The sequence below is a fragment of the Aulonocara sp. 'chitande type north' Nkhata Bay genome, linkage group LG22, assembly GCF_057382095.1.
Source record: "Aulonocara sp. 'chitande type north' Nkhata Bay isolate Kocher_YH1m ecotype deep benthic linkage group LG22, A_spYH_male_GT1.1, whole genome shotgun sequence".
In the NCBI taxonomy this organism is placed as follows: domain Eukaryota; kingdom Metazoa; phylum Chordata; class Actinopteri; order Cichliformes; family Cichlidae; genus Aulonocara; species Aulonocara sp. 'chitande type north' Nkhata Bay.
The window spans coordinates 18513248-18764159 of NC_141364.1; the positions used below are offsets into that span (position 1 = coordinate 18513248).

General features: G+C 42.4%; 12 protein-coding genes, 2 long non-coding RNA genes and 1 pseudogene across 29 annotated transcripts; 10 read left to right on the top strand and 5 right to left on the bottom strand.

Annotated features, from left to right (window-relative positions):
* The first annotated feature begins 9198 nt into the window (after positions 1 to 9198).
* ripor2 (RHO family interacting cell polarization regulator 2) lies at positions 9199 to 86326 on the top strand. 7 transcript variants are annotated; one of them, XM_086279950.1, is made up of 23 exons: positions 9199 to 9317; positions 62682 to 62802; positions 67043 to 67198; positions 67931 to 68009; positions 68655 to 68678; positions 68894 to 68947; positions 75924 to 76073; positions 76514 to 76577; positions 76931 to 76974; positions 77269 to 77394; positions 77481 to 77629; positions 78228 to 78357; positions 78638 to 78784; positions 79196 to 79954; positions 80096 to 80280; positions 80526 to 80688; positions 80811 to 80943; positions 81166 to 81327; positions 81666 to 81839; positions 82512 to 82714; positions 82799 to 82882; positions 82983 to 83073; positions 83959 to 86326. In XM_086279950.1, the coding sequence occupies exons 1-23, from the start codon at positions 9257 to 9259 to the stop codon at positions 84057 to 84059; spliced, it is 3360 nt and encodes a 1119-aa protein (XP_086136076.1). In that variant the 5' UTR covers positions 9199 to 9256; the 3' UTR covers positions 84060 to 86326. The 7 variants fall into 7 exon arrangements, with proteins under 7 accessions (XP_086136076.1, XP_086136075.1, XP_086136080.1 ...); XM_086279949.1 differs by lacking the exon at positions 9199 to 9317 and adding an exon at positions 17353 to 17763; XM_086279948.1 differs by lacking the exon at positions 9199 to 9317 and adding an exon at positions 27216 to 27445.
* Positions 41033 to 46231, bottom strand: LOC147303998 (uncharacterized). Its single transcript, XR_015126999.1, has 3 exons — positions 46086 to 46231; positions 42927 to 43040; positions 41033 to 42241 (listed from the first exon to the last, which is right to left on the bottom strand). It is a non-coding gene; the product is annotated as an uncharacterized LOC147303998 (long non-coding RNA).
* Positions 86327 to 87214: 888 nt separating the features above from the next.
* On the bottom strand, positions 87215 to 91291 carry gmnn (geminin DNA replication inhibitor). Of its 3 annotated transcripts, XM_086279237.1 has the most exons (8): positions 90792 to 90815; positions 90389 to 90460; positions 90040 to 90103; positions 89328 to 89420; positions 89061 to 89214; positions 88892 to 88974; positions 88470 to 88580; positions 87215 to 87945 (listed from the first exon to the last, which is right to left on the bottom strand). In XM_086279237.1, the coding sequence occupies exons 4-8, from the start codon at positions 89391 to 89393 to the stop codon at positions 87760 to 87762; spliced, it is 600 nt and encodes a 199-aa protein (XP_086135363.1). In that variant the 5' UTR covers positions 89394 to 89420; positions 90040 to 90103; positions 90389 to 90460; positions 90792 to 90815; the 3' UTR covers positions 87215 to 87759. The 3 variants fall into 3 exon arrangements, with proteins under 3 accessions (XP_086135363.1, XP_086135362.1, XP_086135361.1); XM_086279236.1 differs by lacking the exon at positions 90040 to 90103 and having other exon boundaries at positions 90797 to 91291; XM_086279235.1 differs by lacking the exon at positions 90040 to 90103 and having other exon boundaries at positions 90792 to 91288.
* Positions 90934 to 94974, top strand: lg22h6orf62 (linkage group 22 C6orf62 homolog). The gene is made up of 5 exons (XM_086279233.1): positions 90934 to 92608; positions 92704 to 92880; positions 92963 to 93088; positions 93391 to 93525; positions 93637 to 94974. Exons 1-5 carry the CDS (start codon positions 92480 to 92482, stop codon positions 93760 to 93762), a joined length of 693 nt encoding a protein of 230 aa, XP_086135359.1. The 5' UTR covers positions 90934 to 92479; the 3' UTR covers positions 93763 to 94974.
* Position 94975: 1 nt separating this feature from the next.
* Positions 94976 to 97201, bottom strand: acot13 (acyl-CoA thioesterase 13). Its single transcript, XM_086279238.1, has 3 exons — positions 97011 to 97201; positions 96717 to 96901; positions 94976 to 95413 (listed from the first exon to the last, which is right to left on the bottom strand). The coding sequence occupies exons 1-3, from the start codon at positions 97092 to 97094 to the stop codon at positions 95254 to 95256; spliced, it is 429 nt and encodes a 142-aa protein (XP_086135364.1). The 5' UTR covers positions 97095 to 97201; the 3' UTR covers positions 94976 to 95253.
* On the top strand, positions 97119 to 100277 carry tdp2b (tyrosyl-DNA phosphodiesterase 2b). Of its 2 annotated transcripts, XM_086279232.1 has the most exons (8): positions 97119 to 97234; positions 97509 to 97687; positions 97919 to 98043; positions 98130 to 98279; positions 98425 to 98516; positions 99321 to 99439; positions 99530 to 99700; positions 99787 to 100277. In XM_086279232.1, the coding sequence occupies exons 2-8, from the start codon at positions 97541 to 97543 to the stop codon at positions 100066 to 100068; spliced, it is 1086 nt and encodes a 361-aa protein (XP_086135358.1). In that variant the 5' UTR covers positions 97119 to 97234; positions 97509 to 97540; the 3' UTR covers positions 100069 to 100277. The 2 variants fall into 2 exon arrangements, with proteins under 2 accessions (XP_086135358.1, XP_086135357.1); XM_086279231.1 differs by lacking the exon at positions 97119 to 97234 and having other exon boundaries at positions 97424 to 97687.
* Positions 100278 to 103030: 2753 nt separating this feature from the next.
* Positions 103031 to 105167, top strand: LOC147304003 (tyrosyl-DNA phosphodiesterase 2-like). Its single transcript, XM_086279152.1, has 6 exons — positions 103031 to 103126; positions 103216 to 103377; positions 103497 to 103588; positions 104247 to 104365; positions 104445 to 104615; positions 104702 to 105167. The coding sequence occupies exons 1-6, from the start codon at positions 103074 to 103076 to the stop codon at positions 104981 to 104983; spliced, it is 879 nt and encodes a 292-aa protein (XP_086135278.1). The 5' UTR covers positions 103031 to 103073; the 3' UTR covers positions 104984 to 105167.
* Positions 105168 to 109671: 4504 nt separating this feature from the next.
* LOC147304004 (tyrosyl-DNA phosphodiesterase 2-like) lies at positions 109672 to 117356 on the top strand. The gene is given in 6 exon segments (XM_086279149.1): positions 109672 to 110106; positions 110562 to 110646; positions 110736 to 110957; positions 111090 to 111181; positions 116025 to 116143; positions 116234 to 117356. Coding segments are annotated over 5 exon segments (975 nt in total). The 5' UTR covers positions 109672 to 110106; positions 110562 to 110593; the 3' UTR covers positions 116723 to 117356.
* A 77-nt stretch (positions 117357 to 117433) lies between these two features.
* On the top strand, positions 117434 to 122347 carry LOC147304005 (tyrosyl-DNA phosphodiesterase 2-like). 4 transcript variants are annotated; one of them, XM_086279156.1, is made up of 7 exons: positions 117434 to 117788; positions 120173 to 120255; positions 120343 to 120516; positions 120636 to 120727; positions 121410 to 121528; positions 121608 to 121778; positions 121865 to 122347. In XM_086279156.1, exons 2-7 carry the CDS (start codon positions 120203 to 120205, stop codon positions 122144 to 122146), a joined length of 891 nt encoding a protein of 296 aa, XP_086135282.1. In that variant the 5' UTR covers positions 117434 to 117788; positions 120173 to 120202; the 3' UTR covers positions 122147 to 122347. The 4 variants fall into 4 exon arrangements, with proteins under 4 accessions (XP_086135282.1, XP_086135281.1, XP_086135284.1 ...); XM_086279155.1 differs by lacking the exon at positions 117434 to 117788 and having other exon boundaries at positions 119771 to 120255; XM_086279158.1 differs by lacking the exon at positions 117434 to 117788 and having other exon boundaries at positions 119772 to 120255; positions 120318 to 120516.
* Positions 122348 to 142560: 20213 nt separating this feature from the next.
* Positions 142561 to 145304, top strand: LOC147304006 (tyrosyl-DNA phosphodiesterase 2-like). Of its 2 annotated transcripts, XM_086279153.1 has the most exons (6): positions 142572 to 142980; positions 143070 to 143279; positions 143383 to 143474; positions 144350 to 144468; positions 144559 to 144729; positions 144816 to 145304. In XM_086279153.1, the coding sequence occupies exons 1-6, from the start codon at positions 142928 to 142930 to the stop codon at positions 145095 to 145097; spliced, it is 927 nt and encodes a 308-aa protein (XP_086135279.1). In that variant the 5' UTR covers positions 142572 to 142927; the 3' UTR covers positions 145098 to 145304. The 2 variants fall into 2 exon arrangements, with proteins under 2 accessions (XP_086135280.1, XP_086135279.1); XM_086279154.1 differs by lacking the exon at positions 144559 to 144729 and having other exon boundaries at positions 142561 to 142980.
* A 6192-nt stretch (positions 145305 to 151496) lies between these two features.
* On the bottom strand, positions 151497 to 168181 carry tmem64 (transmembrane protein 64). 2 transcript variants are annotated; one of them, XM_086280388.1, is made up of 3 exons: positions 166647 to 168179; positions 157285 to 157440; positions 151497 to 154778 (listed from the first exon to the last, which is right to left on the bottom strand). In XM_086280388.1, the coding sequence occupies exons 1-3, from the start codon at positions 167355 to 167357 to the stop codon at positions 154587 to 154589; spliced, it is 1059 nt and encodes a 352-aa protein (XP_086136514.1). In that variant the 5' UTR covers positions 167358 to 168179; the 3' UTR covers positions 151497 to 154586. The 2 variants fall into 2 exon arrangements, with proteins under 2 accessions (XP_086136514.1, XP_086136515.1); XM_086280389.1 differs by lacking the exon at positions 151497 to 154778 and adding an exon at positions 154795 to 156028 and having other exon boundaries at positions 166647 to 168181.
* Positions 168182 to 170701: 2520 nt separating this feature from the next.
* Positions 170702 to 224169, top strand: necab1 (N-terminal EF-hand calcium binding protein 1). Of its 2 annotated transcripts, XM_086279390.1 has the most exons (14): positions 170702 to 171059; positions 174092 to 174116; positions 177356 to 177464; positions 182429 to 182454; positions 182657 to 182754; positions 191543 to 191679; positions 197845 to 197966; positions 199214 to 199290; positions 206905 to 206952; positions 218066 to 218083; positions 218862 to 218974; positions 220865 to 220942; positions 222817 to 222908; positions 223402 to 224169. In XM_086279390.1, the coding sequence occupies exons 1-14, from the start codon at positions 170970 to 170972 to the stop codon at positions 223428 to 223430; spliced, it is 1062 nt and encodes a 353-aa protein (XP_086135516.1). In that variant the 5' UTR covers positions 170702 to 170969; the 3' UTR covers positions 223431 to 224169. The 2 variants fall into 2 exon arrangements, with proteins under 2 accessions (XP_086135516.1, XP_086135517.1); XM_086279391.1 differs by lacking the exon at positions 218066 to 218083 and having other exon boundaries at positions 170705 to 171059.
* LOC147304009 (histone H1 pseudogene) lies at positions 211060 to 213883 on the bottom strand (annotated as a pseudogene).
* Positions 224170 to 232020: 7851 nt separating the features above from the next.
* On the top strand, positions 232021 to 242897 carry LOC147304010 (uncharacterized). Its single transcript, XR_015126906.1, has 3 exons — positions 232021 to 232229; positions 234396 to 235118; positions 242487 to 242897. It is a non-coding gene; the product is annotated as an uncharacterized LOC147304010 (long non-coding RNA).
* LOC147304011 (uncharacterized) lies at positions 235130 to 237377 on the top strand. The gene is made up of 2 exons (XM_086281182.1): positions 235130 to 235295; positions 235699 to 237377. The coding sequence occupies exon 2, from the start codon at positions 235908 to 235910 to the stop codon at positions 237375 to 237377; it is 1470 nt and encodes a 489-aa protein (XP_086137308.1). The 5' UTR covers positions 235130 to 235295; positions 235699 to 235907.
* Positions 242898 to 250912: the final 8015 nt, after the last annotated feature.

Below are 250912 nucleotides of genomic sequence, written 5' to 3' on the forward strand. Positions count from 1 at the left end.
CTACATTCAGGTTAGACAGAGCACCGATTCCTGCAGGTATTCACTCCCGTTTAACTTACTGAGAACACGTTAGTCGAGTTAAATGACATTCGGTATTTTCAGATGTCAAACAGGTAACGTCTCGCCTTTCTAACTGCTGAAGGAGCTGAAACTGAAATGTATCTCAAGTATTGAGCTGTAATTATGGGTCAGAATTTGCTTTGAAACCACACACTAAAAATCTTCTTTTCAAGTGGGACTTAAATTAGTTTTATCTTTTTTTCCTCCCGCATCTAAGGAAGCACTTGATCAGAACAACGACAGTCAGATCACTTTCTAAATATACTGCCTCTGTTTCTTGGAATAATCTACAGATGGAGCTGAAATTCTCAGACACTTTGAGTTTAAGTTAGTTGTAAAGAACAGCGATTGCTCTTAAAGTGGCACCAAACATGGCTTGAAACTGCTTTGTCTCTGATATTTTATTGCTTATAACCCATTGATAGTCGTGTTTGAGATTGTCTCCTGCTCCCAGGATTCAGCGACTCATGAAAGAGATTTTTAATCTGAATTAAACTTTTAGTTATAAGGCGGGGTGGTTTGTGATTATGTATACTGTTAAGATACTTGGAGCTTGCATTCCTTATATTTTGCTCTTAATCAGCTTTGCAGTTGTAACATATACTTTAAAAACAACCTGCATTGCATGAAGCGACCTAATGCAAAGAAACCTCAGCAAAATAATGTATTGAAAACTCATTCATGTCTTTTTTGTTTTTTAAATTTCTCTTTTAATGTGACTGCCTGCCAGCATCCCCTTTAAACCTGCACTTTAAAGATTATTTCTTACGAGAAGGCTGAGTGGATTTTGCACTGATTAGCTCAGAATTTGTTAACGAGAAGATCTAGAGCAGCGGCCTCGAATGCATGATGGCATTTTTACGCCTATGAGCCTTGAAATAGCTCCGTAAAGCAGAACAGAATTACTTCAAAGTATTGATAAAAATATACGACTTTCATCGGCCTTTTGACTGTGGCTCAGAAATTAAAATAGCAACAGAGGGAAAAGGGAAGTTTAAAAAAAAAAAAAGCTACAGCTAACAGGTCATAATGTTCGTACTGATAGTCGAAACGCAAATGTCGACTTCAACAGGCAGCTGGAAGAAATAATGTTCTCCCTGGTGGTTAAGAACTGCTGTCTCACAACAAGAGGTTATTGTTCATGAAGCCTTTTTGTTATGTTCGTGCAGCTGAACCACAGTTATAATGAATATGCAGATCATGATAATGCAGCTTTTCACTCTGTCACATTAGAAGTTGTTGTTTTTTTAGTCTCCCACACCTCGGAATTGATGGTAGTTGATTGCATGTAATTGTAGATGGCGATTGTTTACACATTTCTTTTACACAAAATGTTCTGGTACCACTTCCTTTGTTTTTGAGGGGTAGTTGTTCACTGGAGACGGAGTAGTGGGTACTAATGTCGCTGTTCACTGGTGGCTTTAAGTACTTATGAACACTTGTGGGATGACAGTGAATCAGACCTAGTCAGGAGTAAGAAATCTATGGACTGGTGATTTATACATGCACAGGTTACTTCTTCAATTTCAATTCAATTCAGTTCAATTCAATTTTATTTATATAGCGCCAAATCACAACAAAAGTCGCCTCAAGGCGCTTCATATAAATCTATCTTTAAAGCTCGATTCCATATAATGCACAATAATCCCATCTGGACTTCTCCGTCTTTCTAACACAAAAAGATAACTTATCACTTGTCAGTGTGATTAAATAAATAAACCTCTTGCTCATAAAGGAAGCAGAACATTGGGGGTGGCTGTAGCTCAGGAGGTAGAGCAGGTCATTTACTGATTGGAAGGTTGGTGGTTTGATCCCTGCCTGCTTCTGTCTGTCAAAGTGTCCTTGGGCAAGACACCGAACCGATGCAGCCATCAGTGTCAGACAGAGCGCAGTCAGAAACCCTTGTGTAAACGCTGTATGAAGCGCCTTTTGTCCTCAGATATAGTAGAAAAGTGTTATACAAGAACCAGTTTATTTTTTTGTTTTGTTTTTTTCCCTTTCACTGAACTGTTTCTAGTACTGAGCAGTAGGGGGCCTCCACAGTTAGATAATACGCATGCTTCCCTTTAGCTCACCACAAACATACAGTAGGCCCATGCTGTATGTTCCTATCTTGAGCTTAGAAGGAAGTGAAGCAACAAAAAGGCTGCACCTCTTCTCCATTCAGCAGTGTGTTTCTATTGTCAAGGTTAAAATGCATTGTTCCCCTTTTCTGCCACTGCGCTGAGGTCAACAACGCATCAGCTGTTTGATTTTATGAGTATTGCAGAAGCTGGAAAAATTACTTTCCTCTGATGATGACACACACGCACATGCACACCCACTGTGGCCAGTTTATCTGTCAGGCTGTAATTTGTTTTCCTCTAAATGGGCCTGAAGTCATGATGAAGATGATTAAAATAAACCACTTAAGCAGATTGTGTTATTCCGTGACCTGACTCATTCGTGCACTTTCCTCCTTCATTCTGTTGTTGCCACCTCCCCATTTTGCCCCTCTCTGCCCCTCACCTGTGCCCTGCTTGCATTTACTTTATTGCTTCCTTTCCTCCCATCCTCCCTCCTTTCACCGTCCTCATGCCCTGCGACCTCCTTCCCTCTCTTCCAGTTTTCCCCCTTCCTCCCTCCAGATATTCAACCCCCACTCCTCACCACTCCCCGCTCTCTTCTCTCCAATCAGATACATAATGGTGCTCACTCTCTAAAAAATCTTCCCACTCCATAGCAACGCGCCTCCTCACCACTGTAACTCTGCTGCTACTGATGCGGGAAGGCGGTGTGATGCAAACTACATCAGAGGGGATTACATATTGCCTCGGCTCATTTTTCCAGCTGTAGCTAGACGTGATTCTCTCTCTTTCACTGCTTGCCCATATTTTATCCCAGTTTTCCTCTTTTTCTCCTCCTGTCACGCTTGTTTTTTCCCCTCTTTCTTCTTTCTTTCCCTCTCATCCATACATTTCTCTGCACTCTGCGCTATCTTTGCAGGAAAATAATTATTTCTACAGGTTACCAGGGAGCGTGTAAATGGAGTCATGTTGGCCCTCTCTCTGTAATTTCACACAATAAAGTCAACAAGCTGGGCTGCTGCGTGGGCTGCTCGTGAACACAGAGAGAAAGAGTTTTAGAAAGAAAGAGAGAGTGAGGGACAGAGAACAAAGTAAAATGTGTTTCCTAAAGAAGAAAATGTACAGGCAACACAGGCGCTCACATGAAGATTGTGTCCTATGCAATATAGTTCAGTATTTTGAGTTCTTGATAATGACGCCTGTAAGCTTAGACATGCAATGAGGCTACTGTTAACATGCAAGTTTTTGTCATCTATAAATCTTTAAAAAAAAAAACAGTAAAATGCATAAACTGTACTTAAAGGATGGACATAGATTCCGGGTAGAAAAAGTGAGACTTGTATTCTTTCTATTAGCCAGCAGGGGGCACCTTAACTGACTGTCTACAGGAAAACAACCCTGAGCTTGTTTGCTGTGTTATCTCACAAAATTGTTGCTTATGAGTTCATAGGCTGAACTGCTACTTTCAGGCAGTACTGGACACCAGTTTTTGTTTGGCTAATGGTGATTGCTAGGCAAAATGATGACATCATAACCTCCATGGGCCTAAGATGTACCTTTGTGCCAAACTTGTTCCTTCTATTCATGATTGTCTGGGAAGAGTTTGCAGACAAAGAAACAAACACACAGATAGAGATTAGAGACACATTGTAGTAAGAATAATTCATCCACCTGGAGGCTGGAGATGAGAGCAAGCCCACATTGACTGAAAGGTGTCCTGACAAAGGCTGCTGGAGCTCATCTATGCTTGCTAGGCCTTATCTCTAACTACGTAGTGTCACTGAGCTGACATCTGTTCACTGTTTGTGCTGTTGGATATTCTCTGACTATTATCGTGGCTTGTTGTTTGATTCAGACCATCCAAGAAGGTTGTGCTTCAGTTCTACTGAGTGAAATTCTAGTATTTCTTTAATCAGTTACTTAGTAACTGATTAAACCACTGAATTGTCAAAATGCTGCATTGAATGTATGACAGTCATGGCGACAATGTATCATCAAGAAGAATAAGCCCCCAGTTGCAAAGGCCTAGAGACCAGTTTCATCGATTTTATCCAGCAACAGCCAAAAAACCTCCTTGACTGCCAACCAGTCAGGAAATACATGAATATATATTTTATATCAGGTACAAAATAGGCAAACAACTATTGCAAACAACATGCGCGACATGAAGTCACACGAGACACGAGAAGCCTTGATTCTGGATCAACTCATCCCCAAGTGGCCATTCAAAGAACTGCAGATGGCTTTAACTTTGCGTCCTCCAGAAGTTGCCCCTTGGTATAAATACACCAACCTGTAAAAGTATTGAGTACAGCCACAGCTCAGGGTGAAGCTCAGCAAACACTCACTGCTGAGTGAGTAATATCAGCCAGTTCTCCAGGGCGTTGCACTCTGACCTCACTCTATAATGGAAAGAGCAAATCGATCAAATATCCTGTTGTTGCTGCTGCTGCTGTTATTATTTATTGTTCTTGTTGTCATTCAGAAGAAGTGAGAGAAAAGTTCACACTGACCTCGCCCTCTGCTTGTTGGACTCTTTTTGTTTCTGATGACTCACAAGGCATCATGTTTGGAAAAAATAGACAATGAAGCGACTTTATGGTTCAAAAATGTAATATCATGAATGTTCCGTTACAATAAAGAGATGTTGTCGTATCTTTCCACACATGCTTCGATTTTGATATTCAGGTGCGGCAAATAACCTTGTAGGAGTCACTTGCTGCATTAAAGAACTTCTTCTTTTCAGAGTTGATCAATGAGTAAACACACCACACACAGCAAACCGCCTCCTACCATATTATTATTTCTGCCTTTTCACTGAGACATGAATGAGAGGTTCTCACAGAAAAGCATCGGTCTGAGTAGTCAAACTTTGAGCCAGCTGAAGCATCTCAAGGCCAAAAACAGGAAGAGCTGGCATCCTCGTGAGCTCACGGTTCCCACGTCACCGGGCTTGGACGGCGCTGACAGTTTCTTCTTTGTGCTTCTCGGTGGAACTGCCGGGTTTCATGGTGGTCAGGATGTGGTGCTATTGAGTGTCCATTCCCCTCAGAAGGATGCCAGACTAACATCATTGTGTGTGTGTTCTTGCTTGCAAGAGACCGAGATGCCAGCGTTACTTAAACGCATGCTGGCTTCAATAATGAGAAGCAACATTCAAATGCTGATGAACCGGAAAGGAGGCATCGGTGTGACTCTGTATTGCTGTGAGAGAGTCTCCTTCTTTCTTTTCCTTAAAAAAAAAACAAATACAAAAAATGTGAAAAACCTAAAGTTATTGCAAATTAAAACTCATATGTGCAAACTGATATTTAATTTCCTTTTCTTTTTTTTATATGTCAGAAGGTCAAACAACCACTTCAGTTTGAAATAGTTCAGGCTTTGCAGGGTTAAATGTACTTACTGTGAATAACAAGGCTGGGTTATACTTTTGGAGTCCCAGCCTAGCTGTGATCTCAGTGCTTCAGTGCCAAGAACACAGTTTGTTCAGATTAGTTTTGTTTACTTATATTTTGATCAAGCTGTGCTCAGATTAGCTTTGGGAGTGTTGTTGCCGCATTCAGCGTTTTTTGTAGCCAGTGTGTGAAGAATTGTGTATTAATAATGATACCATATATATTTACAACCCTAACCTATGGACTAGCCCATGTGTGATGACTTTAGATCATCTGGAATCTGAATAATGTGACTTTTAAGCTAACTCCTAAATTCAAGCGCCTCTCTTCCGCTCCTTTACAGTGCCTACGGTGAACACCTGAAGATTACAATCACATGATACCATTGTATATCTGCTATATATAGGGCTTTGATCAGAGTACATCAGTCATAACATTACAACTACCCTCATAATCCTGTGTAAGTCTCATTTACTTCTAAGGCTGCTCTCATGTACTGATGCATCAGCGTCACAAGACCTTTGAAGCTGATCCATGGCATCAGACAGCAAGATGTTAACATGAGATCCTGAGCTTTCTTGGGTGATGTCATATGCACATTGCCTGCCATTCTGCAATATTGGATGTGATGCAATCATTTGTCTCAAGGGATAAATGTGTATTTGGTGGACATGTTAGCATGATGGCAATACCTCAATAAGGGTGCTTTTAGTTTAGAAATGGAGTCCACTAAACACTAATGTCAACAAACACACCAACACATAAAATAGAAGCTGATCTGGATGCACAAGGTATTAATACATGTGTATTCTTACTGGACTTCCAGCTGCTATCTCCAGGAGCTAGCCACTCATCAGCTTTATTAGATAAGCCAATCTTACCCAGTAAAAAGTCAGGTTTATCCACTGAAGTCCATCTGGCCTAACTGCAGTCAGACTGCTGGGCGCGGCATCCCCGAGTGCTTGCTCATAGGGGGTCATATTGCTGGGTTTTTCTCTGTACGTATTATTGTAGGGTCTAACTTACAATGTAAAGCACCTTGAGGCGACTGCTGTTGTGATTTGGCGCTGTATAAATAAAGTTGGTATACTGGGGCTGATGTGTTTGAAAATGGCTTTCCAGTGCAGTGCAGGCAAGTTACAGCTTCCTCGTTCTGTGACTGCAGTACTATTTTCCAAATTTATGGGGAAAAAATGGTTTTGTAGAATTTTTTCTTAAAAGTGTTCAGTGGCAGGTATCATTCTGGTGTCTGGATCAATGTCAAATGACAACCAGCATTATTAACAAATCATTCTACCTTCACTGTGTAATTCGTTTCCTTGGCTAAGTTTGATCCATTAATAACACATGAGAAGAATTGCAGGAAATATGTGAAATGTCTTTATATTTAACAGGTAAAAAAACAGTGCCAGGATCATATTGTTTTGTAAGTAGGCCATGCGCGGTTGCTGTTATTAGTCCACGATCATACTTCAGGGAGAAGGACAGATGTGAAGTCAAGGCAGATGTCATCATTCTGGAGTGACCTGATGCAAAGCTAGACTCTGGGAAAGCATGCTTTCATACACATATGCTCACACACACATGCAGAGATTTTTAGTCTGTTTTTAAAAGGCTTTCACGCGTGATGATGTGCTGTCATCACAGTTTCCAGCTCTGCCCCCGTTCCCCTGACCATCAGGGCAGAAAGGCTACAAGTGTAAAACTGTGACCGCTTCTGTCATCCTCTGATTTGGTATACACCCTGAGCCCACTTCCTAATTGTGACACTTTTTATTAGTGCTGTGGTTTGTGTTCATTCTGTACTCTGAGAAATGCAGCTGCAACAGGGAGCTAATGTTATTTTACACACTATTGCCCAACCTTCCTTCCACGTCCCCACCCTAGTTCTCAGAAATTGTGTTACCATATTTTCAACTTGTTTAATCTATAAATCTGTTTGGGGGTTTTTCACCACTGACTTTTAAAATGTTTTATATTTACTGCATTTGTACCTTTTAACCACAGAACTAACACAACCAAAGGCCTCAAAAAGTGGATCTTATTACCGTGGGTAGCACGACCCATTTCGTTTGTCAGTGTCTTCTGTTTTCTCCACTTTTCGATTTTGAAAGTTGACTTCTCCTTTTTGTAGTCAGCAGGTGATGGCTGAAATGTAAACTAGAGGACACAGTGATGTACTGGGAGGCGTGGGAGAGGAAATTGTGGTTTTCAGAACTGTTGCCACCCTGTTACCCCGCCCTGTGGTAACTTTTTTCATTTAGCTTCTGAATCTCCCCAACAGGAAAATGTTTAATGATCTGTTTGAAGCTCGGGCATATCGAGTGTCAGAAATGTGCTAACACACTGAGTGGACTGATGACTGTAACACGTAAAATAAAAAGGCGGGGCTATGTATACATGTGCTGGCTACATGATATCATGCTGCACTGTTTCACTGATCACTTTAAAAGGGATTGGGTTAGACTCCCTTTTACCACTGAATTGATCTGTCTGACTGTAATACAGTCACAGAGGTGTTGCCTGACGGTCTGTTAGACAATCCCAGAAGATTTGTGACATACTGGCAGGCTACACCAAATGGTCACTTTATTAGGTACACCTTGTTAGTAGTATGTTGGCCACCTTTTTCCCTCCAGAATTACCTTAATTCTTCATGGCACAGATTCAACATGAGGTTGGAAACATTCCTCAGAGATTTTGGTCCTTGTTAACATGATGACATCACGCAGTTGCTGCAGATTTCTTGGCTGCACATCCATGATGCGAATCTCCTGTTCCACCTCATCCCAATTGTGCTGTGTTGGATTGAGATCTGGAGACTGTGGAAGCCATTTCAGCACAGTGAACTCATTGTGATGTTCAGGAAACCAGTTTGAGATGATCTGAGCTTGTGACAGACATTGTCCAGCTAGAAGATGGGAACATTGTGGTAATAAAGGGATGGACCTGGTCAGCAACAATACTAGGATACACTATAGTGTTTAAGCAGTGGTCAGTTGGTGCTGAGGGGCCCAAAATGTGCCAAGAAAATATCCCCCACTCCATTACACCACCAGCAGCCTGAGCTGTTGAAGCAAGGCAGGATGGATCCGTGCTTTCATGTTGTTTACACCCAAATTTTGACCCTATGTCACAGGAAAAACTGAGACTCATCAGACAAGGTCTTCTGTTATCCAATTTTGGTGAGTCTGTGTGAGCATTTGCACCTAGAGAACTGCCGCTTCCTGAATATGTTCTCTTTTTCAGACCACTCTCTGTACACCCTAGAAAACCCCACATAGATCAGCAGCATGAACGTGCACCGAGGACATCCGCGTAAATTAAGCGCTCAGGGTCACAGACCAAATGCACAGACAGGGTCGAGGTCTGCTGATTCTTTTGCCTGAGCGCTTCAGCCGCCTGTTATCTCTTCCCTCCAGGTGTACCCGGGAGCAGCAGGCCACAGCATGAGTACCGCCATCTCTGCGGTGCCAGCCGGCACAGCCGGCGTGCAGCGGCTGTATTGCGGCCATTGTCTGATGCCCTCTTTGCACTCTGACAGGCACAGAAAGGCAAAGAGTGAATGAGAAAGAGAAGAGGATCCAATTGTGAAGCGGAAAGAATGACAAAATACAATAGCGGCAGGGAGAGACAGGGAGAGAGAGCACAAAAATAGAAAGTGGTGACAGCACAAAAGGAGTAGCAGGCTTCACACTGTTAAAAAGGCATCGCTTTGGATTATCCTCTGGCACAATGCATCGCAGAGTCAAGACATACAACTACATTACGATGAAAAGATATCGATATGCTTACAGTAGGTATCTACTAGTTGTTCTCTTGCAAAGTTACTTCTGTGTGTTTTCATTACCAGCCTCGGATGTTTTCTGCCATCTCACCGAGCTTTCCTGCACACTAAACCACGCAGCGCACTGACGCAATCACAGGCTGCAGGTTTGTCCCAGTGGAAGTCGGTTTATGTGGTTTCTCTTGAATAATGTGAGAGCAGATGATACTTGCAGGATTTCAAAACTCATTTTTTGTTTTAGAAGTTCATTCACTCACATGTTCTCCTGTTTGCAGGCTGATTCATGAAGGATGTAACTCAGCAGTCTGCACTGTTTACATTGTGTTTTATGCACGAGTCATTATATCCACTCTTAGATCCAAAATACGAGTTCTCCTTCTTGGATCTCTCAGATGATTACAACACTATGCCACTACCCTATGCTATAACATATAGATTTTCTCTATAGTTTGCATTCTTGTGGGTTTTAAAGATGTTTCAGGAAGCTGGAGCAGATGTTTTGGCCTGTGTACGTCTGCATGCATGAATATGTGCAGGCTTGGCGGCGGTTTGGTACATCATGGCCGTCTTCCCTTAGCCACATGAAGCCATAATGTGCAAGACACACACTAACTCACACACGTGCACCTCCAATGAGTCAGAAAGTGCCATGGCAAATTGGATTTGCCACGCAGTGCCCTCGTTATTGTTACCCGGGTAACCAGCCACCCATTCACAGTCATCCCATTTTTTCATCTTTCTTATAGAGAGAGAGAAAAGGCCGAGGCCTGGCTAAAGAGAAAAGGAGAAGGAATGAGAGAGGTCTCCTTCCCCCCCCTTGTGTCTTCTTTTTCTCCTCCGCTCCTCATCCTGTCTGGCTCATGCTCACATTAGTCTGTGGGAATGATCAAACGTGAGTTGGCCTGAGGACACTTTTCCACCGTCCTCCAAAAATGATGTGATATTTTTTGCCTTCACCTCATTCCCACCACCTCAGATGAATACCCATCTGTCAGGGTGCAGCAGAGGAAGTCAGGCTGACATCAAGAACTTTTTGGAGGAAAGTTTTCCCATAAGTCTCCTCGTTAAAATGATCAGTCCTGGAGCAGCACAAACTTTACTGCAAAATGCACTTTGTGTATGGCAGTTTGTGTAGTGTCAGCTTATTGTGGGTTGGGCGTATCTTCCTCTTTATTCACATTCTTAGTATTACTGCTTGTTTGTTTATTGCTTTAAGTCGTTATTGCATTATTGAAGAGCTTCTCAGTTAGTGTTATATCAGCAGTTGTTATGCACTGACACCAGATCACAGTTTGGAAATCTTTCACGAGAAAAGCCTGCAAGATGTTTTATTAGCAGCATGTTTGTTCCCTTTAAAATATAGTCTAAAAGAAGAGCTTTCTATAATTTATTTATCCCAATTAGAGCTGCTTAACATTTCTTTTAGAAAGTAATTTTTACACTAATAATAGCAATAATTTGCTAAATTACAGCAATTACAGCACAACTCACGGCCACATCAAGTGTGTTGGGAAAAAATCGTCAGAAGGGAACTTGTTGTGTAACAAGCATTGCTATTTTGCAAAATATCTGTCCTCAAAAATGCACAACGGAATAGATTGAGTCGACATCAAGTAACGATGAGCTGGTCCTGATGTCCCTGAAACAGGAAAAAGAAGAAACTGAGATTCTGGGTTCATCTAATTCTCACTAGCAGAAAGCAGCAGGGAGAATTTCATGGTTTGATCCAGGAGTTGAAGCTGGATCATGACTGCTATCGTACATATTTCAGGACGTCAGTGAGGCAGTTTGAGCTCTCGTTGGCAGAGTTGGGACCACATCTGAGGAGGAGGAAAATAAATCATTTCAGGGAGGCGATTGACCTGAGTCAGCATCTAACTGTGTGTCTGAGGTAAAATAGTATCATTTTACTATTTGTATGTCACTGTATATTCAATACCTGTGCACATTTTGAGCAACAAGCTGTCACATTGCCAAATACAGTGATCTGATTGGTCAGATCTGTTTATGGTCGTACGTGAGAGTGAAAAATATTTTTGACTCATTAAATTTTCACTCAGATTTAACACATCTGGTGTGCAAAGGCCTTTTCTCTAGTGAGAAAAGTAACTCACAGAAGTAACTTTTTATTTAGCTGGCATGTTGGTTACATGTCCAGGCTTTAACTCATTGCATTTCCTTCATTACATAACCAGCAACAGGCTCGTCAGTTTCCCTCAGAGCAACAGCTAGAAGCTAGCCAAAACTGCTTCAGAGACACAGTCATTCTTGTATTTAACTATTACTGGATTCATTCGACTTGTATGCAGCCGTGTGGAATGTGAGTAACAGTAACAGACCAGTAACAGCTTTCTTGAACAGCAAAACAAACACGTTAAGCTTCTCGCTACAGAAAAAGTTGTTTGCGTATGTGGTGTGCAGTGTTGGTCAAGTTACTTGAAAAAAGTAATCAGTAACTAATTACTGATTACTTCCCCAAAAAAGTAAAATGGCCTGCATTTGTATAGCGCTTTACTCAGTCCCTAAGGACCCCAAAGCGCTTTACACTACATTCAGTCATTCACCCATTCACACGCACATTCACACACTGGCAATGGCAAGCTACATTGTAGCCACAGCTGCCCATTACTTTACTGATTACTTATTTTCAAAAGTAATTAATTACTTAGTTACTTAGTTACTTTTTCTAAACACAATTTACAACCTGAATAGGTGATAAATTGATAGATCTTTCAGCCCAATTCTACTTTTTCTGCATAATCCATCATACAAAATGTAATCAAATGGAAAAGTCTCTTTTTAAAACTTGTTTTATTAGTTTTAATCTTTTAACTTTATCCATCAAGCAAAAATTTAATTATATGCAACATTCGCTGACTGGAAGAAATTTGTTTAATATTTAAACCTATTTTCTGCACATTCCAGCACATAAAAAAATTTTTTTGTGTGTGTGTTTACACTCTTTCAAATAGATGCAAGTAAAACACAGCAGAAAATAAATAAAGTCAAAGACTAGCGGTCCTTTTGCTCTATTTTTAGGGTAGGCGGAGGTTTACCTTGGTGCAGGTGTGCTGCGGCGGTCAGTGGAAGAATCCGCGAGTTTCTCTGTGAGTTTCCCATTACATGGTAGCGCACTCGGTGCTTGCTTGGAAGTTTAGGGGTTTTTTTCGCTGTAAAAAGAAGTTTTCTTCCCACGCACAACGGACGCTAATGTTTTTGTCACTTTTTATGGAATCAAACTCAAAGTAAGGTCAGTACTTCCACGCTTTAAATGCTGCACGCTCATACTCTCTCCCGCACTCTATATTAGCCATTGTTGATCTGCACACAGCTGTTGTCACAAACATTGCACTCGTTTACTCACTGTCATGAGACATTCTCGCAAAAAAATCATGGTTTTAGTAACGCGGTATCGCAGCGTTCCTACGGGAAAGTAACAGTAATCTTATTACCATTTTTGCAATAGTAATCCCTTACTTTACTCGTTACTTGAAAAAAGTAATCGGATTACCCATCTCTGGTGGTGTATGCATCAATGGTCCTAACCAGGCTGAACAAAATACCAGAATCTCCAGAAGGAAAGTAAAACTGACCTAAATGCTAACTAAAGGTCTGCAATATAAAGGAAAAAATTTCAATAACAACACTGACTATTTTTGTGAGTATATATGTGTAAGGGGTAGTGCAGTGAATGTATAAGTGGACACTTTCTTTTTTTCTTGTTTTTAATTTAAAACATTAATGTTATCATCTTTGCCAGAGAAGCGTTTAAATGACTGAAACTGGTATAAAAAGACAAAAAAATGGGGTGCATCCATTAAATCTGTCAGTGCAAGCCTCTCAGTGGCCTTTTAAACTTGTGGCCACAGAGACCAGTCACAGCTTTTAATGCTAGCTCAGGGACAATAACAATATAGAAACACACACTCAGTGATGTGCTCTGTTGGAGTCTCCCCACCAGTCCATAAACGTTATTGGTGCAGTTTGTCTTTAATGCAAGAGCTCAGTTGTCAAGCGCCACAGAATTAGCATGGATGCTAAAGAGCTGCTGCTTTCATGCTAATAACTGATATTTTAAGCCGTGGTAACAGGCAACATACTGATGCATATTTTCAGGGCCAGCAGAGCGGCTGTGTAGGAGGCTGAAGCCGCCTATTCAGCCTCCTGGGATACTCATCATCTGGCTCGATTCAGATGCCAAAGAGCTCCATTGTTTGACCCCATTCAAACGGCACCATTGTACAGAGCCGGTCTGATTGTGCGACAGTTACAACTGTGTATGCGTGTTTTTGTGTTCACTTGTCTGTTTGTGTTTTGTTTTGGTGGTATTGTGTGTGTGTGTTCAGTTGTATCATATGTGTGTAAGAGTAATTTGTGCGTATGCGTGGTGTTGTGTATTTGCATTTCCTGAAGCAGGGGCTTTTTCTCTGGTGGTCAGAACAAATAGCCGGCCATTGAAATGCAGCAGGGCAAACGCTGACCCCATTTTCTGGCGCTGCAGGCCGGCAACAGTTCACGGTTACAGAAAGAGAGAGAAGAGAAGCTCCTATATTTTCCGACATCTGCATGTACCATTTTTGCATTGAATAAAGTGAGCCTCGGTTTAAGGGAAAAACAACAACAACAATGTTTTGCACATAATGATGACACAGTCAACAGCAGAACCAGCTCGTTATAGGAGTGCACAGATGGGAGTGGGATGAGTCTGCATAAGACAGTGGGCTTTGCTTTGCATGTGTCACTGTGTTTTCTGTTTACTTGCCTGCCTGACCAGTGACTCTAGCTCCCTGCGACACAGAGCAGCGAGTCAAAATGTCACTGCTGTTAGCCGTGAAGCAGCAGTCTGGTTGGCGAGCATTAATTATGATCCGTCACTTAGTCCGACACTCGAGTTTAACTTGCAGTGTGGTTCTTGTCGCGTTAATCAAAGAGAAAGATCTTTGCAGGGCTGCGTGATTACAAGACAGCATTCAGAAGAAGCCTTTCAGATTGCTCTCATGCACAGTTTTCATCAACATACAGTTACTTAAAATTCTTACTCTTCATTTTATTTGTTTACCGTTTCTCTGAGCATTGCACACTCTGACCTTAGGTGAATTTACAGGGAAGACTGTGGCACCTGAATGTTGCAGACCTACAAACTATGAAAACATCCACTTTTAAAGAGGTGCTGATATTTACTGGTGCTCAACCTGGATGCTTCCTTACGTCTTAATTCCTATGGAAGCAGCTGACTGCTCTGCATGGAAACGTGGACCCTCAATAAATATAAAGCAATAATTCTGAGTAAAATACAACTAAAATATATCAAATCAAAGGCTTATTTATTCAAATAATTAATTGTAAAGGAAAACATGTTTGGTATGAACTGAATGTATACTAAGTAAAATTCATTTGACATTTAATTTACATTGTATTTACTTAATACAATTACATGGGAAATTTAATGTAATTGAATTGGTTAAAATCAGAATTTGGGGCCAGATTTCTTTGTTTCTCTTTTTTGAATGACTTCATCTTTGGGTTTTGAGTTGCAGCGGCCAGTTTTAGCCATCTTCACAGATTCTGTGTTGCTTCAGATTGGCAGATAAGATTTGAACACATCTCTAACAAACACGACACACTCTGTTCCTCTTATCGACCTCACACAAACAGGAAATACTCTCATAAAGCGAGCCTTTCTCTCAACCCAAAGACGTTCTTAAAACAACTCTTTGGTCTCACATTCTTTGCGCGTCCTTTTGCGATGTGTCCGGATTGTCTGGACTTGCCCCAGTGAAAATGAGTTTATTCCCTCAAGCTTGGGCCTTGAAGGGAGCCAGCGGCTGGGGAGAGGAAGTCTGAAGGAAAAGTGATAATGAACTGACTTTAGGCCTACTTTCTATTTTGGTTTGAAATTGGTTTGTCTAAATGGGGTGAGTCAGAGAAACTGCTTTCTGGCAGATGTAGGCACAGAGTGAGAAAGAGGAAGAAAGTTCTGTCTGCCTGCTATTAAAAAAACAAACCGTTTCCATCTAAGAATAAATTAAAGGTCAAAAAGACACAAAGCGCTGCATGTTAACAGTAATTTAGGAGTGGACATGAAATGCTTGAAAGAGGCTGTTAAAGGGCCTCCTGGGGATGGACCAAAGCTTTTTAAAAAGCTGGAAAACTACTTCAGACTTATAAAGTGCGCTAGAGAGTTTGTCATTATGCAACACAACATGACAGGACTCCAAAAATATATCCAAGCCGTTCTACATGCTTTTGTTTTTCTCTAAAACAGCACAACACATGAGTTCAGTGCCAGTCTGTGCTGTTTAACCCCCTTTATTTCTATTTAGGTCAAGCTGCTAAACATTAGACTACCTGACAAGATTTCTTACAGTTTTAAACAGTTTTTGGGCTTTACTTTGTTAATCTCTTTAAATGATTTGTTTCTTGCATTCTTAATTACTGGATTTAAAGGTATTACATGCTGATACCTGCAGATAAAGACTGAGGATGTCCAGTTGAGGTCAGATGCTCATTTTGGGGTTTGGGGCTTTTAGTGATTTCTTCTGCTTATACCGGAAGTTTGTTGATGGTCACCATAAGCATTTATCTTATATTTCTACTGTATTTCTCATCTGCTGTTTTTACTATTTGTTTTTAATTGTTTTTTGTATTATAATTTATTTTGTTTCTTTAGTTCATATTTAGATTTTTTTTTTGTCCTGCAGGGAAACATGTTTCTAACCAATTAAACTTTGAAACTTGAAACTTTTCCACCCAATTATTTTTTTAAAGTCCATTGAAGACGTATGCTGTTTATTCATCTTATCCTGGAAAAACAACAGCTCAAGGAAAACATTAAAAGCCCAAAATTACCACTACATTCATACCTGTGATGAGTGGAGGTGAACGCACAGCTGTATGGTCAATAAGTACCACAGACTTGGAGAGGTGCTAGTATCACTGTAGACTCTAATTCTTGTTCCACCGGAGACATTTACAATGACCATTACATTTGTTTCTGTTCTCTGCGATTTATAGAAAGACCTTAAAACCTTGGCAGTCAGCAAGATTTATCAGATTGTCGTGTATTCAGGTGAAATGAAAAAAATATTCATTTATAAAGGACAAAGAGCTGGAGGCGACATCTCTTTATTCACACGTGCGAACGCCCTGTCTATAAATGCATGATTATATGGAACAGATGACAGAGACCAGGATTAATATCCAGTCCAAAGATAAATTAGTCACTTTTTAGATGCATCACTCAAGTCAAGCATTGCTTCTAAAGAGAAATCTTGTACTAAACAATTGTGTACTGTACTAAAAGTTGACTGAATACTTTAACACTGAGAATGAAAGAATCCGGAGGCTTTACGCTGTTTTAAAGCATATTTGTAAAGGCCAGAAATCTCTGTTTGCGCTTCCTAAACACAGATTTCAAGTGTGTGACTCAGTGTAGTCTTGAGCAAAAGACTGAAATGTAAAAACTACTATTCTGCGAGAGGTTCTCCCACTCTGTCTGAATCGAAATCTGTCTCTTTCAGAGCAGGTGAGTGTGCTTATTTGCTGCATGAGCAGCTCTGTGGAGGCTTTCAGCAACAGCAGATGACAACAGACTTTACCGGCTCTGCCAAGGCCTCCTCACAGCGGGTCACAAAAAAGAAAAAGAAAAAAATAGAGGGAGAGATCAGTGTGGTCCCATGATTCCTAGTGAGCTGTGAAGGAATGACAAGCAGAGCCAGCTTCATGTCTCACACACCATGTCAAACACACACGCGCGCGCACACACACACACACACACACACACACACACACACACACACACACACACACACACACACAGGGTGTGTTTTCACACCCTCTTTGCATGTCCTTGCTGGCTTAAAATAAAGAATCTAATTATTCTGGTTAAATCACCAGGCGCTTGAGCTGACTCATTGTGGAGAGCCATAATGTGCATATGGACACACACGCACACACATGAAGAAACACATGTACACACTACTGATCCTCCCCGTGCTGTACGCTCGCACACATGCGCACAGTTACTCATACAAGTGCTCTCCAACCGGCACGCTCTCACTTCAGCCTTGCACAGGATGTTATGAAATCAGCACTGTTGCTGAAACTTGGTGAAGGTCGCTGGGAGTCCTCTCTCTCACCCACACACACACACTTCACCTGGCACTTACGCACTCGTTCTCGTGCGGAGAGCTGAAGCTCAGCTCAGTCCCTGTCCCCTCCTGCTTGTGCGAGGAGCCTGCCGGCGATCGGACTGTCGCCTGTAGCGAAGAGGCCGGGCCGGCGTCGATTCAATTTTTACAGCCCAGTCGCTCTCTCTCTCTGAGGCTGAAGGAAGACAAGAGGGAGAGAAGAAGAGAAAGAAGAGGAGGAATAGTGATGGCCGTGACCGACATTGCAGAGGACGACCTGGATGAGAGGATGCGCGAAGAAGCGGAGGACGTCTTCTACGAGGACGGTAGGATTGCCAAGAGTCAAATGTGAAGTGTTTTAAAGCGGGCGTGGGTTTGACAGGTGGGCTGCAGGGCCGAGACAGCTGCCCCAGCGCTGCGGCAAGGTCAGACTGGTTGGTTTGTGAGTTGTGGTTATGATCAGGGTTAAAGAAAGGGTAAAAATGATGGTTGAAGGGCGCCCAAGAGGGCTCTCCCTAGCTGTGTAGGTGGCGTTGTCAACGGCACGGTTGAGTAGCCTTTCCTAAACACAGAGATGGAAAATGAGTAACCTCGAGATAAATAGATTTGTCTCAGTGAAATGAAAAAATCACGGTCAGTGTAATGAATGCTTCAGCTGTGTCTCGAGTTTCCCTTCATCACAGGCGCTCTGTGCAGTTTTTTTTTTTAATCGATTTCAAACTTTTACCCTTTTTAGAAAGCCGAGAGGAGCAGTGCCCTCTGCAGCGTGTGGGGGCGTTCTTGTATAACAAGCAGATGTTTTTAACAAGCATTATTCTCCACAAGAAAATCTCTTGTTTGTTTTTGGGTGGGGTGGGGGTGTTTGCTATTTTAAAACAAAGTGTAATCATAACCTGAGGTGAGCTGGATGCTGGAAGAGTGATGAGCAACAGCAGAACTTTACTGATGATCATTCATGAGAAGGTGAGAAACGTGTCAGCTCGGGTAGTAACTGTTGGAAAAGTAATCTCCAGTATCAGGACTGAGACGACACAATACCAGATATTGATGCTTTATAGTTTCATGTGCATCTCATGACACTTTTTGTCTTTAATGTGCCCCCGTCTATTTAAAGGAACAGCTCGGTATTTTGCAAAAAGCTATTTTTCTGTTTTTCGCTTGAAGAAAAATGTTAGTTTTTTAAAAACATATGCTTCATTCCCACAAATGCTGTGATGGTTCTGGTGCAGAATCCTGAACTAGTTTTCAGGCCCTGTAGCTCAGGAGATGGAGTGGGTGGTCCACTAAATGGGAGGAAACACCAACCTTCACATCCTGTAGTCTGAACACAGACGTAACCACGGGCAAGATTCTACACTCTGCTCCGATTCATCCATCAAAGCTTGACTGTGTGAGTTTTAGGTTGAAAGCACTTAGGCGGGAAAAAAATGGCTTGTGTGAATGTGACGAATTGAGGCGTGCAGGAAGAAAGTGTTTCGAGTGCTCAAATAGAGTTTGAAAAGCACTATAAGAACAAGTCCATTTATCATTTCCATCACAAAAAGGCTGGGTCCAGAGCAGGAACCAGTGATGTCAGCGGTTATGGGAAGCGGCTACTGCAAAAATTTAAATGATGCAGAACCTGCAGATTTTGTTGGCCATGAATGCAACTTCTGCTACGTAACATCAGGTTCTCAAACCTGTTGCAATGCAGGCTGGCCAAGGCAGAAGTGGCTCTGCAACATTATCTGCACCGACAGCGGGAAAAAACAGTGTACTTTTGACAGTCTTTACGCTAAGATAAGCTCATCAGACGATGGTGTTTCTTCAAATCTAGATCCTGGCAAGAAAACAAAACACATACTTCCCAAAAACTGTCCCTTTAATTCCAATGAAACTGTTTCCCTTCCTCGTTTTGATAAGCACATCCCTGCATCAGTGGCAAAATGGTCGATTACTCTCATTCACAGAGGCAAACGCCTCACATCAGAGCTTTACAAGTGCTCTCCCATGTTTTGTGTTTACACTGGCTTTTCTTAGCAGTTAAATTACACACTAACTGATTGGATTACACACACTAACACCAGCCCTTTGATACATTAATACATTTATCTTTAGGGTCCGCGCAGGCTTAAAAAGGCTCTTCTGCAGCTTGTCAGATGGCGAGTGGACGGGGCGGAGGAGAATATTCCGAGTTATTTCGTCATTTGGTGTGCGACGTATGTAAATGCCTCCACTGACCCACTTCTGACTGATACTCACCGATGGTAATGTGAAGTTCCCTTTGAACAGCGCTGCCAGGAGGTACACATGACTCTGTGCAACAAAGCAGCCAATCACAGCACACGGATTCATGTGCCGCTTGGCCAGCAGGCATGAGTGTGTTTATTCATAGACTCAGAGGAAGGTTGCACAATACGGATCACTAATATTTTCTGTTCTAATTAGCTCTTTGGATTAGCGATGGGCTTATTCTGTTGTTTTGTGTGTGTGTGTGTGTGTGTGTGTGTGTGTGTGTGTGTGTGTGTGTGTTTCATTTTTATTGGTGCCAAATGCAAATTTATTACAATTGTCCTATTTCCCTTCTCAGTCAAATCACAGTTAGTGAACCATTTGCATATCTTTCACATCTTTCCTATGCACACATCAGCGTTGTGTTGAATGCGCTCAGCGTAAAGTGTGTGACATTGTTCTGCAGGCTTGTAACGGCCCTCGACACCACAAGTGGTCAAACGGCGAATTCAGGGGGAAAGTAGGAGTTACACTTCTCAAAGCATGAGAAAGACCTTTTTCCTCCTGTAACGTTAAACCTTAATCCTAACCACAACGCAGGAAATAAGATTCGAAGAAGAAATCTGACAAAACACTGGCAAAATTCTTCTTTCTTGGCTCCAGATATGAAGCCTGCTTTCATTCTGCTTCTGTCTAAAAATAAGTGTCCATTCATTTAGAAATAGCTGAGAATTACAAGCATGAAACTCATCACTGTCATCGCTTTGTAGAGTCTAATGAAAAGCATGGTGTGGTGTCTTAAACGCACAGATAAAAGCCAGATGAAGGAAGTAACAGACATCACAGCCCTCGCTACAACAGCTATAACAATACCCCAATGTGGCACTGAACTCAGAATTGCCGTTATAAAAAGGGAGTGTATGTGAAGTTTTGTTAGCTCTGCGCTTCACAGACGTTTCTGCCTCTGTGCTGAGCTGAATTATGACTAAAGGAGTGCTACTTTTAGCCTGGCAGCAGAAATGTCAGAGTGCCTGAACATAGCAGATACACAGCGACACACACGCACACACTCTCTCTCCTCCTTTTCCTGCCTCTCCTCCCCACTCACACACACTCTGTGACTCCAGTTCACGTCGTATGAATTAACAAAAAGCCTCGGTTAGCTTTGCTCACAGGAACAATGTGTTTCAAAGTACTCTGCCAAAAAGCAGCTGCTTTGTAGGGACGTGATAAGTGTGCTCACAGTGTGCAGATCAGCACATGTTGACCAGATTATACCCACTGTATTCATGAATGTTTGTCTTCTGTAAATCACTTTGTGATAGCTGTCTGTGAAAGATGCTACATAAAGTATGCAAAACTAAATTCTGTGTTTCTGAGTCGGAACACGTGAGAAAGTGTCATGTGGAGGTCTCTTGGCAGATGTTTACAGTGAGATTAAACCTTTGGACTAACTTCACATATATTATCATTGCCACCTATTTTATGTGTTACCCCCCTGTGTTTATTTGTGATACAGTGGCTGAAATGTGCAATCACAAAAATCAACATTAGGAGTTTTAGAGGCGTTTTTTTCACTTCTGTTTAATGTGTCGCAGTATTAGTAGAGAGAAATTTCTCAATCGCCCATTTAAAGAAAGCAGCTACTGCATGAACAGCTATCGCACATGCGTATTTATGTATAATGATTCAAACAGAGTCACGCTCATGAGTCCATGCATAATCACCTCTGCATGAACTCCCACCGGACCTGAGCGTTTCTGCTTAAAGCTCAAAGAAACTACAGTGAAACATCTTAAGTGGTTTTACACAGAGGCTAAGAAACAGTGGGTCCACTTTATACCCTTATCACCTTTTTCTATACATACATTCACACACACATGCGCAATCTACCTTTTTGAAGCCTCTCTGAAAAACAGAAAATTAGATTGCATCAGTAAAAGTGAACAGTAGCTTCTTTGAGACCAGAATAAACTCTTTAACTCCTTCTTTTCCTGTCATGTGAAGTCCAGAGAGTGATTATTGGTCTACTTCTGTGGCTGTGTGCAAAAACAAAGTAGAACAGAGCGGCACGTCTCAAACGGGAGCAGGCATAGCAGGACAGTAAAAATACAGTTGAGCGCTGGATCGATGGCGCCATGGATGGAGTAATGTGTTGGTGTTTGGTATTTAAATAAACCAGTGTTTGACTAACTGGGTCAGCTCAGAAAGCATGAAGAGAGGCTTTCAGTCACAAGTGAGGAGGGTTGTCGGTATCAGGGAGGCCTCAGAGCACCTTGAGTTAAAGTTTAGAGAACCACAAAGGAAGTAAGTCCTTCAAAATATCTAAATCTGTGAAAAAGTTCTTGCTCTCGTGCAGGAATGTTTTTGCATTGTTCCTGCTTCTTGCACAACAGGATTCATCCCTACCCTGACTGCAGACTGCTAATTACATGACAAAACCACTAATTGCTGACCTCACCAGCTATTGTTTGTTTGTTTGTTTGTTTTAATGCAGTGCAGTTTTTGAAAGCTGCCCGAAGCACAGTGGATTCTGCAGAATTTCACCGAGGTGAAAGGCAGGTGGAGCTTTGAGCGATAGCGTGAAGTGGCACTACCCCTGAAACCGTTTACGCCTTTGATGTAGTGTTTAAGCCTCCACTCTTTTAAGCCTTTGCCAGGGGGGCTTTTCTTTAAGGTTTGCAGCTAATCAACACCTGAGATTTTAAGGATGAACAAATAAATAGGAGCATGACTCGACACGCAGGCTTCTCTTAAAGGAACAATGTCTCAAGCCCCAGAATTGGGGACTCATTTCCATTGTACAGGAATTTCTCCTGCAACAGGAGGCAGCAGTGGAGGAACTGCATTTCTTTGGTAATAAGGACACAGGGAAAAGACAGCTGGACTGAGGTGAAAACACTTTTATCCACTGTAAAAGTTGAGGGTTGTGTGTTTTATGCAGCATTAGCTGAATGCACCTCATTGTAATGCGGTTAAGCAACAATATGAGAGTCAGAGGTTTATATATTACCACACAGCCACATGCTTAATTTCATTTCACAAAGTCATAATCAAATCACAGCTTCACATATGAGTACTGATGAGCTCTTATTATGTTATCATTCTGATGACATGAAATCTATCTCGCTTCCACGGTACAAGCTTTTATCTCTTTGCCCTGAGGGTGAGATGAGTGATGCACCCCCACAACACGAGCGCGCACACTTAACACGAGCCATTAGCATAACATACAGAGCTCCAGGAGAAGGCTGTAAGACTAGAAGCCTGGTTGGATTTCATAAATCCATTTTTCCCCTCTTAGCCTCTTGTCTGTACTTGCCTTGTGCAGCAGAGGAAACCAAATCCTTCCCCGCTGACATTGTGCCCGATGACAGTGGATCACGACCAATGAGTGGGGAGCAAAGAGGATATCGAGCCATGATAGCGCAGTGCCTAAAGCTGACTTCAGTTTTAGATAGTTAGCAAATTTTACGTCATTTAAACCAGCACTAGTGCATCAAGTGTTTTTATGATCTACCCCACTTTGTAGAAAGAATAAGATGCCGATAAAATACTGAGTGGTTCCAGGTGAGACTGAAGTGCTTGTGCGATGAGAGAGAACGAGACTGCAGAGAACAAGACCGAAAACTTCTGCAACATATAGTGCGCTGCACTTAGAGTCTGAGCTCTTTGTTGCATTGGAAATCCTTTAAGCCCATTTTAGATCTGAAAAACAGCTGTGCAGTCAAACCTGACTCAGTTAATGACTAGCTTTGTTTGTCAGAACTTGCTCAACTGCTTGTTAATGCAAATGTCTTATCAGCCGATCACATGGTGGCAGCTGAGTGCATTTAGGCATATAGGCATGTTCAAGAGGAGCTGCTAAAATTCAAACTGAGTATCAGACTGGGGCAGAAATTTAAATGCAAAACAGATGGCTGCATCTCCCTGAGCATCCTTTTCAAAGGGAGTTTTTCCTTCCCACTGTCACCAAGTGCGTGCTCCTATGAGACTCATGTCATTCCTGGAGTTTTACCAATCATTTTTCTAGCGATTAGCATCAACCCTTAGCAACCACAAACCAACTGGTCAGGAAACACTCATGTTCCATCATGAAAGGCGGTTTTGGAGCTAACATTAGCTGCTCTCTTTAAATGCCCTCCTTTGCCCTGCTTGTGGCAGGTCTGAGTGAATCACTGCAGCTTAGTGCTCTGGTTTAGCTGTACAAACTGAACACTTGATATGTAAGTAACATTTGTTCAGGCCTGTTTAGATAGATTTTTATCATTTGCCTCATGTAAGACAATAATACATATTTTTTAGGTCCAGTCTTTTCGGATGTTCTGATTTCCTCTATGGTTGTTGTTGTTGGCGCTCTTACGTTATGGCTTTGGCATTTACTATTTTGTTATGCTAGTTAAAGTCACCACTACCGTGGAAGTTGAGAATGATTTTGACTTAAAGCACTTTTTTCAAAATGTTTACGCACAATATTATCATTTTATCACGGCACCATAATCGCGTAGTGCAAAATCTGATATCTGGGCTAAAGCTTGTCTTGCCAGAGCTTGTTTAAGGCAGTATTTCTGGAGAAATTACACAAGGAATCTCAGTATTTGGTATGATTGTTGCTTATATCGTCTGGCACTAAAATTATATTTGTTTTTGCTTCCCTTTTACTCTTCTTTATAGCATCAGAATCTGTGGCACTGGGGTCTAGCAGACAATACTGTCTTAATAATGAAAACCCTCATACCTGTGACTCACTTCACTGTTAAAGTGTGTAAGCTGCAATTGAAATTCACACCATGATTATATCAGACTTAGATGAAGAGCTTTCCCCGCAGCAAAAACAGAGAGTTCAGTCGGGCAGCACGGTGGTCAGACCAGGCAGTAATTTGGCCGATGTTTGTTGCTGTCTGTCAGCTTGAGCTGAACTTTTATGGGACATAAAGAGACACTCGACCCTCCCATGACTGCCAATCACAAACTGGTTTGTCAGGGATGCTATCAATGGAAATGCATATCTGTTATCAGAGCGAGTACGACAGGGGGAGCGGGCTGAGCTCGAGACTGATGTGAACTAACTCGCCCCGCCGTCAGACACACACATGCACTGAGCCATTCCTGTTTGAAAACTGCCTTGAAAATTCACACACTGGCAGTCCACCCACACACAAAACCTCCAGTGTGTGGCCACAGATGTCGTCTCTGTCCACGGGGATGCAACACGCTAACAGACTAACGTGACAGTCCTGCAGTTCATGCGTCAGCGGCCGCTCTGTGTTGGGGAAAGCTCTGACCTGAGGGGACCTAGTGTAGCTGGCATATTACTGCTCCGCTCTACATCTCCCCTCTTCCTGCTTCTGACAGTTGGCCTCACTGACCTACTTTAGCCAGAAGCCTACAACTATTATTACTATTATTATTTTCTGCAGCTCTCACTGAATGAGAGGCGAGAGAAAAATTAAAAGAGCAACAAAAACAAAGGGGACGTTTGATGGTGCAACATTCAGTAAGCCAGATGATGGAAGAGCAGAAATCTTTCTCTCTCTGCAGACATATCTCAGCCCTTTTGTTGCTCACTGATATTTGCACGTGGTTTATATGAAAGGCGGCAGTTTCACCTTTCGGTTTACAGTTCTCATGCGGTTACCATGGCAGTGTGTGCTGTGGTCAGCACTGGGCGTGCGAGATTTACACTTAGTGGTTTGGAACTACTCTCACAGTGAGGTAACTCTGTTTAGAGCATGGAGCGTAGCAGGCCACCCATGGCTCTTCACAGAGCAGATTAGCGCCTGTTATTTGGCACTGAGTCAGAGTGCATGTAATTTAAATGGACAAGCCACCAGTGAGGGTTAAGCACAAGCATAAATCCTGAGAAAGTTACCTGGATCTTGCAGAGTTCTCTTTCCAGGTATGCCACCCATCAGGAAGAAGTAGTACAAGCTCACATCCACACCTAAGGCCCATTTAGACTCACTAGCTGACCTAACATGAACATCGGCTGGACTGTGGAGGTGGGGGGGGGGGGGATCAGGAGCACCTGCAGAAAACCCATGCAGCTGCAGGAAGCACCTGCAATCATCCAAAAAGGCTCCAGAGGACAAGGAGGTTTGAAACTAGAAACTTCTTGCTGTTAGGCGACAATGTTAACCGAAGTGGTATCATTCCACAGCAACATTTCACTATAAATAACAAATTCCAAACTAAAACAGTTCAAAATGTATTTTAATGAAATGAATTCACCACTTACAGACGTGTTTTAAAACCAGTCAGTCACATTTCTTAACCATTTCTAAAGATGGTTATGTGGTAGTGTCTGCTAAAACCAGTAAGAAGCCTCGCTGCTGAATTCCTTTTCATTTGTGGAGCTTTTTAAATCTATACAGAGTCAGAAACATGCTCTATAACACACATCCACGCCTTGTCGGTTACTCTGACTGTGAGTTGGATGATATTGTTGACACACACGTGCATGGGATGCCTCCAAGCCCCAGGGGGGCCAGGAGTCTACCTGCAACAGCCAAGCTGTCATTACAGACCAAAGCAGACAGGAGCCATGGAGCCATGCCTGTACACGGCCTGTAATTGATTCACCTCTGTACAGTACGTCTGACTCAGAGAGACGTACTGAATAATAGGCAGCTTTGTACAAACTTATAGCAGCTTTAAATAAACTTTATTCACAGTAGTGATAATACTTGTCAAAAATAAAGAACAAGATTGTGTTTTAAATAGATTTTATGATATATTTATGTGTGTGTAGAAGACATTGAAAATGAGGTATGGGTCCCTCTGATGGGATGCAACCAGTTGCCAAGCCACCCTTGGCCGAGCATATCCCCAGCATGTCGTACAGTGGAACAGATCCAGAAAGACGTGCACTACTGTGGCAGCGCAGAGCTGTGCACAAGAACTGCACAGGAACAGGTTGCAGCACCTCGTTTTGGTGCCTTTGTCCACTTGGATTTCCACCGAGATTCAGACCAGAGATAATTCTCTCATTCACATGCATGCCAGCATCCAGTGTGTCAATACCCTAATGATAGTCTATACACAGAGGGGTTTTTTTGTGCAGTAAACTGAACCAATTCTGAGGTTTATGAGTGTTGCTGATTGTTCCAATCAACCGGAACTGAAAACTAGCCACAGAACATGTTTGATGTACTGAGAAATGGATTTGAAACAAAGACTGAAACATATTTCACAACACAAAGCTTGAGTTTCCCTTTTATATAACTTGCAAAGAGCAGAAGCTTCAGTAATGTTGTGAGTTACACTCGTGGTTACCTATTAAATCTGTGCATTGTTTGGGCAGCAGTAAAAGCAGCTGCATATTTAGAGCACATAAATAAATAGCAAATAATAAAGCGTGGTTTTAATGAAAGTAGAGCTGCTGATGTCGTAATGGGTGTTGGATTCAGAGGAGAAAAATTCAACAATGATTCGACCTAAACGAGGCAAGTAATCTGAGCATAGGCGGCACTCAGCCTTTCAGTCACACACATATCATCATCAGCTGTGCCTGTACATCCTTTAGCCTTGACCTCCTGGCTCTTCAGTCATGTGGTCTTTTGAAATCATCGTGGCTTTAGCAGTCAAATGCCGTTAAGCAGAGATGAGGGAATATGGGAAAAGGATCAAGAAAAGAGTAAAATGTAAAATAAAAAAGTTTGAATGAAGTAGAATCTGAGCTACAGAGAGAGACAAGAGTTTCAATGCTGCGCTACAGGCCGAGCAGGAGACTGAAGGTGGTGAACAGCAGCAGCGGCGGAGGTTGGTATGGAAGGAAAGGAGCTGTGCTGCTGGGAGGTCAGTGGAAGTTCTTCCATTCATAGTTTGTGTATATGAAAGGGTGTGTAGGTTTATGTGAACAGGGTATGCACCCACGTACGCTTGGCAGCTATACCCACAGAGAAACAAGGTTTTAAAGTCAAAGAAGTCAGGAGACGCTGGCAGCCACCATAACAAGTGTGGAACAAGTATGTTTTAAGTGCAGTTTAAATCAGGGAGGGACTGACAGAGCTGGAGCACACCAGAGAAGGAAGGAGAAAGGAAAAAGCACTTCTTTTTTTAAACCTTGATTGAGGGCGTTATGTAACTGTTCCAGCTCATTTGTTTGCTTGTCTGCCTGTTTGTTAGCAAGATGACTCATTAAGTTCTGGACAGGTGCGCACGAGCATTTTACCTGAGGTGTTTTGCTTGGCAGAACTTCGAAGGGACAAACTTTTTAGAGCAAGTTGATTCATTAGCAATATAGGATAATATATTGGACAAAAACTGATTCAGATCCAGTGTAGCTCTCTTCACGACAACACAGACACAGGTCGGTTCTTTGAAACGGGCGTTTATTACTTGGGCCTTCTCTCCTCAGCTTCACCATCACCAGTACGCCATTACGCCATTACGCCGTGAGAACTGGTCACGAGCGAACAGTACAAACAATTAGCAACTTTACAGTACACATATTAAGTCCAAACACAAATAAAAAACATTTCTCAAATGACAAATACCTCGTTGGCTGCTTGTCCTGAAAAGAGGTCCTTAAGTCCTTGTATTGCCCTTTCTTTTAGTAAACTTTTAGCTTAAATCGCTTCATGAGAGACATCTGCTCCCTCGCAGTCCATGAAAAGTCTCGTGTGCTCTCGTTAAGGGTATTCTCACGAGACACTAGCTCTCACCTTACACATGTACATTTCAAATAAAGACATTTCAACGCAAACTATATATATTCATGAAATTATGTAACTTAACATTTTAACAGCATTTACACTCCCACCAAAATCACTCATTGACTTAAAATGAGAGATTTTCCTCAATGAAAATTATAAGGAAGTGATGTGTGAGTGTACATTTAAGTGTAGGTCATTTAGCTTTACGTGTGTTTTAGGTGGCCTCAAGTAATGTAACTACTTTGTGAACAGGCCTCTCAAGGAAAACTGATTTAGTGATTGGTTTTCCCTTATCAAAAGTAGTGTCACTGAGCAGAAGCTTTAGCTTTCGCACCTTGCCATCTGCGCTGGGCAGGGCTTCCACAACCCTTGCAAGCTTCCACTGGTTTCTTGGTGCACTGTCATCCTTTAATATTACAATGTCATCTGGTTGCAAGTTTCGTGACAGCTTCTGCCATTTCTGTCGTTGTTGGAGGTTTAGCAGGTATTCTCGTTTCCATCGTTGCCAAAATTCATTGGCCAAAAACTGTACTCTTCTCCACCTTTTGTGCAGATAGAGATCTTCTTTGCAGAATTGTCCAGGGGGTGGCAGAATTACAGATGATTTCATGGTTAGAATGTGGTTGGGAGTGAGGGGTTCCGGACCAGTAGGATCGTGAAGATGCTCGACACTTAGTGGCCTGCTGTTGATTATGGTCATTGTTTCATACAGAAACGTTCTTAGAGTTATGGTGTCAAGTCTGCTGGCGGACTTGTCGAGCATAGCTATCAGGATGCTTCGGATTGTTCGAATCTGGCGTTCCCAAACTCCTCCCATATGACTAGCTGATGGGACATTCAGCACAAATTCACAACCAAGCGCCCTTGTATGGTCTTGATCCATTCCTTCAAGCAATTCAGAAAGCTCCTTTCTAGCACCAACAAAGTTTGTGCCTCTATCACATCTTAGCTGGCGCACGGGTCCTCGAATAGCTATGAATGATCGAAGTGCATTCATGAATGCGTCTGTTGTCAAATCGTCAAGGGTTTCTATGTGAACTGCTCTAGAACATAGGCAGGTGAATAACAATCCGTATCGTTTCAACTCTCTCCTTCCTTCCTTCACAATAAAGGGGCCAAAACAGTCAAGCCCACAATAAGTAAAGGGGGGAGATGTCTCAATTCTCTCTCCTGGTAGATTTGCCATTTGTTGAACCTCAGTTGTTCTTCTGTATCGTCTACATTTTACACACTTGTAAATGTGTGAGGAGACCACACTTCCACATCCTAGGACCCATATTCCGCTTGCGCGCAACTCGTTCATGGTCATGCCCCTTCCTTGATGGTGTATAAGCTCATGATGATGTTTGACCAGCAGAGCTGACACATGAGATTTTTTCGGAAGAATCGCAGGATGCTTTACATCATGGTGTAAGGCTGACTGAGACAGCCGTCCTCCCACCCTAAGAACATTGGTTTCGTCCAGGAAAGCGTTCAGCTGGCGTAGCCTGTTGTGCCTGCTCAAAGTGTGTTCCTTCTTGCCTCTTATTTTCTTTATGTCTTCAGCGAAAGCGTCTTCTTGTACGAGTTTGATGATGAAGATCTCTGCTTCTCTTCGTTCTTCAAGATTAGTCGACTCATTAGTTCTCGACTGAAATCCCTTAAACTCTCTGACAAATCTCTTGAGCCTGGCAATGGCTCTCACCACTCTGGACCAGTCAGAAAATTTAGTTAAACGGTTTACCATTGGATTCTGTTCTCTTGCTTTAACTGCATGAACATGTGCTCTCCGAAGTTCAGGATCAGTAGCCTCAACTTCTCCCACCATTCCCACTTCATGTGGGAGATTTTGCTGCCAAAGGAAGTTGGGTCCTTTCAGCCAGCTAGATTCTTTCATTTGAACTGCAGTCAATCCTCTTGAGGCTCCATCAGCTGGGTTGTTTTCAGAGTTGACATGTCGCCATTGTTCAGGTTTTGTGCTAGATCTTATTCGCTGGATGCGGTTGGCCACGAATGTTTGGAACCTTTTAGCATCATTGTTCACATAGCCAAGGACCACCTTTGAGTCAGTCCAGTAATACTCTTGCACATTTTCAATCTCCAGCTCGCCTCTAATGATATCACCAATGCGGACTGAGGTCACAGCTGAAGATAACTCAAGCCTTGGGATGGTTGTTAGTTTGGTAGGGGCTACTCTTGCTTTCCCCAAGACAAGTGAACAACTTATCTGTCCTGTTTCACTCACCGCTCTAAGGTATGGGCATGCACCATACCCTTTGAAGCTTGCATCAGAAAAGTTGTGAAGCTCATATAGTGAGACTTCACCAAAGTTTGATGGAAGGTAGCTTCTTGGAATCTTTAGAACTGCCAAATGAGGCAGATCTTTGAGCCATGACTCCCATTGTGGCTGGATGTGCTCGGGGAGAGGTTCGTCCCAGCTTACCTTGTCTCTACACAGTGTTTGAAGAATCTGTTTGCCGATAAGTAGGAATGGAGCCACGAAACCTAGTGGATCATAGACTGAGGCAACAGTTGAGAGAACGCCTCTCCTTGTCAGTGGGTTTTCTTTTACCACCACCCTGAACTGAAATTCATCCGCCTCAACACACCACTGAACTCCAAGTGCTCGCTCGATATGAAGTTCTCCTAGAGCCATGTTTAGATCTTTGGTCTGAACATATTCTTGTGGTGGAATTGTTGCAATCACACTCTCATCGTTGGATACAAACTTATGTAGCCGTAGATTTCCTGTTTTGCACAGAGCTCTTGATTCCTTTACCAGGCGTATAGCTTCAGCAGTCGACCTTACACTTGTCAGGCCATCATCTACATAGAAGCTTCTTTGGATGAACTTAATGGCTTCTTTGCTGAACTTGCCTTGGCCTTGTGAAGCTAGGTATTTCAGTCCAAAGTTGGAGCAACCGGGGGATGAAGCTGCCCCAAAGAGGTGTACCTTCATCCTGTACACTGAGGGTTCAGAATCCAAATCACCTCCATCCCACCAGAGGAACCTGAGATAATCTTGATGTTCCCTTGCAACGTGGAACTGGTGAAACATTTTTTCGATGTCGCACATTATGGCTATAGGACCCTTTCTAAATCGACACAACACACCAACTAATGTGTTAGTCAGGTCTGGACCTGTCAAGAGATGGTCATTTAGAGAGGTTTCTTGGTAGCGTGCCGAACAATCGAAAACCACACGGATCTTCCCGGGCTTGTGGGGATGGTAGACACCATGGTGCGGTATGTACCATGCTGGCTGGTTGTCTAATTCAGACTGTGGCACCTTCTCAGCATCTCTTCTACTTATGATTTCATTCATGAAATTGACATAGTCCGTGTAATATTGTTCATTTCTCCTCAGTCGACGCTCTAATGAGCTGAGCCTGTGAACTGCACACTGTTTATTGTCTGGAAGATTAGGTTTGTCTGTCTTGAAAGGAAGCGGAAGTTCATAGTGGCCATCTTCCTTCTGTCTTATTCCAGCTTTCACTTTAGACAGAAAGAGGAGGTCCTCCTGAGAAACTGGATTATCATCTGTTGAGTGATCTGTGAAATCTGATTCAAAAGTCTTAATTATGTCAAGTGGGTTGATCTCTTTGACTTGAGTCCTGCACGCAAAGTGCACTTCCTTCTTTAGCTGAACTGATGGATGCACAGTTGGTGTCACTTGTCGTACTATGATTCTATGACTGAATCCTATTGGATCGCTGTTGTCGCTTGCTGAATGTGAGCAACCAACAATGCTCCAGCCCAGATCAGTCCGCTGCGCATATGGATGATTTTCGTCACCAGACAGGATCTCTCTTGGGAGGAGGGCTCGTTGACAGTTGTAGCCTATAAGAAGGCCTACTTCGCAATCCAACTGTGGTGGAATCTTTTCTGACAGTTGCTCTAGATGTGGCCATTTTAGAGCTGTTTCAGAGGTAGGAATGTGCAGCCTGTTTACTGGAATAAATTCTCTTGTGAAAACAGGTGGTAGTGGAATCCTTTTCTCTGAGTTGTATCCTCTCACTTGTAGACCTGTCATTTTCTGACATGGAATAACTGTCGACTTGGCAGACATTGTGGACAGTCGCAGACTGACATTCTCTCTGTTTGTGTTCAGGCCTTGAGCTACTTCATCTAGTATGAAGGTGGTATCACTCTGTGTGTCTAAGAGTGCATAAACTAGCAGTTCTTGATCTGGCTGCTTAATAGATGACACCCAGACTGGCAAGATAGAAGATGTTCGTGTGCTTAGACCCTCTTGAATAACTCTGTTGGAAGTGGCTGTTGCGGTCCTTTCTGTGGTGTCTGCCTTGTCCTTTGAAATTTCACTTGCATTTAGGTGGATTGGCCTTTGACGTTCCTTGAACTTATCGTCATGCAAACATGTTGGGTGTCTCTTTTGGCATTTCTCACACGTGCTTTTGTTATCACATTTTCTTGAGTGATGACCGGTCTTCAAACATCCAAAGCAAAGCTTCTCTGTGTGTACAAACTTAACACGATCCTGAACTGTCTTTTCTGTGAAACTTCGGCATTTGTCTAGGATGTGTCCTGTCCTTTTGCAGAAAACACATGATGTAATACTGCTCTGTGTTGTAGTTGTGGTCAGAGTCTTTGCTTGAACTATTTGGCTTCGTAGATGCCTTGGTTTCTCGCTTTCAACACTCTTAAGTGCTTGTATTGAGGAAATTGGATCGCAAGCAAGATCTGCTTCCTTTGATAGGAAGTCAACAAACACCTTGAATGGTGGGTACTCAGCTTTCACTTGTCTGACTTCCATCACTTTGCGATTCCAGCTGGAAACCAACCAATCTGGCAATTTCAGCAGAATCCTCTGACTCTCAACGCAGTCATTCAAGACCTCCAGCATCTTGACATGAGACATGGCAGCCTCACAGCTCTTGAGAAAGTCTGCAAATTCTCTTAGCTCGCAAGCATCCTTAGAACCTATCTTTGGCCATGCATGCAGCTTGTCTCTGAGTGACTTCCCAATTAGGAATGGGTCTCCGAAACGTTTCTCTAAAAGCTTCCAGGCTGAGTCATATGCTGCTTCTGTGCCCAATAGAAGAAATCCTTCCACGGCCTTCTTTGCTGTGCCACCTAAGTACTTTCTTAGGTAATACAGTTTTTCATTCTTTGGGATGTTCTTCCTTTCTATTAATGTTTCAAAGGACAGTTGCCAGTCTTTGAACTTCAAGGGATCTCCTGTAAACACCCCAGGCTCTGGTGTTGGGAGCCGGTTTGCACTCATAGCTTCTACTAGTGCATTGACCAGATCTAAGCTATTCTGCTCTTGAGGCCTCAACACTGAGGCTGGAGGAGACTGAGGTAGCTGTTGTGGACAAGGAGCTTGACTTGTGACTGCTAGGGATTGAGGAATAAATGGGGGACTTGATGCATTGAGAGAATGGGTTGTGACTGGAAGTACTGTGGAGTCAGCGACTCTAAGCTCTGGCAGTACTTCACTACCATACGACAAATCAGTTGCTTCTATGTTTTCTTCAGCTTCATCATAGACCCTCACTCGAGCTCTAGCAGCATTTAGCTTCTTTACTTCTTCTAGGCGTGCAAGTTTTCTACGTTTATCTTGGATTGCTTGCTGTCTGGCTAGGTTCTCAGCCTCTAACATTTGAAGTTCTGTTTCTTCCCTTTCTTGCTCCTCCAACACTGCCAAGACTTCCTGAGTTGCAGCAGCTTCAGCTACAGCCTCTATTCTTTTGACAGAGTGGCTGCTAGAGTGGGTAGAACTACATCCTTGACGAGACAGTGGTCTAGAAACAGAACCTGTTGAGCCTAGAACAGATCCAGCATCAGGCCAAGACTCTTCATCTTTATCTGCTTCATGACCTTTAAGCTGTCTCTCTGCTCTTTGAATAATAAATTCTGAGAATGACATGCATGTATCAACCCTGCGCCGCAGGTCTGGTTCAGGGGTTTGCGCTTGACGCAGCTCCTCATAAACCACCTTTACATCAGAACAGGTGCTTTTGATGTTCTCAATAAGCTCAGTTAACTCATCCTTAGAAGCATCACCACTTAATAACTCTTTGCCTATTCGTGCATGACACCTCCACTTCTCATAGATGATTTTGTATTTGCGTTGAATGTGCTTCAGTCTCTCATCTTGGTATGCTCTTCCCCTTTCTGTTAGGGTACGCGCCCTCTCACTTCTTCGAAGCCCCTCTAGTTCTGCTGCAGATTCAGTGACAGTAGCTTCAGCTTGAGCGGATTGTTCAGCATCTTTATGGCAGGTCTCTCTGCTTATGTTAGACATGTTGAGATTATAGCAGTGTGATTGTGCAGCTATTAAACTTCAACTAGATTTCTTCTGGACTATGTGTAAGTGAAAGTTGCAATAAACTTAATTTGAATTAAGGTTCATAAATGTATGTATGAGTCTTCCAACACACTGTTGACTTCAATACTGAACTTAAGTTTCAAACAGACAAGAACAACAAAAATCACCTTATCACAAATATACAATAACAGTGTAAATGTACTTAGAAATACCTTAAATCCTTATCATTTACATTACTAAAGGTTTTCAAGTTTTCACATCAGTATAGTACCCCTTTAAAATTCACATAAGGTGCCCTTTAAACTCAGCAGATTTTGTATAACTCAAAATTACTCATAACCTGTGAGCTTGTTAAATATTTACTTGTTTGTTCTATAAACCTTGTGATGTACAACAACTATAAATGCAAACACATTGGATTAATCTCTACATTAAGCAAGCAAGAATAACAGATGAGTCCCTTAGTTGCAATTTTCACATTTAACCACTTCTCACACCACCTTAACTTCACTTTGTGGTAGAGCTTCTCCTGATCTTAAACGTGAAAATTAGCGCTTTAACTCAGTCTAACCACCGTTGCTTGTTAATGCTGTGCCGATATGCGTTATGCACTCTGCTTATCTGACGTGATGCACCGGATCCGCGTCGTTTCGTCATCCGCGGCGATCCTGTCCTCTCCTACCCGTGTTGAGCAGGCGAGTTCTCACTGTAGCTCTCTTCACGACAACACAGACACAGGTCGGTTCTTTGAAACGGGCGTTTATTACTTGGGCCTTCTCTCCTCAGCTTCACCATCACCAGTACGCCATTACGCCATTACGCCGTGAGAACTGGTCACGAGCGAACAGTACAAACAATTAGCAACTTTACAGTACACATATTAAGTCCAAACACAAATAAAAAACATTTCTCAAATGACAAATACCTCGTTGGCTGCTTGTCCTGAAAAGAGGTCCTTAAGTCCTTGTATTGCCCTTTCTTTTAGTAAACTTTTAGCTTAAATCGCTTCATGAGAGACATCTGCTCCCTCGCAGTCCATGAAAAGTCTCGTGTGCTCTCGTTAAGGGTATTCTCACGAGACACTAGCTCTCACCTTACACATGTACATTTCAAATAAAGACATTTCAACGCAAACTATATATATTCATGAAATTATGTAACTTAACATTTTAACAGCATTTACATCCAGATTTTCCTTGATTGTGTAACTCAATTCGCACATGTGGAGGAAATCTTTAGCCTTAGTTTAGGTATGCAGGCTTTTTTTAAAAACATATTGCTAGATGTGTGGTTTTGTTTGTATGTAACTGGTCTGCCTGGTCTATATGTTGTTCTCTTTGTGGTGTGCATGTACACGGAGGTAAATATAGCTGCTGGTCAGGGGCTGTTGATGACAGCCATAATTACAGGCTGGGCTGTCCAACAGCTGAGAGGAAGAGAGAGAGTGTGTGTGTGTTAGTGCTAATCGAGGAGCTCATGGAAACCAACTCTCTGGCTCTACTGGACCTGAGATTTAACAGCAAAATGCACAACACAAAGTACGAGCAAATAAAAATGTACTTGCTGAAAAGATGATTAAAAAATAGGGATGAACCGCTCGGCCACAGTTAGTGTGAAAGACGAAGGCTGAGTAATGATCGTGTTTGAGGTGAGTGGCTGCATTTATCTGGCAGGCTCAGGTGGGGAAAGTTCGCTGACAGCAGAACATATGGAGCTGCTAATGAGGAAGAGATGCCTTAGGGTGATAAAAACAATTCAGAAAGTTAGCATTATGTCGTTAAGCCAAATGGTGGCTTTATGGCTTCCCTTCAGACATAAACACTTTAAATCATCATCTGACTTTTAGCAAGAAATACAATGAGGACATTTCCTCCAAGTCGTTCCTCTAAACCTTTATCCGTCTTTCATTCATCCCTCCTCTCTGTCTGTATCTGTCATCATCGTTATGCAGCCTAATGGCCGGCGTATGCATTTCCCATCAAGTAGAAATTAAATCAAGAATGACTTTGACGATTTGAGTCACTTTGTCAGCTCACTTTACAGATTCACAGTCATCTCATTTCTTCTGTTTCCCTAAAGCTAAGTTACATTCGTGTCATGTCGAAATCACGCTCCACAAAAGCTGTCCGTAAGGTCGATGGCTCAACAGGCTTTGATTTATGACTAAGCTAGCCTACTTTTGTCAGATTATGAGTTCTGTGGATTTCTCTGCCTTTTTATCGATGTTTTAACAAGGAACTAATACACTCGGTGAATCACAGCTGAGCAGTCTGTGGTCACAAGTGAAAGGGTTCCCCTTCCTGCTGTAACTACTGCAGGACGCTGGTGAAATCAGCGATCCGTTCAGTTTAAAATTCTGCTCATAAAGATTGATTTGGGCATGTGTTACACTTTATTGCACACTTATCCAGGAAAGGATTAAAGGACAGCAAACCCAGCTTTCCCTCCAATGCACTGTACAGCTGGCCGATCAGCAGTCCTGAAGACGGAAAGATGTGTTTTAAAGGTGTTTCTAACAATGTTTAACCACCTTATGCATCTCTGTAGCCTCTTCTTGATTCTTTTAGACCTTGTGCCACTTATATCTGATCACAGCTTCTCACCCTAAAGAGCACCTTTGGCCTTTTTTTTAAGAAAAGACAATTAATTTAACACAAAATTAAAGAAACTGACCAATTTCCAACCTGCATGAAAACCTCATGAACCCACCCTCTAAGATTAATCATATCGGTGAGTCTTTTTAAAAGTCCCTCTCTCTACTAAAAACCAAGCTGATGGATTAAAATGGACAAGCCATTTTCTGCTCCCTTTGCTTCTTGGAAGGGTGAACTGAATTGGATTTGTATGGACTCAGCGGAACAATGTATCCACTTATGGAGGGCAATTATGTTGGCAGGAGCACTTCACGACGAGTCGCTCTTCATAAGTCGTGCCACAGAAATGTATTTTCCCTCGGCCTCAAATAGCAGCACCTGCACTTCATGCTGTTTGTAGCTTCTAAAGATGGAAGCGTTTGTCTTCTTCATGGTTCCCTCGCATGTAATTCGGTTAGTTTGCAGCTTGCTTTCCAAGGAAAAGACCTCCCAGCAAACCCCTATTGAGGCAAACAGGCTGACGAGGTGATTTGGAATAATCTGTTGGTGCTAAGATGTACATTCACGGGTAATTATATAATCAGTCGTACAACCTGACAATAAGAGAAATGAAACAGCGAGGCACTGGTGAAATGTTGCAGAATGAGGCATGAAATTATTTTAATTCCTTAAAGCTATGAAAGCTTCCTAAACATGATCCCACTGCTGTCCAGAGCGCACATGGAGATAATTCATAATCTAACTCAATACATTGTTCTATATTTTCTCTAATGTGAGTGTGCATGAACGCATCCCTATTAGTGAATGGTTTATGAAGTGCAGGTCATATCCTGTAGCTGATAAACCTTTACAAACAGCATGTTTATGAAGGTCTTTCCTTTTAATTGCACATCACTAGCTTGGCACATATTTATTACACATATTTATATATAGAAATAATAAAAATGGTCATTTGGACTATTTATAGATCAAAATAAAAGAGAGACACTCCAAATAATTCCTCAGAGAGGGAAAAATGTTTCCTATTGGCTCCCAGTCTCCCCTTATTATCTGTGCCAAGTTTTTATTATCTACACTGTACACAGCAGATAAAACAGGGCAGCTTCACAGCATGCTGAGACATCAACCAATGCGCGTACAGTGCAGTAACCCTGTCTGATGTCTGTATGAGTGTTAGCTTGTAGATTATAGCCAATAAAAAGCACCAAAAGAAGTCTGCAAAATTGTGCAATAATATGATCTCAGCTGATATTGGCCACCTTTTGCAGGGTTATCAAGGTGAGATATTAAATAACAGAAGTATTCAGTCTTTGAAACTCACGATAATACAGCTCGTTCATTTTCGGAGATGGAGACAAAGGGAGAGACGCGTAAATGAATGCACGTACGGGCACCCCCACCGCCACACGATGGAGTTGGGGGTCATTCTTCAGCCGTGGTTAGGGTACAGAAAAGATCGACCCCGCCCTCCCCGTGACATCCTCCGCCTCTGATTGGCCGTCGCTGTTCAGGAGGAGCGCTGCAAACACAAACTGGAATGTGTGAGTGGGCTCAGTGTTTGCTCTGGTCGGAGCCGCGACGACTGTTCGTCGAGGTGGGGGGGGGGTGAAAAATAAAGCGACGATCATCCATCACTCAACCGGGCAGCTGGTCCGTCTCTCTGGGAATGAGATTTTCTGAACTGTCACTGAATCGGTGCTAAAACCCTCCGCGCAGAAAGCGAGAAATCACTTTTGTGTTTTTTATATATATATTTTTCTTACGCATGGATGGAGAGGCGCAGGTAGACGGTCGGAGACGCCGCTGAGGAGCCGCTGTCGTGAAGTTTTTCCAGAGGTGGGTTGAAGCATTGTTCGGTGCTACTTCACAGAGGGTTAAACCGGGAACAAAATAGGCTCGTGGTTTGGTGTGGTGCGCTCATTCAGGGGAACTCCTCTTTCCCCACTGTGGAGGAAGGCTGATTCCCCCGGGCACTGGGTTAGTGGATCAAGGCAACGCGTGAATTGATTTCACTGAGGATGGAGCTTAGTGGAGGATAAACGTACGGAAGCCTATAATAATTTCATTTTCAACCCCTTACATAAATCTCTTAGATCACATAATTAAACTTATAGAATAATAATTTGTTTTGGGGGCTTCACGCTTTTCTGAAAATAAACAACTTCAGGAAATTGAACTCCGACACTGTAAAACGGAGAGTATATTTAGCCTCGAACATGTGCGTGCGCGGCTCTTTGTGTCATGTGTCACTCTGTTCTTCTGACAGATGATCCGCTGTGATCAGTGTTGATTGGAAGCATGCAAACTAGGTTTAAAATTGTATTATCGCAGCATCCACACGTGTTGGGACTCAGTGCAAGTGAAATGCCAGAATCAGGCCAGTGATTTTTACAAATGCATCTCCGGGTTTGTTGGGGATGAGGCAGGGTCATAGGGCATCCATTGTCCACTGAAACCACCCACGGTGGATCTTCCAGCTGAACCAGAGCAGATAAATGGAACAGCAGCAGCGCTGAGGAGGAACTGTCTGTGAAGTGAGCCCTGACTGTTCTGTCAGAAGCAGGTAGTTAGCAGGTTTCTACCTGCCAGATTGCTGCTTCCTGGGCCCTCTAACCCAGAGGGATGCATGAATTTCCTCGAATTTTAAAAATCTAGCCCTGTTTAAAGGCTTTCCAACTGAGCTGACGTTATCTCTTCAGCTGCGTGTCCTCCAAGTTGATCAAAAGGTTCTTCAGGCAATCAGAAGTCTTCAGTTCAAAGCCATCTCCAGCACACATATAAATAACAACAAAACAACATGAAAATCGGCTGCCTATAAAACCACGCAGACGTCCATCCTGGCTGCTCATGCCGTTTCTGAGGAATAGGGCTTTCTTTTTTTTCCAGGGCTAAATGCTCTTTCAGTGCAGCGCCAGGCTGACTTTGATATGGTTAAGTGGAAGTGCTTTGCTTCGCTGCCAGGCTGTTTGGGCCGTGGTTAAGCTGTTTGAAGGGGGCTGGAGACGAGGGGTAGGGTGTTTGTGCCAAGCTGAGATGGGCTGCGGGGATGCAGGACCAGCGTCTGTTCCCAGACTCTCACACATGCTCCCCCCCTCACCTTCTCTCCACTTTACCACAACCAGCTTTTCATTCCCCGCATCTGCTGCCTCAACCGTCCCTCCTTTTTCTCCCCCCCCTCTCTCTCTCCAGCTTTCACTTTCTGAGTCTCACACATGCAGGGGCAAGCACACCCACATGCACTCATTTCCTTCTCTTTCTCTCCAAAAGCCTCATTAAAGGAATTATGACTGTGTGGTTTGGAGGAAATTCAGAGGCTCTGTCATTTTGTTGGGTTTTCCCCTCAACTACCAAAACACAACACTGCAGCGTTGGTGTCAACTAAGTGGGACAGCTGCCAGTTTCACAGAGCCCAGAGATTTATTAGATGTCACTCTTCTTTAAATCTGACCAGAAGTTCAAAACCCAAAGATATTCAGTTCACTATCAGATAAAACAAGGAAGTATGTTTATGGTTTTGAAGCCGTTTCCAAAGAAAGTTTGGCATTGTTGCTTGGAAAAAAATCTAACCATCTCAAGTTAGTGTCGATCATCAACATTATTTTTTTATTGAGCAGCAGCCCTCTAACACCATTTCAAAAATCGAAACCAAGCCCAAACTCTTGGCAAAGTTTTTAATTTAATTGCTGTTAATTTTAGTAAACTGTAATTATCTTGTCAACTTATCAAACCATTCAAATAAGGTTTTGAAGTTTTGTTTGTAGTGCTGCAGAGAATATTTCTTTGTGATGGTTTTTTTGTATCGTTATGAAGATACTAAAGAAATATTAGTCATAAAAACCAATAAATCTGATAATAGGTTGTATTTCAAAACCAAAAGAGAGAGCTAGTTTACTACATAGACTGTATATAGATGATGTAACTAACATGACATCACCCATTTGTTTAGAAATACTGTTTTGAAGCTTCAAATTTGAAAATCTGGACGACTCAAACTTGTATTGGTTTGTTTGTTTGTTTGTTTTTATGAGTGTCTGTAAGTGAATGAGAGGCTAAACCTGGCAAGTTATCAGCAACCACTAGCTAGCTGGGCTAACAAAGTCTGCGTGTTACTTACTGTGATCTAAAATAAGAAGTTAGTTTCACTGAGACAACAGCAAACACAGGCTACCCTAAGCATCCACGTTCTGGATAATGCCAAACTTTAAGCTTTATGCAGTAAAAAATAGTCACCCCTGTACAGTTATTAACAAAAGTGATCATTCAAGTGGTCATTTAAGGAACTACATGTTTCGGCACTTGTTCATTGGCTTCTTTTTCAGCTCTGGGATCACTTTCATACTTCAGGGCTAAAAGCAAATCTTCTTTAAATCAACGTATTGGTCACTATGCTGATTTTTCTACCATGGTGTGACCTCACTGACCGCCTCATGTAGATACTTCAACAGAAGCGCATTATGAAGGTTATGCAAATGCCAAAACAGGATAAGCATGACCTGGTAGTCCATTGTGAACACAGTATTTTAGTGCTTTTAAGTCTATCAGCGTCTCACACATGGCGCACTTGACCTTTTTCTTCCTAAGTAGACCCACTTGTACTTCTCAGGAATATTGCTTGTGTGTGTGTGTGTGTGTGTGTGTGTGTGTGTGTGTGTGTGTGTGTGGGTGGGTGGGTGCTTGTATTCACTGCATGCACCTACATATGTTTTTCCATCTGTGCGCATATATGTGGTTTTTTTTGGGGGAAACGAAGGCCTTGCATTCTTACAGGAGGAGTGCCTCCTTGAAGTTTTCACAGCTGATAGTTATTTCTTAAGGACCGTAGGCTGCAGAAAGTTAAAGCTCTCCAAGTCCCAGTGGAAGGAAATGAATCCAATTGGAGTCTTTTGACGCTCCGAACGCTCTAAAGAAGTTTGATATTGAGGACGACTTGAAGAATAAAGTCTCAAAACTCCTGCTGAGTTCATCCTGACTTCCATTTTTAACCTGCGTCTGGGAAGCTGCTGTGATACAAACCGTGACTTGCAAGAGGCAGATTTTTTTTTCCGGTCCTTTGATGAAATTTGAATGCTCCCTGTGGAGAAAATGGGTCATTCTGATCACTGGTATACTGTAGATGACAGTTGTTTTCAGAGCACATCCAGTCTAGTGTTATTTTAGTAACAGAGTCTCTTTGTAACTTTCCAAAGTTTAGCAGAAATGTCTGTTTGTGTAAAGAGCTTCATCACATGCTGAGCTAACTGAGATAAACCTCCATTTAGGATGTGGAGTGAGATAAAGCTGCCAGCTGTAAGTCAGAGGTTATCTCAGGATGATAGTCTTATTAGGCTGTTCCAACATGCCTGGCCCTACAATCACTGCCTCCTCAGAGGGGGTGTGTGGGAGGTTTTTCATGTTAGCTGGGAACTCTGGTGTCAAGAAGGTGGGTCATAAGCTGTTACACTGGGGTTAAGTGGTATGTGGAGGGAGTGGAGGGTTGACTGAGGCAGAGGGAAGGGATCAGCTGGAAGGAATGAGGAGTGGTGGAGGGTGATGGTATCCTCGGGGAAGGTGGGCGGGGTCAGATGAGATAAGAGAGGAACTTTAAGTTGGACAGGAAGAGTCACTACTGGAGGTCACTTTGATGGTGGTTACACCACGATTAGCAGATAGACTTTTTTTTGAAAAGTCGCTCAGTTATTGATGTCGTATCGCTTTACGTTTATATTTACAATTTCATTTTTGACTAATTATTTATTTTGCAGAACTTAAATACTCACCAGCCTCAGCTGGACGTCCTGCCAGATCAAACATCGTGAGGTAATGATGCCTAAAATGTCACTGACGTCTAGGTCACTCCCTGACAGCTTTGATGGGTGTCCATCCTGGGCTTTCTAGGAAGGGAGAGCTTGTTTAGAAGAATTTCATGTACCACAAGGTGGGATTGTATACTTTCACCTTAAAATGGACCTGCTATACTTTTTCTTTCTTCTGTCATATAAAAGGATGGGTGTCCTTAAGGTTTTGATGGTACTAGTGCTCGGTAGTGTTGGGCGGATCGATCCAAATATTGATTGTATTGATACCAAGTCGGTATCGGTATCAGATTGATACTAGCCTGGTGAGATCGATTTTTTACTTTAGGTTCCGCTCCTGTTTGCAATTCTGTGGTTTCGGCAAAGACTAAACAGCCAGGTCACCGGACTCGCCGCTCCTGTGTCAGCGCAGAGCAGCCACACCCCCCCCCTCTTGTGTTTAGATGTTGCTGTCATGTGACGTGACTTAGACGCACAAAGCAAACAAACAAGCAAGTTGCTCGCTCAGGTTCATCAGCACAGAGAAAATGCAACAGAAGAAAGAAGAAGAGTAGCGCCCTGTGGCTGTATTTTCAAGTCGAAAATGAGACAGCAGCAAAATGTGGGATTTGTAGAAAGCTTGTCAGGTAAACACTACCAATTTATATAAACATAAAAAAACATATAAAATTATTTATGGAAAAGTATTGGTATCGGCGATACTGGCCCATATTTACTTGGTATCGCACCGATACCAAAATATGCAGTATCGCACACCACTACTTATCAGTAGTAAGAAATTAAGAAATTCGTAATTTCTCCAATACCAAATGCCATAAATGGGGGTTAATACTTATACCCATTTAATTCCGCTTTTCGCAACCATAGATGACTTTAAGAAAATCTGATCACAGAGCCGCATTTGTTTGATTTAAAGCACAAGAGGATGATTGTTGGACACCGTGATGGTCTGGAAGCTCATAAAAAATATGGAATATAACATCAATATAGTAAAACCTTAATCTTGTGTAGCTTTTAGTCAACTGTATTAAAAGCAGACATGCTGCATTAACCTTTTTATATAAATAATACGATCAGCGTTCATTGGTTTGTGTCTGAGGGCCTGATGGGAGTTTGAGGTGGACACCACGGCCCCTCTGACAGTCTGCTTCATTACAGCGACTCAGTTTTTGCCTCCTGTGACCATTTTCAGTCACAGTGTCACAGCAGCGTTTGTCTTTTCTTTCACTCTGCTTCACTCGTCCCTCTAAGAGAGACACTGAAACCAGTGCTGGCTTATTAATGAGCGGAGCTACAATAAGATTAGCCTATAGAATCGCTACAGAGGACTGAGCTGCCTAAAGACACATCAGAGCTCTTTAGGCCAGTGTTGAGAACAGTGCAGCTTAAACACAATGACTGTGGATAATAGTGCAGAAGCGCCAACCTGTTATATCCCATTAAAGTCACAACACACACACAAACACACAGGCTTGTGTGTACTTTTCTTTGTATGTTTTTGTTTTTCTCCTGACCACACGAGTAAGAAGTGGTGATGTATGAAAAATGGAAAACCGGAACAATTATGTGCCGCTAATGGACCTAATAAGTGTCCAGCTCTGTGTGTGTGTGTATGTGGGGGGGCATCAATCTCGCTGAGTGCTTGCTCGGCATCCCTTTGGGTTTTCCATCTATATTATTGTGTTTTTCTATCAGTTTCCCTCCATCCCTCCTTTCTCTGGCACTTTCTCCACCCTCCTCCACCACATCTATTTACCCCCCTGTCCTTTCTGTGCCCTCCTGCGTAGATGCAGATGAGGAATTTATGGTAGGGTGTTTGAACCCATTCTCACCCCCTCCTCCTGTTGTTTCTGAGCAGATCAGCTTGGCGTGTGTCTGTCTGAGGTAATCCTCCCCCACATCTGCGTTACTGTTCTGTGAGGTGTGCACCACATGCTGCATGCTCTGCACGAGACGTCATGGGAGATCCATGATATCAGACACACTGGCACACACACACACACGCACACACCTCTGGCCGCAGCAGTTGGTAGTAGCAGCGTTATGATTGTCATAAGCGTTTTAGCGTCCTAAGCTGATAATCTGTCTGTTTTGGTGTTTGATGTGCTTCCTCTGCAGCAGTCCAGCAGCTGGATGACACTCTGTTGGTTCACGTCTGTGTGTGTGTCGTGATCTTTTCATGTCTGGGTCTTTGTTTTGACAGCATGACAACATGAGGCTAACAGATTGGTGGCACATCCGGTGCCAGCAGTCCTGACAGTTTTCTTCATAGTTACTGATAGAAAGTCGTGCATGAGCTGTCAGCGTTTCTGGCCTACCAGGGTGATGAATCTCTCAGCTGCACTTGTCTTCTCTGCCTCCTGCCTCCAGTCTTTGCTCGTTGGTGAGCTATCCCGCACCCTTTTTTTCCCGCATGCGTGTGATTACATCTTGTCACAGACATCTTTGCAACTTAAGGCATCCTGAAGTGGGCGTTTCCATTACTCAGCTGCTTGAGGGCGTCTGTGACACACAGCTGTGCGGTGACAGATGACTTAAGAAGGTGAAGAAGGGGTTGGAATGTGTAACTCCTTCGTCCTGAGGGGAATCGTTGTAAGGATGACTGAAACCTGCTACTCAAAATACGTTCAGTGTGGTAATGATGTTTTTTTGACATTACAACAGCTGAGAATGCAGTTATCTTTGAACTGATTGTTAAAAATCTATTCAGCATTTTAGGAGAACTGAACTGCACACATGGGGAGGATAGCTATGGTTTTAGGAAGAAAACCAGGCTGGAAGCTGAGGGAAATCAAGTTGGATTATGGGAATTGTGGGATCTGATAATCCCGTGGATGTAAGAAAATACTGGCATTACATACAATATCTTTCTCTGCAATATATATTAGGAGATTTTTTTAACTCTTGCTGCAATAGGACAGGAAAGACGTGCTGTAAATGGCCTCGGGGTGCATTCAAGCCCAAGGCCTCTGCATTAGCTTTATCCATGGCTTTATCACCCGCTCTACCCAGTGAGCTAAACCAGCGCTCCTGCTTTTAGTTTACTTAAAATCATGACTTGCTTTATAGATTTAAAAAATCAATCAGCCTTCAGAGTGTTTCATCTATGCTCATGATTCTTACAAGTCTTTCAGACTGCGATTGTTGCAACTCTAGCTCAGGAGGTTCAGCAGGTTGTCCTCCAGTCTGGTGACTGATCCTCGGCTCCTCCGCTCTGCATGTCTAAGTAGTGTAAAAGTTCTTTAAGTGGTCAGTGGCACCATTTACCATCAATTAGAGCTGGGCGATATATCGAGTTTTTAAAACATATCGATATATTTTTATACGAGATATAAGATGTGACAATATCCTTTATATCGATATAGTCTATGTTACGTTATAATTATAGTTGTGGAGCCGCAAGTTTGCCTCTCTTTCGTCCACTTTTGTCTCTACGCAACGTTACTCCGCCTCGCCTTCACTGAAGACAACTCTCCCTCCTCCCCCATCGCTTCACGTGCAGGCAGCGACAAGACGGACACGGCAAATCTCCGTTAACGAGTTACTGCGCATCGCCCCATGCGTGGGGCTGGACGGCGTCAACGTGCTAACGAGCTAAACATGCTAACGAGCTAACCGCGCTAACGAGCTAACAGCGCTAACCCTAAAATCCTTTCATTCTCTCAAAAGTTGATAGCGCGCCTTATGTATGAATTCTGGTTGTGCTTGATGGCCGCGAACCGATTTTATGTGGTACACGGCGCTCAGCAATCTGTCAAAATGTTTGAGTACGACTTTGGTCAGCTACGGAGCTGCACCGCTTGATAGATTGTCGGCGCATTACGGCTACCGAGGAGCTTCGCGGAGTGATACGTACTGTGCATCAACGTAATATTACCGTACTGTGTGTGTATAAGGACCATAAATGGCACCTGTAAGAGACGTGGTTATGAAGCGGATTTCAAACTCCAGGCTATCAGTCACACAGCAAAACTTGGGAACAGAGCAGCTGTGAAATCTGTCTTTGTTATTACGCTCAGCGTCTTTTAGTTTATATTTTGACTGCACAATTGTGAGCTCTTTGTTTAGCACAAAAACAACCTTGTTTTCATTTATTTATGGAGCATGATTATTTAATGAATGCTCATAATTTAATTTTGAGTAATTTTTCATGTACATCTGTGCTGTATGTTAATAAAAGTGCCTGTGTGACATCTGGGACACAGCTTTGACTAAGAACTCTCTTTTTGTTCTTACTTTATGGCTTAAAAAAAAAAAATCGAGATATATATCTTATATCGCCATCCAGCTAAAAAATATCGAGATATGAATTTTGGGTCATATCGCCCAGCCCTACCATCAATAAATAATCAGCAGCTGAGAAAGGTCAGAGAGTTTTTCCTTCCCTCGTAAATGTTTTGCCTTCTAACTGCATTGGCTAAAGTGCTAATGTATCAAAGACATAAAATTCGGCGCTGTTGACCTTTAGCGCACGCGCTCACCTCTCTCCTGCTCATCCTCTGCTTCAGGCTGCAGATAAAAGCTGCCGCACTATAATAAAAAAGAAGAAATCATAAAATAAATGTCAGTTATCCGTACAGGAGATCACAGCTGGACCAGATGTGGGCTTTGTGAAACATCTGTGCGTGGAGAGGCTTGGGTGTGAGCAGGTGAGCGAGTTCATGCGATGCCTGGTGCGATGGATGGTGATGCAGCGTCTCTGCTGCCTGTCTGTAGCATCTGCAGCACCATCCACTGTGAGCGTCTGAGTCATCTTTTCGCTTTTGTTGTCATACAGCGACTCTCTGAGCTACACCCAGTACCAAAACTTTAACACATCACACATCAGCACATAAACGGACCCATGTATTATAGCGTTCACTGGTTGTAAAAGCTGCCCTGCTCCTTACTGAATCTCCTTTATAAGCAGTGCAGAAATCTCCACGTTAACTTGAAGTATCCAACTGTGAAATAACACTTTAGAGGGAAAGGAAAGTTCTCCTCTTCAGTGTGTTTCTGCACCAGAGAAAGTTGCTTTCAGGGACATGATGTTCTTTTTCTGTCATTTTCCATTAGCCTTTTTTTTTTTTTTTTTTTTTTTTTTTTTTAAATCCCGCACAGTGTGATTTTTCTCTTTCATTCAGCCGCTGAGTAAGTTTTTGTGTCGTTAACATTATAGTAATGGCTAACTCAAGGCAACAGGAGGAATGAATGGAACAGAAATCCACCATGACTTCTGTTTGTGAAATACACCCACAGATTTGAATGCATTGCTGGTAAGAGAGAGAGAGAGGGAGAGTATGGGCATATGGTTGTATTATGAAACAAATATAGCCAGAAAGCATGTGCTTTATGGATGTAGGTCATGTTTTGCTTGTTTTCTTAGAAAAAATGTGGTCAGATGTTGCATAAATTTCTTTTTTCTCCTAAGCAATATATCACTGTGTGCAGTTTTTTACCCTATTAAACATTAATAAGCGGTGATAACTCGGGTCAGCAGGCCTGATCTCGGCCCGTTGTTAGTAATAAGTCCAGAGAAATGTTGCACCTCACAGCTGACACAGTGGCAAACCCTGTCGCTGACTGGCTGATTCACACATGGCTGTGCGATACTCTGAGATCGTGTTACCACAGCAGCTGCCAGCGGTGAAAACATTGTTGTCTTTTCCCACTGAAAATAACAAATGGAGCTGAAATAAGCTGAATAATCCTGTTTTGTATGGTAACTGCATTCCAGCGCTGCAGCATAGGTGGCCACTTTCAGTCGGAGCCATCGCATGACGGACAAATCAAAGGACCAGAGGAAGCAGGGAACGGGTTCTCATGCTGACACACATTCAGAGCGCACTGATATGTTAATCAAGCGTACCTTTTTATTTACATGTAGAAGAAGACAACGTGGGGCTTAATCTTCTGCGCTGCTCCCCTTTTTTGATTTCGAGGAAAATGTTTTCGCTCTCTTGCTGTGCCGATAGATCAGTCGGCGTCATGAAGAACAAACACCTGGTTAAAACATATGTAGCCTTTTTTTTTTCTTTGTCAGAGCGTAGGGTGATGTTGTTAAGACGCAGCGTTTCCTGTCCGTGCCATCTGTGTCATTTCTGACTAAGCATCACAGATGGGTGGGTTTATTAATACTCTGCAATCAAGTTAGGTGAGCTTGTATGAGCTCAGCAGCAAACGCACTGTGGCTGTGCTGTTGAGGTACTTCATTTTGTTGCAGCATTCAGTGATTTTTGACTGAATCTTCTAGATCATTAATCTGGATGCATTCACTGTTAAGGCTTACAGTGATTGCAGCACGACCCTCCTGCTGAAATGCCTGAATGTAACCTCAGGCCCCACACGCCTCAGTTAATCTGGTCAAATTCCACTTCATATCCTGCTCTTAATATTTCCCGTGCGCCGTGAGGACCCTGATGACTTATAATTGGAGTGGAGTGACCAAATTCGCATCTTACTGATTTTTTTGGGCAGATTTTGGCGCACACACTGGTGTCTGAAGCGGCGCAGGTGTCTTTAAATGTTGTGAAAAGGTGGAGAGAAATGATCTTTGACTTTTCTGACAGATATAAATAAATCTATTAATAACTGATTAGTTCACACATCGATAAATCGGGAATAGATCGGGTCGATATGGACTTAAAATACCTGCCAGTGCTGTGTTTCCGTGGTGAGTTTGTGATAGAGCTGACATTGGCCTCCCCCCTCTCTCGCTCTAAAACTCTCTCTCTCTCACTCACACACACACACACACACACACACACACACACACACACACACACACACACAGAGGCCACCACAGTACCGTCACGTCCCGTCTGCACTGCATCCAGTTCCCAGTCTTTCCCACAATAAAGCGTTTGACTGCATCAGATGACTGAGTCGACTCTCAGCTGATTCTTTTTATTATTTATAGGGTCCAGATCAGTTCAGTGATGACCTGGTAAAGCTTTTTTCTTTTTTTTCCCTTTTTTTTTTTAAGTAAATCCGTCACCAATTACTAATTAGGTCAGGATTTCAGGCAGAGAGACTATTTTTGGTCAGAAGAAGTGATACGAGTAAAGAGAAGTCAGTCTTTCTTATTGAGAAGGGAAGCATCAGTTTATCATCAGCCATGTTAGCACTGGCTGAAATTCAGTGTGTGTGTGTGTGTGTGTGTGTGTGTGTGTGTGTGTGTGTGTGTGTGTGTGTGTGTGTGTGTGTGTGTGTGTGTGTGTGTGTGTCGCTGCAGATAAGATAACATCCACAATTATCAGTGATATCTGTTTTATAACATCAGGTTTACGTTGGCTAAATCTTTAAAAATAGTTTGATGAAGAATCGCTGCACTTTAACATTTTCCTTTAACAAAATAAGGAATAAACAGCAAGAAAAACATGTTGTTATCGTTCCAGCATCCGTAAAAACGGCTTATTTGTTGTTGTCCTGGTATAATTTTGATTTTAAAAGAATCAGTGCGAGCTATCTCCCTAATTGGAGCTCTTGTGGAAGCTTCTTGTTGAATAGTCTCACTGCTCGCTCCAAACAGAAATCGATTCCCTGAACAAACTGAGTTAGTCTGTGTTGTTTTACATGTGTGTTTGGGTGTCATGTTGAACATTTATGTTCTTTCTGGAATTTCCACCATTGTGGCCGTTCAAAGAGATAGCTGAGGGGGGAAAAAGAGCCCTGTGAGCACATGTGGAGACGACTCACCAGGTACCAGCATCACACACGAAGTTTTTGTTTCTTTTCTTTTCTCTGTGTGACGGATTCCTGGAATCACAGGCTGGTGACTCTGAAATGGTGTTTATGATCCTGCACATGATGGTCAGTTATAACAGCGTCAATCTCTCGTTTCAGGTTCAAAGCTTTTTACAAATTCCCATTTGTCCCACAGTCGTGTTATTTACTACACCTTCCTCCTTCTTTCTGGATGTGAGGGTTCGTATAACATGCTGGTAAGATTGGATTACACAAACTAGAGATTTATACCTGTCGTCTACAAGTTTAAATTTCTCTATTATCTCTATATATTTATCATCAGAAAATAAAATAATTGAATATATAAATATTCGTCTTAAGTAAACATTAACATAAAACTTTATAGGGGACCTAATATGTTAATTTCTAGGTAGCAGAATGAGTTCAGATGACTGACTATGAAAACCATATTTAATCCATATTTATTTTGCTGGCCATATATAAATTACCTCCTCTGCTCTTTTAATCAAAGTTTCTTCTGATTGGCTGCCCCTCTTTTACTTCTTAGTTTTATACATATTGGGCTTTAAATTATGTTTTTTTTTTTTTGTGTTCATTATGGTAACACCTGGTTTTGGACCCCTTTCACTTTAAGGACATGGACACTTTAACCAGCTTTCTTGTGATTGGCTGCACTTTGCAAACAAAAGGTCTCAGAAGCGAGTGGTCGGGGCTGCTCTGCTAAAACGGACATATTGGGGACTTGCCTCTATTTGACTGACACCTTGCAGGGCCAAGACAAGAAAAAAAGACTGTCTGAATCAGTGTGAATCCTGAGCTGTGGCTCACACTGATTGCGTGCACAAACACTGGTGGTCTTAACAAAATATATATGGCAGAAAGTAAAGAAAAGCATAAAATATCCTTCTTTTTAAATCTGTAATAACTGTTTTTAGCCACTTAAGGGCACTTGACTGAATGCATTTGCAGCACTTTCCCTTTAACATCACTTTCCCCTCTTCTATGGGAAATTTCTGGCTTTTATGTTGCTGAGTGCTCAACTGTGTTCACCAGTGAGTCTGTATGGAACTCTTTCTCCTGTTTCAGAGCAGACAGCTGTTTTGTGAGATCTTGATTAGCTAAAACATGAGACTGAGAGACTGAGCCGAAACTAAAACTTTAGATTTTGGAATCTAAACAGTGAGCTGGAGGATGTTGAAGTTCAGTGGAGTGGATTCTTACAACCAGACAGTAGTTTAACCCATTGTTTCTTGCTGGTGGGGAAAACTGAAGTGAGAGTCATGCTTAGTAAAAGTGTTTCATCGGCACCTCAAAAGATGACATTTTTCTACTCCACAATGTCATCTTAAAGCACTTTCCTCCCAGCTTTATAGTGAGCTTTGAGAAGCCTTTTCAGTAAAGATGAATAAAACCTTCCTCCTCGGGAGCAACGCACACTCTTTTGCAGCACTGTGGATAATAAGGCTCCCTGTTCCTGAAGTCATTTTTCCTTGTAAAAGTAGCTGTAAATGTGTAAATCCTGAATCGGGTTAAGAAGCAATATCGTGAGATTTGTGCTGTGTAGTAATGTAGATTCACATCTGCATGTGCACCCCGCTCAGGTTCGTAAACATGGCTGTTCTTGTGATTATGCATCGGTGTGTTAAGCACATTTGTCAGTGTCACATATTTTACCTGCAGGGAGTTTTGGATTTAAAACCTGTTCTTTCCGGGACATTCAGTGATAAATGTTCCCTTTCATCATGAAATTAATCTTAACTAACTAATACATGCATGGAATGTACCATATTACTTATAAAGACGTGTCCACGTAGGAAGCGAGCGGCAGCAACGCCGCTGAGATTCAGCGACTGTGAGCAGCGACAGAAGACGAGCATTTGAATTGACTGCCATTGATATGTGGCCTGATTGTAACCGATTGGTCCCTGGCAGATATTCCAGGCTCCGGTTGCCTAGGTAACCCTTGAGCGTAGTTACAAAGTTATTTATTAGATGCAGAAAAGTTTTAGTTTTGTGATAAAGGCTCGATTTAAAAAGATGGGGAGCACTGTTTTTAATCTGCAGTGTGTAGCATTTTGGGAAGTTAATGGCTCATGGTACAAACATGTTAGCTAGCAAGCACGGGTAGCAAGGTGAACTTAAAATCTGTTGTTTTTCATGTCTCATTTAATATAACAGTGATTTACAAATGACCAGTGACAGATGAAGAACTTGGACATCTTGGATCAAATCCTTAATAACTCCACCATTTGCTCAAAGAGTCTTTAAGGTGTAACATCAAGCCTTAATAATTAATCAATAATATCATGATGGGAAGGCGAAGCAAAACTTAAATGTGGTAAACTGTTTATTTGTTCCAGGCTGTAAACACCTCTGCACCTCTGAGATGGCTAAATGTTTCAGCAGCAAAGGTTACTGCTTCATGGATGATTCAGCTGGGCTGAAGGGACACACGTGTACAATTTTGTCACATTTTACTTCCATTTCAGTGATACATCAGGACAGAGACACAGAGAGTCCCAAATTATACAAGGAAAGATGCTGCAACAGCTTGAAATATGGATAAAATATGAACATTTCTTTGTTAAATCATCTCTAAAGATCAAGTTTTTTCTCAGAAGTTTGAGTCATTAAGTTGAAATTTTGAGATTCCTGACCTGAGAGTTTTACTCATTGATGGCAAAAAATGTTGGTGGAATTGATCTTCCGTATTGAAAAAGCTCATTCTTTCTGGAGAAAAATCTGATTGCTTTACTTCCCGTTTTGACTTCTTTCACTCACTGCAATGGAGAACATTGCAGTTTGTCTGGTGCACCCTCAGTACTGGAACAAGCACTCAAAATTAGCCAAAACACAGCTAACCCTGAACCTTTTTACCTGTTCTCGATGGGCTGACATGCTCTCGCATATGTGACACACCTGGTTTTTCATTGTGAACAGGAAAAGAAAATCATAGATGGAAACAACATGTTTATTTTTTGGCTCTGGGTTTGCAGCCTGCAGCAAGTTTAGCCCGGCTTGGAGCTAGACCAGCAGTTACCCTCCTCACTGAACCAGTTTATACAAACCTGGACTCATGGATAACTGCGCAGCTTTCAGGCACACGCTTGCAGCCTGCAGGCTGTGTTGGAACATGTTACTTCACTTCCAGTCATCGCCGATCGCTTCAGTTGGTTTTGTTTTATCACAAACTTGACTGTTTCAGCCGGACTGCTGCATCATCTTACATATTTCTGCCTTTCTGCATTGTTATCAGCACCTGCCTTTCTTGTTTTTCTAATATCTTTCTGTTTTTGTACGCACAATGAGATAAAAGAAAAGAAGGAAATAATGACAAGCAGCACAGTCACTTTTAATGATGTATTTATGTGTTGAATGACATTGAAAGCAGCATCTTTAAAAGCTCAGGATATACCAAAAAAAACAACAGCTTTTTTTCTCCAAATGCAGGTTTGGTGCTTTAAAAGCTTCGGCCCTGTAACACGAGGGTGTGTGTGTGTATGTGTGTGTGTCCTACTTCTTGGCAGTTGGCTCATAACTGTTGTTTTACGTAACACACTTCATCCCATTTTGTCTGCTGTTGCCATGGTGAGGCTAATTTATACAGGCATTAAGAATTAGCCCTCTCTCATTAACATGCACTGTGGTTCTGATACTGGTTTTTGCACGTAAATACACACTCGTACACGCTCTCACACTCTGAGGGTTATTCAGAAGTTAAATGTTGATGTTTGTGAGTTTGGGTGAGACTGTTGTATAAGAGGGGACGGGGAACGGAGAACAGCGAGCACAGTGAGGGTGCGTTTTCTGCAGTTTACAGCAAACGAGCACAGCGCGAGCAAGTGCTGTGATTATTATTCAGCAACGTTTTAGATGCACGGCAGAGTTTGTTTACATGTACGATTACACCAAATATTAGTTGGTTTTTTCTTGATGAATCGCTGCTTATTTTTGCAGTGCCATATTTTAACACCTTGTCTCCCTTTATTTATGGTTTTACCTGATTCATGCTCTTCATGGGGAGAGAAAAGTGCCCCCTCATGCTTCACCATTGACAGATTTGGCTGCACAGACTGAGGATGAGGGAGTCAGAGCAGAGTGAGATGAATATAAAGGGAGCAAAACAACAGAAAGAAGAATAAGAAAGTGAGTCACACTGTCAGTGAAGAAAAGACCATTCTGGGTGTGATGGATGCATGCAACCACACAACTGAGATACTTAGTTACCTGACCTCCGCTCCAGTCCTTCCTGGTTTGGCTGAAAGAGGAGGCTGAGGGTGGAGCTGGTTTAAATGCAGAAGCCAATAAAGTGGACTGGACCATCTATTGTGATCATGCAGGGGGAATGGGGTTCTTCTTGAATGATGGTTAGCTGTTATCTCTTTAGTTTTCACCTTTGGTGTATATAATGGTTTATTCATTTGCTATATAACTGGAGCTGTTTCTCATTTGGGCAGGTCAGTTTGTTGAGTTATGTTTTTGTTAAGTGACTTTTGAGTAGCGTTCTGTTAAGTTAACCTCTTTTATGGGCCCACTTGGTTCTTAAAAACTTTATTTTTTGTTATTTTGAATTTTTGTAATCATGTTGTCCATTTTGGGGGTATAATAAAACCCATTTTTTTGAAGATTACATTTGTGCCTGTGTGTTCCTGGCTGCTTGGATCATGACACTGGGTGAAATCACTTCAGATATCTGAGTCACTCGGGTGAAACCTCACAAACATGAATGAAGGGTGGGGGGGTTAAATGATTAAGAGGAACAGCTGCCTCACATGTTCCTGTGGAGGATGTTAGAAAACTGCTGATGCTGAAATGCAGAGGAAGGAAAGGATGAAATTGTGAAATGGTTGCGTTAAGTGTTCTTTTGTTGACTCTCGGTGGAAGACTACTACATCAAAGGCAAGGATGGATTTAAAGCCAAGTGTTTCGAAGCTAGCGCTCATTTTATTGAAAATTGATAGACTGTATATAAAAGAAGGCCTTAACCATTAGTTTCCAAAGTTCCATTTTGAAGCTTCATTGTTGCTTCCTTTCAGTGCTTTCTAATGAAATTCCGAATTCATTTTTTAAATTAATATGTATTAATTACATGCAAAGCACAACATGAACAGGCTAAAGTTTATACAGCAGAGCTGCTGAGACCTTATATCTTCAGCTGGCCTGTCCGATCATCTGATCAGGTGTTCCACGCTCTTATTTTGAAAGCAGAGGTGATCATGCTTTTGAGGTTGTATCATATGCATATATGAATCTTTTTAACCTCCTAAGACTCGAACTCTTTCATGGCATGCATTTTTAATTTCTCTTTGCTATTTGGGCTGATTGGGACCTGGTGAATGTAAAAACAAAGAATAACCTGATTTTTGTTTTTGACAAAAATAAGATTTTGATTTTAAATTTCGATAGAACAGTGGCAGCATAATGTCCTCGTAAGTGGATATCAGGCCCTTGTAGAGCAAAATGCAGTATTTTGGTCTAGACAACTGTGGACGCCAGGTCCTAGGAGGTTAATGTGTTTTTATCCAAACTGTGAAGCACTTTATAACTTTAAAAAGTGCTTGTGGTGGAATTAAGGCACGACGGGACCACAAATCCGTGTTATGAGCCATCTTTATTTAACATTTGCATCACACCACCACAACAAACCCCAACCCCTGAGTCCCTGTGTTTATAACTCGGCGGGCGTGATTAAGGATGCCGTGCAGATGCGTCCACCCTCCCTGCACGGGACCGCAGACCACGCCCCACCACAGTGCTAGACAAAGTTTTGAAAGTAGATAAGCGACATGGAGATCTGACTGAGAAACCAAGAGCTCTGAGTGCTAATGGTGGCATTTCCTCCTAATCATATCCTGCTTGAGCATCTGTTTTGTTCTATTAGTGACCATAAGTCATAAAATCAACATCATGCTGTGTTAAATAAGACTTTAAACGAGCTGTTAAGATCAGAAATTTGTCAGGAAAGTGTTTACTGAGGTTAAAGATAAAGAAAGCAGTAGGTTTGTCCTCGTATCCGTGTCTATGTGGTCTGGTGGTTTATAAACACCTATTAGTGAGCTGGAAAGGCACATGCTGGAAAATGACCATGCTAGCAATCATACTAGCAATCATGCTAGCTCAGCTGATGATGTCAACCACGTGACTCTTGCCAAAACATATCCCACTTTGCTTGAAGAAGCTCTTTTGTATTTGCAGTTGGCTCTCACTATTAGTTTTGAGGCTCTCTCGACCCTCATTAACTCAGTAGGGCTGTCTCTCTCCCTCACACAGAATCACTCAGTGATGGTGCTAATACGCTAATGTACGTGAACATTGCAGAGCTAACAGCAACTGCTCTCTCCAGCCACCTCTCCTTTGCTAATTGCATATTTGTAATTTGTCCAGTCTTGCCAAGGCGCAGCTAAGAGTACTGATTAATGTGATGCTTACAAGACCCTCCAAAAAAAAAAAACCCACAGTCACACAAACACACTCATGAGGGTGTTTAAGGCTGCGATGAAAGACCATTGAATGGCCTGACTGGCAGCTGTATTCAGCATGGGTAACGCCTGGCACCAAACCAGGACGCACTGCAAGTGGGTATTGTTGTTCTCGCTCTGAAAGGCTCTTTAGACGAGATGAGCGGTGACACTAAGAGGTGCGGAGGAAAGGTTTTCATGATTCAGTGGTTGAACTCAGCCCTTTATGTGTGTGTGTGTGTGTGTGAGAGAGAGAAACATCTATTTAAATGTTGTGGTTTTTTAAGGAGCTTGCTAATACTTTTGAAAAGTTTAGAAAATCCCAAAGCTTGGACTATAGTGTGAACATTTATCACACCACTCACACCAGCTGTCCCCTACAAGAGAGTAAAAGCTTGATAGATTTCCTATTGCTTTGACTAATTAGCCTTTAAACCATTATTAGAGAGGAATTTAAACTGGAATATATTTAATTAGCTTAAGCTTTAACTAAAGAGTTGGATCTCTTTTGTCTTCAGAGGTGCTTTTTTCTTAATGGCATAGATCCAATAACATTCTGGAGACATTCCTCAGAGATTTCCATATTGACATGAGAGCATCACACAGCTGCTGCACATTTGTCAGCTGCACATCCATGATGTGAATCTCCCGTTCCAGCACATCTCAAAGATCTCTGGAGCCCATTCACACTGAGACTTCAATAGAAACCAGTGTGGATGATCTGAGCTTTGAGTACACTCTGGTCATAAAGGGGTGGACAAGGTCATCAAGAGTTCTCAGGTTGGCTGTGGTATTTAAATGATGCTTGGTTGGTACTAATGTGCCGAAAAAGTGCCAAGAAAATATCCACACACATTAACCACCACCAGCAACCTGAACTTGTTGATACAAGGCTGGGTAGAGCCACGTTCTCAAGTTGTTTACTCCAAATTTTGACCCTATCCTGCTAATGTTACCGTAGAAATCAAGACAAATCAGACCAGGGAACGTTTTTCAAATCTTCTATTCTCCAGTTCTGGTGAGTTGTAGCCTCGGTTTCGTGTTCATAGCTGACATGGGTGGCATCAAGTGTGGCCTTCTGCTGCTGTAGCCCATGAGCTTTGAGGTTCAACACATTGTACATTCAGAGATGCTGTTCTGGGTACCTTGATTGCAACGATTGTTATTTGAGTTATTGTTGCCTGCCTGTCAGCTCAAACCTGTCTGGGTATTCTCCTCTGAACTCTGACATCACGAAGGTATTTTCAACCAGATAATTCTCTATAAATCCCAGAGATGGTTTTGTGGGACAATCACAGCATATCAGGAGTTTGTGAAGTATTCAGACCAACCATGCAATGTTCCACATCACTTAAATCACCTTTTTTTTTTTCCCCCATTCTGATGCTCAGTTTGAACTTCAGCGGGTGATTTTGACCGTGTCTCCATGACTGGACTGAATTGATGCCAATTTCTTTGCCAATTAGATACTTGTATTAATGAGCAATTGAACCACTGTACCTAATGACGTGGCCAATGAGTGTATATACAGTTTCCAATCATAACATATTAAAAAGAGTCAGTTTGTCAAATTCAAGAAACTGTAAATGGCTGATCAAATAATGGTGTTGATCAGCAAATCGATTATTTGGCTCATCATCTCATCATGTAACAAACCGCTGATCTTCATTCAGCCTGTTTGTAGCAGCTGGAGAAACTCACAGTCTAGATATAGGTGCAGATAATTTGCTTGATAATTAAAAGTGAGGTATTTACTTTGTTTCTGAGTTCTGAGAGCACGCAGAGACAAGGTGATTACCTTTTATAAAGCACCACATTTATCCAGCAATGTGTGGGCGAGTCCCTGAAAATGAATGTAGGACAAACACTCTTTGAGTTTCATACAGCCTCTGCCTGACAGGCAGTGCCAGAGTTTTAGTGTGCACGCCGCTGTGAAGCTGTTCTGTGTTTGAATCGTGTGAGTACTCTTATTTTACAGCAGTTTTCTCTGATGGCAGGGAGAAGTACTCCGTGTTATTCCCTTGCGTCCTCACCGTAGGCTGTGTGTACATCAGGATACTCGGGGGATAATCTGGTACCATTGTGTATGGAGTTTAGTGAGCACATCTTCTCGTTCTCCATCTTTGTTTGTCTAAATACAGTAGATCTTTCTGAAAGTGCTGTAAACAGTGTCCGGCCTGTTCTGTTATTATCCAGAGAGCATTAGGTAACTGGATGTACCATCATTTCCCTCCCACTGCTCCTCTTTTAGGAGAGTGAGTCAGAAAGTCCGCGAGACATGTACAGAAAGGCAGAAAAGTGTGTTTGTTGAACATCCAGACACCAAAATGGACCAAAAAGCTTCAGAGAATTACAGCAAATTGCAGCTCTCGTGTAACGTCTCTTCCTTTGCTGTGTTTTGGCTAGTAATGGTGATTACCGCCTCTCAGGAGAATCATATCCCGATAATGTGACCACATCACATTATCTAACAAATCTGCTTTCCAATTGTATATTTTAGACCAGAAGCATTACTCTGGGTTTTGTTTTGCACATATCAATGCGAGTAACAGTAATGAAGTGCAGGTAAGTGGTTCTAATATCACAGATTTTTAGTACTCTTAGCTACATCAAAGTTGAGGTGTGGAGTGTCCTTGTGTCGTGACCATAGACTGTATATATAAGATGGATGTGCTGCCAGCTTCCAAGTCTGAAAAGCGATGCTGCATTCTTTTAACGGCCAGCAGGGGGCAAGTCATCTGGTTTGAAAAAAAAAAAGACTTCAAGTTGTAAAGAAGTCTATGGGGAAAAATGTCTTTTCTCGGCTCAGTCACTGAATAAAACATTTTATAAATTATGGTCGACGGTATCGTTACAGTCAGAAAGGAGGACTATCCAGGTTTTGTTTACTGGCTAATGAGTTGTAATTGACAAGTCATTATTTAAGCGCTCGCTTGTCACTTCAGGGTTCAAAACACCAAAATGACATCGAGTCTTCACACTGAGACTTCGCTGACCATCTTTAACACCATTTGTGCTCTTGAGAGAAATAAAACTCTTTTGGATCTGTTTTTTTTTTTTTTTTTTCATTGATACAGATGAAAGTGTATGTGGATTCATTCTTGTTCATTTATATATGTAGCAGCAAATAGAGAGGTGAAGATCCAGTGTCGCTTAAGGCAGAGAGAGCAACACTCGTTTTTAGTAAATGTCTTCAGTGAGGCAATGCTGTTGTTCTATGTTGCAAGAAAAGTGCCACAAATAGTTGGGTAACAAATGAAAACAGAGAACCGAAGACTGCAACGCCCTCTTTGTTCTCCGCGCAGCTATACAGTGGTGGTGCAATACGAGCGAAGGGGGTATCTGATGTTCAGACATAGTTTCGACACCAAGACCTGAGTCATGCTCGAAATGATAGTGCAGGGCGGAAGTATAGAGTCAGTTTATCACTGCTGTACTTATTCTTTAAAAGTTTCTGGAGGGTTCTCAGGCTCAAACTTCAAAGCAGTGAGCAAAACAAAGTCTGCAGATCATTGGTTGGAGGAGAACTGCAAAGGCGTGCAATAGGAGTAGCAAGTTTTACATTACGCAGTAATTTGATCGGCTGGTAATGTAAAAATATTGATTTATACACCTTTTAGTACAATTGTGAAAATGGCTTTAGCCACTTTTAAAATATAAAAATAAACATAAAATATTGGGTCTTCTGTCTGTAAAGATATATATTTTAAATATATTTTATATTTTCTAACTAATCCTGACAAAACTAGGATTGTAACGCCTGTCTATGCAATGGTCCGAATCGCCTATTTACTCGGTCACAGCCACCAGGGTCTTCTGTGTTCTAGGCAGCTAGCTGCTATTAATAGTCGCAGCCGTATCAGTCTCGCTACATTATTGTTGCTTCTCTGCAAAACAAGGATCTAGTCTTTCCTCAGACCGCGTGCTGGTTCTTTGTGTGGTCCTCAGTCCAAAGGAGCTGATATCAGGTTGCTAGTTTGGCCGCCTGTAGTACCACAGACAGAGGCTTAATGTGTGTGCTGCCCTGCTCCACCACCCCACACAGACGTCCTCTGGAGAAATAAAGATGGATCCAGTAGGACAAAAGTGGGGTATGATTACAAGCAGCAGCACAAATCCAGAGTTTTCTTTCATTTGGCAAAGTTGTTTTAACTCGTACGCCTGGGGGATGGTTTGTGTCGCTTGTGAGAGGAGGGGAAGCAGACGCAGAGGAGAGCTGAATACTGAGACAAGCTCCTCTGCTTGTTAGTAAAGTTTAATTTGATGTGACAAATGTGTCTCTCTGTTCTTCTCCTTCAGGCATTTCTGTATTAGGCGAGAAGCAATACAGATTAACAAGACAGATCGAGCCTCCTCTGACTCACACAAAGTTTACAGTTATCATGTTATTGTCACCAACGTTGAGATGTTGTTTGTTACTCGGGCATGTTCCAGGTTGCCGTTTGTCTTGTGATGTTGCAGAGGGAGTTGACATTAAAGCAAGGAATAGCAGCGTGTGCAGGAAAGTTCAGGAAAGCGTTGTAGTATGTGAAGATATGTTTGCACACCTGTGGAGATGGCGGGGTATTGCTCGAATAACACGGTGCTTTCATCTCAGTATATGAATAGAATTTAACAAGCATGTCCTGGTATTTAAAGGACCTGATTTCAGTCTCTTCTCTCATCCTATCACGGTGTCTTTCTGCAACATCTATAACCTTTTCCAGCTGTTCTGACCCATACTGACCTCTGACGCACCAAAACAAAAGATTTCACTCTATAAAGACTTTCCTCTATTTTCCTTTCTTTTGCTTTTTCGTGAGGTATGAGGAAGCTTTCCTTGGTTAATTCTTTGAACTTTTTCTAAACTGCGCTTTGAGGTTAAATGTCAGCCTGCTGCCACCGAAGCACAGCGATCTGGACAAATTCTCACACTGCTGTTTGAAACTGTGATCCAGTTATCTCAGTGGATTCCTCCTTTGGGCGCTTGATCTCTGCTACATCATTATCTGACCGCTAAATTTGGCTGTTTCGCCATCTATTTTCAGCTTGCTCCCCAAGTGCCCACGTGAATCATGTTGCACTCCACATCTCCGGCTTAAGGAGAGGCTAAAAGCTGACAGACTGCTGCTGGTAAATATAGGCACAGTGATTTTAAAAAAGGAAGAAAAAGCCTTAACTACAGAAGTGGAAGACAAGACACGCCAAACACTGGGCTGTCTGTGGAATTAATCAGTCAAATGTGGTGATTAGAAGGCAAAAATGGCCCATTGAAGCAGATGTGTGGCGTATGTAGTGACTTCTGCGTGACGTTAAACAGCTGTCAGTCTGATGAATTGCTTATTGTCACATAGTTGATTTGAAGTGACAGACATCATGATTTGTGACACACACCTGAGGAATAACAGTAACAGTTGAGGTATGTGACAAATAAGTCAGAGGAGTTGAGGCATGTTAGCACAGGCTCCGAGTGCTAAGCATCACCAAGTGTGCCTTCTTTGTGCTCGCGGCACTCCAGGTAACCTCACTGTTGACGATGTTTCATGCATTACTGACCCCGATCCTAAATCCTGCACATGTTGTGCCTTTTCTGCAGGAGTGTCGTCACGAGTCCCGGAGATCATGGCGACCGGAACCCACTCCCCCGGCGGGCCAAATGGCATAATCCGGAGCCAGTCGTTTGCGGGTTTCAGCACACTACAGGAACGGCGCTCACGGTAAGCGGAACTCTGCTAAGCTGTTCAGCAATGATCAGCTGGAGTTACTTATTTCTAAAACTGTAATCTGGGTCACACGGTGAATAAAAGACTGGTTTGAAAATGACACATCATGGTGCTACTTCTTTACTTCTATGTCAGCATTTAATAAATAGGTTATAAACAGTACAAAAGTAAGTACCTCAATACTTCTAAAGCAGGGGTCCCCAACTCCAGGCCTCGAGGGCCAGTGTCCTGCAGTTTTTAGATGTGTCCTCGATCCAACACAGCTGATTCAAATGGCTAAATTACCTCAACATGTCTTGAAGTTCTGCAGAGGCCTGGTAATGAATTAATCATTTGATTCTGGTGTGTAGACCCAGGGTGAGATCAAAAACCTGCAGGACACCGGCCCTCGAGGCCTGGAGTTGGAGACCCCTGTTCTAAAGCATCACCTGGATGTTGTTGTTAGATGTTCTAGTAAAGGAAAGTTTGAGTTTTACTGTTTATAAATTACAATAAAACAAAATAAATGAATGAAAAGATTAAGACAAACTTTACTGAGCTAAAGGATTACACATGCAGATGGCACCATTCAAGAGTCTGTGATGCCGGCATCATCGACGGAGAGGGGATAACAAGGGGAATTTGACAAGTGGAAACAGAAATGGTGAAAGGGAGATTAGACCCACAAAAACAAAACTCTCTATACAGTCTCCATACTAGTGTCTATACACGGAGAAGACGTGTACATCTGTTCGCATCCATGTACGAATCATATTAGTTATCTCTTCTAAAAGACAAAACAAAAGAGCTCATTCAACAAAAGGAATTCAATGACTCAGGGATATGGGGCCAGTCTTCATGGTGATCCACGAGCCAAAGCAAGTCTTGAGACCTGTGAAAGAAGCGAATTCTTAAGCAGTGATCGTCACTCTGTCACATGATGTATTCTCGTTCATAGCCCAGGGTTGGTTTCGAAAAGTTAGAGATGGATAAAGTTCTCGAGAGATAAGAGTTTCTTCTGTGTGCTTTCCTGTTTGACTCATCTATGACGGCGCTCTCCATCATCATCACAAGACAAAGCCTGCTCACAGTCTCAGATATACCATATCTCTTATAATCTTACACTTCTGATTGTCGGTGTCTGGGCTTCTTCAGCAGTCCTGGTCCTGCAGAGAGAAGTGGCTCCTTTCTCTCTGCTCAGACAGTGAATGGAGTAATTGGTTCTAATGAGTCGCTGTGTGGGCGACTGACAGCGACAGACAAGTTATCATCCTGATAATGAGCGAGGTGGAAAGCTGCACAGATATAGCTCCTGAAGCCGCTGGAGTGTGCCAGCATCTGTGCGCGCTCCTCTGTTACTGTAATTGAGAAGGGACTTTCCATGTGTGTGTCCATGCGTGAGTTTTGTGTGCACTTCTGCGCGTTTGCATGATGGAGAATTTGCACTTTGTGCGCGCACAAGGATAAATTCATCATTATGCATGATTTCCTGTATGGAAGTGTTGACATGTATGCTTCTGTATATGTCCCTGCCAAGAAACCCTACTGCACCAGAGCTCGCATGACCCCACGGCTATGCAGCGCTCTCGTTCGGTGTTGCCCTACATTTGTGGCAGCTATAAGCTTCACTTGTGCCGCTGCTGGCACACAGCAAAACGCGGCACGTTCCAGCTCGTCTAGTGCTGGAATTGGTTGTCGCCGCGTCCCTGGAATGACTCTCAGATCATTTCATTAAGACTGGGAAAATGTCATTTGTCAGCTAAATCCGTAATGGTTTTAAAAGCTGAGATGTGCATGCGTGGGAGAGATGAGTGTGACCTAAAATGGATTAATGTGAGGAGAAAGAGACTCGTGAGGTGGTTCTGCCACTTAGAAAACTCTGCCCCCTTTTTTTCAGCCGCAGATATGAGGCTTAGAAATGGTAAAGTCTTACCCATGAAGACTAACTGAAAACACATTCAGCTTATCAGTTTGTTCCCAAAAGCTTGTTTCAAATCGAACGGAGGCAGTTGAGGTGGTTCGGGCATCTGGGATTCCTCCTGGATGCCACTGTGAGTGAGGTGTTCTGGTCTAATCCAAGACCCAGGAGACCCCTGAGAGATTACATGTCATACAGCTGATTTGGGAACACCTTGGTGTCACCCTTGGAAAATCTGGATGATGTAACCATGGAAAGGGAGATCTGGGCATCTTTGCTTTGACTCCTGACCTCAATACTTGGACTTGGATAAGCGACAGATGGATGTGTGGATGGGAGAAACCTTCCTCGGTTGCTGGAAAAATCTTTCTTAAAGGCTTCAACCTGAATGCATACAGAGGGTTGTACCTACAACCTGTCGTATACGGTTATGTCCCCTATGGCAAAGGTCAGTCAATGAAAAACCATACAGACTTTTCAGCCAATCAGGGCTAAGCTCTCTATCTCTAATATAATAACATCTGCCCCAGCACTCCTTTCACTCTGCTTGGTTGCAGTGAATTATCACGAAACACAAAAGGCTACCATTTGTGGCACAGTCAGTCATTTGTATATTCATCTGTTATCCCTAATATAATAACAACTTGCAGTTAAGCACAATAATTACTGAGAAATAATACTAATGGGCCTCTTCTTCATCATCAGTTTAAATGAGCGAAGAAGCTTCACATGAAGCTTCGTCTGTGTGGTTTCTCTGGCTGATGGAGGGCAGCTGCCTGTGAAGCTTTTACTGGTGATTATTTGTCTAGTTATTTATTGTTATTAGTGGATCTAAAATGCTCACGCTCAAAGCATCGCGCTTTAACATGAAAGTCAGCAAAACATCCACACAACTTGGGTTGCTGATTATTTTTACGTACGGTGGCCCTGAGAGGTCAAATGCAAAGCAACTTAAGAAAAGCAGCAAATACAAAAATGCCGCAGAAGCACACAAAACATGTTGGAAGGGTTTCTGGGGACATGATAAAATGATAGACGGCGTGTGGAAGTGACAGAAACAAAAACATGCGACCGATCTGTGTTTTTAGGGAGAAACAGACGCAGGCAATGTGTGTTTTAGTCACATGATTAAATAAAACTGCAGACACACGTCTGCTGTTAGCCGTTTGCCGTTTGTCACTTCCTGCAGCTGGGCTGTCACGTTATTGTCCGTTTGGCCTCTCGGGGGCCACCGTGGATGGGACATGAAAACTTTTTCGAAATTCGCATTCAAAGACGTCACACGAACACTTCTGACATCTCTGATATATCAGTTAGCTTCAAGTCCACAAAATGCAGACATTTATAGCTTTAAACCAGGCCTTCTCCATTAGATTCGGTGCATCCAAAGTAGGAATGTTTTGAAAATGCCTCCCTTTTCAAAGATGGTCTTTTACTGCTGGATTAATCCTGGAAGGCTGCTAATATCTCAAGTTCCTCCTTATGTCAGTAATGACTGCGATTGTCTGATCAGGGAAAATTAAATTGAATAAGAGCATATCTACAAAATAATCCACCAATGGACCCCTACTGGTGGTTTACAGAAAACTGTTCCTCCAAATGATTACCTTTAAAAAAATGATGTGTGGTGGTAAAAAAATGAAAGAAAGCTGAAGCTCCACACAAAGTGTCTGAGCCCATTTCACTGCCTTTTATACAAATATGACAACTCTCTGTAACTGGATCACATTTGTTCAATTCTCCCACTTGAGTCGGTCACACATTTGGTCATTTGAGGGAAGAGACTGAAGATCACTTGAATGTCGTTAATCGCCGGGAGGATAAATCTGCTTGTTTGTTTATAAGTTCACTCCAGCAGAGGATAAACGGCAGCTAGGAGTCGGGGAAGCACATGTTTGCATGTGATTGCACGCCCGCGTTAAATGCTCAGAATGTATGATTGTATTTGTGTCTGAATGTCTGAATAATATGTAGGCTAAATGCGTCGGTCACATCTAAATGTGTATGCGTGCGTGTATGTATGTACGAGTTATTTTGGTGTGAGCAGAGTCAACAAGGTCAATGCATCTGACAGATGAGATGAACTCATGCTGTAACTGGCCCAAGGACGTGTTCAGGATGGTGTAAATAATCTAGAAATATAACTCCTTGCTTTTATTGGCAGCTGGTGGCCTGACACTTGAAGTGCTGCAGAGATCCTGTGATAAATATTAGATAAATATAATATGGAAGGTGGCGCCTTTGGGCCTGTGTGATGAGATTTAGGAAATTCTTGTGAGGCTCAATCAGCAAATGGTAACTTATCCCGTGTTTGTGCGTTTGTCTGTGTGTGTGCAGATGTAACTCATTCATGGGGAACTCTGCAGTGCAGAAGAAGCCTCAGTCCAAGCCTAAGAAGCCCCACCTGTCAGGCCACAAGGGAGGCAGCAGCTCCAGAGAGCCGCAGCCCAAGAGACTGGAGGAGGTTTACACAGCACTCAAACAAGGCCTGGAGTGAGTAACTCATCCACTTGTTCTATGCACACAATTAAGTAGTTAATATGAAGCAAATTCACTTACAGTACACACTATGAAGTCTTCCAGAGTACCTTGAAACCTTGAAATGCTCCATTCTTTTTCGACTTGGAAATATAAAAAGAAAAAAAAAAGCCTCTAGACTAGATACTTGACACAAATTCTGAAACACAAGAAGCCTTTCTATGTTTAATGCCAGACCTTTTAAAGTTAGTAGATATATAGAAGCCATATAGCAGATAGTCAGTAAGTACAATAAGCACTGTGTTGTTCTTGACTACAGATTGATTAAACAGATAGTATTACAGAAGTGCTGCTTACATTTCCCACACGGTGCATGTGTCACTCTTTCTGGCCTTAAAAAAATGTTGATGGTTGTGTTTTTATAATGGATGGAGTCTGGTCTTGTCATGAACTGTATATAAAGAATGTTTATGCAGTGAGTTTTCCTGGTATAGGGGCTTACTGAGTAATTACCAGAAGCTTTAGTTTGTGCATTTACAGCCTGTTTGAGCTTGTTGACGTTTGCCTCTGAATGCATTAACAGACCTCTGTGGATGTTTATGTTCCACATGTATTCTTTGGTGTCATTAAGTGAATTTGTAGCGGTGAACGTAACGTTAGTGAGCGTCTGAACTTCTGCAGTCGTGTTTTAATTTAATTCATTGTATTATGCAAAGACTGAAGTGTTTCTCTGTTTCCCCTGTGAAGTGAATATCTGGAGGTTCATCAGACGGAGCTGGACAAACTCACAGGTCTGATGAAGGACATGAAGAGAAACTCCCGCCTGGTGAGAAGTTACTCTGCATTAACTTACATCGTTCCTCGTAATGTTTACAGCCTGTGAGACTCACAGCTTAAGCCGAAAATGCTTTATAAAGAAAATGAAAAATTCACATATATTACATCAATTTTTAAACTAATGAATAATAATAATAATAATAATAATAATAATAATGGATTGGATTTATATAGCGCTTTTCAAGGCACCCAAAGCGCTTTACAATGCCACTATTCGTTCACTCTCACATTCACACACTGGTGGAGGCAAGCTACGGTTGTAGCCACAGCTGCCCTGGGGCAGACTGACAGAAGCGAGGCTGCCATGTCGCGCCATCGGCCCCTCTGGCCAACACCAGTAGGCGATAGGGTAAAGTGTCTTGCCCAAGGACACAACGACCAGGACAGAGAGCCCGGGGATCGAACCGGCGACCTTCCAGTTACAGATACGCTTCCCAACCCCCTGAGCCACGGTCACCCTGAACGCACACATGGAAATATTTTTCATTGTTTATGCCATCGTGGCTGCCTGATGTGTGCACACAGGAAAAACAGTTTCTTCCTGATGGCAGATAAATGTGATCTTGGATAAGCTGCCCTACCTTTTAGTAACTCTGTAATTTCACGTGTGTGTCTGCGTGTGTTTTCTCTCCAGGGAGTGCTGTATGATCTTGACAAGGTAAGATGATGGGAGGGGAGGGGCTACTGTAACACACGCTCAAGTTTGGAGTTTATCGTGTGAATCTTATAATAACATATTTGTACAGAACATTGTATTTTCTGCACATTTTGCTGTATAATATGTAAGTATTACCTTGTTATAATCTGTGGTGCAAACAAAAAACAGATGAAGCCAAATTCTGACCTGTAAATTTTTGCGCTGTCTTTCTACAGCAAATCAAAACTATCGAGAGGTACATGAGACGTCTGGAGTTTCATATTAGCAAGGTAAGGCTGTTCGGATTTCTTTACAGCCATATTTATTGTTTTGTCAGTCTCTAAACCAAAGAAAGTATTTGAGGCGATCTATATGGGAGTCTTCGGTTGGACTTTTTAATGTAAGTCCGTGGGGCATTTGATTAAGAGCTTATTTTAAGTCTGAAACCGGTATTTAAGGCCTCATCCCATCCAAGCATTCACCCAGGAAACAGAGTGCTGATGCATATTTTTACCTGTTTCTAAGTAAATGTTTGATAGTTTTAAATGCATCTATTTTATTGGTTTGAAACCGTATCGGTGCGGTATTAACTGTAGCACTCAGCGAGTTGGCTGTTCAAAGGTAACACCTACCTACCATCACATGAAAAGCTCAGAAAAATGACATCTTGCGTTGTTTTGTTTTGTTTTGTTTTTTGAGCTGTGCAAAGACTAAAGTGTGAAAGTAGCTGTTGATCATGACAGAAAGCCAGCTACCTGCACAGCACTAGCATAAACACAGAAATCAGAAACTATTAAGGGCCCATTTTTACTATGGATTTACACACAAGAGAGAGTTTGATACATGTTTAGATGTTGATTCTAGGTGGAAATTGTTATCTATGGACAAAGTTTGGTTGTCATGGTCGCAGACAGTTTGCGTGCACTTGGTAAATCTAGTAAAAAAAAAAGTGATGCAAACTGGAAACGGAGAATGTTTGCCTTCAGAATGAAAGCTGTGCTTCACCACTACAGCTAAAATGTTTCAAAGTTTTACTTTGAAGGCTATTGTTGTCACATTTTTCCTGTTTTCAGCACCACTCGGAAAGTAGTTTGTTTGCATGCAAGTTCAATGCAAACTATGAGTGACCACAGCAATCTGCTGTCAACCAAAGCAAGAGATTTTTGGTGCAACACTATGTCGAGGTTTCTCATGCACACATTGCTCAAGAGCAGCCTGCCATATTGGGTGCTTTGGTTGCTAGCTACAGTTGCCTGTAGTTTGCCTTATGACCAAGGATTGCATAATGGTCGCAGACCAGTTTCTAGGGCTTGGTAAATGGTGCCTTTTTCAATACTTCCTGTATTGTCACAGTGAGCGTGATGTTAATGACACACAGTTAGTGGTGTTGCATCTACAAAATCTCAGCAGCTCTTTGTGACCAATTTCACCCAGCAACCTCCAGCAACGACTCGCCAACCGATTAGAGAATACACCGCTTTTTATCAACCTTTGGCTCCCAGGATGTGACTGATATTTCTCAGGCCTTTGTGACTGAAGCGTAACTCTTAACAAAAACAGACAGACAGACACATTTCTTAAAATGTTTGTTGTTCTCACAACTTTTCTTTCCACCGGTTTCACGTTGAGTTTATTGAGTGAAGCTGCAGTTTTAGGCGTAACTTCACCTGGTTTTTTGCTGCCAGGCATTAGCTTAGCATTCCTGCTCTTCTAATCTGTTTATATATTAGGGAAGTTTCCAGCTGTTTCCATGGTTGAGGTAAAAACATCCTTTCTGAGGTTGCCAGGTAGGGATTTTTGGCCCCCTGCATCCTCTTTGTAGTCACCTCACAGGTTGCCATTTGGGGACATTAATCCCCTACAAGGTTTTGACTTTTCTTCCACATCGCCTTTTGTAGAGCTTTAATGGTCTTCCTCGCTGTGCGTCAAATCAGATGTGACAGCAGGCAATCAGAGCACACACGCCCAAACAACAGCGCAGCTCCAAAGGTAACCATGGTTACCCGGAGACAGAGCCTTTGAAGTCCCGATGAGCTCGATGGGGCCGTCTGTTGGGTGGCGTTAACCCTTTATGTTCACATGCATCTCGACTACAAAACCCACCTTCAGAACATTTGTCCCAAAAGCATACACAGGTAAACAACAACACAGCAGCATGACTGCGATTCTGCGGGGATGAAGGCGACAGGGAATCTGGGTCAGGGCAGTTTGCAGCGAGGAGCGATTGACACGGCCCTCAAAGATGGGGGGAAAAAATGAGAGGGAACTCAGGAAGTGTATCTGCAGCTTGCTCCACTTTGACTTTGATAAGAGAGATAAAAGAAGTCGGCGCTTGTTCTGTCTTGTGACGGATGATGTTAAGCAAACACATACTGCTTAGCGTTATTCTTAAGCTCTTCTGTTCATTCAGGCTTCATGCAAAAATAGATTTGAATGAAAGGGTAAATATTTGAAATAGCAGTGAAGTGTCTGATTTATCGTGCCATGTAAAAAAACTCAAAAGCTGAAGCGTAACTAAAATTAAGCCTAATACTCAATCAGTTTTTATTTATACTCACTATCTGACTTTGTGTAGCTTATCAGAGATAAAATAGTTTAAAGAAAAGACTCAAACTTGTGACTTGACAAATGGTTTGTCTTTATTTTTAAATTAATCAGATGCTAGTTTCTCTTCTAATTAAAAGTAATACAGTTGGTATTAAAGGGCCCAAAGTGTCCAGAGAAAACATCCTCTTGATCCATGTGATTGGCTGATTAGATACTTGCATCAACAAGCAGCTGACCAGGTGTTTCTAATGGAGTGGCCGGTGAGTTTGGAAAAGAAAAGTCATTTTCAGCCCAAACTTTCTTTAATCATCACTCACTTTCACAGAGGTGCATGTGAAAGCACAAATATCTGGTTCACTGGGCGCCATGTGTGCTGCTACCCACTGTACCCAGACTAACAGACATGTCTGCAGGGGACTGTCACCTGCTGTGTGCTACATGTGTTCAAGGGCATCTTTGGCCAATGTCCCGACCTGATTTTTCCTGACACTGGGCAGAATGTGTGAAAATATAATGTAGAAACAACTTCAGCATCACACAGACTGACTTAAACTACGCATCAGTAACCATAAGTAGCTGTAGTGGTAAGGACATAAAGTCTGAGGGACGTGTGACTTGTATGATTGCATTAGAAGGCTTATAACACGCTGGTTATGGTCCAAACAAATCGACAGTATGTAGGACAGGGCAAACAGGAAGTATGCATTTTTTATCAGGCAGCTGATGCTGATTAGTTTTTGTTTTTTTTCTATTTTTTTGCACCAAAAGGGACAGATGAGGACTTCAGAACTAAAAGCAACATATAGGATGGGGAACAATAAACTCATCTGGACTACTCCGCATGTCTTAAACACATGTACGTGATTGGTCAGTGCATGTGTAAACAAAACATTGTTCAGCAAAGACACTGCGAGTGGGGAAAAAAAGCGAAAGAAATGGCGTTTCAGCAGCTGAGCTACAGTAAGCGTGAACATGTTTGTCAGTGTTTTTGCTCAGGCTCAGGCGTGTCTCTTTGTGTAGGACAGCTGCCGTGAGGGATGACTTAACAATCATCCATCAGCAAGTTGTTAGTTTGTGAGTCACATCAGCTCTGCTCTTTTGTTCCTGCGCTGCCTGCAGATGTCTGAGTAGTAATTGGCACACATGGAGGAAGCAGGTGGCACGATACAACCCGTATGATGTCCTGCATGGGACAGAGACTATATATATCTGTGTGTGGGGGTGGGGGGTGTTTGGGGGAGTGGGTGTTGACCGCTGGTATCAGCAGGGCATCATTAAATAGACTGAAGGTGAGACGATCGTCTGCCAGACGTCTCCTCTTCCCCTGAGAGAGCGCGTGTGTGTTAAACACGTGCCAAATTCAATCCAGAATGAGTGTGCATGCTTTACATTTGATTATTTGTAATATAGGGCATTTTCTGCTTTCCCCACTTCCCTTGAATGCTAATCTTGCCACTGGCACGCGCGCACACACACACCCACAGCTCCCCAGAGAGCTTCATGTGTGTTTGAAGCTGTTTGGTGTGGCCCGCCTGTTTTAATCTGCTTATAATCACTGGTCCCCCGGCACAAAGTGTGTGCACGTGCGCGAGGCGCCATCTATGATCCAGAATAATGGCCATATCTTAAGAGGATTGCTGCCATATCTGAAAGATTCACTGCTAATATCTAAAACCCCACGTTTTTAAATCATACGCACTGATGATAGTGAGATAATCCTTTAAAACGTTCAGCGATTCTTAATCACAGCTGCCTTTCAAACTACCAAGAAAACGTTATTAGGAGTGTTTTAGGAAGGGATGCATTCAAAATGGTTTCAAAATGCAAAATTTTTTTTATTTTACACCAAATACATAAATATGCAATATCGTGCTCACTCTGAGCATAACTGATTCCCCAGTAATTCCAATAATCCCTCGGTCTCTGAGCCGTGCAGGTTATTTGTCATCGCAGCGAGCTGCAATTAGCACAGTCCAATAGAGGACTTAATTTAGAATACATTTCCATTTAATGTCTCTGTAGAGAGGTGATTTAAAAAGGTTCAGATGGTCTTTACGGGCGGCCTGTTAAACAGTACTCTTCCTGTGATTAAAGAAGTGCTTTAAATGTTCATATTTTATATTTTTATTTTAATTAATGTTAAAATTACTGTTATTAGCATTGGTGTTGATTGTTTTTCTTTGTTGATCCACAGTGGGGAAAAAATGGATTTTTACTATTTAGGGAAGCTTCCATTAAAAGAAAATTGATGTAGTGTTTTGTTTTGATTTTTTTTTTTTTTTTACAATTTTTTGTATATTTTCTGCCTTTGTCAAAATTACAACCATGTAATGTTTCAGATGTATTCTTTTTTTAATTTATTTTTTATTTTAGTTATTTATTTTACGGTTCTTGAATGATACATAACCGATGGAGACAAAGGGCAGAAAGGCGGGGAGATCTCCACAGGAGCTGCTATCAGGATGTATAACACATGTCCGTCTGTCTGTGTGTATGCGCGTCCAAAAGAGCATCAGCGCTTCTGCCGGGTGCAGTCCTCTCCTTCCTCCTGTGCTGAGGTTACTCTTGTTTCTTTGTGTTTTGCCTTTCATGTTTCTTTGGTTTTTTTCCTCTGGGCTGAAATGTGCCCAAGGCTCAGCAATATGCTGACGGCCACCCTCTGGAGTGGAGGAGCCTGGCTGACCTTCAAAAGGACGTTTCCTCGAAGGCAGCAAAGGGCTTTTTTGTAATTGGGGACAAAAATTGGCACCATTAAGCTGATAATATGATACGGCCGCTGATTGCCTCTAAAGAATGATGGCTTTTCATTAGGCAATGAATACCTCGTTGTAGTCGTGTCTTTATTTATGTGAGGTGTAAAAAGTTTCCTTGGATCATGCACAAAAACACGTTTTGTGTTTTTCCCCTTCAATGTAAACAAAACCCGTTATTTTCTCCGAGTGCTGAGAATAACAGTTGAGGTTTGAAATTGTTTTCCAGCCGGCTCAGCTCAGCTGCTGCCGCCCCGCCACATACATCACATACCACAGACAGACAGACAGACGGGCTGGGTCCCGGTTGAGGGTGGGGGGTGGTGAAGGCTTAGTTGGTATAAGGTGGAGTGGGTGGGTTTGTGCGTATGTGTGTGTCAAAAAGAGTTACACACTCTAATATCCATCCCACCGCAAACCACTTTCACTCTTTTTTATTAGAAGCACTCCTTTGCCCACCCACCGCTTGCAAAAACTCGCTCTCCGTGCACATGTCAGCACGTCGGCGCGTGCAAAAAGTCTGCACTCACAAACAGGCTGGCAGCGTTCGGCTGATGCACAAAAGATACACAAACAAACAGTTAGATAAGCTGTTGGGACGACAGGAGCCAGAATAGCCCATTTTCTCCTGCTTCTCCCTAATGAGTGCCATAAAGAGCGCGAGGCATCAATATTTCAGCGCTCTCGTCAGGCGGCCGGAGATATTTCCATTTGATGAGGCTCACCAGAGGTGTTTTGTTTTTTGCTCGCCTGCCGCTTCATCACATGTGAATTTTAGTTCAAAATAAGCCAAAAGATTCAAAGGACAGGACGCTAAAAATCTGGACCGCTGCTAAATGTTGTTGTTGGTACAATGGCTCTGAGTGAGTCAACCGCATCCTCAAAAAGTGCTGGGATTACAGCTCAGTGTTGTTTCATAATGACTCGTGTCTGTTTTTGGAGCCTTTTAAATGTTTGAATTTTAATGAAGTATGTGAAAAATTTAGGAAATACAAATATTGATGAGGAGAACTTGATTTTTATAGAGTAGGGTTGGTTAAGGAGCACTTGTGTTTGGAAATGTGAAACAATTAAAAACGTTTGAAACAGCGTTATTATAAAGAATTATAATGACTTCATTACCAAAGCTTTGCTCATAATAAAATCATCTAAATCTGCTGTGCCTGTGGCTTCACGGCGGAGTGAATCTGTTGAGCTGAGCTTTTTGCTTCAGCATCATCGTGATTTGATTTCAGCTGAAACGCTGACATTTTAGCTCACACTGAGACAGCAGGATGTTGATGGAATCGTTCCCTCTCCCTGCGGGTTTGGGTTAGGTCAGGCTAGTGCTGCAAACTGCAGTCGGGCAGACAAATGAGCTCTAAACCCCGTCTGCTGCTGCCTCGCCGTGGGAGTGTCCCACTGGGCTCGCAGACTGGGACAGTGCAGGCGTCGGGTTAGAGTTACACAGATATACAGCAGCTGCATGTGCCAGCTTACTTCAGGACATTTTTATCCATTCTTAGTTTATCCATTTGTCTCTCCTGTCGGTCTTGATGACTGTCTTTCTGTCTGTGTGTGCAATGTCAGCCTTTTTACTGTGTTTACTTCTGCAGGCCTTTTCTGTTTTGGACTTCCTGTACAGTCTTATTGACCATGTGACCAGATGTGTATCTGAAATAAAGTGTAAAGCAAAAGTTAATCATGTCTGTGCTTATTTCTGCTCTCATTGCACAAGCCTGAAGCTGTGCCATCCGTGAATGAAACCCAGTGGGAAGCAAACACAGAAAAATTCACATGGCAGTTGGAAGTTTTTGGGAATTTGCTCCTTGCCCGGGGATGTTTTCATGTATATGGAAGTTTATAACTTTATTTCATAACTGCACAAGTTTCTGTCTCGTGTGTGTTACCCCGCCTACAAATTCGTGAGGGCCGATTAAAGATGGAGGGGACTCTGTGTGTGTGTGTGTGTGTGTGTGTGTGTGTGCAGGTGGATGAGCTATACGAGGCCTTCTGCATCCAGAGCCGTCTCAGAGAGGGTGCCATCCGGATGAAGCAGGCCTTTTCGTCCTCGCCCTCCACCAAAGGCACCAAAGAGAGTATCGCGGAGGTTAATCGTCGGTACAAGGAATACACCGAGGTACTCAGAGCTGTCAGCTGCAGACTCTTAGTCCTGTAAAGCGAATGGAGCTGTAAAAAGTAACTGTAATTGTAGGGTTACAATAATTATTATGACATTTAAACAGAGATATTTGCAGATTATATATAAACGCAGAACAGGGCGCATTAAACGTAGTCACGTCTGACAGCACCCACTCTAAGTATATGATACAGATTACTGCTTACAGGGATTTGTAAACACTAACCTGCAAAGCCAGATACTTACCTTTAAATCCCAATAACAAGCGCACCTGTCGCCACCTGTGCCGAGGGCTTAGACCCGCCCTCCCGTCTCCTCTGTAGTTTGGTGTTGACCGGCTTTGTCAGAGCCTGCAGAGATAACTTGATTACTGTTGTTGTTCTCGTTTTTGTGAGGGCCGTTTGTGTGATGAGTCTTATCTCTCTCGTTCCGTCCTCCAGAACATGAGCGCATTTGAGAGCGAACTGGAGAACCTGCTCGGGGAGTTTCATATCAAAATGAAAGGTGGGACGTGAATGATTTACATGAGAAGTTAATGCAAGTTTAGTCATTTACACACTGGGATTATTTAGAATCCAGATGTTTTGGTGATGATTTTATATTAATTGGAGCAAAAATCCTAAGATTTCTCACTCATGGACCAAGTTAGAAACCCTGAATCCCTGAAAAGTCATGACAAAAATATGCTTGACAGTTAAAAGCAGCTTGTCTCATTGTGCAATAATTCATTCTGAATAAGAAAGTGAGCTAACGTTGCTTAACTCATTGTAAACCCCCCCTCCCCCCCCCCCCAAATGATGTTTTTTTTTCTCTCCTCTTTGTGCATAATATAAATATCTGTCACTTCTATCTGACAGGTTTGGCAGGATTTGCTCGACTCTGTCCTGGAGACCAATATGAGGCAAGTTTATTTTCTTTGCCCTAACTGCTGACTCTTGGGTCTACTTTTAACAGGATTGAGACAGATAGACACAAGTGACTCTTTCAGCTGGAAACCGCTGTAATGATATTTATGTAGCAACAGCTTTGGCCATCTTTCAGTGACACACCACTGTACACTCCACCCAGCTCCAAAGTTAGCACTTAGCTGGTTGGTTTAGTGAGACAAACAGTGAGCAGTTAAAAAAAATTAGCTTATTAGTTCAGCCATTATAAAGTTATGTGGTTAAATTTTTTTTTTTGCTCCTTCCTTTAGATCTTCATGCGTTACGGTCGCCAGCGGTGGAAGCTGAAGGGGAGGATTGAAGTAAACTCCAGGCAAAGCTGGGATGGAGACGAGATGGTCTTCATGCCCCTCATTACTGACCTTATTAACATCAAGGTCTGTACAAACCCAGATAGCCTCGTGTCTAACACGTTGCGCTGTGGCACTGAAATGAGAAACAAACATAAGTTTGTGCCCATCAGGTGACGGAGCTGAAGGGTTTGGCCACACACATGCTGGTGGGCAGCGTCATCTGTGAGACCAAGGAGCTATTCACTGCCGTGCCTCAGGTGGTGGCTGTGGACGTCAACGACCTTGGGACCATCAAACTCAACCTGGAAGTCACATGGTAGTAAGTAGAAGCTCGCTGAATCTAACCGGTGTTGCACGAATTAGGGTACATAATGAGTTGGCAGCTGCCAGATGGTATCACTGCTGGGTAGCAGGATTGTTCAGAGGTAGTCCAGAACTATTTTAGTCTTGTTGCTGGACCGGCCATATGTTTGGAGCATCTACAACGGTTGTTAGTGTCACAGCATTAAAGTCGGGGTCTGCATGCCTTGTGGGGTCCTGCCATCTGCTGGTGAAACATCATAGTAACACCCACTTCATACTTTGTTTTTACACAACCGAGATGCCTTGCTGTGCACACCTGTGGTCAGAGGTCTCCAAACACAGCTCCAGTGCCAGCACCAAATGTTTCAGTACTGATTTTCAAAAAGGAGCACCTCATCAATGATGTTTTTACCAGCCCATGTTGAAAACCCATCATGAAATATTGTTGTTTACACTGCAACAGACCACCTCAGGAAGTGGCTTGAGTGACTGCATCACAGTGAATCTTTGTGGTTGTTTACACCACATTTTTAGGGCTGCCCATTTGTAGGTTTTTGAAACCAAATGTAAGCAGTGTCATTAAGAGCTTTGTCTTTTTTTATCCTCCTCTCCAGCCCCTTCGACGTGGAGGACCTGACTCTGTCGTCTGGCAATGTGAGCAAAGCTGCAGCTCTCCAGAGACGAGTGTCCGTCTACAGCCAGGGCACACCGGAGACCCCCACCTTCCAGGACACCTCCTTTTTTGTGAGTCAAGCAAGTTGTTAGCATATTCTGTGATCCATAACACACTAACCCATGCACTGTCTGCACCGTGATGTAAATCATGCCCCATGTTATTTTTTCCAGTTGATGCTTAAGCCGTGCAGGCACCACCCTTAAACTAACCCTCGCCCGTTTCCCTCCTTTTCTTTGTATATTCCCATTATACCCACACTCTGCCCCCATCTTGTATATCCTACATTTCACCCACCTGCCCTCAAATACCCAACACCCTGTCTTATTTCCCTGCCTTTACTGTGTAAAGAAGTGGCAGCCCTACCCCGTGGAGCGCCAGCGCTTCTCCTTCCTGCACATGCTCCGAGACACCCTGCTAGAGAAGCTAAGGCGCAGTCGTTCGTTTGGTGACCTGGCCTCACTGCGGCCAAGGCCCAAATCCAGTCTGGAGGTTTATGTGAGTGTGTTGTGGCCCCTGTGACCCTCCTAACCCGACTCTGTGTGCCCTCTTACCCCCACTGACATGATGGGGATGTAGTTCTCTGCTCTTGTGGACACACTTGGGTTCACCTTGTCCCTTTGTTTAAGGACTACAGAACGCCATGTGTGGCTCTTTGCACGTCTGTTTGCATGTTCGTTAAGCTGTTCCTATGTTTTCTGTTTATATTTACCTCACTGTTCGATTCAATTTGGGTTCAGATCTGATCACAAGTATAGTATCAGTATAGTGTGCCGTCGCTTTTTCTATCTTGGAAAACAAGAGGAGCTTTCTTCTGCACTTTTCTGTCCTTCATTCACTGATTTCAGCCAGATCTCAGTCCTTTATCTTGTTTGCAGCACAGATTTATTCTCCTGTCTCTATTTTCAGTCCACACTGCCCGACGATGTCTTCGAGAACGGCGGCTGCGGTGTGGCTGAGTGCAAGCGTCTGTCCTTCACCTTCTCTGATACGTCTGGTTCTACGCCCAGCCCCAGCCCTGCCCTGAGCTCCTACTCCCCGGGCCAGTCCAACCCTGAGATTACTGTAACTCCTCCGGAAACAGAACCATTACCTACGCAAATCTTCCCAACTAGGGAGGACTCCATCGCAGAGGAGCATTTAGTGGAGGAAGAGGAGGAGGAAGAGTATGAGGAGGATGGGGAGACGGGCAGTAGAGGAAGCAGGGGCAGCAGGAACAGTGCCAGCATTGCCAGCGATGAAGCCGAAGCGGCCGAAGACTCTGAGTGGGAGCGCACAGAGTCTCAGCGTAATTCTAGCTCCAACTGTGGTTCAGCTGCCCCGTCCTTGTGTTCAGATGGACAGCTGTCCGCAGTGGCTCCCGAGGATGTCTTCCTGGATCACGCCGATGAGCTGAAACCTGTGGAACTGGACACAGAGGAGGCGGGCAGCCTGACGAAGCAGCTCGTGAAGAGGCTGACTTCCTCAGAAATGATGCCGCCCAGTGGGAGCGCTGCTGAGGGTGAGGGAAGTCTGAGCTGGGCAGGAGAGGGAAGCAGGGCTTTCCTGGAGAGCAGCCTGGAGGAGGCCATCCACAGCCTGCTGACCAGATTAGAGTCGCTGACTCATCGCTGCAGAGAGCTGCAGGACCTGGAGCAGGAAGTGATGCGTCTGGAAGACCTACTGAAGGTAAACTCCATCTCATTAACATCTACAGAACCTCTTGTGCACTAAAATTTTCAGAGAAACTGCCATCCTAGGGTTCATTTAAACTTTATTGTCTTGTTTTTATACTCTTTGGATGCCCATCATCCTGTCTTTTCCCCCCAGTGCCGTCTCCCGGGTCACAGGAGTCGATCCTCTAGCCTCAGTCTGACTGTGGAGAGTGCCCTGGAGAGCTTTGACTTCCTCAACACCTCTGACTTTGACGACGATGATACCGGAGACGATAACGCCGTCATCAGCATTCCCCCACAGAGGTCTCCGATCTTTGATGCAGATGGAGAGAGGATCGGGTGAGTGTAATATTTTGCATTGGCTAAAACATTACAGTTTCATTTATTTATATATACACGTGCAGGTTTTTTTAAGGTCCCATACCAAAACTTTTGTGAGAACTTTGAAGTGCTTGGCAGCAAATGAAGAGTTTAATTCTTAGGATTCTTAGGACGACTGGACTCTTTAAAAACAAACTCACTACACGTACAGTCGGTGTGTTACCGCTGCCCCTCGGTGGTGACTCTTGTATGTTGCTGCTCAGGGCTCAGCATCCAGAAGCCAGAGGACACCTGAGCGAAGCCCTGACAGAGGACACCGGGGTGGGCAACAGTGTGGCAGGAAGCCCCCTCCCACTTACCACTGGAAATGAGAATCTGGACGTGGCTATTGTCATCCACCTTCAGTACTGCATTCACCTCATACAGGTAGAGCTCCTTCTGATAGTTGATATCATAATTACCATTCATCCTGCTTAAGTAAAACACCAGCTACCTTCTGGAAATTTTAGCATCTGACATGTTTTCATTTTTTCTTGGTAACATGGCAGATGTTGACCAGTGGGGTCAGTGTCTGGCAGCGTCGCAGTGTCCTCCTTAAATTGTCAGGACAGACCCAGCTGCTAGAGGAGTTAGCAGAGATCAGCGTGGACAAACTGGGAGCAATAACATCTGCTGCTGATGGTGGGTATCTAAACACGTAGACCAGATTTCCTCCATTTTTCCTTTCTTTTCTCATGCTTCACCCCTCCAAGGTTGGCTCTGTAGTTTTTGCATAATCTGGAAACTTATCCCAAACAGCAACATACATCTTATACTTTAAAGCAGAAAAACAAATCGTTACGGTGCATGAAGGAGGTTTGAGGGTTTGTGGTCTGACCTCGTGCTCTGCCCTGTTTTCCTCAGTCCTCCCGGGCCTCGTGGAGCGCCCCCAGCTGATGACTCTGTGGTCAGAGTGCAGCGGCTCTGAGGGACTTTTCCACACCACGCTGGACAGAGTGTTCAAACACATGAATCAGCGCTACACGGCGGTGCTGCAGGAGAACCGCCCACACGGCGCCGATACAGGTTCGCTCGTCCCTTCTTTGTTTCTGCAAACAGACCACGGGTTATACTTAAAATTTCATCTTCAGTCAGGGCTTCAACTGACTCACGTATTCAGGGTGTAAACAGGTTTTAATGTGCTCCTGAGGGGGAAACGAGACATCTGCATTTAACTGAGAATATAATGCAGCTGATGAAAATGGATAGAAACAAACTGCTTTATGTTATGAGGTAAACTGTGACTGCAGGCTGTGTGAACACGGCATTGTGATTTTGTTTTCTTTGGTTTTTGTTGTATAGCTGAAACTAAATGTTATGCCGTTATCTTGGAACAATGCACCGATCTCTTCTCTCCTCTCCAGCGATTAGCATGGTAGTGGGTGAGATGGTGGACAGGAGCGACTTGCTGGCGGCACAGAGTGCTCCCGCTGCTGCGCTCTCTCAGGACGTCCTGACTGTGTTTCAGTTCTACAGCTACATCTTACAACATGAAGTCCAGGACATGGAGACGCACCTGCTGCACCTGGCCAGAGAGGGTGCGCAAAAGCTGTGATGCTTACATCATGACACGAATTCCTCTGTTGTTGGCTGCGTCCTGTAATAATCGAATTATTTTCTTAACCTAAGTCGCAAAATTAGGATATTTTGTGCTACGTGGCATATACGGCCACCTGTGCAAGTCCAAGATTTCTCCAAGTTAATCCAAATATTAGAGCTAACATTTTGATGCTTTATCCACAACTTGGGGAAGAGCAGCGTTTCATGATTTATGAGATGAATCATCAGCAATTTGCAAATTCTGAGCTAAATCACTGTGACCTTTGCTTTCCACAATAATTAGTTAACACAGAAAAACGCAGCTTTCAGCTTTTCGTGTGTTTTGAAGCTGTGTGTTTTTTTTCCTTTTGTTTTTTTTAATGTAATGTAAATGTGCCAGTCTCTAAAGCACTCTGGGTCAGTTTCTGTTGTTTAAATGTGCTATAGGCTATAAATAAAATTGACGTGACTGCCAACAGTATTGATGCTATCATGCTAGTATCAATCCAATAGTAATACCAGCGTTTGCATCGATGTATCTGGATCGATCACCTCACCTCTAATCAGGATTTAGTAGAAAGGAAGTTTGTGTGTAGATGAGGCCTGTGAGTGTTACAGCTGGCCCTATCCTTGGTTTAATCTGCGTGTGTCTGCGTTGGCTTCCTCCTCAGAGGTGTTTGCAGAGGTCCTGTGCAGCGGAGACTATCCTCGCTGTCTCGCAGAACTGGAGGAGGTGCCTTTGTCATCTCTCTGGCCTGGAAGCAGAACCCTAAGGGCCCTGGCATCCCTCCTCACTGCAGAGGACCCTCAGGTCAACAAGGCAGCCGCCGACTACCTCTCTTCTGGAGCGTCAAACAAGCACTTCAGGACCAGGGTGAGTAATGCTCAAGAGAAAACGGTAGGCGCACCATTTCTGCTTTTTGAGCCACATTTTTAATGGTTGTTTGTGTGTCTGCAGGCAGTGGAGTGCTACACCCAGGCACTGTCGGAGGCTGGAGTGCAGAGTCAGAGGGCAGCCTGCTCAGCTCTCAGCTGTCTGGAGGTCAGTAGTTGTTTACTAAACTGTGCAAACAGCAGTTTTATGCAATAAAGAGAAACATGTCCTTTGGATTTTTACATTTTTATCTTGTTTGTGTGCGCAGGCAGTCGAGAGCATCAGAGCAGTGGTAGCGCTGTGCGATTCAGCCGACGAAGAGCTGCGTCACGTGGCCATAGAAACCCTGCTCACGTTCGGTGCGTAACAAATCCACTGCATTTTATACACAACTGCCATGAGGTCATTTACACACTATAGTGCTATTAAGATGTGTTTAATTGCAGTGTTGACGGTAAATTCCAAGAAAAACACGTTTTCTCTTGCTTGTTTTCTGGGGCAGATGTTTGAGCTTCAACACTTTCTCTGCAGACGCTTTAAAATCTTACATTGAAGGAAACTTTTCTCAAACGCCGAGGGTTTTAACTCAGCATGCAGATTCTTATATTTTCTTTTGTCAATTTGTTACGTCCTTCCGTTGCCTTCTTTCTGCCATAATCTTGATTGTGGGGATACGAATACTGCCATCTGAGAAGTAGGTGGTCATTACTAACAGAAGCTACTTTTAGCTGCTCCTTCACCACAAGAGATCGCCTCAGCAGGCAACGCTGCACGTTTGGTTTGGCAAAGCCCTTCCTGACGCAAATTCAAACCAGCGACCTTTCATTTGCCAAGTGATTTATTCTCACTAATATTTTTAGAAGATTCTGTTGCTCCTTCTGGCCTTCGTCCAAAGTTTCATTCTTAACCCTTGTCAACCAGTTTTACCCGATTCCCAGCAAAATATGCAGGCATCTTGCTGGAGACACCAGTAAGTTCAGCGCCGAGTTTGATGCCATTTCAGTGAACATTGTGTGAAACAGTCTTTGTGAAAGTTAGACAATCTGTGACAGTCCCACACACACTTAGTGAATGTATCTGTAAAGCTGTCCTCTCTGCAAAACATTCACTTTTTAACTAACTGCGCATGAGGCGTTTGTGTACCATCAGTAAATTGTAGCTTTTCCCCGTTCTCCCCTTCAGTAGTTATGTGAAAGGTGACTATGGACACATTATTTCTAATAATCTCTTTTTGCTGCTTGCAGGTGAGGAGGGGCGCCTGGCGTACGAGCAGCTGGACACTGTGCCGGGGGAGATGATCCGTCTGGGCACACGGCGAGGAAACACCGTCACCACTGCCTTCTGAGCCATCACTGAAAAGATAAAAGGACTGCACCCGGACCTCCGAGGACAGCACTTGCCTCCTTAGCTCAACCCACACAGCACACCTCACAGGGCCGTTAACGACTAATCTGTTCATCGATCTGCTTTCTAGCAACAACAAACGTTTTCACTTAAACTGCAGTTAATCACTGTTACTCACTGCCTCCTGAAAGGAAGTAACACCAAACAAGTTGTCTTAACCACAAGGACACACAACCTAGACCCCTCCTGACGCACGCTTACACTCCTCCTCCTCATCCTGCTGTCTGAGCCAGGCACACACCGGTCACGTTAAGTTGAATTGAAAAGCACAAATTTTGACTGGACACAAAGTGGCTGAGAGCTGCTCCAAAGACTGTGGAAATCAAGCACCGGGTCTTCACCCTCCTGTCAAAAAGGCTTCCGAGAACACCCGTCTCACGCACTCTCTGAATAATCTCAAGTTTTACAGATTTATTGTACCACGCAATATACTATGATCTTTGTATAATCACTGTTAACATGCGTTCACCTAGATTAGAAGTGCTTTCTGACGCTTTCGGAAGACCTGCACTGTTGTAAGGCGTGTAAATACGGCTTAGTTTACACGTGATACACGTGGTTGTGTTCAAGACGTAATTTTCAGGGATCCTCGTGTGGTTGAAAGACCTGTGTGTTTTTTGGCAGGGAGGAACATTAATAAGATGAGGTCACAGCGGTCCAGGGGAGACGGGGGTTTAGCACAGTGCCCAGTGTTCACTCACGCAGCAGTTTGCGTCTGAGATTTCTCCTACTTGCAGTTTAACAAGTGCAATTTTTTCTGTACATATGTGATTTTTTTTTTTTTCCCTTTTTTTTTTGCACCTGGCTGACACGTGAAGCCCATTTGATATCGTCAGCTTTTGACCTTTTGAGCCTCGTTGTGGCTGAGCTGGCACATTACACAAATACTCTTTGTAAATGTATGTTTTGTTTGTTTTTCCTACAAGGTCAGGAGCCAGTCGAGGGCAATAAACTAGGCAGAGGACCTCATGAGAATGCACTTTCTTGGCAGTTGTGCAGAGAGGATCAGTTGAGGCAGCACGCGAGCTGATAGCAGGATAAGACATTAAGCTTTTGGCCTTTTCTGCCACACTTTGGGTCTGCTCCATGCGAACGGTTTAATGGGAACACTGACCCAGGGGAGGCATCTATCTCCAGCTTTTCTCATTGTAACTGTACTACTGAGTCTGGTGCTGCTGCACAGTGACAAAACTTAGCTCACATGTCATATATTTATTATTTACTCCTTGTTATTCTAATATTCTGTCAAGTTATTTTGTATTAGAGCAGACCACATTGTTATGTAAATGATTGTATATTTATGCTCTACTTTCAGGTCTGGTATTTGAATTAATGTCTTTTGTTTAAAAAGGCCTCTGTGTTTTTACCATACGACTCGTGTTTGATTATAATTGGAGTTTATTTTCAATTTAATTATATTAGATTGTTATTTTGGAGAATATTAAGATTTGCTAATAGTAATTATAGATTTTGTTTTCCCTAAAAGGTCCCCAAACTAACGGGGCATTTATATGATAGAGATGTTACTTTATTAAGTAGATTTACTATAACCAAAGGAAAAATCTTGGGATTTTAAAACGGTCTTTTAATAAGAGCTCATCCAGGAGAATGTATTTTCAATACAGCGTGTACATTTGGACCAGAACCCTCAGACTTATCTTTGGAAGCACAAAAAGGAAAAAAAAGGCAAACCCGTAATATGAGGATCTCGTTACATCTGGTTGTAACTGCACAATCCAAAAGCCATATTAAAAAGCAAGCGGTTAGTATTTTTATGAAAGGTATTCTTTTTGTAATATAATCTGTAAATGCGTGAAGTTGATACTAAAAGTTGTTTCTTTTTTACTTTCATGCAGCCTTTTGCAAAACGTGGTCCAAATTTAAATTCCTTTTCGAGATGTGAACAGCATTACAGTATTTTGGTCCAGTAACTCACTGTGTTTAATTTTCTCTCTTCAAACTCGCTGTTGACCTGTTTAACAAGTTAATTGGTGGACTGTTCAGTTCCTTAGCACCGTATATAATACAAGGTGGCGAAATGTGCACGTTTAATTTAGGTTTTAATAATAACTGCTGAAACTGAACTTCATCCATCTTCTTGGTCAATAGCTTCAGTACTGATTCATGTGGTTGCACACTGCTCTTCTCCGTCTTGGTCCTCTGCTCATCAAGAAGTTGCAATAAAGTTTATTTTTGCGTAATTAAAAACTGGATTTCTCTTTCCCCACATGGAGTCCATCCATTCTCTTCTGCTTATCCTTGTCAGGGTTGTGAGGGGGCTGGAGCCCATTCAGTCTTAAATAGAATGTTTAAGTCCTACTGCCGTTTTAAATTAATACTAATTAGTATATGCAAATCCATACGTAATCGGACTGTTACAACTACACAGCAGCTAGATTTTATACGGAAAAGTGGGCATACAAGCTTAACACACCAAAAAAAAAAAAAAAAAAAAAAAAAGTTTTAGTTGAGTGTAGATTTGACCATTTTATGCTGTTAAGACATGACACCCCATATGGAAAAGATATATAAATCTTATATAAAGTTTGTATCTGTCTTGTGTGAAACTTGTATGAAAAGCATGAGTGAAAACATAAGATCCCTTGAAAAAAATTATATGACGAAACTTGTATGTTTTGGATACTTACTAAAACAATATGAAAGTAATGAGAACGTGGCCACTTTCATGAGTAATCACATAAGTTTACCATTTCTTTTCCATATGGGACAGCCTAAGCCAGCGATGTCAAACTCATTTTACATTGTGAGCCGCATATTCTGATCCTAAATGGGCCGGAGCACCAGTGCAAGTCAGTTTTTCCTTCCATAGCACAGTAACAAAGACATCTCTAGTTGAGGTCAGTTGTGTGTCACTTTGCTGTAGTATGACAGGCTATCGAGGAGGTCTTTATCAGTGAGAAAAGCTGCAACGCTTCTCAAAATACAGATAAAAGTTCAAGATTTATCCCAACACCACCAAGTGGACCGACTGGAGTCTTCACCCCCCCAGTCCCTAGCATACCCATTTATAATTTTCTCATTTCTGTAGCAACTTCACCCTTTAGGTTCAGCAAGAACTACAAGCTTCAATAAGTGTCAAGATTTAAAATATAAAGTTTATTTACACCAACTTCAAAATTTTACAGTGAGGCAACATTTCAGGGCCATGCTCTTTGCCACATCTGGCAGTAAATAACTGACCAACAGTGCACATTTAACTTATCACAACAGGGAAAAACAGGTGTTCAAGTAAAATTTGTAAACACTGTCGCTCAACAGGAGCCACAAGACAAATCAAGTGCCAAAAGAAGCATGTTGGACAAGCATTTTAGTTTCACCTGGCCAAGGTAAACTTCTTTTAGACTAATGGTTGTGGACACCCTGACATGGAAGTCTTTCAGGTTCCAGCAGCTTAGTTCACATCTGTACTTTTCTTACTATGACACATCAAGGGGTCTTCTGTTAAAGGAAACCTTCACTGGCTTAGTTTCTTAAGACCCTTAAACTTGAGCAATGATGAAAAATATATTTAAAAAAAAATAAAAATTGCAGGCTGAATTTAGAGTACATACACATCTTTAAAGCTCATCTCCTTCAAACGAAGTACTCGTTGCAGTCAAAGCTTACTCAGTCATGCAGTATTAGTTCTGGAGTCCTGAGGGTCCTGGTTCTTCATCATCCGATAGCTCTTCTGCAGAGCCGTAACTGTAGTCTGGATCGTTTTCACTCTGATCTGCCAAGTCGTCGCCTTCATGTTCAGCCTCATCTTCATCAAAGGCAATCCCTCTGAGCTCATCCAGATTGTCAGGAGATTTCCCAGTCAGTCTCTAAAAAGAGAGTACACCAAGTTTAATTTACCAACAGACCCATCTGTGCAGTCCTGTCCAGTTTATCCATGCAGCTCTCCACCTGGTTAAGTACTCTGCTCAGGGAATTTGGGTTTAGCTCAAAAGGCTGAAATTTTTACCACCAAGTTACTACTTTGTGCCCACTGATTAAACAGAATGAGTCCAAAATTGTAATTGCAATGCTGCAGCAAGTAGCCAGATTTGTAAAACTTGATCAGACGCATATAGTGTTAAGATTTAATTATGCAAAGCATCTCTAGACAGGATGGGCAGTTTATTTTCCCCGAGTGGAAAAAAGAAGACACTGAAACGGTTGAGGCTGCACCAATAAACTGAACTCCAATCTGTTTAAAGTTTGTTTAGCCATACATTTTAAGCTTCCTGGTGCATCCCTCCAGTTCCACTTTCTCAAAACTGTCCACAGTAATGTTGGTACACAACTGATAAGATTAACATATAGTTTTTCGCCACAACTCAATGTGCAGTCAAATTTTAATACTTACCTCAATCATGTCAGCCATGTACTGGACATGTTGAGCGAGCTCCTGCAGCTCTTCATTTTCACTCTGAAGCTTCGTTAGCTGCTCATCTCTGGCCTCTATGCTTTTGTGGAGCTGAAACAACAAATGCAAACACAAAGTTAAGACAACCTCCTACACATGGAAGGTCTAAACCAGAAAACTGCTTCACGTTAATACACTGTACAGGCAATCTAGCCAAACAATTTAGGAGTTACAGGAATCGTGAAGTAGTGAATGCAGAAAAATGCCAGCATCAGCACCTTTTATATAGAGGAGAATTCAGTGAGCTTCAGAGCTACTCAAGTGCCAGCTGGTCAGTAGCCAAAGGTCAAGTGTGTCAGTGGGAGCGTGGGAACAGCTCAGTTTGCAGCTAAACATTAGCAGAATCTCAGTGATTAACTCACCTTCTCATTCTCCTGTAGAACATTGTACAGTGCTTTCCGTCGCTCCTCTGCTACCTCTTTCCAGTAGGTGGAAGGTGGAGTTTCTACAACAGCAGCAGAGGGTTTAGATCAGAGTTTGAGATAAAGTGAAAATTTGTGACCATCTAGCGCACCGTGCTGCCTTCTCTACCTTTGACCATGAGCTCATATGCTTCTTTGGACATGCCATCTATTAACCCATCAGCTGCTTCTGTTTGAGTGGATTTGACTTCCATCTTGACCCTCTTTGATCCTCTGATTTGCTCAGCTGTCCAATTCTTCCGCTTTGGACCAACCTTTCCGGCCTAAAAAACAAATCATTTCCAAAATTTAGGCTTGAAAGATGCAATTTTCACGAGTGATTCAACATCTACAAGTCTTAATCTTATGCAAGCCAATTTGGACAGCTACTACAAACCTTAGCTGACCTCCCCAGGTCCGAGTTAACCTGACGAACTTGCAGGGTTTGCCTGGCAGGTCCCATAGTCTTTTGAGAAGGTGTGAGAAGGCTCTGAAAGGCATCCAACACAAGTAACCGTTACTGTATATCTGATTAGATTACAACATGCTAACAAAACAGAAGGTAGACTCCCCCTCCCCCTGATTAGCCTTTAGAAACTAAAGATTGAATCACATGGGAAAGTAGCAGAACCCATGTTCTCATTCTCAAAGCTTCTATTCAGCAAGGATTAGCATCACTTCACAAGCTTTACTTTAGTTACACTGTCACCAGGAGAAAGGGCATAAGTGAGGTGCCACAACAGCAATGCCATGTGCAACAGACCTACAGGTGTGCAAAGCGCGGGTAGGGCACAAATTCTTAACAGCCGTGGGAAAGTCTCTCCAATGATCGTTACAGAGCAGCCAGAAAACATAATTTGTTAATGTTTGGCCACAGCTTCACAAGACTGCTGGGGTGTTTTGTATAATGGGTGATTAAGTTGTGAGTGGGCCTTTTCCTTAAGGAACAGCAAAGTAGAAACCAAAACAAATGTAATTTTGTTTAAGTGTAAGCAATAAGACACCGAGCTGCTCAGCAATATGACGAATTTAAATACCACTTTACAGGAAATACCACATTTAAGTGCCTTTCCACACAACCCAACCCTGAAGTGTCCTTTAGGACTGACCTTCAAGCCACTTACAGTAGATGGCTTTGTTCTGTTGAGACTACATGTCCAGAGACTGCTGCAGCTGGATTATACATGTTAATATAAAAGAATTAAGACAACAATAAATGGAAGAGGCAATCTTGGCCTTCTATATTTACATGGAAGTTTTTGGTTTTGGAGTTTAAATAAAAATACCGACCCTCACCCGAAAAAAATAAGAATTTCATGAGAAGCTCTCTAAAATGATACCAGTCACCCAAGAAAGGTAGTATAGGAGATATTTGAGCACTACTAGGGAAATAATTACCACCAATGTTTACACTTGAAAGACAAAATGACGAAACAACTTAAAAGTCTTTGTACTTACCTTTATGTTCTCATTGGACTTCTGGTGGCTCTGCTTTACTTTTCCACTGACGTTCATCTTTTTTCTCGAAACCTGAGCCAGGACAAGTAGTAGACAAAGAACTTGATTTTTAATTAGCAAAAATTATATTTAAAAAAAAAAATTAAACCTCTAGCTGTCTAGCTTACCATTGACTAGTGATTCTACCCACTTAGAAACGCTACTCTATAAGGAAAGGATCATATGGTCTAAGTTTCCCCACTTTTAAAATAAGCCATGGTAAGAAGGCCTCGAGTCAGCTGGATCTTAAGGAAAACCAATCAGCCACGTTTAAAGAAGGCAAATTAGCCGACGTGAACTATACTTAATGTGATATAACTGTAGATAAAAAAATTACTTAATTAAAAACATTACCAGAACTTACCCTGCCTGCTTTTTCTTAACCTCGGTTTCCCGTTCGCTCGACTCTTCTCCGATACTCCCGCGCCAGAGGCTTAAATACGCCCACTCCGTCACGTGAGCAAGAGGCCAGTGAGGCGCATGCTCACAAAGAATTATTTTTTTTGCACCGTTGTTTTTTTCCCCTCGTGCGGTCACATGTCAAGGCACGTCATATCTTTGTAGTTGACTGTGCAGCCATTTTGGGGGAGGCTGTAGACCGTCTAGCTTGTATGTGCCATTATTAGCTACCTAAAAAAAACACGCAAACAAAGAAACCAAACGGAAAAAACGTTGGACGACACGTCGTTAAATATGGGCCCGCCGGGAGACAGAAAACTCCACATGTCGACTGAAAGAACGGAGGACTTGAGCTGGATTGTCGATTTATCTTGACATGGCATGCGGCAGGGCGAGCCGGAGGTTGTGACGACTGAAGAAAAGGAGAGAAAGAAAACAAGCGCAGCAAACACCTCGAAACTTCAGACGTGGAAAGCGGGGGGTTGATTTTTTTTGTTTAGCTAACAATTATTTCGCCATTCAACTGCTGTCGTTGATTGGCTATAATTGATTCCCCTGGGCTGATTCTGTTTTTTTGTCGATGAAGTAGTTAACAAGGCACGACTGAAGCGCATTACATTTAGCGAAAATGGTGTAAACGGTTAGTGAGTGAAGCCCGCTGGTTTCTTAGCCTCAAACAGCACTGGCAGTCACATTGAGCCGAGGAGGTGGGGGAAATGTAAACGCGTTTAAAGATGACTGTACGCTAAGCTAGGTGATCACACATAGGCCTCAATTAAGCCAATCAGTCAGATGATAAGATGTAGCTATATCGCTGGCTCACTACTAGTTAGTGTCGGAAGTGAATGCCTAGATTAGCCTGCTAGCTCACCTTAGCTAGTGTGCTAAAAATACGCCCACATCATGACTATCGGCAGTGGCAGCAACGACACAGGCTCTGGGCCAAATGAGTGGCAGTAAAAGTCACGGAAATGTCAAGTTACTTTCGCAGTAGTCTTCGATGTTACCCGGTGCCAATATCTCCTGGCATCTGTGTTTACCTGCCATCTTCGTCTGTATCCCCAGTCCGTCTATAACACGCACATAACAGTGTCTGCACGGAAGCAAAAAGACAGCCATGGATGAGGGACTTTGAAATGACCCAAACGATAGAATATTTGTCTGCTTGCTGTAGTCCACAATCTCAATTGCAGAAAACTAGCGATATGGGTTTTTGCAGCAGCGCTTTCTGCTGATTTCAGTACCATCTATAGGAGGGAAAAGTTGAGTCATTTGAGTTGCTGTTTTAATTAAAATCTTTGTTGTAATCCCTCCATGGCAGGTTGAAAAACGAAGCTCACGGTCCTTGAAAGTCATGTCTTAAAACATGGATTTCTGATCAAGCATAAAGGAGATGTAGTCTTAGCTTGTCGACCATTCCCCCCCTCCTCAACACTGCCCTTTTTTTAACAAAACAATCGAAATGACTTAGTTTTGTTTAAGATTTTTATGACCTTTTAAGTTCGTAGTTGGTATACTGAGGATTTAGCCTAGAGTTTTGATGCGTTGTTTCTGCAAAGGGTAGCCAGCTCCATCCTTTATCAAACAGAAAGTAGAGAGTTTAGCCAAAATATACTGCAGAAGAGGAGAAGACACTACCATCGAATTCCAACCATGGGGGACCCAACTTCACGCAGAAATCAAACACGAAATCGACTTCGAGCTCAACTTCGGAAGAAAAGGGAATCTTTGGCTGATCAGTTTGACTTCAAGATTTATATAGCCTTCGTTTTCAAAGAAAAGGTTTGCCAGCACTACAGATCCACTCATGTTTGTTCCTCATTGTACAACCAAAGCAATGCCTTAAAATATCCCCCCTCCAATTTTTTTCATTACAGAAGAAGAAGTCAGCACTTTTTGAGGTAGCCGAAGTTGTGCCAGTGATGACCAACAACTATGAAGAAAATATCCTACGAGGTGTGCGCGATTCCAGCTACTCTCTCGAGAGTTCAATAGAGCTCCTGCAAAAAGACGTTGTGCAACTACACGCGCCCCGATACCAGTCAATGCGAAGGGTGAGACACAATACCATTTGAAAGGGGGAGTGTATGGAAAAGTAAACATTTTGTGTCATGTTAGCTGTCTGTGTTTTTACAGGATGTGATAGGCTGCACTCAGGAAATGGATTTTATCCTATGGCCACGCAACGATATTGAGAAGATCGTCTGTCTGCTGTTCTCCAGATGGAAGGGGGCCGATGATGAACCCTTTAGGCCTGTTCAGGTCAGTCCTTATCACCTTAGGTTTGGTCAGAACTATAGAAAGTTAAAAATATCATCTTTGTGTACACTCTATTTTTTTAAATCATCTTCACAGTGTAGCAATTTTAAATAGTAAAAAAAAAGCATCTTATCAGCAAATTCAATTTTGCAGCCAGTTTCCCAGATATGTATGAAGTTCAGTCCTCAACTAACACGAAACACTGCGAGTTTGTAGCCTGAGACTAGGCTTAATCTGTGTCTGGGAAACTGAGACTTTACATAACAAAACTTTGTCCTTAGTTCTTAAGTCTGTCTTATTTACAGGCCAAGTTTGAATTTCATCATGGAGACTACGAGAAGCAGTGCATGCATGCTTTGGGTCGTAAAGACAAGGCTGGAATGGTCATGAACAACCCAACTCAGTCTGTATTTCTCTTCATGGATAGACAGCACTTACAGGTATGTCGCATCGCTGAAAATAAAATGTAATTCTCCTAAAAAGAGGAGGAAAAAACCCTGAAATGGTCTTGTTAACACACTTTATCACAAATGTTGTCCACATTCTTTCAGACTCCTAAAACCAAGGCCACAGTTTTCAAGTTGTGCAGCCTCTGCCTGTACTTGCCCCAGGACCAGCTGACCTGCTGGGGTGTGGGAGACATCGAGGATCACCTCCGCCCTTATATGCCTGATTAAGGCTTCTTGCTCCACCCAGCCACACGGAGGGGGAATGAAAAAGAAAAAAAAAAGCCTTTTTCCCTTCCTCTTGCCTAAGCCTTCAGAAGCAAATTGATGTACTCATCTCCATCCTTTTTTCCCTTTAAGATGTGAACTTATGCTTGGATCTCCTTTTTTGTTTCTACTCGTTCTACCTTCCCTGACCTGAATCTGATTGAGTTCCCATCCTTCATTTTTTTTCTGCCTCATGCTCCCAGTGTGCCCCCACCCCTCTTCTCCCTACCATTTTTGGATTTATCCCTCACCTTTTTTTCCACTTCCTCCTCATTCCCTGCTTCTCACTCACCTATTTTTGTTCATTTGAACCTGCACGAACATTGATTTTGAGTGGTTGGTTGTTCTCTTGGAGCTGCACTGTCAACAGCACCGGTCATTGAAGGAACTCTTTATGTTGCATCAGAACAGGAACAAACAATACACAGGTCATCATGGTGGTTCTCACATGGACGCGTTTTATATCCTTGTTGTCATAAGAAATGATTGTTAAAGTTTGTAATGTCACGCAGGTGTCTAGAACAACTTTACGCAGTCTTGTGACCGAGGACAGGTGTGGAGAGGTGTTTAAACACCCGTGTAAGCAAAGAGATAATGAGATGAACAGTATCTGTCAAATCATATGGTGTAGGTATCACTTCTTTTAAACAGCCTTAGTTATTTTGCTGGACTTTCAAAGATGGTTTGGTGTCATTTGCTTTCCTCTGAAACATGCTAGGCAAGCCTTCGCTAAAACCTTGAGTGACTTGAAAGGTGTTATACACACAAAGTTGGTTAGACGTTGAGGGTCATGTTCACTGTTCAAGCACTATTCCATTGAGCTACTGAAATGTTTTTATGTTTGTTTTATTGGGGATGTGGGTTGGTGAGTAACTGAAATGGCGACATTTATTGTTTAACATACCTAACAAAAGTTGCTGAAAGCTAATTCTCTTATTTTTATTTGACCTACTAAAAGTTAGATGATTTGCCACCATGCTCATCAAATTAAATTGGGTTTTGCAGGCTTGCTTGTCAAAGAATATTACGCACATATAATTTTGCTCCTTGTTGATTCAGTGTGTTCACTTTAAAAGGATGTAAGGCGTGTAACTTCTGGAGTTTTTTTTTCTCTGTTGGTTCTCAAATCAATACTGCTGAGCATATCCCAATACAGTGCAAATTCTGAAAGCATCACTCTTTGTCCATTTTCTTTTATTGCATGCGCACAAATCATTGATACAGTCTTTCAATGACAAGGGGCTCTGATCATACAATAACCACTGGTGTCAATTTAAGTTATTGGCAAATATTTAACAGCAGGAAATAAGCATCAAGTAACCAGCAGCTCGTAGCCCAAGCGTTGTGACACCCACCACTGAAGTACTGATTACAAACTTATTTACAGACAGAGAGAAGCTGTTTACATCGTCACTCTTGCTTTGACACTACAGACAGATACAGAGTGGAGAAGCTTCAGCTGCTGCCAAGATGTTTGGTGTGTCTTCCTTGTGCGATGATCTTCCCTGTAACCTTGTTGGTGAGGTCCACTGTGGCAAACGCCAGACTCCGTCCCTGTTTCAGAACCTGAGCGGTGATGAGAACATCTTCTCCCATCTTGGCAGCGTTCATGTACCTATGACACAGTGACAGCTTTTGTAGTTTATCGGGGAAATTATCAGACAGATTAGGAAAGCCTGCAGGAGGTTAAATTTAATCCTGTGAGGTGTAACTTAACCCTCAGTGCGCTAAGCTGAGTATGTTATTTCTGACTTTCAACATTTATCCTTTAGTCTTGGCAATAAGTGAATAAAGCTACTTTCGGCTGCTCCCTGCCCTGCATTAACACATCGGATGAAACCCCAAAGGGATTTGTCTCCTGGGATCAAGCCAGGGACCATTTTCTTACTGGGCAATTCTGTAAACCAAAGCAAATAAAAATTCTAATCAACAAGGGGGAAAAAAACTACCGGTGTATATATATTTTAAAGTACTTTTCTCTCAAATGTGGGGTCATGACTCATCACTCTTCATGACTTTGACCTCACAGAGAGGCCAAACACTACAGTTTAAGTGGTATTAAATATCCTCATTTCTGAGTGCAAAGCTCTTCCTATTCTGGCTGCTCCCTTCAGGAGTTGCCATCTTTCTCCATGTCATCCTATCCCTAGCATCACACCAACCCTCTGCATCATCCCCTTTATGCTTGTTCCTCTTCTGCAGTTCTAAGCTAGATGCTGAAATACAGTGACCACAGCTTATTAAGAAAAAACACAGTTCTAAATGTCACCTTAACCCCCTGAGTATAGTGCTATAAATGATACGCAGGTAATTTTTTTTTTCCTTTTTCATCTTGTGTGCGATAAGCCCAGCTGATGGATACACCAGTAGGACTGTCTTGTATGTGTTACTATTCCTTTAATTTAGGTTCAAATTGGTTTGCTGTTTGAAGGTGCACAGCGATGAGAAATAAAAACTTAATGTGTTAAACATAAAGGAACAAGCCTGTTATATTTGTGTGAAAATGCTAAAACCATCTCAGCCTCTCCAAACCACTCAACCTGACCTGTCCCTAGCCCTGGTCACTCCACAAACTGGTGTCTATCCTGAGCACAGATAAATGGAATAAAGATAGTAAAGTAATTTTGGACTAAGTGTTCACATTTACCCATTTATGAGGAAAACAAAAATAGTATAATGTACAAAAGGTGACAGATAAAAGTAAAAATATTTAGTTTTTGCATGAAAATAACCCTACACGAGCACAAGTCTGGTTGGTGGCTGGGTCCGTGTTGTAGGACCCTGTGAAGGTTCATTTTACATATTTCAATTGAACCTTGAACCCTGCTTGCTACTTTTTACAGGCAGATCTGCCTTATGCCAGAGTTTTGAGGGGTAGAACCTGTTCCCAGAAAGGCTTACAATAGTTATGGACTCACGTTATATTCATATCCACGCTGACCCCCGGTGCCCCCCTCTCACTGTGCATGATAGCTATGGTGGAGACGATATCAACCAGTGTGGCTGTTAGCCCGCCGTGCAGCGTCCCTCCCCGGTTTGTGTGCTCTTCTTCTACCCGCATCTCACACACCACTTTACCGGGGCTGGCAGACAAAATGTCCACCTGAAGAAAACACAGAGTTGTTTTTATGTCAGCGCAACAATACAGACACGATCCGGCTTTTTTCTGCGCTTAAACCAAAAACTAATTGGCACAAACTGTCCATATTTACCTTGCTAAGTACCCTGTCGAAGCCTGGGCTATCCACCATAGCTCTCATTACATGTTTTAAGGAATTTAAAGTAAGCGAAGCCATTGTTAACGACAAGGTGTGTGTATTTAACACCTTTTCATGCAGCCAATGTCAAACTTCTTTTTATCTTACACCGCCGGAAACTGTGGCGTGCCGCAAAACGGTCCGGGTGAAACTTTAACTGGCCAGCCACAGTAAAGAAGGTAAACAGCGCCGCGTGCGTATAAAATTTTAATACTGATAGTTTTTTTCCAAGCCTTCTTTTAGTTAAATATTTTTTATAATAAAAAGTATATTTTAATGGTATGGAGTCTTATGAAATGGTATATCAACCCTAAAAAGTCTTATTTAAAGCTTCAATTTATCCGAATTAGAAACTGTTTAGCAAGTTCACCCGGACGTATTTCATGGGTACACCTTAGAGAACTTGCAGAGAGCAAAGATGGGCTAATGTTTGGTTTTAATTCTTTATTTCAGATGTACTTGTGCAAAACTGGTGTCTAATAAAGATGGCTTCTACCTCGGAGTCGGACACACCGTCAGTTTCTAACTTGGAGGAAAAAAGAAGCCGCCTCTGTGACGAGTTTGCAGCCATAGCGGGAACTGAAAGCGCCGTGGCTCAGTGCTACCTGGCTGAGAATGACTGGGAGATGGAGGTACATACACCAGCTGAGTGTAACTGGTGTTGTAGCCGGAGTCCAAATGGGCACTTTTAATTGCACTCAGCACAGCTGCGGGTTATTTTACTGATTAAATGAGAGCCTGTAGCTAAAAACATTACATTGATGCTGATGCTGGAATACGGATGTATATACAGCCAAGTCCTGATATTTTTTTTATTTTTTAGTCCTGTGATAAGCAGCACATTCCTGTCTCTTTTCCTTCAGAGAGCCTTGAACTCATTCTTTGAGGCAGACATGGAGAGAGTGTTTGATGTTGAGGAGCTTCCAGAGAAAGACACCACCCCCAAAGCTAAGAGGCAGAAGGTTGAAGATGCCCCTGCTGCAAACTGGTGAGTCTGCTGTCTTTTCTGTGTATGGTGACGTTTACTTATGACTCTGTTCATTTTAGCCAAACTGTCTGTGGAAACATTTGCAGCATAGATTTGACTGCAGACAGTCCTGCTACCACACGGAAACCTTCAGAAGAAGATGATGGTAAACTGTCCATGATCACCTGGAACGTGGACGGACTTGATACGGACAACATTGCAGAGCGTGCCAGAGGCCTGTGTTCATATTTAGTCTTGTAAGCATGTGCTACAGTTGTTGCACAGTTTTAGGCATCATTTGGAGGAAATTTTACATTTTGCTCAAAGTTCTATATATTTGATAGTTAATGTAAGTAAAGTAATTGTTTTTACTTTAATTGTTTTATTTTTTTTGTTTCATAGATACACTCCTGACGTGGTGTTCCTGCAGGAGCTCATTCCCCCGTATGTCCAGTACTTGAAGAAACGGGCTGTCAGCTACCTGATGATTGAAGGTACAGTATGTTAGATACAGTTAGGCAAAGCACTCATGTGAACGATAAAATGGTCATTAATGGCTGAATGCAGTTGAACTGCTTTGGTTTCCCTCAGTGTCGCATTAGCAGAGCCATTAGAGACATTTGTAGATATTAGTGACATCTGTGTTCTTCTTTCACTGCGTTTATAAATTCTGACTGTTGTACTAATATGGGGATTATACTTCTGCGGGAACTGTGACAGGAAGCTCATTTTAAGCCCACGAGGTAACCGTCTGCATAACCTAACGTGGACCTCCAGAGAAATGTAACTGCACATCGGGTCAACACTGACTTGATTGGCATGGAAGGTTGCAGAGTAGGAGTAAAAGGGGTGTCTCATGGTAATTTTAGGGCTTTTATTGACTTGTACAGTTAAGACATTTTAGTCTTCAGCACCACTTATTAAAACATTCAAGTCAGAGTGTATATGTTTATTTGAGTCTGTAAGCATACTTTTGACTCTGTGTGGATTAGAGAAAATCTCAAATGAATTCAGACTTTCAATTTTTTTTCACTCATTGAAGATGTAAGCTTTACAATCATTGCACACTGGAAATAGGACAGTTCAAAGTAGTCATTAAAAGCGCCCATATTACCACGACATTGATACATACAATGACTAAATGTAAACTGACCACAACTGTTAAGTATCTCTGTACACATACAGTTTGCACATGATATTGATACTTATGTGTATCAGCATACCTTGACTAAAGATTTGATGTGAAGGGGAACCAAAGCTTAAAAGTCTCCATCTTCCTCTTGACTTGTGTTGACCAGGTGGTGAGGAAGGTTACTTCACAGGGATGTTGCTGAAAAAGTCACGAGTCAAATTTGTGGAGCGTGAGATAGTAGCTTATCCCACCACTCAGATGATGAGGAACCTGCTTGTTGCTCAGGTGTGTGCAAAATCATCTCTGATATTTTCTTCATGTGCATAAGTTCTGCGGAACGGGATACTTAGGACCATTTTCCTTTCCAAAAATCAGGTGATCGTCAACAGCCAGAAGCTGTGCCTGATGACATCCCACTTTGAGAGCTGTAAGGGATATGCTGCAGAGCGGATGAAACAGCTGCATGTGGTGATGCAGAGGATGTCAGAGGCACCTGATGATGTCACCGTTGTGTTTGGGGGAGACACAAACCTGAGGGATGCGGAGGTCAGACGCTGCTCCTTCCACTCACATACAGCCAGTAAACTTGTAACAAGTAATCACAGTAATTCTTTTCTCTGGACCCGTCTCAGGTGACCAAGGTGGGCCTGCCTGCAACTGTCTGTGATGTGTGGGAGCGACTGGGCAAACAGGAGCACTGCCGCTACACATGGGATACTAAAGCCAACAACAACAAAACTGTTCCGTATGTCAGTCGCTGCCGCTTTGACAGAATCTACTTCCGCTCGGCTACCAAGGATGGAGTCCCTCGTCTGGCCCCTGATCACATGGCCTTGGTGGGGCTGGAGAAGCTGGACTGTGGCCGCTACACTAGTGATCACTGGGGAATCTACTCCACCTTCACAGCTGAATAGAACTACACAAAACAACCAAAAACATGACAGTTAAGCATTTTATTTTAGATCAGCCGCTCTTTAAATGACAGTAATGCTATGCAGGAAGATGTTCTTATTGCCGGTAAACGATTCACCTTAATTTAATCAGTTTTATACTCTAATGTGTGTCTGCTTAAGTGTTTTATGTGGTTAAAATGACAAATTAAAAAATGAAAAGTACCAATAAATTACAATGTCTTTGTTTTATTATACACTTGCACTGATTGGGGGGGAGAGTCCATTAACAGAAGTCTGACAGCTCTTCAGCTTTTAACCTTGTTACATGATCTTCCTCAGTGGATGGAGTTGGGACTGAAAAACACCACACACAGCATGAGAAACCCTACTGTGATGTCACACACATCAGGCCACTAGAGGGCAGTACACAGTTGAGTAGCAACTGTTCAAACACTGACTTACAGGACTGAGAGTAGTGTTATGGGAAGTCCTAACTTTTAAGCACTACATGCATATGACTGAAGCTGTTGAGCCACTGTTTCAACAGCTAGATGCAGTACTATCCATCCACTCTCTTCTGTGTATCCAATTCAGGGGCTGGAGCCTGTTCCAGCTGTTCTAGGGCAGTGATTTTGTGTTTATTATGTAAGTCTTTACTTACTTACTTACCTCCAGCCCAAGAACACGGAATACGGGGGCTCCCCAAGGATGTGTGTTGAGCTCCCTTCTCTTCACTCTGCTGACCCACGACGAGATCTACTACAGGGGTGAAGTTAACCATCTGCCAGAGTGGTACAGCAACAACAACCTGTCCCTGAATGTGGAGAAGACCAACAGTGACTCTACTTCCTCTGCAAACTGAGAAGCACAAGAGATTCAACCCCCATTATGAGCACCTTTTACAGAGGCACAGTTGAGAGTATCGTCACCAGCTGCATCACTGTGTGGTATGACTCCTGCATTGGGTTCTGCAGGAAAAAATGACAACGGGTAGTGAGAGCAGCCGAGAGCATTGTGGGGACCTCTCTTGCCTCCCTCCCCAGGAGATCTACTGCACCTGCCTCATCTGGAAGGTCGTCTCCATTACAGGTGACTCCACTCATCCCTTCAACAGCGTCTTCAGTTTGCTGCCATCAGGAAGGATACTGAAGAGCCTCCGGGCCAGAACCAGCAGACTGAGAGACAGCTTCGTCCATCGGGCTGTCAGGATGCTGACCATCTCTGGATCGAGAAGGGGGGCCCAAGGGTACATCTTTCGCCATCCTACAATGCTGTGATTGTAGCCATTCCCCACTTTCTGTGAATGGTACTCATGGCCATTGATCAATAGGCTTTGATTAGTTGTCATTGATCAATGGTCATAAGAATTTGCATACTAACAATCATGGAATTAACCCCCCGGCACATTGTTCATTCAGTGGCGCTAGTTTCCTTCACTATGCAAATGTACTGTTTATATGGTTGGGGAAACCTACAGTCAGCTGAGACTGAAGAAGTCACTTGGATGAGTGACGAAACGTTTCTCCAACTGAAAATGTCCAGATGAACAGAATCAACCTTTTGGGATTTACTTACCTGGATGATTAAGCACGCATCAAGACGTTATTTTATTAAACATTTTAAAATGTTAGCAGCACAAACAAACATTTTTGCAGCACAAACCAGCACAAACGTTTGACATCCATTTTGTTTGATTCCATTAATATGGGGGGGCTGGTTGACCTCTAGAAATTTTTGTTAATATCTTTAAAATAATAACGGCACAAACAAAAATTTCTGCAGCACAAACCAGCACAAACGTAGCACAAACGTTTGATACCACTTTTGTTGGATTTGGGTAATGTGGGGGGGCTGGTTGACCTTTTGACCTTTACATTTTCATTAATATCTTTAAAACAGAAGCAGCACAAACGAAAATTTTAGCAGCACAAACCAGCACAAACGTAGCACAGTTGATTGACACCCATTTTGTTTGATTTAATTAATGTGGGGGGGCTGGTTGACCTCTGATGACCTCTAGAAATTGTTATTAATATCTTTAAAATGATAGCAGCACAAACGAAAATCTTTGCAGCACAAACCAGCACAAACGTAGCACAAACGTTTGATACCACTTTTGTTGGATTTGGGTAATGTGGGGGGGCTGGTTGACCTTTACATTTTCATTAATATCTTTAAAACAGAAGCAGCACAAACGCTAATTTTACCTGCACAAATCTGCACAAACGTAGCACTAACCGCTCCGCCTATTTGCCTTTACGTTTCAAGTGGGTGGGGGGTCAGCTTCACTCTGCTCAGGAAGCGTGTACTGGCAGTCGCGTGACACACACAGATCGAACACATATTTCTGTGTTGCAGGTATGGAGATGTTCTTATGTTTTGGAGATGCAGTCTTTCATTTATTGTTCTTATAAGTTGTTTTGATGTTTTCTCAGTGACATATTATTTATTTTGTGCTTTTTGTTTTTGAGAGCTTAAGTTAATGTTTTAAAACAATTTGTTGTATTTGATTCGTTATATTAATGTAGTATTAATGAAGCTGCAGGCACAGCTCCTTTCAGCATGGCCGGAGGAGAGGTGTACTGGCAGTCGCATGACACACACAGATCGAACACATATTTCTGTGTTGCAGAACACAACGCAGAACAACAGGCGTAACACATGAACGGGTTACACTTACATTTACATATCGTGATACTTTCTGAACCTCTGTTGTTGCTTTCATTGCTTTGTCTGCTCACTGGCCTTTCTCTGTACGTATGTTTATTTAAGGTTGGTATAAAAAATATTAAACCTTGATAGAATGGGTGGAGCTAGAACATGTAAACATACTTTACCAAGGACACGAAAAAAGTTATATACACATACTGGGAAACTGCCTGGGTATATTGGAAACCAAACCTGTGTGTGTGTGTGTGTGTGTGTGTGTGTGTGTGTGTGTGTGTGTGTGTGTTTTATGACTTAAACAGTGCATAATCTTCCTGTCACCTTTATTTCAGAGAGAGAACTAACTTGTTGAAGCAGACATGGAGAGTGACTCTAAAACACACAGTGGTGATGATACTACTCCAGATGACTGGTAAGTCTGCTGTCAGCTCTTCTATGTATGGTTAAGTTTACATATGACTTTTTGTATTTTAGCTGACTGACTCTGTGAAAAACTTCCAGGATGGATTTGGCTGTAGACAGTCCTGCTGCCAGTCCTGCTGCTACACAGAAACCCTCAGAAGAAGAGGATTTTAAACTGTCCCTGATCACCTGGAATGTGGACGGGTTTGATTTGGAAAAACGTCCAGAGCGTTCCAGAGGCCTGGTTAAATATTTAAACTTGTAAGTACCTGTTACACTTTTCACACTTTTAGGCATCGTTTGGAGAAAATGCAACATTTTCCTAAAAGCTGCACATATGTGACATTTAATATTATTAAAGTAAATCTCTGTAAATACAGACACAACCCTGATGTGGTGTTCCTGCAGGAGCTCGTTCCCCCTTATGTCCAGTTCTTGAAGGAACAGCTCGTCAACTACCTGATGATTGAAGGTACAGTATGTCAGATAGATACAGGTAGGAAAGGCACAGGTATGAATGATCAAATGGTGATTAATGGCTGAATGCAGCTGAGCTGCTTTGCTTTGACTTCATGTAACACATGAAGAGAGCTGTTAAGGACTTTAGTCAATATTAGTAACATCTGTGTTCTTCCTTCACTGTTTTTATAAAACCTGACTATAAAACTTTGTACTGAGACTACATGCTTATTACTGTTGTGGGACAGCTGTGTGGCAAACGGTTCGTGCACCCAAATTAAGGACTTGCCAGACAAACTAAACTCAAAGCAGAGCTTTATTAGCTGGCAAAAGGCAACCTTTACAAAAGATAAGGCAGAGTAAAACTTGAACAAACTCTAAGGGCTTAAGTGCACATGAGGTAATCAAGGAGATAGGACACACCAGGGAACAAGGGTGAACAAAATCTGACTAACGAGACAGACTGAACAACACACACAAGACAAAAAATCCAGGAAGTAACACAAACACTGAGACACAGATAAGATCAACCAGGGAACAGAACTAGAAACATGGAAGAAGAGCTAGGAACTAATACTCAAAGAATAAACAAATCATTGACTAAAGATTTGATTTGAAGGGGAACCAAAGCTTAAAAGTCTCCATCTTTCTCTTCCTTTTGTGTTGATCAGGTGGTCGGAATGGTTGCTTCACAGGGATGTTGCTGAAAAAGTCACGAGTCAAACTTGTGGAGAGCGAGATGGTAGCTTATCCCACCACTAAGATGAGGAGGAACCTGCTGGTCGCTCAGGTGTGTGCAAAATCATCTCTGATATTTTTTTTCATCTCCATAAGTGATGCTCAGGAACATTTTCGTTTCCAAAGCTCAGGTGATCGTCAACGGTCAGAAGCTGTGCCTGATGACATCCCACTTTGAGAGCTGTAAGGAAAATACTGCAGAGCGTCTGAAACAGCTGCATGTGGTGAAGCGGAGGTTGAAACATGCACCTGATGATGTCACCGTTGTGTTTGGGGGAGACACAAACCTGAGGGATGCGGAGGTCAGACGCTGCTCCTTCCACTCAGATACAGCCAGTAAACTTATAACAAGTAATCACAGTAATTCTTTTCTCTGGACCCGTCTCAGGTGACCAAGGTGGGCCTGCCTGCAACTGTCTGTGATGTGTGGGAGCGACTGGGCAAACAGGAGCACTGCCGCTACACGTGGGACACCTCTGCCAACAACAACAAAACTTTTCCCTTTGTCGCTCGCTGCCGCTTTGACAGAATCTACCTCCGCCCGGCCATCAGACGTGGAATCCCACGTCTGGCCCCTGATCACATGGCCTTGGTGGGGCTGGAGAAGCTGGACTGTGGACGCTACACTAGTGATCACTGGGGAATCTACTGCACCTTCTCAGCTGAATAGAACTACACAAAACAACCAAAAACATGACAGTTAAGCATTTTATTTTAGATCAGCCGCTCTTTAAATTACTGTAATGCTATGCAGGAAGATGTTCCTCACTTTATTTTAATCAGTTTTATCCTCTAATGTGTGTCTGCTTAAGTGTTTTATGTGGTTAAAATGACAAATTAAAATATGAAAAGTACCAATGAATTATAATGTCTTTGTTTTGATGTACACTTACATTGATGGATGAAAAGTCCAAACAGAAGTCTGACAGCTCCTCAGCTTTTAACCTTATTACATGCTCTTCCTCGGTGGATGGAGTTGGGACTGAAAAACACCACACACAGCATGAGAAACCCTACTGTGAAGTCACTCTGTGTGTAATACAAACATTAGATCACTAGAGAGCAGTACACAGTTTAATCGCAACTGTTCAAACACTGACAAACACAAGAAGCAGTGTTATGGGAAGTAATGGTGAGTCCAAGTTTTAACCACTACACACACAGTTATGCCTGAAGCTGTTGATCCGCTGTTTTAACAGCTACATGCAATATAGGGCAGATCGCGGGGTGCACCTTAGACGTGGTAAAAAGTAATTTTGTGTTTATGTGTAATGTCTTTACTTACATTTATGTTTTCATGAGCAGGATTTACAAAGAGGTCATACATAATTTTTTTTTTTTTTTTTAAAGCACGTTATGTGAGAATTAGGGTTGCCAACCGTCCCTTAAAATACGGAATCGTCCCGTATTTCGAAACAAAAGTACACGTCCCGTATTGAGCTAATAAGGGACGCACTTTGTCCCGTAATACAGTGAGAATCAAAAGTAGTCTATAACTTTTAATGGAATTAACACTTTGTTTGAAAACATAATTCCCAGCCCCTCTCCTGCTTTGTGACCAATGAGCTGACAGCACACTTATGACAATTCGAGTATGACAATTCAGATTACTGCTCATCTCATTGGTCGAGGAAAGGTCGCTTGCGGAGAAAATACCGGAAGACAACAGATGACCACAACAAGAAGCATGGCCAACAGGGAAACAAACGCCGACACTGCGGTGCAAGTCTCGGACGACAGTACACCTAAAGCTGGGCAGACACTGTGCGATTTTTTCAGTCACGTTATTCAGCTCCTGCTCAAACTGCACGATTGACTCGCAGGGGTTAGAAGTTGGTAGGTCATGATGCAGGTCTCACACTATACCGCCCGATGCTCTGATGCGACCTGAGTGCTCACACTGTGCCTCCATAAAATGAAGGTTATAACAGAAAATCTCTCTCTCTCTGTCTTTCACTCACACAGACACACCACCCAGTGGCGTGTCTAGAAAATTTTTGTTGGGGGGGCCAGGTAGGGGCACAGATTTGGAGAAGGGTGGCAGATGTAATTGGCAGATAATGTTAAAAACAATTCTACCAACCGTTAACCATAATTCAATAATCCTATAAACCTAATAACCGAATGCGCTTTTAACTCTTATTAGAATGAGATTTTAACCACTACGGTGCAAAGTTTTTAGATACTGCGTTGATAAAGTACAAGAGATACAATCAGTCAGTGTTTATTCAGCATTCAAGGACATCAATATTTGCATAGTATTTTTACTGACATGTAGTGCACATATGTTTTGGGCAAAAATATTTTTGAATATTAAAATACGAACATTTTTAACATACAATTGGCAAATTAGCCAATGCCAATGCAAAACCAATGCCTGTTAAAAAAAAGAAGATAATCTTCTCACAAACTGGTGTTTGATTTTGAAACAGGAAAAAAGTGGGGAAACAACTGAAAAGACTAATATTTGAATAAAACCTGAAAGCAAGTAAATACTTTCTATGCTGCCTTATCGTAAACTTTGGTAATATTGATCAAGAACAACACTGGCTGATGATGAAATACAGTCAGCTGGCATGGTGACACTGCCAGTATTAACCTGCAGGGCTGGACTGGGACAGAAAATCGGGCATTTTCACTACAGATTGGCCCACCAGGTATTAAAGCCATAAAGCCTTTGAATGAAAACAAATGCTGTTGTGACAGTGATGTACAGTCTTGTTGGTATATGTATGATTTCTATACATTTTACGTCAGATAAAAACTTTGTTCGCAAGATTCAGATAATTATTTAATAAAAGCTAAATATTTTAAATGAGAATAAAAAAAGAAAAGTATTTCTTTGTGCCCCACCTTTCCCTGTTAATGCCCTACATGGACCCCCTGGCAACACTTTGCTAGACCCGTCCCTGCACAGTTACCAGCTGTCAGCTACACAGAAAAGGATCCTGGTGTTATTTGTCTCTCAGAAACAGTTCATAACTTCCCTTCAACTCATTCATGTGAACTAAAAGGTAAACCTGTTTCTCCATCACCTGTTCAGCTCTGATGATTCAGTAAGGACATCTCCTGGTTTCATCTTCATGTTTCCCTCTCACCACATATCCAAACCGACATCATGACCAGCAGCTTTACAGCTGTGGCTCCAGCAAACATCAGCTGATAGTAGAAAGCAATATTAAATAAATTCTAACAACAGCTGATCAAGCTTAAACGTGCTGCTGTTGTTTAGCGCGACATCTGCTGGTTTCCTCTTTCTGGCGCAAAGTGGGTGATAAACAAACAAGAGAGACGATCAGCTGATCATTGATCAGTTTCATGATTGAAGTAGCAATAGAAGAGGCAGCTGTAAAGACAGAATAACTCCAGCTTTGTGTCTTTTTCCATCCTAGCTGAAGTACGGGACAAACTGCGTCTCTTCTCAGCTCAATACAAAACGCATAATATTTTCTCTGAATGAGGGACCATTCCATTTTTTAAGGAGCTGTTGGCAACTCTACTAACTAACCTTATGAATAAAATAAAGTTCACTATCAGTAACATCATAGCAACCGAACAGCTGTATAAACTCGTCATGCTAGCTCTCGCAGTATGAGGTATTGTAACTGACTGTAAAAAGTCAGCACAACGAAAATAAACTGCACCTAAACTTGGTTTATATCTGACCCAGATAGACTGCAGGTCATAACTTCTTACCAGAAGTTCAGTTCACCTGACACTCGGACCGGCGGCCGCCTCGGGTCTCTCCTCCTCCTGCCTCACCTTTCCCTCATCCACCTGTTGCCTCTGTGAAAGCTCCGCCATAGCCACCACCAAACAACTGAGTTATTTTTACACATCGGCCAGCATCTGGCCAATCCACCACTTCTCATTGTTCATGCCGTTACAAAAATAAATAAATAAATGAGTCATCAGCCCACCATGCAAACGTCCGATGGCTAGTCCAGCTATGTTAACTTGTTAATCTTTCGCCAAAAAAATGTTTTCTGCGGTGCCGTCTTTCCTCTCCTACCTTTGCTAACATGATGCGCATAGTGCAGAAGCCGGTGCTGCATTCACTTACCCTCGGATATCTGAGCTTCACTGTGAAACCATAATGGTATATTTGATATTTCATTAAATTTTATTATTTTAGCTTCGGGGTGGCACCTGGAGTGGCCAGTCTGGTTGGGGGGTGGCCTGTGTCCCCCGAGGCCACCCCGCTGGACACGCCATTGACACCACCACCATCAACTTTGCTAAATTGCTAATGAAAAACATTGATCGGGCAGCTGTGACTGAGCAGCAATGTAAATCCAACTATTTTCACGGTTGTTGTGGTCGTGATAATTTTGTGATGCCACATCGAAAAGGCTCGGATGAGCTTTCCAAAGTTCTACAAGTTGTGCCTCCATCGCTTGTGTCCAGATCACACGCTGCACAGCCGTGCTGCTCCGTCTTTTACACCAACGTTTACGTGTTTGCGCGTGTGCAGTGTGAGCGGCTGTGGTGACACCCTCACGAGCGATTGATGATCGGGAGCTGGTCGTGAGGTGTTAATCACTTCTCTTTACCCCACGTATACTACACGACGCACAATGAAGGCCAAAATCGGTCCGATCACTCAAAAATCGTCTCAAAATGGGCCAAAAATCGCACAGTGTCTGCCCAGCTTAAGCCCAGCATTAGAGCAGCAATGTTTGTTCCCCTCAGAGAAAGGGAAGAATGGGAAAAGGAAAACACCTGGCTGGAAAAAGTTAATATGGGCATGTGCAGTGAATATCAGCGCTATGTGGCCAGAAGTGTGATAATATAATTTATTTTGTGTAATAAACAACTGCAAGGATAGATGATTACAACAAATAGATGACTAATACATAAAAGTAATACATAGATGAATAATGATGATGAGTTATGATGCGTAATCATGGGAACAAGCGGGTTTACAAACAGGAGCAGCTGATTAGCTTTAGAAAAGCTGAAATAATACCTCAACTGAAGCCAATTGTACTAAATGCACTAAATGTGCACTGTTACAAGAATGTTTTTCTTTCTATTGTTTTCTATTATTTTAAGTTAAGCATGACAGGCTTCTGTTTAAGAAAGAGACCTGTTTTACTGTGTTAATGTTGTCATTTTGAGCTAAAAATAAACGGCTAAATGATCATTTGTTTCACATGTGTTCATATCACAAAGAATACACATCTACTTAAATCAAATTCAAGTCAAAGGGTTAAAAAAATAATTTCACACATAAAAAAAGAGCTAGAAAATTCACCACACTGGGAAGGGTGAAGACAACTGGGTCGCCCGGCCCTGGCCACGAGGTGTCCCTTATTTATTTTTCAGGGAGTTGGCAACCCTAGTGAGAATCTTCATGACCTCGGTATTCTACCTACGTTATTACCAATCCAGCGCTTTTTGGCCGCTTAATAATGTTGTTTTTGGTCAAGATGATATCATTCACGAGGGATACATTTGACATATAATTCACAAATTATAGACCAACAAGTCATTTACTGCAGTTTAAATGCCGGTGTTTTAGGTTAACTGGTTATATTTGTTGAAATTCCTCTGCGTGTTCCAGATGTTGCATCCGTAGATTTGTCATTTTCACTGAATGGTTGTCTCTGTCGGCCAGTGTGCTGTTTAGTCAGGCGGTTTGCTCCTAACTGAACTGTGAGTATCACTAATTTACGTGGGTGTGTTTCCTGAATCAGCTGACCGAGCGAACAGGAGGCATCCAGGTAAACTCGAAACTGTCGAGCTGATCCGTGGCATAGTGGAGAAACTGTCGACTTGTGATTTGCACAGAGATATGATACTACGCTGAAGAATTTAATTTCTTTTAGTTATTATTGTTATTTAAATCGTTTCAAATATGAAGAGGGTTAAAGAAGAAGAAGAACTAAAGAATTAATGAAACAACATGATTCAAGTGTAGGTTTAGTCTGCCTGCCTTAAAATCCACACGTACAGAATAGGAATTAGGCATTAGGGGGTTTGTAAATATGGATAGAGATTTCAAATAGTTTAGTAATTATTTTTATATTATTTTCTGTATGTTTATTAAAGGTTATGCAAAATTGATAGAATGGGTGGAGCTAGAACATGTCAACATACTTTCAACCACATTTGTGTTGCAACCATACACACAAAGACAAAAATAAACATACTGAGAAACTGCCTGGGTGTATTTGCAGCGAAGCTATTTTTTTTTAAGTTATAATAAATGAATAGAAAGCTTAACCTGTTGTGACCTTTCTTTTAGAGATCCTTGAGCTAACTTGTTGAAGCAGACATGGAGAGCGACTCTGAAACACACAGTGGTGAAGATACTACTCCTGATGACTGGTAAGTCTGCTGTCTGTTCTCCTACATGTGGTGAAGTTTGTTTATGACTCTTGTATTTTTCATTGACTGCTTCTATGAAAAATTTGCAGGATGGAATTGGCTGATGACAGTCCTGCTGCCAGTCCTGCTGCCAGTCATGGTGACAGTCATGGTGACAGTCATGGTGACAGTCCAGCCAACAGTCCTGCTGTCACACAGGAACCCTCAGAAAAAGAGGATTTTAAACTGTCCCTGATCACCTGGAATGTGGACGGGCTTGATGTGGAAAACCTTCCAGAGCGTGCCAGAGGCCTGGTTAAATATTTAAACTTGTAAGCACGTGTTACATTTTTCACACTTTAAGGCATCGTTTGGGAGAAATTGTTGCTGGAGATGCAACATTTTCCTAAAAGCTGCATATATGTGACAGTTAATATGATTAAAGTAATTTTTTGTAAATCCAGATACAAACCTGATGTGGTGTTCCTGCAGGAGCTCATTGACCCTTATGTCCACTTCTTGAAGAAACGGTTTGTCAGTTACCTGATGATTGAAGGTACAGTATGTCAGATACAGGTAGGAAAAGTCCATGTATGAATGATCAAATGGTGATTAATGGCTGAAGGTAGTTGAACTGCTTTGGTTTCACGTAGTGTCACACATGAGGAGAGCTGTTAGGGACTTTAGTTAATATTAGTAACATCTGTATTCTTCCTTCACTGTTTTTATAAAACCTGACTGTTGTACCAACACTACCAGATTGGCTGATCAGATTTTTGGAAGCAGGATTTTGTAATCAAATTATCACAGAACTCACTATGAGCAGGGGGCTGGTCCAGATGGGAGAAAGAGTGTTTAACAAAATACCTGATTTGTAAGTATCGAAATAAATGAGCAGAGGGAAGCATACATTTTGATTGCAGCTGAGCAAATGAAGCAAAACAAATGTCGATGTAGAGGTCCTTAATAGTGTGAAGAACTCATTCTGACCATCTGAACAGCAGGAACAGCTAAAACATTATTCCAGAAAACCCACGTTCTGGCGTTGTAAACCCATAAATAGTGCCTGAAATCTGGGAGGCCTAATCCACCCTCAGAGGTGGGTTTCTGCAAGTGTGCCTTCACAACTCTATGGGATTTATTTGCTCATAAGAAAGACAATGATAGAGTCAATAGTTTGATAAAAAAAAAAAAAGTAAGAAAGATGGGAATGTTTTGGAAGAGATGAATACATTTAGGAAGAACAACTATTTTAATTATATTAAAACATCTAAGTAAAGAAAGTGGGAGAAGTGTCCAATTATCTATCTTAGCTTTAATACTATCAACCAGGTCCTGAAAGTTCAATTTAAATAGTAGCCAGAAAGTTGCCCAAATTTATTGATGAGGCAAGCAGGGGAGGCAAAGAGAGCCTGGCATCTGACAGTGTCAGGGCCACATCATCTGCAAGTAAAGTGATGATGGACTCGACTGGACCACTGGATATACCTACAATGTCAGAGTTGTTCCTAACTGTAATGGCCAGAGGCTCCATAGGCAAGGCAAGTTTATTTATATAGCACAATTCAACAACAAGGTGATTCAAAGTGCTTTACATAGCTAAAGCAAAGCGCACAGGGGACAAACATCAACCCTGCCTAGTCCCTCAGTGAAGTAGAAACAGATGTGACTTTATTCTGAAGGTCTTTGTGGATGATTCGGCGTCACACAACCCAGACACCAGTGAAAATAAAGCAGGATGTGCAGTGGTCACAGAACATCTTAGCATTAGGCTCATTATCATATCACTAAACAGAATATGGAACTAGACCACAGCATTAACATGAAAACACACTAACTTCATCTCGTTGGAACAAGAGTGAGGGGTGAAAGAGCGCCCTCCTCCAACGTGAGCGTGCCAAGCTTCAACTCAGTGACGTGCAGAGTGAGACTCTGAGTCACCTGGGAGGGATCAGCAATGAAACGTAGATAACACCTGAATAGACAATCAGGCTGGTTTTGCCTGAAAGGTTCAGTATGTTTTTCAGTTGTGGTGGTTATTGATGAGACTTCTCTAATAATTTTACTGATACATCCACATGACTCTCCAAACGTCACAAACACAGGAAAGCTGTATATGAATTGCTGTGTTTCAAACTCTTCTCTAGTCCTGATTTTATTAAAAGTAAATACAGTAATTAAAGTATGCAAATTTCACAGAAACTCGACTAACAAATTACTCGTACTCATTCTGTATGGCAGCTAGACTGCTTCCTGACACGTAAGAAAGCTGTGCATTAGATCCTCATTATGCTAGTAAATATAACAACAGCTGTACATTCCTTTGTCATATTTACTGAATTCTGAACATCATCTGAAACCCTAAACTAGACTTTTGTGGTCATTCCACTTCATTAAGGGGTTTCACTGGGCCTCAAACATGCTTTGAGCACCCAAAGGATGAACTTTTTCTTTCGGAGCTAAATGTGACCGACCGCTTTGTTTTCCCCAGTGGCACCAGTGATGTAGGCACAATAATTGCTAATTGTAAATAGCACTGGGATGTTTTAAACTGTTATCACAGTGTTATTGATGCTGTTATGTCAAACCGATTACCTTACAACAGTAAAAATCACAAAGCACTGCATAGATAGAAAAATGCTGATCTGTCGCTCTGCTGCAAAATCCAGATCAAAAGTATTTGATGTACGTTGGCTGTGCGGAAACACATGGCAGCTTCTGGTTTTACCTCAGACTATGAAGGGCATTGGTCTCAAAGTTAGATCATGGTTTGTTGTATTCATTTATCCACCGGTTCAGTCACAGGCACTATCCCCTCATAGTACAGTTCCAAGGACATCTTTGAGGCTGACTCTAAAGTGTTTACGTGCCACGTCATAGGTGGCCCTGGACAGGTCACTGATAAGGATAAAGCACACAACCAAATTCACACCATGGCAACCTTTCTTAGAACATTTGTTAGACACCGACGATAAAGACAGATGGATAAATTACATTTATTATGTTCAGTAAAGGGTTGCTGATTCCACTGTGGACCTAAAGCCACATGAAATCAAATGGATGTAAGAAGAAGTCGCATGACAGGGAAAAAAAGAACGGCACGAAAGCAGGGTGTGTGTGATGTTTGGTGATGAATGTTGTACCTTCATCCCAAACAATATTGCTGCTAATGGATATTTTAATGGATTTAATAATACAGTTTGATAAACATGTCTCACACCAAATGGCTTCCTTATCTCAACAACACTCTCTCATAAATGAACAAATTAATTTAACTAAAGTTTTAAAGCTGTCTTTTTGCAGTTGAACAACCAATGCTGTTTCATATTTCCATGTGTAATCTGATAGCTTTTCCTTTGTATTATTACTGCTATGTTTGCACAAAAATTTAACACTCCAAGAGCAACTGAAAATAAACAGAAGGGTGGAGACTCAGACTAAGAAGAGCGGGTAGGTGGTGAGAATCCAGAGAAAGGTATGCTTAAACGGCATTTTTAAGAGATATGTATTTTTTGATAAAGCTTCTGTTTAACATTAATTGCAATGTATGACAATAAAAGAGTTGATACACTCCTCATTAAGGACATGGAAGTAGAGATATCAGGCGCTTTATGGGCCAATGGGTTGAAGAGGATTAAAGAATGCTCTGTTAATGCCAGATTACAACTTATATGGTTCAAAGTCCTTCATCGTTTGCATTTCTATAAAACAAAGCCAGGCAGTATTTGTCTATTATCTATTTCCTCATTGCGTGATAGATGCAAAGCAGTCGAAGGAACCCTTGGCCCTTGAAATGTTATAAATGCTGTCGTGTATTCTATGAAAACAGTTTTGTCAGTGAGAATTACATACTTATCTTTTGTTAAATACTCAGTTTCCTGTACCTCTGTACTATTTTTTCTCAAACTGCTCATCAGTTCCCTCTGACCCATGTGCTGTTACATGCAGCGCGTTTGTTTCTATGTAATCAGATGTGTGTGTGTGTGTCATGGTACAAATTTCACATGTTTGTCAGAAACAGGAAAACCAACAGTCTGTTGGAGTCACTGCACTCATTTAATCATCTGCACGATGGAAGATAAATCCCCTTTCCCTGAAATAATGGCAGTCATCTAGTTTACATGTCAAACCTAAACCCACCAAGTTGACAGGACAGCATGACAACAATAGAAATGCAAGTTTAAAAGATTATTTTTAAAAGACTATTATAAAAGATCATTTCCTTTATTTAATTAATCTCACGTGTTGTTTAATCATTAGAAAGCATCTTATAATTTTAACATATTATAACTAAATTTGTTGACTGATCACTAATTGGAGGCACCGGTCTATTAAAAAATCAACCTGTTGTCCTGCAAGGTCTCGGTCAGCAGTAAGTGTCTGTTAAGTTTTCCAATTTTAACAGTAATGGGAGATATGGCATGTTTATGAGTATAAGCTGGTCTGCATTACACGCGTGTGTGTGTGTTGTTTGTTAGTAAACGGGTTAATGCATTTGCTGTTAGGATGTGTGTACCTTTTGTTGTGATGCTCAGGACCCTTTCTTAACCTTCACTCTGAGTCAGTCTGCCTTAGTTTTTCCTGGTTTTCCGTAACCCAATCTTCATGTGTGCCCACACTAAAAACAGCCTTCATTGTTCCTCTATGTTCTCTTCTCCCTCCTTCTCACGGCCGCTGCCTGCGTCTCCCACATCCTGCAGCACATCATGGTTATAATGCGCACATTATCAGCAGTTCAGTGGGCAGTTCTTCTTCAGCTTTGTCTTATTTTTCAGTTATTCTGTCAGTCCGGGATCTTCTCCTGTGTGAGGAAACCCCTCCCTACCTTACAGTTGTTACCAGGGATGTTTTATTTTCATGCTGATGTCAGCTTTAACTGACACAATGAAGTCAGTTTTTCTTTCTTGTTGACTAGACCACCCTGTTATCATACACCCAAGAACAAGCAGCCTGTCTGCTCTGTGTTGTGCTCTGTAAGTGTTTAGCAATTTGCCTTCAACACTCAACTCTGTCAACTCCTCTTAGTTAACCCTTCACACCGTGAGATCGAACATTTGACCAGAAACAATTTGACTTGCCCATGTGGAGCAGGGGCTTCTTTCTTGGTCAGCACACTCTCAATCGGGTTCACTATGGACAGAGATGCTGGTGTTCCAGCAGTTTCCAGTTCATGCAGGTTTGAACTCCTAAACATTCTAACTAATTTCCTCTCCTACAATTTTGATTGTGACACATTCAAATAACTTGAACGGATGAGATAGAAATGGCTCTAACTCATGTAAATGTGCAATTCCCTTTTCAAATCCCCAGCCCATGATCACTGGTATAAATGAGAACCTACCTGTCAGTGGACTTGTATTAAAATAGTTTTTGTTTTGTCTTCCTCTTGTGTTGACCAGGTGCTGAGGAAGGTTACTTCACAGGGATGTTGCTGAAAAAGTCACGAGTCACATTTGTGGAGAGTGAGATAGTACCTTATCGCACCACTAAGATGAGGAGGAACCTGCTTGTCGCTCAGGTGTGTGCAAAATCATCTCTGATATTTTCTTTGTGTGCATAAGTTCTGCTGAACGTGACGCTCAGAAACATTTTTTTTTGCAAAAATCAGGTGATCGTCGATGGCCAGAAGCTGTGCCTGATGACATCCCACTTTGAGAGCTGTAAGGCCAATGCTAAAGAGCGTATGAATCAGCTGCATGTGGTGCAGCTGCAACCTGAGGGATGCGGAGGTCAGACGCTGCTCCTTCCACTCACATACAGCCAGTAAACTTATAACAAGTAATCACAGTAACTCTTTTCTCTGGACCCGTCTCAGGTGACCAAGGTGGGCCTGCCTGCAACTGTCTGTGATGTGTGGGAGCGACTGGGCAAGCAGGAGCACTGCCGCTACACGTGGGACACCTCTGCCAACAACAACAAGAAAGCTTCCTACCCTGTTCGCTTCCGCTTTGATAGAATCTACCTCCGCCCGGCCGTCAGATGTGGAGTCCCACGTCTGGCCCCTGATCACATGGCCTTGGTGGGGCTGGAGAAGCTGGACTGTGGACGCTATACTAGTGATCACTGGGGAATCTACTGCACCTTCTCAGCTGAATAGAACTACACAAAGCAACCAAAAACATGACAGTTAAGCATTTTATTTTAGATCAGCCGCTCTTTAAATCACTGTAACACTATGCAGGAAGATGTTCCTCACCTTATTTTAATCGGTTTTATACTCTAATGTGTGTCTGCTTAAGTGTTTTATGTGGTTAAAATGACAAATTAAAATATGAAAAGCACCAATAAATTTTATTGATATGCCCTTACATTGATGGATGAAAAGTCCATTAACAGAAGTCTGACAGCTCTTCAGCTTTTAACCTTGTTACATGATCTTCCTCAGTGGATGGAGTTGGGACTGAAAAACACCACACACAGCATGAGAACCCCTACTGTGAAGTCACTCTGTGTGTAATACAAGCATCAGGCCACTAGAGAGCAGTACACAGTTGAATAGCAACTGTGTCAACACTGACTTACAGGACTGAAAGTAGTGTTATGAGAAGTCTTAATGGTGAGTCCAACTTGTAACAGCAGCACACGTATGCCTGAAGCTGTTGATCCACGGTTTTAACAGCTACATGCAGTAGCATCCATCCACTCTCTTCTGTTTATCTAATTCAGGGACTGGAGCCTGTCCCGGCTGTTATAGGGCAAGAGGCAGGGTACACCTTAGACGTGGTAAAAAGTGATTTATTAGTTTTATGTGACATTAAAAGAAATAAAATTTGGCATATTTTATTAAGGACCGAAAGCCCCCACCCCGGTTAATATTTCTATTTGTTGTAATAAAGTTTGTAATTAATAAATGTAGTTATTTCAAACCCAAATCCGTTTGGAAAAAGTCAGCTTTGTTTGCTTTTCTCTGTTAATTATTCTTTATCTGTATGTACACTGATTAAAGTTTGGGTAAAAACATTGTACAACCTTTATAGAATGGGTGGAGCCAGAACTTCGACCTTAATTTGATTATCACGAGTTTAAGTGGGCGTGTTTCCTAAATCAGCAGTAGTCGTTAATCAGCTGACGGGTGAACAGGTTGTGTGAAGGTAAATTTGAGAATCTGCCGAGCTGGTCTGTGGCGTACTGGAGACAGTGGTTTATTTTACAGAAACACAGAGGTACGATACCAGCCTGAATACTTTCGATTTTTTAAAATTATTATTGTTATTTAAATAATGTCAATATGAAGAGGTTACACACATATTACAGACTGAAAGTCATTTTGATCAGTAAGACTGGAACAGAGCTTAAAATTTTTTAAAAAGTTCCATCAATTGATGGCAGGAAGAGAAGTCAAAAAACTTGTTTAAATTAACAAATTTATAAACAGAACTCTGTCATTCAGGCACAGAGAAACTAATGAGTTATAATCAAGCAGGCTATTCATGTTTAAAGTTGCATAAGACAGTTTTTAGTTTTTATTCTTTCAGCTGTAGTTTGGAGGGTATTTAATGGCCTGAGAGCACATACAGAATGGGGATTAGGCATTAAGGGGTTTGTAAATATAGATGGAGATTGAAAATAGTTTAGTAAAGTGTTTTACACATGTATACAATTATTTATGTATTTATTTTTGTGCGAACACACTTTGAATTGTCTTACGGTGTATTCCTAATAGTATCTAAGCACATGTGGTCTTAGTGTGGTGCTGGTGTTGTTGGGGCTGAGTTGTGTTGGAATCTGTCTGTGGAGGGTGATGGCCAGAAGTGTTTGTCTTGTTGTCTGGTGGAAAAATAAATGTCTTTCACTTTCAAAATGCCTCCTACCTGGGCCCGTCCACACCCAGCTCACACCCAGGAACCACCAAAGCTCAAGCTGCCATCAACTACAACCTGTGGGAACGCCAGCGTCACCGTCTCACTGCTCCAAAATCAACGTCTTCAAGCTCGGCTGAAGTTTGTAGCTGCTCACATAGACAAGCCAAATCCTTATAATTTCAATTAAATTCTGTTTTATTTATACAGTAGAAAATCACAACAACAATCACCTTAAGGCGCTTTATATTGTAAGGTAGACCTTACTATAATACATTCAGACAAAAACCTAACAATCATATGACCACCTATCAGCAAGCACTTTGGCAACTCCCTTTTAACAGGAAGAAACATCCAGCAGAAGCAGGCTCAAGGAGGGGCAGCCATTTGCCGTGACCGGTTGGGGTGAGGGGAGGAAGACAGGACAAAAGACATGCTGTGGAAGAGAGACAGAGATTAATAACAAGTACGATTCAAAGCAGGGAGGTCTATTAACATATAGCGAGTGAGAAAGGTGACTAAAGAAGAAATACTCATTGCATCATGGGAATGTTGCAGCATAACTAAGGGATGATTAATAGTCACCTGATCCAACCCTAACTATGTGCTTTAGCAATCTGGAGGAAGGTTTTATAGTCAAATGAGTCAAAGACTGAGCTTGTTGGACACAATGACAAGAGGCGTATTTGGAGGAGTACAGGTGAGGCTTTCATCTGCTGTCAAGCATAATGGTCGTAGCACCATGCTCTGCTGTGTTTTGTTGCCAGTGCATAAAGTGGATGGCATAATAAAGGAGGACTACCTCCAAATACTTCAACTTCACCTCAAATCAACAGCTAGAGGCTTGAAACTTTGACACAGCTGGGTGTTCCAACAGGACAATGACCCCAAACCCATCAAAACTGGTTTTGAAAGCATAAAGCAGTCTAACATGGAGCATCTGGACTGGCCTCCCCAAAGCCCCGACCTTAAACCTATTAAAAACTTTTGGTCTATACTTAAAAGCTGAACCTGAGCCACAAAACCAACCAATTTAAATTAACTTTGTTTCCAAGAAGTGTGGTCAAATATCCAGCCAGATTTATGTCAGAAGCTGATCTCTACCAAAAGAGTCTGGCCGAGACTCGCCATCACCAGTGTGTGAATGTGTGTGTGAATGGGTGAATGACTGAATGTAGTGTAAAGCGCTTTGGGGTCCTTAGGGACTAAGTAAAGCGCTATACAAATACATGCCACTTACCATTTAATCAAATATTATATGGGTTATATGTCATCATTGAAGACGCTGATTTCTGTAATAAACGTTTTCAATTTAAAATATGTTATTAAAGCCCAATCTTTTTGGAAAAATTCAGCTCTCATAACTTTGATTTAATTACACACTTTTGAAATCTGTGGTGGTGTTGTATCAAACCTTTTATTTCTTAGTTTTTGCTTTTTTGCTTGCTTGCATTTATATAGTGTGGTACTTACTGAACCTCTGTTGTTGCTTTGTTTGCTTTTCTCTGTTCACTGGCCTTTCTCTGTTTGGGGAAGGAATTATGCAACGCAGAATGGGTTGGGATAGATACAATGGGAGGAGCTAAAACATGTCAACATACTTTGAACCTTAATTGTTTGCAACCATGGACACAAAAAGTCAAATAAACATACTGAGAAACTGCCTGGGTGCATTTCCAGCAAAGCCATGTTTGTAAAGTTATAGTAAATTATTAGAAAGCATAACCTTCCTGGGACTTTTCCTTCAGAGATCCTTGAGCTAACTTGTTGAAGCAGACATGGAGAGCGACTCTGAAACACACAGTGGTGAAGATACTACTCCAGATGACTGGTAAGTCTGCTGTCTGTTCTCCTATGTATGGTGAAGGTTACCTATGACTCTTTGTATTTTAGCTGACTGACTGTGAAAAACTTCCAGGATGGATATGGTTGTAGACAGTCCAGATGGAAGTCCTGCTGCCAGTCCTGCTGCTACACAGAAACCCTCAGAAGAAGAGGATTTTAAACTGTCCCTGATCACCTGGAATGTGGACGGGCTTGATTTGGAAAAACGTCCAGAGCGTTCCAGAGGCCTGGTTAAATATTTAAACTTGTAAGTACCTGTTACACTTTTCACACTTTTAGGCATTGTTTGGAGAAAATGCAACATTTTCCTAAAAGCTGCACATATGTGACATTTAATATTATTAAAGTAAATCTCTGTAAATACAGACACAACCCTGATGTGGTGTTCCTGCAGGAGCTCGTTCCCCCTTATGTCCAGTTCTTGAAGGAACAGCTCGTCAACTACCTGATGATTGAAGGTACAGTATGTCAGATAGATACAGGTAGGAAAGGCACAGGTATGAATGATCAAATGGTGATTAATGGCTGAATGCAGCTGAGCTGCTTTGCTTTGACTTCATGTAACACATGAAGAGAGCTGTTAAGGACTTTAGTCAATATTAGTAACATCTGCGTTCTTCCTTCACTGTTTTTGAACAAACTCTAAGGGCTTAAGTGCACATGAGGTAATCAAGGAGATAGGACACACCAGGGAACAAGGGTGAACAAAATCTGACTAACGAGACAGACTGAACAACACACACAAGACAAAAAATCCAGGAAGTAACACAAACACTGAGACACAGACTAAGGCGCATGAACTAAAAACTGAGACTGGGAATAAAAAGACATGGAAACACAAAACAGACTGGAGAGGCAAAAGGACAAAACACACAGAGAAAAACATGCGAACAGGACTACAGACATATTAACTAGACAAGACAGGGAACATATGCAGACACAGAGACACAACAGGGAAGGCAGGGATCACTAAGGGAACTAAGATCAACCAGGGAACAGAACTAGAAACATGGATAACAAAACTCAGAAGAGCTAGGAACTAATACTCAAGGAATAAACAAATCATTGACTAAAGATTTGATTTGAAGGGGAACCAAAGCTTAAAAGTCTCCATCTTTCTCTTCCTTTTGTGTTGATCAGGTGGTCGGAACGGTTGCTTCACAGGGATGTTGCTGAAAAAGTCACGAGTCAAACTTGTGGAGAGCGAGATGGTAGCTTATCCCACCACTAAGATGAGGAGGAACCTGCTGGTCGCTCAGGTGTGTGCAAAATCATCTCTGATATTTTTTTTCATCTCCATAAGTGATGCTCAGGAACATTTTCGTTTCCAAAACTCAGGTGATCGTCAACGGTCAGAAGCTGTGCCTGATGACATCCCACTTTGAGAGCTGTAAGGAAAATACTGCAGAGCGTCTGAAACAGCTGCATGTGGTGAAGCGGAGGTTGAAACATGCACCTGATGATGTCACCGTTGTGTTTGGGGGAGACACAAACCTGAGGGATGCGGAGGTCAGACGCTGCTCCTTCCACTCAGATACAGCCAGTAAACTTGTAACAAGAAATCACAGTAACTCTTTTCTCTGGACCCGTCTCAGGTGACCAAGGTGGGCCTGCCTGCAACTGTCTGTGATGTGTGGGAGCGACTGGGCAAACAGGAGCACTGCCGCTACACGTGGGACACCTCTGCCAACAACAACAAAACGTTTCCCTTTGTCGCTCGCTGCCGCTTTGACAGAATCTACCTCCGCCCGGCCATCAAACGTGGAATCCCACGTCTGGCCCCTGATCACATGGCCTTGGTGGGGCTGGAGAAGCTGGACTGTGGACGCTACACTAGTGATCACTGGGGAATCTACTGCACCTTCTCAGCTGAATAGAACTACACAAAACAACCAAAACCATGACAGTTAAGCATTTTATTTTAGATCAGCCTCTCTTTAAATTACTGTAATGCTATGCAGGAAGATGTTCTTATTGCCTGTAAATGATTCACCTTAATTTAATCAGTTTTATCCTCTAATGTGTGTCTGCTTAAGTGTTTTATGTGGTTAAAATGACAAATTAAAATATGAAAAGTACTAATGAATTATAATGTCTTTGTTTTGATGTACACTTACATTGATGGATGAAAAGTCCAAACAGAAGTCTGACAGCTCTTCAGCTTTTAACCTTGTTACATGATCTTCCTCAGTGGATGGAGTTGGGACTGAAAAACACCACACACAGCATGAGAAACCCTACTGTGATGTTACTCTGTGTGTAATACACGCATCAGGCCACCAGAGAGCAGTACACAGTTGAATAGCAACTGTGTCAACAGTGACTTACAGGACTGAAAGCATTGTTATGGGAAGCCGTAATGGTGAGTCCAGTTTTAACCACTACACACATATGATGGGGGTAGGGGGACTCTCTCTCTTGTTCACCACACTCCAGGATACGACGACAAGGAGAAACCTCAACCTGCATGCAAGGAGGGCAAGGGTCACTGGGAGAAGCCACAAGGAAACTCTTGAGAAGTCAACTAAGTAAAGAGCCAGGGTTTTGTAACCAATACGTCTACTCACCAAAGAATGAGTGAAGCAATATGGATAACAGCAGAGGACAATTTATTTAGGGTCTGATGGCAATTTACCATCGGTATCCAGCACTTTAAAGGATTGATGGACTGGAGCACATCTGTCCTTAACATACCCTCTTAAACATCAGCTTGACACTGATATATCAAAGGAAACTTAACCGACTTTAAGTGCAAATGTTTCAACCTGAACAACTTAAAACCTCTCTGGGATACAATGTAAACAAAGACAAGAAGAAGAAAAAATATTTCCATCAATAGTCACTTTTCCTAACCAGGAGACAAGTGAATATATTATGTAAAGAGTCTTTTTTCTCAGTCCTGGGGTTGTAACACCACAACCTCCTCAGTCCGTAATCAAAGAGTGTCTATTTGACAATAACCAAAATGTCTTTGGATAGTCTTTGTGAATGAAAACAAAACAAAAAAAAACAAATGGTATTAGCTGGCCAGCAAAATAAGGAGAGTGTATGGCACTGAGTGCGGGCGTGTGTGTGAATACTTCGGTCCAAATAATCAAGGTCCGGATGGATGAAGGGATGGCGGCCGCTTGTCCTTTAATGGCACCAGTAAGGCAGCACAGTAGTAAGGCAGCACAGCAGCGAGGCAGCACAGCAGTAAGGCAGCACAGCAGCGAGGCAGCACAGCAGTAAGGCAGCACAGCAGCGAAGCGTCTGGCAGGAGAACGAACAATAGTCCTTTTCAAGGCTACTGCAGAAGGCGATATTCCCCGCTAGCTCACCCCAGCTTGCTCTCTGGCACAGCTACAAGCCACGTGAGCTTATAACCCTATAGTGACATACGAACTTGGCTACCAACGTCCGCTTAGCATGGCGGCTAATTGTCGAGCTTGCTAGCTTAGCCTCGATTAGCGATTAGCACCTTAATAACCATTACTACACATCACATCATAGCAAACACATGATAACACATGGAATAGTATAATATACATACGAAACAGATTTTTTACCTGGCAGGAGAACGAACAATAGTCCTTTTCAAGGCTACTGCAGAAGGCGATATTCCCCGCTAGCTCACCCCAGCTTGCTCTCTGGCACAGCTACAAGCCACGTGAGCTCATAGCCCCTCCCACTAGATAACCAAATTAACACTGGGTTACATCCACCCCTGCTTAAAGTGTGACGTCCCCGTCACTATCACCCGACAGAGATTGCACTAACCCAGCAATCTGTTGTTGTAATGACAGGAAAAAGTTATTGAGCAATGCAAGTGTCATCGGCACATTGGAACTGTGATGCTTACAATCGACTTTGTAGCCGACCTGATAGTCACTGAGATAAGCCGGTGGCACTCTCCTCCTTTGTGGCCTACCACATGTTGGGGCTGGGCTGAGCACCTCCTCATCGTTTGCTGTCTCCGATCCTGTCAGATCTACAATGAATTCAGGTGCCCCAGGATTCAGAGGATACTGTGGCTGGGACGCCTCCTGTTCTCCCAGAACATTCCTTTGATCCGCCAACAAGTCATTGTCAGGAAATTGGCTGGATGTAAAGTTTATTTCCTCGTCTTGCCCAAACTCCTCCTCCAGCCGAGTTTCTTCTGTGTTGCTCCCTGCATCCACTCTCATGAGAGGTTGAACCGAACTGGTTAGCACATCCTGACTGTCACATTGCAGGTTAACCGGTAGGAACCCACAGGGAAGAAGCATGTCACGATGCAGAACTCGCTCTCTGCCCTCTGCATCCTCTGGCCTAATCACATAAACCGGGATAGACTCATCCGTCTGCTTAACAACGATGTGCACAATAGGCTCCCACTTATCAGAGATTTTGTGTTTCTTTCTTAGGCTCAGATTCCTTACCAGGACTCTGTCACCCACTTCCAATGGAAGGGCAGTAACCTTAGCATCCCAGCGTCTTTTGTTCAACAATTGTCTCTTCTCAGCATTTCTTGAGGCTAGGTCGTATGCATACTTCAGCCTACTCTTTAGTTCTCGTACATACTGAATATGTGTTCTGGTGCTGTGGCCACGTGGACTATGTCCAAAACAGAGATCAATCGGAAGGCGTGGCTCTCTACCAAACATCAGAAGGAAGGGCGCTTCTCCAGTTGCGTCATGTTTTGTACAGTTATAAGCATGTACAAGGGGGCGAACATACTTCCTCCACTCCTCTTTTTTCTTATCCTCCAGAGTTCCGAGGAGGTCCAACAGAGTCCTGTTGAATCTTTCCACTGGATTTCCACGTGGATGGTAGGGTGTCGTACGGGACTTTGTAATCCCTGCTAGTTTACAAAGCTCTGCCACTATTTCAGATTCAAAACAAGCACCTTGATCACTATGGATTCTGCGAGGAAACCCGTAGTGACTGATGAAGTTCTCCCATAACACTGTGGACACCGTTTTCGCTGTCTGATCTCTCGTGGGATATGCCTGTGCATATTTTGTAAAATGATCAGTTAGTACTAGGATGTTCCTGGTGTCTCTCGAATCGGGTTCTATTGTCAGAAAATCTATGCACACTAACTCGAGGGGACCACTGACTTTGATGTTGACAAGTTTAGAGGCTTTCTGCACTCGTGCCTTTCGTTTCACACACCTCTCACATGTTTTACACTTGTTCTCAATGTAGCTAGCCATTTTTGGCCAGTAAAACCTCGCTCTAGCCAGTTCTAAGGTTCTCTCAATACCCATGTGACCTGTCTCGTCATGAACACCTTGGAAAGCTCTCTCTCGATGGCTATTAGGGATGACAAGTTGATGGAAGGCCTTCCCCTTTTGATCAAAAACTCTACGGTATAGCACCCCATCAACTAGAAGTAACTTTGATTTCTCCCGTAAAAACAGAACCACCTCAGGTTCCTCAGACTTTCTGTCAAAAGTCTCATCCCCAGTCTCTAAAATGCCTATGATGCGGGCTAAAGAGCTGTCATTTCTCTGTAACTGATACCAGTCCACCATAGACATTCCTGGTAGGGCTGACTGGCCAGGTAGGGGGACCGGATCCTCAAGGTCATCAGGAACTGCACTGTCATTGCACAAGAGTGTTTCCACGGCAGGGATTACAGTGTCGACTGTCTGTGTGCCTTCACCTAAGATCGTGTTGACATTGACACTATGACGCTTACACACAGTACTCATTGCCTCCCCATCGAGAATTTTAAACTCCTCAGGGGACAAACTAGCACAGTCCAGCATGCTGGAGATTCTTCTGTCTGTCTCCAGGGACTCCTCGTCCTCCTCTGAGGGTCCATGAGGCCTCCTAGAGAGCCCGTCAGCATCAGTGTTATGTTGGCCAGATTTGTAGTGTATGTCAAAGTTGTAAATCGACAGAGAAGCAAGCCATCTGTGACTTGCAGCATCAAGCTTCGCACTGGTCAACACATACGTCAAAGGGTTGTTATCAGTCAGCACCTTGAAATTAGCCCCATACAAATAATCATGGAACTTCTCACTTACTGCCCACTTGAGGGCGAGAAATTCTAATTTATGTACAGGGTAATTCTTTTCGCTTTTGGAGAGGCCACGACTAGCATAAGCTACTACTCGAGTCTGGCCGTCTTGAACCTGATACAACGCTGCTCCCAGGCCTGACATACTGGCATCTGTGTGTACTACGTACGGGAGCTGCCAGTTGGCGAAAGCCAGAACAGGTGCTGAAATCAGTTTTTCAACGATAAGGTCAAAAGCAGCCTGGCAGGCAGGGGTCCATTTTGCCCCAAGTGAGGGTGACTTTGTTCGTGGCCAATGTTTTTGGCCTTTATGCCTGGGGGCTAGTTCTCCCTTTAACAAGTCATTGAGAGGCCTGACAATGCAAGAATAATCCCTCACAAACCGCCTGTAATACCCCGTGAAACCTAGGAATGACCGAAGCTCTTTGGCAGTTTGTGGGCATGGCCAGTCTTTCACAGCAGTAATTTTGTCTGGGTCAGGCTGGATCCCCTGGGCAGATATTACATGCCCCAGATATTTCACGGAGGTTTGGAAGAACTTGCATTTAGAAGGGGATAACTTCAGACCAAACTCAGCAATGCGCTTAAGGACCTTCATCACCCGCTCTTCATGCTCTTCCAGTGAGTTGGAGAAGATTATGAGGTCATCTAGAAATGCAACAACCTCCTGGAGGTTAATTCCCTCCATCACTTTCTCCATTGTCCGTTGAAACGTGGCAGGGGAGTTAGTCAAGCCTTGAGGCATCCTCCGAAATTGCCATGTTCCAAACGGCGTTGTAAATGCTGTCTTGGGTCGATCACATGGCTCAACTTCAAGTTGATAGTACCCGCTCTTGAGATCTAAAACAGTGAACCATTTTGAACCAGAGAGCAGAGTGAACGTCTCCTCTATACGAGGCAATGGGTATGCGTCCTTTTTGGTGAGGTTGTTTAGTCTCCGGTAATCTACAACCATTCGCAGTTCCCCATTCTTTTTCCTTACAAGCACTACTGGAGAGGCATAGGGGCTATGTGACTCCTCTATAATGCCTGTTGCCAAAAGGTCTTGGAGGTGTCTTTTCAAATCATTGAAATCAGCGGGCGAAACACGTCTTGTCCGCTCTTTGAATGGGACATGAGGTTCTAACTCAATGCGGTGACTGACCCCCGTCACACTACCAACGTCAAGATCATGTTTCGAGAAAGCATCTGATGCTTCTTTGACAATTCTAGCCTGTATGTGCTCTTTGAATTGTGGTGATATCGGGCTGTCCCCAAAATCAAGGCCAAGAAGCACGGCAGATTGGTTACTGTCCTCGCTATGAGAAGCTAGCAGGGACTGTGCCTGCAGAGGAGCATCTTCGGGCTGGGGGTTCAGATCAGGGAGTGCAACAGGAACCGCCCAATCAATGGGGGAGCACTCAGCAATAGCTGTTCCAGGATACAGTGTGATGCCCCGCCGAGAGGCATTTTTGACCGCAACTTTAAACTTACAGTGAGACATAGGTTTTACATCAACTATCTGGTCATAGATGATAAACCCCCCTGGTGTAGGTGTGTCCTCCGAGCTACACACAAGAGCCTGAAATTTATCGCTCCCAGGTTTAGTGTGGCAGATGGCTTTCAAAGTATACACCTCACCTGGTTTCAAATGCACCGGTACCTTGCTGGAGAGTGCAACACGGAGGGCTTTGACCTCGTCTGCTTGGGGGTCAGCCTGCTTGAAACATTCGGTATATGCCATGACCCAGTTAGTGTCAATGGGTAGAGTCTGCAGAAACTTTGCTCCACCCTTTTTTTTACAGTCTTGTAGCATGGGACCTAACACATTTGTGCCCACAAGAAGAGAAAACTTATCATTGTACGATTGATCTGGACTAACTAATGCTAAGATGTTGAAACACTTGTCTGTGCCACAAGCACTTTCAGGGAACTGAACTTTAGCCTCAATGTACCCCACATATGGTACCTTTTGTCCAGCCGCACCTTCGATGTCCAGTACCTCTTTTATAGAGAACAGTTCTCTATGAGAAAGATAGCGAGAATAGAATGACTCTGATATTATTGACACTTGGGACCCGGTGTCAATTAAACACCGACACGGAACTTGATCTAACCATGCTAAACCATCACAAGGCTCCCCAATTAGACCCTGAGGAAACTGGGGAGGCACCGTTGGAGCTGGGGCTTCGTACATGCACTGGCTTGAAGGCTTGGAACTGCTCTGACCATCAGCTCCTGCTCGTTCCACAGCAGGAGCTCCTACTGGTTTAAAGGCAAGTTGGACTGTGGACTATTCTGTCGCTGAGCCATTGAACACTGGCTTTGCCCAGCACTGTGCCTCTCACACAATTTCTTTTGCACTAATATGGCATTGGTTGGGTTTGAACATTGTGGCAACATATGTGAATCCTCCCCACAATTATAGCAAAATTTCCCAACCCTTTTATGATCACCAGGTAGCCTAGCAGGAGTTGGTGGAGCTGGATTGTGGATTTTGGTTCTGTGCGATAGCTTCTGCCTAGTTTTATCACTTTTGGGACACTGAGAATTTGCTGCAGATGAGCTGTTCATTAGCTCTGCTTCTAGCTGCCTGATTCTTTCCTCCAGTTGCTCTCTGGTACAAGCATCCAGCGCTGTGGGAGGTGTGCCAGAATGCCTGCCGTCATCTGTGGCTACGAGTGTTCGAGCCTGCACTTTAGTTGAGGTGCCGCTCATGTAACGTCTCCTGCGCATTTCTTTTAACTGACTCTCTTTCTCATGCGTTCTGATTTTAAAAAGCAGCTCTGAGAAAGTGGGAATAACATGATGTGCAGATCCCACTATTTCTTTTAGATGCAGAGTGGCAATTAGAGAGTCATCCCAGCAACCTCTGAGGAACTGCTTTAGTAGCTGAACATCAAAATCACTTCTAGGTATGCCATTACCGTCAACTACCTCCTGCAGCAACGTCTGGAGTCGGCGCAAGTAATCAGATGCCTTTTCTCCACTATTCTGATGAGTCTCTAGGTACTGGATATACAGCTCTTCACCTCCAGTGACATTGCCATAAGCCTTGTCAAGCTCATCGAGATAGTCTTTTGGTGATGCTTGAGACCCAATAGAAAGGGCCACATTCAAAGCAGGGCTAGCCAAGCTATCGAGGAAAACACGGCGCTGCTGCCCTTCGGAAAGGGTAGAGTCATTTAGTACCTGTTTAGCTCTAAGTCGCCATACCCTGTACTCTACCTCATTAGGGGGTTTTGGAGAGTTTCCTGAAAATGAGCGGAGCTCAAAACCAGAGGGAGTGTGCACGGGCGAGTCATGTTTTACAATGTGCTCCACAATGACTCTCTGAACCTCCGCTGGCAAAGGATCAACAAGCAGGGAGTCTGCATCAAGTGCCTGTTTAGCCTTGGGCACATGGCCATCATCACAGGCGGCAGTTGACCTGGGACCTGGTGTGGACTGAGTTTTAACTCCCAAGGCAGGAGTTGAGGTAGCTAACCCCTTATATGTATCATTTTTCCCACACATGTGGCTCACTGCAGCCTGATTTAAAGTCATGGGGCTCACATTATATGCTAATGCCAGTTCGTTTACTTGTTCTCTGAAACTAGCAGTCACATCATCAATTGCTCGAGCGAGGGGGACCACATCATGCGCCAGGTGAAAACTGTCAGGTCCCTGAGGACAGTACTCATCTATCTGAATAACCTCCCAACACTCCCCATCTGCTGAATGTTCTCCATCTAAGAGCATTGGGGTAATGCACTCCATGAACTGACACAAAATAGTGTCAGGGAGACTATCTATTTGTTGAATTTTGACAACGTGATCCAGCAAAGCGAATGCTCTTTGCACCTCTTGTAGTTTAATCCCGGCTTTAGCCCCTTTTAACAAAACAGTGTACTCTGGATCAAAACCATACCTGTCACAAAACTCCATTGTCTCTCTCTGCAAAGCAGTAGATGAATTCACAGATGTCTGAGCATGTGCTTCAGGATAAAGTTAGTGATGCGCTCCAGTCCCTGTTCGGGCGCCAATTTTTTCCTACTACTCTTAGTTGTAACCAATACGTCTACTCACCAAAGAATGAGTGAAGCAATATGGATAACAGCAGAGGACAATTTATTTAGGGTCTGATGGCAATTTACCATCGGTATCCAGCACTTTAAAGGATTGATGGACTGGAGCACATCTGTCCTTAACATACCCTCTTAAACATCAGCTTGACACTGATATATCAAAGGAAACTTAACCGACTTTAAGTGCAAATGTTTCAACCTGAACAACTTAAAACCTCTCTGGGATACAATGTAAACAAAGACAAGAAGAAGAAAAAATATTTCCATCAATAGTCACTTTTCCTAACCAGGAGACAAGTGAATATATTATGTAAAGAGTCTTTTTTCTCAGTCCTGGGGTTGTAACACCACAACCTCCTCAGTCCGTAATCAAAGAGTGTCTATTTGACAATAACCAAAATGTCTTTGGATAGTCTTTGTGAATGAAAACAAAACAAAAAAAAACAAATGGTATTAGCTGGCCAGCAAAATAAGGAGAGTGTATGGCACTGAGTGCGGGCGTGTGTGTGAATACTTCGGTCCAAATAATCAAGGTCCGGATGGATGAAGGGATGGCGGCCGCTTGTCCTTTAATGGCACCAGTAAGGCAGCACAGCAGCGAGGCAGCACAGCAGCGAAGCGTCTGGCAGGAGAACGAACAATAGTCCTTTTCAAGGCTACTGCAGAAGGCGATATTCCCCGCTAGCTCACCCCAGCTTGCTCTCTGGCACAGCTACAAGCCACGTGAGCTTATAACCCTATAGTGACATACGAACTTGGCTACCAACGTCCGCTTAGCATGGCGGCTAATTGTCGAGCTTGCTAGCTTAGCCTCGATTAGCGATTAGCACCTTAATAACCATTACTACACATCACATCATAGCAAACACATGATAACACATGGAATAGTATAATATACATACGAAACAGATTTTTTACCTGGCAGGAGAACGAACAATAGTCCTTTTCAAGGCTACTGCAGAAGGCGATATTCCCCGCTAGCTCACCCCAGCTTGCTCTCTGGCACAGCTACAAGCCACGTGAGCTCATAGCCCCTCCCACTAGATAACCAAATTAACACTGGGTTAAAGTTTCACTAACCAAGTAGTTCAACATTCCAGCAATGAGAGAATGTCCATCCATGCCTTAAGTAGGAGCCGTGATTGCTCATCTTCCACAAGTGGGAAACCAGTTTTTCAACCTTGCTCTGGTTCACTCCCACATTCCTGCACACTGCCTTCCACTAAGTCTGCACAAACAACTCTCAATTAATGTGAATATCTAACTTTTCTACTTGTTTTATACTTGAGCAATGCAATTAACCATTAAAGGGATCTAAAACTGGTTACAGTCCCCATACCCCATACCATATATATCACATATTAGCTGTAAATAAAAAGTAATTTACAGCAGATTAAAAGTGAACAGTCACCTTTTGGTCTACACCTCTGTTTCAGGTTAACTCATTATATTTGTTAAAATATTCCACTCTGCGAGTTCCAGATGTTGCATCTGCAGATTCGTCATTTTCACTGAATGGTCGTCTCTGTTGGCCAGTGTGCTGTTTAGTCAGGCTGTTTGCTCCTGACTAAACTGTGACTATCACCAGTTTAAATGGGCGTGTTTCCTAAATCAGCTGACGGAGCGAACGTATGGAAGTAAATCTTTCATCTGTAAATCTTACAGTAAAATCTGTTGAGCTGATAGTGGAGAAACTATCCACTCGTGCTTTATTTTATAAAGCTGTCATTCAGGCAGCTGAATCTAACCATTAGATTCAGGCACAGAGAATCTAATGAAATAATAATCAAGCAGTCTATTCATGTTTAGATTTGCATAACACAGTTTTAGTTTTTTATTCTTTCAGCTGTAGTACGGATACTATTTAATGGCCTGAGAGCAAGCAAACAATTAATGCAACAACATGATTCAAATGTAGGCTTAGTCTACCTGCAATTAAATTGGTTGGTTTTGTGGCTCATATTCAGCTTTTAAGTATAGACCAAAAGTTTTTAATAGGGTTGATGTCGGGGCTTTGGGGAGGCCAGTCCAGATGCTCCATGTTAGACTGCTTTATGCATTCAAAACCAGTTTTGATGCGTTTGGGGTCATTGTCCTGTTGGAACGCCCAGCTGTGTCAAAGTTTCAAGCCTCTAGCTGTTGATTTGAGGTGAAGTTGAAGTATTTGGAGGTAGTCCTCCTTTAATATTCCATCCACTTTATGCACTGGCAACAAAACACAGCAGAGCACGATGCTACCACCACCATGCTTGACAGTGCACAGACACTTCTGCGTTCAGTAGTACTTTATTTCCAACTGTGCTTTTCCCCCTGCTGTTTCTGGCATCTGCCCTGGATGCTGCCACTCCGTCATTCCCATTGTATGTATGTGTGTGTGTGTGTCCCGCTCCTTCTCACTGCAAAACATGAGAATGGGTTTTCTCATCAACACAGTTCTGCACACCTGCTCCTTCCCGCCTTCACGCCGCCCCGTGAGCTCACTGTGTCAGCCCTCCTCTGCAGCAGAGGAAATCAGCCACGACCATCTGCGTCCCCGGCCTGTCCCCAGCCAGATACCAGCAGGTTATCCCAGCATTGGGATCCTTCAAGCCACTGTAGCGGGGCGTGGTCTGAACAGAGAGTGACTGGGTGCCCCAGGAGGTAGTAACGAAGGGAGTCGACCGCCCACCGGATTGCCAGGCACGTCTTCTCCACAGTGCTGTAGCGGGTCTCCCGCACCCTGAGCTTGCAGCTGACGAGGAGGATGGGACAGTCGGCTCCCCCTACCTGCTGGAACAAAACGGCCCCCAGCCCTCTGTTCGAGGCGTCTGTCCGCAAAATAAACGGGAGGGAGAAGTTAAGTATGAACAACAGTGGGGATCCGTCTTTACCTGCACAAACAATGCCTGGCACTGCTCCATCCACTGGACCAGATCTGGGGCACCTTTTCGGGTGAGATTTGTTGAGGGACTAGTCAGGTCCGTCCAACTGCATACTTCTTCGGGTTGGCCGTGAGCCCCGACTGCCTCAGGGACTTCAGGAGCGCTGCAACCCGCTGCACATGCTCCGCCCAGGCATCGCTGTAGATGATCACGTCATCTAAATAGGTGGCGGCATACGCAGCTTGCGGCCCTAGCACCCGGTCCATAAGGCGGCCATTTTTTCCTTAGACCCCGCAGACAAGGGAATCTGCCAGTAGCCCTTGGTCAAATCCAGCGACATGAAAAGCGAGCAGTGCCTAACCGGTCCAGGAGTGACCCGAGGCATCAAACCATGACACCTCATTCACCTTGCAGTAGTCCACACAGAACCGTATAGACTCATCTTTCTTCACCACAAGAACTACGGGGCTACACCAAGCACTGTGCAACTCTTCTATTACTCCCAGCCTCAGCATATCGTTCAATTCCCGCTGAACAATTTGTCGCTTATGCTCCGGGAATGCACCGTCATGCCAGGCTGCATCTCAATATCTTCCGGCACTGGCACGTCTGGCTGCCGCTGCTCACCGATTTATTCTCATTTTTATTTGTTCTAAAGTTATTGACAACAACTTGAACCAAGTTGTAATCCTGTTGTTCTCCCTGTCTCTGCCCCACCCTTTCACTCATTTGAATATATACAGCTCCTTGGATCTACTCCCACCATTATATGTACTGTGTACCGGCCACCTAAGCCAAATAAGGATTTTTTTTAATGACTTTGCTGCTCTTCTTACTCATTTCTCGGTACTTTCCCCAAATTTGATAATTTTTGGTGACTTCAATATCCACATGGACAATGATAAAATCCCTCTTTCCAGAGATTTTATTTCTTGTCTGGAAAGTTTGGAGCTTCTACAATACATAAAATTTTCTACTCATTCTAAAGGTCATATCTTGGATTTGGTCTGCTGTTCTGGCGTTACCCCCACTCACTGTAAAGCCCATTTGTTTCCCCAATCTGATCATAAGTTTATTTCTTTTACTGTAAATACAAAAGCCTACAAAACCTGTACACCCCGTGACATCACATTTAGGAAAATTAGTAATATTAACCCTGCAGATCTTTCATCTGCCATTTATGACTTTCCATTTATTCACAGCTCCTCATCCCCAGATGAACTTGTTTCTCACTATAATGTCGACCTCCATAACCTTCTTAACATATTTGCTCCACTTAAACACCGAACTGTCTCATTTTCCTGTTCAGCACCACGGTTTACTCTTAACCTGCGCCATCTCAAAGCTAAAGGACGCCAACTGGAACGTCTGTTTAAGAAAACTGGATTTACCATACACAAAGAAATTACAAAACCTCCAGACTCATTCTCCTCTCATATGGACTCTGCTGACTTTTGTAACTCTCTTCTATCTTTTTTCACTCATAAAATCACTGATATTCACCAACAACTTAACTTTGTAGGAGCTTCTAACTGTGAAGTAGACTTTCTGTTTTCCTCGCTGTCTTCCTCTCAGTCATTTTCAAGTTTTATTCCATAGCTGTTGTATCAAATCTTATTAAAAAATCTAAATCATCCACTTGTCAGCTCGACCCTCTTCCCTCTGTGTTAGTTAAAGCTTGTCTTCCCTAATTGGCTCCTCTCATAACTAGTATTATCCACTCTTGCCTTAACACTGGAATTTATCCTCCATCCCTAAAAACTGCTTCCGTCATTCCAATTCTCAAAAAGGCTTTTGCAGATCCCAATAATTTTGATCTCCGCCCTATATCAAACCTCCCCTTTATTTTGAAAATCCTTAAGAAAGTTGTTGCCTCCCAGCTTCACTCATACCTCAATGACCATAATCTCTACAAACAATTTCAGTCTGGTTTCCGCCCCAATCATAGTACAGAAACTGCTTTGTTAAGGATTACTAATGATCTTCTGTTGGCAGCTGATTCTGGTCTTTTAACCATTCTCATCCTTCTCGATCTTAGTGCAGCATTTCACACAATTTCTCATATCCTCCTGAGCAGATTAGCATCCATTGGCATTAGTCACACTCCCCTTGCCTGGTTCACCTCATATCTCTCAGACCGCACTCAGTTTATCCAACTTAAATCACACTCTTCACGTCTCTATCCTGTTTCTGCTGGTGTCCCCCAGGGTTCAGTATTAGGGCCTCTTTTATTCATTATCTACATGCTCCCTCTTGGCCAAATATTCCGAAAATATTATATTAATTTTCATTGTTATGCTGATGACACCCAGCTTTACATTTCCTCCAAACCCAATTCATCCCTTCCACCTACCTTCCTCTCTAACTATCTTATGGAGATCAGATCTTGGTTCTTCTCCAATTTTCTCAAACTTAACAGTTTTACTCATTGGCACAGCCTCTACCTTAACCAAATCTCACAGTTTCTCCATTAATATTGAAAATTCCCCCACCCTTCCTTCCCTGCAGGTAAAGAGTTTGGGTGTCATACTTGACAGTACTCTCCCATCTCAGTCTCACATTAATTACATAACCCGGTCTGCATACTTTTACTTACGCAACATTAACCGACTTCGTCCCTTCCTTACTCCCCATGCTGCTGCCATCCTTGTCCATAGTCTTATTACTTCCCAGATCGATTATTGCAACTCCCTCCTATTTGGTCTTTCCAATAAGTCCCTCCATAAACTTCAACTTCTTCAGAATTCTGCAGCTCGGGTCATAACTCGTACTCCCTTAAGAGACCATATTACCCCAATTCTTCAACAGCTTCACTGGTTGCCCACAGAAGCCACGATAAACTTCAAAATCTTAATTCTCATGTTTATCTCTGTGATCTGATTTCATATCACCACTGTTTCCTGCTCTCTCAGATCTTCATCTGCCACTCATCTTGTTGTTCCTTCTGCTCGCCTTATCACTATGGGGCACAGAGTTCCTTCAGCCTTAAGAAATATAGATTCCCTTCCCTTATTTCAGTCACAACAAACTCAAACTCAGAAACTACTTGTTTAAACTGGCTTACTCACTTTAATACAGATTTTACTTGCTGTCAAATCGTGTGTTTGATTTTTTAAATTATTATTATTTGTTGTTTGTGGTTATATTTTGCTGTTTTTTTTAAATATTTTAATGGATTAGAATCTATTTTAATCTACTGCTTTATTGATGTCTTTTTCTCTTTGTAAGGTGGCCTTGGGTTTTAGAAAGGCGCCTTCAAATAAAATGTATTATTATTAATATTATTGTTAATATGGTGCTCTATGAGAGACATAAGGCGGCAGGGGGGAGAATACATCAGCAAAGCGCTGTTGCAATGCAGCAACATCCGCTCTCTGGGTCTGTGTGAGATGGTCATTACAATGGAGGGAGGTGGGAATGGTGGAATTTGGCACCTCCGGCCCCAACTCATCTCTCTCCTTAACCAGGCTCACCAGAGCAGCGGTTTCAGCCTCTCTCCAGGCTTTAACACTAGATTTACTAAACCTGCGCAAATTTGCGTGACTTCCCTCAACCCAACACCTACTAGAATTACTGGCTTTTTTATTTTCTGGTGCAAGTCCCGAGGTGTTATTCACCCCTGCTGAGATTTTCACAGGTCGTCAGCTCGTTTCTCCTCCAGCTTTTGTTGTGCAAACCACCCTTGAGGCCTGGCACATTTGCATTTGTTCACTCAGAGTTGCTCAGATCCAAGGCAGGCCAAACCTCTGTGTTACAATCTTCACAAATGTCTGCCGTATCTATACAAAATATCCCACACATTGACTGACCTGTAAATATGAAAGACACACATTCACACCTTCCTTGACTCTCAGCACAGATCTTCCATTGTTCCACTGTGACTGTGTATGTGTAGGAGTGGCATTGCATTACCACAGCACAGTGCTGTGCATAAAAGCAGACCGACCCAGGCGGGAGAATCATTTCTTGTTCGCATTTCTGAGAAAGCACATCAGGATGGCCTCCGTATCACTGCCACGCAGGAAGAACCTCTCCGCGCAACAGGCTTTGGCCTTGCTTCAGGAAATGGACGAAGCAGATTCTGATGTAGGAAAGGTTTCATTTGTTTAGCAGGCCACTGATACCTCCTCAGAAGAATCTGAAAAGGAGACGGAACAAGAACCCAACATGCCTCCACGGAAGAGGCCCCATGATACTGGGAAGCCCAGCCAGAGCCAGACGGCAAAAGACGGCACCGTGTGGGTTGAAGAGGACATTGGAATGCCCAGTGCAGTAGCAAATCGGTCGTGCTTCACTGCACAAGCTGGACCCACAAAGTCTGCTAAGGTTTGTCACTGCCATATTACATATGATATTTATATAAACCCATTTAGAGTGAGGTCCATGTAAATTTACCATTCTCTATTTGTTTATCTTCTGACAACGTAAGATTACAAGTGTGCTCCAAAGCTTCCTTTGCCTGTTAGACGTGTGAATGCTGCAGACCATCAGGGAGTGTACGGTCCATCAAGCCCACAGAACAGAGCTGGACTGGAATTTGTCAGTTCATGAACTGATGGTATTCATTTCAATTCTGTTTGTAAGAGCAATCATGTGTCCTGTTGGTGCCATTGTGGATTGCTGGTCATAAAGATTTCTGGTGCCAGTAATCAAAGAGACAATGCCCCGAGATAGATTAATTTCAATTATGCAACACCTTCGATTTGATGACAAGGACACGCGGGCAGAACAGGTGAAAACAGATAAATTTGCGGCGATCTCCGACATCTGGACACGCTTCAACAAGAACTGTGCTAAGAGTTTCACTCCAGGAGAACACATGACCATAGATGAACAGCTGTTCCCTACCAAGGTTCGTTGTCCATTCACACAGTATATCGCAACCAAGCCAGACAAATTTGGGATCAAGTTCTCAATGGCCGTGGACTTGGACATCAAATATGTCTGCAGTGCGTCTCCTTACTTGGGAAAAGACCCCAGTCGTCAGAAGGGAGAGAGGCTGGCAGAGAACGTGGTCATGAAACTGATGGAGCCGTTTTTGGATGATGGGAGAAACGTCACAACAGACAATTTCTTTACTTCACTGTCACTGTCGCACAGACTGCTGCAGCGCAAAACGCCGTTATGGGGCACGGTGAATAAAGTCTGGCGTGAACTTCCTCAACTTGTGTGGATGTATTCCGTAAGAGCAGCAACACGCAGGTGGTCAGTAGCGGTTTTCTACAATATGCTGGACCTGGCGGCGGGGAATGCCTACATTTTGTACAAGGCATGTACGGGGTGGACAGGCAAAAGAAGATTGTTTCTGAGTCTTCTAGCTCAGGAACTTCATTGCTGATTCATGTACTGGACTATAACGGACTATAAACGACCAGCTTCTTCAATGATGAATGGCGATGCTTCACTGGCTGATGAGCTGAACACGTTTTATGCTCGCTTCGACGCCGCAGCAATTAAAACAACAAACGGCTGCGTGCGCTCGGAGTGCACCAGTGAAGAAAATGCATTCGTCATCACAGAGCATGCCGTGAGGAACACCTTCAGGAGGGTGAACACCAGGAAGGCAGCAGGACCAGATGCAATCCCTGGCCGGGTCCTTAGAGCCTGCGCTGATCAACTAGCACCGGTGTTCACGGAGATCTTCAACCTCTCCCTGGCCCAAGCTGTGGTTCCCACGTGCTTCAAACGGTCCATTATTGTCCCTGTTCCAAAGAAACAACAGCCCGCTTGCCACAATGACTACCGTCCAGTAGCACTGACTTCAATTGTGATGAAGTGTTTTGAAAGACTGATGAGAGATCACATCACTTCTTCACTTCCTCCCACCATCGACTCACTTCAGTTTGCTTACCGGACTAATCGTTCCACAGACGATGCCATATCTCACCTGCTCCACACATCCCTGAGTCACCTGGACACTGGCAGAGGGAATTATGTTAGGATGCTGTTCGTGGACTACAGTTCAGCATTCAACACAATAATTCCCTCTAAGCTTTTCACCAAGTTGACGGATCTAGGACTCAGCTCATCACTGTGTCAGTGGATCCTCAACTTCCTCACAGACAGACCCCAATCAGTGAGGGTAGGAAAACAAGTCTCCCCCTCCATCTCACTCAGCACTGGAGTGCCTCAGGGCTGTGTTTTAAGCCCCCTGCTGTACTCACTGTACACTTATGACTGTGTAGCCACATCAGACACCACCTCCATTGTCAAGTTTGCTGACGACACTGCTGTTGTGGGCCTGATCTCCGACAACATCGAGACGGCCTACCTGGAGGAGATTAGGAACCTGGAGACCTGGTGCCAGGAGAATAACCTCCTCCTAAACGTCAGCAAGACTAAGGAGCTGATCGTGGACTTCACTACAAAGCAGGCGAGGAATTACAAACCCCTCATCATCAGTGGCACGCCAGTGGAGAGAGTGGACAGTTTCCGATACCTGGGTGTCCACATCACTCAGGACCTGTCATGGTCCTGTCACATCAACACCCTGGTTAAGAAAGCCCGTCAGCATCTCTTCTTCCTCAGAAGACTTAGAGACTTCCATCTGCCACTGAAGGTGCTCAAGAACTTCTACTCCAGCACCATCGAGAGCGTCCTGACGTCAAACATCTGCACCTGGTTTGGGAACAGCACCAAGCAGGACAGACGAGATCTGCAAAGGGTGGTGCGCTCGGCAGAACGCATCATTCATTCAGAGCTCCCTGACCTGCTGTCCATCTACACCAAGCGGTGCAAGTCCAAAGCTAGGAAGATTATGATGGACCTCTCCCATCCCAACAATGGACTCTTCTCACTGTTGAGGTCTGGGAAGCGCTTCCGCTCCCTTAAGGCCAAAACAGAGAGAATGAAGAGGAGCTTCTTCCCCCAGGCTATTCGGAGCCTGAACCAGGTGTAGGACTGGACTCTCCCAAACACGTCACTATAAGACTGGACTCTCACACACGTCACCACACGCACCACCACACATTTCCTATAATCCTATAATTCCTATAATTTATAATCCTTATCTTTATAATCTCTTCTGCTATTTGCACATTCTTTACTGTAAATTCCTAAGTTAATTTGTAAATTTTTGTAGTAAATTGTAAATATTGTAAAACTTTTCTTCTGTCATTTAATGGTCGGGCATTGTACAGCTACAAGCATTTCACCCCCATGTCATACTGTGTATGGTTGTGTGTGTGTGACAAATAAAATTTGAATTTGAATTTGAAATTTGAATTTGAATGTAGCACAAGGAAATATTAGCACAGACGCATGCTGCTGAAGCTGCTGCAGCTGCTGTGCCAGGGAATGTAAAGACAACGCAGTGCCAGTGGAATTTACGCAAATTTGCGCAGGGCTAGTAAATCTAGTAGTAGGGACTCGCACCAGGGAAAAAAAGGCTCAGTAATTCTAGTGTTAAGGTGTGAAACAGCTGTGTACTGCCTTTTGTTCCTGGAGAAGGTATTTAACTGAGAGCCATGCTAGGCTCAGGGAGACTCTGCTGACCGTCTGTCCCGCAGTCATGCAGGGACTTCATCAAGCTTGGTTGTCTGTTCTTTGTGTGTTTGATTAAAGAATGTTAGCTACCGCTCACCGCTCGTCAGGCTTTATTTAAATGGAAAACTTCCACAACAAAATGGCGTTGTCGACATGATAGTCCATGTGGTCGCTGAACAACGGTTTCGTGGAGGGGCTGATCACCCCTGAGGGAAAAGGTACCTTTGTCCTACCAGCTGTTGAAGCGAAGGAAATGGAAGAGTCACAGAACCGTGTGTTTCAGTCACCACCGAGACCATCAACTTTGAGGGGACTCCTGCAGATGGGTGAGTTGTAGCTAACTTTGTATACAGTCATGAGGAGTTTTTTGTCTGGCCAAGCCGTGAAGTGCTTGCTGCTCCGGAGTTTGAGTCTCCGGGAGGAAAATCCTGGGGTTCGAGTCCCCAGGCTTGTGTTCGGTTCCGGTGTTGTGCAAAGAAAAGCAATCGTCTGCCAGAAAGTAACTGCAAAAACACCGGTCCATCACAGGGAACGGTGGTTCGAGTCCACTGTTGATAACGTCTGCACAATACAGTGTGCGGAGTGACGGTATTTTAGCACTTTTCTGCCGAGAAGGGAAGAAGGCCATTGCAGGGGACGCTCTGAATGTAAATATGGGATCTAGATCCAGTAGTGGCGGATGTTTCACCCAGCGGCCAGAGATAAAACTCAATATTTGACTGTATGGTAAGAAATGTGAGTGCAAGTATGTTGTGAGATGAAAGAGAATGGTTGTGTGGGAAAAGTTGATGTGTGTGTAAAAACAGTGAAAAATGGGGTTAAAAATCTTGAAAATTGGGAACAAAAACAGGAAAAGAAAAAAAAGAGAGGAGTGTAGAAATGTGTGTAAAAGTTGCCTCCAACTAGCGGGAGAAGGTGGTACACCAGCTCCCCTAGGGTGGACACACACACATAAAATTAGCAGAATTGTCGATGAAAATAAGCAATAAAATAGGAAGAGGGTTTGGTGTTCTTCAACGTAGGGCAACTATAATCTCTCTGGGTTTTTAAGAAAGGGGAGTTCAGAACCAGAGAGGGGAGATGTGTTGTTTTAAGGAGGTTAAGGTGGTAAATCTGCAGCGCTCCTCCCCTGTCCGACCGGGCAACCTCATAGTCAATGTCCCCCACCTGCCATGTGACCACAGGGGCCCCTTGCCACTTGGCGAGCAGTTTAGAGCTGGAGGAAGGGAGTAATACAAGCACTTCGTCTCCCGGTGAAAATTGCCTGAGCCTAGCCGCTCTGTTGTACAGGGTTTGCTGACGTTGCTGGGCCTGGAGCAAATTCTCCCATGATAGCCTCCCAAACCTGTCCAACTTTGCTTTCAAGTCCAGCACGTATTGAATTTCATTCTTTGCGGGGCTCGACCCTTCCTCCCAGTTTTCCTTAATCAGGTCGAGTACCCCCCGCGGCTGCCTGCTGTACAGTACCTCAAAGGGAAAAAAACCCTGGGAAGCCTGGGGCACCTCCGGCACTGCACAAACAAAGAAAGAGGAGTGTCCACTGTGAGCGACCATCTTTGAACAGAGGCGGTGGTTTACGACACCAACTGTCTGCCATCTATAATCCAGTTTTGAGATCCCTTCCCAGACGCCTTAACGCCCACTCACATCCTGGGCCATCTGACCTCAGGAATTCACATGATAAGGTGGGGCCAGGTTTCACAATGAACTCACCCGAAACTCTGGCTGATTGGGACCCACACCCAGTTTCACACCTTGGCTCAGGCGATTAGAGGATCATCAGGGGGTCCTTTTGTCCCTCTGTGGGGGGTCACTCCCACTAGGTTTATATCTGGGACTCTCCACCATTTGACCTTAGAACTGAAGAAGCTTCTCGGATGAGAGGTGAAACATCTTCAAGTAACTTAAAGAAGTCCAGACGCTTTTCTTTGCAAGCTCCTTTGACATAAGAAAGGTTTCTCTCATTAACACAGTTCTGCACACCTGCTCCTTCCCGCCTCCACGCCGCCCCGCGAGCTCATTGCGTCACCCCTCCTCTGCCAAAGACCACGCCCCCGCCACATACCTTGATAGAATGGGTGGAGCAAGAACTTGTCAACATACTATGAACCATATTTGTTTGCAACCATGGACACAAGTACACAAATAAACATACTGAGAAACTGCCTGGGTGTATTTGCAGCCAAGCCCTTTTTCAGTTATAGTAAATGAATAGAAAGCAAAACCTTCTTGTCACTTTTCTTTCAGAGAGCCTTGAACTAGTTTGTTGAAGCTGACATGGAGAGCGACTCTGAAACACACAGTGGTGAAGATACTACTCCTGATGACTGGTAAGTCTGCTGTCTGTTCTCCTACATATGATAAAGTTCACCTATGATTCTTTGTGTTTGAGCTGACTGACTGTGTGAAAAATTTGCAGGATGGAATTGGCTGATGACAGTCCTGATGGAAGTCCTGCTTACATTCCGGCCGACACTCCAGGTGCCAGTCCAGCCAACAGTCCTGCTGCCACACAGAAACCCTCAGAAAAAGAGGATTTTAAACTGTCCCTAATCACCTGGAACGTGGAAGGGATTAATGGGGAAAAACGTCCAGAGCGTGCCAGAGGCCTGGTTAAATATTTAAACTTGTAAGCACATGCTACACTTTTAGGCATCATTTACGGGAAATGTTGCTAAAGGCTGCATATATGTGAGAGTTAATATTATAAAAGATAATGTTTGTAAATGCAGATACAAACCTGATGTGGTGTTCCTGCAGGAGCTCATTCCCCCTTATGTCCAGTTCTTGAAGAAACGGTTTGCGAGCTACCTGATGATTGAAGGTACAGTATGTCAGATACAGGTAGGAAAAGTCCATGTATGAATGATCAAATGGTGATTAATGGCTGAAGGTAGTTGAACTGCTTTGGCTTCACGTAGTGTCACACATGAGGAGAGCTGTTAGGGACTTTAGTTAATATTATTAACATCTGTGTTGTCAAAGGAGCTTGCAAAGAAAACATCTGTGTTCTTCCTTCACTGTTTTTTTAAACCTGACTGTTGTACCAACACTACAAGATTATTACACAGGCCATGGATACACTTTGGAGAAGCTCAGCTGTTTGAGCCTGTTTTGGTTTTCCTGGTTTTCTCTCACATCCAGCACATACTGTATGTAATTCAATTCAATTTCATTTATACGGCTCCGAATATCAACAACAGTCGCCTCAAGGCGCTTTATATTGTAAGGTAGTTTCTTGTTTTCTCTCACATCCAACATACTGTATGTATTGTTACTATGATTCTGCATTTTCAAAGAATAAATTTGAAATTGGAGAAGCTAGGTAAATCCTGGGTGTCAACGCTCAGGCTATAAACACTTGAATTTCGTGTCTTTTGTCTAGAAGTAGTAACTCTAGTAAGTCAGACGTCAGGCTGCTTGAAGGGGGAGGAGCCATAACAGCTTGTTTCAGACAGTTTTGAGTAATGAATCATTCAAAGCTGTCCTAGTAGAGATATAAAACAAACACATGGAGCTGGAGATGAGTGGAATAAATCCCACTATAAGCCCACTATCATAGCAGCAGTGTATTCACTGTGATATTGTGTGCTTTCAGTTATTATGTGCAATTTAGCCCATGATGACCTGACAAAGGATTTCCTTTGAAGGTCTTTGCCTTTAAAAGTCTCCCTCTTCCTCCTGACTTGTGTTGACCAGGTGCTGAGGAAGGTTACTTTACAGGGATGTTGCTGAAAAAGTCACGAGTCACATTTGTGGAGAGTGAGATAGTACCTTATCGCACAACTCAGATGATGAGGAACCTGCTTGTTGCTCAGGTGTGTGCAAAATCATCTCTGATATTTTCTTTAGATGCATAAGCTCAGCTGAACGTGACGCTCAGGAACATTTTCCTTTGCAAAAATCAGGTGATCGTCGACGGCCAGAAGCTGTGCCTGATGACATCTCACTTTGAGAGCTTTAAGGCATGTTCTAAAGAGCGTATGAATCAGCTGCATGTGGTGAAGTGGAGGTTTAAACATGCACCTGATGATGTCACTGTTGTGTTTGGGGGAGACACAAACCTGAGGGATGCGGAGGTCAGACGCTGCTCCTTCCACTCACATACAGCCAGTAAACTTGTAACAAGTAATCACAGTAACTCTTTTCTCTGGACCCGTCTCAGGTACCCAAGGTGGGCCTGCCTGCAACTGTCTGTGATGTGTGGGAGCGACTGGGCAAGCAGGAGCACTGCCGCTACACGTGGGACACCACTACTAACACCAATCAGAATATTTCTACACCTGCTCGCTTCCGCTTTGACAGAATCTACCTCCGCCCGGCTATCAAACATGCAGTCCCTCGTCTGGCCCCTGATCACATGGCCTTGGTGGGGCTGGAGAAGCTGGACTGTGGACGCTACACTAGTGATCACTGGGGAATCTACTGCACCTTCACAGCTGAATAGAACTACACAAAACAACCAAAACCATGACAGTTAAGCATTTTATTTTAGATCAGCTGCTCTTTAAATTACTGTAACACTATGCAGGAAGATGTTCTTATTGCCTGTAAATGATTTATCTTAATTTAATCAGTTCAGTTTAATTTATTCCTCTAATGTGTGTCTGCTTAAGTGTTTTATGTGGTTAAAATGACAAATTAAAATATGAAAACCACCAATAAATTATGTCTGCTTTGTTTTGATATACATTTGCATTGACCGATAACAAGATCCATTAGCAGAAGTCTGACAGCTCTTCAGCTTTTAACGTTGTTACATGATCTTCCTCAGTGGATGGAGTTTAGACTGAAAAACACCACACACAGCATGAGAAACCCTACTGTAATGTCACTCTGTATGTAACACAAGCATCAGGCCACTAGAGGGCAGTACACAGTTGGATAGCAACTGTTCAAGCAGTGAGTTTTTTTATACACTTACGACTGAAGCTCTTGATTAGCAAGACTAGGAAAACGGCCCATGTTTTAGAGGAAGGTGAACTGCTCACATCAGGAAACATCAGACAATCTGCAGTTAACTTAATCTTCCAGATCATTTTCAGGAAGAGCAGACACGGATATAAAAATGGGTTGACCTGATCTGTTCATGTGGGGAGTTGTCATGAAATGCAGGACGATAGGACAGACAGACTTGACAAAGCAATAAAACAAAACAAAACAAAACATATATTGCCTTTATTGTTGCTAATGCAAATCCAGAATATAAAATACCAATGTCCACAAACACAAAGAAGAAATCAGGAGGGAAGGCTCTAGGGTTTAAACACAGCCAAACTGAGGTTACATACACAGACAGAAGGCAAGTGGAAACATCAGGGTAACAAGACATAAAGACTATACCAAAAGCCCTCAAAGCACAAAAGATCAGTGACCACCAGAAAAAAACACAGGAGTTAGTGTAACAGGGACTCACAGAGACAAAGATTTGACAAAGAGAGGGTACAAGGGATGAAATGTGTGTCATTAAAAACAGTCTACCCAAAGCTAAATGCAGAAAAGATGAACAAATTAAATAAGAATTAGTAAAAAAAAAAACCAAAAATTATAGCATTTATAATTAAAATTGTAATAACATCTGCTTGTTTTTACCTTTTTCCTGTATAAAATAATGTTAAATATCTGATTTGAAAAAGGTGTCTTAAGATGTTATCCTATCTAATGAGTTCCTCCCTCGAGCCAGATGTAATCTGTCTCCTCGCACAGCCTGTGTGGACGCACCCCCCTCACTTCTCCCTGTAATACAGCCTCTGAGTGCATTTCTCATGTTTGTTTGGTGAGCAGTCAGCACAGTTTTTAGATCACTGCCACACACAGCGAGGAAAAGCTGACCTCAGGAGAGGACACAGATGTGACTTTTCCCTGGGAGCAGCCATCATCAGAAAAGGCCTCCCACCCTCATTTGTCCCCTGGTCCCTGATTAACAAGGACACATGGACCAAATACATCCAGCTCTGCTGAGTTCATCTGAAGCCTGAAACACAAATACCTCAAGACTCAACATCCTCTTCTATTGAAGCATTATGCAGATTATATTGGTTTTGGGGTTTCATGTAATCCAAATCTCCTTATCCAACTATTTTTTGTGCAAGTATTTGGGAATTGGTTTGAAACCTAAAATGATGAAAACGTTTCATATTGCTGACCACTTTAATTCCCAAGCAACACTTCATTAGGAACACCTTGTTAGTTCTGGGTTGGACGCCCTTTTCCTTTCACAACTGCTTTAATTCTTAATGGCACACAGTATGATACAGTTGCCACAGATGGTATGAATCTACTGCTCGCCCTCATCACAAAGGTGCTCTGTTGGATTGGGCTCTAATGACTGTGGGGGCCTTTTGGTTACATTGTCAGCATTGTCTACCAGGATGGATCCATACTTGAAGGTTGTTCTGCACCAAATTGTGACCCTATTGTCTGAATGTTGGAGTACAGCTCAAGACTCATCGATCAGGTGAATATTTCCAGTTGTTAATCGTCCAGTTTTAGTGAGCATATGTGAATTATAGATTCCGTTTTTTGCTTCTGCCATCTGGTGTGGTCTTCTGCTGCAGTAGCTCATCTGCTTCAAGGTTCAATATGTTGTATATTTAAAGATGCTCTTCTGCATACCTTGATTGTAACAAGTGGTTATTTGAGTTACTTACTTTACAGTCACCTCTGATCTCTGGCATCAACAAGGCATTTTCAGCCTTCTTTCAGCTGCTCACTGGATATTTACTCCTTTTTAGGCCATTCTCTGTGAAACCTATTGTTACACACAGCACTTTGGTCTGTGGGACTTGCAATACAAGTAATCTTTATGTGTTTCTATTCATAAACTTAGACCCAACATTCATAATAACATAACAACAATAGAAACGTCAATAGAAACAAATCAAACATTATGCTAAAGACGAGTGGGACCATCAGACCTTGTACCAACATACCGTTTAAATGCCACATGATGGCTGTAGCTATGAAGAACACATCCAGCTTTTGCAGCAAAATACATGCTACAATCCAACAAAACTACATTTAACACATAATAACAGCATGCCTCTCCATAATAAAAGAGTGCGGGGGCTGAACTGACTTGTCACCCACAGAAAACATTTGGAGCATTATGAAATGACGAATGTACAACAACTGGTGCATAGTCCTGTTAAACAGCTGAAATCCTATTTTAAAGCAAACATTTGGATTCCAACATTACAGCAACTGGTCCACAAACAGCAACGATCACGTCCAAACATTTTCTGAAACATCTTTGTGGTGGCTGCAGTTACAGTCACAAACAGTGGGATTATCAACTAAACATCAGTGCTACAATAGAGACTTACACATAACACTATACTATACTTATATTTTTCTTTCTTTAAATATATGGCTTAACTTACAGTGGAATGAAGAATCGGTTTTGGTTTAGAATTAATTTTCTTTACTGTATTCTGAAATAAATGCACTCATTTTAGTTTACACTGTTCTGTGTATGAGTTGATCTTTCTTTGTCTTTTGAGTTATCTCAGTAGCAGCTGCTCCCAGTCTTTTGGTTGATGAGCTAAAAAGGGAGGAAAGGGGCGGAGCAAGTGTGAAGGGGGGGGGAGTTGTGTGTTCTACCCCCTTTTGTGTCTTTGTGGGCTGATCAACCACTATTTAAGTTTCTCCTTGGTCTTGTTTAAGTAGTTCAGTTTTTTTGAGTCAGTAGTATTGTTTGTTGACAGCTTTCTGTTACTTTGTTACAGAGTTCTATTACTTTGATCTCTTTTATGGGCCTATGATTAGGGGTTTGGGGGGTTTAAAAAAAACTTTTTTAGGGACTTTAACCTGTGCCTGATGTTCCTTCACTGCTTGGTCCATTATAATATTCCTAACATTAAATTCAAATCAAGCATTTGAGGAAGATATAAGAGCTTGTTTCTAACATTATTAAAGGATATGATCTTTTTTTTTTACTCCTGTGAAATGGTTTTTCTATAAAGTATCAAAATTGATTATTAGACCTGTTCTGGACCAGCAGAAGCACTACTGGGTTAAGTTAATATGATTTAAGCAGCTATTAGGTGAACAGTCTACCCAAAGCTAAATGCAGAAAAGAAGAGCACTGTCAGCTTTTCTATTCTGCAACTACAATGTGCACGGTGCATGAGAGTAGTGCGGTGTCACACTTGAGTACAGAGAAGAAGATCAGCATAAGGTCATCTACTGTACAGATGGAGGCAACAGCTGTCAGCGCCAAGAAAGTGGTCACATGATCTATCCCTCTGCCTCAAGGAGGATCCTTCTGCCAGAGGCCTATCATTTCCCTCCTCCACAAATCCATAAACATCCGCACCATAAGTTTCCCTCTGAAAGCCTGCATGGACGAATTCCAAGATCATCTCACCCACTCTTGTATTTCCTTCCTTGTTGTCGAACACCAACAGCCTCTCAGTATTTTTGGAGCTTTCCCTCCGAAGCGCAGGCCTCGTAGTGAACGAGGCCTTTAATTTGAGGCCCGTCAAATTCAATGTTGTTAGTTTTGTGCAGATGTGTTCGTGCGCTGGCGGAGAGGCTCTGGGATGGGGTTTGTCCTTCGAGGTGGGGTTACATGATGATGGGTCTGACACGGATCTGACCCGAGCCTGGAAAAAACTGCGTGAAGAGCAGCAGACGGACGTGCGCTGCAGCTCCTGATAACAGATGGAGCAATAAAAAGCACGACCTGTCAGACGTGTTGCTGTTTGATTGATAGAGTTTGGCTCAGCTTGTATTCGCTTTTTATATTTTTGTTGAGCTGGGGATGTGAGCAGAAGGCTCTGGGCTGCTTTTCAACTGTATGAAGTTGCATGTGGTTACATGGGCACAGCACTGTTTGCAAGCACAATCTAACTGAAGCACAAACACCCACCTCTGTGCACATGTGCACACAGAGAGAGGTAGTAGATTGTCACAGGCAAGGCAAGGACACGTCTAAGTGGTACTCCAATCTATATCACCACCGCCACCACCACATCCATCACGACTTCACTTCAAAATTGCTGTGACAAACTGCCCCAGAAGCCAGTATTATGCCTGGCCGTACAGTTCTGCTTCTGCTGCTGCTGCTGCATATTTGAGCACTGACGGTTTTTTAGGGGATTGCAAGATAAGGGGAAATCTTCTGAGTAAGAACATTTCCAAGACTCTCAAAGGGTTAGGAGATGAAGCTGGGTCATATTTGGAGAGTCGTGCTCGGATTTAGGATGGAAAAGGCATTTTACTAAGAAAAAAAAAGTGTGGTAGCTCAACAAAGACGCGGACAAGTTTAAAAATGAATCAGCAGCAGAAGCTTTCTGACACATTTCTGTTAAAACACCTGCCATGTAGTCAAGAGTTTTCCACTCAAACCAGTTCCCTTAAAGTGAAAACAAATAAGGACAGTTATTTACTCAGTGTTACATAACACATCCTGACCTGTAACCCATAAAAACAGACAAGGACAACAAGTTTGTGTATTTAAAGTCTCAGTGGTTTAGTGTTACTCTTCTATAAGCGACACAAAAGACAAAAGCAGTGGATGAAATATTCCAGGCTTCAGTCTCTATGGGAGAACTTCAAAAATACTATATCATATATTTCCCATCATGAAACTCTGTGTTGTGTTTTTATTAAACTGCATTTGTAAGTTTGTAAGTTTTTATCACCTGAATGATAGAATAAAATATTTTTTGCCCACTACACTAAAATGAGTTTAAAATCAAACAAACAGCATCCAGTTGAAGTGCAGATGTTCAGGGAGTTTAACATAACTACAGAATCAACTATTTAGGAATAAATGCCCTTTTTAAACAGTCCCCCATTTTCAGAGGCTGAGAAGTAACTGAACCAGCTAACAATGTATGAAAAGCGATGATTGTCTTCAATACTTGGGTAAAAATCCCGTCAGGCAGTCACCGATAGAAGTGCAGAACACATGGACCTGACCACATGCTGCGTTTCCTCAAGATGCTCTGCAAGACCTTTACTTGTTTGTGGGTCTCCTTGGCTTCAGTTTTGTGTTCAGTAATGGAATAACATGCTCTGTTGGAGTGATATCAGGTGACTGACTTGGCTATTGATAAATATCACATTTCTTTGTCTTGAGACTCTTGGGTTGCTTTCGCAGAAAGATTTGGATTGATGTGTACAAATAATTTAGCTGAGACCTGTGTGAGCTCCTTTACATGTCTCCTGGTAAAGTTTAGTCTATCTTTGTTTTTGAGTATAACCATTACCAAGGCATCTCTTAATTGCAGGCTTTCACACTGATCTGGCCACTTTCGCAAGTCTGTTCTTGACTTGTGTAGCAGCTGTGAAGTTGTTTTCCTTAAAACATGGAAATAATTGTGTGATCACCCACTTTAATTAACTTTCTGTGGTCTTTCAGGTGTTTTGCTGTTGTCGAGCTGGCCAGTGCATTCATTATTTTTTCAGACTAATGATGACACTTGCACCAAAATCACTTTGGACCTCATTCCAGTGAAAAGCAGCAAAACGCAACTTAAACACTTTGCATGAACAGATCTTTTACCTGTACTGCTTATCAATATGTGCCTAGTTACTTTAGAGCCTCTACAAATGGAGGACTATGCATCAAAATTGCTTTAAGTCCTAAAATTAATTTCTTTTTTTTTTTTTTCTTTTTTTTTAAATCCCTTGAATTAAAACTGAAACACTTAAAACACTGGCTGACATGAAATCCACTGTGGAAAAAAAATATTTTGTCCAAATATTTGTGTCTCTACGTAATTATGAACTTCACCTTGGAGGATTAAAAGAGGTCATCTTGCAAGAAAACACAGAAGAAACCTCAACTTAAAATAAATAAATTCAGGTGTTTTAGTTGTGAGGTTTCATGGAAAAAAAAAAGAAGCAGAAGGTTATAACAAACTGTCTAGTTTTATTTTCTCTTTCATAAATAACACTGAACAAGCATTGTACAGTGATAAATAACATTTATACACTGTGAAATTCTCTGTATTACAAAATACAGTATATGTGTAATGCACTTGATACAGATGGGGAAGTATTACATTTCATAGCACCACAAATGACCTCACGGCCCTTTAGGTTAATGATCCCTCACTCGGTATAACACCTGCATCCCAAACCCAGGTCTTATATGGGTGTCTATGAAACATACTTCCCTTAGGAATCAGTTGTTGCATAACTATATCTAAAGTTAAGTAGAGCCCACGTAGGAAGAACCAAAGCCTTTAAGTGTAAAACTAAATTTTTTGCACAATCTGAGTTCCCAGGTGAGACGCTTAAACGTAATGACGTGTCCCCACGGTGGCCAATCGAGCTTCATTTATATGTTTGATTTTTGCATTAAACATGACAAAAACAAAATTTAACACACAGACAAAAAAAACCCCAAACAAACCAAAAAAAAAAAAAAAAAAAAAACAACCCACTTCCGAGTAGAACAACTTCATTAATCATGCTACGTTTCAGGAGAGTCTCTGTTAGGGGACATCTAAGACTTTAAAACAAACCACATTTCCGTGCTTTTAAAACATGACTAAGTGTTAAGTGATTTTTTTTTTCACAAGCTATCAGTTGTAAGACATGTTCCCCTCTCTCCCTCTATACGTAAACGGTCAATTCAAGTAAGAAGCTGTAAAAGTGTTTCAATCTGACGATAAAGATGTTCGTGTGATCTGTGTGCAAGCAGTCAGTCATTTCAGGGACTCTCCCAATACCAAACAAGCTGTTCTGATCACAGATACCAGCGTGTCTCGTGACGTCTCTTTCAAATCATAGGCAACTCAGAGATGTCTGTCAAAGAGGCAGCGGGAGGTAAAAGGCAGGCTCAACACTGAAATACAAACCTGGGAAAGGTGATACTCTGGAATATAGATCAAATAACTTAAATGCAGCTTTTTGTTCACGTTATAACCCGACTAAGCGATTCCCCTCACTTGGCTAAAGAGCTTACTGGTACATACTGGTATGGGCTTTTTTGCTTTAAACTGTCAAAATTATTGCTAAATTCAAACCGGAAGGGGCCCTTTAAACCAACATTTAGTGTGAAAGTAACTCTACAGCTTGCCAGTCGACTGACAGCATGGAATGTGTTCGGGTGAAGACAGTTTCTGGCGTTAAGAAGAACAAAAAGGTACAAAAATTAAAATTAAAAACAAAACAAAAAGTTGCACCAGCATCACAAAGCAGGCTTTTTGTGAACAACTACAGGAACATTAAGATGTGTAATTTTTTTTAATCTTTTAAATAGGAGCCCTTAATATTCCTCTATCAGACTTGGTCTGAGGAGCAGCATCACAATAAATGTAAAAAATAAAAAGTAGTATCACATTCATCCCTTGGTGTCAGTGTTGTGTTTGATTGTCAGCTTCTATGACACATCCAGTTTTCCTTTTGACCAACCAAACCCATTTGTAGTTCATCTGTATGAAAATAATGTTTGTCTGTAGTGGACTGTGCAAACAAACCTACAGCATGAGAAGTTACCAGGTCATGTCCATCACCACCAACAAGTAAAAAGTCTTAAGTTGCACTCAGCCTCACCTCAGGCGAGGCCGGGGTCATAACGTCTCATAAGCTTCCTCAATTCACGGCACATTAAAAAAATAAAAGCTTCTTTATCTCATCGAGCTCACATCTCTGTAATCTAAGTAAGATAAACCCCAAATAACACACAGACTTGGGTTTGTGTTATGTCATATGCATGACAGCATTTCTTATTAGTTTGGTTTCAGCACTGAAATGTGACATTCTTGCAGTTTCGTTCTTAGATGTATTGCACTGATTTATCAAATCAACCATTTTAAAGAAAAGAGAAAAAAAAAAACTATAATTTCTCCAGAAAAAGAAAAATCTCACAGCAAAAACAAAAACAAAAGTAAAACGAACATTAACGAAAAATCAAAATGGATCACCAACGATGCGGGAATCGCTCGCAGGGTGTGCGGCTCTGAGTTAAACATATTGGATTATAAAGTTCCCGGCTCTCCTCTCAAACCTGCAGGAGGTGCTCAAACTGAAAGCCTACGCGCACTGGGAGTGTTCCCGCCTTCTCCATAGTCCAAAAATAAGACACTTAAAAAAAGGGAACCATAATTAAAATGCCAAATAATTCAAAAATATTAATAATGCCCTTTATTACTCATACTGCAAATAAGCAAAATCAATCACCTGAAATAAAATAGAAACAGGTATACTTAAAGGTGCATAGGCTGGTGTTCTTTTGACACTGAAATCAAAAGTAAAATCGGTTCCTTTGAAAGGACCTGCACATTCAGAAAAAAAAGCAGGCATTTCATTTCCTGCCATGTACTTTAAAACTCGCTCACTGTGCTACCCGCCATATTTTTGCCCACCCACATGGCAAAAGTGAAACAGTCACGTTAGATCATGTAGAAAACAAACTTTGCATTTTAACCCAAACTATTATTTTGTTAGTGCTTTTGGTGCCAAACCGCAGTAAAAGAAAGCAAACATCTTAAGTGTAAAGGTAATAAAACAGAGCCTGAAAGCTCTGCTCCTGCCCAGCATTCAAACTACAGTCTCAATAAGTGTATGATTAACTCATGCCACTGCCACCATCTCCCGCCTCCCAGTGTGGACTTTGTAAGTTGAAGTTCTACATGAGCACAAAAAAAAGGATTAAATATCGTGACTATTTCGCAGGTTGCCATGAGATCGTCACATTTCCGCAGACATCTCATGTAACAAATGTGAAAAAGTACCATTAACAGAAAACAAATAAACTACCATTATGACGTACCACGTTCATCAGCACCATTATCAGGCGCGTGGTCCCGCACTTCCACACCGACTACAGGCGTACACTGATGCCGGGACGATCGCTGCAGTACGCCGCCGGCGTGTTTGGGACACCAGCTGAACTGTGCTGGTTCCCTCAAGGATACGTGCGTTACAATTGAGTGACCAGGTCGTGGCTGCTACAGCCACGTGCGGCGATTCGAGATCACACGATGTTGATGCAGTTTCCGCTTCCAGCTGTCACCCTCTTGCTGCAGTAGGTGAAGCTGCTGTGATTGGTGGAGGAGCCGTTCATGTGCGACGACTTCAGCTCCATCTGGCAGGCGGCGATGGCTGCGTTGAGCTCTACCTGAGCCCGATGCACGACGTAGAACATCAGGCCGATGCTGATGATGATCTGTAGAGCGGAGCAGAGCAAGAAGCTTTGTGTTAACTAACGATTGTGGTAATGAGCGTTCTGTTTGTGTAATGATGACGATAATAAAGTAAAGCACTACATTTACAGGCACATCGTTTTGTCTCCTAAAAGCAAAAAGGGATGAAGGCAAATTTTAGCTACATTCTAACATTTAGAAATGAAAACTGTAACAATTAAGTTAGTAGTTATAAACCAGAACAAATATCGATGGAACTTTAGTTCAAAAACTAAAGACATTGCTGCGTTCTTCTGTATTTAAAGACATTTCACCTTCTAGACAACTCACATACCTATGAAAACTAAATCTCGAAGCCAGCTGGAGTTTGGCATTTAGTCACTTTGGAGTATGAGTTTTTCAGAACAAGCCCAAACAAATAATATGACTTCAGAAGCAAAAACTCAGTAGCCTCTGAAACACTGCGTTAATTATACTGAAGGACAACCACCAATATGTTTATTATATAAATCACACGTAATTAGTTATTTAAAGGTTGGTTTTAACTCCAATTCATTCATTTTCTCCAGTTCACTTTAAGGTAGCAGGGAAGAGGAGCCTATCTGTACTGCTATTGAGCGAGAGCCATCTATCACAGGGCAAATCCAGAAAATCCGACTGTCCATTCCTCATGCTGGTGTCAGGGAAGCTGGGCTACATCGGCACCTCCCATAGTTTCCCATCATGACTGGCTTCCATGTGAATATGGCCAGCTGTCAATGAGATAACATGAAACACTAATACCTTGTTCTACTCACCAGACACTGGACTCCTGACCTTTATTAACTCTCCCTGAGCACCTGTGAGAATTACATAAAACTAAACAGGTGTTGGTGATGCTGTAAAACTGAAATGAACTTGAGGTGAGCTGAGCTGACTTTTCTGGCACAAACAAGAGCAATGCCTGGAATAATACTTCACAGAAAAGTAATAGAAAGTTCTTCTTAGAAGCAAGGACGAGATCTGTCACCTGTTGCTTGTGTGTGTAGGTCATATTTATTTTCTCTGTTACTATTGTAACTCTAAAGAAAAGTGTTCAACCTGCATTTCGCATGGTCAGACTGGCGTACACGCAGGCTTGGTCGGTGGAGAGCACATTCTTCTTGTTGTGGGTTTGATGTTTTAGTAGATTACGTGGTTTTGTTGTGTTTTCTGACTCACAAAAACCTACAACAAGGAGTGCTCCAAAGCAAAGACCTGCCTAAAAGGGCTGAATAACATCCAAGCAGGGCATCTGGTGGAGATACAGAAGAGATAAAAGTCAGGAAATACCAAAGCTACCCCTTAATCTATTTAAAGCGCCTAATATAAGTGAACAGGATGTAGTTAAAGTGTATTTTGTACTTTAAAAATACTCTATCCTAAATAAAAATCTTAAATGAGATGTTTTAAAAGGAAATGTGATCCAATGTGGATAACATCCTTCATAAGGGAACTTTTTTTGCACCTGATACTGAACGTTCTATTAAATTAAAATGAAATTAAAAATCTTCAGGTCTCAGGAGGTTTAAAAATAAATAAATAAATAAAAAAATCCATCCATAGTTGTCCATTTGGGACAAATTCACCAGAGAGAAACTTTTGAGTGGGAAACTGGTTCATTGCTCATTGACCACATTGCTCGTCAGTTCGCTGTTGAACATTGATGTTTTTTTCTTGGCATAAAGTGTCTCATCGCCTGAGAGAATTTGGACTGAAAGCTCATTGACAGATCATTAACAGAAAGGCTAAACTGAAACCTGCTGAAGGACATATAGTGCATGAATAGAGGAAGATGTCAGTGAAGATTGGAAAGAAGGTCATAGTCTAAAAAATGTTTTCTATAGCAGGAATTCCTTCCTTACTGTAAAGCAAAAAGGTAAACAACCGCATCAGACATTCATTCATGTATCACTGTTTCCTTCTTTAAAAAAAACAAAACAAAAACAAACCAAACCACTGTTGAATTGCAAAACCGGTTTCATAAGTTCTGAGAATCTGATAACATTGAAATACAAACAGCTCAGTCCTTCGCAAACAAGAATCTCTAGAAAATCCCTGAAGGTAAATTAATGAAAATAACTAAAGTTAAACTGTGGAAGAGTGGAACAAGCTCAAACCAGAACAATGAGAGAAACCATTACCATCCCACAGACCTGCTGAAGTCATTTCAAGAAAAGAACATCTTACACTTCCTGTATGTAAGCTTGTTTTCGTCACAGTAGTTACCGTTCTCCATTTTAAAGCATTTTCCACAATACATTTACACACAATTTTTTTTTGATTTTATATCCACAGCTATTATTATTCCGTCAATAATCACCAATATTTAAGAATAAATATTCAGTATGGTCACAAATAGGGGTGTGCTGATAACGAGCTCCGCTGGGCTTTTGTTCTTTAAACGTCAGCACAACGTTGAGCAAAATGGGAAAGCAACATATCATTTCAAATCTCGGATATTTGAAAATTGTTACCTTCGTACTCAATATATTATCACCTTCAGCTCACCTGCAGGCTGAAAACGAAGTAGCCGCTGACGCTTTGCTCAGCGATGACATCCTCCATAGTACGAAGTGTGGTGCCCAGGTAGGAGTTTAGAAGCTGTGTGGGCAACAGGCCCACAGAGGAGGCCACCAGGTAGTTTGGCAAGGACACATCTGTGATCTGTGAAAGGAGAGCAGTGATTAAAAAACCCAAAAAACAAAATAGGTTTCAAACATTAATAAAATAACAGTAAAACACACGAGAAAAAGATCAGATTTAATCATATTTAAACATCTATAACTAAAAGACTCTTTCAGTTTTTCGTCTTCCAGTTATTTCAACAATGTTGAACTCTGTCAGTCTGTGAAAGTCAAACTTGTCTGACTTGTCTGATTTTGTTGTGCCCTGAACTTTGTGTAGTTTCCAAAACCTGTTGAAACGTTGTAAAGCTTTTAAAGAATTTAAAAAAAGAAGCTACATGACAAGGTGGCATTGTCCTTTCCTAAAAAAAGAACATATGAACAACTCCAGTAATTGAATAACTTGTTTTACGACTTTTACAATTTGAAAAAAAAAAGAAAGAAAAAAGTACTGATTTTTTTTATTGTTTATTTACACGCTTTTATATATGTACACCGAATAAATTCTTATGAGGATTGGCTTCCTCGCAGGATAAATAAATATGATACTAACCACAGTAAATTGGGTTAACTAAATAGTTTCTAACAAATTTGAGTGCTGAACCTGCACCCATCATGCAAAAACAGCTCGTGGCGTTTGGCACCAGGAGAGCAGTCTGGTCCCCACGGGCTGCCTTCCACGAATCAGGCTTGTTCTAGCGCGTTCCAGAGATGCTCAATCAGACTGGGATCTGATAAAGCTGGAGGGTGAGTATGGTCTTTGAGCTACTCCTGGGCGGTTTCTGTGCATAGGCTGGGTGCTCTGCTACAGGAGACGGCTGCAGTTGGGTAGTGTCGCTGCCTTCGGGGTTTGTTCCGGTTAGTGGTATACGAGTAAATGTAACATCCGCATGAACGCCAGGACCAGAGTCTCTGCAGAGCACTGCCAGTGGTGTCAATGATGTGGCTTAGTGTTGTGCTCACAGGCTACATCACAACTGAGTCCCTTCACCTCAGTTACTAGAAAAACTACTCAAAGGCAGGATGCTGTCTTTAAAAAAAAAAAAAAAAAAAAAAAAAAGAAGAAGAAAGAAAGAAAGAAAAAATGTTGCTACAGACCCCTTCTTCTATTTTTTTTTTTTTTTTTAAATCTAAAAGCTGTTAAATAAATTTTGGTGCAAGTATCCTGAACTTTGATATGTCGGTATCTCCAAACAACCACCTTAATATAAATATACCGGTAAATATAAATAACTGCTGGCTCGCTGTCACCCTTGATCTCTTGATTAAGTGATGACATAAGCCTCTGTGCACCCGTGCTGGCTGTGGGAGGATGTGACCTTGGCACCGTGTGCTCAGTGACTACGCTGCAGCTGATAGCAGTGTGTCAGGGGTTTTGGTATGTTGCTGCAAGACTGTCTGTGCCAAAATGTTATCAGGGCTTGAAAACATTTGCGCTCGATGCGGCCAAAGTGTCTCTTTGCTGGGATAAAATCCTCTCCCGTTATCACACTAGACACTGATAAGAACTTAGGTTACACTTCACAAAACACTGACATTATCGAATCGTGGTTAATCAAGCTAACATTGTAGTCCATGCTGTTTTTTCGCCAGGCACTTTTCCCTCTGCACGGTCATGTGACAGGCTTTTTCTCCTCGCAAGATTAGCCTTGATGTGTCCACGCCACGTGCCAACACAATCAAAACGCCTTCAGCTGATTTCTGAGACATCTGTGAGAGCTATAGAAGAAAATGAATGCAGTCTCTGAAGAACAGGGCCTCTGAAGTCCCACCCAGGCATCGGGCACACACAGCTGTCTTGTATGCGACCAGGGAAGGGCCAGTCTGTGGTATTTTTAAGACTGTGCAGAGAATTCCCACTGAACCTCCTACTTGCTTCTGCAAGCCTGTATCACGATAATCTGCAAATTCAAGTGAAAAAAAAATATCGCCCCGTCTTATGACTGGCCTGATTTATTTAGAGCAGCAGCAATGCAGGCCTGACTTTGTGCTTGTAAACAAAACACTAGGTGCTTTGACTACGCAGTAAAATTAGGATTGCAACTGTGATGCCGTTTCTCTTTTTTATTCATACTAATGGAGTGTGAAGAACACTTAAAACATGCCTGCTTGTACCGAAGGTCCATAAATCACACACAAAGACTTCCCAGATTGCTTCATCAGCTCATTATGACGAGTGTTGGAGCCAGGATAGCGAGCAGGTATAAAAGTGCAATAAAATAGATGTGCGGAGATGAAAGCACGCACCTGAAGCTCAACGGATTCACAAGCATTTTTCCTGAGCTGTCCTATTGTTTTGCTAACTGCTGCAGTCTCTGTGTCGTTTTAGGTTACCCGTGATAATGTAGCACCACCAACTTCAGCAGAAAGAAGTGAGGGGCACAGTGAAATGTAGCCTCACCGCAGAAAGTGCTTACCAAGGGCAGGGCAGACAAGACATAACTCTACTGTGAGCCGTTACGGGCCTATGCTTAGAATTGGCTCGTTTCTCTTTTTATTGTGGAGAATAAGATCGTACAGATACAACAGCAGCTCGGCTTTACAATGAACCTCCAGATGAGATTAAGTATCCAGCAAGAGCCTGAGTTGGGGTTGAAAGTGAAAATGTTGCAGGGAAAACAGGTGGTGAGACTGAAAAGCTCCACTCTGACAGTCATTTCTCCAACAGAAACCAAAGAATTTCACATGGAAGCGACTGCGACACGCATCGCTGGGTGATGTGATGAATATATCAGTTCTCCATCCTGGTCATTTAACAGCAAATGCTATCACTTCTCCACCACCTTCTTTACGGTACTTAGAAGGAAACAGCCACCTCACTGTGTTAATCAGGTCTCTTCTTATTAAAACATCATGCTTTTCTTAATAAACCAAATACATATATATCAGACACTACTACCAAATAGACTACTCAGAGATGCTGAAGTCTGTGTCTGGAAGGTGCATGTCAGTCTACAGCATAGGCAATGCAGTCCTGTAAATCAAGCATTAGCATCTGAGGACAAAGGCCAATTTTCTCCTCAGATGCAGCCAGCAGATATCTGAGGCTTCCTGCTCCATCTGTTCGATTACAACCTTATTTTGATTCTTATACCGGATGCCCCTCCTGACACGGAGATTTGTCTCTCCCCCTTATCTCAAACCAGCAGTATTTTGCATGTTAGGCAAATGCATTAACAAATGCAGGTAAATTCAAAAGCACCAATCCATTGCAGGCGATAGTTTATTGCAAAAATAAAATCATTCTTTTGCCTCCTGTCCTTGTCAGGTACCGGTAACCATGCTTGTGACTGATGAGTACAAATTCAGATCCCAAAGTTGGCCCGGGCCTCCACATTCTGCATATGTATATGTAGATACCCGTTTAGAAAGATTAGGAGTCCACTAACTCCAGTACACTGTGGTTGGTAAATTCTTTGCTATGCTAAGTGTGTCTGCTTGCCACTTGGTGCCAAGCAGCTAGCATACAGTGTGCTTTAACAGCACTTTTCATAAAACAGCTGCATGGCGCTATGTGAGTAGTCAGAACAAGTTGCATACGAGACAGGTGCAGATCCAGGAGGAAACCGCTGATAAAAGTGTGGAAATAATGATTAATGGACTACTTTCAATGCGGTCTTTGTGATTTCTTTCAAGTTATCATTTGACACCATATTATTCATTATCGAAGAAAGACGCAGATGATAGACATAATGATATCTCAATAAAACAGGTGAGAGTTTTTCCAAGCTTTTCGGAGCAACATCCACCAAGAACTCAACAAGCTGCTTGTAAATCTAAAATATGTCAAAAGAAACAAAAAAAATCCTTAAAAAGCCTGACAATGAGTCAAGCACAGACACATTTTCCAAAGACAAACAGCTGTCATAAGCTGGAACAAACCAGCAGAAAAGTAACAAATGCAAACTGGCATCCAAAAAAATATGACCTACATCTGTAGCATTTGTTGTTTAGCCATTTTAGAATTGCAGCCTTTTTTTGTTTGCTTTGACCATGTATGTAATAACCCAGAGCAAGCTGAAGATCACCATCGTACATGACTGTCAGTGAGCTCACCTTGTACTTTGACTCTCATGAGCTGACTGAGGGTACTAACAGCGCCAGTCACAGAGTCAGCAGCTGAGCAACAGAGTGTTAAAATCTGTCCCTTTGACTTTGACACCTCATTTTCACTTCTGCAACGTGGAGCAGCAAGTTCAATGTTGCAACTATTGTCATAGCGTCTCCAGTTATCCTCCCATGAAGCACAGACAAGTCCCAACTAGGGCTGCCACAAACGATTATTTTGATAGTCGACTAGTTACCGATTATTTTTGCGATTAGTCGACTAATCAGATCATCATCCATTGGACGTACAGCGTACAGCTTATTGCACCAGCAGCATCTGGTCTTATATAACTATCATTAGCTTACAGCTTGAAGTGTTTGTGCTAACTAAAAATAAAGACAAGATGGTAGTTTATTAATTTTTAATGAAATTTGCAGATTGTTTCGGTGAAGTTTAATAAACTCCTTGCTTTCTAAAATATAACAGGACACCGGAGTATATTCTCCAGCGTCTCACACTTCTGATAATCAGCTGTCTGCTTGACAGTTTTAGCTGTGCAAAAACTATAACTTTAATCTCAGCCAAACCGATTTACTCAGGAACAAATAAAATACTAAAGAAAGTCAAACAATAACATTTTTAAGTTATCTAAGTGACTTATATATATGTTTAACCTGACTAGCAAAAGACGGCGGTGGGTTTGAAAACGATTTGCCGGGAGTCCGGTGTTCTCACGGCTCTAGTTAGCCTTGCCCCCGCCTAGCTAACGAGCTAGTGGGTAACAGACGTCTCCGAAAACGTCGGAGCGCTTTTGAAAATATGTGGTGTCTTGATAAACTGAGCAGATATTTGAGGTTTACACAGCTACATTCTCGCCTGAAAATATGTTAAACGTTTATTTTGTGACCCAGAAAGAATAATAAGAGTAAAGTTAAAACTAACTAGCTGCCGCCATTGTTGACAACTGCGCTGGGCTGCGCTATGAATTCTGGGACACAGCTTCTTCTTCTTCGGGGTTTAACGGCAGCTGGCATCCTTGTACATGCAGTGCTGCCATCTTCTGTTTCAGTCCGTTATTACACTCTTAAATCCTACTACTCATTCCTGCGTCCTTTGTGATCTTACAAAGCTTCAAACGATGCGTCGACTATTAAATTAGTCGTCGACGATTTTAATAGTCGACATAATCGTGACTAGTCGACTAATCGTGGCAGCCCTAGTCCCAACTATGAAGTATACAGCAAGGGGGAAAAAATGAAGCTACTGAAGTCAGTCAGGCAAAAGAAAGCCATCTGCTAGGCTTAAGCTATGTCATACTCAAAGTCCATGATCAGGTAAACTGCTGACTTAGTGTAGAAATAAAGACTAATAATGCCCATATTCAGAATTACAGATTCTCATACTTGATGACACTGTATGTCTGGGAATTATCACCAACACAGTCTGAAAAACCTTCATTTTAAAACACATTGTGAGCATATTTTAAACGAACATCCTAACAACTAAAAAAAACCAAAACAGGCTCGCATTTGGTGCCATTATCAAAGGAATCACTGTCCAAACAGATCACCACAGACTCTAAACCCTTATCTACGTCAGCTCCCTGCCTAACCTTGATATCCATACATCTGACTTTGAGATGCTTCTCAAATAGCAGCCTATCAGTCAGCGTACAACAGCAGCACAAATGCTTATTGCGTCCCGTGATTCTTGTACCCACAAGGCTTCTCATTATTAACATGCTCTCATCTCACCATTATCAAATTACCGTCTGAAGTTGTAAGGGTCATTTTGAACAGTAACTGTAGATATGTTAATGCAATATTGATATGTTAAACCAAAGTCTAGTGTTCATGTAATGCAGTGCAATAAATAACTTCAACATGTTGCTCTCACACGCTACAGGGTAGATTAAGATTTCATACCCCTTTACAGGACTTCTCTCTATGTTCAGTAATAAACATCACACTGGGGACACATTTAGATAGTTATTCAGATCAACCAGTATAGCGGTCGAACACCTCAATATTTGCATGAGGGTTATAAAGCAGATTTTTTAAGTCAGTGTGGTGACATTAAACTGTGAGAAATCATAATCAACGCAAAGCACTCAACTCTATAAAGTTGACAAATGTCTAACCAAATCAGTCACCCCGGAAAACCCCACTGGTTTAGCACCATACAACCTCTGTCCTTGTGAAACACACTTACATCATCAGATTTTTCCCCTCCTTGGGCCTGTGCATCAACTCCTTCTTGCTGTAAGCGATTAATGTCTTTCAAGCCCAACAATTTGCATTCAATTTTGCATGTTTGTGCTTCTGCGTTTTCCAGTATTTAAGGGGGATTTCTCATCAGACAATACTTTTAGCATGTTTACCGTTAATCAAGCTCTTTGAGCATGTTAGATGCAGTGGATTAAATGTAGTTTTTGTTTTGAGATATAAATATATATATTTTTTGTGTGTGGAAAGGATGTCCTGGCTAAATTTTATTATAACTAGCAGTAGGGCTGGGCCATATTATACCGTTCACGGTAATACCGGTATAATGTTAGGCTACGATAGGAAAATGAAATATCGCGATAGAATATGAGTAAAACGCGCATGCGCAGTGCCTTTGTTTTCATACGCACATGGCCGATTGTTGAGTGAAACAGATGAACCAGAATTGGTTTGTAAAAATGGTGCAACTTCAGTGATGTGGAACTGGTTTGGTGTTTGTCCGTCAGATACACGACAAAGCACATTTTTTTTGCAGAACATGCAAGCGGCCGTCGGACTAAGATGCCCTTAAATCTGGGAGTAATCTGGGTCCTAAACTCCGTATGCTTCAGGTCAAACGAACACTGCAGCATCACTAAGAGTTAAAAACTGTCTAAATTCTTTCATCTTTAATAACACGATCAGCATTGCTGCTTTACCAGGTGTAACTATGAAGTTTAACTTCCAGGCATCCATGAAAACAAAATGTATTACATTTAACGGAGTTAGAAGCTAGCAGGAAGCTAGCGGAAGTTAGCTCGCTAGTTTCGCTAGTTACCTAAGCATGATATTGCATGTTCTGACTGAGAGATTTCTGAAAAAAATCAAACGTACAGCTCTGCTATCACTTCCAACATAAATGAAGACAGGAAACTAAACAGCAGTGACGTTTGTAGGGTTACTGAAGTTGGGCTAGCTGGTATATAATTATGTGCTACGTGATCGCTAGCGACACAGCTATGTTAGCATAACATAAACAGTGAAGCTGGAGGACGAACACTAACACTTTCCCACTTATAAAAGTTAACGTTAAGGTTCCTCATGGTTAGAGACAAATGCAATCGCATGGCAGGATGCTGTAAAAGGACCAATCTTCAGTCAGGAGAACAACTGAGATAATCCATCCACAATACGAGGTTAGTCATTAATATACTGCAACAACATGGGAATAGAGCAGCTGCCAGAGAATTCAACATTAATGAATCAATGGTACAGAAGTGGAGGAAGCAAGAAGAATGAGTTTAATAAAGTTTGATTTATCTGACTGCTTTGTTTCGCTTAATGTGCCTTATAATCCCGTGCACCTTACGGTCCGAAAAATACGTACTGCACACTGCAGTTTAATGTTGCAAAGCACCTCTTTTTAACTTCAGTGGATATTATACATGGTTATGCTCAGGATATGTCAGCCCATTTCTACTGGAAATGCCTTTTGGTTAAACTTTCAGCAAGGAATTTGCATTTGCACTGTTACATTTTTATAAAGCTTTAATGTACATAAAAACCAGCTTCTTGTTTAAGTGAAAATAAATGATAGGTTGTCTTTTTGCGCTAGTAATGTTGTGGAGTTGTATTTTGTCTCGCATCAATTATATCGTCAGTTATATCGTTATCGCAAATTTTCAAATATATATCGTGATAAATATTTTTGGCCATATCACCCTGCTCTAACTAGCAGGAATAAATCCTCTCAGTGGCAATTTTACGAGTATTATAAATTACATTACTGCCTACACAAGGAGTGTGATCCTTAACCTCCTAAGACCCGAACTCTTCCACGGCACGCATTTTTGATTTCTCTTTGATATTTGGGCATATTGGGGCTGATGAATGTAAAAATCAAAGAATTACCTTTTTTTTTAATCTGATTTTTGTTTCTAAGAAAAATGAGAGCCACATATGAGGATATTCATTTAAAATTTTGATAGAACAGGAGCAGTAAAATGTCCTCGTAAGTGGACATCAGGCCCTTGTAGAGCAAAATTGAGTATTTTGGTCTAAACAACCCAAAATGTGATGTCCACATATGTGGACTACAGGTCCTAGGAGGTTAAATGTATCTAGAAAGACAACTGTGGATATACTGGGTAAGTGAACCTATGTTTTTTGCATGGCTTCAACTTGTAATACCTTGTTTTATTTATTTATTTATTTTAAATAGTCCTATTGTTTTCATATCAAGTGACCCATCCTGATATTCTATAAAACAGAGGATGATCACTTAAGCCTTTTACCTTTTTGGATGTATCAATGAGTTGAGTGAGGAAGATAATGAAGGGGTATAAACTATTCATGCAATGTATGAAGGTCTCAGGCCTCGGTTAAATGTAGGAGAGCAGTTGAAAGCAATATCACAACACTGACCTGACATGAGTCATCTCAAAAAAACAAAAAAGGTGGCACCTTAAACTAAATTGTGTTTATGTCACCAGATGTTCAAGAGGGAAAAAAAAACAAACAAAAACAAAAAATTGCTCCTAAATATAAAACCTGAAATATGGCTACTGACCACTGGGAGCCACATCCTAGGAGCACTCCGTTTATCTGCAGGAAGAATGAGTTTCCATTCTCTGTGGACCGGCTTCCTATTTTCATTTCCACATTTAGACTCCGGTCTGCCTTGAATATTGAAGTAACAGGCCAACTACTCTTTTCAGTGTCCTAAACTGAAATGAAACTGGCAGTTCCTGACTTGTATCTAGATAGTTCTGATTTCCCCTGAGATTCAGCTGGCCTAGAAATAAGAAAAATGCATCCCCTCTAAAACACACACAAAAAGACCACAGAATTAACTGTCAGGACTCTGTTTGATTTGTTCAGCGATCATCTGGCACAGTAATGAATTCTTCCCAGAGCCGAACAAGTGCTGTGACACATCTACTGCAATTTGTGAGTTTACACGATGACCTAAAAAAAACCTGGAAACATACTCACCGAGAAAACTGCATTTTGGAGTCCAAAAGGTATGGGGGTGAGTCTTGCTAAGGCCACAATTTTGAGTCCACTTCCTCCTTCCACCACGCGTATGACGGCACTGAGCTGTTCGTTGTTTCCAACTTTGTTCAGCACCCAGTCAGTCAACAGTCGTTTGCACACCACGTGTGCCACAAAGGTCCCTATTAGAACCCCCACCATAACTAGTCCCATGCCCAGCACAAAGCCGTAGAGGTAGCCAGCAGCCACGTTAAGAACAATATATCCCCATCCACATGGAAAGGACACGATAATCAAACCAACTATAAAGAGCATGGCTCCAACAAAGCTGTCCAAACTCTCCACCCAGAGCAGGAGGTCCTTGAGGTATTGGCGTACCAGAGCCACCGAGGAGAAGCACACAGCAGTGAGGATGCACGCCAGCAGGGCGCTTTTAAAACAGAAGGTGGTGATACAACACGGGTGTCTGAACTCTGCACCACCGGTGAAGGTCGTCCCCCCTGCGTCAACGCTGGCCTCGGGAACACCATCCGACTTCCCCAAGCCAGTCCCCCTCTCATCAAAAGCGTTGCATATTAGGATGTCGATTTTGTCACACTCGTCCGTGGAGGTCTTCTGCAGCCAGCGGTTCAGCTGGATCTGCGTCTTGCCCACTGCGTGCTTTACAAGCTTGGTGAAAAGCTGCACGGTCGTAGCCCCTGACATTGACATGTCGGTCCTCAAACAGCCTCTGGGGACCAGCAGTGGAGCTCAGATTGACCTGGAAGCAGCTGTTATGTTACAGGCTCCTAGAAAGCGTCTAAACACAGTCAAAGTCCATCTCAACAGAGACAAGTAATCACAAACTTCGCAGACGATGGCTTCAGCATAAGTAGTAGTCCATTGCTCTGGTGCTGTTACTGCACTGGCATAGTAAGGCATACAGGTAACCTTTTGCCATTACATTAACTGCCCAACTTAACCCGTGTTAGCGGTTTATCTCGGGTACACCAGCTGTGTAGCGTGCCAGCGCAGTGACTTGATGTTGTCAGTTTTGTAGTCGCTGTCTAAAGCACTCGCCATCTTCAGAGTTGTTATCACTTCGCTCAGGACAAGGTTGAGTCAGTGGCCGGAGGGACACGACAAAGATGGGTCTGCATGACAAGGGGAGAGCCTGTGCTATCCACATCAACTTTCAGGACTCCCCCAGCATTCACATCCAGTTTTAGCGATAACTCACCAGCACAAATCACTGCGTGGCTAACTTACTCTCCGCCGTTAGCTAACTAGCTCTCTGCGAGGATAAAGTCCAACAGTGCAATCTCGAGACTAAAACCACCGCCACCGGCCTTTCAGAGCCGCCTCTCCCGGACACCAGAGCGACAAACAGGACTCACAAGCCGGATGTGAAAGCCCAGTTTGCTCTTTGTCTCCAGGCTAGCTGCTGTTGCTGTTTCACTCGTCGTCCTCTCTCCTGAGTGGATGCTGTCGATGTCGAAGCTATTCATACAGACCACTGTTTGTGTCCCAGAATGCCAAGTAACCTCAGCCCACGTGACCCACCGTTTAACTGTTTCAACCAATCAGAAAGCTCTCGATGTCACCGCGAGATTTTTTTTTAAAATAAGTTGTTTTTGAGCGATTGCTTGAATGATTTTGTTTCTGTCAGCCAAGCTTAACGCGATCCCTGTAACGTTTCTTTTACTTCAATCATTCGGAGTCTCTCTGTGTTTTTAAGGCAAGATATACGTAACAGATATCACCGTGAAATGTCCCCGTGTTGTTACTCCTTACCGTCAGTGTGGCCGGGACGTAGCTACGTGGAAAGCTCTCCTTTCTAAAAATAAACAGGAGCAAACACACAGTGATTTCATTAGAAAATTACAAATTACGCAACAAGAGGAAAATAAACATAGGAATTAAAAGTCGTTTAAAGATGGCCTGGATTTCATTTTGAACACACGTCATTTTGATGGTTTATGAAATTTAAATAAATGTAACTGATAAACAACTGAAGCAAATTAAAACACACAAACACATACACACACACGCATGAGATTCATATAAATTCATGAGAGCAATTTATTGTTGTTGTAGTTACATGCTTTCTGACACTTATTTTAGTGTGTGTGTGTGTGTGTGTGTGTGTGTGTCTCAATGTGCAGAACAGATATTACCTATACCAGGGATGTCTCATTTAATATCGTGGCCTTCAGTGGGCCAGACCAGTGTAACGTCCCTTTCTGTCAGTGTAAATGCATGTAACTGCACATTTAATCCCCGAGAAGCGTTAATATAGGGGGGAAGTGCAATTTCAACAGTATTTCTCAGTTTTTCTACATTATTAATGTAGAAAATGACAGAAAGGTTTTTGGTACCTCATTGCCTACATAAACATTCCAGTACTGATATCATTATTAGTAGTATAAGTAAGTAGGCACTAAAAACAGGAACTTTTATGTCCTTTAATTATCTATTACTTTACTTTGGTATAGTGTGAATGGCAATAGGAGAGGTTTTTATGAACTTGTGAAAAGCTTATCAAAATACAGATTAAAGTTTAAATCTATGCATTCCTTCACACTTTCTACAACCTTTCAGTGGGTCAGATTGGAGTCTTTGCCAGGCCAATTCTGGACCCTGGGCTTTATGTTTGACACCCCTGATCTACACATATGTTTGCTCATTGGCATATAATCCTACAAAAAAGGTTCTCAATTCAGTTTTATTCTACTATAAAAATTATATGTTTCCTCTTGATCACCTAAAATAACATGCTCTTAAATTCAGCTGGCAAAAGTATAGATTGTCTCCAATCAGTCTTCATTCACAACAAGATGAATTAAGCTTAATTTTCTTACCATGTTCATTCAAAATAGCTTTCAAAGAAGGAATCAAAAATAAATATCCATCATGCAATGAGGTGATGAAGAAGCAGACCTAAATGCAGTACATGTACCACAAATCTGTAACTGAACAATAGTACTGCAGTAAATATAGTTAGCATAAAAATACACTGCAGATTATTTTTATGGACATAATTTCACGTTTATAAAAATCTGGTTCATAATTTCAGGCGGCACACTACTGTGATATGTGGCAGAGTAAGAGCACTTTCACTTATTCTCCTGTATTTCTGAGAGCATGCAGTATAATATTATAGCCTGAGGGGAATCACCCTGCTTGGTGTGCTCAGCATAAATTCATAACGAGGGGAGTGAAGCAGACAATAAGTTCATTGGTGCATCTAACACCGCTTTCTCGGCTGTGGAGCTGTAAGCCTTGAGGTGGTAGTCCTTTAAAAACAGACTAACCCCTCCTATCTGAGCATTGTCTCACATAAACCCTGGACTATTAATTAAATTATATGTTTTTTCTTTTTTTTTTTCATCAATGTAATTTTTGGTTTTGTTGATCTGTATTTTTGTGCTATCACAGCACCCCACTAGATGGAAGTGTTACACAGTTTTACAGCCATTTCAACCCAATACAAGTTTAGCATGAGCGATACATGTGGCAGATTATAACATACATATCCTTGTTATAGTTCAATATTCCTCTTCTTCTTCTTTTGCTAATGCAAAGCTACAATAGAAAGCATTCTTAATGAGTTGTTGTTTTTTAATTTGTTTGTTTTTTAGTTGTATACATTTTCATTATGGTCAGATTAAAAGAGAGCATATACTGCAGCGAAAACACAGAAATGTCAGTCCTTGAGAGACTGGCCATTTTTGTGTGTTGAAGTGAGACCACCGTTTTCAAGCATTCAACTACCTGGGGGGAGGGGGATCTGTCTAGAGAGGACATCATAAGCCGACCTTTTATGTGGCCTTTGTAGCTTTTACAAAAAGTTCACATTTATGTAACAGCCCCTCTGTTGGAGTAAGCTATTAGTGCTGCTCATTTGGCTGAATGCAGCGATGTTGTCAGAGTGTCTCAGGTGAAGTTTCTATGTATTTAATTATATATTTTAAAGCCTGTGCATCACAGTGTGAAAAACACGAATACTTCGCATCAACTGAGGCGGGATCAACACAGACAGTCAGTATATGGCAGGCTGTTGATTTAGCTGTCAAAATAAAAGCATATAGCTGCACATCGCTGCCTAACGGGGAGGAAAAAGCAGTCTCAAAGCTGACTGCAGGGCAGTTATATTTGGGCTTCGTTACGTGCACTGTAAGGATCGCATTAACTCTTATTTTCGGCTTTTAAAAGTAAACGTTTAATTGTGGCACTCCAGCCCGGAACTTGTGCGTTACTTCGCGTGTCTTGTCGGAGTCAGAGAATAAGAGGTTCAAGCGGACACACATTCCTCTGCAGATCACAAGTGAAGCTACACTGTGGATGATGGATTGTTCAGAAGAGGTTCAGCCGGTGTCCGAGGAGCCCAGCGCTCAAATAGAGCTCAAAAAGGGAATGTCCATTTTCATTGATGTAAGTATCATGTGTTTTTTATCCTTATTAAGACCAAAATTACACTTAAAAATCAACACTGTTAAAACATAACTGTAGAAAAATATATATACCAGGATTACCGGTATGTGATCCTTACAAAATGCATTACAGTTTACAGATTTCAATTTATTAGAAATAAAGAAGACCTATTAGTGTTGATTGTGGCTCACTTGATTTAATATGGATTCCTCTAATGTATGACGTGTACAGAGGGCTTTCTTTCTAGTAATTATTTCATACAACTCACATGTACTTTATCTATTTGGTAGAAGGATTTCAAAGCTTACTCCTTTCGCTTCTCCTCAGCCTTAAAATCAAACACAGTAAAATAATTAATTAGTAGAAATCTGCCCCGTTTTGTTGATATGTTTGTTCACAAATCCAGCTTAAATATGAAAAATCTAATTAACATTAACATATTTCTAATTTGAAAAGAGAAACCTGTATTTTTTTGTGGGGGAAATGATCATGCAAACATGGATGTAGGTTTTGTTTGAGTATTGTGCAGGGGGTGGGGGTACATATTCAATTAAATTATGAACATCATTCACTTAATTTCCTAATTTTCACTGCAAATCTGTGCAAAGAAAAACAAACAAACCAAGCCATAGGTGGTAGTTGTAGACATGCTGGTGATTTTTCCTTAAGCGGGTCTTCTGTTTGGGTCCTGTTTTTGTTAGGGATGGAGGCAAGTGCAGAGGGTGTAAGTGTGGACAATAAAATAAGCCTAGGATTGATTCCTCACACATCTTAAACTCTCATCCTGATCTAATGACCCTTCTCCAAGTGTTTGTGTCTTAGCAGCTTTACCCCTGCTCTTAATCAGACTGCCTTCTGCCTCTTATCCACCTACTGATTCAATTTCCCTCCATGCTTTCATTCATTTGTGATATCTTAATCATAAACCTGTTGGCTGCCATCAGTATTTTCGGGAAGGCATAGAAGGAAAGCAAATGAACCAAGAGAAGTGTTTTGAGTGCTCGGTAAGAGGAGAAAAGTGCTTTGTAGTACATTTAGCATTTAACCAGAGTTATTAAAGGCAGAGACCTCTATCTATCCAGCCAATGGCAAACTCATTATCTGTCTTCTCCAACTGGATTACAGGGAATCAAACCATTTCTTGTTTTTAGGGGAGAGCTGGTCACAAATTGTTGCTTCTTGGGTATATTTTGTTTCTTCTGAGCTTCAACCTCAGTGTGCTTCATTAATACACATATCTTCAACCCAATCACTGACATTATCTCAGATGTTTGCATTTTTATTCTGCTGCCGTTGTTGCGGTGTGAGATTTATTTTATTAATAGCATATGAAAGATTCATTTGGGTGAGCTGAGGTATGAAATGAGATGAGACCCGGACTTGAGTTTAATTACAGGGGTAAAAGCAGAAACGGCAGGAGTAGTCATCAAGATTACTCTAAATATTATTTAAGCCTGTACTATTAAGATTGTGACAATGCGTTCACGGGGTGATAAAGAACAGACACAACAGCTTTAGAGAGCAGACACAATTACATCAGGAGCAGGTGCTTATTTTGAGCATTTATTAATATCTATATTATTTTTATACTTAATTGATAAAAACGTAATTATATGTAATTAAAATACCATGACTTAAAAATATCCTATTCTAGTTTCATATAATACAAAGTGATGTCTTTTTTGGTAGTCTTTTCTAATTTATGTACACTCACCAGACACTTTATTTAGGTACACCATGAAGCTTAGTACTAGTTTGAGTACAGGGAGCTCATCGTTATGCTCAAGAAAGCATTTTGAGATGATTTTAAACTTAGTGAGATGATATGTGATCCTGCTGGAAGCAGCTGTGAGAACATGAGGACACTGTGGTTATAAAGATGAGCAACTCAGGTAAGCTGTGGCCTTAGAATGATGCTCAGTCAGTACTAATGGATCCAAACTGTGCCAAGAATATATTTTCCAACGCATTACATCACCAGCAGCCTGAATCACTGATACAAGGATGGATCCATGCTTCCATGTTGTTTATGACAAATTCTGAGTGTAGCAGCAGAAATTGAAACTAATTAGACCAGATAATGTTTTGTTTTTTTCTAGTCTTCTGTTGTCCAGTTTTGGTGAGTCAGTGTGACATGTAGCCTCAGTTTCCTGTTCTTAGCTGACAAAAGTAGCAGCTAGTGTGGTCTTCTGCTCCTGTAGCACATCTACTTCAGAATTCAACATGTAGGGCATTTAGAGATGCTCTTATGGATATCTTTGTTCCAACGAGTGGTTACTCTTGTTACTCTTGCCTTCCTATCAGCTCAAAGCAGTCTGTTCATTCTGGAATTTTCATCCAGAGAACAGCCACTCACTGGATATTTTCTTTCTCTTTTTTGGACCACTTTCTAACATGGTTGTGATGGTTCCTGCCAAGTGAATGGTTGATTACATATTTGAAATAATAATGAAACAAAACAATTTTTTCTGCTTTGTCGCTTTGTAGAGGAACTGAATTTAACTAAGAGATGAAGACAGAGAAGCAGTATTTGTACAGCAGATTTAAAAAAAAAACTGGAAAAAAAAAGTAAATCAGAGCACAGAATCGACTGCCAGGAGCTTGAAGATGGTGGGTGGATATTTTATAGTAGTTTTCTTTTTCTTTCTTTTTTTAACCTGTGTGCAGCTTTGGGCTAGAATCCTCTTAGTCTGGAAATCCCACAAATAAATGAATGAATTTAAAACAGACATCATTTAGATATAGATTTATCCTCCAAAGCCGCCTGTGCAGAGTCTTCTTCATGGTAAGTAAAAGTAGGATGTGCTATTTTGAGGATGGTGGCTCAAGCCTTTTACAGCTGATGTGGTCATTGCCACTCCGCCTTTCATCTCCTTTGGACTCTGGGACAGCACTATCAATAATTTAATGACGCACTGCTTTCGGCAGAGTGATCGATGATCCTCGCACTCACACACTTGCTTACTTTAACTCTGGTGGTGTGGAACCTGCTTTAATATCCTGTTGTTTTTTTCTTCATTTCCTAATTACAGATCTTACGGAGGGCCGATAAAAACGGTGAGTATTTCACCATCTGGCTCATTTCAGATTCACACACCAACACCACTCTCTTCTGTGTTGAGCGTCACTTCAACCTTTCTTTCACAGATTACTTTCTCAATGAAATTCCGATCATGACTCTCTGCTGATACTCTGTCAGTTTCCATGGAAACAGGAAACTGACCATGCCCACTGAGGTTCAGTTTCAGAGCATTTACAAAGAAAAACACTGACATTTGTGAACACTTTTATGATAGTGGTCCACACAAAATGACTCAGAGGTGCCCTATCAGGTGGCAAATTATGTTGTTGTTTCACCTCCACTCTCTAATGCAGGATAAACATACAAAAATACATCTTTTATGTTCTTATTGATCAGAGAAGTGCAGACAACAAAGGGAATCCAAAAAGCACTAAAATAATAAATAAATCTCTTTCTGTTACACATGCAAGTGTAATATAGGATGTACATAAATCCTCCATCTTAGCTTCTTTAAGCTGCTTCACTGTTTACTTTTCATTTAAAAACTGTTTTGACCCCACACAATTCAAGCAAGTCTTTGTTTGCTGAGATAATAAATATGCTTTGAAATAAATAAAACAAGATCTAAATTTCTTTCATTTAATTCTGGAAAGAATTAAATTTTTTTAATTTAAATAATGTTTTTGTAAGAAATGACTTTGATGTTCTGACTTTTACTGAAGTGTATTATAAACATAGATTGTATATAAAAGATGGAAGTAGCCTCTGGGTCTGAACAGTGAGGACAAACGTCAAAGTGCCTCAAATCTGCATTTACTCTAATGACCTGCAGGGGGCGGCTTTATTTTTTAGCTCACTTTTCTGATTGCTTTTTAAACACATTTGCTAGTTTAGAGTCTATTCACCGCCTCATTACATTACATCTTCTGTGGTTTTGTGCTGTTCATTAGAGTATAATGCTAAATCACAGTTTACCATTTCAATTTAACATTTAGCCAGGGGAGTAGGAAAATTAGCAACTTGGTTAGATGATGCTTTAAGTTGTGGTTATCTTGTGACTGACAAGCGCCAACCTTAGACCTCAGTCACTCATGGAAGATCCTGACTTGTCTGAAAACACTTGCAAACTATTTGTTGTGAAAATACTGTGAAAAGTGTGACCAAACCATTCATTAATTTCCACAAAACAATAAATATAAGAAAAAAATAGATCAGTTTATAAGGAAATTCTTACCAGATGTTGGTAACAACCCATCCAATCCATACATGCAAAGAAATCACACCATAAATGTCCATGAATTAAGTTATGTGTAAATAGAAGAAATGATAGAGAGAAAATGTGTTGATCATACGAAGAAAGGAAGGTGCAAAAAAGCACAAAAAGTCATGACCCCTGCTGAAATCTGTCAGGAGTTAGAAAGCAGTCGTGATACTTTGTGCAAATTATTACGTTTGCTTTTCAAATTAAAAGCTGCTCTTAATTGATGCAACCAACACGTTTCAAAAGGTGCAGCTTTTATGTTGAAGGCGAGTAGTCTCTGTTTCTGGTTTGGGTCACTCTTTTTCAAGTTTCACGACTGCTCGGCGAGTTGCATTGCAGACTGCACATAACCATGACAACCTGCAAGCGCCCAAACAAATCCCACTGTTTTTGATACAATACTGTATACCTCTTTGTAACCACTTTCACCCAGTGACTACCTGCAGCCAATTGCCAGTTGGTCGGGCAATACACATTTTTTCTAGCAACTGATGTTTCCCAGGGATTTCCCGACTGGTCTGTGTGACTGTGGACTCATGCGTGCAGTAGCCACGATGTCTGAGATTCACCCTGTTTGACAGTTTCATAGAAACAAGCTGGAAATGACCAAAATGTTCATGTCGAGGGTTCAGAAGGGGACGTTACGAAAAACTGCCGCTATGTCCATCCTATAACGTCCATCAGCGATAACCTGGCGGGTGTACTTTGCTGTAAACAAGTAAACATCAGCACCCATTTCTGGAAACAGCTGTTTGTTTTAAAATGTTAAAAAGGAAAATAGTAGAATCAATTTTCCTATAAGTCATATAACATACCGACAAATTAACAGACCTCTATATTTAGTTGTCTTTCTTTGACCTGCATATATTTTTAATTTGGGGCATCAGTTTGTAGCAGGAGGTTGAGGGTTTGATCCCCAACTCCTCCAGGCAGCATGTAGAAGTGTTCTTGGACAAGTTGCTGACCCATTTGCCCCTCATGTCATTAGTATATTTGTTATATCTACCCATTAAAAGTCTGCATGAATGTGTGACTGCGGCTTGTTGTGTAAACAACATAAATGCAGTCCAGTTGAATTTAGCAGAAATGACCAAAAATAGCAAATCAGTATTTTTCACATGGCATGACATGCTCCATCATCTACTAAATATCCATCCCACGCCGTGTATGATTTGAAGCCTTGTCATGCAGCAATAGAAGTCATCCCACATGTTTGTTTTTATTGTTGCACAAGGAGCAGCACATGCCGAACCTGCTCCGAGCGTATTTCTGAATGCACTGACAGTGACTCACTGTAGGCTCTATTTTTGGGCATGTGATTGTGTTCCCTTACAGCAGCTATAGAAACATGCTACACATTTCCTCCAGATCAGGTCAGCAGTGACAATTTGAAGATCGGCCACACTGTGTCACAAAAACAGGAAGACACCACTGGAGCCAGAGCTGCGTGAAAAACGAGATGTCGTTGGTCTTTGTTTTCGCTGGAGGGCGTTCAGTTTGGAGCGCTCTGTTTTGAAATTCTGTTTATTTTCAGCTCATGAATATTTCATACTACTTTTATTCTGTTCATAATTGCAGCGCCTCAAATCATAAAAAATGACTGACTGTTTGATATAATGTTAGTCTAGTGGAACAAATGGTGATGACCTGCTTTATATATGGAGAGAGGGATAATAAAAACAAGATCAATGTACCTTTGCTGGTTTATTTTGTTATGTTATATTACTCCTCGTTTGATGTGAAATAGAATCTGATGTTTAAACTTGATGCCATATTTTACTGATATAATTTTTAACATCTAAAGACACCTCAGGTCAAACCAGCTCAAGACAAATATTCTTTATCAATGTCATCTTATCAGTTTTATAACAAAATGATCCGCCAGTTTCACTTTTACATTTGTTTGGACACATTTTCTTATAGTCTGATGTCTTGCAAACACAAACCAAATCCACGATGTTTTAAAGTGTTGAGAAAGAAGCCATCCTGAGAAGATTTGTTCTTTACCCCCAGATGATGGAAAGCTGTCCTTTGATGAATTCAAATCCTACTTCTCTGACGGAGTCCTGACAGCTGAGGAACTGAAGGAACTCTTTCACACGATCGATACCCATAACACAGAGTAAGACTCGCTTTACCTTCTTACCAGTTTATTCCATTCAGATGAGGAGAGGTAAGGGGCGAGAGTAATCGGTTTCAAAATTCTGAACGATATCGTTGTGTTTTCCCTTTTAATAACATTCATCTTTTTAAAAGTAAGAAGAGATTTACTTGCTCAAATTATTTTGTGAAGTAACTAAAATAATACAACAATATAAATGAAATGGCTGGTAAAATTTGTTTGGAGCTTTCCCACTGAGGCTTTGAGAGGTCATTTTGAATTTAGTTACTGCTTTCAAAAAGAGTTGTTTTTTTTTTATTGTAATACCTGTACAGATTTTTGTTTCACCCTGAGAGACTGCCACAAGTAGAGAAATAAAGTGAGCTTCTGCATGCTTTTCTTGTACACCATGTCAGTGTGTACCAGTGTGTGAATGTGAGAGTGAATGAATAGTGGAATTGTAAAGTGCTTTGAGGGTCTCGAAAAGTGCTTTATAAATGCAATCCATTATTATTATTATTATTATTATTACTCTCAAATATCAGGCTTGTCTAACGTGGTTTCCAAATTCTTGTGTATTATAAGTCACCTTTCAATCAGGGAAACCGTCAACGCATCACAATGAGGCCTAAATCATCGTTAATGATGATCCCAAAGTCCTCCCTCACTACACCTGTGAACTTTCTCTGTGGTCTTCCTCTTTTCCTCCTGACCTGCAGCTTTGTTCTGCAAGACTCAGCTGGAGGTGGAAGCACAGTAAATACAGATCATCTACTTTTAAAAATCAGGCACTGATGTGCAATGCAATGTTCCCTGGGGCGATCGTGGCTCAAGAGTTGGGAGGTCGCCTTGTAATCGGAAGGTTGCCGGTTCGAGCCCCGGCTTGGACAGTCTCGGTCGTTGTGTCCTTGGGCAAGACACTTCACCCGTTGCCTACTGGTGGTGGTCAGAGGGCCCGGTGGCGCCAGTGTCCGGCAGCCTCGCCTCTGTCAGTGCTCCCCAGGGTGGCTGTGGCTACAATGTAGCTTGCCATCACCAGTGTGTGAATGGGTGGATGACTGGATATGTAAAGCGCTTTGGGGTCCTTAGGGACTAGTAAGGCGCTATATAAATGCAGGCCATTTTACCATTTATATTCACAATGTCCCAAACACCTAACGGTGAGAGGAAGCCAAAGACACACTGACACTTCACTGTCGACCGATTTGCACTGATTTTTCTGCTTTTTAGTTCACACCAATTCTTTTAAATCACACACATGAGAAACCACATTACTTATGCTCCCTGCAGACATTATAATGTGAACCAGCTCCTGCATCAATCAGGATACAGATAATACTTATACAGTCACTCCTCTGTGATTACACTGAAGGCATTTGTGAGCAAATGACCCGCTGAGCCACAAGATATTTAGAAATAGCTGCTAGTTTCAGTTATATAATAGCAGTGCAGCACTGAAGCACTGTTTCTGTCTGAGAGGCATTTAGCAGGTGAATAAACCTTTTAGTGCCATTTTGACAAAGCTTAGATTAGTATGTAAGTATTTCTAATCTCTGTCTTCCAGCTATATAACACTGGCATCCTTAACCCTAAAGTCCCCGATCAAAGTTTTATATAAAGGAAACAAGTAGAACTAAATATATGTGTGTTATTGTAGAGTGATGTAGAACATGGTTAGGTTAGTAAAAGCATCTGTTATTGATCTAATGTTTAGATAGTCATAACAGAAGAGAAATAAAAGTGTAAAGCCATGCTAGCTTCTGTGCCACGCTTCAATTAGCATGTGCACAAACAAGCTAACAAGTGCTGTCATAAATATACAAAGTATAATATAGAGTAACTGTATCATCTATCACCGTGTACAACCAGTATGTAATCACACATTATTATTTGGTTTACCCTTCATTACCTGCCAAAGAAATGGAGAATTTATGGTTAGCGTTAGCGGTTTCACACAGAGCGCCACTTTTAGCACTTTAGCCACTGACTCTGTTGTGCATTGAATCAACACTGCTGGACATTTGGTTTTATGAAACTAAACTAAAGCTATTCACAACAGAAGAAGTGATGATAGTGATTTATTTCAATAGAAATACATTTTCTAATAGAGATGTCAAAGACTCGAGAGCACTCAGTATTTTTTATGATGAATTACCACTTTGAATAAACCACCTCACCTGGCCCTCAGTTTGACGTTAGACATTGAAAAATAATGATGATTATGTGTACTAATAAAGATCTGCAGTCTGAATCAGGTTGAAAATAGTTCTTCAAAAAGTGCTTGGAGAAACTTCATTCTGTGTAAGCTATTAGTTAAGTTTTCTTTGGTGTGCCTCACATTAATCAGATGCAGGTTCTGCATCAGTGGTCTAAAAACACTAGAAAGAGACTTTTGTAAGCTTTAAAGCAAGCAGCTGTTGAGCATTCAGCCAGCTGTTATAAACAAAGAGCTGGCTTAAAACTACACAAGGATGTAAAGGAACTTGTGTGTGTATGTTGTTGGGCTTGTAGTTTACACACTGGGCCCTAGTGTCTGTTGATAGAGTAATAGTCACAGGATGGTTGTTGTTGTCTATATCACCCGAAGCAAACAGTGCTAATTCTATTAACACTGCTTAATGAGTACACTTATCAGGAAGCTTATTAAAATATCTCTGTTCACTCCACACAGTGGTGTGTCAATCATGTTACATACTTCATTGGTGTAATTAAACAACCAGAAAATTAAACACTCTGACTCAAGTGGTTTGATACAGGTTGATTCTCTCTCTAAATAAATAGCTGCTGCAGCTCATCACATCATCACAACAATTATAAGAATGCAGGATTTGCACTCGGCATTACATCACACAACGATCACCTTGGAAAATTTACATTTAAATCAATATGTTAAACAGTTTCAATGTTTTGGTGTCCAAACTCACATAAACTGCAAGTGGACAAAAGAAAAAACAAGCTCTGGGGAGGCCACAGCGATCAGTAAGTCTGGCCTCCTCACCTAACCAGTTATAGAGCCTTTTGAAGGGTTGTGCATCCACTCACAGAGCTAAAGTTAAACTTACTAACAACTGAATTTCAGTTTTTTCAGAAAAGTTTTTTGCAGACTGAGCACAGAGGCATCAAAACTGAAGTTTAATTGATTTTTATAAACATTTTTAAAAGGACAACTTCAGAAACAAAACCAGATTTCTTAAAATCAGAATATAGTTACTAACTAAATTTATTATATACACACAACCAATCACATGACAGCAACTTTATAGGCATGTTGATAAAAAACATGAAAGCATATATCAGTCCTGCCTTGTATCAGCAGTTCAAGCAGAAGGTAGTGGTTTAATGTTGTTAGGGATATTTTCTTGGTACATTTCAGCCTCCTAAGCACCAGCTGAGCATCATTTAACCACCACAGCCTACCTGATTATTGTTGCTGACCATGTTCATCCCTTTATACCCAAAGTGTATGCATCTTCTGATCTGCAGCAACAGCAAGGTGTAATTAGTTAAGAGGTCATTAGTGCCTAAGTCCTCATCGTATACTTTTACATGGCCTCAACAAGATAAGCCAATGATAGGGGTGACTTAACAAAAAGAAAAGAAATTATTTGGCCATTTGAAAAGCAAGAAGAAATTATCTGGCTTTGTCACCACTTGCTCCTACAGTCATCACCATCTAAACGTCTGTCTACTTCCTTAATATTTTAAAGTGATAATAATTATTTCACAAACACATTTTTACACCAGATCTCTTCCTGACTCAGTATTAAAGATGATTTGTGGCTATAGCTGGAATTGAACCAACCAACAACCTTTCAGTGTGTATGTGTAGATTTGATGTGATATTTGTAATGAGAATAGAGACCTAAAATGTCCCTTTAGAGCTCAGCAGAACTCAATTAATGATATTTAATTTTATTATATAGATTGTATCAGATATGTATTCAAGAAAATATCAACAACAAAAAAAGAAAAATGCATACTGTTGACATACAGTGGAGTCCAGTTTCCTATTATCTTTACCAGACTCCGTGTTAATGTGTGCCTCCACCTGTGAAATGAACACAGGAGGAGGCAGATGACAAAGTTGTAAGGAAGTCAATTGGAAGTCTCTGGTTGAATCCTATATTGATTAAAGAACGAGTAACCAGATTGTAAGGTCTCCCTGACAGGCTGTTAAACCTGCTCAGGTCCATGTCGAACACTGACATTATTCAATACAGCGGATTTAAACAGGCACACACAGCATGCTGCATGTATGGATGACAGATTATTGATATGGAATTAACTGTATTTACAGTATTTCAAGGCTGTTTTATTTATTTATAAAGGTAACAAATTTTCAGAGCAATGGTAATGTACCTTCAGTGTCAGAGCAACCAGGCTTCAAGCAAAACAGGAGAGAGGCTAATGGTGCGTTACTTAGTTGTCTGACTTCTGGCTCCTCTCTCCGTTTTCTCCTGTTTGGATCATTGATTGCAGCACTCTCCTCTTGCAAACAGCAGCCACGGCTTGCATGAAATGCGGTTTAAACGAGTGAAATCCCCTGGTATCAATGACTAGAGCAAGAAATAAGATGTGTTTTTTGTGTCGTCTGAAGATAGTTGTAGTGCTGATACAGTGCCTAATATTCTCTTCACTTCGTCACCTCTCCTTTGTTCCACTTCTTTTCTCTTTTGGGCTCTCTCTTTCAGGAACAAAAATACTCAGACCACCCAGAAAAGCATCCATGCATGAACATTTATTAGAAACGGCCAACATTTCTGAAACTCCCCATTTGGCCAATTTGTCTCTCACTCATGCCTCTGGAGGCCAAAACACCAAAATTATTCTGTTACTCATCGCATATTTTACTCAGTTCTATCTGTCATCACATTGATTCATCAAAGCGAAGACTGTGTCAAAGAGATCTTTGCAGGAAAAATGTACCTCTGTCCCTGGAGACGTCTGTTTTTAATTTAAATACCTGTCATTTTCTTCTTTTACAGCAACTTGGACACGGATGAACTCTGTGGTAAGTTGAGTCTTTTAAATGCAGACAGAAAAGTAAAGATAGGAAAGTAAGATGTTAGACATGGTCACATGCTCCCAGACCAAACCCCTAAGGCAGTGCGAGTGAGGTGTCACACCAGTGCTTCTTCAACAAAACACCTACAGCCCTGTCCCAGTTGTCTGACTCACAAAATGTTTTTTGGTTTGGTTTTTCTGCTTCGAAGAGTACTTCTCCCAGCACCTCGGTGAATACGAGAACGTTCTTGCTGCCTTAGAAGACCTGAACATGTCCATCCTGAAGGCGATGGACAAAACAAAGAAGGTAAGATGCTATAAATGAATGTAATCAGGGGGAACATACACAGGAACACTAGATGTGAATAGTAATGATGCTTCCTGTGTGAATATTCACATATCTTTTGGGCATTGATGTTTTTGAAATTCTCTTGAAAGTGTGTTTTTCTTTTTCACAATGATTTCTGCATTTCAGATTTTATGCAAATTCCAGTTCTTATTAAAACAAAATAAGTTAAGGCATTAGACTGTTTTTTGGGTTCTTTCTATCAGGGAGGTCGTCTTGATGAAGCTACTGACATAACAGATATTTTAAATGCACCTTTATTATTATAAACGTAGCATAAAAAAGTAAGAAAATTTGTGTTTGTCAACTGTTTCTTTGGTGTAACAATCTTGCCAAATATGCATGTGTGTGTGTGTGTGTGTGTCTGTATAGTCATCAGCAATTTTATTACACGTGTCCAACTCAATATCTAATCAGCCAATCACATGGGTGGCGTCACGGCTGACGAGGCAGGTCGTGTGGAGGTAAAGTGAGGACCCCAGTGCAGTCAGAGGTTGGTATGAGGAGTGAGTTTATTTAAATGGAGACGGTGAGGACAGGAACTAAGAAATAATTAAACAGGGAAAACCTAAACGCACGGCGCTGAATCTAAAACTCACAGGATAACATGCAGATGAACACAGGGAGACATCACAGACGAACCAGCAACCAGCAGGAGAAAACACAGGGCTTGTATATTCACAGGGGCAATCAGGAAACAGGAGACAGGAGGGAAACACAGCTGGGAGAAATCAGAACCGACAAGACAAGGAAGCAACATGAGACACAGACCTTCAAAGTAAAACAGGAAGTATACAGAAATAGCCTGGAGGGAGAAAGAACATGGAGGAGCACATGACGGGTGAGGAAACACAGAACACAAGGAGTGGGAACAAAGCACAACACTCACATCACTATATCCACTTAGGCTACGTTCACACTGCAGGTCTTAATGCTCAATTCCATTTTTTGATAGATTTTTAAAAAAAAAATTTTGTCTGCTTGTTCACACTACAAATAAAATGTGACCGCAAACATGCTCTAGTGTGAACCCTCAAAGCGGCCCGCATGCACAAAAGAAGACGTCACACACAACGCGCTCTGTTTAGACCCAGACCAAACAGTATTGTTTGACTGATGGCCGTTAATATGAAGACTTGTTTTGGACTTTACGTTTCCAAATTTTGCTTTAAGTTATGAAGTTATTTTGTTTTTTACATATGGCCTAATAATTATCCTTATTGCTGTTTTAGAGGAGCGGTGCTTCAAAGGATAGTTGCGGATTTCTGTCAGAATCTGCAGCTTATACAGTACAAATAAAATGTTCATGTTCCTCCAACGTTGTCTTCCCAATAGTTTCACTGGATGGCCAGGAAGCGTTTGCGATGTCTTCTCCAGCGCTGATAATTGGCGTCTGTCTTGTGTCAGTGACGTAAAAGACGGATTTAATGCGACATGACCATTCAAACAGCAGTCGCTTTCTAAAACATCAGATATGTATCAGATTCAGTACCACATAAGAAAGTGACCCAGATCAGATTTGAAAATATCGGATTTGTGCCGTTCACACCGTCATACCATGATCGGATATGGGTCGCATAGGATCAAAAAAGTCGGATTGGATGCACCTGCAGTGTGAACGTAGCCTTAGACACACAGAGGGAGACGCATGGGTCCGCTACACAGAGGGAAAATTTCTAAATAAGGTATACAAGGAACATTACCCTATAGAATAACTAAAGACTGACACTGAGGACTTAATACATAATTCAAAATGACAAAAACACAGGAAACTCAAAACACTGGGTCGAAAAAACCAAGGACCCTGACAAGTGGCTGTAGCCCAGGAATTAGAGCAGGTGGTCTACTGATTGGCAGATTAGATTGGAGGGTTAGTGGTTCAATCACAGTCTGCATGCCAAGTATCCTTGAGCAAGATACTAACCCGATGCATCCATTAGAATATCAATGTGTGTGAACGTTAGCTTGGAAACACTGAAAATCATAGAAGAAAGTGTGTGAATGGGTGAGTGTGGCACTGAGTGCTCTGGGAGAGGAGGAAAGCACTATATGAGAATCAGTCAGTCCAACTCTGTGCGCTTAGGCATGCAGACATGGTGGCAACAACAAAAATTAGATATAATAAATTAGAACTATTTATACCTGCATGTTAAAATAGAGCTTTATCTTGGCAAATGGCTGTAAGCTGCATTCACAGTACTGGCAAAGGCCACTAATTTTTAATTTTATTTCACAATAAAATAAATGTATCTAATGATAATTTCTTTTATACATTTTTTTTTTTTGCTAGATATCAGACATCACAATAATATGTGTGTGTCTGTGAAGGTTCTCAGTCATCCAGGTCATCGTAATAAAAGGATCCATATTCCTTTGACAATAATATGTGTGTGTTTTTTTCATAGTGAGTGAGTTAAGACTCAGTGGATGTGACATTTGAGATAAGTTGTGTCAATTGGAGTAACACAGGAAACTTTTGATTAAATTTAGAAGATGTACAGACAATAGGAAGGCATGTTTGATTTTCCCAGAATGTGTCCAAAGCTACATGCTGAAAATCAGCATGCTCCTGGGAGGACGCCCAGCTGGCGTTCTCAGATCTCCCATTAGTCACATTTCCATTACAGAGCCAAAAAGGACAAGCCACGGCTCATGCATACTACTAATGAACCCCCCAGAACAAAACATGTTATAATTCTTTTTGGACTTGCAGCCAGCACAGATGACAAATTGAATGGATTGTGGCTGCGTTACCAAACAAATATGGCTTTTGATCTTTATGTATTACGTCCTCTTGATCTTACTGTCTGAAGCAGAATGCCCTTTGCATTATCAGAGACGAGAGGAAGGAAGATGAGAGTGGCATGAGACATAAAGTCAAAAAGACAGGAATGATCAGACACGAAGAAAAATGGCAGGGTGAAAGGAGAAATGACAAAGAGAAATGGGAAAAGGATGTGAGCAGAAGGAAGAGAGGTAGCTTATTAGATCTGGAGGGAGAGCTTCTATTTCTTTGTCGCACTCTCTCGTCTTCTTTGTAGTATCTCAGCTGGTGCACACAACACATGCTGTGAAGCTCAAATCGCCCCTCAGATCTTCAGTGAAGCAGACACATCTCATCGTGGCCATTGTGTGGGAGTCAAACCATTAATTTGTCAGTTGTATTTTTTTTTTTACTAGCACAGAACGAGGTAACAAATGATGACATCCAACTTATACATGTAAAAGTTGTAGTGTCAAAGATAAATGATGGCCAATCTCAGATAAGGCATTGGTTTATAGCGTGTGTTGGGGAAAAAACAGCAGTAAAGGTAGATTTTATGGAAAAAATTGGATCAAAACAGATTTATTAAGAAAATGTGAGGTGCAAAAAAGTAGTAGAAGCTCATAAGACAAAAAGGCGTTGTGGAAAAAAGGTTAGACATGAAGTAGCATAGCTGTGAAGTACACCTGCTTGAAATTTCACCATTTCTGCAGAGAAAAATACACATAGCTCTGCAACCCCTTTTGCAATCATTCAAGGGTCTCAACACGTTTAAGCTGAGGTGTGAAAATCAAATCGCACCTCAAATCATTTTTCTGTTCTCCAAGAGGATAACTGAGAGCCGGAAATGAGACATCGGCGGGGCGGTGGCGGAGGGGAGAACCAGGCAGTGTGTATGCTAAGGATTTATCATTTTCTACTGATGCTATTCACCTTGCAAATCTCTCAGAAAATCTCTAGTGCTCCCCCTAGAAAACACTCACACTGGATATTTGAGCCTAAATGAAGACAAATTATTCTGCACAAATTGGACAGAATGTGCAATAACTTCCAAATGAAATTCCAACACTGGACTGTGAAAGACACACAGGTTTTCACCACGATGAAGTCTTTCTGCTTGCGCTTTTTATAAGATTTCTTTGACCTTAGAAATGAGTCACAGAAAAAAAAAAATCCCCGTGTTTCTCTGATTGTCTCTGGGTATTGGCTGAGCAAGAAGGAGAACAGATGCTCCTTTAGTCACAGGAATAAAGCTCAATCGTCTCTGTTGGGCTGAGTATGTATTTCAGTGGGTAGTCTCTGGCTGGGGATGTACGTGAGGGGGCTGCAAGGTGTTTTTTTTTTTATATATATTTTAATTTTGCACTGGAATACAATAAGTGTGTGCACACAAGCTAATTTATTTGTGTCCATGCCTCATGTCTTTATGTACACGTGCGGGGGTGCTGGAAGAAGCATTGAAGCCAAATCTATGTGATCATAGTCAGTCCGTCTTTTATTTTATACAAATACTGATGCCAAACCTGTAATCTAAAGTTTTAATTAATAAAAAATAATATGCAGTGCTGCTGCCTGGTAAAATGTAGCCGCGTTGTTTGCTGTTTGGTAAGTTTAAAATTAGTGGAAATTTACACACTCCCCAGAAACAGATTAAAACATGCAAACTGAGTTTTACTTAGCATAGTTGTTGTGCTCAATCAGCTTGCTTTTGATGTTATTTAATTATAATTGTTAATCAGGATTTTTATAATTACCAAGGGTAAAACAACTGATGCTGAAGCTGAGGTATGATTGCAGGGCTGGGATTGCATTTATTCAGTGCGGACTTAAATGCTATGATTTTAGCAGCAGTTCTGGGTCAGAGAATGAGGTAGAAAATTATAGAAAACCACACGGTTTTGCCTTCAACAAAGCTCTCCTTTGACCTTTTGTACAACTGAAAATAAAAGATCAAAGAAGAGGCCAAAAAAAGAAACATGAAGCTGTTTAAAATGGTTCTTCATTGTTGAGATGGACACACACACGCTAACACACACTTGCACAAAGGTGGAGATCACAGGAGACTGACCTTTACCAGTTTTGTCGTGACTCACTCTGGCTGAGCGAGCGCGCAGGCATGTGTGCAGGTGTGTACATGTGTGCGTGTTTGCCAGGGGATCAAACAATATCTGTGCATGAGAGATAATGAGACTTTAAAAAAAAGTAATACTGCAAACACTGCAGAGATTTTGTGTTATCTGTACTCCTAATCTAGTCTGCTTACATATGGTTTTGTGTATGTATGTTGTTAAAAGGACTGATGGGGAAGAGTCTTAATGATCTGAATGCTAGAGGAGCTGCTAAGAGTTTATCTCTCTCCCAGTAGGCACCCACTCAACAAACTGTAATTAGTGAGTGTGTCTGCGCACACATGTACACAACATATAAACAAATCCAGCTTTTAAAATTCAGCCATTTTCATCGTACTACTGAAAAACACAGCAGTTACCCAAATAAAGAAACACTATCTTTTGTTTTGCTTCGATGCATGCATTACGCACTCTCTAATCCAAGTTGCATTAGCGTTTGCCTTCAAATGCCTCATTGTAAGTGGAGTGTACGAATGCTCATGGTCCTCAGAACTGTAGGAGCAGGTCTGCCATGCAAACAGCAAACTGCTGTGCTGACCATCCCTCACTCTCCTTTGATTAGATTCAAAACAGCACTTAGCCCTGCTGTGCTGTTCCACACATAACAAATGACATCTCTCCAAAACCTCATTGAGTCTAATTTTCCAACCTGCCATGAAAAAATATCCAACTCTGACTCACAAAATGACAAGAAGCTGATTGTTGCCAACACAACAGAAATATAAACATGTTATTTCTCATAAATAACTGCAGGCAAACACCTGTTACACCAATCCGAAGAAAGGATGCATCATTAAGAGGTGGTGATTGATGCTGTTTGTTTACAGCTATAAAGCCGCAAAAATAACACATTTAATTCTTTAAAGTCATACTTCTCAATACTGCATGTGTATGTTTATAGTATCACGACTATGCACATGGTATCACATGACTGAGAACACTGTTTTATCATCATTTAGACCCTTTCACTCTCTCTCTGATAAATAAATACCCTACGGAGCGAAGACTAATGAATGTGTTCAGGCTGTTAGCAGCCTGACATGTTTTGGGGGAGTCAGTAGAGATCAAAACAAACCAAAGGGGCAGCAAATAGTGACCATGTGGATAAATAGAGCTTCGGAATATGTAAATTGGAAAATGTTTGCTAACCTCTTACCCATAACACATTTAAAAGTAGAGTTCAAAGTATTTAAAGGTGTACTTACAGACTTCCAGCTTTAACTTACAGGGTTTCACATATATTTTGTTTTATATGTTTAAAAATTGCAGCCACTTTTATACACAGCCCCCATTTTCAGAGGCCAAAAAGGAAATGTACAGTTGGGAAACAGATCAGAGCTGAGTCCTTGGTGTTTTATTGCAAATAAGCAGAGAAAAGCTCTGGAGTTGGTTTGTCTTTGACAACTTTTCATTAGAGCTTTCACTATAAGATCAAAGACGTGTTGATTCAAGCAAGAGAGTTTATCAGATAGCAACAAGGAGAAGTAAAAATCAAAAGTCTGGTCCATTCTGATTATCAGCTCAGCAACACCAAAAGGCCTTAAAGAATCAGAGCCACTTCAACGGGACAAGACTCAGCTGTTCATCTGCATCGTAAAGACAATGGTCAATCATTTATGGACGCCAGTGTTCACAGTTTGGACAGAGAAGACAAGTGGTTTGAAAGAGGAGTGAAAGAAGCCATCTGTGTCCACTGTGAATGACCATCTTTGAACAGAGGGCTGGTTTACGACACCAACTGTCTGCCGTCTATAATCCAGTTTTGAGATCCCCTCCCAGACACCTTAACGCCCACTCACATCCTGCGCCATTTGACCTCAGTAAATCACATGACAGGTTAGGGTTTCACAATGGGTTTACCTGAAACCTTGGCTGATTGTGACCCACACCCTGATTGTGACTTTTGCATGTGTGATTAGACACTCCCATTGGGCTTAAAATCTAGGACTGTCCACCAATTGCTCTTAGAACTGAAGAAGCTTCTTGGATGAGAGGTGAAACATCTGCAAGAAATTTCCAGATGCATTTCTTTCCAAGCGCTCTAGGCTACGATGACCTGGATGACTGAGAACCTTCACAAACAGACAGAATCGTTGTGAAGAAAAACAACTGCACAACATCTAACCAAGTAAAAAACAATCTCAAAGAGGTAAATGTAACATTGTCAGGGTCAATCAACTGATACCTTCATAATAGAGGAAACTACAGCAGGTTAACAAAACGGTACAAACCGCTGTTTACACCAAAGAACAGCATGGCTAGATTAGACTTCACCTGAATAAAAGTGTCTTCACAGTTCTGTAAAAATTATTTGGACCAATTAAACCAAGATGAACTTGTACCAAAATAATGGGAAGAGAAATTATGCAGAAGGAGAGAAACGGCTTATGATATGAAGCATATCACATCATCTGTCAAACATGATGTCTGATCTACATGATATTATAGTATTTGGATGTATTGCTGCCAGTGGAACTGGGTCCCTGGTGTTCATTGATGATGTGACTGCTTGCAGAAGCACGATGAAGTGTACAGCGCTAATCTCTCTGCTCAGATTTAACCAAATATGGACAGTACACAGTCTGTGTAATATGTGATGACTGGATGAATAAATAAATATCAATCAAACATCAATAATGACCCAAAGTGTGGTGCAAAAGCAATCCAACAGTTTTTCAAGGGATATTCTTCAATGACCAAGATAGTCACCTGATATCAACCCAACAGAGAAGCTTTCAGTGACTGAAGACAAAACTGAAAGAGAGACCCACGCATCTAAACTAAAGGTGGCTGCATTAAAGGGCCAGCAGAGCAGCCATTGACTGCAAACAATTTTCATCCAAGGATTAAAATCTTTATATTTAGAACACAAATATATTAGTTTCTCCAGTTATTTTTGAACCTCTGAAAATGAAGTCCGGTTATAAAACTGGTAATTCTTTTTTGCAAAACCTCTTGAATTAAAGCGCACAATCAGAATGTCAGTGTACAGAGGCAAAACAACAACAAAAGAGTTTTTGTCCAACAAATGATGGATCTAACTGTATATCAGTGTTGACACACACATACCAGCAGTTCAGTTCCTATTAAATCACCTCCTGTCATTTTCTGTGCCGTCACCTCCTGTTTAGATTTTTGCTTCTTTGTGAACACGGATCCTGGATCCAAAGAGCCAAAAAAAGATTTATTCAAATAAAAATGACTGATCTCAGATAGAAGCAAATATATGAACTACCCACATTTGCAGCTTTCTCAACTGAGTCAAGTTGGGTTTATCTTACAGTATATCATCCACCTGCATTTACAGTTACCACATCAAAGCATTTGCCCATACCACAAGTATGTCAACAACATTAATAAAATATTAGCTGAAAGCTTTTGTTCATGGACATAATTCTCCATTTAAATCATGACATAAACAAAGAATGAGTTGTAACGTTGTTAAATGTTAAGTGGAAGAATTCACTTTTCACTTTGTAGAAACATTCTGTCGTTAAACTCGACTCGGGTTAAGCTCTCCATCCTACATTTAACTCGACGTCGACTGACACATTGCTGACATCAGTCTAGTGTGGTGGATCAAACACAGCTAACAGGGATTCTTTTATTAAATAAGTTAATAAGAAGACCAAAGGTTTGACATCTGCTTCTTTCTTCTCCTCTCTTTCCAGCAGCACTGTTGTGTAATCTTTTCTAAATGAATGATCTCGTGGGCATCTTTTAATTAGCAGAGGAGGTCTGGGCGTCGAGTGACTCCCGGCTGGCATGTGAAACGTGTCACAGCTCTCCTCGTTCGGCCCTCCTTCACCATGCCTCCTACTCTAACTTGTCCTCCTCTAATCGCCTTGATTGACAGGATTATCAGGAGTCCACCCACTTGGAGCAGTTTGTGACCCGCTTCTTGCTGAAGGAGACTACCAATCAGCTTCATTCACTTCAAAGCTCACTCGAGTGTGCCATGGAAACCACAGCTGAGCAGACTCGCCAGGAGAAGTAAGAACAAACCTCCCCTGGTCATTCACACACGCACACACACAATTAGTCTTTCAAACTTGGGCAGAATATATTGTACAATAGCACCAATAATTACAGCTCTCACTTTTTTTTAAACCACACACACCAGTTTGCCTCCCACATTTTAGACTTGATGCCAGCATAGGTTCTTCTTAAGTGTTTGTGAAACACACCTGCTTTCTGTTGCAATCCAGCAGTTATTTGTCCTAATTTATCTGATTAACTCGTTCTCCATGAAGGAATATCTGAGAGAACTGAAGCACAGTGCTGGTTTGAGCTAAAACATCTATTGTAGTTCTCTTTTGCATTTTAGAATCTTTCAGCTCTTTCTCTTTCTTTTTGCACAGACAAGGTGCCAAATGTTGCGTTAACAAATGGTGCCAGATCAGTCAGTGCAGTGTAAAATACAATACAATATATATAAAAATATTTATAAATATTTCAGTTCGGTTCAGTTCAATTCAATTCAATTTATTTATATAGTGCCAAATCACAACAACACCTCAAGGTGGTTAATATTTTAAGGTAAAGATCCTACAATAGTACAGAGAAACCCCAAAAATCAAACAAACCCCTTTGAGCGAGCACTTGGTAACAAGAAACCGCCAGCGGTAAGGGCAGGAATGCAGAACAAAAAGCAAGTTGTGAAATATAACCAGAGATTAATAATGACTAATGATTAAATGTAGAATGGCATAAAAAAAACACTGAGTGAAATCTAATTTGATATGATTTAATATACCGAACATATATCAAATGTTTAAGTTCAGATATTTTACTGATTCATGAAGAATATTTGCTCATTTTGAATTTCATGCTAACAACACATCTAAGAAAACTGAGACAAGAGCAACAAAAGGCTGGAAAAGTAAAGCCTTGCTCCCTGTGCACAGGGAACAAGGCCAGGGATGAATATTTGATGCCTGCGATCTTCAGGTCTTTGGGTAGTATTGTATTAAAGAAATTGTATTGAAGGATCATTCTGTTCCCACTGCATGGGAACAGAATGATCCGTTTCTGAGGAAAAGTTAAAATTCTTCTTGAAAAATGTTGGACACTACATCCCTTGGACTAAAGTAGAGAGGCACTATCCAGCATCAACGCTCAGCTCAAAAGCCTGCATCTCTGATAGTCTCAAGGTACATTACAGTGCCTGTGAAATTGGAAGCTTACACATCTGGATTTGGCTTTAAAGCAACATATGCAGCATATAACATCCAGATGATTTTTCAGGGAGGGCCTTGCATATTTCAGCAGGAAGATTCTAAACTGCATACTGCATTTATTGCAATAGCATGGCTTTGAAGTACAAGAGTGATGAACTGGCCTGCCTGCAGTCCAGACCTCTCACCAACTGAAACATTTGGAACATCATAAAACAAAACATATGTTAAGCAGCTAGACTCTTCTATCAGGCAAGAATGGGACAACCTCTCCCAAATATCCAGCAGCTGCTCTCCTCAGTTCCCTGTTTACAGGCTGCTGAAGAAAGTAGGAGGGATGCTACATAGTGGTAAACATGGCCCTGAAAAAACATTTTTGAGACATATTCCTGCCTTTAATTTAAAAGTGAGCTAGTATTTTTCTTAAACTGGTAGACTTTCTGAGTTTAAACATTTGATATGTTTTCTGTTGTGAATGAAATATGGGTTTATGTGGTTTGGGAATCACTGCTTTTATTAACAGTCTATACAGCATTGTTTTTCAGAATCAGGGTTGTTGGATTTCTGCTGCTGTGTTGTCACAACTGTTGTGCAATGTGCAAAAATGGCAGTTTGTTTTTACTACTGCAAGCCATGTTTATGAATACTAGAATGTTAAAAATATGACCTTAATGTGGTCATGATCTTATTATAATTTTTCTAAATGCACTGACTGCTAATGAATACTCGCCTCTGAGCGTGAAAAGTGAAGGAGTGATGATTCAACCCGAGGCTCATGTTCTTAGTGGACTCTGTTTCCCGCATGTGCTCAAAGTATTTGATCAGTCTGGATCTGCGTTCAGGAATCAGACATGCCTCATTAGTGAGGATGACTCACCAGCGTGCAACATATTATATATGGTGTGAGTGTGGATGTAGATGGGTGTCCCCTGCAGGTCATGTCTGTGTTCATTATAATCCTGGTGTGTTTAAAGCACAGGTAATGATGCACCTGTCACCGATCTCAGATCAACAATTGAGCAACAATTTGCTGCCATTTGCAACCAAACCTGCATTCAACAGATTCTGAAATTGAACTGTTACTAAATAATACATTTGTTTTGTTTTGTCTTTTTATTCCAGGCTGTCCTTGTTTTGTGTTTCTCTAATTGCTCTTCGGTCTCTGCGGAGGAAACATATTGCTGAAAACACTCCATTGCAAACTCTTGCTATGTTTCTAATTAAGTGCTTATTGGATGCTGGATTTTGGTATTCCAAACACATTAATCGCAGTCCTTAAGTCCTTTTGGGGTTTTTTCTTGCCACCTTAATCTTTATGCAGCAAAGGTTGAAGCTCAGTGGAGAGCAGCTGGTATCTTTGACAAACATGTGACACTCCAGCACTGAGAGGCTTTTGGAGTGCAGTACAGGAACAATGTTAATTATTGTTATGCCTTCTGCTGGAAATCATACAGAATTTTCCTTGACATTTGTGATCAGATTCAGAAAGAATGACACAAGTGATTCCAAAATCAAAATTTTTATTTATGCTCATTTTTGACCCTCAGGGCAGAAAACATGGACACCCAGTACAGTAACTCAAAAGTGAGGCGAAGTAGGGTTTTAAAGTTCATACCATGGATGCAGCTACTAAGAATCTCTGATGCAAAAACCCCAACACAGGACCTGAGAAATGCATCTGTAGATCCATCCACTGTTCACTGAAGCCTCATCAGAAACGATCTCAGTGGAAGGGTGGCTGACTAGAATATGCTTAAGGAACAAAACAAGGAGAAAAGGCAGAGGTATGCCAAATTACACAGAAACTAAACAGAAAATCAGAAGCAACCAGTCTGATGGAGTGATGAATCTAAATTTGGAATTTTTCGTTCAAGTTCTCATCAGCTTGTACGGAGGAGGTCAGGCAAGAGGCACAGCAGTGCACGTCTACAGCCATCTGTAAAGCATGATGGAGGCTCTGTCATTGTTCAGGGTTGCATTTCAGCTGGTGGTGGTGGTGCACAGAAGTGCAACCAGATTTTAAACAAAAATCCTACAGCATCTGGAAAAGATCTGATTTGCAACAGGTTATTTTTCTGTATGGCAACGATCCCAAACAGACTACCAATGCAGCCAAAGGAAACCTTGATAGAAAAACAATGGAACTTTATCACTCGTGGATTGTCCTCCACAGAGTCTGGAGCTCAACATTACTGAAGCAGTGTGGGATCATCTAAAGGCAGCAAGCATCCAAAGAAGAGCTTTGAATGTCCTTCAATAAGCCTGGATAACTATTCATAAGGACTACAAATTACCAGAAACCTCCCAAAGAGTTTATGCTGTGTTGGAAAATGAAGGTGGCCTAATACCCAATAGTGACTTTGAACTGATGAGAGGTTGAACATTTAAAAAAAAACAAAAAACTTCAAAGTCCAGTCACTTTTCTTTCCAAGCTCCAATTATTGACTTCCAAGCTCATTAGAACTGCACAGTCTCTGCTTTTGCCTTATATACTGCATTTCCACGTATGTTTGTACATGTTTCAAGAGCTCACTAAACCAGTTTTCTCATTTTTCATCTCAGAAATAAAAATAGGAAACAGTAGAGAAATGAGGGGTGGCTTCAGTCTACTACTTTAGCCACATTATGTCTCTTATGTTTTCCCACGTTACATCTGCAGCTATCGAAATCGCAACCAAAGATCCAAATCACCATCAAATCATTTTACTTCCAGTTATATTTTTGGGTTGATACAGTTTTGCTTTCCATAATATTTTGTTTCACACAATAATTATGTTGACATTTATTCTCATTGGCAGAAAATAATGCGCTGGGATAAACAACCTTTAAATTAAGGAGACCTTCACAGACTGTCTTCCCTCCAAATGCATCGTTCTTTCACTCTCACGTCATTTCAAAGTGTGACTGTCGCTCGCTCCCCAAGCAGCTTCTCCTCTTCCTGCAGCCGTCTCACTGGAGAAATTGCCTTGTGCGTTTGAATTGCTCCGTCCTTCCAAACATTCGGAGATGTGGTTCTCTCTGGTGGTTTAAAATAGGTTTTTGTATTCAGTTGTAGGTATATGTGAATAGGCTATGATGGTATTACTCAGAACTGAGCTTGGACCATAACAATGGCTCAAGAGCTTTATGTTTCCTATTGGGTTAGCATTATCTTTTTCATCATTCTCTCTGGAAAAAGATGAGCATTGAGATCGCACTTTGCTCTCCAGCTTCGAAACCTCTTTTCCTTCCTCCTCACTTGGCATAAAAACTGTAGGAGGAACATGTGGATGGGGAAGCTGTTGTGCTTTGATCTGTTAGATATCTCTGAAAGTTTTAGCAATTAAAGCAGCGATGTAGGTGAGATTGTGACTCACTGGCAGATCAAAAGGGATCTGCCCCTCCCAGTTTGTCCTCATCAAGTCTCAGTGGTATAGATGTATTAGACAACAGCTTGTGAATTAAAAACTGTGCTATGTCCCACCACTCTCTTCCCAACAAGAGCAGATCAAGCTGAAGAAAACCTGGTTGTTTCAAAAGTCATTACATTAAGACTGAAATGAGTGCACTCCTGAATACTGCACAGTTACAGTTGAAAAACAAAGTTTCGATCACACAGTCTTGAAAAACAAGTGTATCCCATGTAAAATGTTTTCTGTGTGAATCAAAGTAAACGTTTAAACATGTTTGAAAGAACAGATTCAGTCTTCTTTTGAATTAAAGAAGAATAAGGAAGAAAATAGCTTAATAGACTGGTGAAGAGGGCCAGATGTGTCCAGGCCAGCCCCGTAGACTCTATAAAGGAGGTAGGTGAGAGGAGGATGTTAGCCAAGCTCATACCCATTATAGGTAACACCTCTCACCCCTGCATGAGACTGGAGGCCCTGAGCAGCTCCTTCAGCAATAAGCTGTTACGGCCACTGTGTAGGATGGCGCTAAAATATACATGTATGTCTGTGTATACCACTCTCACTGTTTATTTTTCCTTTTTTATTTTTCTATTATTTCCTTAATTCACTTTTTCCTTCCTGCTGCTGTAGTAAGTGAAGGGTTTGTAAAGTTTACATCTAGAGTATAAGTTGGTCTTATACCTCAAATTGCTTCCATTTTAGCAGTAATAATGTTTTACTGTGTTTTGCTGTTCATCTGCCATCAGTCTCCAACATCAGCTTCCTGAAATTTTTGTTCATTCTCCCTTATAAAACTTCAGTTTCAAAGGCTTTGTTGGTTTTCTTGCTATTAAACACAACTGCAGATGAAGAAAAACACGTGATTACAGCATGCCATCATTTTTTTAACAAAAGTAAACCAGAATACAGAAGCAATAACGTACTGTAAGCAATCATTTCTTGTTTGGCTGGGTTTGTAGTTACTCTGATAATTGCATGCTCTGATTACACAGGACCTTTTTTTCCATGTGACTGTATCTGGTAATAGTCCTGGAACTGAAAAAGAAGTGAGCATGTAGGGTATTTAAAATGTAGAACGAGTTCAAAATAGAATTATGACATGCTATGTACACACGCACATGCATGCACACGGGCGCAAACACACACATGCACACAATCATGCATGTTCACACGCAGCCTGCTCACAGACACCCTGAGGTCCCTTCAAAGTATGGGAACCAACAACTTGACAGCAGTAAGATAAATCTTAGGTGAAGACACCCTGTAGGTGCACATACCTTGTCACTGCCATTAGTATCACTGTCAGACCAGCATTACATAGAAATTTAAAGCAAGTCAAGACAACTGTGGCTCCAGACACCTGATTCTCATCACAGATTGTAAGAAATAGAAGAAAAAAACAAATAATTTAACTGTAATTTTGTGATCACCACATACGACATGTGCTGAAAGAGCATGTGTACTTTACAGAGGGCTGTGATGCAGTGTGTCCTTCAGTGATTTGACATTTTTTAAGAAAAACATAAAAAAAGTAAAAATGTATGCTGAAATATGTGAGGCTTAGGATATTTACTGGCCTGTTTTGATTCAAGACAGGGTCCTGTGAAGCCAGAGGTGTTGTCCATCCAGTGGTCGGGTCGTCGCTCTAATCGGAGGCTTCAGAGAAACAACAGCCTCTCCCCCAACAACCCTCTCTTTAGCCTCGTCAGTTCAGGTGGGGTTTTTTTTTTTATGTTTTTTATGTTTAAATAACTCTCCATCACCATGTTGTGTTGCGTTATGTTTGACTGTGATTCATTCCTTGGGTTATCCTGCGTTGTTTCTGCCAGAAGCAAAAAAAAGCTGCTGGACCAGAGTCACACCGAGGGAGAGCAGAGCACAGGAGGGGAAGGAAGGTCATGTAGGTGTGAAAGAAACAGTGCAGTGAGACACACAGAGGGAGCTTGAGGTGGAGGAAGGCTGTGACCACATGTGTTTCTATGTTTAGTTTCAAAGCCACTTATCTGGTGCACAGGTGGAGGTTTGAGGTTGCACATATTTGGAGGTCAGTGGCAAGTCTCAATGCAGTACCTGCAGAGCGCACTGTAATTGGCTGTCCTGTTGTTGGCTCTGCAGCTAAAGCATACTAACATTAGCACCCCTGCTAATATCAGTTTAGCAGGGGTGCAGGGTCAAATTAGGGGTCAGCTATTGACTTTGATTACATCTACAAAGCTTTTTTTATGTTTACGTAGTCACTGTCAATTATAGTGAGAAAAAATGGCTTCTTAATGGCTGCTTATTTCTATAATCTGAGTTACTTCTTTTGTTCTATAATCTATTACTAACCAACTCCAGATACTACTACACAGTATGTGCTGTTTACCACAAGCTCTGACATTGTACAGGACTGTAGTTACTATACAATCAATCAACCTGCTTTAGTTTTCAGCTTGTTTAGCTGTTCCTGGAGTTGTTTTGCCATCACCTGCAATTTCTTCATTTTTTTAGTTTGCATCTAGATTTTACTTAACTGTCATAAAACCTGATTCAAATTAAATAAATATGAAATCTAGGTATGATTTTTATAATATTTCTGCTTAGAATCCTGATAAATATTCATTTATCTACGACAGTTACATGTTTCCAGTGGTTTTTATTTTCATTGTTATACGTTTTTAACCGTCGACCTGGATTATAGCGCCAGATGTGGTTGCTAGGAGATCTGCAAAAAAACGACAGAGCATCTAGGAACTTCGATTACAGTGGTCAAAGCTTTTCTCATTGATTGGCCTGGTTTCTTGTCGCATGACATGAAAGGGATCCTTAAAATGCCTCCTGGCACACCGCCACCCCTTACAACAGTGACTGTTGAGGCAGTCAATGGAAAGTGTTTAAAATACAGTCGATGTATGCAGCACCTTTCATCCCCACCTTTCTGACTGAAATCCATCCTTCTCTCTGCTTCTCTCTCCCCTCCAGGTGTTTATGATGAAGACAGCCAGTGGATAATCCAGGTCAACAGACTGCAGAAACTTATCGACCGCCTAGAACAAAAGGTTACTTGACCTTTCGCTCAGCCTTTCCAGTCTCCTCTCCTTCCTACCTTCTTCTTGTGGGTCTCTTTCTGACATTTCCTGTTTCGCATCTTTCTCCTGTCTCTGTTTCAACCATCTGAGCTTTGCATCATTTTCTGAAACTAACCTGAGATTATGGCAAGTGGATTTAAAACTGTGTCAACATATTCACTCGTCCAACAACACCCACCCACATGCAGACACATGCACATATGTACGTATAGAGGCAGCACCAGCTGCACACAAACCATCATGGCTGCTCTCTGCATGAAATGTGGTGTAAAAAGTAGATAAAATAAATTGACATGCAAACCCAGAAAAGCTGTGATCTGTTTACATTACAAGTGTAAGACTGTGAACAACTCCAAGCATGAATATGAATAATATAAATATCTGAAATTTAAACCCCAGTTGACTCTAAATGCTCATTTTTTTCAAAGCATTATTATGATTACAGTTTTTTACAGACGCTAGGACACATTTCTCAATACTTAGGTCACGTTTGCAAAACTCCTAACACAGTGAGCACAACAGAAGTCTATGTGGGCTAAACTGAGGATCAGTTATCATTGTTTTGGCACAAAATGCATTCAATGACTACATCTCTCAAATTTCATGAATTATCTTCTCACTCAGACACAACACCTGCCAAAAATCTTTGTACGTACAGGACATTTTGCATGTGCTTACATACTGTTTTCAAAACTGTTAAACTTATGGCCAAAACAATAACACAATGCAAAACTTGAAAAGACAGCAAAATTCAACAACAATATTTTATTGAAACATGTTTTAAATCTAAAAATGCAGTTTAACCAGCCACAGCTTATTCTCATTGTAGATGAACATCTACACAGGTGTTACTCCTTCAATTTTTCAACTCCTTCAATTCTGGCATGCCAGAAGATTCTTTCCTAGGTGTATTGCCCTAGATGATGTCATGGTCCGCGGCCCGGCGTCCGGGGTGCTGCTGGGATGTCCACGCCCACGAGCGTGGCTGCTAACCCCACACCTGCATCCCATCCCAGGCGATCATCAGGTGGACTATTTAATCCTGCCCTACCTGCTGCTCCACGCCAGTCCGTAGTCGCCTCTCAGCGATCACAACTCGGCGTGTTTTTGTTTACGAGCCACCTGCCTGTCCACCTGTCCGCCTGAGATTTGGTTCACCATCAGCTTCGCCGTCTCGACCCCTTTTGGAGCTCCACCCCCCTCTGGTTCACTCGGCCCGGCTATCACCCCTCTCACAGCCCCGCTCTCGGCGTTCCCTGCGCGGTCCCTCGGTTTCTTCTGGTTCCATACGTTGTTTTTCAGGCTACCCTCACGGGACACCTTTAGTTGCAATAAATATTACTTTCTTTATTCGCTCCTACCCTAGTGTGTGTGTTCTGCTACTGGGTCCTGCCTGCGCTCGGAACTTCGGTTCATGACAGTACAGACTGGCCAGTATGGACCCAGCAGATCCACTCCGCTCCGCTATTAATAAACAGGGCGCTATTCTCGGTCGCCACGATCAGCAGCTCCAGTCTCTCCAAGACCGTTGTCAAGAGCTCAGTGACACTCAGAATAAATTACAAACTAGGCCGTCCGACCCCGTGCACCGCGGCGTGTCACCTCCGCCGCTGGAACCCTTCCACGGGGAGCTGGACCTGTGTGGGGGGTTCCTTTTCCAGTGCTCCTTGTTTTTCAGTCGCACGCCCCACGGATGCTGCTAAGATCTCCCACTTCGTGGGATTGTTACGGGGGCGTGCTCTAGCATGGGCTGAAGCCTACTTAAATTCTCACCCCATTCGTGATTGCGATTACGATGAATTCCTGGAGGAGTTCCAGGCTACGTTTTCCCCTCCGGTATCGGAGGACGATACCGCGCAGAAGTTGCTGGGGCTCCGTCAGGGGCGGCGCAGTATTGCGGAGTACCTAGTTGAATTCCGTACTCGAGCGGTCGCCGTGGGTTGGCCCGATTCGGCTCTTCGTGGGGTTTTTTTACGGTCATTAAATGACCAGATCAAGGACCAACTAGCTTTTCACGAGGAGACCAGATCCTTTGATGAATTGGCCTCCCTCTCCCGTAGGATTGACAGGCGCTTGCGGGAGAGGGATGCCGAGCGGCGGTCTAAGCCTATGGGCTCCGTATTGCGCCCCGGGATTCGCGTTTCTCCGCCCCCGCCCCCAGCTGCGTGTGCGCGCTCTCCGTCGCCGCCCCCGCCCGAACCCATGCAGATCGGACGCTCTCGGCTTTCTCCGGAGGAGAGGGAGCGCCGATTTCGGGCTGGAGAATGTCTGTACTGTGGGAGGCCCGGTCACCGCATCGCTGTTTGCCCGGTCCGCCCAAACGACCTGGCCCACCGGTGAGTCCGGGGATACGGGTGGGCAGCACTCTAAGCACTACTAGACCCCGATTGTTACTGTCCGTTACTATCGTGACTTCTAATCAGACTTTTACATGCCCCGCGTTAGTGGACTCCGGGGCGGAACAGAACCTTATGGATGAGAAGCTGGCTAAGAGGCTAGCTGTGTCTCTTACTCCACTCGAACCGCCCATCCCTGCGTCTACATTAAACAACCAAGTGTTTGCATACATAACTCACCAAACCGCGCCTGTACGGTTAATCACATCAGGTAACCACCAAGAGCAGCTGTCCTTTTTCACTTTTCCTGCTCCTGACACCCCGCTTATCCTAGGCTACCCCTGGTTACAGAGACATAACCCACACATAGATTGGGCCGGAAAAAGTATCGCGAGCTGGAGTGTGTTTTGTCTGGCGAACTGCCTGAGGTCAGCCGTTCCCTCCGCCTCAACGGAACGGAGGCCCGCCCCGCCACCCGCGCCGGACCTCTCTTCCGTGCCCCCCGACTATCACGATCTCCAGCAGGTGTTCAGTAAAGATGAGGCGCTCTCACTCCCGCCTCACCGTCCATATGACTGTGCTATCGATCTGCTCCCGGGTGCATCGCTGCCCTCTAGCAGATTATACAACCTGTCTCGCCCCGAAAGAGAAACCATGGAGAATTACATCCAGGAGTCGCTAACTGCAGGACGTATTAGGCCGTCATCCTCTCCCGTGGCTGCGGGTTTTTTCTTCGTGGGAAAGAAAGACGGGACGCTCCGCCCGTGCATCGATTACAGGGGGCTGAATGACGTCACCGTCAAAAACAAATATCCCCTCCCACTCATTAGTTCTATTTTTAACTCACTCCAGGGAGCTACGGTCTTCACCAAACTAGATCTGCGGAACGCCTACCACCTGGTACGGATACGTGAAGGCGACGAGTGGAAGACCGCCTTCAATACCCCACTAGGGCATTTTGAATATCTGGTGATGCCGTTCGGGTTAACGAACGCCCCGGCGGTTTTTCAAGCCCTAGTCAACGACGTGTTACGGGATTTCCTGAACGTGTTTGTTTTTGTTTACCTGGATGATATTTTGATTTTCTCCAAGACGCTCGAGGACCATCGCATCCATGTGAGGAGCGTGCTACAACGGCTGCTCGAAAATAGACTGTACGTAAAAGCGGAAAAGTGTGAGTTCCACGCCTCATCCATTTCCTTCTTGGGCTACATCCTCGCTGGTGGGCAGGTGAAGACCGACCCGGTGAAGATCAAAGCAATATTGGAATGGCCGGTTCCGGAGACACGAAAGAAGCTTCAGAGCTTCTTGGGGTTTGCGAATTTTTATCGCCGTTTCATTCGAAACTACAGCCAGGGGGCCGCGCCTCTCACCCAACTCACCTCACCCAAGGTGTCTTTCACATGGTCCCCTGAGGCCCACGCAGCCTTCGCTAAATTGAAGCGATTATTCACGTCCACACCCATTCTGACCCATCCTGACTCTTCTAAACAGTTTGTTGTTGAGGTCGACACGTCTGATGCGGGAGTCGGGGCGGTTCTTTCCCAGCGGTCTGGGCCCCTGAACAAACTCCGGCCGTGCGCCTTTTTCTCACGCCGACTCACCCCCGCGGAGAGGAATTACGACATCGGCGACAGGGAACTCCTAGCGGTAAAACTCGCATTGGAGGAATGGCGTCACTGGCTGGAGGGGACCGAACAGCCCTTCGTTATATGGACGGATCATAAAAATCTACTGTACCTTAGAACCGCCAAGAGGTTAAATCCCCGTCAAGCTCGCTGGTCCCTATTCTTCGCCCGCTTCAACTTCACACTCTCCTATCGTCCCGGGTCACGAAACATCAAACCCGATGCGCTCTCCCGTCTGTATTCCCCCGACAGCGAGGCGCCCCCCCCCCCCCCCCCCCCCCGCCACCATCCTGCCTGCCTCCTGCGTGGTGGGTGCTCTCACCTGGGAGATTGAGGAGACCATTCGCCAAGCGCTCCCGGGGGACCCTGACCCAGGGACTGGACCGCCAGGACGGCGCTTCGTTCCCGCCGCCGCCCGGGGAGCAGTCATCCACTGGATCCACACAGCACGATTCGCGTGCCACCCGGGCGTGAGCAGAACGGCGCGCCTCCTCAGCAGACACTTCTGGTGGAAATCGCTACTACGGGACGTGAGGGACTACGTGTCTGCCTGTGCCGTCTGCGCTCGTAAAAAATCATCCACGAAACATCCCATGGGCCAGCTCCACCCACTCACTACTCCCCACCGGCCCTGGTCTCACATCTCGCTCGACTTTGTTACCGGTCTCCCCACCTCTTCTGGAAAATGTGTCATCTTCACCGTTGTGGATCGGTTTTCTAAGGCCGCCCACTTCGTCCCGCTAGCCAAGCTGCCCTCGGCTGCTGAGACTGCCCAAGCGTTAGTCACGGAAGTCTTCAGGCTCCACGGAATTCCCCTGGACATTGTCTCCGATCGCGGTCCCCAGTTCACCTCACAAGTGTGGAGGACCTTCTGCTCCGTTCTCGGCGCCAAGGTCAGTTTGAGTTCCGGTTTCCACCCGCAATCCAATGGGCAAACTGAACGCCTTAATCAGGAGCTGGAGACTATGCTGAGGTGCGTAGCCAGTCAAAACCCCTCCTCCTGGGTTACTTACCTGCCCTGGGTGGAGTACGCCCACAATACTCACACCTCGTCCTCCACCGGCTTGTCTCCTTTCGAAGCGTCCCTCGGGTATCAGCCTCCGCTCTTCCCGGAAGAGGACCTGTCCCTCTCCGTCCCGTCGGCCCCTCATCACCTCCGGCGCTGCCAACGTGTGTGGTGCTGCGCTCGCCGCGCCCTCCTGCGCGCAAAGGAACGACAGGCGCACTACGCCGATCGTAGCCGCGCCCCAGCCCCTGACTACCAGCCGGGACAGAAGGTTTGGTTGGCTGCTGGGAACATCCCGCTCCGGGGCACGTCCCGCAAACTGGCTCCCCGTTTCATCGGGCCGTACGAAGTGGACCGAGTCATCAACCCGGTGGCGGTCAGGCTCCAGCTTCCGGCCTCTCGGCGTGTGCATCCCACGTTCCATGTATCTCAACTTAAGCCGGTCCGCCTCAGCCCCCTGTGCCCTCCTTCCGAGCCCCCTCCTCCCGCCCGGCTCGTCGGCGGCCATCCGGCCTATGCGGTCCGGCGGATCCTGGATGCGCGCCGGCGCCGGCGCGGCTGGCAATATCTTGTGGATTGGGAGGGGTACGGCCCCGAGGACCGCCTCTGGGTCCCGCGCTCCTTCATTCTGGACCCTCGTCTCATCTCTGCTTTCCGTGCTTCTCTCCGCAGGCGGGGTCCCGGCCGGTCGCCTGGGGGCGACCCTTGAGGGGGGGGTACTGTCATGGTCCGCGGCCCGGCGTCCGGGATGCTGCTGGGATGTCCACGCCCACGAGCGTGGCTGCTAACCCCACACCTGCATCCCATCCCAGGCGATCATCAGGTGGACTATTTAATCCTGCCCTACCTGCTGCTCCACGCCAGTCCGTAGTCGCCTCTCAGCGATCACAACTCGGCGTGTTTTTGTTTACGAGCCACCTGCCTGTCCACCTGTCCGCCTGAGATTTGGTTCACCATCAGCTTCGCCGTCTCGACCCCTTTTGGAGCTCCACCCCCCTCTGGTTCACTCGGCCCGGCTATCACCCCTCTCACAGCCCCGCTCTCGGCGTTCCCTGCGCGGTCCCTCGGTTTCTTCTGGTTCCATACGTTGTTTTTCAGGCTACCCTCACGGGACACCTTTAGTTGCAATAAATATTACTTTCTTTATTCGCTCCTACCCTAGTGTGTGTGTTCTGCTACTGGGTCCTGCCTGCGCTCGGAACTTCGGTTCATGACAGATGACATAAGATGTGATGTGGATGAGAACCTGTGGCCAAATGGAGAAGACCGAGTAGATTAGCATTACTATTGTATGTGTATCAGTGGATGGTGTGTATACAAATTCTTGTATTTTGGGATTACTTAGTGCAAAAAAATAAAAAAATACATAAACAAATATTAACGAATTCTGCATGATGTCTGATTCATTCCAGTAACATATATTGAAATTATAAACAGAGATGTGTCCTTGTTTTACACAAGAAAACACTGTGTAATGCTACATGTTGTTAGTGTTTTTTAGGTCATTGTTTTGTGGGTGACAAAGTGTGTTTGTCGGCTGTCAACCTTTGCTAGTGTTCTGGAAGAATGAGGTTATTTGAGACCTGAATGAAGTGTTTTGGTAGTTGTAGTGCATTTTGAATGTGAAATGAACTGCTTTGCCAAGCTGACGGTCAGTTAGGAGGATTGTGTGAAGAGTTTTGCAAAAGTGACCTAAGTATTGAGAAATGTGTCCTAGCGTCTGTAAAAAACTGTAATGCTTTTAGGAATCTAATAGAATATCCTTATTTCATTATTTAATGTCTCTCTTTGTATTTTTAATCATCCTTTTATACATTTTGAATTATTTTATGAAGATTTCAATTTTTTATTTTCATTTTTGGTTTATATATTTTAATTTTTAAAAATGTATCGATACAGTAATGTTGTTTTAATTGAATGCATTTATTAATTTATTTATTATGTAGTTATACTCATACATGGTAACCACAAGGACTCAGAAGATAAATCTTAGAGCTCATGAGATCATTACCAAAAAAAGAGCTCTACTAAAACAAAACAAAAACAAAAAAAACAACTGGTTTGTCTGGATATTTCTTTCTTTGTTCTGTTCTGCAACTTGTTTGTGTTGCCAACAGCTGGAAAAATCAGTCACTGCAGGTTTTATGGTGACTTGATTTTCTCTTTTTCAGCTGCTGGAGTATCTTTGAGTGGCTTAGTATAATTCAGAGTTTATATATAATATAATTCATTATTCATATTTCTCATCTTCTGTCTGCACCAACCCATTTTATCTTCTCCTTCTCAAGACAGCTTTCTTGTGATTGGGTTGGCTTCTATGCTCACACTAGACATGTAATTATATGGCCTTAGATGGTCATAGAAAGATATTTGCCTTCATAGACTCGTACAGAAACAAGGAGCAGAGAAGGCTTCCTGGAACTGAGCATTTAGAGCTGTTTGCAGTTTATGGCTCATGGTAGTAACAGCTCATATATGTGACAATAAATCTGTAAAAGCATACCAATGGGCCGTGTAATACTTGTAAATAAAGACTGTGAATGACGGGTTATACACTGAGATAAATGAAAATGAGTCACTGGTAAAGGACTCATCACTTCCTTTTGTTCCACAGGAGATCCGTCTGGAGCCCGTTGAAGAAGAGGTCTTGGAGAGCAAATCGGTTTGTTTTTCCTTACTTATCTACTGTTCACCTGTTTTTCCACAGTGACCACTTCACTGCTCTCACATGGAGGCCAGTCAGTGTTGTCATAGCAACAGCAGAGTTTAAAGTTGCTCTGTCTGTCTTTATCTTCCATCTGTTTGTTTAGGGCTCAATATTCAGTTAGAGTAGGGAGCAGACATTAAGGTGCGAGGACGTGTGAGCTAGGGAGTCGACAGTGCCTCTGTGTTCTTGTACTGTTTCTGCAAAAACCCATAGCTTAGAATACTGGCCATGTGAATAATACAGGACCAGCAGTAGGAAAAAATATGAATGATAGGTTTGTAGCATAAACCTATTCGCTGGAACGTTAAGACAATATAATTACACTGCAAGCAAGACACAAGTAGGCAAACTTCTTCATGGTACTCGTGCACGGGAGAGAACCGGACAGGCACCGTTCCTTCGCTTGACCCCAGTAGCTCTCGTCCGTTCTCCCGTATCACTGTCCTTTTATTGAGGTTACATGAATATGCATAAGTTCATTAACATATGACGTCTACATACACAAAGAGTACCTTGCCTGTGTGTGTGTGTGTGTGTGTGTGTGTGTGTGTGTGTGTGTGTGTGTGTGTGTGTGTGTGTGTGTGTGTGTGGGGACTGCTGATCAAAGGGTCAAACATCCTTGGTCAGGAAGAGGGTAGCCTCCCCCTCACCCTAGATGGTTCATCCTAGATAACACGGTGAGGAAGTCCTGCAGTTCATCTAAACAAAGAGCACTTAGACTAGAACAGACGCAACTACGTTAATCCTACCATAAAATAATAAGACACGGTATGACCTCTCATGCTCCCAAAGTGCTGTCTAATACACACAAAGTTTGCAGACTATCAAGGATCAAAACCTCTACCAATCTACAACTAATTACAAAACTCTAAGCATATATAAGTAAATATTTCTAAGCATAAATGACAATCAACAATACAAATCTAACATTTCCCCCCTTTTTGACCTTTATGCCTGAAAAGTTCCCAGGTATGAATACCTCATGTCTGACAGTTTCAATGCAAACATTTTTATACTCAGCATATGTCAAATCACCCTAAATTACTGAAAAGGTACACAGTTCAACAAATGTATTAGCAGTTATCCCATTCATTGAGCTCATCTCATGGCAAACTGCATCTTACGAGCAAACAAAGAAATTGTTAATTTAATAGTGAAAATAAAAAAGTAACATTTTCAAAAACATCTCAGCTTGGTAATGCTTCCTCCAGGTGTGCACATCACATGTCTCTCTGCAGAGTGGTTTGAGTTCTGCAGGGCGTCATGAATGTCTCTTCCAGTTGTTTCCATCGTTGTCCATAGGACCAGAGTCCAAATGTATGTAGAATAAACATTCAAACATACCAGTTGGTTTTGTTGTTTGTCAACATGGTTCTCAGCTATTTCCAAAGCTGCAGACCTCTCAGCACTCTAGTTTTATGGCCTCCCATTACCTCACTTCAGGCCTTCGTCCTGTGAGGGGGATATTTATGACTCCTTCATTGTCCTTCATTGTCCATACTCTGCAGAAAACACCTCTGTGGAAAGGGTGCAGGGTTGTCTTACTGCTATTATGATCCCAGCAGCCTTCAGAGTGTCATCGTATGCACAGTACAGTGGCACAGCGTTAGGTGATGTTCATAGGAAACTGCTGTTATCACCACCATAGCTTCTGGTTCCTGTGCTTTTCACAGAATCATGATGTCATCCTCGAACTCCTTCTACGCTGTCGATGGAGCTTGGCACGCTCCTCATCCCCTGAGTGTTTATGTTCCAACGCTGCTGAAGGTTTAAGGCAGAGCACGTCGTACACCTTAGTCGTCTTCCTCAGCGTCAATATTGAATCTTTCATTGTATTTAAAATCTTGCTGTGGGAAGTCTCCTCTTGATTTCCTGGAAGCTTAGTAGCACAGCTCTCTGTGTGATGTCTGCTGTGCTGAAGATGATCTCTGATCCTCCTGAAGCCTCTCTCCCATCTTGTGGACGATCCTCTCCTCTATTTTGCAGGCAGTTTCATGGTCCTTGCTGTGGCTCCAAGGTCTGATTTCATGATGGGCCCCAATCAGCTTGATCTTTGACCTCAACCACTGCCTGGTCCTGTCAGCTATGCGCTTCTCACTGGGCCTCTGAAGATTTCTCAGGAGATTACTGCTGCACCTGTATTTCCTTGCTAGGAAGACAAACTATTTGGAGAGTATGTCAACAATCATCAAACCACATTCTTTAGTTCAGTGAACTTCACTTATAGGCCATCAAAGCCTCATCTGAACATGGGTGCACCACTTGCATAGGTTTAATATTTGTAAATAAAACGGCTAATCACACAAATCACTGCAACAATAATAAAAAACATTGTTTAATGTTAATCCTTGGACCCCTCCTCTTGACGCATGGACACACCCATGCGTCAACTCACCAAACCTGGATTCCAGTCTTAAAGAAAAAGATTAGCTAGATCATATCCCAGGCAACATCAGGGCATCCCCTCCCCTGGAGCAGCACCACCCTGGACCTATAATCCTGCAATGAAAATGTTAGTGTGCTTTGCATATTAAGTTTGCTTAACACCTGGCTCTCCCAGGAGCCTGCATACACACCATCATGGCCTGGAAAACAAAATCTGGAAGTAAAATCAAACTCCATACCTGTAAACAATTGTATCATAAGGACAAGAAGCATTCAACATCAGCAAGACAAGTGTCATGTGCAGGTTTTCTCAAATCAGTAAACTACAATTATTTTCATAAGTCGCCTCAGACATGGATCATCCCATGTACTCAGGCAACATTAATGTAATCGGTGACTGCTCTTAAGCAAAGTCACTCCACTTATATATTACTATGGGCTCAAAAGTGGCCAGCTAATGAGCCCATATCAAACTATCCCAGAAACACTGTATCTCTTATTTGTTTTACTCATGTCACTTGTCCGTTTCAGCTGAATCTTCCACAGCATTCTCAAAGAAACTAACATTAGCAATACACATTGACTGTAGTCAGACAGAGGTCAGACACAGGTCAACAGGTTCCAGAGGTGCCATAAAAACACCATAAAGTCAACCCTAGCTGTGGAAAGAAGTAACACCAGTTCTCAACACAGGAAATTTCACACAGGTTATTCACATTATCAAAGTAACCTTCACATTTTCCCATCAACACAATGCAACAGCATCACCACTCATAACCTGTAAACACAGTTTTCCTCACACATAAACCCAGAAATCCTGTAGTAGGAAAAAACATCAACCAGTTGTCCTGGTATAAATCGCATCATCAATTCACATGAAGAACTGGCATGCTGTAAGAAAAGAAAATGCAAATATTAGCGCTTGCGCAGGCGTATGCATACTTTGTCACAGTTATCTCTGTGAGCAACTCAAGCCTATGAATAACACACCTGATAAATGCACAGACACAGAAAATGGCATTTAAAAGGTTAAATCATCATGCAACCTCGAGTGTTGCTGTCATCTTTCTGCTCCTGTAAAAGGAAACACATGGGTTCATCTGCACCTTTGTCAGGTGGGGGTTAGCTTCACACAATCATGTTCAGTCAGTCAGTCAGTTATTTTAAAATTCTTACTCATTCACTCAGTGGTTCCTTCTTTTGCTAATTGTGGAAATTATCATCGCATTCGTTTCCACGCTCAGCAAAACGACGTTATTTCAAAAAGAAAAATAATTTAGACTGGATTTCCTCGTTGAATCCTTTTTGGGGGGGACTCTCATTTCCTAATTGTCCCAAATAAGTGGCTTTCTCCTGAACCCATTTTAAATGTGGAGAAACTCACTTGCAACAATTTTCTTGACGACGTGTAACGCTTTTAATTCCCGACTTGCAGATCTGCTCAAAGAAAAGAAATTCACAAGCAAAAATCAGTGCTTGTTCAAAAATGAAAAATAAAAAATAACAGAGATTATCAAACCAAACTCTCAGTGCACTGTGAAAGTATCAAAATAAAAAGGCCTTGTTAAGTCATGACACAAACTCCTCATCATCTTCACAACAGGAGAAGAATCATCAGCTAGATTCACTCCAAACCAACCATCAACTGCACAACACACAACATAACCCTAATGTCATATTAGCTATGAGTCTAATCACCCGGTCTGTGCTCTTCACTCATTTAAGCCACAGATCTATTTTATTCAATTTTTCCTTTTTCCCTTCATCATAAAACATGTGACATGCTGTCATGCACTTCACAAAAGACGTTTGTTCTGATGTATTCAGAGTTGTGTATCTAAATACAGGATTCACTCGCACATCAAAACAGGAAACTCAGTGTTTTAGAGTCTCCACTCAACACACAACAACTCCAACACATCTCATTCACTCATACTAGAATTCAGTCACCTTTCATTAATCTAAAACCAATCAACTAATTTGCATATCAGCTATTAACCCACTAAGTTGACAGGACGACAGAAAAGCATGTTCAAAATAGTATCACAAAAGACAATTTCCCTCATACAGTAAATTACATGTGCTGCCTCAATCAAGCAGGAAGCTTCTCCCAATTTACCATTTTAACAACTAAATTTATTGTCTGATCACTGGTTGGTCAAACCAGGATCTTTTTTCCCACAAAAGTTAAACTGTTGTCCTGCAACCTGGAGAGTCAATTTTTTGCATTGGATAAATTCAGTATTTAATAACAAGTGTCTGCTAAATTGACACTATTTTAACACTGATGAAAGATAACAAGCTAATTTTCATTGCATGGGTTTGTGTTATTAGGCAGGTCTAATGCATGTCTGTGGAGCTGCATCTCCAGCAGAGCATGTTCTTAAAGCTGCCTTTCCTACACACTTCTCTGCTATTATTTAATCATTTCTTAACTAATGTGCTATGAGTCTTCATGAGTCATTTTGTGTTTGGAATTGTTAGTAGGGTTAATGCATGTTCTGCTTGTGTGTGTGTGATTCTGTATATGTTTCTATTTTCGCAATGTTTCAGACTCCGTCTCAATTTTCCAACTTAAGCAGTCAGTTTTCTTTTCCCCAGGTTTGCTAACCCAAATTTTGATTTCCCACATTAAATAATTCCTATGTGTTCTCACCTAGTCTTCTCACTCTGTTGTCCTCTCACTCTTTTGTCCTCTCCCACTTCAACAGTCCCGGCAGTTCTCCTTCAGCTTTGTCCTGTCTAGTAGCTGAAGTGCTGCTGCTGCCTTCTTGGGCGACTTCTTAGCAGCTGCTGCCGGTTTCTTGGCTTTGGCCGCGGCGGGCTTCTTGGCTTTGCTCTCAGTAGCCTTGTTCATCTTGAAGGATCCGGAGGTCCTGGTGCCCTTGGTCTGCACCAGAGTGCCCTTCGCCACCAGGCTCTTGATGGCGGTCTTGACACGGGCCTTGTTCTTGTCCACATCGTAGCCTCCGGCAGCCAGAGCCTTCTTGAGAGCGGCCACAGACAGGCCGTTGCGCTCCTTGGAAGCGGCCACGGCTTTCACAATCAGCTCGCCCACGCTGAGGCCGACCTTCTTGGGCTTGGAAGTCATCGTCTTCTTCTTCTTGGCCTGAACCTCGGCGCAGGGCGCAGGGCGTGTTTATGATGGAGCCTTTCCCACCACAGCGCTGGCACGTTGAACGCATCATGAAGGGTCCATTTCTTTCATGTCGCTAGCCAGCATGCTAGCTGCATGTGGCTTGCCCGAGTCACTCAGTCCTTTTTGAGCATTTCAACATGCTGCCACCGCCATCTTGCTCGCCCCTCCGTGGAATTCATCCAATCAGACAGGAAGATGGGTTTGCTTTCTTCTGCTGCTGCTGTTTGTCCACATTGCTGCTGCTTTGCTGGGACTTTTTGTGCTCAGGACTTGCTGCTGTCTCTTTATCATGTTATTGCTTTGGAGCTGCATTCCTTATCTTCAGGGAGGAGTGAGCTCGCTTGTGAGGTTGAGAAACACATGGCACTGTAAATAAGTCAGCCAGAAACTTGGCCTGCATGTTTCCAATGATGTTAAACTATAACTTTCTTCCGACCGCTGCATGTGGAAAATTGATTCAGGTCTGCTTTTCACCTGAAAGTGACAAACTAAGACATTTCATTATTATCATCACTGCTTAATCAACACACATCTCTCTCTCTCTCTCTCTGTCTGTGTTTGTGTGAACAATCCTTTCTTAAAAGCAGAAAATGACATTGTAGTTGTTTTTCGGCTGATCAACACAAAACCTTTTTCCTATGATTATTTCTCTTCGTCTACAATGTAGTAATTTGTCTCTTTTTCACTCTTTTTTTTTTTTTCTTCACAATAGCTGGTGGTCTGCAAAATCACCGCTCTCACTCACAATCAGAGGCAATCACTTTTGCACAGTGCACAAAAACACTGTGATGTCAGACACATTCACACTCACTTTTTCATCTGCATAAATAAACCATATGGCTGGAGATATGTGCCATGGTGATCCATAAGCATGATCACCAGTTTATTTAATTATTTTTAATCCAACAAAACAAATAAACAAAAACATGATGCTGATGCTACACACACACACGAGTCAAGGTGCAGAAAAACTGCTCATGGAAACGCTGCACACTCTCTGTTTCCCTCTCTTTGAGTAGTTCTCAGACAGCTCTTGATCTGATAATGTGTAGCTTGCTCATCAGCTCAAAAAACAAAAACAAAACTGCAACGCGACATCACACAGTAGTTGCATGCTCTGCCCACAGTGGCAAAGTCTTACACTTACATATTCAACACAGCTTCTCCATCATGTATTTTTAGATGTTTCATACAGGGTTGAGCATATTAGTTGTTTTCACAGATGTGCTCTATATCTCAACAATGGCTCATAATAAGACGACCGTCTTCCACACAGGTCAAGTGCCTCTATGCACTTCATGAGTTTAAATATTTACCTATATCACTTCTCCTCACATGTCATTGTACTGAATTTAAGCAACCACAAGCTTAATGTAGATTACTTTTAACAACTATCCACCTCAATTACGTCTATGGTCTGGCACACAGGCTGTTGTCGATCAGGGCAAGCTAAAGAATAAACATTTTGTGTCAGCTGCCAGGAGCAAAGTCCAGCACAAACGTCTGTCTCCCTCCAACTCACTCTTGGTTGCGTAGAAACCCATGATAACAACAACAGTCAGTGTCACAGACCACGTGTTCTGCTCCGCACACACCCACACAACAACAACAACGACGACAACAAAAACAACACAAAATAGGCCTATCGTCCAGCACAGTCTGGACCCCGCGGAACCTCTCAACGCCCCACAAAGTGGCGGAGAACTCACCTCTCGCCACACAAAGTAGCGAGGAACCTCTTGCTCCACAAAGTAGCAAGGAACCCGGGTATCGCTCCACAAAGTAGCGAACTTCTCAACGCCTCACACAGTGGCGGAGACTGCACAACCACACGGTTATAGAGTCGGGCTCTTCTCAACGCCTCACACAGTGGCGGAGACTGCACAACCACACGGTTATAGAGTCGGGCTCTTCTCAACGCCTCACACAGTGGCGGAGACTGCACAACGACACGGTTATAGAGTCGGCCTCTTTAAACTTACTTGGCATTGCTTAGAGTGTAATATCAGCCCGAATCCCGCCGACCGTCATTCATCGAGGAGAAAAGACAGACCGCGAATCCACAGGAACTTCCTGGCTGACGTCAGTCTTTCAGCGTGCCTCTCCTCCCCTCGGTGAATGCGATTCCAGGGCTCCGGCATCGAAGGACCAATTAATGATAGGTTTGTAGCATAAACCTATTCGCTGGAACGTTAAGACAATATAATTACACTGCAAGCAAGACACAAGTAGGCAAACTTCTTCATGGTACTCGTGCACGGGAGAGAACCGGACAGGCACCGTTCCTTCGCTTGACCCCAGTAGCTCTCGTCCGTTCTCCCGTATCACTGTCCTTTTATTGAGGTTACATGAATATGCATAAGTTCATTAACATATGACGTCTACATACACAAAGAGTACCGTGTGTGTGTGTGTGTGTGTGTGTGTGTGTGTGTGTGTGTGTGTGTGTGTGTGTGTGGGGACTGCTGATCAAAGGGTCAAACATCCTTGGTCAGGAAGAGGGTAGCCTCCCCCTCACCCTAGATGGTTCATCCTAGATAACACGGTGAGGAAGTCCTGCAGTTCATCTAAACAAAGAGCACTTAGACTAGAACAGACGCAACTACGTTAATCCTACCATAAAATAATAAGACACGGTATGACCTCTCATGCTCCCAAAGTGCTGTCTAATACACACAAAGTTTGCAGACTATCAAGGATCAAAACCTCTACCAATCTACAACTAATTACAAAACTCTAAGCATATATAAGTAAATATTTCTAAGCATAAATGACAATCAACAATACAAATCTAACAATGAACAATACATCATCACTTATTTTTATGCTGGAGCCAAACTCTGATGTTTTGCCTGCATCAAAAAGCGCAGTCTAGATGTGGAAAAGTGTATCCTCTTTCTCTTAGCCAGGTCTAAAAATCTCTAAAAACAGAAGTTTTGGCATTTTGCTGTATGCAGGTGTGATGACACAATGTCAAGGAGCAAAGACATCAGCAATGATCGTAGAGAAGCAACTGTTGCTTCCCATCAATCTGGAAAAAGACATTTCCAAACTATTTATTTTACAGTAAGAAAGAAGAGAAAATCATTCAAAGACAGCTCTTCCTGGGAGTGGAAGTCCCAACAAATTCAGCCCAAGGTCCAAACCACTGAATCCTCAGAGAAACTACCAAAACCCAAGTGCTACGGCTCAGACCTGCAAGCCTCAGTTAGCATGTTATATGTAAAAGTTCATGACAGTACGATTAGAAAAAGACTGAACAAGGATTCGGATATTTTCCTGGAGAAAGGTTCTTCTCTCTAAAAAGAACATGGCAGTACAGATTAGATTTGCAGAGTTTCTCCTGAACAAACCACAAACCTCCTGTAACAATGGCCTTTGGACTGGCGAGACCAAACTTTGGATAAAACCAAACACACCATATTAGCACAACACCTCATCCTGTCAAGCATGGTGGTAGAGAGGTGATAACTTTGATGACAGCCACAGGACCTGGGCACCTTGCAGTCACTGAATCAACCATGAACTCCTCTGTATACCAAAGTATCCTAGAGACAAATATGAGCAGCAGCAAATTGACAACAGAAAGACTGAAAAAGGAAAGAATCAAGGTGTTGCAATGATCCAGTCAAAGTCCAGACCTCAACCTGGTTAAAATCCTGTGGTGGAACTTGAGGAGAGCCATGCATAAACAAATGGGTAGAAACCTCAATAAACTGAACCAGCATCGTTAAGAAGTGAGGCTTGGATTAGCTTTTGCTAAATAAATAATGTCATGCTGCAATATGTCTTAATGTCACGTGCTGTTGTTCACCTGACGTTATATTACATAATTTTAGAACCATTTTGTATTATGTCTTGATTCGTTAAAGCTTTGAGCTGGTTGAAGGTGTACTTTCTTCTTCACGTGACTGCATTAGGGTCATTACTCCTCGTGCTTGCAGATAAACGAGGGTGAGTAAAACTTAAAAATCTTGGACTAAAGTAGAAAAAAGTCCCAGAAGGAAAATGGCAGTCAGGCACAACAATGTCATTTAGGTTGATTAAAAGTGATATACACACACTTCCTCCTTCACAGATATTTTGATGTATCATAGATGATTGTCTTCATCGCATCACATACCCACTGTATTGTGATTACTTTTTGATTCCCACCATTGCAGGAGGACATGCATTTCTTTTTACCCAAAGTGTAAAACTTCTACTGACAAACAAAATGTTTTCCAGGTTTGTATTTGTGTCGCTGAATGTGCCGGTTTGTGTGTGTGTGTGTGTGTGTGTGTGTGTGTGTGTGTGTGTGTGTGTGTGTGTGTGTGTGTCCACATGCCAAAGGAAACAGTAACTGCTCTTGCAGTCTGAGCTGCCTGGCACTCATTTCATGGCTGAAATGATGACTCACTGACTATCACATCAACACCAGCACTAACAGGATTTCTCTTTAGTTTCTTCCATCATGAAAATCTCAGCAGCATAGCCAACATCTAATATTTTATATTTTTCATGCATTAGTTTCAAAGTTTTAATGCAAAAGCAATTTCAATCATTATTTTGGGAAATAGCTATTTTATATTTTAACACCTTACTGCCACTTAACCCTTGTAAATATAAACCAGATACATTTATCTTGTCTAACGGCTGAGAGAAGCACATGAAACATGTTTAACATGAGAACCCCTCATTGCATGTAGGGTTTTTTAGACATCTCTGGAGGTCCGTGATGTGACACATTCACGTATGTCAAATATGAAATTGTGGGAAAAAAAAAACAACAATCTCACGTTAGTTAAGATGAAGGTTTCTGACAGATAAGGGCCAAATCAAGTCCTGCAGCTAAATTATTTGCTATCCTGAGCTATCTGCAAAGGACAGTGTTAATGAGTGAGAACTCAAAACTGTAAGTGACATGAAACCACTAAAATCTTTGTGTCATATTGATAATTTCAGTGGATAGCTCAACTAAAGTTTCTGTACCTTAGATGCTTCTTACACTTCTAATAGTTCTTGCAAGCTGTTTTTATACAGCACTGTGCAAACGTCTTTAGCTACCCCTCTCTGACTGCTTTTAGTTCTGTTCTCTGTCAGGATGATCCCACACTGCTTCAATAATAACGAGGTCCAGGCTCAATCCATCGCTAATAGTGTTATAGTATGTTTTTGTGTATCAACTTTTCTCCCTGTTTCTGTTCTTTTAGAATGGCCCCTTCTGATAATGGTCAGGCACAAGGAATGAACTGATTAAAGTTATTGAAAAGGCTCTCACACAAAAAAACGCTTTTAAAGACCTTCTGAAAGTCTGGATCATTGTTTGTTAAGACCACTTTTGGAAATTTACAAAAAGTCTGGCTCATTTGAAGATAAATATAAAAAATAAGAGGTTGTTTGAGATTTTTGTACAGTACTATATGTGCCCAAACAAGAAGAAAGTGGGATTTAAATAGTTTGTTTCAGAGAGAAGACGCCTAAGGAGCATCAGTGAGGCTATTTTATAACACAATATGTGTGCGTTATGTTTATGGAATGATTTGTGTTTGTATCCTACTGCAGAGGCAGCTCCAAATGAAGGTATGCATATGAATGTTTCATGCTACTGTCATTCTCATTACTAATTTGATGCAGACATCTCTTTGTGTGTGAATTAATCAATATGTAATTTTGTTTAATTTGCTGTGTCACTGGGAATAAATGGGTTGCTGAGTAATCCAATAATGACCCACAACACAAGACTGATGTGTGTTTGTGTGCGTTAACATGCCTGAGTGGATGCGTCCCTGAGTGTGTGCATGCGTGCGAGGGTGACTTTCTCCCAAATTAGCCACTGAGAGAGCGAAAGTGTGCGCATTTCATCAGACACACCCATACACATATATACACACACCCGCAGTCGTGTTTCAGTCATTTCAAAAGACATTATATTGACTTACCTTCATTTCCTAGAGTCTCACCCTCATTAACACACACTGCCTGCTTTATAGCCAACAGGGAGACCATTCACTTCCTGTTCTAATCATCTGCTCTGCTGCTGTTAACAATTCCTCATCAGCCACAGGAAATGATTAGCAGGTTTTCTACAGTCATGGGTACACCAGCTTCGGGGTCATATTCTGGTCTCTGAGCAAATGTGTTGGCACATTTATTCAGAAGCTGATGCCAAGACCTTATGAGACATGATCATTTTTCACTTTACACTTCTGCGTGAGTCACAATGCACTGAGCAAATTCAAAATCCTGCCAGATTTCCAAACACCTCAGCTCAAACGGCCTCTCAACATACGAGAAGCAGCCTCTGTCTGTCTGACGTCTGTGCGCCTTTAAATGTTGTGTTTGCGTCTTGTCTCTGCAGCACATCCTAATAGTTCAGAGGCAGCTCTCGGTGCTGGAAGAAGAGCTGGAGGAGTTTCGCTTGGCTCTCAGACAGTACATGGAGTGCGCCTGTGCCCAGACTGGATGTTTGCAGTCAGTTTATATTCTCTTTGTTCATTTGTGTCAGGGATTTACTGCTTTTATTTTTATCCTTTCTATTTTTCACATTTTTGTAAAGGCTTGATTAAGACGGGCAGACAGACAGGTCTTGTGAAGCTGCCCTAACCTGAGACTAAAAATATTTCAGCTGCTTTTCTGGCATTAGAAACTATTTTTAACATATTGCTTGCATTTCTAATGAATTATGCAGCTTAAGGAACAGAAATCATAACGCATGTGTTTTAATAAGATTCCACTGAAATGCTGCATAAGCAAAACTAAACATCTTCTAGCAGTGAAGGAAACAAAGTCACACTCTGATATAAAGACAAGAGCCTCACCTTTGACCTTTTGATAATTATGTCAACTCGTGGACCAATTAGAAGAATGAAGGTGATCTTCAATTCCAATATACATTAAATGCCCACTTTATTAGGGACACATGTTCAACCGGTCCTTAATGCACTTCTGGACTGGTTTTCATGTAGCGCTTCTCTACTCAAGCAAATAAGGCGTTTTCTACAACATGTCCCATTCACCCATTCACACACACATTCCAACCCACTATCATGGCAAAGCATGTAATAGACAGCGTGTCCATTTCCCCCTTTGCTTCAAAGTGTGAAATGCACATGCATGAAGAAGTTGCAATAAGCTGCAGTACCAGCAGAGGGAGATAAATTATTTCAACCCAACATGAAAATAATCACAGGAAAGTGTTCAAACAGACACTGATATGTAAATACGTATTAGCCACCTAGCGTAAAATCTTTCTAGCATAAAAAGACCCTGGAATATACTGCCTCATACCTGCCTCAGTCACTTAATGACTTATTGGCCTTAAATGTATTATGTCCCTCTGATGGAACTGCAGAGGGAGATACTATTATTTATATTATTTCATTTTACACCACTGTTAATCCTTTTGTGGAGGACAGGAATGACACCTGTCCTCCACAAAAGCCTGAGCAGGCTTACTGCAACAAGCAAGAATAACTTGCGGCAACTTCTTCTAAACAGTAAAAATTAATGCTTACTTGCACAAATGAAAAACAGAAAGGTCAGATGTTTGTTTAAAGGAAGATTAGTTAGAGTTATGAAGAAGGCCGAAACATATTCTTTATATGTCGAACTGTATGATTTGAACCTTTAATTTAAAAAAGTAATTTATTAAATCACTAGAGAAATATGAACATTGCTAAACTATTAATAAGCTACTAGTTCACCACTCCCCAATACTACACAGCATCCTTTGTGGCCTATATCATATGTGTATTACAGTGTAGTAGTGAAATTTAAGCTTGACTAGTGACTTAAATCTATATCAAATTAAATACATATGGCTGGTTTGAGCCATTGTCCTCCTAATAGGAGTAAAGAATCAGTCTTCTGTTATAGCTCAGGACATTTTGTGAGTTCTACTGTTGTGTGCGATCACAACAAAGCAGATAAAATAACATTTGCATTTCTGCCTGCCAAAACCTCCCAAAAATCTGAAGCTCTGTCACCCGAGTCGCTCCGTGAGTAAATTCAGCAGGACAAAACAAATTGCTCTCACATACTGTCACTCTGGTTTTAGATTAATCCCAGCAGCCTAAAGGACAGCTTGACATTTATATGCTTTGTCATGATTGCTTCTCTAAATACTCAGTCATGTTTCAGGCTCACTTTTAAGTTAAACTGTGATTAATAAAACACTAGCCTGCTGCATGAAGCCTCAACATCAGGACGAAACCACACAGTGTTTTTGACAGACCCACAATACCCGCATGCTGTCAGAGTGTAGGACACAATTCGGGCAGAGAAGCTGTGTTGGGCGACATGATGCGGCACACTAATTAGTAACTGCATGACTTGTGCGCTCTCGTGTTTTGTATTTGGCAGCATCGCAGTTCAGCGGCTGGCAAATGAATCACGCTTCATTCTCTATGAATTCTGGGAGCACAACAATGTGTGGAAGAAGTAAGTGTTCGCCTGTCAGAATGTAGTTGTTACTTGAATGTATGTTTTAACATGGAATTTTTATACATATTGTTGTGTCACATCATGTATATTTATCAAAATGAATGATCCTACTTAATTTTCCCAGTTCTATATATAAAAAAAGACAGTCATTGACCCATCCCTTCCCAAACAAACAGCTTGCAATCAAGCATTCCCAGTGTCAAATCACATAGCTAAATGTAATATAAAAGCACAGCGTGGGAAAGCAAATGTATAACAAGATCATTTTGTTTGGTTAAAATCACAAATCAAAGACAAAACCGTTGTGAATAATGCAGACCTGCCAGCATTTCAGGACTTCAGGCTGCATTTCTGCCACAGTCTGAAGAACCGTGAAGGCAAATATTGAGGCGACAGCTGTTTTTCCTTAACTGCTCCACTGAAGTCCAGCTGTTGTCACAAATGCAAAAGACTGTATAAGAAAGATTAAACCAGATAAGCGAAGGAAAGCCACTGGCTGTAGCAACAACAAGCATGGAGGAGATTTAAATAAAGTAGAATCAAAACACCTAAAACACTGGATCTGAAGTGGAGCTTCTAGGGACTTGATATTTATGAGCTCGACCGAGTGGTTAACTTGATAAAATCATATATCATGAAAGTTGGGCATAGAATTCTGCCTTAGGAAGTGAGGCCAGAGCAGAAATGCCTGCATCAACTTGATTTATTTCTAATGACCACCAGGGGGCTTCGTCTATAGCGGTCTGATTATATAGAGGTTTCTTACATGTGCACATAGTTGTTCACATTATTGGACATTATACAACCAGATAGTAAAACACAAACCAGAAACAGATTGTTGTCCTTCAAACTAAAAGTTTTGTGTCATATTTTGAAAGGACAACTTTTACTTTTTAGGCAACAGTCCATTTCCAGTTTGTGTTGCACTTTTCACAGTTTCACTACCACCTGGAAACTGTTTCCAGACAAGCTGGTATGATTGCAGCAACCGGTGATTGCAGCAACTTGATAGTGACCAAAACAATCATAAACCAACGGGTGAAGGAATACACATTTCTCCCTAGCAACCAGTGGTTGCCAGGTCTCTAGGCGAGCGTGACTGATGCCTTATTCACTTGACCCAATCATGTAGTTTGTGGTTATGTATCCACAAAACTTCAATAGATGTCTGTAAGAAAATGAGCCCACTGCTCACTTGATTACCTCAGTAAACACTTTCCTAGTTTCTGATCTCAGTTGTTAGTTTCTCGGGGGTTTTTTATTGCAGATTGTTCAGCTAACTTATAACTTATAGACACATTTCCATTGCTGGAAAAACAATCCACTTTTATGGATTTTATGAATAAACCTTTATGACTGTTTATGTCCAAATTTTATTTTACCATGTTTGTTATATATAAATATATTTTTTTAATGGTTTTTTATGCTATTGTTCACATGTTGTCTATGGATGTACTGCCATGAACACTTAGCCAATGAGAAGTGTTCAGCTCTGCAAGTCCTGCCCCTAAAGATCATAAACTTTCAGGAAGTAAATCAAGTTGAGCACATTTTAAGGAATTGTTGGTATGGCAGTTTTTTAGTTGCTTTTGTGTACATGTTTACATATTTCTGTTTTTGTTTAAAGAATTTTAATTTATTGACTTTTAATAGCAAATAATTTGGAAAACTAGTGTTACGCAAACAGCTGAACTCAAAATCAATATGAGAATTATTCATTTATTTACTAGAAAGAAATTATGTAGAAAACCTGCCATGACCCCGATTTGAACCGGGGTTGCTGCGGCCACAACGCAGAGTACTAACCACTATACGATCGCGGCTGCTCTGACCTGAAACCATCTTTGAGTTTTCTCTTTTCTGCTCTTCAGTCACCTACAGACCAACTACAGTAAAACCTTCCAGAGGGGGAACGTGGACTTCCTGGAAACTCCTGAGACCATTACCACCATGTTGGTTCCTGGTAAGAACATCCATAGCATCAACAGTGAACTGTGTGACATCAACAGGAAAAAGATTAAGACTGATTCAGGCAGCTTTTGCTGGGGCTGCCGTTAATCATAAAAAGAATCCTCTCCAGACAAACAATCGATTTTTTAAGATTCAAATCAGGGCTCTGCAGTGTTTGAAGTTATTCAAAGGTCATGCTGAGAGATCTCTGCTTTGAGATTTCACCCGACAAATGTGATTAAGCATCAGAGAAATGAGATTGGTTAAGAGCTTGACACTGGGAAATCAACAACGACTCAGTCTACTTGTCTGCACAGTTAACAGTGACTTTTCTTGGTTAAACGTGGCACAATTTGCTCTCCTGGAATAATTTAATTTTTAATATTTTAGCATGTGTTTTTTATGGTTATTTTGTGGGGGTTTTCTCTTCTCTTTTCTATTTCTACCTTTAAAAGTGTCACTTTCAGCATTGGGCCAGTTATTTTTGTTTTGTGTTTCCACTGCAGCCTCCTGGTGGGTCCTCAACAACAACTGAACGTGGACACACACTTCTCTTTACTGATGGGTGCAAACAAACAGCAACTGGCCAACACATCTGGAAGTCCACAGCAAGAGCAACAATGCCGCCCTACCCCTGACACACGCACACACACACGCGCACACACACGCACACACACACACACACACACACACACACACGATGAACACATTTTGTGAAGTCATGGTGATTAGTATCTATTTTATGACCTCCATGTTCCTTCATAGTTTGGTGGTAGCTCAAATAGCTCACGCGTGTTTGTTTACGTTCCTCGGCCATCCTAAAAGCAACAATCTCAGTAGACAGTGATCAATCTGATTATCTCATCGCAGTGTTTGACATGACATCATCTATAGTCCAGAGTAGTTCATGAGACAGGTGTGTGTGTTTGTATAGGTTAATTCGTGAGGACCAGCGTGTAAAGTTTTTGTCCCCATTGTTGGTTTTAGGGTTCAGTTGATTTGGGGCTGGGAAGTCTGTTAAAGAATGTCCTCACAGATAGCCATACAAGTATATAGGTGTGTGTGTGTGTGTGTGTGTGTGTGTGTGTGTGTGTGTGTGTGTGTGTGTGTGTGTGTGTGTGTGTGTGTGTGTGTGTGTGTGTGTGTGCGCGTGAGACGAGTGTGTGACGTGTGTGTATGCATCTGTGTGAGTGACTGAGAGTGACTAGTTGATGAAATTGTATCAACTGTAGCAGCTCTGGAGAACTGTTGTTTCAGCATTTATTGAGTTAAAATGAGATAAAAGCATAAATAAAGACGATATTATTGTGTATTTGTGGGCTTCTTTTTCTCATTCTGTGAGTGGAAATGATTTCATCTCTCTCTTGGTGTTTTTTTCACATTTGTCTCTCGTCACAATATCTTAAATATGACAAATCAGCCTTTTTCTTTGTTTATATTTTTATGATTATGATTATAAAAATATAATTATTTTTATGATTACGTAAAAGTGATATTTCATGCACAAGCGTTATTTATTAGCCTTATTTAATATCTACATTAATTTACTTAAAAATAAAGCAGGGTCATGTGAATAAGACCAAAGCAAACACATTTAAAGCCTAACACATTCTGACTTAAGCTTTGCATTTTATTTCCATATATATACTTAGCTAAGCAAACTGCACCACTGTGTGGACAGATAGCAGTACTGAAGCTAGGAGCCACTGCTACTAATTCTTTTTCTTTCACACCCAAACAGGAAAAGCAACTCTGACTGAGCTGCTCCACTATAGGAACAGTATGACCTTCAGCACATAATGAACACCACACTCACTTAAAAAATAAATTTATTAAAACAATTTTAATTAAACAACAACCCTTTTCTTTTAGTGTCTTTCCACTCAGTGTTTCCAAAAAAAAACACTGAGTCCAAAAAAGCTCAAGGAAAGGTAAAGTGCATCTTCTGAGCCCATCAATTTGTTCCTACCAAGCTGTTGGAACAGTGTAGTATCCAGTAATAGCATCCAGCTAGCAGAAGCATCCAGCTAGCAGCAACGGCCATCTACCAGGAAGGATGGTTCAGTGGAGTCATCAGATGAGGATTTTCCTAAAGTGGTTCATCCAGCAGGAACAGACTACCACAGGAAAGAAAAAACAGCCTACACACAAGTGTGCAGGGAAATTAACCAAAGCATATTCATGACTTCCAGTACCACTAAGTCAGTGTCAATGTCCCTAACGGCTCATCCAGCAGTCTTACCATCATAAAAATACAGGCTTGTTCATGTAAAAATATAAACAGAAAAAATAAATGCTATTCAACAAATTTTCTTAGGCATGAACAAATAAACTCGATAATTGTCCTTGTATTGGCCGCCATATTAAGATGGTAGCCAGCCTTGCTTATCCACTAGCTTGTAACAGTCAGCTATCCAGCCTGCTAATAACCTCATTCACAGATTCTACAACATTTAGCTTTCTTCCTTAACAAAATATCACAGTGGTGGATTTGACATCTTGCTGCAGCATAATAAGGTACATCATCATCATCATCAACTTTTATTCGCCACATGCAGTAAACTGCAGTGAAATGAACCCGCCCTCCGACCTTACACACACAACACAGACATCACATGGGGATACAAGTCACAGAACGGTTGCATTACAGAAAAACACTGAAATGTACACTACAATGGGAAAAGTACAAGAGGAAAAAAAAGAGACCTCTACTCATGCTGGGCTACAGGAGGACAGCATGAGAACAGGAAACAAAAAAACTCCTCTGCACAAAAAAGCACATAAATGTCCACAGCACAACATTATGGAGCACGTGACCAGCAACAGGGTTGGGTAGGGAAAAGGAGTAATCCCAGGCAACACAACAGCCATCCTGCCACTGAGCCGACTCACCAGCGCGGGCTCAGACCCGCCTCGTGTTCCCAGGAGGCAACAAGCATCGAAGGCGTTGGAAGGGGAGGGGGGATGTGTGAGTGCTTATCAGTGTAAGTATGTGTGTGTGTGCGTGTCCATAGTTCAGCTGAGACAATGTCCTTCGCCCTATCAGGCTAAGTAAACAGTCTTCCAGCCAACCCAGGTGGCCTTGCATGGGATGGGAAGAATAGTCATCACACAGTCGTTATCAGGGAGTTTTTGTTCGGCTCCAGCCTTGGGCCGTGCAGCTGGCGCCGTGGTGTTCGCATGTTGATGTCGTTGATTTTTCTTTTATGCAAGCAGCTCAGTAGAATTTCAAAGCTGATCTTTAACACTCCGACACTGGTCTCTCAATTTCCCGTTGTAGAGCCGCGAGCCTCCCCATGATGGTATCAAACTTCTGGTCCGTGGTGTTGTCATTCTTTTGATTCTGAGACCTCACAACTGCAGTGAGCCGTTCTGTGATGTGATCCAACTTTCGCTCAAGGGTCTCATTTTGAGCTGGCCTCTCTTTGATGTATCCCATCATATGCTCAATGGTGTTATTTTGAGTCTTCACGGCAGCTGTAAGCGTCTCCAAGGTGTTAACCATGCTGCGTTCGTTGTGAGTCGACTGTTCGAGGGAAAGTAATACACACGAAACAAGACAAGGACACAAGAGGCTAAGCAGGTGTGAGGGGCTACTAGCCCTGCTATGTAGGGGTAGAAGGGCGCACAGGCTGCCTTGAACGACTAGCGGGTGGTGGGATCTAAGTCCGTACCCCCCTCTAGCGCGATTGACCCGGACACTTACTTCAGTAAGAATGGGGTTAGTTACCTGGCAACAGTAGGCACAAAAGGAGGACTCCAGGCCCGGACCTGCAATGATAGCAGCGCCTGCACACGGAATACTAGCACGGTCCCACTTAACTCCGTCGTCCTGTGCCTAACCAAATAACTCGGGTGCCCCTACTCCAAGGCAACCTGGGTCGGACAAAAGCATTCAACAACGACTTTTTAAACCACGTGGCTCTTTTTATTTATCTGGAGAGCCCTCAAAAAAACCAAACTTGGTTAACAATGTCCACAGGGCCCTGGAGAGCAAAGGGAAAACAGCAAGGAGCCTCCCCAGGACCAAAGAAATGAAAGAAATAAAATGAGGTAAAATAAATCAAAACAGACTGGTGAGACCCAGAGTTGGGAGTCCTCGACTCCACACAACCCACCCTAGTCACAGGAAAAACACTCACAACACAGCAGAACAGTAAAAGTTAACACAGCAAATATTCTGTCTAAAATGGTCGACACAGTCTCATCACATCATTTACAATGTCCGACACACCAAAGGAACATTTTCAGTCTTTACAGTTCACTCCAGTAAATTGTCTCTGGGGTGGGACGGACAGATAGTTCTAGGGGTATGTGTCATTAACCGGAGTTGCAGTCTGTTAGGCTGTCCAGAACTTCCACCGCCGGAATAGAATGTTCATTCTCTGGTCCACATCAAAGCAAGGAAATAAAACACAGAAACTGTACCTTTGCCCCTCCTGAAATGGAGCGTAATGAACCCACGGGTAGGTGAAACTTTTACACACAGCCAGCTGAAGCAGGGTGAACAACCGGAGCGTCGTCTGGGTGGCAGGGTACTCCAAACACCGCCGACATCGGGGCCCAAGATGGCGGTCCCACGGGCTAACGGAGCTACGGCAGTCCCCAGGCCGTGCGAAGTGAGGCCGCCCAATTCCTCTCCCGGAAACTCGCTGGTCCTTCGCCAGACAGCCAGCCGTGCTGTCTCGCTTTCTAAACGTTCTTGTCGCCAAACTCTACTGGCAACGCCGGGAAACTGAGGCCGATTGGAGGGGAGCGGCCGCTAGCCTTAGCTCTCGATTAGCCCCTCTGCTAGCGCTATCTCCGCCGACACTTCGCCCCGACGTTACACCCGTAAGGCCGCTGTAGCCGGGGTCAGAGTGCATACACGGACGGAAACCCAGCCTAGACTCGCTGCGGTACCATATACTGTCTCGCTAACCTCCCGTTTATACTTTGTTCGGGTCTCTTCCTGACCGCGGCCCTTTCCTAGCGTCTCTTCTCATCCGGACACGTGTGCTTTTTTTCTCCGCTCGTCTTCTCTCCCACCGCGCATGTCCGTCTTCTTCACGCTACGTCACTCCCTCTTGGCTGCTTCAGGCTGTAAACAACCCCGTGACCGTTTTCTAAGGGTTGTAAATATGTGCCCTCACACAGGGAAGATAAGGGGAAGGAAGAGAGGAGAAAAGTGCGACCGCCTTCGCCAAGAGCCAAACGAGAACATTCAATTTGACCATGCGCTGCAAGATAACTCGCCAGATGTAATAGCCAATGCCTGTCAGATTCGGCTCAGCTTCAAGTGTGTACCACTACATGACTTCTCTCTCTAATAACACATTAAACCATCAGTTTCAAGTACAAATATCTCGTAAACGTATCCATGGCGACTCATGTTAAATGTACCCAAGTTTCCAGCTGGCAGGCCACACGAAAACAGCATGCTCCTCATCGGATCGACAGGAGGAAAATGAAATTCTACAGCTGCTGGACAGGCGGCTGCTATGGTCATGGCACTGTGCTGCATTCAATGACTGCCAAATTATCAGAAATCTCATATTTCAGAAAATAATCTGGGTTACATATGCATTTTTTCTCTACTCAGGTAACTTAGGTGTCCCATTTGCAGCCAGGGGTGAATAATTATATAATGAAAAACATTCAGAATTATGTTTCTTAGACAGCACATCTGAACGTGAGTTGGGTTAAAATGCAATTTTCCTGGTGATCACATAGTGGATCACACAGATAAATCATATGGAATGGAAGTTGTCAAGCAAGCTCTCTTGGCCATCCTACATGTGTTGTGCATTAATGATGGCTCTGGTATGCAGACTTTTCTCTGTGGTGGGGTCGGGTGGACTGTCTCGGGCTCTGTGGGGCCAGGCGGCGCTGCTGAACTGGTCCCCGGTCCGGATGGGCCTGGGCCCCCTTTCCCTGGTGGGTTGCAAAGTATGGGGGTGCAATTTTATCCCACAACTTAGACATTCACATTACTCACACTCTCATAACACATACATATAGGACCTTGGGGGTGGGCCCGCTACACATAATCCAAAAGACCATCAGGGTGTACAATTCCGCCCCTGGCGTTGTTGCCCACCTCTCAATTTTAAATACATGTAGACATTTAGGGCTATCAGGAGGGGCTATGCACTTACCTGCTGCTCTCTCTCGCAGGTTGCTCCATGCCCTCCTGGGTTTTAAATGCACCTTAGAACACACAACACAACACCAACACTACATATGAGCGGGCGGAGGGAGGTTTGGAGTCTTCGCACACACACGTTCTCTGCAGCCTGTTGGAGCGGGAGGGGGGGGCTAGGAGGAGGAGTTGGCCGTCCAATTGGGGTCTGGAATGTGGGGCCTCCCTGCTGCTGCCGAGCCAGGGCAGTCTGCTTCTCTCCACCGCAGGGAAAAGGGTAACACTTCTGGGTCTGGGTGCAGTTTCCCCCTCCAGGGGCAAGGGTACCTAGACCTGGGGCTTAGAGTACGCTTGGGGAGTGTGATTGTGTGTACAGTGTCTTTATTTATGTCTGTCTCCACGTTGGGTGAGTGTTGAGTAATTGCGTATGAGAGCATGAGGGTGGGAATGGATGTCTGTATCTGTGTGTGGCTGTATGTCTGTGTCTATATGTCAGGTTGGGTATCAGACGCCACCTCTCTAGGGACATCTCAGGCCCTCCAAGGTATGGAGGCCTATCTCCCCCCACCACTTCCCCTGCCAGTGGCAGACGCCCTCAGACATTGGTGCGTTGGTGGTTCTTTGTGTTTGGGGATGGGCGTACAGGTACACACCGGCTCACTCCTGGTGGCTGGTTATCGGGGCCTGAAGCCCGGGGCTCGCTCGGGCCACTTCGGGGGTGGGGTACCCTCGGCTTCTCGGCCTGGGACTCGGTCACTCTGGCAGCCAGCTGTGCCAGAGTGACCGATGCATTTGATGCTTCATCAAATGCAAATTCTTTTTCCTGTGTCATTGTCAGGAGCATCCAACAACTGTCTGAAGGACAGTGTGAAGAAATCCATGAATTACTACAAAATTCATGGATTCTGCTCCAAAGGACACGACAGAGGGTAACTTTGCTTAGAAATGAATTGTGATGGCTGCACTTACAGCCACACAGTGGTAATATCACCATGTTAGTGTAGAGGCTTATAAGTAATATTGCATTCACATTTCTTTCTTTAAATATAGGAATTTATTTACAGAACAATAAATAACTGGTTTTGGTTTAGAATTCATTCACATATCCACATAACGCTGCATTCTAAAATAAGTGCGCACATTTTAGTTTACACTGTTATGTATGATTAATTTTTTGTTTTCTGAGTTACCTTAGTTGCAGCTGTTCCAGTCCCTTGATTAAGGAGCCAAGAGGTGGAAAAGGGGCGGAGCGAGCTTTAAAGGAAGGCTACAAATTGGTTCACGCCATAACTCGGGACCATGGGGGGGAATTGGAGTTCATTATGTTTGGTTTAGTTAGGTTTTGTGTGTTTTACCCCTTTTCCTGTTTTTGTGGGCTGATCAGCCACTATTTAAGTTTCCCCTTTGTCTCATTAAGTTAGGTCAGTTTGTTTGAGTTATCAGTTGTGTTGTTAACTTTGAGTAGAGTTTTGTTAGTTTGACCTCTTTTATGGGCCCAAGATTTTGATTCTTTTTGCATGAGTTAACCAATTATGTTTTTGGGTTAAATAAAAAAATCATTTTTTGGACTTTAACCTGTGCCTAAGTTTCCTTCACTGCTCGGTCCATCACATGAATAGTTAGTCTTTATTGGCATGTTCATTTCTCATTTGCAGTAAAAAAATGGGCTTTGTCTCACTGGCAGTTAAACATGTCATAATAAGTATATTAGGGCTCATAGGGGATCTCCCTCCCATCCATCCATTCGCTTCCGCTTATCCTTTTCAGGGTCGCGGGGGGGGTGCTGGAGCCTATCCCAGCTGTCATAGGGCGAGAGGCGGGGTACACCCTGGACAGGTCGCCAGTCTGTCGCAGGGCTAACACATAGGGACAGACAACCATTCACACTCACATTCATTCGCACATTCACACCTAGTGGCAATTATAACATATTTATTGATTTTTGAGATACACTTTGAGTTAAAATAATTAATTTGGTAATGAATTTTATAACAGTTCTAAACATAATCTGCGTAAATGTGCAGTGATGCTAGAAGTACAATCTCTTTAACCCTTTATCTCGTATAATATTAAACAGGCTGTCTGGAGTTATTTTGTTTTAACTGTAGAAAATGGCATAAAATCTGCTATCAATGTGTGCTTTTGAACTTTTTTTTACAATTACTATTATCTGGTAGGTTTTTTTCTCCACTGTACTATAACAGTGTAATCAGGGATTAATAAGAGAAATAGACAAAAAATAAAATAGAAATTTTACAGTTTTTACTGCATGAGGCACTCAAAATGTCCATGAATAAAAGATTTAGAATAGCCAATTTGAAGTATGAACTGTAAAACACTAAACAACAACAAGTGTTTGTTTTTCTGCCCTGTGGTTTGTTTTTCGCATCTCTTTTCTTCTAAATGAGTTCAGGCTTCTGGTAGAGCTCCAAAAAGCACTTGCTCTCAAGCTGTAGCCAAAGGCCTACATTGCACTGCTGACACTTGCGCTCCCTTTTATACAACATTTTGCAGAGTTGATAATAAACCCAGTCTGCTTTGCCTGTATGCTCGACCAGCCACAAATAACTACTTTTTTTTTTTAGGTGTTGGAAGAGGGCTGAGCAGTGCTGCCAACTCCTCAGTAAGGAAAATCGCTATTGGCTGTCCTAAAAATCGCTAAATGATGTCATCGCCTAATTTGCATAATTGGTCCTGCCTATGTAAATGTTACAGACGCTGTAGGAGAGAGGAAAAAAAAAAAAAACATTGTGGAAGAGACAAAGTGAGTTTTTAAAAAAAACAAAACAAAAAAAAAAAAAAACACACACACACACACACACACACACACACACACACACCCCCTAAAAGCATTTTGTCACGGCGAGTGAGATGAGCCGTGTGGAAAATAAAGGGGGATCCAAACGCAGGCACTTGTATGGGTGTGAGGGTGGTTTATTAAACACAAAAAGGAAATGGACAAAACGGCGAACGGAGCAATGACTAAACTAAACTGGGAACAAACTATAGAACACGAACCTGGACATGAATGAGAGCGGGCGGAAACAGATGATGGTTGACTGCAGGGAGAACACACAGATGAAGCAGGGTGGAAACACAGACGGACCAGCAACAACAATGACGGAAGACATGACTTAAATACACAGAGAACCACAGGGGAATTACACACAGGTGGTGGACACAGCTGGGAATAATCAACAAGACGAGACAAAGGTAAAAATGAACACACTCACATGAGACGCAGACCTTCACAATAAAACAGGAAACAAAACACACTTTACTAAGACACAGACTAGACAGAGACAGACTTGAAATGACATGAAACTAAACCCACATCTTAAACCCAGATAAACAGAAACATGGAACTCTAAATAGACATAAACATTATCATAACACGACAAGAGAACAAGAACACAATCCCTAATGCAAACTTAAATCAAAACACAATAAACTCAAAATACTGGGTCCAACGGACCCAGAACCGTGACACATTTAGAATATATTTAGAACTACAAATTAATTTTCTCTTAGTAATTATTGTTTTCAGTAATTCCAACCTTCCTCCTTTATCCGGAATCACTGGCGGAGTTACTTTTTATAGTCTGTGTGTGTGTTCCTTTAAGTGGTTTTAAACCTTGTGATCCAAAAAAAGTAACAGTAAAAAGAACATTTTTAACCATTAACAATCAAAATGAACATAGTGTAACGGAGCGAAGGTGATTTTATTTCCAGTGTCTTTTTTTTTTTTTAAGGAAGGAAACCTTCCTCCAAACGGACAGAGCAGTGGAGCCGCCAAGGGAAAGCACACGAATAAAATCTGTATAATTAAAATATAATTTATTATATTTAAATAGTTAAATGTAAAATGAATTAAAACAACCTTGGCCAAGGGGTAACACAATAAAAATCAATAAAACAGAACATTAAAAGTCCAGTGGCATCCGCCACGATATAAAAGTCACAAAGAACTAAAAAAGTCCAGCGAAGTGATGTAAAAGGGAAACCCAGCGGAGTCCTCGCCTTCCTCCCCGCATTCCGCGTCCTGGTACGCTGAAGAAAGGGAGGGAGCGGCAGTCACTATTCTTTTCGGCAGTTTTCATTCAATAAAAGGGGATAAGTCGAAGACTTACCCCAGGTGGGCAGAGCTCTCAACTCCGCCCGCCGCTTCTTTAAAACTGCAAATCGGCACCGGCTGTCTCGCCGCCTCTGCTCTCCCGCAGTGCACAAGCTGGGCTCTTGTTGCTACTGCCGTCCGCCTGTTCGCTCTGCGTCCCTAGTCGCTGGTGCTGTCCGTCCTCGTCTTGAACGCCAAGCTCCACCAGCCCCTTCGGCTTGCAGGCGCTGCCGCCTGGCACCACTTACTCCTGGCCGTCTCTCAAGCCTCTCGGTCGAACTTCCTTCCTGTGGTCTGTCAGGCCCTCTTATTGGCCTCTCTGGGATGTCTCGCAGGTGTGATCAGTTTATTATCAGGTAGGGGCGGAGTCTTTCCAGGACAAGTCACCAAATAAATACCATTAAAACATGCAGTAAAACTCATAAAAATAACCCAATGTACAATATTAAACATTAAAAAGATAAAACACAACAAAAACATGCACAGTAAAAAAACTTAGATGACTTGTCCCTTTCCACCCCGTGACAATAGCAAGCCTCTTCAGTGGAAATCAGATGTACAACATGGAGTTAAGGCTCTGCAAGGACATCCGATTTCTAAGTTTGCAATGATTAGAATTATGTATTATAGTGCACCGATTTATATTAGACAAAGAAAAATGTACATTTACCGCTGCTCCCGCCCTGCGTTACAGTGGGAGAGGAGCAACGGCTTCGCTCATGCGCGATTCATTTGCAGTTTTGTACGCATAGGGGTGAATATCTCTTGCTCTGACAGCAGCTGGAGGCGACTGCTGCGTGAGGACTATCTGCCGCCTGTGAGCGCTTTGGCATGGGCGAGGTGCCCACGCCAACACCTGCTTTCACATCAAAACGTCTCCAATAACACCAGAAAAAGTTACCAGATTTGTCGCTAGTCGCTTTTTAGAAAAAAAGTCGCTGATAGGTTCTGAAAACTTGCTAGGTGTAGCGACAAAGTTGCTAAGTTGGTAACACTGGGGCTGGGCAGCGTATGTTTGCTGATGGGTGAGAAGTCATATATAAAAACATAGTATAAAACATAAATGTTCTTACTGGGCCTGGCAGGGAAAATCACCCCTTTGCTGGCCTAAGAAAAGGGACAATTTAAAAAAAAAAACAAAGTACGCACAGTAGTACTGAAATATGTATTGTTAATTATAATGTATTGAATTTATTCATGTAAACCTGTACTGTTGCTGTTTTTGTTAACTGCCACTTTTGATTTCCTCTGCCTGGATTTAAAAGGCCAAATTGAATCAAGGGAGAACGAGAAGAGGATCGGCGAGTGCTTCACCATACAATACAGTGCAGCTGATTAACCTGCAAGAAGAATTTCAAATGATACAGGCTGAAAATGTCAAATTAAAAGAAGAGGCAGAAAAATCAAGAGGAGAAGCTAAAAATTCAAAGTTTGAAACTGAAGTAGTATTGCAGGAATTACTGCATGTGGGTCTCAAACTTAAAGGAGAGAAAATGGGAAAACAACAGGCAGAAAACGAGAATGAAAACATGAAGAAAGAACTGTTGGAAGCTCAAAAAGCATTGGAGGAAGAGAAAACCACAGCACAAGAAGCCAAAAGTAAATATCAAACTGCAAAGAAGGAGGCAGGAAATGTGATTCGGGAATTACAGGAGGTTCAGGAAGCTTTTGAAGAGGAAAGAAGGAAAATGCAGTTGGCAACACAAGAAGCTGCAAATGTAACGGCTGAAGCTGAAAAACTAAGGAAGGAATTACTGCATGTAAAGCAACAACTTCAAGAGGAGAAAAAACGTAAACATGAGGCAGAAAATGAGATTGAAAATATGAAGAAAGAATTGTTGGAAGCTCAAAAAGTGCTGGAGGAAGAGAAAATTAAAATACAGGAAGCAAAGAAAGAAATGGAAGATACAAAGAGTTACACTCAAAACATGAAGAAGGAACTGATGAAAGTGCAAGAAGAACTTGCAAAAGAGAAAATTGAGGTGAAGGTGTTCTGAAGGCAGGACTGTGATGCAGTTTTCTGCCTCGCCACTAGAGGGCGCGGCCGTTTTGTGAGTAATGTTTGACTGGGATGGAAAATGGTGTTCATGAAGGCAGTGTGAATCACAAGTTATGCTCGGGAGCAGTTTATGTGGGTTCAATGAGAGTGTGCGTCCATAAGACTGGTGAGTTACAGGATATTTCTTGTGTAAGAAGGCTAGCCTGTATGTTTTCTTGCTCTGGACGTCCTCTGTTTGTACATTTTCTATAAGCTAAGTTATCGCTAAGCTAAGCGGGCTAAGCTAAGCTAAGTTCGCCTAGGCCAAACTGAGTTCAGTTTGAGTTGGGGATTTGTTATGTGTATTTGCCTTCTTTAGTTGGCATCATAAGTGAGTGGGGCACAAGAGTTAAGTGATGGGAAGATGTTTATTTTCTTTGTTGTCAAATATGGTTCAGACTATAAGTAAAAGCCGCCAGCTTAGTATTAGGGCCTATAAGACAAGTATGTGGCTGTAATATGTTATATGGTGATTATTGTTGTCTATAATTTGATTGTAATTTGTGTTCTATTTTCCATTCTGTTTGTAGAACCACACACACACACATACCCACACCCACGCTAAATCTGCCATTAAAGAGCTGAACGATCATCCCCTGTCCTCGTTAATTTCTGGAGGGTCATAGTGGCACTTGACCTGTGCACACCCTGCGATCACCACCGTAGAACTGAACCTCATATCAGAAATCATCATAACAAAATTGGTCCTTCGAGCCGGATAGGTGATTACAGAGTGAAGATGGATTATGACCCCCAGAGAGCAGGTGCACGTCCACGGAGGGCTGTGCGACCACCAGGATGGATGACTCAGTATGAAGGCTACACACTGCCACCCACTGCTACATTGGAGCAACAGCAGACTAGAGAGGGATACGCCAAGATGACGCCCCTCACCCAGACTCCTGGTTCTATTGGAGCTGCAGGACAGACTCCAGTGTCATCCAGCATCCCTCAGGAGTTCATGAACATTGTGCAGCAACTGCAGGAGGACAACAGGCAACTTCAGATGATGGTAGGAGACATGAGGAGGCAGATGGATCGTAATGTCAGCACGTTGGAATCCACCCGCTTACGTTCTGCCCAGCAACCAGGGGGCTACATTTCAGCTGATAACACTTGGGTCTCCACACCTCTAACTACACAGCCTTTTCCCCTGAGACCAGAGCAGCACAATATATCCTACACACAGGATGCAGCTGAAGAATGGCCAGTACCACCACCTCCAGTTTTTCTCCCAAGAGATCATCCTGATCTACCAGAGGTACAGTCTGTTCCACCTCCACCGCTACCAGCCATTGCACAAGAGCTTAGCCAACGCTTACAAGAGCTACAGTTACAGCAACCCTCAGCCACTGAAGCTCCTGAGTTTCAGCCTCGTGCGCCACAGTCCACCCCCTTATCTCAATCACTAGCTGGACCTAGTTTCGACGCGAACATGCTCCCCCCAGAACAAATGCTGGCTCCCACTACAGCCATAGGTGTAAAGGAGAAGACCTACAGAGGACCATCGCCCTCCATCCCAGAGTTCACGCAGGGTGATCCCAGGCAGTTTGCTAGATTAAGGCTTGCCCTAGACAATATTCTCCCCTTTGATGCAACGGAGAGGTTCAAATATCAGGTCTTATGTGACCACCTTAAATTTGAGGAAGCTCTTTTAATTGCTGACTCCTACAGTAACTCACCTCACCCCTACTCTGACACGATGGCCTCGCTCATTAAACATTACGGTCAGCCGCACCAGCTGTCACTGCAGAGGATAGCAGAGCTTATGGATGAGCCCAGCATCCGCCCAGGTGACACAACTGGATTCAGAAGGTTTGCACTGAGAGTCCGTGCTCTGGTCGGCATGTTAGAGCAACTTGGGGAAGATGGACACATAGAGCTGCAATGCGGGTCTCATGTTGCTAGACTGACACGAAAGCTACCCCAAGACCTACGTGCTGCTTTCCGCCGCTACCTTTACCCACAGAAAGATGGAATACCATCATTGAGAGACTTTGCAGAGTGGCTGGAGTATGAGCTGGTCATTCAAGAGGGCGGAGATCACACAGAGAAGGTAGAGGAGAGCTCGAGAGACAGGAGCAGCATGAAAAGAGATAAACGAGCCACCAAAAGGACTACCACCGTGCTGCATGGTGCAACACACAACACTGCCCCCCAAAGGTCCTCAGCCACAACCCCTTCCACTTCTGAGGTCCAAGACAAATAAATGGTAAAATGGTAAATGGCCTGTATTTATATAGCGCTTTACTAGTCCCTAAGGACCCCAAAAGCGCTTTACATATCCAGTCATCCACCCATTCACACACACATTCACACACTGGTGACAAGACAAGCACACAGCTTATTGTCCATATTGTAATAACACTCTGCACTTCCTAGATCAATGTGTCAACTTCAAGATGCTGACTAAGGAGCAGAAATCAACTTGGATTAAGTCCAACAATCGCTGCTGGCGTTGTGGGCGGCACCACCAGGCCGCTCAGTGTCGACTTAAAGTGCAGTGTAAGACATGCAGGGGAAAACACCTAGAGGCCCTGCATGAAGTGAATCTCAGACCTGCTGCACCCAATCCACCAATGGAACACGTCGCTGAGCTGGGGAGTAAACCATCTACTGAGGTACTTTATCTAGACCGGCGTGCTGGCTGTAGCCAAGTACTTCTGAAGATAACCAAAGTGCTGCTGCAGAACGGTGAGCACACCCTGGAGACATTCGCCATATTGGATGATGGATCTGAGAGGACGATCCTTCTCCCTGAGGCCACTCAAAGACTGCAGTTACAGGGCACGGCAGAGAGTCTTACTCTACGTACGGTGAGACAAGGATTGAGAACCTTGCATGGCGCATCAGTGACAGTCAAAGTCTCCCCTGCCAGCCAACCATCCAGAACATTCACCATTGAGAGAGCCTTCACAGCAGATGACCTAGGCTTGGCTGAACATTCCTACCCTGTGAAGGCACTTCAACAGAAATATAGACACTTGAGAAGGCTTCCCTTGCAGCCCTTCACAAATGCCCAGCCACTCCTTCTGATCGGCTCTGACTGTCCTCACCTAGTAACGCCCATCAAACCTGTGCGCCTAGGCTTACCTGGAGGACCAGCTGCAGTCAAGACTAGACTTGGTTGGGTACTACAGGGACCAATCCCCTCCCTTAAGCACTCTGCTCAACCACAACAGTGCCTCTTCCTCTCAACTGCCTCTCCTCAATCAGAGCTTCATAGTCAAGTAGAGAGGCTTTGGCAACTTGACACTCTCCCATATCGAAGTGAGAAACTAGTGACACGGTCTCGGAGGGAAGAGCAAGCTATGAGGCTTTTGGAGGCAAAGACGACAAGACTGAATGTCGAGGGAGTAAACAGATGTTCAACTCCCCTTCTGCGTGTCAGTGATATGCCTACACTCCGGGTGCCACCTGAAGCAGTACTCCCCAATCTACGTGGCACGGAGAAGCGCCTCAGTCGAGACCCAGAGAAGGCTAAAGCTTATCAAGCGGAGATGGCAAAGTTGATAGCAGCAGGCTATGTCAGAGAAATCAGTGAGGAGGAAATGAGGGCCTCCACAGAATCATGGTTCATCCCCCACCACATGGTGACACACAACGGAAAGAACCGTGTGGTGTTTAATTGCTCATTCACCTATAGGGATCAGAACCTCAACGAGCTGCTTTTACCAGGCCCGAACCTGGGGGCCTCTCTTCTTGGTGTGCTGCTACGCTTCAGAGAACGCTCCATCGCAGTTAGCAGTGATATCAAGGGGATGTTCCACCAGGTGAGACTACTGCCTGAGGACCGGCCACTACTACGTTTCCTCTGGCACGATCTGCAACGAGACACCCATCCCAAGGTGTATGAATGGCAGGTGCTCCCCTTTGGGACAACATGCTCACCGTGCTGTGCAATTTATGCACTCCAGCGACACGTCCATGACCACAGTGACCAGGGAGATGACGTGCGTGACTCCATTGAGAAGAATTTTTATGTTGACAACTGGTTACAGAGCTTCTCTTCTCCAGATGTGGCCACAGAGGTTGTGGACAAACTACGGTCACTATTATCGGAGGGAGGATTTGAGCTCAGACAGTGGGCCAGCAGCACCCCAGATCTCATCAGCCATCTACCAAAGGAAATAAGATCGGAGAGCAGCGTACAGTGGCTGAATCAAACTGATATGGACCCTCAAGAACCTGCTCTAGGTTTGCGCTGGATGTGCTGCTCTGACACTCTGCACTACAAGTCCATGCAGTTGGAGAGGAATCCTCCTACCATGAGAAACATCTACCGGGTTCTGGCGAGTCAGTATGACCCACTAGGGTTTCTCGTCCCCTTCACAACGAGGGCGAAGGTACTAGTCCAGCAGCTGTGGGACAAAAAGCGTGAGTGGGATGACCCCCTGTTACCAAGTGACCTGCTCTCGGCATGGAACGAATGGGAGGGTGAGCTGCAACATCTGGACGACATTAGTCTACAACGTTGTTATGTAAGCCCAGAGCTGGACAAATCTGACAGTAGGCGTGAGTTGCACATCTTCTGCGATGCATCTAAACAAGCATATGGAAGCGTTGCCTACCTACGGACGGAAGATGCTGCTGGAAAGGTGGAAGTTGCTTTCCTGACTGCCCGCTCTAGGGTGGCCCCTAAACGGCAGATGTCCATGCCACGTCTGGAACTATGTGCAGCCTTGACTGGAGCTCAACTTGCTAGCCTGCTGACCAAAGAGCTCACCCTACCACTATGCAGAGTGGTGTTATGGACAGACTCCACCACTGTCCTAACATGGATCCAGTCAGAGTCCTGTCATTTCAAGGTGTTCGTGGGAACTCGGATAGCTGAAATCCAGGAACTGACAGACAGCCAGTCTTGGCGTTATGTGACAACATATGACAATCCGGCAGATGATCTAACTAGGGGTAAAAGGCTACAAGACCTCACAGTCCAGTCCCGGTGGGCATGTGGGCCCCCGTTTCTGCAGCTACATCGAGACCAGTGGCCAGAGCACCCAGCCACACCATGTACAGACTTTGCTGAGGAGCAGCGTAAACCAATAACTTGCTTAGCTGTGTCTACTGACTCTATCTCCCTGCCTGATGCACAGCAGTTTACCAGTTTTAGCAAGCTTTTGGAAGAAACAGCCAGGTGCCTTCACGGGGCGGCTGGTGACAATCTCACATCAGAGAACTACAAGGAGGCTGAGCTTATTCTGCTGAGAGCTGCTCAGAAAGACAGTTTCCCTGATGAGATCCAGTGCCTGACCACTGGGAAACCAGTTCTCTCATCCAGCCGTCTGTTTTGCCTAGACCCGGAATTTGATAAGTCGCTTCAACTCATAAGAGTAGGTGGTCGTCTCAGACGATGCCATGATTTGGAAGCTGCTGTGATACATCCAGTAGTATTGGACCCTAAACATCCAGTCACCAGACTACTCATCCGACAGGCTGACAGTGATTTGAAACACCCAGGAGCAGAGAGATTGTTTGCAGAGTTGAGAAGGAAATACTGGATTCTTCGCGGCCGTGAAGCCGTAAGAAGCGAACAGCGCTCCTGCCCTGAGTGCCAAAAATGGAGAGCCCAACCTGCCAACCCAAAGATGGCTGACCTTCCCCTTGCACGCCTACGATTACATCAGCCAGCCTTCTTCTCAACAGGCATCGACTGCTTTGGGCCAATGCAGGTGAAAGTTGGTCGGAGAAATGAAAAACGCTGGGGCCTGCTCTTCAAATGCTTGACGACTCGTGCCATTCATATTGAGGTGTTGTCTAGTATCAACACCGACTCATTTCTAGTGGCATTAAGAAGATTTGTCTCTCGTCGTGGGAAACCAGCTGAGATACTGTGTGACCAGGGAACAAATTTCCGAGGTGGGGATCGGGAGCTCCAGGAAACTTTCAAAGCCCTGCATCCCTCTTTACAAGGCAAGTTAGCAGAGCAGCAGATCAAGTTTCGATTTAACCCTCCCAGTTCTCCCCACTTTGGAGGATCCTGGGAGCGAGAGATCAGGTCCATAAAGGCAGCTCTGGCCTCCACATTGGGCTCACAGGTTGTAAAAGAGGAAATACTCCAAACAGTGTTGATCGAGATCGAGGGAATACTCAACTCGAAACCTTTGGGGTACGTGTCATCAGACGTGGCTGACCCAGACCCCATTACCCCAAATTTGTTGCTGATGGGGCGGCTAGACCCTTCCCTACCCCAAGTGATATACCACGACTCAGAGCTCATTGGACGACGATCATGGAGGACCTGTCAGGTGTTATCCGATCGCTTCTGGACACAGTTCATACGCCACTACCTGCCTACACTGCAGACACGGTCAAAGTGGCAGAAAGACACTGCTCCGATCCAGCTGGGCACTGTGGTGATGATAGTGGATCCCCATCTTCCCAGAGCATCATGGCCTGTTGGGAAGATCAACAGGGTATTCCCCGGAGCTGATGGTTTGATCCGATCTGCAGAAGTGGACGTAAAGGACCGTACCTACGTACGCCCAGTGAGCCGCCTTATTCGACTACCTGCAGTACCAGAACAAAATGGACAGTAAATGACATTCTGCAAACTTGCGAGGGCAAGTTTGGGGGCGGCTGTTCTGAAGGCAGGACTGTGATGCAGTTTTCTGCCTCGCCACTAGAGGGCGCGGCCGTTTTGTGAGTAATGTTTGACTGGGATGGAAAATGGTGTTCATGAAGGCAGTGTGAATCACAAGTTATGCTCGGGAGCAGTTTATGTGGGTTCAATGAGAGTGTGCGTCCATAAGACTGGTGAGTTACAGGATATTTCTTGTGTAAGAAGGATAGCCTGTATGTTTTCTTGCTCTGGACGTCCTCTGTTTGTACATTTTCTATAAGCTAAGTTATCGCTAAGCTAAGCGGGCTAAGCTAAGTTCGCCTAGGCCAAACTGAGTTCAGTTTGAGTTGGGGATTTGTTATGTGTATTTGCCTTCTTTAGTTGGCATCATAAGTGAGTGGGGCACAAGAGTTAAGTGATGGGAAGATGTTTATTTTCTTTGTTGTCAAATATGGTTCAGACTATAAGTAAAAGCCGCCAGCTTAGTATTAGGGCCTATAAGACAAGTATGTGGCTGTAATATGTTATATGGTGATTATTGTTGTCTATAATTTGATTGTAATTTGTGTTCTATTTTCCATTCTGTTTGTAGAACCACACATACCCACACCCACGCTAAATCTGCCATTAAAGAGCTGAACGATCATCCCCTGTCCTCGTTAATTTCTGGAGGGTCATAGTGGCACTTGACCTGTGCACACCCTGCGATCACCACCGTAGAACTGAACCTCATATCAGAAATCATCATAACAGAAGGCATTCAAGAAAGAAATGAGCAGCTCTGCGGTGACCAAGAAAGACTGCAAAGACGCACTTAAAGAAATACGAAAGCACAAAAAGGAAGCTAAAGAGCTCCTCAAACAGAAAGTGAAACTGGCCAAACAGCAGCTGAAAGAACAATTTAAAGATACCGAGGAGCAGCTCAACAAAACCTTAAAAGAACTGAAGGCAAAAGAGAAGAAAGCCGAGGACAGGAGGGGATTCTGGAGCAGACTGCTGAGAAAGAACTGACCCAGCAGCATCGAGTTTGAGGACATCAATAGTTTCTTCCTCCTCTCTCCACCTTTCTTTCACCCCATCCTTCTTCTTGGGACGTTTGTTTGTTTTTTAAAAACTATAATCTAAATACATGTACTGAAACACACAAATAAAATTGCCATAACTTGACCTCATGTTGCCTGCGTCTTTTCTTGTGTGTCTGTGGATGTAAAACAGTAACACACTTTCTGCTCTGTGTCTTTAACTGTAAATAAATGCAATATGTCTTCATTTTAAAATGCAGTGCAAAAAACTTCTGCTCTAAATCTTTTTTTTTTAGCAAAAAGCTTTTTTTTGCCTGTTGTGGAAATTTTCCATTTAAATAAAGCCTGCAGACGAGCGGTGAGCGGTAGCTAACATTCTTTAATCAAACACACAAAGAACAGACAACCAAGCTTGATGAAGTCCCTGCATGACCGCGGGACAGATGGTCAGCAGAGTCTCCCTGAGCCTAGCATGGCTCTCAGTTAAGGAGTGAGTGAGAAGCCCACTGCAGCGACATCACCCGGGTTTGCCAGAGAGGCCCTCCAGTCCTAATTGCCACCATCCAAGAGGACACTCCAGGGCCCAGTTATTCAGTGGTCCACCAAAGTGAGCAGGAGGATGACGGCCAGCTTGGCCAAGAGAAGGGGGGAACAAATAACATTCTTTAAATATTAATCACTGTACATAGTTGAACTTGCTGTTTGTTGAATTTTATTTGAATTATTTTTTAAAACTATGTCCAACATAAAATGTATAAAGTTCTATAAATAAAAATCATTGTAAACACTTTAACTGTATTTGAATCATTTTCTCAAACTATGTACAACATAACTGTTTATTTGCAACTGATTTATTAAATTGTCTAAATTGAGAAAATAACAACAGTGAAAAAAACACAACAGGAGTATTAGTTATTAAGAGTTATTATTAAAGTCCAGGATTAGGCTGAGTGTCTCCGTATGCACACTTTTAACCAGGCCTGATATTTAGCTGAGCAGGAAGTCTCGGGCAGAGCTGCTGAATCTGCTGGACCAGGACCAAAGAGATGAAGGAGACGCCATAAGTGAAACAATTTGCCTTTCTACCTTCTAAGTTGAGCATCATAAAGGGTGGTCTCCACAAGTTGTTTAGGGATGCTTGTTTCCACAGTTCACCACATCATCTAACTCTAGGGTTGATGTAACTGACTGCTGCCATGTCACTAAAATGTTTTCAGGAAGATGCAAGAACAAAGTTGGGCAAACAATCCTGTTAATATGGATATAACAAGTAATAATCTACAACTTTAAAAATGTACTAATGAATGAATACCTGCCTGTTGACAATCATTTTGGTCCAGGGCAGACACCTCAGCAGATAGGCGGTCCCACCAAAGAGCACCACTGACTGCCTCTGAACCAGTCTCCCCCTCATCTTGAACATCATCCTACGGGGCCACAATGTCACCAGCACCGAGGCAGATGTTGTGCAAAACAGCACATGCTGTTATGACCTGAAACAGATGTTTGTTTTTAAATAAAGTGTTTATATATCAACAAACACTAAAGTTCCCTGTCACGATCCTGGGTCTTTTAACCCAGCATTTTAGGTTTTAGTTTATGTTTGATGTTTATGGTTTATTTTTAAGTTCATTCGATTATCTAAGCTCATTTGTCTATTTCGATTCCCCTTGCGTCTTCTACCCCTGTGTTTTAGTCTCCCTTTGCCCTTTATGTGTTAAAGCTGCATGTCTTTGTCTGTTGTCAAGTTTATATTATCAAGTTTATGTCTGTGTCTCATGTTTCCTGTTTTATTATGAAAGTCTGTGTCCTAGTTCAGCATAGTCAGCTTTGCTTCCTGTGTCTCATTATGTCAGATTAGTGTCAGCTGTTTCCCATGTGTTTCCACTTCCCCTAATCACCCTTGTGTGTATTTAGTCTGGCTGTATCCCAATTCAGGGTCTGCAGCCTTAAAGGCCGCATTTTAAGGCCGATTACGTCACAGCGACTCGACGCGACAAAGGCTGTCCCAATTCGAAGGCTGCTCGAAATGCGGCCCTCAAATGCATCCTTCATTTCCCTGAATTTTAAGGACGTGGTGGTGTAGACTTCATGGCCCAATATATCCCAGAATGCATAGCGCAGCGGTGGGTGTGGATAATTTTGCCGAAAAAAATGGCGGATGAGGGGCGCCCGAAGAGTAAACTTTAAGTACTGCATATTATGTCACTTATTTATGTGCAAATGTTTAATAACGAAGAACATTAAAACATTACTGTTGGCCACATGTCGGCAAAGTTATGTGACGTTAGTGACGTTTGTACTAACTTGTTTTTAAAGCCTTTACTTTAAAATACACGCCGTTCAATAGCTGACCTTAATCTTACAGAGAATGATCAAAGCTCATGTGGAAACAAACAAACAAATGAACAAAAGATTTTCTCCTTCATTTCTGTCAAACAAAGCTGTATGAAACGTTTCCAGCTGTTAGTATCATGGCTGCTAGGCAACCTGGGCAGCGCAACAGAGGCTAGACCGTCCCATTTCACAAGCCTCGCGCTTCCGGCCTTAGCGGTCTTTGAGTACGCGGCCCTTGAGGACCGTTGAGGCTGCGTACTTTAAGGCTGCAGACCCTGAATTGGGATACAGCCTGTGTGTTTCTGTTCATTCCTTTTCAGGTCGTCTGTTGTCCACGCCATGTTTCCAAGTTTCATGTCTAGGTTTTTCTTGTTGTTTGTTTAGTTCTCCCAGTTTAAGTTAATGTTAGTTTTACTTCAGTTTGCCTTGCCCTTTGTTTGTACCTTTTTTTTTACCAGCCATATTAAACGGCTCGCTTTTTGTTAACATTCAAGTTTTGTTCCCTGTTCCTTGGAGTCTGCATTTTGGGTCCACTCTTCACAATACATACAGTCTGCCTCCGCCAGACTGTGACATTCCCATTATGTCATTATAATAATTCAAAAAACAATGACAATGTATTCTAATGACTTACATGTATTACAAAGGCGTGGTGCACCTCCAGTCCTTGAATGTAAGGATGTAAGGGCAAGAAACCTCGTCTTCATCATTGTGCAAATCTGAAGTTCATATTAACCCACAGGTTTTGTTTTCTAGGAAATAATAATGTGGATGTGGTGGTGGAGCCAGGACTTAAACAGACTTAATATGACAACCACACTGATTTCATTTCCTAACACAGGTTTACAGGCCAAAGCGGAGCTACTCCAGAGAAGAATTTCTGATGTTGTCTGAAAAATAATGTCACTAACATTTTTATTCTCTTATTTCTGATGAGTTGACACATGGGAGGGACCATGTGTCAAAAGGGGGAGTCCAGGTTTAACATTAAACAATGTTTTCCATGATGATTTTTCTAGGACTTCACTGTGATTTGTGTGATTAACAGTTCATGTACAGGTATTTTACATCCATGTTCAGATAAGGTTTTCATGACGCATAAGTAAAGTTCACTGAAAGGAAATGAAAATATGGTTTGATGATGGTTGATATGTTTTCTAAATGGTTAGAAGCTTTTCCTTCTAGTAAGGAGATACAGGTGCAGTAGCCAAAGTTTTGCTGAAAGGAATCATCCCAAGGGTGGAATCTCCAGACTGAAACTGGGTGTTGATCAGAAATCTTCAGAGACACAGCGAGAAGTCAGGACCATTCCACGCACAGCTGACAGCCCAGGCAGTGCTTGAGGTCAAAGGTCGTGCCATTTAGGGTCCTGCTAGTCCTCATGAAAAGATTTCAGAACTACAGCAATAACCATAAAGGTTAAGAAAGACCTGTGTTAGATGCTGAGGAAGACAAAACGGTGTATGACGTGCTCTGCCCTTTCAACCTACAGCTGAGTTGGAACAAGAGAGTGAGGGGTGAAAGAGTCCTCAGCCTGAGTAAAACCAACTGGAGTAATTATAGCATACAACCTTTACAGCTACTTGACTAGCAATTGTTTATGCACACTTTGTAGGGTAGCTAGACTGCTTTTCAAGCATGTTAGTTCCCGATGCATAAATGCATTAGGTCCTGAGTGTCTGAGTATACAGAGCAACAAAAGTTGTGAGTTCTTTTGACATGTGTACTGAATTCTGACACATTGTTTAACACCCTGAATAGGATTTTGGGTTCATCACATTTCACTGAGGGATTTTACTAGACCTCAAACATGCTGGGAGCACCTAAAGCAGGGGTGCCCAATCCCAGTCCTCGAGAGCTACTGTCCTGCAGCTTTTAGTTGCATCCCTACTCCAACACAGCTGAATCAAATGGTTTGATGGCATGCTGAAGAGGTACTTCAGCATGCCAGCAAGTTTGGAAAAGGACTGATTACAAGCCATTCATTTGATTGAGGCGTGTCGGAACAAGGATGCATCTAAAAGCTGCAGGAAGGTAGCTGTCGAGGACTGGGATTTGCCACCCCTGACGTAAAGAATGAGGTTGTTTTTTCAGAGCTAATGTGAGTAATTGCTTGGGTTTCCCCAATAGGCATAACTGACTAGAGGACAGTTAAGTAAGTGGAAATGCTTTTAAGATGTTGTAAACTGTTTTTAGGAGAGACGGCATCCATCCCCCTTTGCACGGAGCAGCTCTCATTTCTAGAAATCTGGCCACTCTTGCTACCCCTAGTGCCATCTTAGTTTTGCATATGACTAGCATTAACACATTGAGCCTAGCTACAATTAACATTAAATATAAATTCTGAAACTGAATATATTATAGTTACCAACACCACCACCACTAAAAAATGGTTCAGCCCATAGTGCAGACTGACTTTATTTCTTGTTGTCCATAGCAACCAATGCTCATGATTGTGCCAGAACACATTTTGCATCAACACCATGGGCATTTTTAGGCTTTCATGCAGGTGGTTAATTGTTACACTTTGAAAATGGAATGAAGGTGGGTGTTATTGACCCTCTGGGGTCGACAGAAACGCCGACACCTCCAAATCACACGACAGATTTAAGATATCAAAGCAACTAGATGCAGCCGCGAGTGTGTTTCAACTTGTGTTGAAAGCTCAGACTTAAAACTATATACCAGTTTTTTCATTTTATTGATAATCCAATCACAGTTGTGATTAAAAAAAAAAAATGCGTGATGGACAGTGCAAAAAAAAAAAGGAAAAAAATGCCACTCCTTTCCTACTGTTGTAAAGGTGTTCCATGTTGACTGATAAAAATTATTTGGCAACACTTGGGATTTGGTTATTTAGGAAGAGGATAAAGTTTTGGGAGTGACGGTGGCATTTAGCATGTTTGGAGTGTGTTGTGTTGTTCTGTGAGGCGACTTCTGAATGTCACAGTTGCTGGCCAAAAACCCACAAAGGCAGACTGCAATGTAAACACTGGCTCCAGGTGAAAAACAGGAGGAGAGATACACCTCCTGCTGTCAGACCTGGTTTTATCTCTTTGGTGTTCTCTCTGTCAAAGTGTTTTTTGCACTGGCACAAATAATTTGTGTGGCATCTTAATGTGACACCTGATTGATCTCTCATTTTAGTTTTAGTAGTATTCTTAAATGGTTGTACAAAAAACCTAAAGATGCAGTGGCTGCATTTTAGGTAAATAGTTGTATATAACTTTATCATTTCATGACAGAACGGATTTCTTGCATTTTGTGTAAATTTAAGCATGTAACAATTTGATTATTTCTAATAATAAAACAAAAGAGTGTGAAACTTAAGTTAGACTTGGGTTTGAACCAAATGAACCACTCCATGTTGTGTTGCTTTTATTGATTTTATACTTATTGGGCTACACAGTTATCATGTAGACTGTACAGTGTATATAAAATGAAAATTCATGTTTTATGCAACAGAAATCTTTAATTATCTGGGCCAAAGAAAATAAAGTTATGGACTATATTTATATAAAACATGTGTTCTGACTGCATTTGATGTATTTTAACCAAAAGAAGCTTTGATTTTGCCACCCTAAGAAAGTTTCTCTACCACCGCTATCCACCGCTGGTGAGTGAATGAGAGAGAGAGAGGGGGTGAGGCCTGGGGGCAGACAGAGATGGAACCAGGACAACAGCGCCATCTGCAGGCCCCGGGGGTACCGAACACCTGAGGCCACACATCTTGGTGACATCTGTGCATCTACCCCAGCATGAGAAGTAAGGAGGCCCTAGATGGGGTGCCAAGAGCCAAAGGATGACAGTCCCACTAGTGACACACAGAAAGACAAAGACACATGTGCACACAGCCTTCCCGCACCATCACTGAACCACCGCCAAACCGGTCATACTAAATGATATTACAGGCAGCATAATGTTTACCACAGCTTCTCCAGACCCTTTCACATCTGTCACATGTTCTCAGGGTGAACCTGCTCTCATCAGTGGTGGACTTGCCAATTCCTAGTATTCTATGGGAAATGCCAGTTGGGCTCAAAAGACCTTCTATGGCCCTGTCCAGCTTTTTCTTGTGTAATTGTCTCTTGGAATTTCCTCTGTAGTTTTCATTTTGGTTCTGATTTGGAGGTTGTCTCATTGTTGCACCTGTAAAGTCCACCAGCTACTTCAGTGAGCAGATCAATATCCCAGATGTTTCACTGATTTGATGCTATTCTACGGTGGCCCTGACAGGCCAAATGGACTGCAACTTAAGAAAACACCAGCATTAAGAAAAACGTTGCAAAAGCACACAAAACACAACAGAAATAGGAAAAAATCTGATTTCCAAAAGCACAAGGGATGTGTTTCGGGGGAGAATATAACCCGACAGACCAGTTGCAGGAACCAAAATATGCTAAGCATTGCGCTGGGAGACGCTTAAAAGTGGAGGACCTATTGGTTTTGCGAAGAAAGAAAAGAGGAGAGGTAAGTGTGTTAGACTAACTATTAGCCTAAAAATCCGTCATCAGTATTATATGAATCATGATGAAACACGCCTACCATGTTTTGGGTTCCTGCAACTGGTCCGTCGGGTTATTGTCTCCCTGGAAACACTTCCCTTGTTTTTTCCTATTTCTGTTTTTGTTTATCCTATTTGTGTCTTCGTTTTTCCTATTTCCGTTTTGTTTTGTGTGCTTTTTCAGTGTTTTTCTTATTGCTGGTGTTTTCTGAAGCTGCAGTCTGTTTGGCCTCTCAGGGCCACTGTACTATTCTGATTTAAAAGGAGAACCAAATTGTCCAAGCAGTTTGTCACCATTATCAAGTGAAATTATATTTTATTACTCTGTTACTTGCCATTAATTAACAGATCTGTGTTCTTACAATGTACTTGTACAGCTTGTGTAGTGTTTAACCTTATTGCTTGTTGTAATAAAGTTTGCTTGTTTGCGTTTACTTGGTATCAGATCAGAAAAGAAAAAAAATTGGTATTACACATCACTATAGTAGGTCGGCTACTGCAAAAAAAAACTGAACAGTTAACTGGCTGAAGACTCACCTGGAAAATACAGCTAGACTTAAAACAATTAACTACCGCTTATTTCTTCTCGTTTTCTGAAATCTTCTTCTGATGACAATAAAATCACAACGCCGGACTACCTCATAAATTAGGGTGAAAAATCATTGTATGTTTTCTTTCCAGCTTTCCTTGTCTTTCTTGCATTATTGAACTGGGCATTTGTTAGATTAGCAAAAACGCATCAGAATTCAGTCCAGTGAAACATGAATTACTTCTGGTGAGCCAAAGACTATTTTTAGTAAGATCTCTTGGTAGTACTGTTGAAAGACTGAACAATAAATAAAACAGCTGCAGACTTGCCAGAAAAACAAAACTAGTTTAGCATTAGAAAAAAGGGACCAGCATAGCTGTGTGGTAATCCTACAGAAACCTTTGCAGACTGCTTTTTGCTGTTGATTTGGTTCTATTTGCTTCATCACACAACGAGCGGCCAATATTTTATCCTTAAACTCTGATCTCACTCAACAAACAAACAAATCAGCACAGGCAGATTTTTTTTTTTTTTTTTTATTGATAAATTATCATTTTTAAAAAGCCAACTTTACCTTCTAGCTCACGCTACATACATACTCACTTACCCAAGTACTGAATTTGAACTATGTACAAAGTATTTCTTAGTATTTTCTGCTTCATCGTCATAATCACATTCAAAACAAGGTTAGGAGTTTGAACTGTGCCCACCGGTCAAGGTCAAGAGATAGGATGCTGAGTTAGCGTATAGCAATGCTAGCTAGACAGAGTTCACTGAAGGTCAAAGAGCA

Excerpts from the sequence above, each read along its gene's own strand:
- acot13 (XM_086279238.1), bottom strand. The coding sequence starts at position 97,094 with ATGGCTTCGCTTACTTTAAATTCCTTAAAACATGTAATGAGAGCTATG. Across the intron at positions 96,902-97,010 it reads TCGACAGGGTACTTAGCAAG|GTGGACATTTTGTCTGCCAG; the intron begins GTAAATATGGAC and ends TGTTTTCTTCAG. Across the intron at positions 95,414-96,716 it reads AGCGTGGATATGAATATAAC|GTACATGAACGCTGCCAAGA; the intron begins GTGAGTCCATAA and ends ACTGTGTCATAG.
- LOC147304011 (XM_086281182.1), top strand. The coding sequence starts at position 235,908 with ATGGATTATGACCCCCAGAGAGCAGGTGCACGTCCACGGAGGGCTGTG.
- LOC147304003 (XM_086279152.1), top strand. The coding sequence starts at position 103,074 with ATGGAGAGTGACTCTAAAACACACAGTGGTGATGATACTACTCCAGAT. Across the intron at positions 103,127-103,215 it reads GATACTACTCCAGATGACTG|GATGGATTTGGCTGTAGACA; the intron begins GTAAGTCTGCTG and ends AAAAACTTCCAG. Across the intron at positions 104,616-104,701 it reads CAAACCTGAGGGATGCGGAG|GTGACCAAGGTGGGCCTGCC; the intron begins GTCAGACGCTGC and ends GACCCGTCTCAG.
- ripor2 (XM_086279948.1), top strand. The coding sequence starts at position 27,352 with ATGCTGCGCTACAGGCCGAGCAGGAGACTGAAGGTGGTGAACAGCAGC. Across the intron at positions 76,975-77,268 it reads GTCCTGGAGACCAATATGAG|ATCTTCATGCGTTACGGTCG; the intron begins GCAAGTTTATTT and ends TCCTTCCTTTAG. Across the intron at positions 78,785-79,195 it reads AATCCAGTCTGGAGGTTTAT|TCCACACTGCCCGACGATGT; the intron begins GTGAGTGTGTTG and ends CTCTATTTTCAG.
- LOC147304005 (XM_086279156.1), top strand. The coding sequence starts at position 120,203 with ATGGAGAGCGACTCTGAAACACACAGTGGTGAAGATACTACTCCAGAT. Across the intron at positions 120,728-121,409 it reads CAACTACCTGATGATTGAAG|GTGGTCGGAACGGTTGCTTC; the intron begins GTACAGTATGTC and ends TGTGTTGATCAG. Across the intron at positions 121,779-121,864 it reads CAAACCTGAGGGATGCGGAG|GTGACCAAGGTGGGCCTGCC; the intron begins GTCAGACGCTGC and ends GACCCGTCTCAG.
- gmnn (XM_086279236.1), bottom strand. The coding sequence starts at position 90,445 with ATGAACGTCAGTGGAAAAGTAAAGCAGAGCCACCAGAAGTCCAATGAG. Across the intron at positions 89,421-90,388 it reads AGTCCAATGAGAACATAAAG|AGCCTTCTCACACCTTCTCA; the intron begins GTAAGTACAAAG and ends GATGCCTTTCAG. Across the intron at positions 88,975-89,060 it reads ATATGAGCTCATGGTCAAAG|AAACTCCACCTTCCACCTAC; the intron begins GTAGAGAAGGCA and ends CTGCTGTTGTAG.
- LOC147304006 (XM_086279153.1), top strand. The coding sequence starts at position 142,928 with ATGGAGAGCGACTCTGAAACACACAGTGGTGAAGATACTACTCCTGAT. Across the intron at positions 144,469-144,558 it reads GGAACCTGCTTGTTGCTCAG|GTGATCGTCGACGGCCAGAA; the intron begins GTGTGTGCAAAA and ends TGCAAAAATCAG. Across the intron at positions 144,730-144,815 it reads CAAACCTGAGGGATGCGGAG|GTACCCAAGGTGGGCCTGCC; the intron begins GTCAGACGCTGC and ends GACCCGTCTCAG.
- necab1 (XM_086279390.1), top strand. The coding sequence starts at position 170,970 with ATGATGGATTGTTCAGAAGAGGTTCAGCCGGTGTCCGAGGAGCCCAGC. Across the intron at positions 171,060-174,091 it reads GAATGTCCATTTTCATTGAT|ATCTTACGGAGGGCCGATAA; the intron begins GTAAGTATCATG and ends TCCTAATTACAG. Across the intron at positions 220,943-222,816 it reads CACAACAATGTGTGGAAGAA|TCACCTACAGACCAACTACA; the intron begins GTAAGTGTTCGC and ends TCTGCTCTTCAG.
- tmem64 (XM_086280388.1), bottom strand. The coding sequence starts at position 167,357 with ATGTCAATGTCAGGGGCTACGACCGTGCAGCTTTTCACCAAGCTTGTA. Across the intron at positions 157,441-166,646 it reads TCCAAAATGCAGTTTTCTCG|ATCACAGATGTGTCCTTGCC; the intron begins GTGAGTATGTTT and ends CTCCTTTCACAG. Across the intron at positions 154,779-157,284 it reads ACTTCGTTTTCAGCCTGCAG|ATCATCATCAGCATCGGCCT; the intron begins GTGAGCTGAAGG and ends TCCGCTCTACAG.
- tdp2b (XM_086279232.1), top strand. The coding sequence starts at position 97,541 with ATGGCTTCTACCTCGGAGTCGGACACACCGTCAGTTTCTAACTTGGAG. Across the intron at positions 97,688-97,918 it reads AGAATGACTGGGAGATGGAG|AGAGCCTTGAACTCATTCTT; the intron begins GTACATACACCA and ends CTTTTCCTTCAG. Across the intron at positions 99,701-99,786 it reads CAAACCTGAGGGATGCGGAG|GTGACCAAGGTGGGCCTGCC; the intron begins GTCAGACGCTGC and ends GACCCGTCTCAG.
- lg22h6orf62 (XM_086279233.1), top strand. The coding sequence starts at position 92,480 with ATGGGGGACCCAACTTCACGCAGAAATCAAACACGAAATCGACTTCGA. Across the intron at positions 92,609-92,703 it reads CCTTCGTTTTCAAAGAAAAG|AAGAAGAAGTCAGCACTTTT; the intron begins GTTTGCCAGCAC and ends TTTTCATTACAG. Across the intron at positions 92,881-92,962 it reads GATACCAGTCAATGCGAAGG|GATGTGATAGGCTGCACTCA; the intron begins GTGAGACACAAT and ends GTGTTTTTACAG.